We start from the raw sequence: 288,358 nt of genomic DNA, 5'->3' as shown, positions 1-288,358 counted from the left end.
CCTGAACATGAGGAAAAACTTTTTACTGTGAGGGTGATGGAGCACTGGAACCGGCTGCCCAGGGAGGTGGTGGAGTCTCCTTCTCTGGAGATATTCAAAACCTGCCTGGATACATTCCTGTGCAACCTGCTCTAGGTGAACCTGCTTTAGTAGGTGGGGTGGAATGGATGATCTCCAGATGTCCCTTCCAACCCCAACCATTCTGTGAGTGCCTGAGTGTTGGCTCAGACACACATCTGCCTCTGCCAATCTGCTTGGGGGCAGTAATTTCTAACAGAAAGGCAGGTGAAGCAACAGGAGGGTCCATCCTAAAATCCCCATGACAGATCCATTTGGGCTGGTTGGCCAAGTTTAACTCTGGCTTGCTATAACACACTGACGAGGGGATTGAGACACAGACTTCAATCTGATGGATCGAAGACCCTTTATTAACTTAGCTGTTTCTTTATATACCCTTTTGGTTTACATAACAGGCTGTTCACGAGGCTATCTACCGTGTATTATTGGCTAAAGGTGGTTGTCCATGAGGCTATTACTAACATATTATTGGCTAAACAACTGCGCATGCTAATAAACAAGTTACACTAAAATTAACCATGTTGATATTTTTCTTCTTTTGTTTTTCTCTCAGTTCCTTCTTCCCACCAAACTAGCTCTTGTTTTTCTCTCAGCTCTCTGTTGCAAGGTCTTGTCAGAGTTGCTCGATGTCAACAAGACCCACAGCATCAAGTCCTTCTTCCCCATAAAATGTCTCCACAATTCCCCCTTTTTGTTTTTCAACTAAAGCATTTAGGTGGAACATACGGTCGACTTGACGTTGTACACGCTGTAACACACAGGGGATAATTGTTAAAACAATTAACACAATTAAAAAAAACATTCCTCCTTTGACCAACAGTTCTCGTACCCATCCTGTTATCCCAAACCCTGCTAGCCAATTATCTAAAAATTCTTGTTCATGTGTCAATTGTTTTGTTATACCTTGTAATTTCTTTGTGGCTTTATATATTGATTTGGAATGATCTGAAAAATTCATACAACACATTCCTTCTAACTCTTCACATCTGTGGCCTTGTGCTAATAATAAAAAATCTATTGCTGCTTGATTCTGAATCATGGCATGTCTTATAGAATCTGCATCTACTGTAAGTGCTGTCAATACTTTTGAAGCTAAATTCACCTGTTTTGCAAACCAACAAATTAATTTATCTAATGTACTCAATGCTTTGGCTACTCCTACTTGTGGTACAAAAATGGCAGCTAAAATTCGGGAAGTATGATCCCAATTCTGCACCTGACTATTACAATTTGCATCATAAGTGACACTACGTCTAGCTCTGTGGAAGAATGGCTCGACAGCCGAGGACATGATTTGATAGCAATGAACAATCCAGGGTTAACACTTGTGACTAGGCCTGGCGTTCCTCCTTTAAGCTGACCTTGGTATGTTGACAGAAGTGCATAACAAAAGCACGGAACTCAGCGCTAGAAAGTCCCTAAAACGTCAAGACCATTGTATCAGCCCCCTTCGCGTTCTTAACATCTTTTAACCAATCTTGTAACTGTTTAAGGCGTATGGACAGCACAGTAGAACCAATTGTAAGTTGTTTATTAGCGCGTGCTCTGCTAGAATAAGTATATAACGAGTTTTGTGTGTGTGAATAAAGGAGAACGATTATACTCATATTGAGATTCCGTTGTTACTCCGGGCCCGCCTCCCACTCCGGCATAGCTCAACTTTTTGTTTCTTTTGTGTTGCTGCAATAGTTCTTGCATAGATGGCATAAACATGGTTATCCACCCTAGATTACAGGGTACACCCCTAGGTCTGGAAGGGATTCCCAACCAGGCTCGATCGCCACATATCAGGAAAATGCCAGGTGGTAATTTCTTCAGACTATAAGTTATATTAATTTCTATGGTTTCCTTTCCTCCTTCACACCACCATGATACATTATACCACTTACTTTGGGGGTAAACGAATTGGTAGCTAGAAGATCTTACCCAACTTCCTGGGGCTTCCTGTCCATACCAAAATATGCAGCTTCCATTTCTCAGTGAACCTAACAGTCCTAACTCTTGAGGCTCCAAGCCAGTGTACTTTAAACTTAGTATCAAGTTTTTGACATCTGTGTCATTACGTACTGTGAGGGTCGAGTTATCATTCACGAAAGGCTTAAAACTCAAATAGTCTCTTTGTGTTAATGGTAATCCTATCAGACACGTTCTAAACGGATCTCCTGCAGTGGCTAAAGAGAGACAAAATGAGTCTTGACCTGTCACGTTCGCAAATGTTATCCACACATTCTTTCGAGAATCGATCACGCAGGGACATCCTTTAACTACCACCCATAGGATTAAGAGCATCCATAATATTAACATCCTCCTCATTCTTGTTGGCTGCTTTCGTGGTTGGGGCTTCACAGTTGTCACACAGCAACGCGGGCTTAATCCACCTCGCTGGTGCCCAAACTTGTCCTGTATCTGTTAAAACACAAGCATAACCTCATCCCCATGTTAATAGCTTATATGGACCCATCCATTGCCCTTCTCTGTTTTTCAACAGCACTTTCACGTTGTCTTGTACTTGCTCTAATTTTGATGACATGGTTTGCATATGTTTCAACATCGGCATAATTTTATCATCTCATGCTAATCTTGTTTTTCTCTCAGCTCTCTGTTTCAAGGTCTTGTCAGAGTTGTTCGATGTCAACAAGGCTCACAGCATCAAGTCCTTCTTCCCTATAAAATGTCTCCACAACACACCACGTGCCTGCTCTACTACAGGGGGATTTGACCTGTTCTTTGCACATGAACAGAAGCCAATTCCTCAAATGTTTTTGTAGATTTCTAGGCATTTATCTTCCAGACCCAGGGTTTTTGGGTCCAAAGGTTATGTGGGGATATTAACTGTCATTCACAAAATAGCATACAAATGAGTTGCTTGTCCTAATGGTTAAGCAGAAAATCTTGAAGACAAAGGCACCCGATATTCATTTTAAATTTAAACCAACCTGAATGCTGGAAATACGGAAGCTTTCCAGCCTTCAGACAGCTGCTATACCTTCTCTCCCTGAACAACTCTTTCCTGACCAGGCTACAGATCCTGCACTCCTCCTCCCAGATGTGTGGCTCCTTCAGAGGCACAGCTTGCTCCCTGTTTGCCTTTTCCTTCTACGGTCAGCAAGGCAGCAGCATTTGGACACATGGTAGGCGAGCTCTCCAGCTAAACCACTCACCACAAACATGTCCTAAAATCTACTAACCTAGGCAGTGAGTCCCAGGAGCAAGATCTGTGGACTTGGAAAGGATGAAATGCATCACCAGAACATGGGCTAACCATTGTCTCCTTGATCTGTGAATCCTGTCAACATTTCTAAAGCTGATGTATCCTGTACTAAGAAATATAGCCTGGAACTCCATCCATTTGTCACATTAAATCTCGTAACTAAAATGGTTCGAAGAATCATAGAATCATGGATCATCGAGTCCAACCATTCCTATCAAACACTAAACCATGCTCCTTAGAACCTCGTCCACCCGTGCCTTAAACACCTCCAGGGAAGGTGACTCAACCACCTCCCTGGGCAGCCTGTTCCAGTGCCCAATGACCCTTTATGTGAAATACATTTTTCCTAATGTTCAGCCTAAACCTCCCCTGGCAGAGCTATTCCCTCTTGTCCTATCCCCCATCACTTGGGAGAAGAGGCCAGCAACCTCCTCTCTACAACCTCCCTTCAGGTAGTTGTAGAGAGCAATGAGGTCTCCCCTCAGCCTACTCTTCTCCAGGCTAAACAACCCCAGCTCTCTCAGCTGTTCCTCATAAGGCCTGTTCTCCAGCCCCCTCACCAGCTTTGTTGCTCTTCTCTGGACTCTCTCCAGAGCCTCAACATCCTTCTTGTGGTGAGGGGCCCAGAAATGAACCCAGGATTCAAGGAGCGGTCTCACCAGTGCCGAGTAGAGAGGGAGAATAACCTCCCTGGACCTGCTGGCCACGCCGTTTCTGATACAAGCCAAGATGCTATTGGCCTTCTTGGCCACCTGGGCACACTGCTGGCTCATATTCACTTGGCTGTCAACCAACACCCCAAATTCCTTCTCCTCCAGGCAGCTTTCTAGCCAGACTTCTCCTAGTCTGTAGCACTGCATAGGGTTGTTGTGCCCCAAGTGCAGGACCCGGCATTTGGCCTTGTTAAACCTCATGCCATTGGTCTCAGCCCAGTGGTCCAGCCTGTTCAGATCCCTTTGGAGAGCCTCCCGACCCTTCATGATTCCACAGAAGAAGAGACATCTGTTCAGCACAGATCATACTTCACACAAGAAGTTATCATCTTCAAGAAACAATGTCTGGAAAGCACCGTTTTAAGGAAAACATGCTATCAGAGAAAGAAAACATGCTATCAGAGGGACATTCTGTCTAACTTTCAAAGAACACAAGTACTTAGATGAAACCTACCTTAAATCAAAACATTCTACTTTGAAATATTCCACATACTGTATCAAATCTCTCCTTTTCCTTTTGGACCTTTGATACTCATCTAAAGGTCCACACCACCCTTCTTCCCACAGGATAGCAAGCAAGGCAGAATAACACCAACATAGATTATCTGTATCTATTTTAGAAATGTGATCCCTTTTCGAAACTATGCATTTTACGCAACTCAATACTGAGAAGACGATCCCTATTATGACATTGAGTAACACTAAAGTTTGTGACAAGGAAGCCAGCCACCCAGTCAGCAATACTCCACCTATATGGCTTAAAAATTTATTCAGCCAATTGTTTTCTGCATCTTCTCCAAGATCTTGAGCTTGTCAGGCAACAGCCTGTATTTGTTCTATCTGCTTATTAAGATCTTCCATTACATTTGGGGTATGGATGCAACAATGATCCATGTCCAGTTTCAGATCCCCACAGATTCCATGTTCTTTGGCCAGCAATAAATCTAAAATCAGGTGGTGTTGTAATACTGCCTTAGTATTGGATTTTACCTGCTGACTAATCAATTCAAATCTTTTAGCAAAAGAATTGGCCAGTGTTTCCACTTGCCAGGTAAGATTTTCAATTAGAATCTGATTATCCAATGCAGTCCATCCCAGGAGTAAAAACTCTGTAATCCCCATCCTACATCACTGGATGTGCTCGGCCTTAGCCAATTATCCTCACCACTAGCTCTTTTGGTTTTTCCCCAATATTGAGGGTTTATAGGGCTTCGCTTCCAGACAGGGCACAGTGTCAGGAGGACTAAGGTTACAGGCGTATTTCCTTCAGTAAAAGATAATCTGGTAGTCCGAGGCCCACTTCCCAATACCCATACGCTGTACCCAGTGGCTGGCACTTCAGCCTGTGAACAGCTGCAAGTGTTGATTCAGGCTTTTCGTAAGGCTGTTGTTATTACATCTGCCCCTGCTAAAGTTACGTGTGATTTTCTGTGTACAGTTTCAGGACAGCTTTGGGTAATCAAATTTACCTTTCTTTCCCCATATAAAGCATCAATTCAAAATATATCTCCAGTCCCCTTGTAACCTTTATCCCAAGTTCCAGACCGTTTCTCAAGATATTACATTCTGGTACTTCAGCCACATCACTGCTGCAGGTGGTAACATGCAGGGTCATTAATCCAGCAGTGACTTTTGTCTCACTGTACCCTGGGACACAGTCTAAGAAATGGTGGTCTAATGGGGTGGACTCTATTGGACAAGGGGTGTTAGCACGATGCCTGAAACAGTCCTGTTAAATCCTGGCCTCCAAAGTGTTGCATCTTCAGTAGCACTGCATAGGGTTGTTGTGCCCCAAGTGCAGGACCCGGCACTTGGCCTTGTTAAACCTCATGCCATTGGACTCAGCCCAGCGGTCCAGCCTGTTCAGATCCCTTTGCAGAGCCTCCCAACCCTCCAGCAGATCCACGCTTCCACCCAGCTTAGTATCATCTGCAAACTTGCTAAGGGTGCACTCCATGCCTTCATCCAGGTCATTGATAAAGACATTGAACAGGGCTGGACCCAGCACTGAGCCCTGGGGAACCCCACTTGTCACTGGCGTCCAGCAGGATTTAATACCATTTCCCACCACTCTCTGAGCCCGACCATCCAACCAGTTTTCCACCCAGGAGAGTGTGCACCTGTCCAGGCCAGAGGCTGACAGTTTCGGAAGCAGAATGCTGTGAGAAATTGTGTCAAAGGCTTTACTGAAGTCCAGGAAGACCACATCCACAGCCTTTCCCTCATCCAGCAGCCGAGTCACTTTGTCATAGAAGGCGATCACATTAGTTTGGCAAGACCTGCCTTTTGAGAGCCTGTGTTGACTGGGCCCAATCACCTGGTTCTCTTGCATGTGCTTCATGATAGCACTCAAGATCACCTGCTCCATGACTTTCCCTGGCACTGAGGTCAGACTGACAGGCCTGGAGTTCCCTGGATCCTCCCTGTGACCCTTCTTGTAGATGGGCACAACATCAGCCAGCCTCCAGTCCAGTGGAACTTCCCCAGTCTTCCAGGACTGTTGGAAGATGATGGAAAGGGGTTTGGCCAGCACACCTGCCAGCTCCTTCAATACCCTAGGGTGGATCTCATCCGGCCCCATAGACTTATGGGTGTCTAGCTGGGCAAGCAAGCCTCTAACCGCCTCCTCTTGGATCATGGGAGCCTCATTCTGCTCCTCTAACTCCTGGGTTTGTACACAGAGGGAACAACTTTCTTTACAATTAAAGACTGAGGCAAAGAAGGCATTAAGTACCTCAGCCTTTTCCTCATCCCCTGTCACTGTTGTCCCTTCTGCATCCAATAGGGACTGTATATTCTCCCTAGTCCTCCTTTTATTGTTAATATATTTATAGAAAGATTTTTTATTATCTTTCACAGACTTAGCCAATCTGATTTCTAGTTGGGCCTTAGCCCTCCTGATGGTTTCCCTGCATGACCTCACTTCCCTCCTGTAGTCCACCCAAGATGCCTGTCCCTTCTTCCAAAGCTCATAGACATTTCTCTTCTTTTTGATAACTCTCAAAATCTCCCTGCTCAACCAAGCTGGTTTTTTCCCCTGCCGGCTCTTTTTCCGGAACATGGGGATGGCTTTCTCCTAGGATTTCTGCTAGGATTTCCTTTTTAAAGAGCTCCCAGTCCTCGTGGGCTCCCTTGCCCTTAAGGACTGGTGGTCCTCACCAGCACACCATCTCCGAGTCACTGGTGTCCCACTTCCGGGCTCACTCCCGTCTAGCCTGGTCTCATCCCCCTCCCCCTTCACATCTACTTTAAAGCTCGGTTAATGAGCCTTGCTAGATTTTTAGCAATGGCTTTAGCCCCGCTAGGAGATGCGTGTCCCATCCCTAGTAAGAAAGCCTGGAGGCACCCTTAGCCTTTGTCTGCAAGGGTTTTCGCTATCTAAATAATAGCTCACGTTAGCCTGTTTCAGCGCTTTGGTGACATTATCCAGTTTTTGAAGAGCTGTAAAATTTAATGGAATAAATCCCCAGGGTATGGGGTCTGAGGTGGAATGTGGCATGGGGAGGCAGGCTGTCATGCTTGAGAGTCTATTCATTTTACCAAAACCTTTTATCTATTCCAATGTGCTGTTTTTATTCTAATCCACCCTTTTTTCCCACAGTTATTGTTTTAATGACAGTCATTTGAAACATAACCCAAAAATTCATCATGATCTCATTCTTTGAATCTTTAGTGGGTTCCCTGAGTCACGTTGGATTTTCCACTTGGGCTTGAATACCCACTCAACTGACATGAGGTGAGCAGTGGGACATCCTTGTCCCATGGTCCATGAAGCAGGAACCTTCTTAACCCTTGAATGATGAAACCAGGGTCCTTTTCCAGCTAGCTTCACAGTTGTGAATGTAGTTAAAAGTATCTGGTACAGTCCTTTTCACCTAGGAGTTAATGGTTTTGAGTCCCAGGAGTTGATATACACCCAGTCTCCAGGCTGGAATGGATGTGCTGGCATATCATGCTCCAAGGATTTGTTAACAGTCACAGATTTCTGCAATTCCTGGACAGTCTTTCCTAAAGATATCAAACAGTTATTATTGTCCAAATTCCCTGTAACAGTGGTATCTCCTGAAACATATGGCATCTGATAAGACCTCCCATACAATATCTCATATGGGCTAAGGCCTCCTCATCACGGTAGAATTCGAATTCTTAGTAACGCTAAAGGTAGAGTTTTTACCCAGGTCATATATGTTTCCTGATATATTTTACTAAACTGCCATTTCAAAGTATAATTCATTCTTTCCACTTTCAACCTAGACTGAGGCCTATAAGGCGTATGCAAATCCCAGGATTTTCCCAGAACACTGCTTATTTGTTTGATTACTTCTGCCACAAAATCACAGAATCACAGAATCACTAGGTTGGAAAAGACCCACAGGATCATGGAGTCCAACCATAAATGAGGACCTCTGTCCACATACATTCCTAAAGACACCCCAAACCTTGGAATAATGTCTTTAAGTAAGATTTTACTATTTCTCTTGCCTTATTGGTACGAACAGGGAAAGCCTCTGGCCACTTTGCAAATGAATCTACTAAAACTAGAATATATCCATATCCTTTTTCAGGATAAGTCAGTAAAATCTATTTGCCGGTAATTTCCATGGGACTTTCCTTCCCTAACATTTCCAGGTATTACTCTGTTATTCATATTGGGATTGTTTCTTTGGCATACCGCACATTTTCCGTAACTAAACGAATAATTTCTGTCATGGTCCTTCCTATAACTACTTTCTCCAAATGTTTTAAAAGATTCTCTGTTCCCCAGTGTACTTTATCATGTTCCCTTTTGGCCAATTCCCTTCAAAGAAAAGGAGGCATTACCACCTGCCCAGTGGATGTGACAAACCACACACTCTTTTGCTTATTTGCCTGCAATGCCTTAATCAATCTAAGGTCCTTATTATGCTATCTAGGAGCTGTTTCTGGCATTTTCATTTCTTTCTCTGGCACAAAAGACATGATCCCTGTTTCTGCAGCCTCTTTAGCAGCTTTATCAGCCAATTGATTTCCCAATCCAATAATAGATGCCTCCTATTGGTGTGCCTTACAATACATAGCTGCCACTTCTGTAGGTTTCTGAATACTGGCTAGTAACTTTGAATTTGTTCAGTATGCTTGATTCCAGTCCCTTGTGCTGTTAAAAGCCCCCTCTCTTTCCATGTGGATCCATGGGCATGCACAATGCCAAAGGCATATTTACAATCTGTCCATATATTGACTCTCTTGTCTTGACTCAAATACCAAGCCCTGGTTAGAGCCACTCATTTAGCTTTCTGAGCAGAGGTTGTTGATGACAAAGCACGAGCTCTTGTGGTAACTGCATACCCTGACAACCTTTTTCCTCCTCACACAAAACTGCTCCTGTCTATAAATAATTCCCAATCTGGATTCTCAAGTGGTTGATCTTTAAGGTTAGGGTGGCTGGAATATACTTCTTCAGTCATCTGCAAACAATCATGCTCAGGAGTCCCTTCCACATGGTCAGTAGAAAGAAACACTGTCAGGTTAACAACTGAGGTGGTCCTAAAGAGGATGTCATCTCGCTCTAATAATACCACCTGGTACTTTAACATTAGACTAGGAGAGAGCCAATGTCCTCCTTTTTGTTCCAGGATATGTGGATGACCACATGTGGTACATATACTGTCATCTTCTGACCCACTGTAAATTTGCAAGCTTCTTGTATCAATATTACTGTGGCAGCAACTGTTTTCAGGCAGACTTGCCATCCTTGGCTGACATTATCCAGTTTTTTGGGGAGATAGGCCACTGCACGTCGCTGCTCTCCCAGAAATTGTGATAGCGTTCCCAGGGCTGTCCCACACCTCTCATCAAAATATTTTGATAAGTCTGGAAGCCCGAGTGCTGGTGCTTTCATTAAGGACTATTTCAAGCATTTGTAGGCTACCCTGCTGTTCTCAGTCCAGTTCAGGTACTCAGGGGTAGATGTCTTCAATACCTCATACAAAGGTTTTAATAACAGTCCATAATTTGAAATCCAGAGCTAACACCATCCTGTCATTGCGTCGATGAAGGAGACGTAGACATCGCAAATTTCTTTAAGCATATTCTTTTTAATCAGCACGGCATACAGGAGTCAAATTAAGAAAGTACTACTACTGTTTCTCTTAGTACTTAGTACCGGCTTCACTGATTCAGGCAGATCTTTACACAGTTCTTTGATTTTCTGACCTTCAGACAAACAGGATGTTTTTGGTTTTGTCTATTCCACACTCTCTTAACTGTTTTCAGCCATTTCTCCAATTCACTTATTCCCAGGTGCTTTCTCCCAGCCTGGCCTTATCACACATTCAAGATAAATCATTCTGTGTGTTGAGCTTGGAACATCTGGTGTTTTCAATCATGTTTGTTGTAATATGCTTGGTACCTGCTTCATACTTCATCTTAGTCCCAATTTGTGGCGTATTAACATGCACAGACTCAGCTTTCGTTTCAAGCCAAGACCAAGTTTGCTGTTACAAGCTTGTATTTATACCTTACTATAAATGTCAACACCGGTCCCACAAGTCCTTCATAAAAATTTCCGCAGGATGTTTTTCTCCTTCCAAGCTCCTTGTGACCACTGCTATTGTTTTCATGCCTTCTTGGTTTTGCCACTGATGTTGATTCTTCTCAGGCCGGCGGCTCGCTGGATATCAAACACTCTGCACTTCTGCTCCAGAGGCTCAACAACAGTTGTGGCCATTTCTTGCTCACCATCTCTTCTGACACCAATTAAACTTCCATATACTTGGCGTTGCTCCCACATCTCCCACGTTTTTGTTTTAGAAGATCGGATTCACAACAAGGGTAGCAAGGACCTTGAGTTCTGTTTTTTTTGAGATCTTGTTTCATTTCCCAGACAATTCTGAGCACTGCAAATATAAAAACCACACAAGTGCAACCGAGATGAACAAATGTCCAAATTCGTAAATTTAATCTGGTTTACAGGATTTCTTTTATAGCACTGCTAATTGTCCTAGCAAGGCTCATCTTTTATCATCCACCCAAAGTCTTTGAGGCTGGTAACATCTCTGCAATATTCAGTGGGTGCTTTTCAACACTCAGGCATTGTGTTCCTCTCTCTCTTCTTCAAAGACACTGTCCTTGTCTTTTCTTTGTCCTTGCCTCCTCTGCTTAATGAGGTTTAAATCATACAAAATAATTTTTTCACATGGCATTTGGGGATGGGAGGTTCAAAGACAGATTACTTAGACTAACTCTTGCTCTTTTTTATTGTGAGGGTGACCATATATTGGAACAGGTTTGCCTGGAGAGGTCATGGAGTCTCCATCTGTGGAGATATTCAAAAGCCAAGTAGACACAGTCCTGTGCAATCTGCTCTAGGTAAACCTGCTTGAGCAGGGGGCTTGGAACCACAGGCTGCTTGGCCTGCCCTCCCCTCCTAGATGGCCCTCTTATAACAGAGAAGGCCATCCTTCACATCAAGACCTGGTATGACATGTATCTCCACCGCTTAATGCCTTCTGGGTTGCAGCCAGCAGCGGAGCTAAAAGTTCTTCTTTGTGACAAACACAGAGGCCAATCCAGTCTCACCCTTGACTATGGTAGGAGGTGCTTGGCCTGCCCCAGTCCTTTCACCTGGTTGTCAATGCAGCATTTCACCTGCCTCATCTTGTAACAAGTCACTATCATGGCAAAGCACAAGCAGATTGGCATTAGCAGAACGACTATCACAGGGTGCACAAACACACCGAAGATGCCAGGGCCTGTGGGGGACCAGCTAAAGAGAGTTTCCCACCAATGGTGTTCTCCCACTCTCAATTCATTCCATTACCCATTTTATAACTTCTCCATCATAATATACAGTTATTAAGATCTTTTTAGCTTCTGCCTTATCATTTTAACATTCTTACTGTACTCTTGTTGATGGTGATAGCTAAGTATGCCAGAAAGGTGTTTGCTGGGGTAGGTGGTACACCCGCAGCTACCATCTTGGTACTTGCACTTTGTTATAGTTGTTTCAGTTTTCCCCAGGTGATAGGATCATCTTGTGGTGTTGTCTTTCATTTCTGTAGTATTTTATCTTCATTCAGGTTCAACTTCTCCATCTGATTCTGGGTCACGCTTTTCCAGCACACAGTAGGGCTTAATACATCATGCTGGAAACCATCAAGGTCCTGAGGGAAGAAGAACGCAAGTATACTCTCTCCCCCACGTTATTAGTTCAGCAGGTCCATTCCAATGACTGTTTGCCTGCACATAACTTCTGGATGATGTGATAATTTCTCAAAAATTGAAAAATGCCTTTCTACAGTGTTCATATTTCTACCAGAAACCAAATTGGCATTTAAAAAATTGAAAGTATAGATAGCATTATCTAATTGTTCCGGGGAGGGACACACATATTCCCCCTTTTTTGTTTTATTGACATATTTTTCAAAGCTGAATGGCTATGCTCAATGATGGCTTGAACAGTAGGGTTGTGGGGTATACCTGTAACGTGTTCAATACCCCACTGCTGCAAAAAAAAAAAGAGTAGATTGAGAAGTATATCCAGGGACATTATCTGTCTTGATTACTTTAGGAATTCCAAGCGTAGCAAAGCAGTGAGTCCAATGTTGACAGACATCGCACCTCTTTTCGCTAGCATGAGCAGAGGCACACATAGCACCCGAAAAGGTGTCTATGGATACATGAACATATTGTAAGCGGCCAAAAGACGCATGATGTATTACATCTATTTGCCAAATTTCATTTGAACGAAGGCCATGGGAGTTAAATCCTTCATGTTTAGGTAATGGAGTCACACGCTGGCACTCGGGACATGCCCAAATCATGTCTTTTGCTTGGGAAACAGTAATTTTAAATTGCTTGCTTAGACTCGCAACATTTTGATGAAAAAAAGGAATGTGAGGCTGTTGCATAATCAAGGGTTGAAACAGATGCTGTGAAGGAGTCTGCTATTGCATTGCCTTCAGCAAGCAGACCAAGCAAAGTGGCATGTGAGCAAATGTGAGTAATGAAGAAAGGAAACAGTCTTTTTTTCTAATTTGGTCTTGAGACTAAGGAACATTAGAAAGAGCTGTTTATGATCTATCTCCTTAAGAAAGGAAAAAGGTATTCATTTTACAGCATTTAGCTCCATTCCAATGCTAAATACAGAGGACCAAGTAGTCAAAAAGAAGAAATTGATTGATGCCAGGGTCGAAGCCTGGTGTGAGGAGAGGGGCTTCGGTTTCATTGATCATGGGGTGGCCCACGCACCCCCAGGCTTTCTTACTAGGGATGGGACACGTGTGTCTCCTAGGGGGGCTAAAGCCCTTGCTAAAAATCTAGCAAGGCTCATTAACCGAGCTTTAAAGTAGAAGTGAAGGGGGAGGGGGATGAGACCAGGCTAGACGGGAGCGAGCCTGGAAGTGGGACACCAGTGACTCGGAGATGGTGTGTGGGTGAGGACCACCAGTATGTCACCACAGAACAAGTGGGGGCTATTACACCTGATGACAGTAAGGAAGATACTGGCACTCTGGCATTAGCTACTCCAATGACCGGTCAATCGGGAATAAACTCTATTCCATCTATGAGGGCTGAAGTTTCACCAGCCCAGCTGAAGTGCATTTACACCAATGCACACAGCATGGGGAATAAGAAGAAAGAGTTGGAAGCTGTCGTAGGGCAAGGAGGCTATGATGTCGTTGCCATCACGAAAACGTGGTGGGATGACTCATATAACTGGAGTTCAGCTATGGTGGGGTACAAACTCTTCAGGCGGGACAGGAAGGGTAGGAGAGGAGGTAGGGTAGCCGTCTATGTAAGAGAGGATTTGGATACCATTGAGATGGATTGTGGCGATGAGGAGATCGAGTGCCTGTGGGTTAAAATCAGAGGAGCCCAATAGAAGGCAGATTTTTTGATGGGAGTCTGTTACAGACCACCCAGCCAAGAAGAAGCAGCTGATGAGCTCTTCTATAAACAGCTGGGGTTAATCTCTAGATCAATGCCTCTTGTCTTTGTGGGAGACTTCAATCTTCCAGATATCTGCTGGAAGTACAATACAGCAGAAAGGAAGCAGTCCAGGAGGTTCCTGGATTGTGTGGAAGACAACTTCCTCGCACAACTGGTGAGCGAACCGACAAGGGAAGGTGCCCTCCTGGACCTGCTGTTTGTGAACAGAGAAGGCCTTGTGGGGGATGTGGTGGTAGGAGGACACCTGGGGCAAAGCGATCATGAGATGATAGGGTTTTCAGTTCTAGGTGAGGTGAAGAGGGTGGTTAGCAGGACAGTCGCATTAAACTTTCAGAGGGCAGACTTTGGACTGTTCAGAAGGCTGGTTGGTAAAGTCCCATGGGAGACAGTTCTTAAGGGTAAGGGAGCCCACGAGGGCTGGGAGCTCTTCAAAAAGGAAACCCTAGCAGCTTGGGAGAAAGCCATCTCCATGTTCTGGAAAAAGAGCCAGCAGGGGAATAAACCAGCTTGGTTGAACAGAGACAACTTGAGTGATATCAAGAAGAAGAGAAACGTTTATGGGCTCTGGAAGAGGGGACAGGCCTCTTGGGTGGACTACAGGATGGAAGTGAGACTGTGTAGAGAAAAAATCAGGAGGGCTAACTATTTATGCTCTTCGATGACAAACCTTTGTCAGGACTGGTTTTAAATATATAGCACGTGGAAGAGCAGTACCAAGCACAGTAAGCATGTTGTCCTGCAGGCTCTGAAATTATTCATGAGCTGCAGGACTCCGTCTTCTATTGAATTAATTATAATTAATCAAATTTGCCTGACTCCACTGAAAGGTGACCAGTAGCTGGCTGGACACAGGTGTTTATCACTTGGAAGCACTAATTATTGGATTCCCAAGTTCTTTATCATATTCACCTTTCCCAATCTTAGTCAACTAACCATTAGACATCTGTTTTGAGGTATTTGTAGGTCTTTTCTGTGGTTCTTAAGAGACAAACATCTCTAGAAACTCCTTTTTCTCTCTGCATTAGGCTTTTAATTTAGGATCCTCTGGGATGACTTATCTTCTCCATGGTCTCATAAGTCTGCATTAGATATTGTGAGGGAGCTTAGACAACTGTCTCAAACTACAACTTTGATGGCTTGCATCAGGTGAGATACTACAACTCCTGGAGAGTGTTAGTGGAACAAACTGGACTTGTGGAGTTATTTTAGAAACAAGCTTTTGTAACACTTGATTTTTAAAAATAAAATTGTTTTTGTATAAAACCAACTATATTCATAAAATGCATATTGTATAATTCCAGCAATTTTCTCACTTTCGGTCCTTTATAAATATCAGTAATTTGAAATATATAGGAAATAAAAATAAAACAAAGACAACTAATAAGAGGCCTAGTCTTAAGTCAGACTCTGCATTTGGGATAGCCACGCAAGCAGGCACAGAGACAGTCTGTCAGAAAATACATCCTATAAGTGGTTTGCAGTTTAGACAGAATAAGTCCATTTTATCCTTTCAATATAATGCTATTTCTTCCGATAATGATAGCTGTGGCAATCTTTCTCTTCCCTTCTGTTATTGAGGGAAGATTAAGATATTTCTAATGTCACAGAAGTACTCTTTGGGAAAGAGCGATTGTTATTAAAAAAGTGCTCTAAAATTAGATGATTCAAAGGTATCACGATTCATGCCTAACAGGCAAGTTTAGCAGGTAATGACTGGGGGAACACAGAGCTACTTCTGGTCTAGGTATCTCTTCAAATGGAAGCAATTTTCTTTGCAGACAGTGAAAGAAAAATAGTCATGGAACAAAAATACCAAAGAATATTGACCTTCAGGTCTCTGTCAGGTTTGGTTAATTGGATGAATATAGTCTGGGCAAGGTTTAACAGCATCTTACAACCCATCTTATTTACCCTAGGGAATACAGTGAAGAAGAGAAGGGTTGCTTTACCTATTTACCAAATTTTGCAGTTTTAATCAAAGAGAGTTGTTCACTTTTTTCTATATGGAAATGGAGTGGATTATGTTGGAGTGCTATTGATCTAGCACCTACAACACTGCTTTGTAAAAAGAAGGCTACCAGATTTCAAATAATACCATATAGGAAGAAAGTACTGAAGGGCTTTCCTCCACAGGTACTCTGGGCCAAAGAAAGAGTAAAAGTAACTTAGAGACATGTTAATTCCACGTCTTTTGAGAAAGCTAGTTCTATTTTAGATGTCTGAAACATAGTATAGGAGGTCCTATTCTTTTCTACACAGCAAAGTAAAGATATATACTCCCTCAGCAAGATAAAAAATGAAGGGTAGAGGAAAGCTAATATAGCAAACTGAAGCTGTACGTTGAACAAATGTGAACATGCACCATTACCTTTCCTAACATAAAGACTATGCAAAGAGAAAAATAAATTAGAAAGAGTAACCAGTTTGTGATATATAAGGACAATTTTCCATAAATTCTTTGCTAGTTTCACTTTCAGAAACTTACAGCCTTATGTCGTGACCTTACACGGCTTCTACCTGTGCTTTATTCTTGTGTTTTGTCCTGACCGAGTGCCAGTTAACACACCCAGAGCAGAGAGCAGCTCCCTGTCCCACACTCCTCTCCTTTCCCAGTTCACATTTCTTCAAACTGTTCTGTGGTTTTTAGCAGTGCTCTGCATATTCAGGAGAGCTGACAATCTGCTTGCATTTAAATCTCAAAAGCTTCAGTACGCCCTCAAGCAAAGTGTGACAAATCAGCGGTCTTGCTCTTCTCCAAGATATTTCATCTTGTTTCCTAAAAATCATTTTGAGGTTGTTTGAATCTCTGCCCCTTGGCTACTCAGACACACTTTTTCTTCACTATTTCTTAGCTAATTATTGGAATTGCTCCTAAAAAGATGTATTTTTTTAATTTTTACATTTGTTTGCTTCAACATCGGAATGTGTGACTTTACATCACCACTCTCCTCTTACCACTCCACAAACAAGACCAGAGTCTGTGAGGTATTTACTGTGCTGGCACTTCTCATATGTGAACGGGGAAAACCATGTTTTTCAGCATGAAGATTTTTGTTTGCTTACTTTTTTGAAGTTAAATATCTATTTCTAATTCCAGGAGGCTGAAACCCTTTCTTGCACTCATTTTGTTCATTTTCATGGGTTTCATTTCTGGAACTTTGGTGTTTTATTTGTTGTGTTTGGGTTTTTTTTAACAGTTTTTTGTAATTCTTAGCTACATTTTTAGAATACGGGGTGTGGGACACGTGCATTTACAACTGTGATTTACTCTCTGCACACAAGTCTATGTGTATGTATATGCACATATACATTTGAAGACACGAGCAATGCAAATACACGGACAAACTGCAGAACACAATGTGCTTCACTTTCTCCCTAGGTTCATAGACCAAAAAGCTAACTGCACACTCCAAAGCAATAATGCAGTCATCAGTACAGCACCGATTCATTTCAATTCACTAGAAGGAGTTAACTCGGCTTTAACAAATGCTTAGATATCAGAGCAGTAGGTTCAATGTAAGTTCCCCGCAGCTGCAGCCTGAAATATTTATAGCTTATATTCAAAATCTTATCAACATTTATATATATGCTGTTTGAGAAGACATTTGTATTTCCAAAGAAAATAGTATCACTTGTGTTGAAGATACATTCAAGAGAAAACAATAAATTTCCCAAGCTGCTGCTAGAAATACAACTGACAGAAGAACAAGTATATGCTAGAAATCTGAAAAAGCAAATTTTAAACAGAAGCATTCAAGAAGCCAAATGGGTGACTAGAGCTATACTTTTACAGATACAATATTTATAAACTTTTTTAGACAGAAATTAAATAGTAGGATACCAGACAAAGAGTGGTATGTAGGATTAAATTATGTATAGTCTGTTGTTTCTTTAAACACACGTGTTTTTTAAGATATACCGAAAACTATAAATTCGTGCTAACAGTTTCTCATTTGTAAAATTTCAGAAACTATACACTGAAGTTTGCAATGCTAATTTGGACTTTCAAAACAGCAGGGAGATGACTCAGTAGGAATCTTTTCTCAGAAAAACAAAAGGCCAGGATTTACCCTCTCCCATCCTTCCTTGGCCAAAAATTTGCTCTGTAAACACTTCCTGGTGGTAGTGATGGAATCAACAAGAGATTGGAACCGTAGCCAAAACACAATTCTATAAACATATCTATAAAAAAGTGTCCAAGACCCATTAGCAGTAGCCCATCAAAATCTTTTGTTTTAACCAGTGAACTGATCTAAAACAGCTAAACAGATGGATGGGAGAGTCCGGGGGCAATTAAACACAGCGTAATTTTGACAGTTTCACAATTTCAGAAACACCTGTGCTGCTTATTGCAACGCACTGTGAATATTCACTGAACACCAGAAACTGCTCCATAGTCTTCAGGGGCTCTCATTTCCACTTGTGTTGCAGTGCCCTAGTGGCTCTTTTGCACAGTAGTGTGCTAATTATGAAAGAAAAGAAATATATGCAATGGTTATGTGGAGGCAAACAAGGAGGAAAAGAGGACTTATTCTTTTCATTTAGACAATAGATTGAGAAAGGAAGGATGCAGCCTGTTTTTTCCTTAAGCTAAGCTGCTACGAAATGTACTTGGGGAGGAAGACCTCACAGGGAAAGGGGGACCCAAAGAAACCCACAAACCAAAAATATCCCCAAAAGAGTGGTGTGAAGCCTTGTTTGTAAACTAAGTTTATGTGGCTAGAACAAGCTTTTGTATTTAAGGTCAGCTTTCCCTTTCTCCCTGCAAACAGAAAGTAACAAACTTATTGCAAACTTATGAGCAGATAGAGAAGACATTCAGCTCTGGAGAGGCTACGTGTGATCGGGCAAAATATCATACAAAGTGAAATTTGCAGAAACATCCAAGTTCTTCTCAGTTTTACCAGATTCAAGTGTTTTCCCATTTCTGACTAAAGTTCCTCCCCTTGCCCAAAATAAAGGTAGTGTAAACATTTAGTGGTTTTAATCCCCCATTACACACTAACCATTACAAGTTTAAGAATTCAGGTTTTCTGATAGCTACAATATTCAACTCATCCTACGTTTTCATAATAATAAGACATTCATTTTGTATCACCTGATAGACATTTAAAACTATCATAACTGAAAAACACTTCATTTGTTCAACATGCCAGGTGAACAAGAGTTACAAAGCTATTATCTAATTGCTACTGCTTAATTTATTAAAACTACCATATCAAGGTTGTTCTTTTTTTACCCAGCAAGACAGTCCATTGAAATATTGATACCTAGGTTACTTATCAGTGTATTGTCTTTCAATAAAACAACATTTCTTCTGTTATTAAGAACAAAAATCTGAAACAGGAGGGACTATTAATTACGCATTCATTTTATATCAGACTACGCATTTAACACTTTTTTGTGGAAAAGCAAATACCGGCAGACAAATAACTCATAAATGACACTAATGAGCACCGGGAAATGGAGTGGAGAGGCTTTAAATGTGTCCCATTATTTTGCACAATAATTAAGAGCACAGCTCTACCATGACATTTTATTACAGAAATAGATAAGATCCCATCTTATTGCAAGCAGGTGTTGTAATGAAGCAAAGCACCATCATATTTATGAGGTTCTCCTGGTCCAAAAAAGACTGCAAATTTATTTTATGCTACTGTAATTTAAAAAGCAAGCATGCAGATCTTGGGAAACAAAGGGAACAGCAAAATATACTGTGTAAAACTACTTCCTAAGCTGTTGATTCCAGTTATCCCCACAGGAAACAGAAAATAAAAGATTTGTTCTCTCACACCTTATACATACAGTTTAGTTTCTCATAAATAATATTTGGTTCAAGCAGCTCTTACCAAACGAAACAAACCGTACACAAATGGCATCACAGTTTAATATAGACTAAGCAACATACCAGTTTATTTACAGTAAAAACAGGGTTTCTGCTATTTAGATTCACTATGAAGCTTTAATGCTCCATAAATATTGCCACTAAACTTTTGTAATATATCTGTCATGATTTTATACTTTTTTCATGAGCATTTAATATCAAGTGCTATGAAATACAGATAACCTTACAAAAGATCCAGCATTACATTGAGTGACGCAGTATTTGCAAGAAGATTCTGGGCTAACGTTCACCGATTATAAACTTCAAGAGTATATACAGGATTCACAGGGAAAACTATAATGCTACATTATCTAAGACACAAGTTGTGACTCTCGTATCATTATAGAAAAACATTATAGAGAAAGAAAGAAGCTGGCTATTTGGACGGCAGGTCTTTTTATTTTAAGATGAAGATAAAAAGACATATAAGGTTAAAATACACGAATAGAGATATGAAAAATTGTAACTTCTGTCTTTCAAATGCAATACCTGGGAGAAAGTTATCCATGAAGATGAAAGCAAGCCTGTAAAATTTGCACAGACACTATATCCTGTGGAAGTCTAAATTCTAGAGGCAGATATTAAGATTTTGACTACATTACTAACTTCTTTTTGATGGGGGAAAAAACCCAATAAGATGGTCACCTCAAAGGCAAGAATATATCTCAAAAAAACAGAAGAGTTATGCAGATGAAACAACATGGAAGGAAGACATACTCTCCAAGAAACAGATTACAGAGACAGTCATTGCATCACTAACCTGACAGTGGATGTATCGCCCAACAAGCTAGGACGTCCCGTCCCCCCCGCACTATCTTACACAGAGGACAGCAAACTTGGGTACTGGGCTTTCTCTGGGATCATAGAACTGGTGAGATTGTGTGTATCAGTTTTGAAACCACCTTTCCGATATTATGTGCCACTATATCACCTCTGAGATCCAGTTGCCAGCAGACGCAACTTTGAAATGTATTCACTTCAAAAAGGCACTGAAAACCAAAAAGCCATTGCACAAATATTCTTGGGGAGAGAGGAGTGTAACAGCATGTTTTTGAAAGTAGGCAAAGTAGTTTTGTTCTAGTTCTGAACAAAAATCGATAGAATATTATAGGGCTTGTCTAATTGTGCACTTAATTAAAGCTTGTTTTCAGATATAAAGCATAAAAAGCATTCACTGTCCAAGCAACGTAAATCTTCATGGCTTCTAAAACCATACCTACCCGTGAAAATAAGAACAATTCTATGCACTCATAGTACCTTTTCATCACAATCAGAGGACATGTCTGCTGTGATACAGCTTTTTATCTAAACATCCAGAGAATTCTCCACATCTTTTAAAAACAAGAGGTATACTTGTGTGCCACATAAATGCCAGGCCTCATCTTTCACAGGTAGCCATAGTCATCCCTTAGTGTATTCTAAGGTTTCGAGGTCATTCCTAATAGCTTCACAAAAATAAGCCTGTCTCAACTAACAGACACTAAGCAATGCTTGTAGCTTTATGCCAACAGTTTAGGCTACAATTATACAAAACTAAAAAATGGTATATTCTAATTCAGGTTCTGTGGAGGGAAGGCACTTTGTGCCCTGATGGTGGCAACTATTTTACAAATTGGTTTGAGGAAGCAGAACCCGTCCCCATTGTCAGTTTATAGTCTTTGTAGTTTTCACTTCCATCACTGACACTACTGATGGACAGCGAGAAAGATGCCATAGGGTACCCATATCAGCTAATAACTATAAAAATGGTTACATATCATATCAAACTCCATAAAACTTCCTGAACCTGGGAAGCACAAATTCATAGGCTCATGATAGTTTCCTCTTTCTCTATTTTCCTTTATGCACTGGAGTTTGAGATTCGTTACACTTAGAATCTAAGGAAGTTAGGTGGCGAGATGAAAAAAGGAGTGAGATACAGAACGAAAGAAGTGTGGAAATTGGAATTTAAAGCATAGCTAATGTCATTTGGCTGATTTTGCTGCAAACCTACCCGGAGGTGTGGGGGGAAGAATAAAGTTCTGCAGTATATAAGAAACAGCCTCTTGAGATGATCTTGATATTCTACCCTGCTGCACAGTAAATGCTATATATTCGAGAGCTTGAAATTAATCATCTTTCTATGGAGATTAAACTGATAAAGCGTGATAACCTGCAACTTCTTTAACTACTTCTTTTAGTTAGGGGAATCTGTACTTCTGCTACAAAGGATGCAGAGATGGGGAAAAGCTCCAGTGGATCTACTAACATCGAACGCTCACCCTTTCATCTTGCATTTCAAATAAATATTACGGGGCCATATTTGCTCACTTCTTCCTCTTTCAGTCCCTGTGAATTTTTGTTTCTGATGGTCAGCCTAGCTTTTACTAATGCTTTACAGAAAGAATGGCTGTGCATGTTTAATACATATTGCCCTGAATTGGGACAGAAAGTCTCAATGAGTTTAAGTTAAAAAAAAAAACAAACAAACCCAAAAAACAAACCATAAACTCATTTTTCAATTAAGAGTCCCCCATAAGCTCTTGTTTTCAGCTGTTTGACACTTGCAGCTTCTCTCACCATAAGGAGGAGTTTTACCTGTTGAAACAGTGAAAACTCGGGACCAAAGTTCTTAGTTCTGCTTTGTCACTCCCTAAATAACAAGAAATATCTCCTATTTAAATGCTATGGAAAACTTTAACATACTGCTTCTGCTGCACAAACAGTTGCTGTGAAAATGTGTTTCTAACACGCTTAGTCTTTGGGTTAGTTTTGGAGAACCTGGCACACTTAATTGTTATCATAATATAAATCTAGGATTTAGAAGTTGAAACTATAATAATAAAGTTCATTTAAAAGTTGAAACTATAATAACTGAGGAGAATTTCCTCTCTTTATTTGCAGTTAATGTTTTGCTTCACACTATTGCACAGTCTTCTCTCTGTATCCATTAAACCTGTTGTGAGCCACAGAGAAAATACCAAGTTTCATCTGTGGGGAATAAAATAGTCTAAAATTTTACAAGTATTAAATTACTTCATATCCTGTGTGGTCACTCATTCTTAAAGTAATAGTCAGCAATAATGACTTTATACTAATAAACATCTAATGATGGCCTGAATTAGAAAAGTATCCAAATTATCTAGCTTTGCTAGTACAGTAAATTTGCTGGAATGTATTAACTACTTAAACCATCAAAAAATAATATAGAACTGACTGGTGATTTCTGCAGTTCCTCCTTTTTTATGCACATTGCTCGCAGTAACACAAGCATACCGAGTCTTCTAAACTTCCTACAGGAAGAACATTTGAGTTCCGAAGTAGCCAGATTTGTGTAAATTACTAGGAATGATTTGCTACATAAATTCCATGCAAGTGGTCTAATTGTCAAAGTGTTTAACACTCATTTCTAATTCATAGTTTGCATTCTTCCCTTCCAGTTCTTCTATGATAGCATCAAAATACACTGAAGTAGCAACTGAAGTCAGGATGGGTGTGATTCAAAATATTGAAATGTTAAAAAAAGTATTGCAAATATTAACATGCACGTTACACACAAGGAGCACAAGGTTGAAAACAATCGTGTTTCACTTATGCTGCAATATTTATATTACTTAACTACTTTTTCAAATATAAGATCCATACCACAGAACGTCAAGGAAATCAAATGGTCAAAATTGACTCCCACTGACTGCTCACAGTTACTTAGTATTGAGGCTGTAACCATTAACAGGTTTCTCTCAGCTGTGGCTCATTTCAAGCTTCTTTTTCTCCACATCCTCCTTCCATATCAATGACATTATTCCAGCTGATTTATGCACTGAGGAGACACTCTTCATCAGGCTAGATTAATTCACTAACTCCTGGGTGTTATTACAGGCAGACTCTGGCTCTGTGCATATCAGCTAGCCAGCTAAGGTTAGCATCTGACGTGACAGAGTTTAAATTTCTGTACTTCAGCACACATTTGGTTCAATGGTCGGAAGTAGCAAAGAAGCATATAGACCAAGTTGTAAAACCCTAGGTCCTAAACTCACATGATCAAATCAGTTTTTTCTTTGTTTTAAGTTTGATAAGAATTAAAAGTTCTAGTCTTTATGAATAGGGAGGAAGGGAATAAAAAATAATTTCTCATGTCATGTCTGAAATCTACAACTACAATGAAGTTATATAGCAGCCTGTCAGTTCATAAAGATGTACTATCACATTAACCACGTGTAGCAAGCCAATAACCAGATATGATATTATAGAAGCATACACCTTTTGTTCACAGCTCTCAGCGTTGCTTTTCCAGATTGCACAGCTCTTTAAAAACAGAATTAAAGGAAACCCAATTTCAATATTGAGTCCTCAATAAGGTAATGAAAAGTTACAATAAAGACTCAATGACATTTGAATTACCGTGCAATCACCATACCTCATGGGAGTTTTACATTTAAATGATTTCTTTCTCTAGTAGGTTTTTAAGATCTTTCAAGCTTCTTAATGAAAAAACAATACAACAGAAAATCTACCACTAATAGGGATACCCAATTGGGTAACTCCAGATTGGTAAAAATATTATGCCTCTGCTAAAGCAATCTCAAAAAGCATTTCAGAAACCTTCCTCAACCATTGCAGTGGAAATGTGGAATGATCAATATTAGCATCTGCTTACCCAGTGTTTATCCAATATTAGGAGACAACATGATCAGTTTCTGCTCTTAGCTCTCCTATTTGAGCACTACCATCCCCTTCAACTACTTGTGTTTGGTTGGTATTAACCTCCAGAGCTACAGCTCTATATTTCCAAGATCCTCCTTCTCTGTGAGATGAGGCATCAGTAAACCACACACCATCTAAATTACTGTCTTCTGTCAAAGGAGGGGCTTCTTTGATTGGAGATGGATTAGGAGTCTGTGCCTTAAACACAGTCGCAGGGTTTACATCCTTTTGAAACTTTGAGTTTTTTTACACTTCCCTCTTCTATTGTTAGAATGTCTCCTATTCCAGTGAGATCAGCATACCACTTCCTCACAGTGGGCTTCTGAGCTATCCCCTCAGGAGGAGTTTTTCCTTCCTTGACAGCATCTAACAATCTAAAGGGTCCTCTGACTATTACCTACTGAGTTGTACACAAACGCTCCGTCTGCTGCAATGCCCTCACCAGTGACAGAAGTCCCTTTTCCAAATCAGTATAACGACTCTCAGTATCATTAAAAGATTGAGAATAAAAAGCCACAGGCCGGTGAGGTCCATCTGCAACCATCTCCATAGGTTGCAGTGAGATCCATGTTCACTATATCCCCACTCCAACTGTATAGGGTCTGTTGGATGTATAGGACCTAACTGTTGGAAAACCTTAAGTTCCTCTACCAACAAGTCCAGGGCCTGTTGATGGACAGTAGTCCATTCCCATTTACTTGCTTTCCTTAAAACATTATATAATGGTCGAGCAATGATAGAAAATCCAGGTATGTGCTTCCTCCAGTACCCTAAGGTTCCCAACAATTGTTGCAAATCCTTCCTAGATGTGGGAGTCTGACCTTCCTCTATCTGTTGCAAGGTATCTGAAGGGATTGTTACCATTCCCTTAATCCACCACACTCCCAAGAACTTAACTTCTCCACTTGGATCCTGTCTTTTTGAAGGAGGAATGTCTAACCCTAAAGAGTCTAACTTATCCACTATTGTTTGCATTGCCACTGACACCTGCTGTTCATTGTTTCCAGCTATTAGAATATCATCAATGTACTGATACACCTCTACACTTTCAGGATAGCTAAGTTCCTGTAATACTTTTGCTAGTGTGTTGTGAGCGATAGTTGGAGAATGTTTATATCCTTGAGGAAGTCTGTTAAAGGAATACTGAACTCCTTTCCACGTAAATGCAAAATGAGCTTTATCCTCTTCTCGCAGAGGAATCATAAAAAACGTATCCTTAACATCCAATGTAGCCATCCACTGGTGGTTACGGCTTTGGATTTGAACAATTATCTCGGTGATACTTGGTACTGCAGCTGTCAAAGGATCAGTATTAGCATTTAGCCATCTAAAATCAACTGTCAATCTCCAGTCTCCATTTGGCTTTTTTACTGGCCAAATGGGTGAGTTGTACGGAGAGTGTGTTCGTGATATTATGTCTCGGTTTTCCAAATCCTGCACCACCCTGTCAATTCCTTTGATTGCTGCAGCTGGAAGTGGATACTGCTTTACATTAGTTAATTTAGAATGGGGAAGAGGAATTGAAACCTCCAATAAGGAAACACGTTTCACAGATGCCTGATTCACCTGTGGTTCAGGGGAAAATTCTAATGGATTTTTGTTATGAGCAAAACTCCAGACTGTGCCATCAGGGAGTTTCCATCGTCTTCCCTGTAACAAATCAAAACCTAAAATGTTTACATGGGTGGCACCAATCACAACTCGTGTAAGGCACTGTTTTGTTTGTCCTGGTAAGCCAATTCTAACAAGTGCAGTGGGACATCGGTGTTTTATATTATCAATTCCCACAACTTCAATGTAAGGTCGGCCACCTTTTATGCCTAATAATTTAGCTGTCTTTTGTGACAACACTGATACTTGTGCACCAGTATCTATCAGAAATTCAACACAAGTTTTCTGCCTGTTGACAGGGAGAACAATAGTGGGGGAAGGAGTATTTAACAGAGTCTTAGCACCACATACTGGTTTTGTGAGCCATTGTATGGCCAGAACCCGAGCTTCAGGATGGCTCACTGCCTGTCCGGGGAAATGGAGTTTTTTTTGATTAGAGTCCTCCAACTGGATCAAATTCCCTTGTTCTTCTGCTTCACTTGAGGGAGAAGGAGCAGTGGGAACAGAGGATATGTCAGGGGGTTTAGGACAGTGTCCCTTCACAGCCCATAGCAGTTGTGTTAATTCTGCCGCAGAAGCCTGTTGCAACATAGTTTTTGGTATGCCTGCACTGACTGCCTGCCGATAAAGATAATTCTGTCCCACACCAGCTCTATTACCATAAGTAATTGCAGGGGCTCTGTGGTGCCACTCACGATTCCCTTGAAGGGATCGATTGGAGCCTCTAGCAACATTAGTATCCAGAAATCGTATCCTCCGATAAGATTCCCTGGGCTCATGTGGCTGAGGATTGGTGATCGACCACCCCATTCTCCTACTATAATTTATGATTTCCTGGATTACCTCATTCCATGTAGGAGTGACCTGGGCTCGTCGTTGCTGAGAATTCCTGCCACACTCCCTAGCTTGCATTGCCTGCCGTATCCGATCCTGAATGCGTGCCACGTATGATTTCAGACTAACCGGTAACCCTCTTACCAGTGGGGTCTGTCTATCTGGATCCATTGGGGCCAACATGGGAGAACTATGTATTAGCCCTCGCTCATACATAGCTTGAATACATGCAGCCTTCTGTACAGATGATGATAAATCAGAGAAACATGGGGTTTTGATTACCAAGGGATCTCCACGTTCCTGTGGATCAATGCCTCCAGCCCAATAAGCTGCACGGGCTGTCAGAGACCTATTTTCCTGCCCTGGAATTAAATTTAGAAACACACCAGGTCCCCAGTAACCACTAGCTTCCTGATCACTCAACATAATACGATCTCCTCCCAGTTCAGCAACTCTCCACACATACTCAGTCTCTGATTCTTGGGGTTTCCTTGCAAACTTCTCCTGTAAATTGGCTAATTCAGCCGGCGACCAAGGGGCTGTTCTGACCCTAACAACAGTTTCCTCCCCAACGCCATCTGCTGCCTGTTCGGTAGTAGTCTCCGTTTTGATAATAGGCCTCAGAGTCACTGTGCTATTAGTCACCTAACCATGATCATCCTCACTATCTGAGTTCCAGATATCTCCATTCCATGTTTCAGGATCAGCTGCCAACACCAACTTCTGTATTTTCTTAGAGGCATTAGAGAGTGGTAGTTGGGATAACAACAAATTTAACTTAGTTTTTAAGGCTTGCTCTCTAAGCTCAGCTTGCCGCAGATCCTCTGCTAACTTCCCTTTCTCCTGCTGGACGTTCGCAAGCTCCCAATTACAGGCTCTGAGAGTACTTTCCAAGCTAGTAGCTTGTTGCCTTAAATTCTCAGATTCCTGCTTATAATTCGCAGCTTTCTGCTTTTCCAGGTCTAGTTCCTCCTTTAAACAATTCAACACTGTTTTATCCAATTCCTTTTGTAAATCCTTATATGAGGGGGTTGGATTTTCAAAAGCATGAGCCCCCTTCTGAGCACAAGACAAACAAGCTCCTAACACTGCACAAATAACCGTTTTACCTTTTCCTTTCTTAGCTTTACTTTCCAGGCGAAGTTGCTCAATGCGTGAGACAATTTTGCCTTCATCTTTCCAGTTTTCTTTTGCCCAATCTCTCCCTTGTAGGGAGGGTTTACATTTAAATTTTTCCAAGAGCGTGTCTAGTGACATTGCAGACTGCTTAAAAGGTTGGTCTCCCAGGATTTGCTGGGGAAAACTCGTTTAACAGGTTTGGCCAGACTAATTTGGCTAGGTGCAATCCTCCTTGCTATCCAACAACCCTCAGGGGTTAGCCTGGGGCGCTGGGGGCAGCTGAAATTGCACTTAGAGTGATGCCCAATTAAACAAGTACGGTCTCAATAAAGCAACACAGTAGAATTGGGGTATTTTTCCCCTTTTAACGAACACAAAGCCCATTAGTCTAGACAGACTGGAAAATGGGTGCGGATAAGGGACCATATTTACTTATCCGGTAAAGCCCAAAAACATAATCTGTCCGTAAGACCCAAAGGTCAGGCAGTAGAATCTACCACCCTCAAATAGATGCACAATGATCAGTTGTGACAAAATCTATCCGGTAAGCATTGAGCAACCACCCCTGCAGGAAGGCGTGCTTAAAATATAAAATTCTGTGTTACTAATTATGTTACCCTGCTCGCTGCGAACAATTTTTCTGTCCGTTATCCTGCCGACTACGCCAATTTTTCTGTCACACCCCGAAAGGCCAACAGAGTAGGACCCAGAATTGTATTTAAACATTCAGTTTATTACCTATAATGTTACAATTCTAAGTCAGGAATATAAGCTTAAGTTAAACTAAAATTAGTGCCCTATAAGGGTTTGGGAAGGACCATACGACCTGTACAGAGTTCAGTGATAGAGTCTTTAGATGTTTCCTCGAAGCTGCTGCGAGTGAAGTTTCTGCAAACGCTCCAGGTCGGTGTCTGTGGGTTGCAAACAACGTCGATTGGAGGGGGAAATGGGGGTCTCAGGCCAGCTGAGAGGGAGCTCCGATTTCTGCTTGCTCCTGTCAGTCTCTTATAGTTTGTTCTGAATATCTGGGGCCTCAGTCACCCCAATCTTATCAGTAGTGCCAGTGGTCTGAGAAACAATGGATTGCCGCGCAGCCTCCACCAGTGCGTACGAATTCAGACAATTCTAGGGTCGTAGATCAGGATATTCCCATCACGAGGAACTCATAAATCTTATTAATAGTTTTGGTTTTGAGGACTACTTCTGAATCTTGTTTTGTTTCACAGTTAGGATGTATATCCGCACACCTGTGTTGGTATGTGGGAGAGGGGGGTCTCATGGGCCAGTTTGATCATTCTGATAGGCAAAACGAGTGGCAGAGACATAATCACCCATTCTCCCAGACTTATTTTTGCTGCACAGATGGGCTTTGAGATGGCCACTGATATGGAGTGGCCACCAGACCTCCGTCCGGTTCCGTTCCACATCGCTGACTCAGTAAAGCAGGTGCCCGCTTCAGCAGCTTCTGGGGGGGGGGATACGTTAGTTTCTGCTTCTAATTGCAGTTATGAAATCTTGCTCATTTATGTGCTCAAGGTAAATTTTCATCCTGATTAAGCATTAATTTCCTCTATAGTTGGCATAATTCTTAATATGTTCTTTAACACTCTATTTCAGCTCCTCCTAGTGAAGTTTGTAGGAGTGCTATCAATGAGTTAAAAGATACATTAGTGATGGAATCAGCAGGAATATGCTTTAAATCATTGAATTTCATTCTTAGGCTTCCTTGTCACAAGAGTGACTTTTCTGGAAATATTTTAGGCAAATTTGTATTTTATTACAACACGAACAGAACCTGCTGACATAGTTCAGTATTTCTAACAGCTTTGACCTCTGTTCTTACGTTTAGATTTCAGTAGATGAACATCTTTGAGGGTAATGGATTTCCCAAATAAAATACTAAAAGTGAAATTCAGACTAATTCAGTCCTAAGTTATTAATTCTCTACTGAATTCCTCCATCTTTATCGATGTTCAAGAGCAGTGCTGCTCTATCCAAAATAAGGCCCACATCACAGTCCAAGGCTGCCATCCCAAGTGCTTCATATTTCACAGAATGGCAGGGATTGGAAGGGACCTCTGAAGCTCATCCAGTCCGACCCCCCTGCTAAAGCAGAGTCACCAAGAGCAGGTTGCACAAGAATGTGTCCAGGTGGGTTTTGAATATCCAGAGAAGGAGATTCCACAACCTCTCTGGGCAGCTGGTTCCAGTGCTCCATCACCCTCACAGTAAAGCAGTTGTTCCTCATGTACAGGTGGAACTTCCCATGCTTCAGTTTGTGCCCATTGTCCCTTGTTCTGTTGCTGCATGCTGGAGAGAAGAGTCTGGCCCCATCATCTTGCTGTCTTTCCCTTTAGATAATTATAAGCATTGATAAAATCCCCCTTGTTTTCCCTTCTCTTGGCTAAACAAAACCAGGTCTCTCAGCCTTTCCTCGTAAGAGAGATGTTCCAGTCCCCTTAGCATCTCAATGCCCTTGCCTGTACCCTCTCCAGTAGTTCCTTGTCTTTCTCAAGTTGAGAAGCCCAGAACTGGACACAGAACTCCAGATAGGGCCTTACCGGAGCAGAGCAGAGGAGGAGGAGACCCTCCCTTGACCTCCTGGCCACACGCTTCTCAATGCACCCCAGGTTCCCCTTCGCCTTCTTGGCTAAGAGGGTACATTACTGGGTCGCGATTAGTTTGCTGCGCACCACACCTCCCAGATCTTACTCTGCAGAGCTGCTTTCCAGCAGGTCAACCCCTCACCTCTACCAGTGCATGAGGGTCATTCCTCCCTTTCAAGCACATCACATTACGAAAGGCAGCTGAGAAGAAACAATAGGCAAAGAGCAACATGAAAGCGGTCTTTTCTCAAAGTCCTTAAAAGCCTGGAGAAACCATCTAACCTCCTAGAAAAACACTAGTACTGTTTCACTTACTCTTAGCTAATCAAACTTTTTTTTAAATGAAACAATGTCTTGGAAGCGCTTACACAGTTGTAGCTCTCTCCTTTTTCTCACTAAATATCAAGAACGCACTCTTTGTAAAACCAGCTACTAGTGCAAAGGCTGAAGATGAGTTACCTGCCTCAGAATTGCTTTGTCTACACTAAGTTTTCTTTCCATAAAAGTCTTTCAGAGACAAAAGCAAATCCTTCACTTGGAGACTTTCACTCTATCCATTGCACATTCTGATACCAGCTGTCTCAATAGTATGTGCTATCTGAGTGCTGTTTCATCTGAGTTGGTTTTTTTCTCCATCACTGTGTCTATATGCTTGGATTTGCCCACAGGAAAAATAAACCTGAACCAATCCCACATTTTCCTGTATTCTTTAGAGGTTTAGTTTAATGCCTACAAATTTAAGACTGCTAGATTTTTTCTTCTTCAGTTTCCATAGATCTTTAACATAATCTTTAATTAATGAATTTGCTTGCTAAGAAAGAACTACCATAACTTATATGAATTTAAGCAAAACTAAAAGCAATTGAAGGATCCATAAGAAAACAATACGGATAAAATTGAAGACTGCATTTTTTGTGAAGTTCTCCATGATCTCCTACTGGGAATAGTCTCATGCAAAGCTGCCTAGTGCTTTGTGAAGTATAAAAGTAAGGTGACAAGTTACGGCTAAATTTAAGACAGAAAATGTCAACTTAAGCTTAATGCTTTAAATCTCATTACTTAACAATATTCTTATGTGACACATCTACAGCTGAGATGAACAGCAATTGAATGTTCCTGCATTATAAAAGAGAAATTGTTCCTGATATATAATTTTTTCATTAAAATCTCCCTGAACTGGAATATGTATCCTGCCCAACTGCGTTGCCAGAAAATTTATGACACTCCAGTTGCACTATGATTATTGTTGGTTTTTTGCACACAAGGACTTGAGTTGAGAAGAAAAAAAGAGAAGTTAAGACTCTTCTGTGGCTTTTTTCCATAAGTCTATACAGTATTTAATACTTACAATTATTTGAAAAAAGACAATTTGAGGGTATTCTTAAAACTGCAGGTGACTCAACCTGACATTTTACACAAAGAGTGTCTACCTCTCAAGGAAGTACAGTGTTCAAGAAAGTCACATTACACGTGGATTTTTTAATGGACAAGCCAGTGAAAACTGAAATACTGCAGTACCAGAGCCTGGAGCGTAGATCACTTCTCCTATTTCTAGCGGACTGGTAGATGTTGACACTAGGTCAACTTACACTTCTCTTCTTTAGCATGTATAAAAATGTAAGTGTGCCTGGAGCATCGCATACAAACATTTTCATAAATTAAAAACTCTAAGTATAAAGTGTTTATCCGTTTTTACTGCTTGACAGCACAAGATTCTTTTTAGGATTTGCTAAATGAATTTTCTCACCTTTTCTGTTCATAAAATAAACTGCTCTTTACAACCACTACACAGTTTTCTTAAATAGCTTCACACACTGCCTATGCCTGCTGTCTTGTCTACTAGCCTTTAAGTCAAGCCCTTTTCTCACTGTACTCACTGAGATGACTGCCGCATCATCTTTAACTCTGCTCTTCATTACTGGCATTTCACTAAGTAGTGAAAACCTTTGTAGTTTCTAATCTCTTGGATTCCTCTGTATTATAGACTTGGAGACACAAGGTGCGATGCCCAAAGACACAGAAGTGATGAGACTTCACTGCAATGCAAGCTTAAAAACTGGGAAGTATCATCAAACAAAACAAAACATCCCCCCCCCATTCCTCAATTTATCTACACTAGGACAGAAATTGAAATAAGAACCAAGGTATTTTTTTTTTGTTACAAATACAAGAACTTCACAACTGGCTTACGGATAGCCTCGAGCTGTACTGGATCATTCTTACCTCCTACCTTTCTTTCCCAGTACCAAGCTATGTTTATGTAGCATAGAGTGTGACTTTTAACCTTGTCTCTAGCAAATAAGTATTAGATAGATAAGGGTAATATCCTCAACTCCTGTAAAGTCTTAGTTTAAAAAAAAATAGACAATAGTAATTGGTCAGGAAGCAGACACAGAAGTAGGAACAGATGACACGAAGTAAAGACTTCTTAAAGTAAATTTTGCTGCCAAAGATAACATACAATGTAACTAAACTCCGAGAGGATTTCACCTATGACACGGCCCAGATTCTACATCAGTACTGTGCAGAAAGATATTTAAACCAGTCTACTTACAATCTGCTTCTCAAATGCTTCTACAGAATTTAATCAAGCGGTATGCATAACTTCCTCTAGAAAATAGAGGTTCATAATTGTTCTTTGTTCTATATCCTGTAATCAATAGGGCAAGGCTCAGAAAGGTGACTTTTTATATTTAAAATTTGAAGTAATTCTCAAAATTTTATACTATAGTATGGGCAGATGTCCACAGTGTATTAAAAAGGAATTTGTGTCCTCTTAGATTTAAGCAAACAATTGTATTCATATGATTTACTGTAATCTATTAGATTCTAAGCATGCTCTATCCTAATAATGCTCACACAATAAGGGATGCATACGTATTCTTTCTCATGCTTTAAGAGTCCATTTAACTTCTGAATGAAGGAAAGAGCATTTCAGAGGAGCAGTCACTGATGACAGACAATTGTTAAAAGACAATCATATATTCAGATCCATCTGGTGCTATCCTGGAAGCAATGTGTTGCAAACTAATAAAATTACTGCAGGGGCAGGAAAATCAACAAAGAAAATTTTAAAATAATATCCATTTGTTTTATATATGGAAGAATTAGGTTTTTCTTATGTCATGCAAAACATGTTTTAAAACATCATTTTGGCAAAATGATCTTCATTTAAAAATGATTCACAGTCACATCCAGATTCATATTAATTGCTTCAATTTGCCATAAATAATGATTACACAAAAATAGTTGTTGCACAATGCGTAAACATTTCTGAAATATGAGTATATGTCACGGTCGGGGCAATCCATGACACGTAGAAGTTGTGGACCAAAAGACCACCTTCATTGATTTTACAAGACTTTTTATACCCCTTCCCGAGCTGCACATCCATGCACAATTGGTTTAGCTAAAGACCGACAGTTCATAAAGAGGCTGAGGACCATCAGGGAGTGTGAGAGGGAGATAGATCAGTGGAGCAGGGCCCTCTCACTAACTCAGCAGGCTGCTGGGGCTGGTATGTCCAAACACCATCCACCTGCCAGCTGCAAGGTTGGGGCAACAAGAGATGGGGAATGGCAGCAAGTTCCTGCCAGACAAAGGAAACCTGCTCCCCTCAACCAGACAGCAAAACCCCAGATCCCCCTGGTGAACAAGTACCATGTGCTGCAGGTGGAATCCAACACTGAGGATGATGGCTCCCACAGCTTAGAATCTTTCCCTAGACTGCACCATCCTCAGAAAAAGATAAAAACATCCTCCATTATGAAGAAGAGGAGGGTGATTGTTGTAGGGGACTCCCTCCTAAAAGGAACGGAGGGACCCATTTGCAGACCGGACCCACTCCACAGAGAGGTCTGCTGCTTACCGGGGGCATCAGGGAAGGAGGTAGCTAGAAAACTTCCTTCCCAGGTCCACGAGACAGACTACTATCCTCTGATAGTAGTCCAAACTGGCAATGATGATTTAGTAAACAGAAAGACCAAAGCCATCAAGAAAGACTTCAGGGCCATTGGGAAAATGATGGAGGGCTCTGGGGCTCAAATAGTATTCTGCTCCATCCCAAGGCTAAATAGAGAGGAGCGGGAAGTCAGGAAGAAGAATTCAATTAATGCCTGGCTCAGAGCCTGGTGTGAGGAGAGGGGCTTCGGCTTCATTGATCATGGGGTGGCTCACGCACCCCTAGACTTTGTTACTAAGGATGGGACACACGTGTCTCCTAGGGGGGCTAAAGCCCTTGCTAAAATCCTAGCTAAGCTCATAAATCGAGCTTTAAACTAGATGTGAAAGGGCAGGGGGATGGGACCAGGCTAGACAGAAGCGAGCCTGGACGTGGAGCAATGGTGATTGGGAGAGGGTGTGCTGGTGAGGACCACCAGTACATCACCACACAGAAAGTAGGGGTGAACACACCTGGGGGTGCTAAGGGAGATACGGGCACTCTGGCACTAGCTACTCCAGTTACCAGGCAATTGGGAATAAACTCTATTCCCTCTATGAGGGCTGAAGTTTCACCAGCCCAGCTGAAGTGCATTTACACCAATGCACGCAGCATGGGGAATAAGAAGGAAGAGCTGGAAGCTGTCTTAGGGCAAGGAGGCTACAATGTCATTGCAATCACGAAAACGTGATGGGATGACTCATATAACTGGAGTGCAGCTATGGTGCGGTACAAACTCTTCAGGCGGGATAGGAAGGGTAGGAGAGGCGGCAGGGTAGCCCTCTTTGTAAGGGAGGACTTGGATACCATTGAGCTGGATTGTGGTGATGAGGAGATTGAGTGCCTGGGGGTTAAAATCAGAGGAGCCTAATAGAAGGCAAATTTTGTGATGGGAGTCTGTTACAGACAGCCCAGCCAAGAAGAAGCAGCGGATGAGCTCTTCTATAAACAGCTGGGGTTAGTCTCTAGACCAATGCCTCTTGTTCTCATGGGAGCCTTCAGTCTTCCAGATATCTGCTGGAAGTACAATACAGCAGAAAGGAAGCAGTCCAGCAGGTTCCTGGATTGTGTGGAAGACAACTTCCTCGCACAACTGGTGAGCAAGCCAACAAGGGAAGGTGCCCTCCTGGACCTACTGTTTGTGAACAGAGAAGGCCTTGTGGGGGATGTGGCAGTAGGAGGACGCCTGGGACAAAGCAATCCTGAGATGATAGGGTTTTCAGTTCTAGGTGAAGTGAAGAGGGTGGTTAGCAGGACAGTCGCATTAAACATTCAGAGGGCAGACTTTGGACTGTTCAGAAGGCTGGTTGACAAAGTCCCATGGGAGACAGTTCTTAAGGGTAAGGGAGCCCACGAGGGCTGGGAGCTCTTCAAAAAGGAAACCCTAGCAGCTTGGGAGAAAGCCATCTCCATGTTCCGGAAAAAAAGCCAGCAGGGGAATAAACCAGCTTGGTTGAACAGAGACAACTTGAGTGATATCAAGAAGAAGAGAAACGTTTATGGGCTCTGGAAGAGGGGACAGGCCTCTTGGGTGGACTACAGGATGGAAGTGAGAATGTGTAGAGAAAAAATCAGGAGGGCTAACGCCCAACTAGAAATCAGATTGGAAAAGCCTGTGAAAGATAACAAAAAAACCTTTCTACAAATAAATTAACAATATAAGGAGGACTAGGGAGAATATAAAGTCCCTATTGGATGCAGAAGGAACAACAGTGAGAGGGGATGAGGAAAAGGCTGAGGTACTAAATGCCTTCTTTGCCTCAGTCTTTAATTGTAAGGAAAGTTGTTCCCTCTGTGTACAAACCCAGGAGTTAGAGGAGCAGAATGAGGCTCCCATGATCCAAGAGGAGTTGGTCAGAGCCTTGCTTCCTCAGCTAGACACCCACAAGTCTATGGGGCCGGATGAGATCCACCCTAGGGTATTGAAGGAGCTGGCGGATGTGCTGGCCAAACCCCTTTCCATCATCTTCCAGCAGTCCTGGAAGACTGGGGAAGTTCCACTGGACTGGAGGCTGGCTGATGTGCCCATCTACAAGAAGGGTCACAGGGAGGATCCAGGGAACTCCAGGCCTGTCAGTCTGACCTCAGTGCCAGGGAAAGTCATGGAGCAGGTGTTCTTGAGTGCTATCATGAAGCACATGCAAGAGAACTGGGTGATCAGGCCCAGTCAACACGGGTTCACGAAAGGCAGGTCTTGCCAAACAAACCTGATCGCTTTCTATGATTAAGTGACTTGACTAATGGATGAGGGAAAGTCTGTGGATGTGGTCTTCCTGGACTTCAGTAAAGCCTTTGACACAGTTTCTCACAGCATTCTGCTTCGGAAACTGTCAGCCTCTGGCCTGGACAGGCATACACTCTCCTGGGTGGAAAACTGATGGGATGGCCGGGACCAGAGAGTGGTGGTAAATGGTGTGAAATCCAGCTGGAGGCCGGTGACAAGTGGGGTTCCCCAGGGCTCAGTGCTGGGTCCAGCCCTGTTCAATGTCTTTATCAATGACCTGGATGAAGGCATGGAGTGCACCCTTAGCAAGTTTGTGGACGACACTAAGCTGGGTGGAAGTGTCGATCTGCTGGAGGGTCGGGAGGCTCTGCAAAGGGATCTGAACAGGCTGGGCTGAGACCAATGGCATGAGGTTTAGCAAGGACAAATGCCAGGTCCTGCACTTGGGGCACAACAACCCTATGCAGTGCTACAGACTAGAAGTCTGGCTGGAGAGCTGCCTGGAGGAGAAGGAATTTGGGGTGTTGGTTGACAGCCAAGTGAACATGAGCCAGCAGTGTGCCCAGGTGGCCAAGAAGGCCAGTGGCATCCTGGCTTGTATCAGAAATGGCATGACTAGCAGGTCCAGGGAGGTTATTCTCCCTCTGTACTCGGCACTGGTGAGACCACTCCTCGAGTACTGTGTTCATTTATGGGCCCCTCACCACAAGAAGGATGTTGAGGCTCTGGAACGAGTCCAGAGAAGAGCAACAAAGCTGGTGAAGGGGCTGGAGAACAGGCCTTATGAGGAATGGCTGAGAGAGCTGGGGTTGTTTAGCCTGGAGAAGAGGAGGCTGAGGGGAGACCTCATTGCTTTCTACAACTACCTGAAAGGAAGTTGTGGAGAGGAGCGTGCTGGCCTCTTCTCCCAAGTGACAGGGGACAGGACAAGAGGGAATGGCCTCAAGCTCCACCAGGGGAGATTTAGGCTGGACATTAGGAAAAATTTTTCACAGAAAGGGTCATTGGGCACTGCCCAGGGAGGTGGTTGAGTCACCTTCCCTGGAGGTGTTTGAGGGACGGGTTGATGAGGTGCTAAGGGGCATGGTTTAGTGCTGGATAGGAATGGTTGGACTCGATGATCTGGTGGGTCTCTTCCAACCTGGCGATTCTATGATAATTTGATGACTCCTTCTCAGTTGTAACTTCATAATTGGGTGATTCCACCTGCAGCCTGGCAGCTTCCTAATCTTGTTTACTCAGCTCTTCTTGGTGCCTTCCAGCTTCTCCAAGGATACACGGGCATCTTTTCAAGGCCAATGTTTAAGTTCACACACACTAACTCCTCAGACCAGCCGAGGCTTCCCACAATTCCCCCTTTTTGTATTTGTGCTACAAAAATTGCCCGTGCCCTCTGCTGCAGGGCCCTTGCCCTCTGCTGCAGGGCCCTTGCAACAGAGACACAAGACATGGCAACATTAATGACAAAATGAACAAAATCAACATTCTAGATCTTACCAAAGATAACAACTACCTTGACAGTCCCCATCCTTTAAGCAAGCCATTCAAATAATTCCACCCATCGACTCCTTATCCGATACAACACATCCCCTCAAAGCCTTCAAATTCATGTCTTTAGAGTAATAACGAGAATCTATTAGTTCTATTTTGTGATACAGCATACTTCACACTATCAACATCATTTAACAAACCACTCAGTGAAATCAATGTAGCATTGGTTTGCTTACCTAGCCAACATTCCAAGTTCATTAGCTTTTTAAGGCGGCCGCCGTAGTGACCTCAGGTGCCAATACTGAGGCTGCTATAATTTTTTGTAATAAGGTTGGATGTTGGTGACAAGCTCCCCAAAGCTACATGGCCCATCCTCAAGTTTCAAAAGAATTCCATCCCCCACACTCTATCCCCACAAACTAGAAAGATCCCTAGATGCAAAACCAACTAGAACAGAAAAGGAGCGTGACATATCAGATGAGGTGTTTCTGCTTCGGTTGTGGGACCATTCGTTCTTCACTTGCACAGACCATCCACAACAGGCAGAACGCAGTGATCAGGAACCCACCGAGGGCCACTATCTGTGCAAACACAAGCATACCCTCTTCCCCAGGTTAATAAATCACACGGAGGTGACCATTGTCCTCTTTGCAGGTCTTTCACCTTAACCTTAACACCGGGGGAAATAGTGGTTGTACTACGTAGGGATTCAAAGTGGTGAACCATAGGTGGCTCCTGCATATCCTCTATTATGTTAACAAAATTCAATACATACATGGCTTTATGGTATCATGCCATCAACCAAAACAAATACCTGAACTGCAACAGTGAGCTCAATTCTCCACACATGCTTTTCCTGAATTGCCCGTTCCACCATCCCAACTGTTTGCCTTGCTTCGGAGGTCAAAGATCGCAGTGCTGTAATATCAGTGTCTCCTTTTAATAGTTCTACACAGGGCCTCAATTGAGATGAAGTTAGGCCTAAATAAGGCCATAACCAATTAATGATTCCTGCCAATTTCTGTACATCGTTCAAGGTTTTCACTTCCATCATTAGCTGGATCGCTTGTGGCTGCACAGTGCAGTCAAGCACCCTCATGCCTAAATAAAGCCATGGCTGAGTGCGTTGTACCTTCTCTGCGGCCATCACTAGGCCGAATTGGTTCAATGAAATTCGTGGGTCAGATTCCATTGCTGACAACAGTTGAGATGTTGGAGCAGCCAAAAGGATATCATCCATGTAATGATAACAGTACCCCATTGCATATTTTTCTCTGATTGGGCTCAAGGCTTGAGCTACAAACCATTGACAGATGGTGGGTGAATTTTTCATCCCTTGTGGGAGCACCTTCCAATGGTACCTCTGCAATGGTTCAGCATGGTTGATTGATGGAACTGTAAAAGCAAACTTCTCCATATCATCTACATGGAATGTAATGGAAAGGTAAAGAAACAATCTTTTAAGTCTATCACAACAATTTCCCACTGCATGGGGATCATTGTAGGTGAGGGCAATCCCGGCCGCAGAGCTCCCATTGTTGCCATCACCTCATTGATCCTCCTCGGATCAGCCAAGGTTTCCCACAAGTATATGCCTGAAATATGTTTCCACATTTCTGCAATGTAAGCAAATAAAAATGATATAAATATGAAGTTAATCAAGTTATTAAGACAAGGAATGCATTAGAAATACCCTGACTAGACCAGTTTTAATTATTTATTCATCCTATCATCTGTTACAAAAACCCCAAAATTTAATACTTCTTTAGCCCCTTCAATCGCAGCACTAAATCACAAGAATCATAGTAGATATGAGTCCAGTTTGTTTTGGTGACTTTTCTATGCTGTTGTCAGACAGGAGCATAAATTCCAACAGTTCTTATAAATTGCTTCAAAAACATTTTTCTGCCTCCAAGTTTTCCAGTCATAAGTGCTTATTCTTCTTAGTTAAGGGAAGCAACCATGGAGAAAACAAAGCAAGTGTGAATCTAGCAATGTAAAGCTTAATATTCATTGCATTTGTTCAAATGGTTTATATTTAATTGATGAATCTCAGTGCTTGTGTCTGACTGACTTTTGGTTGCTCAGTGTCTCAATCACTGCAGCACAGACACAAACCGCAGGTGGGCTTCCCCGCACTGCTATGATGATGTAACTTCCCTCTTGATCTTAAATGACCACCTAAGCTGAATGTGATAGACATATTTTTATCTGGGATTTTATACAGTCTTTGGCCTTTTCTGAGGCAGATTGTTTCCTCTCTATACACCACATAAAATTCACAAAGAGCAAGAGTTCAAAGTGTAATTCTTATATAGATTCTTTTTTTTCTTTTTTTAAAAGAAAAAACACACTCTAAACATAAAATATATAATATTAAAGTGAAAGGGCACAATGTCAGCCACCAAGACACATGGCTAGCAAAAAAAAAAAAAAAGTGCTAATGCACTCTTCTATGTAACTACTCTTTTTAAAGATGGTCCGCTTACAGAATATACAAGGACATTTGTGCTAATTACCGAGACACACATGGCTGGTAGAAAAATAAAAGTGCCTTAGCAGACCCTATACACAATTTCACTCTTTGTAAATATGGCCTTAAACCAGAAAACACACTACCTTTCTTTTGTTCTTTTCAGGGCAGCAATCGGAGGGAAAGGAGATTCATTAATATACACATTACCATTAACAGGCAGAGAAAGCAATCATTAGTGCCACGGCTCAGATGTTTTCTGAATGCAGCTGTAGGATCAAATCATATCACACTAATGTAAACTGCAATGAAGCTCTCTACTACATTTTCCTATTATTTGAGTGTTAAACTTGTTTTGTCACAGATCCGTGAAGGACACAGACAATAGTAAACTAACCTACATTATCATCATCATTTCCTTAAGAAAAGGAAATCAATAAGCAAGCTGTCATAGTCTATTTTCTACAGGTTAACCTTTCTGGTTCTGGTAGAGTGGATAGATACTCTACAAGTCAGAGCTGTAAATATGGCATTTCACAGAAGTATTACTTACTCGGGATTTTCTAGTAGAGCCACTGGTAATGATTTGACAGTGACTCCAAAAAACAGTGATGAAAATATATCCTTATTAGGTTACAAAAAAAATAACATTCTGCAGACATAATGCTAAGAAGTGTCCTTAGCTGACTTCAAAGGGAAATGTCACAATTGTGCTTAGAAAGGTATAAAGTATTTCTGGCTTAGTATACTATTCTCTGTACTTGATTTTACTTGTTGTTTAACTAAAAGTTATTTAATACAATTGGATCAAATTAATAAATGGAATCACACCCTTTTATGATGAGATCTAAGTCTGTACATTCTACAATGAAACACAGGAAAACCAATTTCAATAGACCCACAGAAAAGGACACCTCCCTTTGAAGTCAGTGATACTGCATTTATATTATAATCTGCCAAAATCTAAATTTAGAGCCACAAACTTTCTATTCTTTTCCTGCTAAGCAAGCCTTAATTCTCCAGCATGGGTCCCCAGTGTGCTATTTCATCTATTATTTCAGCTGGTTCAACTACAGGATGGCCCTGAAGAGAAGCTTCTTCTGCACCCATCTCGGGTCCAGTGAGGCTTTTCTGGCACTGGACAGAACCACAGTGCAACTGCACCTGAGTTAGATCAGCTCCTTGGTCTGACAGTGAGGTTTATAATGTGTTAGCCTTTTAGTGGATAGGTGAGCTGAACCAGCTTCCCTGGTAGTCACATTTTGTCAGATCTAATAAACAAACTAGGATCTTGCTTGACAGAAAAAGCCTGTTCTGTGATTAGAATTTCTTTTCCATTAGTCTGATTTTTGACTCTCAGTCCAAAATTCAGGTTCCCTTGGTAGCAGTTCCAATCCAAATGGGTGCTAAAATTGCTTTCAGTGTTTAAAAAAATAATCTTCATTAAATTCCACTTCCATAAAGTTTAAATGACCTCATTTAGACATCTTGTTCTGGAAGAACTATATCATTCTGTCCCACAGGGGGAAAGCAGGTCACAATTTAGTCACTTGCATAAAGGATTAGCATACCAAAGGTCTATCCTCATTGTGAAAATTGTCCTCTGGGGTTTTAGAGCCTTTTGTTAAATGCAAAATGCCTTCATAAATGGTTACCTGTGCCAAATAATTGACATGGCGATGAATCTACAGCTTAAAATTCTTGGGGTACAATATCATGCATTGTCAGAAGAGATGCTGAGCAAAAAGGACCATGAATGCTGCAGAGCCTCTGGAGGTAAGACTGCAGAGAGCTTTGATAATCAGCTAGCCTCCAGCCTGAGAAAATTCAACATCAGTGGCAAAAACAAGAAGGCAGAGAAACAATAACAGTGGTAATGAGGAGCTGGGAAGGAGAAGAACAGCTGTGGATATTTTTATGAAGGACTTGCAGGACTGTTGTTGACATTTTCACTAAGGTATAAAGATGAGGTTGTAACAATAAACTTGGTCTCAGCTTGAAATGAAAGCAGAGTCCGTGTCTGTTTAGGATGCCACAATGCGTTGCCTTCAGTGCCTACGTTGGTATGCTTGACATAAAAGTGACAAAAACTAAAAATTCTTCTTATACAGAGAAAACAGGACAACACTACATACATGGCAGTAGTCTCTCTGGTCTTGTTCCCTGTCTCTGTACCTTCTTTTTCTGTATTATTCTCAAAGCTGCACCCAAGAAACAGGGCACTGAACTATACTAATTTCTCACTAAATTTCTCACGTACATTTTCCCAAATAGAATAATAGCAATATTATAAAGGAGTAGCCTCTTTAGCTGAAAAACTCTGCAGCAAGGTTTAGTGGACTTAAATATATTTAAAAAAACGTGTTGCTATACTAAGTAAGGTATCTTTGTTTAAAACTAATTGACTTAGATATCACGTTGTCGGAGTGGGAGGCGGACCCCGGTAACGATGGAATCTCAATATGAGTATAGTTGTTCTCCTTTATTCATACACACAACACTCCTTATATACTTATTCTAGCAGAGCGTGAGCTAATAAACAACTTGCAATTGGTTCTACTATACTGTCCATACGCCTTAAACAGTTACAAGATTGGTTAAAAAGTACTAAGCACTTGAAGGGGGCTGATACAATGGTCTTGAGGTCTTAGGGACTTTGCAGCACTGAGTTCCGTGCTTTTGTTATGCACTTCCTTCTGTCAACATACCAAGGTCAGCTTAAAGGGGAATGCCAGGCCTAATAACAAGTGTTGAACCCTGGATTGTTCATGGCTATCAAATCATGTCCTCGGTCGTCGAGCCATTCTTCCACAACTCCCCCTTTTTGTTTTTGAACAAGCCAGGCTTCATTCGTTATGCGCAACAGCATTTTTCTTACACATGACATTACACAACTAAAAAGTGCTATCCCTATAACAACAATTATCAACAACATTAGTCCTGTCTTTAACACACTTCTTAACCAGCCTGTTAATCCTAACCAATTTGACAGTCCATCCAAACCAGAAATGCCTAAATCTTGCTGAATTTTTTCTGTGTGAACCATTAGGTCTCGTATGTCTCGATGTATAGAACGGGAATGATCATTTAAGTCCATACAGAATCACAGAATCACTGTTTAACTATCCAACAAGACAACTGTTCTAAGTTCTTGTGAGCCTTTGCTGCTGCAACTCCTGGTGCCAAATATGATGCAAAAAATCTTTCCCAAAAATTCCATAATTGAACATTATCATCACACTCCTGGCTTAAAGTTTGAGATATGTCTCTTCTCCATCTTGTGGGATTGGTCTGGTCTATAGGCAGGCCCGTTGTCAGTTTTTTTGGTTTCAGGCACTCCCATTACAGCAAAATTGGATAACAAGTGTTTACAAACGTGTTGTGCTTTTTCATCAGGCAACACAGTTGCCCAAACAAATTTTGAAAAGGTATCAACTGTTACATGAACACATTTCAACTTCCCAAACTCCATAACACGTGTAACATCCATTTGCCAAAGTTCTAAAGATTTTAAACCTTTAGGGTTGACTCCTATCCCTATTCCTGGGCCGTGATTCCCACATTTTGGACAAGCCTGTACAATACTGTGGGCTTCATTCTCTCTTAAATCATATTGTCATCTTAATCCTTTGACATTTTGGTGAAATTGCTCATGACTCTGTCTTGCTTGACAAAACTTATCCATAGGTGGCATATGTTGAGCTGGACTAACCAAACTATCAGCTATTTGATTTCCTTTTCCCAGCCCCACATCAAGTTGGTGACTATGGACATGAATGATACAACAAGGCTCAACACCTTGTTGAAGTGTTGATTGCAACTGAATAAATAATGCCTCCAACCTGGGATTGTTTGTTTCCCTTATAAGAGCATCTTCTAACCTAGGCATTACTCCCGCCACATATAGTGAGTCTGTTACAACACTGAGAGGAACGTTCAACCAGTTTAACAAGGCCCAGGCAACAGCAGTTAATTCTAAAGTTTGGAGGGAATCCCGAGGTTGTCCCTCTATAATGTGTTTTTGCCATGTATTGCCTTTGTTCCATACACAAACGGCACGATGTAACCATTTGCTGGCATCAGTATACACAGTAAGACCACCTGTCAGTGGCTGTGTACTGACTTTCGTTTTTTCTAACCATTGATTTCGGCACAATATTTGCCATTTTTTACCTTGCGGATGCTGTGAATGTATTTTCCCTTCAAATCCTAATAGGGCTTCCTGTATTGTCGTTACATTTCGTAACCACCATTCCAGGTCTGTGGCATTAACTGGAATGCTAATATCTGCAGGCTCTTGTCCACTGAGCTCAATGATTCGAGATCTACCTTTTCGTACCAGTTCTGTACAGTGTCAGGTCGGGTTTGAATACTTGTTTTTGGTTGTACTCTTAGAAATACCCATTCTAAGACAATAAATCCATCAAGCTCATCTTTGTCAGTGGCTGTGGAAGGATGACTCGACAACCGAGGACATGATTTGATAGCAATGAACAATCCAGGGTTAACACTTGTGACTAGGCCTGGCGTTCCTCCTTAAAACTGACCTTGGTATGTTGATAGAAGAGAGTGCATAACAAAAGCACAGAACTCAGTGCTGGAAAGTCCCTAAAAGGTCAAGACCATTGTACCAGCCCCCTTTGAGTGCTTAACATCTTTTAACCAATCTTGTAACTACTTAAGGTGCATGGACAGTACAGTAGGACCAATTGTAAGTTGTTTTATTAGCTTGTGCTCTGCTAGAATAAGTATATAAGGAGTGTTGTGTTTATGAATAAAGGAGAACGACTATACTCACATTGAGATTTCATCGTTACTCGGGGTCCGACTCCCACTCCCACATCTGGTAGCAGAGGATGGTTTACGGCTTTTTTAATTTCTCCAAGACTGCGGTAAGATAGCAGCTAGAGGAGGGGGAGTGGGAAACTTCGGCTAAGGGAAGCGCTGCCTGGGCTAAAAAGAGCAGGGTAGACGCTGGTGTGAAGTCGCTCCTCACCCCTTAGGCGCAGCTATGGAAACAGAAGCTGCGGCCACATTGCTTGCGGGAATCCTCTCTAAGAGAGGGCATGATATACCCGCAAAGCAGGTAATAAGGTTGATACAGTTAGGTCAAAGATGGGGTCATTTTGAAGACCTGCATATGCTATTTTCAGTCTCGGACTGGCAAAACTACGGAGACATGTTATGGCAAAAATCTATTTCGAGATCAAAAAAGGAAGAAATAGATGTTAAAGCCATCCGTGGAGACTGGCGTCTCGTTTTAGAGACATTAAAAGAGATGAAGGGCATGAAAGGAACTGTCTGTAAAAATGTCGGCTCTAAAAAGCAGAGCAATCATTCCGAGCCGAGTGCAGGATCGTCAACAACTGCACTAACTCCCCACCTCCCTAAACTGGCTGCACTTGCCTGTGCACCGTCCGACGGGAGGGCCGACAATCCCTTTGATCCGGGTCCAGTAGACACCGACGAGGAGCCCGATCCACCTCCTCCCTCCCCCCATCGTCCCTCAGACCAACGGGGGCAAGCCAGGAGGGAGGCACAGCAGCAGGGAGAAGTTGAAATATTGCAAGCTTTGATCCGTGCGCGGCACGGCGGTCCGCGCTGGGAACTAATTAGTGACGAAGCAATAAAGGAGATTCCACAAACTGTAAAAAGAGAACCAAGCCGCCCGGCCGAGGGCAGTACCCCCACCCCCCCACCCCTCCAGCTCCCGCGGAGCGGTTCGCCGCGGGGGGGCCTCTGCCCTGGGCTGAGGGGGGGTGCCGCTCGCCACCACCACTGCCGCCGGACAGTTTCAGCGTTACAGAAGGGCCTGTTAACAGATATGATAAGAAATGGCTCAATTACCTACAACAACAGCTGGGATCATTTACCTATCAAGCACAGCTGGTAGCTGCTGCCCTGACTGTAATCTGGGACAGAAATACGTTCTGTTAGAGATGCGGCAAGGAGAGACATTTTAAAAGAGACTGCCACACGCAACGCCAGGATAGAGGGCCTAAAATCTGCCCTCAGTGTGGAAAGAGCAAACATTTTACCAGTTGGTGTAAATCAAAATGGGATAAGAACGGGAAAGTATTATCAGAAAACCAGGAGTAAAGCATGGTTCAGAGGCACGTACCAAGGCAGCTGTGTTCCAAGCTGACTCTGTAAAGCGTGGCTCACAAGGATTTGAGTCCATAAGAATCCATGAAATACATTTGGCTTAGTCCCTACAAACTCGGCCTCTTATCTTGAAGTGTAGTGTAACCCTTAGTTGTGCACGCTCCACTAATCTAGTGGGGGAGAGATGTGCTAAATGCAATGGGAATAGGCATTGGAATTATGAACGAGTGAAAAATTGGGTACATTGAAAAAATTTGGTGGAAAAGCAAATAGATCACGGGCATACAGTCCCATTTAATAGTCCTTGGAACACACCTGTATTTGTGATAAAAAAGAAATCTGGAAAATGGCGTTATTCATGTGACTTTTCTAGACAATGCATCTACGTATTTTAAGTGTTGTATGTTCCCGGTGCCGTGTGTAGTTTAAATATCTGTAGCATGGAAAAATTGTGGATCCAATAGTGATAACGAACATCTTATGAATGTATTCGGCTAGCTGAGAAATGAGTGGTCGTGTGTGTGTGTGTTTGAAGCGCTTCAAACGTTTGTAAAACTTAAAAATTGGTTTTGATTAACCTTGAAAATATATCTCTGGGACCTTTCAATCTCAAATGTCCACTAAGCCGGCAAACAGGTAGATTTACCTGGGGATCTTTGGAATGAAAGGCTTCAGAAGGAAAAGTTTTAAAATACCTAGTAAAAGGAAAAGTTTTAAAATACCTAGCAAAACATGCAGCTGTATGTGTGTGAGTGCCCCCCCACCCCCCGCCCTCCCACCCTTCTCCTTCCTTTCTAAGTTTTTTTTTTCTTTCAGCCTTGAAGAAGTCCAGAGGAGTTAACGGTGTTATCTCTCTAGGGGAATGTTGTGAGAACACTGTGCATTCCAGTCTCACTGGAAATAGTCAGCGGCTGCTGGGTCCTAGTGCAGACAACCTTTAGGGATAATTGAGGCAATGATAGAGGAAAATTTAAGTGATTCATTACGAATTATCGAGTGGATATTTTGCCACACTAACCCCCAAAAAAGTATAGTCAATAGATTTGAAATGATTACAATGATAATCACAGAGGGAAGAAAAAAGAACCGTTCAGTTATTAGGCCAAGGCTCAACAATCATTTATATCCCAATGACAAAAGCATATGCTAAGTGCTGCACGGCAAGTATTTCGAATTTACAGGTAGATCTGATAGATTATCCAGGAAGTATTGATATCCATTTACCAAGTCATGTCATTATTGAACGTACCCATCAAGTAGTAAAAACATTGTTAGCAAAACAAAACAAGGGGGAATCAGGAGAGACACCAAGGAGAAAAAGGCAATGAATTTTTTGCGATTAGTAAGAGATAATCAAATTGTGCTAAAGTTGAAGCATATACAAGCCATGTCGTCAAAATCAGAGCAAGTACAAGACAACGTGAAAGTGCTATTAAAAAACCAGTTACTATGGGCAATGGACAGGTCTGTATAAGCTACTAACATGGGGACGAGGTTATGCTTGTGTTTTAACAGATAAAGGACCAGTTTGGGCACCTGCAAGGTGGATCAAGCCCATGTTGCTGTGTAACAACTCTTAAGCCCCAACCACGAAAGCAGTCGACAAGAATGAGGAGGACGTTAACATTATGGATGCTCTTAATCCTATGGGTGGTCTTACCGCAGGGTATGAAAAATTCACCCACCTTGTGTCAACTATACGTTGCATGGGCCTTGCGACCAATTCATCAACAATGGTCAAAAACAATCATTTATCACTATATGGATGATATACTTTGTTGTCAGGAGGCCCCTTTTGATGATATAGCATTAAAAACGTTAATGAATATGTTAACAGCAAAAGGACTTGTTATTGCACCTGACGAAGTGCAAAGATCAAGCCCTTGCAAGTATTTGGGGTGGCATATCACTGATGCTCAAATTCGGCCTCAAAAGATAGAGCTCAAAACTTCTTTAAAAAACAGTAAAAGATGTACAGACATTGCTAGGTGACATTCAATGGATACGTAACTGTGTGGGGATTTCAAACACCGAAATTGCCCCGCTGACCGCGTTATTACGCAATGCGGATCCAGCTCATGAGATCGAACTTACTACAAAACATCATAACCTGTTACAAAAGATTGTTTGCAAGTTGCAAACATCTTGGTCATCCCAGCGAATCGTGGATATACCTATTTCGCTTGTGGTGTGTAACGGTTTAGAATCACCGTATGCTGTCATTTGTCAGTGGCAAAACAAAAAGGGGGAGACACTCTCTACTTTACCTATAGAATCATCGTACTTACTAGACAGTAATGCCACTGACAAAGACGAGCTTGATGGATTTATCATCTTGGAATGGGTATTTCTAAAAGTGCAACAGAAAACAAGTATTCAAACCTGACCTGATGCTGTAGCAGAATTGGTACGAAAAGGTAGATCTCGAATCATTGAGCTCAGTGGACAAGAGCCTGCAGATATTAGCATTCCAGTTAATGCTATAGACCTGGAATGGTGGTTACGAAATGCAACGACAATACAGGAAGCCCTATTAGGATTTGAAGGGAAAATACATTCACAGCATCTGCAAGAGGGTGGTTCTAAATGGATACCAGCTAGAAGTATTCGACCCTATCAAGAATCATCTTTGGCACGTGACCGATTATCAACACAAGAAGACAATGCGAGTGAATAAATGAAGAGATCAGAAGTTTGTTGTCATGATCACAGTAACTGCGACCTGTGGGTTTTGTGTACTTGTAGCAGTTGTAGCGAGGAGTATCATTAGTGAAATACTAATCTGTTAATTATTTTATAAAAAAAAAAAAGTGTGTGTGTGAAGGTAATAGGGTATAACAGAAATAATATAACTGGACGCAACAACAAAAATGAGGCAATTTTGGCTGTATTTGGGATTTTTAAACTTGGTCATTGCGGTTTATCATCCTAGTTTATTCGATCTATGACAAAATGTTTGGGTTACTCTTGTACGAGCGTTAAATACCACTAGCCTTTGTGCTAGCTTGGCACCATTTGTGACCTGTCTCATAGGAGTCCCCATGAGAAATATTTTACACTTTAATCAATCGATGCAAATGTTAAAATCACAATTTAACATTACTAGCACAATTCCTTTTAGGTGGAGTAACATGAGTCACGTATTTAACTCATATGACCTGTGGGATGATAAACTTCCAATTGGACCTGAGCCACAAGAACTTGAGCTTGTGGACTCTCTAAACGCTAAATATTGCCTCTTTATAGGTCTTGTAAGAAGCGTGTTAAAGACAGGACTAATGTTGTTGATAATGGTAGTTATAGGGATAGCACTTTTAGCTGTGTAATGTCATGTGTAAGAAAAATGCTGTTGCACATAACTAATGAAGCCTGGCTTGTTCAAAAAACAAAAAGGGGGAATTGTGGAAGGATGGCTCGACAACCGAGGACATGATTTGATAGCAATGAACAATCCAGGGTTAACACTTGTGATTAGGCCTGGCGTTCCTCCTTAAAACTGACCTTGGTATGTTGATAGAAGAGAGTGCATAACAAAAGCACAGAACTCAGTGCTGGAAAGTCCCTAAAACGTCAAGACCATTGTACCAGCCCCCTTTGAGTGCTTAACATCTTTTAACCAATCTTGTAACTACTTAAGGTGCATGGACAGTACAGTAGGACCAATTGTAAGTTGTTTTATTAGCTTGTGCTCTGCTAGAATAAGTATATAAGGAGTGTTGTGTTTATGAATAAAGGAGAACGACTATACTCACATTGAGATTTCATCGTTACTCGGGGTCCGACTCCCACTCCCACAAGTGGCATTACTGTCTAGTAAGTGTGATGATTCTGTAGGTAAAGTAGAGAGTGTCTCCCCCTTTTTGTTTTGCCACTGACAAATAACGGCATACGGTGATTCCAAACCGTTACACATGACAAGCGAAATAGGTATATCCACCATTTGCCGAGATGACCAAGACATTTGCAACTTGTAAACAATTTTTTGTAACAGGTTATGGTGTTCTGTAGTAAGTTCAATCTCATGAGCTGGATCTGCATTGCGTAATAATGCGGTCAGCGGGGCAATTTCGGTGTTTGAAATCCCCACACAGGTACGTATCCATTGAATGTCACCTAACAATGTCTGTACATCTTTTACTGCTTTTTAAACAAGTTTTGAGCTCTATCTTTTGAGGCCGAATTTGAGCATCAGTGATATGCCAACCCAAATACTTGCAAGGGCTTGATCTTTGCACTTCGTCAGGTGCAATAACAAGTCCTTTTGCTGTTAACATATCCATTAACGTTTTTAATGCTATATCATCAAAAGGGGCCTCCTGACAACAAAGTATATCATCCATATAGTGATAAATGATTGTTTTTGCTCATTGTTGACGAATTGGTCGCAAGGCCCATGCAACGTATAGTTGACACAAGGTGGGTGAATTTTTCATACCCTGCGGTAAGACCACCCATAGGATTAAGAGCATCCATAATGTTAACGTCCTCCTCATTCTTGTCGACTGCTTTCGTGGTTGGGGCTTAACAGCTGTTACACAGCTTGATCCACCTCGCAGGTGCCCAAACTGGTCCTTTATCTGTTAAAACACAAGCATAACCTCGTCCCCATGTTAGTAGCTTATACAGACCTGTCCATTGCCCATAGTAACTGGTTTTTTAATAGCACTTTCACGTTGTCTTGTACTTGCTCTGATTTTGACGACATGGCTTATATATGCTTCAACTTTAGCACAATTTGATTATCTCCTGCTAATCGCAAAAAAATCATTACATATTGCTCCTTGGTATCTCTCCTGATTCCCCCTTGTTTTGTTTTGCTAACAATATTTTTACTACTTGATGGGTACGTTCAATAATGACATGACTTGGTAAATGGATATCAATACTTCCTGAATAATCTTTTAGATCTACTTGCAAATTGAAAATATTTGCCATGCACCACTTAGCATATTTCTTTGTTATTGGGATATAAATGAATGTCGAGCCTTGGCCTAATAACTGAACACTTCTTTTTCTTCCCTCTGTGATTATCATTGTAATCATTTCTAGTCTAGTGACTATGCTTTTTGGGGGTTAATGTGGCAAAATATCCACTCAAGTAATTCGTAATGAATCATTTGAATTTTCCTCTATCATTGCCTCAATTATCCCTAAAGGTTGTCTGCACTAGGATTCAGCAGTTGCTGACGAGTGAGACTGGAATGCACAGTGTTCTCACGAATTGGCATTCCCCTAGAGAGATAACACCGTTAACTCCTCTGGACTTCTTCAAGGCCGAAAGAAAAAACTTAGAAAGGAAGGAGAAGGGTGGGAGGGGCACTCACACACATACAGCTGCATGTTTTGATAGGTATTTTAAAACTTTTCCTTCTGAAGCCTTTCATTCCAAAGATCCCCAGGTAAATCTACCTGTTTGCCGGCTTAGTGGACATTGGAGATTGAAAGGTCCCAGAGATATATTTTCAAGGTTAATCAAAGCCAATTTCTAAGTCTTACAAATGTTTGAAGTACTTCAAACACACACACATATGCACACGACCACTCATTTCTCAGCTAGCCGAATACATTCGTACAATGTTGGTTATCACTATTGGATCCACAATTCTTCCACGCTACGGATACTTAAATTACACATGGTGCTGGGAACATACAACACTTAAAGTATGTAGATGCATTATCTAATAAGGCTTATATCGATTGTCTAACAAATATTTCACTTATGGTAGTCTTTTGTAGTTTCTGCATTGATAGAATCATGGACTGGTCAGTCGAACCACAGCCTCTATCTCTTCATGGGGTACAGTTGCTGAAAAACAAATCAGATGAGTGATTCTAGTGCCCTTTGATATAAAGTCCGGAGGCATAGGCATCCAAGCTATTACTTGCATCGCTCTCGTAAAGTTGGCATCAGTCAATTCTGGTAAAACAAGCAATCTTTGTAAGAGGTGATGATGCAATTAACAGTGCACTAAGTCCATCTTTGCATTCTTTAAAGCTAATTGTTTAAGCAACACTTATCTAGAGGCGATATTGTCTGCCTGTTTATTTAAGGCCTCTTGTAGTTTGTCTAGAAAAGTCATGTGAATAACACCATTTTCCAGATTTCTTTTTTTTTTTTTATCACAAATACAGGTGTGTTCCAAGGACTATTAAATAAGGCTGTATGCCCGTGATCTATTTGCTCTTCCACTAAATTTTGCAATGTACCCAATTTTTCACTCGTTCATAATTCCAATGCCTATTCCCATTGCATTTAACACATCTCTCCCCCCACAAGATTAGTGGAACGTGTGCAACTAAGCGTTACACTACACTTCAAGATAAGAGGCCGAGTTTGTAGGGACTAAGCCAAATATATTTCAGGGATTCTTATGGACTCAAATCCTTGTGAGCCATGCTCTACAGAGTCAGCTTGGAACACAGCTGCCTTGAACAAAATTAAACACACTATCCGGCTATCCTTTGGTATTAATACTAGTGGAAATGGTGTTCATAACACTAGTGGAGACAGCATCCATACCCTTGCTTGAATCATTCCAGTATAGCCTGCATCAATGACCCCAGGTAAAACAAAGATTCCCAACCGAATTATTTATAATCATTCTAATTACAAGGCAGTAAAGCCACCCCCAAATGGTCCTTTTACATTCTGTGGTATTGTGTGAAGTGCAGACTATTGCAGCACTACTGTGATGGTGGTGATCACATCTATCTCGGTGCTGCCTCTGGTTCTTGCTCTGAGGTGTGAGCTGCTGCTTGCTGCAGAGGCATCTGTGTTGGTACATGCCTCCGAACCATGCTTTGCTCCTGGTTTTCCGACAATACTGTCCCGTTCTTATCCCATTTTGATTTACGCCAACAGGTGAAATGTTTGCCCTTTCCAAACTGAGGGCAGATTTTAGGCCCTCTATCCTGGCGTTGCGTGTGGCAGTCTCTTTTAAAATGTCTCTCTTTGCCGCGTCTCTGACAGAATGTATTTCTGTCCCAGATTACAGTCAGGGCAGCAGCTACCAGCTGTGCTTGATAGGTAAATGATCCCAGCTGTTGTTGTAGGAGTTTTCAGACCACACCATATCTATCCATATTCATCATTAGCATTTTTTTTGTCACTGATTGCAAAATTAAGGCTTCTGTAACTGCTCAGTTGTCTTACTTGCTTGTCAAGCACGTCCTTTGATCTATCTATAAACACCATATACGGGTCATGCCTGTTTCAACTTTCCAACATCCGCTATTTTTATAAGTGTTTGATAAACCAAAAAGCTGCATCTGTAGTAAAATTGCATTATTTAAACTGTCTTGATTCTTGAACTGCTACCAACGTTGTTTGAGCAAGCCATTTCTTATTTTATCTGTTAACAGCCCCTTCTGTAATGCTGAAACTGCTTGGGTTTCGCGGCAGCAACAGGCGGCCCCCCCCTTAGCCCAGAGCAGAGCCCCCCCCCACGGCGAACCGCTCCGCAGGAGCTGGAGGGGTGGGGTGGGGGAGTGGTCCTCGGGCGGGCCGCTTGGTTCTCTTTTTCCAGTTTTTGGAATCCCCTTTATCGCTTCGTCACTAATTATTTCCCAGCGCAGACCACCATGCCGCGCACAAATCAAAGCTTGCAGTATTTCAACTTCTCCCTGCTGCTGTGCCTCCCTCCTGGCTTGCGCTCATTGGTCTGAGGAACAGTGGCGGGGGGGGGTGTGTGTATAGGGCTCCTTGTCAGTGTCTATCGGACCCGGATCAAAGGGATTGTCGGCCCTCCCATCGGGGTGCACAGGCAAGTGCAGCCAGTTTAGGGGGGTGGGGGGTTTGTGCAGTTGTTGACGATCCTGCACTCGGCTCGGAATTATCGCTCTGCTTTTTAGAGCTGACATTTTTACAGACAGTTCCTTTCATGCCCTTCACCGCAGGTAGTACGAATAATTGGGAAATTGGACCCGGTTTGACCGGGACCTTTTCAACGTTAGGTATAGGTCCCAGCATCTGAACTGCCGCACAAGGCACCTCCCTTTCCGCCTTCATCTCTTTTAATGTCTCTAAAACGAGACGCCAATCTCCACGGACGGCTTTAACCTCTTTTTCTTCCTTTTCAGATCCCAAAATAGTTTTTTGCCATAACGTCTCTCCGTAGTTTCGCCAGCCCGTGACCGAAAATATCGTATGTAGGTCTTCAAAATGACCCCATCTTTGACCTAGCTGTATCGACTTTATCAACTGTTTTGCGGGTATATCATGCCCTCTCTTGGAGAGGATTCCCACAAGTAGCGTGGCCGCAGCTTCTGTTTCCATAGCTGTGCCTAAGGGGTGAGGAGCGACCTCACACCAGCATCTACCCTGCTTTTTGCCCAGGCAGTGCTTCCCTTAGCTGCGGTTTCCCACTCCCCTCCTCTAGCTGCTTACCACAGTCTTGGAGAAGTCAAAGGCCGTTTGCAATCCTCTGCTACCAGATGTCGGAGTGGGAGGCGGACCCCGGTAACGATGGAATCTCAATATGAGTATAGTCGTTCTCCTTTATTCATACACACAACACTCCTTATATACTTATTCTAGCAGAGCACGCGCTAATAAACAACTTGCAATTGGTTCTACTATACTGTCCATACGCCTTAAACAGTTACAAGATTGGTTAAAAGTACTAAGCACTTGAAGGGGGCTGATACAATGGTCTTGAGGTCTTAGGGACTTTGCAGCGCTGAGTTCCGTGCTTTTGTTATGCACTTCCTTCTGTCAACATACCAAGGTCAGCTTAAAGGGGAACGCCAGGCCTAATCACAAGTGTTGAACCCTGGATTGTTCATGGCTATCAAATCATGTCCTCGGTCGTCGAGCCATTCTTCCACATCACGTAACCAAGAAAACTATGTAAAAAACCCAGAAAAAATACTACTAGTCCAAAAAATCTGAAGTTGGGAGATTTGGTTTACTTTAAATAATCATATTTATATAAACACCTTCAATACAGGCTATTTAAAACAAAAAACAGTGCAGGAACAGGTTTCTGGCAATCTAGAACACGTAGCAACAGACTATGGCCCACGTAATAAGTAAATTATTCTTAGTTGGCCATTCTTCTGACCACTCTGAAGTGTGAAAAGCAGAAAAGTAGGCAATACTACAACTACAACTAAAGTATCGTCAATGCTTGAACGAAATAATTTCTTAAAATAAGCCTTTTTTTTTTTATTGGAAGATACTCAGCCAATCCTTTGCACAAGAAAAAGTTAAAGCTTTCATTAATCCTTTTGGGGAAAGTGAGGTCCTATCCAAGACCAAGGACAACGTTGTCCTAGATGTGAACATGTTACTACTTGTGTCCTCAGGGTAATTTGTTATTTGCTATTTATGACAAAGAAGTAGGCAGAAAAGAATTGAGCTGTCCCAGGCCAAAGAGCAGTTAAAAAACTAAGCCTTGATTACTGGGCAATTAAAGCATTGCCCTTTTGTGCTGCTTAGTAGCACACCAAGTTGTTTCCAGGAAAGGGAAAAAGTGTTGAATTTGCCAATTTTATAAGCAGGTTTGTTTGTAAAGGTCAACATACTGCTAATCAGTACTTCATTATTTTAATCTCTTCATTGAAACTGAAAACAAAGGAGGGATTTTTGCCTTCTATAAAACACCTAGTAGAGGCTCATAAATAATTATAACAAAAAAAGCTGAGTTTACAAGCAGCTACAGATGTGAAAATTCTAATGAAAGAATAGAAATGGCTTTTTGTCATTCATATAAAGTAACACTACTTTGGCGGTCATGCCATTAGAACCAAATCACAGACCAAATACCATAATCCCCCTGTTTCTCCAGTGTAGGAACTGACTTGATGAAGAGGTATTTTTCCTGACACGTTTGTATCCCTAGCCCTGACGGGCTGTAATTTGAGTGGAAATCGCCATACCTTGCTTTGTTTAAGCTGAGAGAGGTTGTGTGAAACAACACAGTGTTTCTGCAAGTAACATTGCTCTCTTTGCCAATATTCATCTCATCAGATAAATTCAGATGAGAGATTGCTGGCCTAATTCTCCTTTTCTATGTGGGGCACAGTGGACATAAGTAGCTTTGCCTTTTTTTAAAGTGATTAAAAATAACTATAGAAATATCTTTAAAAAGTCACAATTATTCCTTTTTATTTTCCATCCTTATAACTTGAAAATAATTAACCAGTTTGTCATCAACACTGATCTAAATTGAGATGCAGATTGGAAATTTTTGCTTCAGAGTTCAGATTGCTCCTGAATTATAAACAGTTACAGTAGATGTTCTGAGCAAGCCCTGGCAGTAACAGAAGAGAAAATACTGCAGTATTAGATTTCTGCAGCAATCAATGGGAAAGCACTGGCAGAATCTACCCTAAGGCAGTTTTTCTACCTAGCATAATAATTAAAGCTGTATTTTTAAAGCACTAACACAGGACAATATGGCTGGAACTATAAAATTACTTCAGTCACTACACTTAATTAACCCCCTCCCATTTCCCCAAAGAATTTTTCATGTTTTTGCTCCATCTTTTGTTCTCATTAAGTGTCGTCCTGACCTTTCAGTCTGTAAAGATCAACAAAAGACATTTCCTTTTTTATTAAAAGATTGATTGCAGGAGGTCTGGGACCACAATGAAAAGAGGAGAAATAATCTATGCTCAAAACACCTCCAATTTTTCAGACAGCCAATGACATTTAGCTCAATAGCAACAGCAGTACATACCTGGTTTTCAGATGCAACAATGCAAAATAAGCCAAAGAAACTTTTTTTTTTTTTAAAAAAGCTATAAATCAGAAAGAAATACATGCACTATGAGAGAAAGCTTTCAATAATTCTATTTAGACATGAACATAGAGCTGGGAGAAGTTACCAAGATAAAAATTATAGGTAACTTGAGGAGGCAAGCAAAAATAATTCAATATATAAAGTATGGACAACCACTGTACCTAAAGCTGAATATATATTCAAAGGAAGAGCGCTTTGTCTCTAGGGACACGCAACTGTACAAGAGTATATGGCAACACCATCTGATGGGACATTTGGTGATCAAACAAGGAGATTCCAAAACTTGTCCCTACTTTAGGTTCTGAAAATAATATAAAAGAGTGAATGCAATAATAAAAAAAAAATCATAACTTGAAACATCATGGATTTACCACTGTCCCTAATTGATAAAAAGTTAGGCCTTCTTGATCTTTTAAGTATTTATTTACGCAGGGAGTTACCCACAAATGATCCATTAGAAACCTGATTTGATTTTGAATCACATTTGCGATACGCTCATCTGGTTACTTCAACTGATCTACACACTATTTATGAAACCTATCCAAAACCCACCAAACTGATTTAATCACTATAATAATCAGCTGCTGTTGAAGGTCAGAGCACTTGAATAGCACTAGGCTGTGGTTCTATTCTACATTGCTATATTACTACTCCTGAAGGTCTAAGATATCATACATGCCTCTATTCGTAAAAAAAAAAATGAAAAGAAAGGAAGTGCTCCACAATACAACTATCCTTAGTTTAATCCTTCTCATTAATCTGCCTTATTGGCTGTGGCATGCACTTGTTCTACCCAGTTCTACTCTGTAAAGGTTTAGTAGACCTGTTTCTTTTACTATCATCCATACCACAAGCCTGTCGATCAATGACAATTATTACTTAATGAACATGTAATGATGGGTAAGCCCAGGGAGAAGGGAACAAATAAATCACTCATTACAGCCTTGATTGCAAGCTAACACTGTCTCTTGTCCAAGTGATATGTTGTGCAGGTTTGTTTAGCCAACATCTTCAGGAGTAATCAGCATGATCCAGCGCTTCAGAGTTCTGCAAATCTTCCGTGACCTAAAGCATATTCAACTTCAAATAGAGAAGAACACAAAAGGGTTCTTCACCTTCACTGAGAACTCTCCTGAACAGTTCTTTTAAAAAAAGCTCAGAGCACTGTTTGCTTCTTCTTGATTTTTCTCAACTTATTCATTTTCTTATTAAATATGAGCAAAGTTGCACTCTTACTCCAGTTTACATAAGAGAACCTTTCTTTCCAGAAGCTTTAATACGCAATCCACACTGACTAAGCATTTTAAGTGATTGATGTTCATGAAACATTACACAGCTTAAGGAACTAGAGAGCTATATTCAGCAAGGAGTCAGGGTGAGGTATGTCAGATCAATATTGTGCCCATAAAAAGAAGGCTCTAAGCTTTATAAAAATGATGCAGGTGTTTGCTTTTGTGATGCTAATTCTTGCTCATTAAGTTCTGAGGTGGAACATTCAAATATTCTGTATCCTAGTAGAAATCACCAGAAGTTCTAGACTGGCATCCACATCAATTTCCCATTTTCCTGTTAATTAGAAAACTCTAGCAAAGTTCAAACAGCATGAAAAAGGAAATCTACATCTAACTAGTAATTCATGGGAAAGTCAAATCAAATATTTCTAAGAATGAAGCTATGAATTAGATCCATGCAGAAGCATATTGAGGCAATTTCTAAAGATTCCACCACCTTTTTAATGCAAAATAACACCAAAAGTCCGGTTTTGGCTTTTTCAAGTAAGAGTTACAACAACATTTAAATTATTTAGAACCATCAAAATAGGATGCCATCACAGGATGCTGTCATTTCCATGGGATGGAAATAGGCTATCACTATTGGAAAAACCCCAAATGAATTTGTAAAGTGAAATGTTTTTAAGAAATAATACTTTCCAACAAATATCTGTAGTCTAGTAAAACATTTCTTTCTAAGAAAAGATCACTCCACAAAACAGGTTCTGTATTCATCATGCTAACAATCCCTGACTTCTGAGATGGCTTTCTAGAGATGCGTAAGAATGCTCAGTTTTACTTAACATGCAGCACAGATGTCCAAAAAACAAGTTCACAGAAGAGTTAAAGCTTATAGAAACTCCCTGAGGAAATTTTAACAAGATGAATCTAGTAAAAAAAGGCAGCAAAAAGGGTTACTTCCTCATTTAAGCAAAGCTTATCTTCTATGTTACATATTCATTTATTTACTTTCAACCTTGAAAGAAATATTTATGCAAAATGTAAGGAACATTTTGCCTATCCAAAACTTCCTTCTAATCCAATGTACAATTTGCCAAGCAAAAAGGACTGTCAGACTTTCAAATAACAGGTTATCCAGAAAGTACTGAAAAAACCCACTCAGTGTTTTCAAACATATCATTAAAGGAACAGCTTCTCAGGGGGAGGGGGTAAGAAGGGTGGAGGAAGAAAAAAAAACTAAAAGAAACCCCCACAGATTTCAAAAGCTTTTCTGCCTTTAAAAAAAGTAAGGCAGGGGGTGGGGAAATAATCATTTCAAGTCAAAGTAGGTAACTGCTCTAGGGCAATGCCATGCTGGAAAGGCATTTAAATACTTAATCGTAATTCCTATCAACAGAAAAAATCATAATCATTCTTATCTCATGTTTGACAAGCTATTGTCGGAGATAGGCTTACTGCTGAAACAGGCTGTATCTGGGTAAGAATCATAAGCAGAAACACGCTTTAATTACCTTTTCCAATATCTTCAACTAAAATTTAATTTTAATGAGAAAAATTACTTATGCTGCATTTATTGCTTTCTGTCTTTTATAGGTTCAGGTTTTATTTGTTGGTTTGGGTCAGGGAGGTAGAGAGACACTAATCTCAAGCGGCTATCAGAAAAACACAAGAGTTGAGGTATTCTCTTTTTCATGTCCTATCCGGCTCATGCTACAAAACACAAAGAAAGGCATTTTAAGTCAGTGTTTCAAAGCCAGAAACTTTGAATAACACCACAGGCATTCCACAATGAACATGCCTGGCTTCATAAGCTATAGTCATCAGTGGAAAAAGGTGGACTACTTAAAAGTCTCTCCACAGATACAGTTCTGGCTACATCAACCTTAGGACGCTTAACTTGGACTTGCCTAACAACAAGCCTTAAACTGAGTAAGACAGAAGATGGGTATTTATCAGCATTTTTTTTCTGAAAGCAGAAAATAGACAGAGATACACATATATGGATCCCACTCATGAGTGAGCAAGGAAAGCATTTTATATTTAACTTGGTCACTGAGGTTGTGAATGACTTCTTGAGTCAGTGCCAACTGTAAATACTGATATTGAGAACAGAAACAAAGTATTAAACAGTACAGAAGGAGGATTGCTCACTGATTCCAAACAAACTAGAGAGCACCTTGATTTCCTTTTGTTTCCTAAGTGAGTAAAACCAAAAAAATACCCCTTTACAATCTATGAGGACAAAGGAATGTGACTAAACACTCACAATCCAATTTAGAGACAGTTAAGGAGGAGACTTCTGCCTCACAGAAATACTACTAGTTATCAATATTTGGAAGGAAATCCTCAGATGTCGCAGCTGATTCAGATTCTGATAGCCTGCCTTGGGCTAAGATACAGGACACTCACTGACATTAATCTATGTATTTGGGGAGGGACAGTAAGCACACGCTGCTGGCAATGTTTAAGACATAAGTATGGCATTAAAAGTTTGTTCTTTCTTATTTGTTTGAAGTTTGGGGCCACTGGTGCTGGGGGTAGCCAGTGGAACAAGGTATTTCTCCCAGTGAAAAACTTTGTCTTGTCAGATTTTGATACTCTCAACTCAGTACAAGTAGTTGGGTTTTTTTCCCTGCCAATACCCCAGGTGATCTTAATGGAGTTACTGCCAGAACCCTTCTCAACTGCAAAGTAGCTGGGTGATCAGAAAGACTATGCTCCAGCAGAGCCAGATACTTTTTGATTTTCAAAAAAGATCCAAGACTAATAATTTCTTTATTTTCTGTGAAACCACATCTTCTTTTAAAATACCTGATGCTATTAGGCTGGGATGAAGAACAATTTTGACAACCGGCAACAAAAAAAATTAAATTAGCACACTCTAAAGCCTTTAAAAAGCAGTCTGAGAGGAACACAAAACACACCAAATGAGCAAGATATTTTCTATTAAACATATAGATCCTTCATAGCTTTGAAATGAAATTAGATGTGTATTATAAAATACCATGTATTGTATTTATTCCCATTCTTATTTTCCAACTTCTTTTTTTTTAGTTATTTATTTTAACTTTCCTTATCCAAGTATGTTCTTTGAGATTGCATAAAGATGCCACGTGATTTGTTATACATGCATCTTTGAGGCTTTCCTGGGTTTACAAAAGCACCAGAAAGCAAGCAAAAGAAATTAGTTCTTTAAATAGCCAAGGACAAGGAAGGTAGGTTCTGTATTACCAAAGCTGTCTCAAATCAGGACAGGGCACTAAAAATGCCACCCTGTTACATACGCTACATGGCTCTCTACTAAATAAATCCTTACCATTCTATATTCCTTTCCTATTGGACGTACAAGTATTAGCTGCAATTTGTCACTGTGGTATGTCAAGGAAGGAAGGTTTGCTCTTAAAATGCCACTTGGAGAGTAAACAGCAGCCTGCAGAGCAGGATTTGTTTATATCGCTTTTGGTACGATGAATAACACACTTCGAAAGATATATTGAACACGAAACATGGAAGTGTAAAAGCTTTGAGTTGTGTTAAATATTCACTGCCATTTCTGCCAGTCCTAGTATACGATGCTCATGTATTAGGCAAAGCCAGTACAGGTCATTACTATATATCCCAACTAAAGCCCTTTTACACATAACTTGTCACATTCTCTTTTTTCTTCACTTTCCACTCACCTGGTATTTCTGTCCACTACCCAAGAGTCACCACATCTTGTTTAAGAACTGGCTGCATTTCAATTATAAGAGAAATTATTTCCACTCTATGCATGTGTATTTATACACATGCATACAGATACGCCCACACAGCAAGGTCTGAAGCTCTAAAGAATGGAGTTCTGCTGAAGAAGAGAATTCTGCACAGATGATGAGCTCCATTGACACAGTCTGCTCTCCAGCCACACAAGAAAAAACCCCAAACTCTTCTAAACACCAAGTGTTAGGTTGCCTGTAACTGCCACGAAAATGAAAGCATTCAAGGCACATAAAACACTTTCTCTCTATGAAAGCAAGAAAACACACCATGTACCTTCTAGTGCTTGGCACAGGTACCCTGGAATACAACAGGAGACATCTCTAGGAACATCAGAACATCAGTTCCTCAAATGCAGTAAAACCACACCTCTACCACACAACAGTCAATAATTACTGGCATGGAAGGCTCCAGGGGAATTTATTATAGATTCATACATACACAAGGAAAAGCTACTTAATCCATGAAAAGAGAATGGCTTCACTGACATTTACACACACTCCCTCAGCTTCACAATCCACTACAGATGCACATCACTGTAAGCAGAACAGAGACCAACAGCTCCCATGCTTACCTTAACGGCAATAAAAGGGGGAGAGAGCTTCTCGGCACACTTTATGATCTAGGTTCCCTAATCTCCCAGGAGATTAGGAAAAGGTGAGCCAGCTCTCCTTTCCTGGTAACCAATGAGACTGTTTCATGCTAAAAAATCCAACCCCCCAATATGTTTAAGTCTGAAATGTGGCCCAAACTTGGGTTTTCTACCAGAACAAAGTTGGGAAGCTGAAAGCTTTAGTCAGAATTTGGGAACTGTTCCTGTATACCCAAGTTCAGATATAGCCTTGTTGTTTTTCAAGTTTTGCCTGCCTATAGCACAGCTGCGGGATTGTCCCTAAAGCATTCTTTAACCTAAGTTATCCATGGATACAAAGGATGTTAGTAAGCACAATCCTAGCAAAGCTTTTTTAAACCAATGTTGCCAATTCAGTTATTTACATTTGCTGTGAGATTCAATCTACAGCTCAAGGGCAGTAATTTGTACATTATACTAAGGTACTCAATTCACAAAGCTCATGGGACATTATGTTGCTGATAGCAGAAAGCCAGGGGAAGGAAAATTAAGCACACAATATAATAACAGAAGAAAGCATTTTGAATATTATAAAATGCATTGCATAATGCGTTGCTCCATAGAACGACAGCTCTGACTTCTCCTTGATCGTTAGCTTTGTCGAAGTAGATTGTAAGTAGTTGCTGTCATATTCTATGCACCTCTGCAACACATAACAGTCCTCTTCTAGGCTGGGAGTACGTGCAACACTTTTATACTTTTAAATTGCATTAAAATATCTGCAGTACACAGAAATATTATTATTGTTAGGAAAATACCTAAATACTATTATAGCTAACAGTTATTACCTTATCTAATGCAAATTGTGTTTTACAGGGCTTTATAGTGCCTAAGAAAGATACAGATTTTGTTTCAAATTTAGTCATGGCTACACCTGCAAGAATTACGTTGAGTGAGTCATTTGGCAAAGACTAATTGTGCTTATTTACATTATACAAGAGCAAAACCCCAAATACAATCTAATTTAAGATGTGTTATTGTGAATATTGTAACTCAAAACATCTCCAACACTGATAATTTATTAATGAGATTTAAATCTTCAGATTTTAGAGCCATTGGTTACAGCTCCACAAAGGAAATTGGAGCATGCAAATCCTAGGAGTTGCTAGTTTTGCACCATTATTTTTCTAACACATTTTACACAAGATTGATGAATGCCTTCCTTCTTCCAAGCAACAAACAAACCCAGTCCTAAACTCACTGGTTTAATAAGCTTTAATAGAGAAAGGGCCTGTTGAATGTAAATGTACTTCACAGGTTAAATTCCAAGGTCTGGGTGTACTGCTGCTGTTCTCAGCCAAGTTTATTATCTTATTATACTTTCTATTGATTGCCATCATCACCCTATTGACTGGCTGTGTTCAGTGTATGAGATAGTTCAGAAGAATCAATAAAGCCATGGGTAAACTGTGGGGATCTTGGTGGGGAACAGGATGAATTGCCTAATGATGCCTACAAAAACACTTCTGTTTTGTTTTCCACTTGGAAATAAACAAATAACAGGAGAAAAGCAGACCTAGGTGCCTCATGAAAACTCACTTATACTACATCAGAAAGATACGCTTGACAATTCATCATTTCATAAAGCAAAAGAAGCAGTTAAGGAATTTATCTTGAAACACACTAATGGCTCCATATAGTTCAGCAGCCTTGCTGTAAGAGCTTCAGAGAGCAGTGGATGCTATGGTAAGGGAAGGGAGCTCTTTCCCAAAACGACAACACACCTGGGACACCATCCTGTGGACAACTTGTTCTCCTTTATCCTGCACCTAAAGGACCTGCCAGGACCATGTCCAGGCAGCTTTTTAGTATCTATAACAACGAAGACTCCACAGTCTCTCCGCAACATATGCCAATGCTTGGTCACCCTCAAGACAACCACAAGTCTATGGGGCCGGATGGGATTCATCCAACGTTGGTTGACAGCCATGAACATGAGCCAGCAGTGTGCCCAGGTGGCCAAGAAGGCCAATGGCATCTTGGCTTGTATCAGAAACGGTGTGACCAGCAGGTCCAGGGAGGTTATTCTCCCTCTCTACTCGGCACTGGTGAGACCGCTCCTTGAATCCTGTGTTCATTTATGGGCCCCTCACCACAAAAAGGATATTGAGTCTCTGGAGTGAGTCCAGAGAAGAGCAACAAAGCTGGTGAGGGGGCTGGAGAACAGACCTTATGAGGAACGGCTGAGAGAGCTGGGGTTGTTTAGCCTGGAGAAGAGGAGGCTGAGGGGAGACCTCATTGCTCTCTACAACTACCTGAAAGGAGGTTGTGGAGAGGAGGGTGCTGGCCTCTTCTCCCAAGTGACAGGGGACAGGACGAGATGGAATGGCCTCAAGCTCCGCCAGGGGAGGTTTAGGCTGGACATTAGGAAAAAACTCTTCACTGAAAGGGTCATTGGGCCCTGGAACAGGCTGCCCAGGGAGGTGGTTGAGTCACCTTCCCTGGAGGTGTTTGAGGGACAGGTGGACGAGGTGCTAAGGGGCATGGTTTAGTGTTTGATAGGAATAGTTGGACTCAATGATCCAGTGGAGCTCTTCCAACCTGGTTATTCTATGATTCTATTATTCTAAGTGTTTCCTCACGATATGATGGAAGCTTCTGCATTTCAGTTTGTGCCCGTTACTTCTTGTCCTGGCACTGGAGACCTCCAGAAGGAGCCTGGCTCCATCCAATTTGCGCCCTCCCTTCAGCCATTTACATACATCGACAAGATCTGTCCTGAGCCTTCTCTCCTCTAGGCTGAACAGTCCCAGCTCTTCCAGCCTTTCCTCCTACGAGAGGTACTCCTCCATTAATCGTTTCCATGGCCCTTCATTGGACTCTCTCCAGTACGTCCACATCTCTCCTGTAGTGGAGAACCCAGAAGTGGAGACAGTACTGCAAGAGTGGCCTCACCGATGATGAGTAGAGGGGAAAGACAGAGAAGGCCTTGTGGGGGATGTGGTGGTAGGAGGATGCCTGGGACAAAACGATCACGAGATGATAGGGTTTTCAGTTCTAGGTGAGGTGAAGAGGGTGGTTAGCAGGACAGTCGCATTAAAATTCCAGAGGGCAGACTTTGGACTGTTCAGAAGGCTGGTTGGCAAAGTCCCATGGGAGACAGTCCTTAAGGGTAAGGGAGCCCACGAGGGCTGGGAGCTCTTCAAAAAGGAAATCCAAGCAGCTCAGGAGAAAGCCATCTCCATGTTCCGGAAAAAAAGCCGGCAGGGGAATAAACCAGCTTGGCTGAACAGAGACATCTTGAGTGATATCAAGAAGAAGAGAAATGTTTATGGGCTCTGGAAGAGGGGACAGGCCTCTTGGGTGGACTACAGGAGGGAAGTGAGATTGTGTAGAGAAAAAATCAGGAGGGCTAAGGCCCAACTAGAAATCAGATTGGCCAAGTCTGTGAAAGATAACAAAAAAAACTTTCTACAAATAAATTAACAATATAAGGAGGACTAGGGAGACCATACTGTCCCTACTGGACACAGAAGGAACAACAGTGAGAGGGGATGAGGAAAAGGCTGAGGTACTTAATGCCTTCTTTGCCTCAGTCTTTAATTGTAAGGAAAGTTGTTCCCTCTGTGTACAAACCCAGGAGTTAGAGGAGCAGAATGAGGCTCCCATGATCCATGAGGAGGTGGTCAGAGCCTTGCTTGCCCAGCTAGACACCCACAAGTCTATGGGGCCAGATGGGATCAACCCTAGGGTATTGAAGGAGCTGGCAGATGTGCTGGCCAAACCCCTTTCCATCATCTTCCAGCAGTCCTGGAAGACTGGGGAAGTTCCACTGGACTGGAGGCTGGCTGATGTGGTGCCCATCTACAAGAAGGGTCGCAGGGAGGATCCAGGGAACTCCAGGCCTGTCAGTCTGACCTCAGTGCCAGGGAAAGTCATGGAACAGGTGATCTTGAGTGCTATCATGAAGCACATGCAAGAGAACCAGGTGATCAGGCCCAGTCAACACGGGTTCACAAAAGGCAGGTCTTGCCAGACTAACCTGATCGCCTTCTATGAGAAAGTGACTCGGCTGCTGGATGAGGGAAAGGCTGTGGATGTGGTCTTCCTGGACTTCAGCAAAGCCTTTGACACAGTTTCTCACAGCATTCTGCTTGAGAAACTGTCAGCCTCTGGCCTGGACAGGTGCACACTCTCCTGGGTGGAAAACTGGTTGGATGGCCGGGCCCAGAGAGTGGTGGGAAATGGCGTTTACTCCAGCTGGAGGCCAGTGACAAGTGGGGTTCCCCAGGGCTCAGTGCTGGGTCCAGCCCTGTTCAATGTCTTTATCAATGACCTGGATGAAGGCATTGAGTGCACCCTTAGCAAGTTTGTGGACGACACTAAGTTGGGTGGAAGCGTGGATCTGCTGGAGGGTAGGGAGGCTCTGCAAAGGGATCTGAACAGGCTGGACCGCTGGGCTGAGTCCAATGGCATGAGGTTTAACAAGGCCAAATGCTGGGTCCTGCGCTTGGGACATAGCAACCCTATGCAGTGCTACAGACCAGGAGAAGTCTGGCTGGAAAGCTGCCTGGAGGAGAAAGACCTGGGGAGTGTTGGTTGACAGCCGACTGAACATGAGCCAGCAGTGTGCCCAGGTGGCCAAGAAGGCCAATGGCATCTTGGCTTGTATCAGAAACGGCGTGACCAGCAGGTCCAGGGAGGTTATTCTCCCTCTGTACTCGGCACTGGTGAGACCGTTCCTTGAATCCTGGGTTCATTTCTGGGCCCCTCACCACAAGAAGGATGTTGAGGCTCTGGAGCGAGTCCAGAGAACAGCAACAAAGCTGGTGGAGGGGATAGAGAACAGGCCTTATGAGGAACAGCTGAGAGAGCTGGGGTTGTTTAGCCTGGAGAAGAGGAGGCTGAGGGGAGACCTCATTGCTTTCTACAACTACCTTAAAGGCCTCTTCTCCCAAGTGACAGGGGACAGGACAAAAGGAAATTGCCTCAGGCTCCACCAGGGGAGGTTTATGCTGAACATTGGGAAAAAATTTTTCACGCAAAGGGTCATTGGGCACTGGAACTTCCAGTGGCTTCCCAGGGAGGTGGTTGAATCACCTTCCCTGGAGGTGTTTAAGGGACGGGTGGACGAGGCGCTGAGGGGCATGGTTTAGTGTTTGATAGGAATGGTTGGACTCGATGATCCGGTGGGTCTTTTCCCATCTCGTGATTCTATGATTCTATTAAATGTCATGCTGCTATTTAAATACAGAAAGCTTATGAAACCAGTCAGGGTTTCAACACCACTTTCTGAATATTAATTTCTTCCATATTTACTTTCCATATGTCGCAATGCCTTTTTCTATTATGGTCTGATCTTAAGAAGAGTATTTAGGTTCTAACATAATCTAAAAGATAATACAAAAATGTCTTTAAAAGTCTTCAGTTTCTGTGTTTATAGAATTATGCAGATATCTTAAGCATGGAACGTTTTTACACTTATTCTAAGAATATTCTCCTAAACTAGGAAAAAAATTAACCAAAACTTTTTTATGATACAAGGCCTACCATGAGACTGTGTAGTGTGAATAAGTATATATTCCATATTAATAGTCCACAATGCTGTAGCTCATTCTTTTGACAAAGATTTTAATGTGAACAAAAACGAAATCCAATTAAATCATTGTTATAACAGTACTTTCATTAAGACAGGTACTTTTTAAAAAATGTCTAAGTTTTAAGACTTATTTTTAAATATAAACCTTCAAAAAAAAAGATTTAATTGTCAATTTGTTTTATAGCTTGTGGATTTATACTACATAATTGCAATATACCTAAACGCTCCTGTGTCAATTTTTTAGCTTTTTTTTTTTCCTTTTCTAATGATGCAACATAAACATTTGAAAAAATAGTTCATAAATCTCTCCTAACTGAATTCACATTATCTAGAGGTGTCCGAAGTGTGGCTCAGGCTACTGATTCCTTAGCTGCGCACTGAAACACGTCCAGAAGAGATCAGGCTGTAAATCACGGTGTTATAAATCTAGGGTTCCTTCCAAAGGAGCTGATCAGAGCCTGCGTGGGTGCTCTAAGCTCCCACATTCTGGGCAAAGGAATTAGTTATGTCGTAGCTCAAGTGTGCAATCTGAATCCACTACGGCAGGGGACCATGTAATGGTATTTTATAGCCTCAGACACATTTATCCAAATGAAATATTTAACAGTCTTCATAACCCGATACACATATCAAGTTTTGTTCTGTTCACTATTCTGCCCAGGTCAAGTCACACCTACTGATTTAATATAATACACCCAGCAAGGGAGATCATGTCCCATAAAGAGGAGACCATAGTGTCAGATAGCATGAAGAGCACGGAGCAGCAGAACAGAGCCTTTCAAATGTAGTCTGCGTGCTATTAAAATCAAACCGAAAAATGAGAAGTTTTATCACCATTCAACCTACAGTACTAGCTTAAAATAGGATCTAATTCTGGCTAATATAAAGTATTTTAACATTAAAAGTTCTATTAATACCATTCAATAATATATGCCTTTTTAAATATAACACATAGGTCAATTTTTGATTACGATTAAACTTCTCTATGAGAAATTACTTCATTATGCCCTCTGATTAATATAATTCTATTTTTCATATGTTTCAATAAATAAGTATCAGAGTGCATCAGAGGCAAGTGCAACAAGGAAGACTTCAAAAATATATTCTTCATGGAAGTCCATAAAACTTAAGCTGCATTTCCACGGTGTTGCTACTGCCTTACAGTCTCAGATAGATTGGCAAAAACACAAAAGTGAGGAAGAAATAAATAACACCTAAACAGTTAAATATTCTATATTTTTAGCTGACTCACTGACAAATTCAGGTTATAAAAAAGATTCTTGTATTACTTTGTCACTCTGAAAGGAAAAACTGGCTTAGGTACAGATTTTGAAATGTAAGAGCAGATCCAAGGCAACTCTTGACAGATTAGTAGCATTAGGAAAAAAAAAAAAGAGTCCAGCTCCTACTCTACCTTCTGTCTCACAATATCTATATTCAGTGCTACACAGATATAGTAGGTCTTAACTTCTTTTAATCTCAGAAATGGATGCAAGCGACTAATTTTTAATAGTTAAATGTGCAAGGGGAAATTAACACAATAGTCTGCTGTACCTCCCTTCACGTCAGTGTTCCACATCTGCCTGTAGCACACGTGTCTCTGGTTTTTCACTGACTGCTACATGCATTTTGTTCTGCAATTTTTAACTGTTTTAACAATAAGGCAATGGGAAAGGAAAAGTTGTTCTAATATGAACAAAATTTTCTCAAGCTGTGTTTAATAAGGAGTGTCCATTGGAGATGGAAAAAGTGAGTGTGAGAATGAATCAATACAATACAAGCAGAAAAATGTATCCTTTGCTCATCTAGATAGAAACCTCTTGCCTCTGCTAAGGTGTACATGTACAGAATGCAAACATGAGAAAAGAACTGGAAAAGAGCCATTCATGGGTGAGGATCGGTAAAATTCAGCTTTTTTTTCCTATTGTGTCTACTGCTTTGCCACTAGAATTTATGGGGGATTTTGAGTCACACCATCCATCATAGACAGATGCTGAAAAGACAGAAGATGGAATTGTGCTGTCCTGGAAAAGCAAACATTCAAGCACATCACATGAATAGTTTTTGCACACAGCTATTTTTGCTTTTCTTTCCTTCATTATAAAGATAATAATCTGTAACTCCTTATTCCCATGTCTTCAGAGTCTGATTTTTACCACTCTCTTTCATTGTATCTGATCCAGGCAAAGGACTAACCATATACATCCTAGAACTTCACAAATAATCTTATTAATATGTGTGAATTTCTCATGTACCTATATGTGCCGCTCTGCCTTCAGACTTCGCAGGGTTATTGATAACCAGATCAGACATTGTTTAGCAATACTGTGAGGGTCAGATTTTATTTTTCTTTAAAAAAATAACCACACAGATCAGAGACTGAACCCAGCACACACATCTTATTACTGAATTTCTGGTGCTAAGAAATCATAATAAACATTTGTTTGATGGATAAATCCAAACACACCGGGGAAATACACACTGTGAGCACGTTTCATTTGACTATATCCATTGTAATCAGCGCCTTTTAATTAGAGGATGCCTGAACAGACAAAGCAATGTTTACTGGAGCTGACAGAATAGATAGCTCTACCTACTGCAAAATACTACAGAGCAAAAAGCAAACATCCAAGTCTCTTTCTGTCTCTACGATCAGCTTGTTAGAAGATGGGAACTGTGACTGCCACAATCTATACTTCAAGAAGAGAAGAACAGGAGCCCCCACAGCCATTAATACTGACTTTGCTGCTACCTATTTATGGACTGCCTAGTCCCGTAAAACAGCTTTGGTTCCAACCGACTTATGCGCAAGATTGGACAACAATGCTCTTCTGAGATGAGATAAAAGTCCCACTTAAGACTATGTTAACTGAAATTTCTAACTGGTACTACATGCAAATACATACAAGTACATCCTTTAAAATTAAACTTGAAACAAACAGTTATGTGATAAAAGATTAGAGAACAGTGGCGTTGAATAACAGTAGAAGAAGATGTCAGCATGACTTATGAAGAAGCTTCCTCAAAAAAACACCATCCCAAACCCTCAGATAACACAAGCAGACCAAGACGGAGCTAAATCTGTTAGGGAGCTACTGCTGGAGATTAACTAACAAATAAAGACTGATGGGAGTAGATATTTAAAATGGTTTGTTATACAGAGAATGGAGAAAAAAGAATGGAGGAGCAAACAGTTGCTCTTAAACTTCCCATGCATAGATCTTACATACATGTAATTAGTCAAGAAGAGACAAGGAACAAAAAACCTGCTTTTCAGGAAAGATGTTCAATATCCGTTTCGTCAATGAGCATAGAAAATGACACAATGACAAAACGGGCTATCGTCTCATATCACTAATATAAACTGTTATTGAATAGTTCTATTTTCCAGGACTGGACTTTAAACTGTAGCAAAGTAGCTGCCATTTATTATGATATCAGACTTTAAATCAAAATTGAAAGCATTGGTTTTAATCCACTAATAACCATATGGAATAGCATATACTGCTACTTATGTTTCGTACATCTAATTTCATGCTCTCAGGGTTTTTGCACTGAGAAGCGGGTAGATAAACTTCCAACTTCAAACCTATTTATGAACAAGTACAAGCATGACCAGAAAAACAGCATGTAGAATGTATATATGGCTATTTGTGGCTCATATGGTCCTCTTTTTATTTCTCTTTTCCTCAGGAAGTACCCCACTAACAGTATAACTTTTTTATTTGCAGGGTGCGGAGTGGAGTGGACACAAAAAAAAAAATTTGTTTTTTTACTAGATTGGAACTGTTTTTCTACTCGTTTCATACTCTTTCTGTAGTGTTCTCCTTCTAGACTCTGTCTTTACTACAAGATAATCAAAGGTCAACTAGCCCTATCAATGTGCCTACACACAGCTCCATGATGCAAACTTGCACCTTTACAGGTCATAAATTACCTTATTTAATAAATACAAACAACATTGGACTTTGAGCACTATACTGCAAATAATCTTTAAATCAAGATATCGCGTCAAATGATGCACATTTTTCTAAGACTTCTACTCTCTAGGCTGTCAGATTTGCACTTCACTTTCTATTATTACTTAGTTATTAAGGAAACATAAATCCTGTTGAGAAGAGCTTATTTAGGTTGAACTGTCACCTTTAGTTTCAGAACATTAAGTCTTAACAAATGCTTCTTTTGAAGTCTGACACCAGTTTCTTTGGCATTTCCCACTTTCAGGAGCTCACTAGACTATAATAATACTCAGTGCAACAGAAGCAAAGAGAATGAATTGAAGTAGAAATGCTTTCAGATGTGAAAGAGCAGTACAAAAGAGCATCCCTGTGCTCAGGTTTCCTCAGTAGTTTTGATAGGACCTCAGGAGATCTCATCTTGAAGCGGTATGCTTTTTTCTTTAATGGGAATCTAATGCCCATGGTAAAAGTCAGATTAGGAGCCCCAGACACCAGACAATTCTAGCTTAAAACAGATAGGCATCAGCAGGAGAAAACAGGTTTCTTTGCAGATACTTTCAGAAGTACCGGGAACCATCCTTAATAGTAGACCTCCTCTCAGGCCAAATATCAGGTATTTCCTCTTCCTGTAACTGAAATACTTCTGTGTCAGAAGAGATGCTGAGCAAGAACGACCATGAATGCTGCAGAGCCTCTGGAGATAAGACTGCAGAGAGCTTTGATAATCAGCTAGCCTCTCGCCTGAGAAAATTCAACATCAGTGGCAAAAACAAGAAGGCAGAGAAACAATAACAGTGGTCACGAGGAGCTGGGAAGGAGAAGAACAGCTGTGGAAATTTTTGTGAAGGACTTGCAGGACTGTTGTTGACATTTCACTAAGGTATAAAGATGAGGTTGTAACAATAAACTTGGTCTCAGCCTGAAATGAAAGCAGAGTCCGTGTCTGTTTAATACGCCACAAATGGCACCCGTATCGGATCTGAACGGAGGCCGAGTTAGGAGCACAGTCCGCTGGCGTACAATCGGCAGAACGTTTGGAGGGGCTGAAACGAAGCCCGGAGTGCGCACCATAGACACCTGCCCGCTGGACAGAAGGTGAGCTGCCGATAAGGTGACGGGGAACACGATAACCCAGGAAAAGAAAGATGTAATAGAATTATTTAAATGTATTTTAAAGAAACAAAACCGAACGCTAGATATTAATGATCTTAAAGTGCTTTTGACATGGGCTTGGGATCATGAGCTGTCTTTTGATGTTTGGTTGGCATTCGAGCAAGAAACCTGGAATAAGATGGGAGTTCCACTATGGGATAAAGCGACTGGGTCAGATAAAACAGCTACTAAGTTGCTCGGTCCCTGGTGGAAAGTTTTTGAAGCGCTAAAGGCGCATGTCAGCTCTAAAAAGCACAGCAATAATTCCGAGCCGAGTGCAGGATCGACAACAGCTGCACTAACCCCCTACACCCCTAAACTGCCTGCGCTGGCCTCTGCACCCCCCGATGAGGGGGCCGAAAAACCCTTTGATCCGGGTCCGATAGTCACCGAGAAGGAGCCTGATCCATCTCCACCCTGTCCCTCAGACCGATGGGCACAAGTCAGGAGGGAGACACAGCAGCAGGGAGAAGTAGAAATATTGCAAGCTTTTCCTTTGATCTGTGCGCGTGACAGCGGTCTGCGCTGGGAACTAATTAGTTACAAAGCGATAAAGGAGATTCCAAAAGCTGCAAAAGAGAATGTACTAACTGCTCCGGAGCAAAGCCGCCCAGCTGAGGGGGAGCCGCCCCCCACCCAGCTCCCGCGGCCCCGACTGGAGCGGCTGCAGCAGCCCTGGGGCACTTACGGCGCCCACAGGACGGTCCTTTGGGACCGAAGGGCTGCAAGAATCAGAAAGTTTAACTGCCTTCTAAGAACAGGAACACGTCACACTGCAGTTCAGCTCATCCCTATGGCAATTAAGGGCCCCTTAGGAAGCGGACTTAGAGCACTGTTAATTGGACGATCATTTATCACAAAGCAAGGATTGTTTGTTTTACCAGGACTGATTGATACTGATTTTACGGGAACAATACAAGTAATGGCTTGGACGCCTCTGCCTCCTCGCTTTATACCAAAGGGCACTAGAATTGCTCAGCCGATCTGGGTGGAACAGTGGCCCCTCAGCACCGAGAAACTGCACCACCTTAAAGCTTTAGTGCAAGAACAATTACAAGCCAGACACATCGTACCAACTACCAGCCCGTGGAACACGCCAGTGTTTGTAATATGGAAGAAAAGCAGAAAGTGGCGTTTATTACAGGACTTGCGAAAAATAAATGTGATTATTGGGCCTATGGCAGCATTGCAGCCAGGAATGCCCTCACCGACAATGTTACCACAAAACTGGGACTTAAACGTTATAGATTTGAAAGACTGTTCTTTTACCATTCCTTTACATCCAAAGGATGCAATCCGTTTTGTTTTTTCTATTCCTTCTATTAACAGGGCAGAACCGAGCCAACGGCATCACTGGACTGTATTGCAGCAAGGCATGTGCAACAGTCCAACAATTTGTCAGTGGTTTGTAGCAGAAGCTTTATCACCAGTTCGCAAATGATATCCTCAAGCCCTGATTTATCATTACTTGGATGATACTTTAGTTGCAGCCTCGACACCAGAACAGACGGCTAAGGCTGTAACAGCTGTAACAGCAGCAGTTACTCAAGTAGGTCTATGTGTAGCACCAGAAAAAATCCAAAAATCTTCTCCGTGGAAATATATGGGGTGGAAAATCCAAGAACTATTCAACCACAGCAAGTTAAACTTTTATATTCTGTAAAGCCATTGAACGATGTGCAAAAACTGTTAGGAGCCATAAATTGGGTACGCCCCTTGATAGGCATCACTACAGAAGAATTACATCCTTGGTTTATGTTGTTAAAAGGGGATTCAGATTTAACCTGTCCCAGGCAATTAGACAAATATTCATTGGTTGCATTAGACAAGGTCGCTAAAAAGCTTCGTCAGAAACAAATATTTTGCAAATGTGGAAATCAGAAATTTGTAAAGTGTCAGGATCACCTCAAATTGTGGAATTGGCTGCAGTTGTTAGATGCTTTAAGCTGTTTTCACAACCCATAAACATTGTTACTGATTTAGCCTACGTTGTTGGCATTGTTTCACGCTTGGAGAATGCCTATTTAAAGTATGTAGACAGTGGACAGCTATATGCCTTTTTAAAGGAATTGAAATATCTGTTAGACAATCGACATGAACCTTACTTTATAATGCATGTACGTTCTCATACAGATTTACCAGGATATTTGGCTGAAGGCAGTCATCGAGCTGATGCTCTGGCAGCCCCTGTAATCATTCCAGATACATTACAACAAGCACGTATGTCACATGATTCTTATCACCAAGGTAGTACAGCCCTTAGGAAAATGTTTCAGTTAACTCATGAGCAAGCTCGGCAAATTGTACAGATGTGCCCTGATTGTCAATGAATCCCAAACACTATTTGTGACGGTGTAAATCCTCATGGATTAGGTCCACTTGAAATATGGCAAACTGATGTAACACATATCCCCGAATTTGGATGTCTAAAATATGTACATGTATCAATTGACACCTTTTCTACCTGCATTGTTGCCTCCGCACATACGGGGGAATGAGCAAAAGATGTAAAAAAACATCTGTTATATGCAATTGCTATTTTGGGGGTGCCAAAACCAGTAAAAACAGACAATGGCCCAGGATATATTTCTAATATAACAAAATCCTTTTTTCAGCAATGGGGAATCACACACGTCATGGGCATTCCTCACTCACCGACAGGGCAAGCCATAGTTGAACGAGCTCATGGTACATTAAAAAATATGTTGTTAAAACAAAAAAGGGGGAGCATGGGATACACCCCTCAAGAGAGACTATTAAAAGCTATGTATGTTCTAAATTTTTTAAATCGTTGCCAAGACAATATTCCCCCGATAGAGCGACATTTTATCACGAAATCAAATGATAACATTAGTAAAGCTAAAGTAATGATACGTAACTTAGAAACAAGAAATGGTCCATGGCCATTAATAACATGGGGGCGAGGGTATGCTTGTGTCTCTACAGATCGTGGACCGCAATGGATGCCAGCAAGATGTGTGCCACCTGCATTGCAATAATTGTGGGAATTTCGTGTTGAGCAATGACCATTCCATGGATCTCTGCACAATCCCAAGAAAACATCTGGGTAACCCTAGTCAATGCAGCACAGCAAGATTTATTGTGTTTGTTGGTAGCAACATCGGCCAATCTATTTAGCACCTGTTTAGTAAGTTTGCCGATAGATGATGTTCTTTATTAGGTGTGATAAAAGTAGATTTTAGTAAATATTTTAGTTATATAAGCAAAGTTGTAACTCTTATATAAAATGTTAATTCCTTACTTAGTGTGTGTTGAAGTGATTTTATATGATGTAATTACATATCTGCAGATATACCCAAATCCAACATCTCCCTGCAATCACCAAGAGAACTGTATTTTATTTGAGGAGATAGAGCATGGGCAGGTATTCCTTCCTGTATTTCAGGAGGCCCATGTACATTAGGCAAATTCATATGATTAACTCTGAATGTTTCTATGATTTTAAGCCACACTTTGGCTCACCGCCATCAAACAAATGCCTCATTGGCAGCTTTATCTAGTGTTTTGACATATTTATCAGATCATTCAGAATTTACACATACAAGCATTAACACCTTACAATATTTAGCAGAAGAATTGCAAATATAGAATGAGTGGAATACATGTGCAGGATTTCTTGTTGGAATTGGACCTTGGATTATAAAAATGGCCACGATAGGTTTTCAGATTTTACTTGATTTTTTTCTAGCATATTGATTTGTGTGCCTTGCTTAATTAATTTAGTGTAGAGCTTGATTGATAAAGTGTTAAGACAAATATTAGTAGTTCATGAAAACAAAAAAGGGGGAGATGTCAGAAGAGATGCTGAGCAAGAATGACCATGAATGCTGCAGAGCCTCTGGAGATAACAGTGCAGAGAGCTTTGATAATCAGCTAGCCTCTCGCCTGAGAAAATTCAACATCAGTGGCAAAAACAAGAAGGCAGAGAAACAATAACAGTGGTCACGAGGAGCTGGGAAGGAGAAGAACAGCTGTGGAAATTTTTGTGAAGGACTTGCAGGACTGTTGTTGACATTTCACTAAGGTATAAAGATGAGGTTGTAACAATAAACTTGGTCTCAGCCTGAAATGAAAGCAGAGTCCGTGTCTGTTTAACACGCCACACTTCTGGGTAACGATTCTAACATATTCTGAGATGTGACTGTGTTAGGTTTTGCTTTACACTTCATTTCATGAGGGTTTTGATGGCAAATTTCTTCCAATATTTACTTATCAGTTTGGGGGATATACACCTAGAAGGGAAGCCATAACCCACAGAAATCAATGAAAACAATTCTCATGAATTCCCTCTAAGCTTAGAGTAGACCCACAGTGCCAGATTCACAGTTCTTTTACCTCTGCCATGTATTTAGACACCGTACCTGTGGTTTTTCACTTTATTCATTGGAGTTTCAGGTATGAACTTGCAATAGAGGCTGAGGAATATGCTCATTAGGAACCAGATACTTTAATTAGTTCCTTTGAAAAATCCACCTCTTCTGGATATTTCAATACCTGCTTTTAGTCTTACAAAACAGATTCTACACAGAGAATATTTTTTCCATGGCACACAGATTCTTTTTGTGAAAGAGTCACCATCATGGAACATATCTTCATTCACATCACAAAAACTTTAAGAATCTTAAACAAAACCTGTTAGATTTATTTTATTGAAGAAAGGGATGTCAAACCTCCCTTTCAAAACTACATTACAGACAGCATCGCAATGATTCCTGAATCCTACACTAAATATCTACTAAAAATGTATAAACAGCCTTTTAGAATAGTTTCATACAGCAGCTATCTTTCTACTCAAATTGACCATCTTTCAGGACTGCATTTTACAGCAGTTTTAAGCAGTGCCTGTACCTGCTGGGGATTTTGTTAGCAGGGCTGGCCGTATTATCTTTTTTTAGGAGTACTTGGCACATTCTCTATAAAACTGTTTTCATCTTTTCTCAGATTGGCTAATCTTTAACCAACCTAGCTGAACTATTTCATTCAAGGCTCTGCCTTAGAATGACATTTGGTAAAGATGCAGGCAACTCGAACAAATTAATTTTTGAGAAAGAGACACAAGGATTCAATTAAGAGGTGCAGAGCATGGCACCGGAGCTGGCTGCGTCAGAGGCAGCTCCGAGAAAACACAGTGCTGCTCACTGGCAAGAGCACAGGAGATGCAGAGCAGCAGTGGTTGCTCACACCCAGCAGCAGCCAACAGGAATGTTCACTGTCATGAATTCCACAGTCTTTGCATTGCATATGCATTAGGGACACGGCATTAGTCAACCAGGCTGTGCAGAAGGAAAGAAACCTTTCCTTGTGAATCTTTATAACAACAGCCATTGTGGCTGACAGAGAATCGGACCATCCCCTTGCCTCTGTTGCAGGTTCATACCTGAAACTCTAATGAATAAAGTGAAAAACCATGGGTATGGTGTCTAAATACATGGCAGAGGTAAAAAAACACCGGTAGCAGCAGGGTTTCTGGTCTCCCCAAGCACAGTGTGCAAAGAAGTGTGATGCAGTAGCACAACTCTGCTCAGCATACGTTCACCCACAGGATCCCAAACAAATCGCCTCTGAGCCTGTCGGCGGGTCACTTGCTTGTTCCTGGCAGGCTGCATGTGACAGATTATCATTTGAAGACTCCAGCTCTACCACCTTTGAATATTAATTTTTCAGTCCTAATTTTTCATGCATATATATTTATATATATGGGGATGTCACTGTTCTTATCTATGTGGGTAGATGTGAAATGTAAATTTTCACAGTCAACAGATGCATACACTATAAAAGCTGAGTACATTATAAAAAGCTAATGATTAGAAAATTATACGAACATATCGACAGACATATACACTCAGTTCATATGTCTATAAAATAAGTTAAGCATTAAACCTCCTAAACTATTAAGATACCTGAAAAGTTTATATAAGTAAAATACATTATTCACTTCATGCAAATTTAGGACAGGTTGAGAAAACGTTCAGCATTTACAAACTAGTTGTATCATTAATGTTCAGCATGTTCTAAACTCAACATTTTTCTATATTTAATATAATAAATGAGGTGTTGTGTGTTAGATGTGAAAGTACACGTGACAAGAACTCTGTTTGGGCATGGCTGCTGTAGCAATTACACAGTGGTGTTCAATAGCCACGCAACTCATGTTGTAATTTTGTCAATACATTATTACAATGCAAGTGTAGTGCTGCTACTGCTCAGGGTAGTCACAGAACTCAAAATCTACTCTTCATCGATGTATTTCTAGTGGGAAAAAAGTTCTGAGGTCTTACAAACTAGGTTGTTAAATGTATTACTTTTTATTTTCCTCTTCTCAGACATCCCTAAAAATTATGTCCCCTCTTTTAAAATTCTAGTATACATTTCCATCACATGTCCACAGCCACGTGCATCACAGCTAAAAACTGCAGCAACTGTGGGGTTGCAGGCAGGGCTGTAAGGCAAATTTCGTTATACAGCTGTGCGCTTTAACTTTTACTTAATGTTGCCAGTTATTAACTGGCAGGTTTAGACTTACCTTGCTGAACAGATGATTTTAAGAAAAGTACGCCCCTTCTTAATTAGGTGGATGATCTACAATGCGTTTCATACCTGGAAAAATACAATTGAAGCAATTGAAATCATATTAGCCATGCAGAAAATAGTCAGACTACTGCCTTAACTCTTGATAAGAACTGGCCACTTTTCTAATTTTGCAATGAAAATGGCAAACGAGCAATGCTGTAAAACATTAACACCAGCCCAAATTATGGGCCCAAATTATGATTCTGTTTTAAGCTATGCAGTTTGCTAGAAGACGTGCCCCAAATTATACTCAAAGTAACTAGCAAGCATAACTAAGGGACATTTCTCCTACTCCATCCCTTATGAGAAGACTTTGGAATACAAAATTAATAATCAAATATTAAACTTTTCTATAGAAAATAATAAGAATGAATTAAAACAATTTCAGAAGCAAGTGAATAAATTCATCTCAAACTTATGTTATTCTGCAAAGAATAAAATAATGAAATGTGGATTGAAGAACTGCTATCTGTTTGTCACAGTCAGAGTACGTATAACAACCTTTCATTTCAAGGTTTCAGTACCTGCATATTTATTTCTTTTAATATCCATAAAGGTGTATATAAAGCATATCAATATAACACTCATTAATGCTGTTGTAAGCATGATAGGCTATGGAGGTAAAATGCACCCAATAAAGTTTCGAAATTATAAGATCCTAAAGAAGCTCAAGACATAAACCACTTGAAGTGGAGGGGGAAGAACAGTAGGCAGAGCACTGAACAGTATGGGAGCCAGAAGCAGGTCCTGACACAGCAGCAAGACACTCTGTGCATCTTGCCCTGGCGAGACATGAGCTTCAGAGTCATGTCTGAAGGCAGAGGGTTACTCCTCACAGAGATAAGAAGGTTTTGTATCGGTGTCAGTGTTAGACAGTGGCTCCCAGGTTGTCTAAAGGAGGTGCGGGTGCCCTGTGACCCTGGCAGCACAGCCTCTTGGCCACTGCGGGTGGCTCTGGGCTCGGGCTCTGAGGAGCTCCTGAGGTCTGCTGCAAGGAGCTGCTGCGCCAGGTAACTTCCCCAGTCACCCAGCGGGAGCAGGAGCTGCTGCTTTGTGGGAAGCAGCTGATTAGCTGTGTCTTGCTTTTGTGTGAAGCAGTAGCTTCCACTGAATTCCTACAGGGCGTTCAAAAGACAGTCATTTGCCTAATGATTTGGAACTGCTTCATATGAAAGTGAAGAGGCATGAAGAAGCATGGCTTTATGATATATTGCCTCCCTCAGTGCTCAGGAGGTGTGGAAGCAGAAAGGCAGCTGTCAGGGATATCGGAGATGGAGCTGGACCTTATCAACCCTTGAAGATCCCACAAGGGCTCAAGGCAAAGGTAAGACATAAAACAAGAGGACGTGGAAAGCAGAAAAAGACAATACAGGTGTTGGGAGATCATAAAATGTTTGCTGGTAAAAATGATCGCAAATAGTCACACATGCTAGTGGGGGAGCTGGAGTGCATTTTGAAGTACTTTTTGAGCTGACGTTATCTGGGAGTGCTAATGAACAAGGCAGAAAGGGGACTCAGAGTGGTAGCAATACCTTTATCTCCTCTGAGAAGTTAGTTTGAAGACTTTTATAAATAAACATGTCAATTCTGAATTGTTTTTTGTACCTGTGCATTATTTTTCAAGAATTTAAGTCTACACCGCTTCTAAATATGCTAATGTTCACATGTATTATTCATGTTTGCAGTCATATGTATCATTGTTTCGGTGTATATGAGTTGTACAACTAGCATTAACTTTGCAGAGGATATTCTGAACTGATAGTAAGGCCACTTACAAATACAAATAGCAGCAAAAAATCCACTTTGTATTACAGGAGGTTTAAAATATTACACTGTTGCTAAAAACCTTTATATTAGTAAATGTGGTTTATCACAATATCTCCAAAGGGAAAGAGAAAACTTAAAAAATTATGAACTCTAAAACCATGTCACACATAATGGTTGGGCTCGATGATCCGGTGGGTCTCTTCCAACCTGGTTATTCTATGATTCTATGATTCTATGATAAGAAGCCACAGAAGTTCAAATAAACCAATCAAAAAATACTTGAAAATCAGTGTAATATTTTGCCTATCATGATCATTCTGCTGCATTCTTAGTTCTATAGCAGTATTTGGGTAACACATAACTAGAGCTGAGTGGTTTGTAATGAATAATTTATTTCACCAATTTTGCCTCTTTTTTTCTTTGACACGATGTTCTTTATTTGGAATTCAAAGTTTGCTGACAGTCCCTCCTTAGCCCACTTCCCCTTACGGTGTTTATATTACTTAAATGGTTATTCCAGATCGTAAAACTGGGAAGAGTTAGAATAGAGCTATGTCATTTAGTTGTGCGTGGTCATACACCATTGTTTTTATTCCCCAGTTGGACTCTTCTGAAGTAATTGGGTGTAAATGTTCACGGAGAATAAATTAGACTTTGCTTTTTGTGATCCTGAATGCGAAACCGACTCTCTCTGTGCATTGGCATCAAAAAAGCACAGAAGAAACTCCATGGAAAGCTGGCACACAAAAGGCATAAGCACAGCTGAAAGGAATTAATTTAAAAATTCATATGAATATTCATAGGGGATTTTTTTTGCAGTATATTCTCAAATTAAACATCATGAAAACAACTTTTTCCTTAGTAGATTCAACATTGGTCTGTTCACTTGTTCTTGATGAGACGGCAGGGAACACTTCAGAGGTTGGAAGGAAGGACAAACTTGGGGCTCTTGTCGGTCTGGAGTTCCGTCAGTCTTTTCTTAGGACCCAAGCCTAAAGAAACCTTTTCTGCATCATAGCTGGGGTCTTCAGTCAAAGAAAGCAGTGAAAATTTTGGAAAGCTCAAGATGAAAGGTAACGCAGGGCTGTTTCCTGGGTTGGCTCAAGGAAAGGAGGAGGAGAACCCCCTTCCCTGTGTGAACTAACACTAAGGCAGCATTTTGCTGCTGCAGAATAATCAGTCACTTAATATTTCAATGACCATTTTGTATTACAAGTAAAGCACAGATCTCTACGGGCCACCTCAGGAGGCAGTGCAGAAATACATCATTCACATTAGTCACATGGAGGCACTGTGCATTCCCCATATCCCTTGCTATCTCTGCCTGGTAGGTACCAAAGGGAAGAGCGGCAGCCCTAGCTTTCTATTAAAAGTTATCACGCTTTAGATAGATTTCTAAGGGATTACAGGCTTAGAAAAGTCAAAATCCATTCCAAGAGAGGCCTGTGTTCCTAAATAGAACATAGTCCTAGCACAAAGTAAGTTTAAAGATAGACAAAGTAAAACAGCTGGGATAAAAAATTTAAATCAGACGTTCTGTTCCATGAGCACAAGTACTGCTTAAGGCTGTTTTGCAATAGTATATTTGAAGCACATTGTTTCCTAATCTGCTTTGAAGAAACGTTTAGGGATTTTATTAACATAAAACAAGATAGTGAGAGCAAATTTGATATCAATTAACATACTAATTAAATGTTCCTTAGTAGTTTTAGCAATTACTTGATATTTAATTAACCACTTGAATACCTTGGGAGATCCAGATTCTTGTGCATGCAATCAAAGGGCAATTCTTCTGACCCTGTGGGTATATGCTGCATGTTGCTATCTGTAGATAGCAACAAAAAATAACTTTATGCACTGTGACCCCATGTATGCTGAGTAACTATGTACCCAAGAGATTAATTTACTAATTTGAATGCACTAAGTATCAGTTGCAAAGCTTACACATACCTGAAGTGATTAGGGACCTACATAAACAACATGAACAACCTACAAAAAATCAATTATTTTAGTTCAAGCCTCACTTTAAATTCATACTGCAGAATTGTCTTGGCATTTATGAAACTTGTATACATCATAAGGTCCTTTTATTTTTAGCAAACAGCTACAAGGATTGGAGAGTAAGGAAGCAAATATTTTTAGGAAAAAAATCACTTAAGCAGAGAAAATATGTGCCAAAACTGTTCTGGACTGTATTCAAAAGAAGACAAGAACTTTTGCATAAGGGAGATTTCCTGGTGGACCATTTCTGTGCTGTTTTTAGGTAAAAAAAAAAAAAAAGACTTAATCACTCACAAGAGAGTCAGATCTCTGCCTGTTGAACTGCCCTCTTCTACAGATAAGTATCCTTCCTCCTGCCTCTTTTGGAGCTGTCTCTGTGATATCTGGCTACCCATGACAACTTGGAGAAGTTTCACGCCTACTACAGCTACAGTATTAGAAACTCACTTATCTTAATTTCTGCCACTTTCTAAGTGGACATTTAGAAAGATTGGCATTTTCAGAGCTGCATTTTCCCCGGGAAAGAAAAGAAAAATATTTATCTTCAATGAGACCATATCAATGTCAATGAAATCCCATTTCAAGGAAAAAAAAAATTAATTCAACCTGTATATTTGATTTAATTAAAATTTCCGCAGTAGTACAGCACAAGCTAGTAAAATATTTGAGGTATTAAGTAAAAATTACTTTCTTTTTAATGTAGTTTTCTAATACATAGATTAAAAAAAAAATCTGCCAACTCCAAAATATGGATTTTTAAGCTTTGTTTCCTACGAAGGAAATGGGAATGACTTCTCATCCTGCACAAAGGAACAGAGCTCTATTACGGGGTAGGTAACGTGCTGACCAGAAGGCTGAATTTCATTTCCTTGTGAAGCAGAAAGATTTACACCTTTAAAATATAAATGTAACTCTGGTGCAGCATGAAGAAGGGAATAGAATTTCTGTAGGTATTAACTAGTTGAGAAACATTGCTTAACTTGATTTGTTTTTATTTGTCTAATTTTCGCTTGAGGGCATCCTGAGGCCATTGCTGTAAGTGGAATGACAAAACCACTGATGAACTGTTGTCTCGGGAGAGTTTCACACAGATCAGCAAATACAAGCCTAACCTGCCAGGTAGCACAGCACTAATGGACTGCCAGCAAAGTGACTTAGACCACCTGCTTTCAGAAATATTCCATTCCTCTGGTTTAAATTAAGGCCATATATGCTCTCCATTGTAGAACAGCAGATATTGCAAGCTTAAAATATCCAGTAATATCCTGGACTAATATTGCCATACGTTAGCCTCTGAAAATTATTTATTCCAATAAAAAAAGATAACAGACGAACACATTCTCCCATTATTAACAATGTTGGAAAGCATAAGCAAATACCGGAAATAGAAGGAAAAACATAAGGAGTCGAAGACAATAATTTACATTAAATAAAATAAACACCTCGTTGTTACATAGCACTTTTTATCACTACATTTCAAACTACTTTACAAACAAGTTCATTGTGACAGGTGACAAGTTTTGTTGCACGATTCTGTTGGTACATACACGGGGGGCTATAAGCACAGCCAAACATTTAAAATTTCTCTTCTGTGATGCAAAGTCATAGCAAACGTTTCCATCAATATTTGCCCAGGATTTCTGGCCACTCAAATCTTACCCCAATTTTATCGTGCACGTATGTCACAAAAACCTTAACTCCTTCTATATTCAGCATCTACAACCACTTACGCATATCTTAAAAATATTTATTGTTAACAGCATGATATCTGCTTCATAAATTTAAAGAAAAGTAAGCTTCCACACTATTCAGGGACTTGTCTTTTTGCAGGTACCAGATACACTTCACCTTCAAAGCAGTGTTTAGAGATAATAAAATCATGCTAGTGATTATTTATCCCAATACCGCTTTATGTTATTTAAACTTGTATTTACCAACATGCTTATACTTTAAAAATACCCTGGGAAAGAAGAAAATACAAACCACACTAAAATTATCTTAGGGCCAGAGGAGAAAGAAAAGTTAGTCTTTAATCAAAAAAGGCACAGCTACAAAAGGATTAATTTTGGACCAGAACATATCATGAGTTAGATGTTTTCCTGTACCAGCTGAGAGCAGTAATTGGAAAATCATGGTTTATACAGAAAAAAATCACTATTTTCTTATGATCTGTCTTTCTTTTGTGAAGCCTTGTATCTTCATCACTCAATTGCAATCTAAGAGATTAGGAGACTCAATATATACTAGATTAAAGGTCATCTATTATTATAGACAAGATTTAATTGCAATATTTACGTAAATTTTTTACCACCATAGTGTATGAGCTACTTGTACATATCCAGAATACTAAAAAAGGGGCAGGACAATTATTAGTTGCACTTATAGGAAAAAAGTATAGCAGTAGCCTAAGACCAAAGCAAAACTCCGTTCTACAGCTTTTGTAAAAGAACAACATCAGGAAATGTTGGTTGTTGAAAAACTGTAAATTAAATCTTATTCTTTTACAGAGAGTATAAGTTAGCTTGATTGCATTGCTGTAAGAACTTCCTAAGGGAAATTAAACTTGATAATCTCAAGGTGTTTCCCAGAAGACACCACGCATTCAGTAACGTTCATTATAGTTTGCAGAATACCAGACAGAATTTAAAGTGAAGACTCCTAAGGTTTAATCAATATAGACATCCTAAATTGTTCACAGTATAAAGCCCTGATTATGAAAAAAAAGATGTGGTTAAAAGTGAATCCACAGTACTTCAGGTGGACCCTTTTTTCCCCCTGTATAAACTGGTTGGTTCATTGCTACAGTAAATAGCGACCGCCAAACCTCCAAAACAATTTTTGTAGCAGCATCATAGAATGGTTCATTAAGCTCCTGGGACTTGCGCAGCACTGCCTGTTTTCAGTGAATGATTCTTAAAAACAAGTAGCCGATATTTTAGAAATTATTCCCTACAAGATTCAAATTCTACACATTACTACTATAAATCATTAAGAGACTAACGATTACAAACCAGATTTTAAATGCTTCCTTTGGAAGATCATGAAGAGCACGAAGATTTCAATTTGAACTAAAAAAAAAAAAAAAAAGTAGCTTTCTGCTCCCTGTCCAAGTTCTAAAGCAAGAAACAAAAGAATGTACAACATAAAGCGATATTGAAGTTTGTTATCATCTGGTGATCTACTCATAGGACAATCAGTAAAGGACTGAAATGACACATTAGCAGTTCAAAGCACAAAGAACATGAATCTTCAATTTTGATTAAATGAGTTTGCAGCACCTGTGGCATCTTTAGATAAAAGAAGTTGCCAAATTGTTAATTGCAAAAATAATCCAGAGTATTGGGTTTCTGCGCTGGTAAGGAAAAGCTGCCTAAGAACAAATGAGTTTAGCTGAAGCCAAAGAGGATACTGACCCTCTCAAATCTTCAGGAGCTTGGACAACGACCAAGGTAGGGTTTTAGCACTAAGAGAAAGACCTGGAATTTCAAACAAAATGTGTCTGGAAACACTTTTTTTCGCATGAGCCAGGACTGGATTTATGGTTCTTCTCCATCTGGTGCTGGCTAGATGACATCTATTCAGTACAAAAGATAGATGATGTCCCCTAATTCTCTACGGGTGCATATGTCTTCACATTTCTTTGACATACAAGGGATAATCAAGCTGACCAGGGGTCATCCTATTTCAAAAAATAACTGCACTTCTCTGTCATGCATCTGCTCTCTGTGATTTTGCTCCTTCTCTACCTCCCTTAAGAAGGAGGAAGAAGGTTAATTTTTCATTTGTCTTCAGACCACAAGGAGAGTCCCCACCATCTTCCTGTGTGCTGGAAATGAAAGGGGTCCCTCCCTACAACTTCTTTCTTTTCCATTCCCAGGTCCACGAGAGCTATTGTAACAGCAAATTGGCTCTTGTAAGCAGTTTCTGTGACATTGATAGGTTGGCACCTGAAAGGGAGCTCCACTATGAATGTTAGTTTTTCACTCTTCAATAGCTTTAAATTTTATTAAAAGAACACAACTATCTACCTCATCTCTCATGAATTCACGCAGAAGTGTGACCCGAAGCATCTGTTCATTAGGTGGTAAAATAATTTGGAAATACATTTTTCCTTTCATAATAAACAACATTTGTTTGTGTGCTTTTCCTGGATGCTTAAATGTAATTTAATAAATTAAATGTTATTGACCACATTACTTCTATTTTCTGTAGAAGTATTTTTTTTAAATTTTTTCAGTTTTAGGAAGAAGATCTAGTGAAGAGCGTTTGATTACTACAGATTTCGACGGGGGGGGGAAGACTTAAAATAAAATGCATATTAAATATTTCTTGTATTTGGATGAAGCTGGTGTTAATAATTTCTCAGACACAGTCCTTTCCTATCCTTTTCCTATGAGTTTGGAACAGAAAATTATGGCTTCCATAATTACAAATTCTGAGGTGCTTCAGAAAAGAAAGTATAAAATGTTCAGTCGAATCTTTCCTAGAGAGTATGGTTGAAACTGCAGGTCATTTTGTTCAAGAGAAAATAAATTCTGCTGAGCTAAACTCAAGTATAAGTAAAACAAACCAAACTTCCAGATCAGAAGGTAAAGCTAGTTCTTGAGCAGAGAAACAGATGGCTAATTCAGTGAAAAGAGGCCACTTCATCTGGCAGTTGGACTGAGTCAGCATTTCTCTTGAATGCTGACCAACACTTTAATTGCCACTAAAAGAAGACAAAGCTTAAATATACATGATATGCAAACCAGAAGAAATACAACAAAATTTTATAAGAAAATATCATCTCAATTAAAAAACCCACACACCTCTTTTTAAGCTATGCTAAAACTGACAAAAAAAAAAAGATTCTGAGTTGCTATCAGCTTTTTCCCTACCAAATTTTCCATGTACTGATTCTACAGCTCATTTGTAACTTTGCCCTGATCTGACATCTTGATGGAATTTACTGTAAAACAGACTAAAATTATGTGCCAGCCTTATTTCTCTATTTCCCTGCTTTTCTTCTGTTGCCATTGCATCTAGAATATTATTTAAACATACTCTCTTAGCACAATATTTTGTTGCTTAAATAGTTGTGTCTTAACTGAGATGATAAAAAATACCAGGTTATATAAAATATGAATGCAGTCAATTGTAAACATACTTTATGAGGATTAGCCCAGACATGGTCTTAGAGACTTCACATAACATTACTATGCTAGGCAATTACTCTTTTTTAATCACTTTTAAGAATTGCTTGCCAACTTAAAAAGCAATATAAGCTTAAGTGTCTTGCTCAACCAGCACCTCATCACAGATTCTGAAGCTACAAAGGAAACAATTAAAAGCTTGTATGCATGAAATAGTTACAATCAATAACAGAACTAAATTATTCAGGATAAATATCTTATTCCATTTCCTTTTCAGATGAAGTTGTAAATACAATCAATGTAAAATAAAGTGGATAGTGTAAGAATTTAGAAACCACTGGAATTTGAAATCCCCATAATGTCTATGAACATGCACTGTAACAGGTAGCTTAGATAACATCTGATATTTTTTTCTTGTAAAAATTTCAGAATGTTCAAAATTTCAGAATTTCAAAGCCTTTTACACAGTTAGAAGTTCCAAGGTATCAACACCAAAACTTCTTTGGATATTTTTTTACTGGGATCTACAGAAATACTCCAATACTCCTTTGACCAATTTACCCCAAAGAATGGGTTGAGGTTCTTGTGTTCTGTAAATCGCAGCAGAGAAAGTATTACCAAGTGTGCCAATTGCTCAAGTCTGTTACAGAAAAAACAGACAATTTAAGTCAAAAGAATAAAACTATATTTAGATAAACTTCTTAAGTATTTATTATATAAATTATATATATACATGGATATATAACATACATAAGATCACTATTTATATATAGATGCATATAAATACACTTATATTTAACTTAAAGATATTTTTCAATATAAAATATTAAACAAAACTACCACCTTTGTCTACAATCGTCCACTCGGAATGCAAGCCAGTCTTGAGAGGACCTTGTAAACATGTTAGGGATTAGTCATCATTACTGTGCTGGGTAGGAGGCATTGTGACCAGAGCACCCAGAGACAAAAGCATGCGAGTGGGTGGGTGGGGAGAAGTTAGAAACTTGTTCTTGGTAGCAAACAGAAACAGTTGAGATTAAAATAGAGAGATCTCAACCACAGCCTTTTAATCAGAGCAGTCTGAAAAAGCCTTACAGGAATGAAAATCTGAGTCAAGATCTGCTGATAAATTTCCACATTATCAACTTTTGTGTTAGCAGTCCACAAAAGCTTCCTGCTGTAAACACTAACATATTAATTACATCAAATGCACAATGACATGAGAATGGTCTTTGAGACTAAACGGCTGTATTTGGTCTGGCTGAGATGGAGTTCATTTTCCCCACAGCAGCTCTCATAGCGCTGTGCTCTGTACTGGCAGCTAGAAAGGTGTTGGTAACACACCAGTGCTTTGGCTGCTGCTGAGCAGTGCTCACACAGCACCAAGGCTCTCTCCGACACGGACCCTCTCACCCACCAGCTCGAGGTGGGCAGGGAACACAGCAAGGACAACTGGCTCCAACTGACTGAAGGGATATTCCATATAATGTCTACTCAGCAATAAAAGCTAAGAGGAGGAGGAGGAGGCAGGGCATTCCTTATTTTATGACATCTGTCTTCCAGAGCAACTGCTATGTGTACTGAAGCCCCGCTTCCCAGAAAGTGTCTGGGAGTTACCTGCTGATGGGAAGTAGAGAATAGATCTTTTATTTTCCTTTGCTTCTAGATGTGGCCTTTGCCTTTGATTTACTAAGCTACTTTTATCTTGACCAACAAGTTTTTTATCATCTTATTTTCTCCCAGTCCTGTCCTACTAGGGAGGGGAGTGACAGAAGAGCTTGGTAGGCACCTCGCATCCAGCCAAGGTCCACCCACCACAACAGTACTTAAAGACTATGGAGAATTCAAATCATCACTGAGAAAGTACGCTGAGATTTACTTTGTCATCTTGAACTGTTAACACCTCAGACATGTAAAACATAAGATTTAGCAAAGACAACCAATACCAACTTCTAAATGAAATAAGTAGTTTGTATATTTTGTCCTTCTGCAGGGAAAGGTGAAGAAGATGGGTCAATGGCAAGCACACTTCACACACACGTATTTCTGATAAAGCCAGTAACATTCCTTGTTAGACTGGTGATGTTTTTAGAAATAGCATTGGTACAAGCATCTGCAAAACTGGTAATGCACAAGGAAAATGAAACGGAAAAACATACTAAACCAAGTTACTTAACATTATCCATGGGGAGGAAAAAAAGGCTTCTTATTTCAGTACCTAACAACATGGGATCTACTTCTAACCTGCCCGCAGAAGAGCATGGGAAAGTACTCTGACACAAGCAGGCCTTTCCCGTTTCAGAGACAGATGGAAGAAACAGTCGACAGGAGAGAATTCTTACAGAAATAATTGCATTTTATGTAAGGAATTTAATAAAACTTTTGCACTGGCTATGATCGTATTCTTTTACCTGGACTGATGTAAATTAACAGCATTTCGTGGAGTTTTGCCTGTATGAGATGGTTGAGAGTGATCAAACAAACCAGCATCCAGACTAAAGCAATAAAGGCAGGGTATGAGCGGAGCAGGGTAGTCCTATCCCAGCTACCAAGAAGGGGGTGTTCCCCAGCCTATATCAATCTCCAAACTGTGCTCGAGCCTCCTTGAGTGGACGCAAGTTAAGTCATCATGAGGAGAAAACATGCCAGCAATTAACAATTTAACAGTATCAACAAGAGCGCTCACAGGCTGGTACAGATGCAACCATCACACCTAACATGGTTCAGCAGTGTCAAAGGCATATAGATTTTAGTGGTACCAAGACGCTGCCCTAGGCCTTGGATCCAATACGGACCTTCACATGATAGAAGAGGGCTTTGCATATGAAGGTGATATTTCAAATACTTTTTATCTGAGTTAGAACCTACATAAGGGGAAAAACAACTGCATTGTTCTGCTGTACTGAGGGCTTGCTAATTATTATGACTGACAAATTGTAATTCAATAACTTCCTTTCTACATAAAAACAACCCTTCTCCATACAAAACCATCAGTGGGACTAACAAATGATTCCAAACTGTAAAAAGCTTCATTGCTGATCTAATTATGCTCTGCTTCTCGCAGCTCTGGGAAGTGCAGAATAATCAGAGCACAGCAGGCACCAGCTACGAAATCTCCTTTCTCAAAGCCAGCCCCTACACACTCTGATGGACAGGGAGAGGACACTGAGCAGCAGTGGCACATCAGCCTTCGCTAAAAGGGGCCACGCTTTTAGGTAATTCTGTGCCCATTATGCCCTTTGAGTACAATTAAGCCAAAGCAGTTCACAGAAAAATAGAATCATAGAATAGAATCATAGAATAACCAGGTTGGAAGAGACCTACCGGATCATCGAGTCCAACCATTCCTATCCAGCACTAAACCATGCCCCTTAGCACCTCGTCCACCTGTGCCTTAAACACCTCCAGGGAAGGTGAATCAACCACCTCCCTGGGCAGCCTGTTCCAGTGCCCAATGACCCTTTCTGTGAAAATTTTTTTCCTAATGGCCAGCCTAAATCTCCCCTGGTGGAGCTTGAGGCCATTCCCTCTTGTCCTGTCCCCTGTCACTTGGGAGAAGAGGCCATCAAAAATCATCAGAGATGGGCTACACCGTACTAGTGCGTGCACCTCTGTGACTGAAGACAGCCTAATAAAACACTGACAAGGTTATGCTAAATCAAATATTTTATTCTGCCCTCTGCCAAAAAAAAAAAAAAAGGCAAAGAAAAGTTACAGTAGTGCTGTATTAATTACATTATACAAGCACCAATATTAAATCCATTTTTTTAAAATTTAACATCATTTTGTCCCTGGATTTGTCTTCAGACATAAATTAGAATTGCTCTTGAAGAGCCAAGATATTTGCTTCCTCCAGATTACCAATTTGTGCTTTGTATAATAAAGCAGATCTGTTTCTCATGCTTAGTATGGATGAGTCACGCTTTTAATAAATGAAGTAAACCTGAAGGAATAAAAATGATTCTGCAAAGTCATAAGATTTGGACGGGTCAAGCACACCTCTAAAACCTAATGGACAATCTGCATTTATCTGATCTATTCATTTTTGTTTGCTTCCCTGGTTTTACATGATGTTAAGTTTAAGATTCAATGAGCATTTATGCATCCAAAATGTTCAGCCATTAAGAATTTTTACATGGATTACTAGAGAAAATATGTAATATTCTCTAAGCTTTAGATTTTTTTGTTGAGCTACTCCTTTTTCTTTGTTTGTTTTAAATACTTCCAAGTACCATGACTTTCTTAACTGAAATCTTTTTGACAAATACCACCTAAGAGAAGACCAATACTCCTTTAACGGTTGCACCTGGCCTGCTATCTTGTGACTTTATTAACAGAAAGTATTTAGCAGATCAGTTCAAGATATGATAAATAATCTTACTCAATGGAGGTTTCATTACAGTCAGTTTCCAAATGGGAATGAAAATTTGTTTCTAAATAATCTAAGACAAACTTACTTGGCGTTGGAGAACCCCCGTCAGAACTGTTTACAGACCACGATTGCCAAACAATTACTTTTAAAGTCTTGTACTTTGCAGTGGATAAATTTAGATAAGCATTTGCTTTCAGAATAGTTTTAGGGGTGTCACTGGTTTGCTTCCTTCTGTATGTTCAGACCGTCTACTTGAAGGAATCCTGCAATTAGACATGCACATTAAAAACATGTATCTCTGTAAAATAAGGAAAAATGTATGACACACTACACGGCTGCTCACAATTTCAGTTTTTAACCAAATAGTAACATATTGCTGGTTGGTTTTTTTCCATATGTTCACCTTTATCTTTTTTTCCTATGCAGCTTGGTAATAAGAACTTTCTAATAAATCTTCGTATTCAGTTTAGAGACGTTCAAGAAGAAAATATGGAAACAGCAGTTGGAGGGGTAAAAAAATAGAACTACAGGTCCAGTCCATAATCACTGGTCTGCGATCTGTCGTGCTCCTGACATACATTAAGAAGGTCCCTTGGAGACTTCTGTCTCTATTCATCATATCCCAAAAGTGTCTGGTTTCATTGACCTTGCTCTCAGTGCAGTGTCTCATGTCCCACTGATTTAAGGAGTTTTATATAATGAGTAGTTGGAAATGGGTGAAATTAGCCCAGAGAGCCATAATACATAAAATGTTCTTTGCTCAACACTAATTAGTGTTCATCTGGTAGGTCTTGTCTCCAAGGTACAGAGGATGAACTTGTTTTCACATGCCATAACATCAGACACTTATGTACTCCAGTCTCATAACCTGTTCTGGGGGTAGCAATTTTGTTTAAACAATAATTTTACTTCACCAATAAAAAATAATTTTTTCTCAAACTTGGGGGAAATAGGCTATGAACTAGACTTTTTGATAACTGAAGATTAATGTTAATCTGATTCCAATCAACTCCAGCAGTTGAATACTAAATACTTGAATACAGAGGCTCATTGACATAGCCTCTGAGACAATACACCAAAATAGATACAGCTGCTGAAGTGGAAGTTGCTCTCAGGCAATGAATTTACTGCTTGTCAGATCTGTATGCATGTTTGAATGTGAGGTTAATGAAATAACATTATAGAATTCAGAACCAGGGCAGTCTTTATTCAGATAAGGTTATAAGCAAATATGGTTTAGAATGAGTGTCTGCTGAAGTAATATAATCCATTCCCCACTTATTCTCAGGAGTTTAACTGTTTGCTGCAACATTTACACATATACAAATGCGGTCTGGGATCACATACATGCACCTTGGGCAGACATACAGAGCTAAGATCACAGGGGCCGTATTCAGATAGCTTAGTTTAAGTCTATACAGACTTAACTCTTCATTCCCAGGGGCTCCTTTCAGTTAGGCATCTTTCACATCTTAAAGCCAGACAGCAGTAAACAAAATTAAGCAGAATTTACTTGTCAATTCACTGTGAGACCCAAAGGCCTCAAGTTAAACAGCATACACCTCTGAGGCCAACCTATCCAAGAAAATAAAAACTGATCGACTAACACTACATGTTTACAACTCAAGCCCAAACATTTCCCATGCAAAGTAGGCAAAAATTTTCAAAATCACTTCACTGTGGTGTAGATTTAAAATAATTAAAATTACATTGAATAATAAGTTAGAGTTTTGTAACACATTAAGTTACAAAGCCCTCCAGAGGGTTAATGTTAATCCCAGTCTCTAATGCTAACAGCCCTCACTGGAGGTAATATTGCCACCGCAGAACTTCCAGGGTATATCTTTTTAAAAACCCATTAGACACATGAGTGAAAAGTCTGGAAACACAGAAATGGCCACACATTGCCCTCACAATGCTCACAAAGCTCTCTACAATCAGTATCGCCATACTATTCAACACATACTTAATAAAAGCAGTCAGTGGAGCTAGGTGGATGATAGCAATGTTCTCCTATTCATACCAGCCACAAACTGAGCAAGGAGGATGGGAAGAAAGAAATGTGCCTGAAAGCAATGGGGCAGTATCTAGCATTGGATCTGATGAAAATTCTTTAGTTGCAAATGTAAACTACAATGGGTTATTAAAATAGTCAAGATAAAAGTGACCTTTGGTCATTAGGGTTTGCAAGTTTAGCTTTCTCTTCTTTCAAATCAGGAAGAAAGAATCTTGAGCAATTAAAAAAAAATGGGTTGGCAGTAGAGATTAAATTGAAATGAATAGTACGACCATGAGAGAATCAAAAATATGCTCTATAGAGCTACTGAAGATATTTATTCCATTACCATTTAATTCTTCTAAGGGAGTCTTTTAGCTTGCTCTCAAAGGGCTGAGCTTGTGACCAATACATTCAAGGCAAGGACCAGAACTGCTAATACTAAAGAGTATTTAAGTCGTGGCATAATTTTTCTGAAGAACACAAGTAAATAGGCAAAGTGGAACAGACACATTATGGGAATAATTATTGCCTCTAGTATATTAAGTTATTCAGCATTAGGCTATTCAGCAGTAATTATAATACCCCCAGGCAAGGATGATTTAGTGCTGCATACCGGTGAAAGCCGCATAATTAAGAGAGAATGGTATCTGGCTACTATTTAATACACCTTTCCAAACGTTCATTTGATCCAGTTGGCAACAGCCATAATGGACTCTACAGGATGTGAATACGTGTCTTGTACTACATTGTCTTGAGTGCTACAGCATTTAGCACTCTATAGTCAGAAATTCAAGGTCTGTTCTCATTTAACTCTTGCAAGCCAACCAGCTTAAACAGAATCGCATGCTAAATTAAAAGCTACATGTGGTCTGCTGGACTGCTCTCTGATGTTAAAACCTAATGCATTTTAGCACATTTTATTCCATCTATTTTGAAATCTGGCAGAATAAAGCCACGTAGAGATTCAAAATCAGCAATAATGTCCCATATGCTTGAATAGGAAAAGATGTTTAACAGTAAGAGGAAACATTTTAGTGTTTCAGATTACTTCCCTCCCTTGAGATGAGAAAGATTTACATGGTATTCAGTATTGTCCCCTTCTCTATGTTTCTCTCAGTGTGGTATTCATAGGAATGTGAAAAAAACTTTTGAAATGGGCAATGTCACAAACCCATTAACATTCCTTTAGTATCTATTCTACCTGTATTTGTTACAGAATAGAAGATAAGGACAAACATGAATCTGTTCCATAAGATTCAGAAAGTACTACAATATAAACAAGCAATTTAATCATATCTGATTTGCTGAGTTTTTGTGTATCTCAGAGTCTGTGCAGGGTAATAACTCAGCAACGGGGCTTCTACTTCGTGCCTCTGTTTCAGTCTGCTATGAGAGCACTTGATAAGGGATTTGAAAGCTATCTAACACTAGGCAATATTCTAAAGGATCATACTTGGGTTTCTTTGCTATGGCAGAAATTCCTTCTTAAAGCCTTATATCCACACTTGGAAGATTATCAGTAAACACCTGAGGAGAACTATTAAACATTCTGAGGGCCTGAAAGGGTCAAAAACAGAATTGTGAAAGCCAAAAGCCTGGAGAGCAATATTCTGTCTGGCCTGAAAGGGTCAGGAACAGAATATCATGCCAACAACAAAAGCTGCTCCTCCTGAAAGGGAGGATGTGGACTATCAGGGCTCTTGGCAACACGCTTAGTTTCTCATCATTCCAGGGCCCAAGTTAATAAATATATTTCAAGAACACCTGCAGGTCTAAGATAAGACCAGCACAAACAGAATAATGTGTGAATCCTTGAACAGACACGTAGTCCCTCACTTGTAGAACTTGCAGAACTTGTATTCTCACGGTAAGAATAGCAGTAATGTAAACAGTGCACTCAAGCTTGGTAGGAACTGATAACTTCTCACAGGAGAGTATAAAAACTCTGGTTGAGAAATAAAGAATTGCTACTTGCCACCAGAGCAGTAGTCCGTCTGTCTCTCTAAGACGTCCCTGTGAGCTGGTCTCCGTCATTTGGTGCCGAAACCCGGGATACTCGGTTGCTAAAGGACAGGACGTCGCTCGCCTTCATGAGCCGCGGTTGGTGAGTTGAAAATGAGGGCGAGGACAAGGGATTTTGAGACAGACGACAAAATGGGAATTGCTTTGAGTAATGAACGTAATATTTTTGCTAGTATGTTAAAGTCCCTACTTTGTGCTAGGGGGGTAAAAGTTACAAGAAAACAAGTTGATCATTTTTTAGATTTTGTACAAGAAGTTTGTCCATGGTTTCCTAAGGACGGCACGATTAATATTGAAACTTGGAATAAGGTAGGATATAAGATTCAAAGCTATTATACTATTCATGGGCCTGAAAAGGTCCCTATTGACGCCTTCACCTTGTGGTCTCTGGTTAAAGAATGTTTAAGAGGAGACACAGGTGATGAAAAGTGGGTAAGAGAAACGCGCTCCTCCATTAAACGACTGTATCCTTCGCTTCCCCGTTCTAAGTCTCTGGATGCTTTTCCTTCTTCGCCCCCCGCCGCCCCCCACCCCACCCCCCCCCGGGGGTCCCAGAGCTCCGCTCCAGCCGCTCGCCACCACCACTGCCGCCACGAAACCAAGCAGTTTCAGTGTTACAGAAGGGCCTGTTAACAGATACGATAAGAAGTGGCTCAATTACCTACAACAACAGCTGGGATCATTTACCTGTCAAGCACAGCTGGTAGCTGCTGCTCTGACTGTAATCTGGGGCAGAAATACGTTCTGTCAGAGACGCGGCAAACAGACACATTTTAAAAGAGACTGCCACACGCAACGCCAGGAGAGAGGGCCTAAAATCTGCCCTCGGTGTAGAAAGGGCAAACATTTTACCAGTTGGTGTAAATCAAAATGGGATAAGAATGGGACAGTATTGTCAGAAAACCAGGAGCAAAGCATGGTTCGGAGGCGCGTACCGACACAAATGCCTCCGCAGCAAGCAGCAGCTCTCACCTCAGAGCAAGAACCAGAGGCAGCACCAAGATAGACGTGATCACCACCATCACAGTAGTGCTGCAATCGTCTGCACTTCACACAATACCATGGAACATAAAAGGACCATTGGAGGGTGGCTTTACTAACTTGTAATTAGAATGATTATCAATAATTCGATTGGGAATCTTTGTTTTACCTGGGGTCATTAATGCAGGCTGTACTGGAACTATAGCAACTAAAGATATATTGACTAAACTGATTTATGAAGTCATTGACTTCCATGAAATTCTTCAAGGTTAAGCCAAGCCCAAAAAATGACCCATTAATTCTATTGTCCTCCAGGTATCATCTTCTATGACTCATTTTGTTAATAATACCCACTGTTACTTTACCTCACTGTTACCAATTATTTATTGTTCATTTCTTCCTTTTGTCCTATTTTTTTCAGTTACTTATCTCTTCTGGCCCTCTGTAATTGCTGGTCGATTACTTTCTACATCCATTTTTTTTTTCCTGCTAAAGAAAATAGATTTTCCTGGGAAATAATAATATAGGTAAAAAGATCCCCTTATCATATTTCAGTGTCCAAATCATGACTGTTAAATGTTGGAAGCCTGAATCAACTAGAAAATCCTCCATTCACATGCTGATTTTCCAAATAACTATTTTCCACACATTCTGATTTGGGAAAAAATTAAAAGAAACAAGGAAAGGAGAGTGTTGTTCTGCCCATACTACGAGATTCTAGAACAGTGCCCAGCTCTCAGATGATGCTCCAGTCCCATCACAGTTCCATGTCACTGCAAGACCAAATCCTTGATAGTTTCCTTCCCTCCTGCCCCCCTCAATCCCACATTGCTCTTCCTGTTTGTAACATTAGATTGATAAAAAAAATAGGAAAACAATCTTACGCATTTCCTATTAAAAAAAAAAAGAGAAAGAAAAAAACAGATCATGCTTTGATTTAGGTTCTTATCATCTGATAGCCTTAACTTCATTGCTATGTAAGAAGATGGAGGAAATGATTTATTGTTGACTGTCATTCTTTCTGGAGGTGAATAATCTTCTTCCTCAGTATTAAAGTGGCTTTCAGGCAAATCAATCAACCATAGATCATGTCATAAGACTGTCTTCTGAGGGTAATAAAGCATTTGGTAATAAGAAGCTTTATGTGTTGTATTTAGAGACACAGAAATACTACAATGTCCCATTTTAAAAGAGGCAATCTTGCCCGTGATACTATTTTAAAAAAAAAGTTTAGTGCACATACATAGCCACAAGTTTCTTAATTCAAAATATACTGTGCTTAAGAGAGCAACAGTTTGTGAAAATGCTTTCTCCAGTAAAGAGATCAAGTTAGGATGACAGCAGTCAGCTGAAGGTGCAGACTGTATGACTAATGGACATAATGTAAATTAAGGTATTTCACCTTGGAAAATAGCATTCCGATATATCCTAATGTTCCTGTATAATAAAAAGACTGCCTTTTAGATTAAAAGGAAAAATAGAGAGGAGTTAACGTGGAATAGCATATATAGTTAAGCCTTGCTTTAAAACGGCTTCTTCTTCCATTGCGTATATCATGATGTGACAATATAATGAAATGTCAGAACTGAAGAACACGCAACATCGTCTAGTCTGACTTCAGCACGAGCACTGGGTAATTTTCAGGTCAGGTATTCACAGAAGTGGGCAATTTAAATTATCTATGAATTCTTTCAAGTTGCTGAAAATTCATTACTTCCACATCTCCAATAATAAGGAAAAATGACATTTACTGCAGATTTTAAACATTTAGAAGAATGACTGAATAACGAATTATCTTATGGTCATCAAATTTGGTTTTGTAATTGAACAATGAAAGAATATAGAATTAGAAGTACATTAAGAGGCTTGTGGTAAATAGAGGAGGAATGCATTTTCCAAATCCTAAAATTTTGACTTAAATTATTCGCACCTGTGTATCAAAATTAAATCAGCTGCAAGCTGATCTTTGTTGATCTTAATGGCTTGGACATTACATTCTACTATCATTTGTTGAGTAGAGGTCGGCTACTAAGGAATAGCTGCAAGTATTAAAGCAAATGATTCATCAGAACATCTGAAGTGGCTGTCATGATCTTGTCTGTTTAATATTTGCAGTAATATGGATATTGGCTAGGGGTTTATGGATTGTGCCATGAAAGCACAGACATTTTCCTTATTGAACAGAGACTTTCCCTGCAGGGGTGAACAATCCAGAGCTAGAAAAGCTGACACCACGAGAAGAGGTGGATAAGGCACAGTTTAAAGAATTGACCATATTAGGAAGCTCGTCCGAGTAGAACAAAAAATGAATTTTGAACCTCATAAGGTGGAAAATCAGATACTTAAAAGATTTAAAAAAATATTTGCATGGAGAGTGAAGTGGGAAAATAAATGAGATCTGAGCAGCTAGGGCTTTTGTGCTCATAAGAAAGCACAAAAACACAAAGCACTACATTGTTGGTAGTTCAAAAACTAAGAGACTAGAGTATAAAAGATAGGGATAACAATGGATTGCTTAACAATCTGGTTTGATTTGGAACAATTATGGAGAAAGCAGCCATATCACATTTAATCTGGTGTGCTGTGGCTAATGTGGAGGGGGACAGTTGAAGACTTTACATTTGCTTGTCTAAGATAAGTAATTGGTTGAAACCTTAGCACTTGCTAGGTAAGACTACAGATTTTGTGTTGGTCAGCAGTGTGTGATGAATCACTGCTTTCAACAGCACCTAAGGTTTCAGTTTGCGAATGATATAAAGCAAACAGTTCCTACAGTACCTTTTTCCTAATTGAAACAAAAAGTGAAAACATAATTCAGCCGAACTCCTAGGGGTTCCCAGAACTGGCGATGCGAAAACACTGTGCCAGCACAGCCAGGCCTCCAAACATTGAAGTTCAATTTTAATTACAAGTTTTGTTGCACTGTTTTACATTCTCTGCAAAACCTTACTTGGCTAAAAATTCCACTGCAATAACTTCATTGAAATTAATACTTGAATTAATTTTTGTATTAATCTTCATTATTTTGTTCTCCATTTTCATTCCAGAGATCATGCTGGGACAGGATTTTGTAGCCTCGTGTGAATTTGGGTTGAAGGAGGAAGTTAGATTAGTTAACTGGTTATACTGCTGAGTTATTTGCTATCCTGTTGGCACTGAATTAGATTGCAAAGTACAACCTTTACAATCTGTCACTTTTCCAGATCCTTTAAGTGCCGTTGATACCATCCTGGAAACGTCAATCACTAGAGTAGGAATAGCTTTGGAAATTATTGATGTCTATGATAAGGTAATATGTCACAGCAACAATGTCATTTTTGTATAGATTCCAGCCTGTGTGGATATTAAAGGAAATGAAATGGGAGATAAAGCAGGCAAAAAGGCTTTCCAAGATAATCCAGAAGCCATTGAGAAAAGAGAATTTGATCAGTCAACAAACAGAAAAGCAAAGCCAAACAACTAATTCTGGCAGCTGAAGGTTGAAGAAGGGTAAGTTAATTTACAGTAGAAGAATATTCTACCTCTGTGTTCAGTTACCCAAAACCACAACAATGGCAATAAACCATGCCCAAGAGCCAGAGGGTGTTTCTTCCCATGTACCGTAAGGCAGACTAATTACACCTAAACACTAGAATGTTTTCTCTTGGGTGTGAGTCCCTTTCATACTCCTTTCCAACAATTAACGTTCTCATCCAAGACTGATTCACTGTAAACTTGTTACAGAAGTCAAGATATTGTTCAGCAGTGTACAAGATTTCAGACAACTTAAGAAATCTAATATTTGCACAAATGGACATGTTCTCTTATTTAAATAATTGCTATTAAATGCAAATACAGATGATCCAAGAGGAATGAAAAATAAGATAGTACCTTACAGCTTGCAATTACTGGAGCTAAAACTATCTATTAAGCCATACTTGTATATTTTTTCAACTAAAGTATAAGTAAAATAGGAATACCTTATAGCTTGCAATGTATGCTCTCTTTAATGACATTATTAGCGAATTTTACTTTGAGTTACTGAAAACCAGTAAAAAAAAAACTGACCAAAGCACTGTCAACACATTGTTTAGTTGAAAGAACCACCTCTAAAATGTAAGTCAGAGCTGACTATTCTCACTGAACATCATACTTCAATCATAAAATGTATCCTCAGTCTTATACCAGGGAACACTCCTCAGTGAGAAAGAGTATTTTTAGGATGCTATGATCAAGAATTCTAATTGCTTTACTTGTCTGAATAGTAGATTAAACTGGAAGGAAAGAAATCCTAAAGGCAGTAAACCAATAAACAAGTACTGTGTATCATTCAAACAAAATTCAACACTATGCTGCTGTAAGTCAATAGGTAGGTATTTACCTCCAGCAATGAATTTTACATGAAATACGATATCTATAAAACCATATTTTTATCAATACACAGGAGGAATCTTTATATGTGCAAGTTGCACATGGTGTATGCTAAACAGTAGAAAACATGTTCACAAAAATGTAGCTAAATCTTGTATGCCATGTATACTCCAAAGTTTGCAGTAATGTAATAATAGTGCCTCTATTACATGGAGAGCCACATGTTGTGGGTCACATTTCCACAGACTGCGTCAATCATATTTTCATTCCAATAGTAATACATATGCATTTCCAATATAGTAATAATTAGAGAAAACAAGAAATCACAGAAACTGCCCTGATATCCATACACTTAGTCTGTAGCACTGCATAGGGTTGTTGTGCCCCAAGTGCAGGACCCGGCACTTGGCCTTGTTAAACCTCATGCCATTGGACTCTGCCCAGCGGTCCAGCCTGGTCAGATCCCTTTGGAGCCTCCCTACCCTCCAGCAGATCCACACTTCCACCCAGCTTAGTGTCATCTGCAAACGTGCCAAGGGTGCACTCAATGCCTTCATCCAGGTCATTGATAAAGACATTGAACAGGGCTGGAGCCAGCACTGAGCCCTGGAGACACCACTGGTGACCGACCTCCAGCTGGAGTTAACTCCATTGCTCATGACTCTTGGATCCAAGGGGCTCATTTATTGATCCAAGGGGGGAATTCACTGATTGTGGGCATAATTTATTGATCCAAATGGGCATTAATTGATCAAAGGGCAGCATTTATAGGTCTCTGAGGGCATTTATCGATCTGGGGTGGGGAGCATTTATTGGTCCACACACAATAACCCGAGGCAGAAAGGAACCAGCTTTATTGATTTGGGGGGGGGGCACAAAGCCTGGGGGCCTCAGACACCCCATAACTTCCACCACCCCCCCCCAAACAAGAAGCCCCTCCCAACCTCCTCACGGGGTGGGGACAGAGCAGAGCTCCCTGTACCGGGGGGGCAGTGAACGGAGACTCCGTGTGGCCCCAGCATGGGGGTTTTGGGAAGAGGGGAGTGGTTTGGGCCCCCCCAATCATATTTTCCGAAGATGAGGGGGTTGCAGAGGACAACGATGACGGAGTCTCCACACAGGAACATCTTGGAGATGTAATGGTCCTTGTTCATGGCCTTCGATTTCTTCTTCCCCTTCCTGCTCTTGGGCACCTCCATCCACATCTCCTTGATGTTCTCCAGGGCAATGTTGCAGTGCCTGAGGGGGAAGGAGGAGGGGTCGGGGTCGGGGGGGGGGAACACAGCTTGCGGGACCCCCAGTGTTCCCCAGCATCCCTTTGGGTCACCTCAGGGCTCCCCATGGCCCCCAGCATCCCCTATGGTCACTCCTTGGGTGCCCCTCTGTAGGCCCCAATGTCCTCCTGGTTCATTCTGGGTGACTCCCAATGTCCCTCCCATGGTCCCTAATGTCCCCTTGGGTCACGCTGGAGTTCCCCCAAGGCTCCCAATGTCCCCTTGAATCATCTCAGGGTTCCCCATGGCTCGCAGTGTCCTCCCAATGGTCACAGGGCGCCCCCTAGTGTCCCCTCAAGGTCCCCAATGTCCCCCAGCATCCCCTTGGGTCACCCTGGGGTCCCCCCAACGTCCCTTTAAGTCACTTCAGGGTCCCCCACGGTCAATCTGTGTGCCCCCAATGTCGCCCCACAGCCCCCATTGTCTCCCTGAAGTCCCCTCAAGGCCCCCAGTGTCACCTTGGGCCACCCTGCAGTCCCCCCACAGTCCCCAATGTTCCCTCAAGTCACCTCAGGGCTCCCCACAAGGCCCCCAATGTCCTCCAGGGTCACCCCTTGGGTGCTCCCAGTGGTCACAGGGGACACCCAATGTCCCCCCAGGGTCTCCCCATGGCCCTCAATGTCCACTTTGGTCACCTTGAGGTCTCCCCATGGGCCCTAACATCCCGTTGAGTCACCTCAGGGTTCCCCCTTGTGGGCATAAAGATTCCAGTATTGTGTGTATGCTGGGGCAAGTGGCCAATGCCTTGGTGTACCTGCGATATTAGCAGCAAGCACAGAGCAAGCAGCCGATGTTCTCATGCTTGCTAGCTTGTTGAGACCTTGGAATCTTTATTAAGACCCGTGGGTTAATAGGAAAGGAATGCACTAGGCGGAAAACATGAAGATAAGGGGCACATCTGTGGAAAACAGGGGGTTGCACTCTGTTGCTGCGCTGTGGGATTCTCATGGGTGGAAATTCACTAGGATAGCTGTTACTGGATACAGAGGCACTATATAAGGATTGCATTCTCTAAATAAAGTTGATCTCGATTGTTGCCCCCATCGACGAGGTCCGTGCCTTAATCGCTACAAATGGCGCCCAACTTGAGAGGGACCCACACCTCTCAGGGCAAACCCTGATATTCAGGGTCAGAACCGCTGGATAGAAGCGGCCGTAGCGACGCCCAGTTGGACAAATTTTGGTCAGTGTGGAGCACTGAAGCAGTCTGGAAAAGTAAGATCCTTGAAAAAAGGTGAGCAACTGGGAACTCGGGAATAATGGGGTCTTTGATGTCTGCGGAAGAGCAGACTACACTAGATATCTTAAAATCAAGAATAACGAAACAGGATGTTAACTATGCTGAGCGATGACTCAGGACTTTATTAAAATGGACACAGGGTCGGGATCCAGGTTTAGATTTGACTCCTGCATATGATATAAAAATCTGGGACACCGCAGGATTTAAATTGTGGGACGTGGCTACCAGGGACGACCCTGGGGCGGTAAGCCTGTTATCTACCTGGAGATTAATGATCAAATCATCCAAACACTTGAAATCACACAAAGATTTAGCGGAACCACGAAAAAAGCAGGACAGTGATATTCTGTATTGGGAGACTGGTGCAGGGCCATCAGCAACAGCCGAGAATCCCTTTGATCCATGGCCGGATGCCGCGGCGGGAGAAACCAAGCGGTCAAATCAATATGATTGATAAAGCAAGGTCATCTTTATTCAAAAAGAGTCAGGTTATATACTTTCTTTCTACTTGATTAAATCATCGTATTATAATTTCATTGGTTAGTAACAGCATACAAATACATGTTCATTGGCTATATTCATATTGCCCCCTATGTTAATATTCATTAACTACTACGTGCTATTTTGCTTCTAACATCTTGCTATAGTTTCTATGTTCAAGGACACAACGTCTTGTTTTGGTTACGGTGTTCTAGGCTATGTGCTGACTTATCTTAGAGTCAGGCTTAATGTTATCAAGAAGAATTGCTTGTACAGCCAGCTGCTCTTAGCTCATTGTTTAACAAGGAGATTGTTTATACAGCTCCTTCAAGGGAACATGTCCTTGTTCACTTAACCATTTCCCAACAGCCGGATAAACATTTTGCCAGTTGATGTAGATCAAAATGGAATAAGAATGGGACAGTATTGTCGGAAAACCAGGAGCAAAGCATGGTTCGGAGGCACATACCAACACACATGCGTCCACGGCAAGCAACAGCTCTCACCTCAGAGCAAGAACCAGAGGCAGCACCGAAATAGACGTGACCACCACCATTGCAGTAATGCCGCAATCATCTGCAGTTCACACAATACCACAGAACGTAAAAGGACCATTGGGGGGGTGGCTTTACTGCCTTGTAATTAGAGTGATTATCAATAACTCGGTTGGGAATCTTTGTTTTACCTGGGGTCATAGATGCAGGCTTTACTGGAATAATTCAAGCAAGGGTATGGACGCTGTAAGAGTCGGTCAAAGGATCGATTTCTGTCTCAACATTTTCTCATTTTTAGCCTCAGAACTTGACTGTATAAATCACAAATGCAGGCCTTAGAAAAACGGCCAAAGCTGGTATGGAACGAATGCTTTGTACCTAACTATCCGTACCTGCCTCCTTATCTCAAAAATGTTTTGTACCTGTCTTCAAGCCTCCTTGCTCCCTACCATTGTGAAAGATCCATAAAGCAAGGAGGAAAAGACAGGAAGATTAATGACGGGACTTACCACAGACCCATAGCCAACAGAGCATGTGCGCAAGGTGATGATGACTACTGGCCTTCGTCGGGAGACCCCAGGTCAACCACCGCCGCCAGAAGGAGTGCATGTGCAAGGGGAGGAGACCTGCAGACATTCTTCTCTTGGCACGTGTGGCCTGCTAGGTGGAGATTGGCGCATCTCCACAGTCAAAGGCGGGTCACAGGTGTATTCACTAGCATAAAAGACAGCTCTGGAGCAGCTGAATTAGGGGGAACAGAAGACCAAAATGGAAGAAGACCCCCCCACCGTGGGATCACCTCCATCAAAGACCGAAACAGCGGAACGCCTTCTGGATCGGGACTCCCAGAGACGCCGGACATGAGTGGACCCATGGTGGTAGCTATGCCTTTGCCTTCCCTCTTCTCCCCATCTCTTTCCTTGTTCTCTGTCTCTTTCTATCGTAAGTTGCTTTATGAGCACAATTAATAAAGCGCCAGTTTAGATTGAAATTTGACTCCCTTGACTCTTTGAATTATTTGCACTCTGAAATCATAAATGAAACGAACCATCACGCATCCACTTATGAATGGACCGTGACAGACGCCGTCTCCACTAGTGTTATGGACAACATCTCCACTAGTATTAATACCAAAGGATAGATGGATAGTAAAATTAATTTCATTCAAAGCAGCTGTGTTCCAAGCTGACTCTAGAGAGTGTGGCTCACAAGGTTTTGGGTCCACAAGAATCCCTGGAATACATTTGGTTTAGTCCCTACAAACTCAGCATCTTATGTTGAAGTGCACATTAAGTTGTTTTTTTTTTAAAAAAAAAAAAGTAGGGGGAAGCCAGAACATCTTAAAATGGCTGTAGTACAACCCTTTGTTGTGCACATTCCACTAATCTTAGGGGGAGAGATGTGTTAAGTGCAATGGGAATAGGTATTGGAACCATGAACAAGTGAAAAACTGAGTGCCTTGCAAAATTTAGTGGAGGAGCAAATAGATCAAGGGCATATAGTCCCAATTAATAGTCCTTGGAACACAGCTGTATTTGTGATAAAAAGGAAATCGGGAAAATGGCATTTATTACATGACTTTTCTAGACAAACTACAAGAGGCCTTAAATAAGCAGGCAGGCAATATTGCCGCTAGAGAAGCGTTGCTTAAACAATTAGCCTTAGAGAATGCAGAAAACGGACTTACTGCACTGTTAATTGCATGATCACCTGTTACAAAGATTGCTTGTTTTACCAGAATTGACTGATGCCGACTTTACGAGAGCAATGCAACTAATAGCTTGGATGCCTATGCCTCCTGGGCATATCAAAGGGCACTAGAATTACTCATCTGATTTGTTTTCCAGCAATCGTAGCCCATGCAGGAAATCGCATATGGGGAGACGGAGCTCGACTGACCAGTCCATGATTCTATGAATATGGAAACTACAAAAATTATAAACCTGCAAAGTATGACACTCACAGAGCAACAAAGAGCAGTATTTTACTGGAATTTAAATACTTGTTCTGTTATTATTGACTAGTCATAATCAACATTATATGGATGCATTGAGCTAGCTTTGAAATGAGTGGTCGTGTGTGTGTGTGTGTTTGAAGCACTTCAAACGTCTGTAAGACGCTTTGGTTTTGTAAGACGATTGGTTTTGCCTAATCTTGAAAATATATCTCTGGGACCTTTCAATATCAATGTCCACTAAGCTGGCAAAAAGGTAGATTTACCTGGGGATCTTTGGAATGAAAGGCTTCAGAAGAAAAAATTTTAAAATACCAAGCAAAACAAAAAAAGGAAAGAGAGAGAAAAAAAAATGGAAAAAGCCTAGCCTTGCAAGCTGTGCATGTGTGAGTGCCCCTCCCCCCCCTTCTTTTGAGTGCCCCTCCCCCCCTTCTTTTCAGCTTTGCTGAAGTCCAGAGGAGTTAATGGTGTTCTCTCTCTAGGGGAATGCCAATTTGTGAGAACACTCTGCATTCCAGTGTCCCCTATCAGATCAGCAACTGCTGGGCCCTATTGCAGACAACCGTTAGGGATATTAGGCCAATGAATAGAGGAAAATTAAAAAGATTCATTTTGAATCATTGAGTGGATATTTTACCACATCAGCCTTAAAAAAACCCCAAACATAGTCACTAGACTCAAAATGATTACAATGATAATCAGCAAGGGAAGAAAAAGAACTGTTCAGTTATTAGGCCAGGAATCATTTATATCCCAATGACAAAATAATGCGTTAAGTGGTGTATGGCAAATATTTTGAATTTACAAGTAGCTCTAACAGATTATCCAGGAAGTATTGATATCCATTTACCAAATCATCAATTTTCCTCTTTACAAACATTACAAATAGAACAGAAGCCCTTATGTAGAAAGTGACTGGTTGACGGCCCTACAACTTTTACTGATGGCTCAGGAAAAACAGGAAGAGCAGTACTAACGTGGAAAAGAAAATAGACAGTGAGCAAATCAAGTGTAGTTTATATAGTAGAAGGATCAACACTAGTAGTGGAATAATATGCAGTGGTCAAAGCCTTTGAACGGCATTATAGTCCCTTTAATATAGTTACAGCTTCACAATATGTAGCTAGAGTAGTGCAGCGTATAGAAAGAGGATGGTTAAACAGGTAAACAGGCAGCTCCCAGTGAATTCCATCTCCTGCTACGTTACCTTGATCACTCACCCACCCAGCCTCCATCATCTTGGGCTGCCATGGTGAGGATGTGCTCTACCTGTAATCCACAAGCACCAAAGGATGGCTGTACCTTCATGGACTTCAGGACACCTGAACAATACCTGCTACTTCACGCAACTCACTGTTGCTCTCCTTGTCCAAACCAGCTCCTCTGCCACTCTACTGCTTTGCCCATTGCCCTGTGCCTTCAAAGCGAAAACAAAACCAAAACCCGTTATCTAGTCATATAGCCACTGGTCACATCGTCCCACCGACACCATGGCTGACCCACCTCGCTGTGGCACTCTACCCACACGGAACTCCATCAGCGGCCTTTGGCGCACAGGTCATCCCTCTGCATCTGAAAAACACAACAAAGAAGTCCCCCTGATGCTCAGTGACACCGTAAAAATTCCAAGCCTCTCACTTCCTTTTAGCGAGACCACCTCTACTGCGCATTACAGACAAGCAAAGCTACTCCACAACCACACCCAAACATCAATTCCCACCCCCTTGGATTTCAAACCGCTTCGCTACGTCTCCACTGGCTTCTCCCACACACTTTGGGTCATCCTCTCCATGGCTGCAAAGCCAAGCAGAAACTACCCTCCTCACCCGCCGCATCTAGGGCTACTAGTTCTGCAACGTAATGTACGCCCCTAGACTGCAAGGTCTAGTCACGCCAGCATGTTAACCACAGAATCTGGCCACTCTACCTCTGCTGACTCTTATTACCTCTATGCACCAGGCAGAGCAGCTCCAACCAGACACAAATACACACAGAACAACACCACACGCAAGACCAATGTCGTGAACTGGGGACAAAAGAAAACTCATGGCAACAAGAAGGACTCCCGGACCAGGCATGCCATCGGACAAGACGATGTACAGGGCTACGAGGAAAAACCTATGGCAGCCCTGGACAAGTGAAGGGCCGTGGATCATTACAAAGAGATGTGGCCGCAACTGGGAGGATGAACACATAAGAAGCCCCTTTTAAAAGCCTAAAGATGCAGAGGATGTACGGAATGAGTCCCAGAACAGGGATTCAAGAAAATGGATGACTAACAATCACAGATGCTGACACAATCTGCAAGGCTGCAGCAAAAGATGACTGACTGGAATCTTCTGAAACACAAGACTGATCCAGGCTTTAGGATCGCGATGAAAGAAAAGCAGTGCCCAATCGACACTGCACTGATGAGTATGAGCATTCGGGACCCTAGACATGGTGCCCAAGGCACGGCCAGCATGCCTTGAGCACAAAAGAGGACATCAAGACCTGCAGAAAATTTAAGACACGGCACATGGACTACAGAAACTAGACAACAACAGACACAGGTTGGAACTGCCCTGCTCATGCTAGGTTTGGCCTTAGAAATAGGCCCCTCTGCCTTTACCTCCCCAAAGAGGACTCTCCCTGCACAGCCCTCTCCACTACGCTACCTTCAAAACCCTTCCCTGCCATCCCCAGCCTGCTCCCTGCTTCCCTGCCCCAGTCCCTAAACTTAGCTTTCAGAGGGCCATAACCAAAGCTGTCCTTGGCCACAGCAGCTCAAGTCACATTAGATAACAGAAATAATCCTGCAGTCACTGGGTTCCTCATCAGCATCTGCAAGAAAAACAAACAGGAAGACACAGTGCCAACAGTCAGCACCACACTGCTCACTGCCAACATCTTGTACTACGCCACCGCACCCACTGCAAAACTGCCAAGGCATTCTGCTCACCTGCCCCATGCTCACTCAGACATCAGGCCCAGCAGCTGTCATTGCCTGGGGCACCTACAGTTCCAAGAGACAAAATTACTTTTGTGCTTATGAGAAGCCAACAGTCCCCTGCTCCTCCTCACTATGACTCAGCCGCACCTCAGACGCTCACCCTCTTCCAGAAACTCCAGAACGGAACCTGCAAAAAACACACGCTCAGCTGAGTTATTACATAATACTTTGCTCTTAGACACCAATTCAGACAACCATCTCGCCTTCTCAGACCATTTGTTGACATGAAGCTTTGCCCCTCTCAGGCCACAGGCTGAACCTGCAAGTAGAAACATGCTTAGACACAACACGTGTTGTGTCCGCAACTGGGAGGATGAATGCGCAAGAAGCCCCTTTTAAAGGCCTAAAGATACAGAGGATGTGCAGAACAAGTCCCAGGAAAGGGATTCAAGAAAATGGATGACTAACTATCGCAGACGACGACACAGGCTGCAAGGCTGGAGCAAAAGAAAACTGACCGGAATCTTCCGAAACACAAGACCGAGCCAGGCTTTAGGATCGCGATGCAAGAAAAGCAGTTCCCGATCGACACTGCATTGATGAGTTCAAGCCTTCAAGACCCTAGAGATGGCGCTTGAGGCATATCCAGCATGTGGTATTGGATCGCTCATTACAAAGATATGAGGCCGCAGCTGGGAGGATGAACATGCAAGAAGCCCCTTTTAAAGGCCTAAAGACACCAAAGATGCACAGAACAAGTCCCAGATCAACAGAGATCCTGGAAAATATATGACTAGCGATTGTGACTGCCAACACAGGCTGCAAGGCCACAGGAAAAGATGGCTGACTAGAAACTTCCAAAATGTGAAGCCAATCCACACTTTAAGGTTATGATGCAAGAAGAACGGTGCCTAATTGGTATTGTACTCATGCGTACAGGCATTCAAGACCCTAGAGATGCTGCTCAAGTCATATGCTGCATTCCTTTAAAGCAAAGGGGACATCAAGGCCCAAGAAACATGAAAGAGACAAACAGAACATAAAGCACACAGCACAGACACAAGCTGGAACTGCCCTGCCTGGAACATGCTAGCTTTGGGCTGAGAAGTAACACTGTCTGCCTCTCCCGGCCCAAAGGGGACACTTCCTGCACAGCCCTTTCCCCTAGGGTACTTTTAAAACCCCTCCCTGCCATGCGCAGCCTTCTCCCCTCTGCCATGCCCCACCCCAGCCCTGGTCCCTCAACTTGACTTTCAGATGGCCAGGAGACATCCTCAGCAGAAAAAAAACCTCAAACAGCATCAGCTCCCTGAGGTGATCCTACAGCTGACAGGTTCCTCTTTGCCATCTGCAAGAAAACCAAATGGAAAACTGAAATAGCGCTGACAGTCAGCATTGCACTGATCAATGTCAGCACCTCACACAACAACTTGCTCTGCCTAACTGCCATGTTGTTCCACTCACTTGCTCTGCAGTGGTTCTAATGTCAGATGCTGCAGCTGTTATCACCTGGGGTAACTAAATTAAGAGAATTACTGTCATGCTTGTGAGAAGTCTGTCCCATGCTCCTTCTCCCTACTACCCAGCTCATCTCAAATGCTCTTCCCATTCCCGAGGTGGCCCACACAGTGCCTGCCGAACCAAAAGTAAATACTGAGTTGCCAAATAATACTTCGCTCTTCGAGACATACTTAACTTCCTCCTCACCGTCAGCCCCACAATGTTGAGAATAAGCCCGACTACCTCACCGGTGCCCCAAAATTCCATGCAGTCTGCTTACCTCTCCTCTCCTCCTCACTGCTCACATTGTAGGAGCGGCAGTGGTGATACCCAGGACAAAAGTAAGATGAGCCAGGGGAATCCAAATTTTAGGAAGTTACCTGACTTTAGTCGCAGGAGTGAGCAAAAAGAACTTGACAAAATATTCTTATTGAAAACCAGTAAAGATTATAAACACAGAAGACATAAAACGACAGGACACTAACTATACAGCAATGGAGACTGGAATTAGAGAGGCAGTCAGCCAATGGAAAAACTCACAACAGTGGGATTTGACTACTCAAAGACCTAAATTAGAAATTCAATGATTGTAAAAAAACACAATGGATAACAAGGACAGGGTAACAACTGCTGTGACTGATACTAGAGCAAACCTCACTGGCAAGTTCAGGAAAAATACAAAACTCTACTAATAAGGAAGGCTTGCATACCCACAGACCAGATAAAGAAGAGTTGCTCAACTGCCAACTGTTACAGGCCAAAGTAATATCTATCCTCTTCTCCAGGCTAAATAACCCCAGGTCTTTCAGCCGTTCCTCATAAGACTTGTTCTCCAGCCCCTTCACCAGCTTTGTTGCTCTTCTCTGGACTTGCTCCAGAGCCTCAACATCCTTCTTGTGGTGAGGGGCCCAGAAATGAACACAGTATTCAAGGAGCGGTCTCAATAGTGCTGAGTACAGAGGGAGAATAACCTCCCTGGACCTGCTGGTCACACTATTTCTGATACAAGCCAAGATGCCATTGGCCTTCTTGGCGACCTGGGCACACTGCTGGCTCATGTTCAGTTGGCTGTCAACCAACACCCCCAGGTCCCTCTCCTCCAGGCAGCTTTCTAGACAGACTTCTCCTAGTCTGTAGCACTGCATAGGATTGTTGTGCCCCAAGTGCAGGACCCGGCACTTGGCCTTGTTAAACCTCATGCCATTGGTCTCAGGCCAGCCTGTCCAGCCCGTTCAGATCCTTTTGGAGCCTCCCTATCCCCTAGCAGATCAACACTTCCACCCAGTTTAGTGTCATCCACAAACTTGCTAAGGGTGCACTCAATGCCTTCATCCAGGTCATTGATAAAGACATTGAACAGGGCTGCACCCAGCACTGAGCCCTGGGGAACCCCATTTGTCACTGGCCTCCAGCTGGATTTAATGCCATTTACCAGAACTCTTTGGGCCCAGCCTTAAAATCAGTTTTCCACCCAGGAGAGTGTGCGCCTGTCCAGGCCAGAGGCTGACAGTTTCTCAAGCAGAATGCTGTGAGAAACTGTGTCAAAGGCTTTACTGAAGTCCAGGGAGACCACATCCACAGCCTTTCCCTCATCCAGCAGCCGAGTCACTTTGTCATAGAAGGCGATCAGGTTAGTTTGGCAAGACTTACCTTTTGTGAACGCGTGTTGACTGGGCCTGATCACCTGGTTCTCTTGCATGTGCTTCATGATAGCACTCAAGATCACCTGCTCCATGACTTTCCCTGGCACTGAGGTCAGACTGACAGGCCTGGAGTTCCCTGGATCCTCCCTGTGACCCTTCTTGTAGATGGGCACCACATCAGCCAGCCTCCAGTCCAGTGGGACTTCCCCAGTCTTCCAGGACTGCTGGAAGATGATGGAAAGGGGTTTGGCCAGCACATCCGCCAGCTCCTTCAATACTCTTTGGGTGAATCCCATCCGGCCCCATAGACTTGTGGGTGTCTAGCTGGGCAAGCAAGGCTCTGACCAACTCCTCATGGATCATGGGAGCCTCATTCTGCTCCTCTAACTCCTGGGTTTGTACACGGAGGGAACAACTTTCTTTACAGTTAAAGACTGAGGCAAAGAAGGCATTAAGTACCTCAGCCTTTTCCTCATCCCCTGTTACTGTTGTTCCTTCTGCGTCCAATAGGGACTGTATGGTCTCCCTAGTCCGCCTTTTATTATTTATATATTTGTAGAAAGATTTGTTGTTATCTTTCACTGACTTGGCCAATCTGATTTCTAGTTGGGCCTTAGCCCTCCTGATTTTTTCCCTGCACAATCTCACTTCCCTCCTGTAGTCCATCCAAGATGCCTGTCCCTTCTTCCAAAGCTCATAGACAATTCTCTTCTTTTTGATATCTCTGAAGATCTCCCTACTCAACCAAGCTGGTTTTTTCCCCCGCCGACACTTTTTATGGAACATGGAGATGGCTTTCTCCTGAGCTGCTAGGACCACCCTTTTGAAGAGCTCCCAGCCCTCGTGGTCTCCCTTGCCCTTAAGGACTGTCTCCCATGGGACTTTGCCAACCAGCCTTCTGAACAGTCCAAAGTCTGCCCTCTGGAAGTTTAGTGCGACTGTCCTGCTAACCACCCTCTTCACCTCACCTAGAACTGAAAACCCTATCATCTCATGATTGCTTTGTCCCAGGCGTCCTCCTACCACCACATCCCCCACAAGGCCTTCTCTGTTCACTAACAGCAGGTCCAGGAGGGCACCTTCCCTTGTCGGTTCGCTCACCAGTTGTGCGAGGAAGTTGTCTTCCACGCACTCCAGGAACCTCCTGGACTGCTTCCTTTCTGCTGTATTGTACTTCCAGCAGATATCTGGAAGACTGAAGGCTCCCATGAGAACAAGAGGCATAGATATAGAGACTAACCCCAGATGTTTATAGAAGAACTCATCAGCTGCTCCTTCTTGGCTGGGCTGTCTGTAACAGACTCCCATCACAAAATCTGCCTTCTTTGGGGCTCCTCTGATTTTAACCCACAGGCACTCGATCACCACAATCCATCTCAATGGTATCTAAATCCTCTCTTACATAGAGGGCTACCCCGCCTCCTCTCCTACCCTTCCTGTCCTGCCTGAAGAGTTTGTACCCCACCATAGCTGAACTCCAGTTATATGAGTCATCCTACCACGTTTTTGTGATTGCAACAACATCGTAGCCTCCTTGCTCTACAACAGCTTCCAACTCCTCCTTCTTATTACCCATGCTGCATGCATTGGCATAAATGCACTTCAGCTGGGCTGGCGAACCTTCAGCCCTCATAGAAGGAATAGAGTTTATTCCCAATTGCCTGGTCATTGGAGTAGCTAATGCCAGAGTGCCAGCTTCTTCCTTACCGTCATCAGTTGTAACCGCCCACACTTGTTCTGTGGTGATGTACTGGTGGTCCTCACCAGCACACCATCTCTGAGCCACTGGTGTCCTACTTCCAGGCTCACTTCTGCCTAGCCTGGTCTAATCCCCCTCCCCCTTCACATCTAGTTTAAAGCTCGGTTAATGAGCCTTGCTAGATTTTTAGCAAGGGCTTTAGCCCCTCTAGGAGATACGCGTGTCCCATCCCTAGTAAGAAAGCCTGGAGGTGCATGGGCCACCCCATGATCAAAGAAGCCGAAGCCCCTCTCCTCACACCAGGCCCGGAGCCAGGTATTAATCAAATTCTTCTCTTTGACTTCTTGCTCCTCTGTGTTTAGCATTGTAATGGAGCTAAATACTATTTGAGCCCCAAGGCCCTCCATCATTCTCCCTAGAGCCCTGAAGTCTCTCTTTATGGCTTTGGGCTTTCTGTTCTCTATGTCATCACTTCCAACTTGGAATATTATCAGAGGATAATAATCCGTCTCTTGGACCAGGGAAGGAAGTTTTCTAGTTACCTCCTTCACTGATGCCCCCGGTAAGCAGCAGACCTCTCTGTGGAGCGGGTCCAGTCTGCAGATGGGTCCCTCCATTCCTTTTAGAAGGGAATCCCCTACGACACTCACTCTCCTCTTCTTCTTAATGGAGGATGTTTTTATGGTTTTCTGAGGATGGCGCAGCCTAGGGAAAGATTCTAGGCTGTGGGAGCCATCATCCTCATCCTTGGGGGTGGATTCCACCTGCAGCTCTTCCTATTTGTTCTTCAGGGGGATCTGGGTTTTTTTTGTCTGGGTGGGAGGAGTAGGTTTCCTTTGTCGGGCAGGAACTTGCTGCCATTCCCCATCTCTTGTTTCCCCAACCTTGCAGTTGTGCCGGGCCACACTTCTTCCGGTTGTCTGTGCCGGGCCACACTTTTCTGGTTTCTGTTCGAAATGCGCCCCCTCCCCGCTCCGAGCTGCAGTCCCGCTCCGTGGCCACGGCACGGCAGCACTGAGTGCCCGCCCCATTCATCCCGAGCTCAGGGATCCCGGCCAATGGGAGCGCTCGCTGCAATCCTGCCCCCCCGGGTCCTCTGCTGCTGCTGATTGGCTGCTGCGATCTGAGTGGCGTGCGGCTCAGCCAATGGGGTAAGAAAGTAGGGGGTAGGCGTGGCTTTTGAAAGCTGACGGGGCGGGGGGATCTTTAAACCCTCGCTGCAGTGCCACTATGTGGCCACAACGCGGCAGCACCGAGTCGGGCAAAGCTATTTTTGCCACTATTCCCATTTTTACCGTTTTCTCCCCTTGTGGGATCGACCCCGACAGGCGCCGAATCGGCCGGAGCAGCAGCTCCCGCGGCGCTGCCCGCACAACTCTCACCCGCTGCCGGGCTCCGGAGCATCGCAGTCCCTGCCTGCCTTCCCTCGGGCCGACCCCCAGCGAGGCACCGGCACATGGCTCCGGTTCCGCTGTGGAGACATTTTACAGGGAAGAAGGACTCGATGCTGTGGGCCTTGTTGATATCGAGCAACTCTGACAAGACCTTGAAAGAGAGAGCTGAGACAAAAACAAGAGCTAGTTTGGTGGGAAGAAACACCAACTGAGAGAAAAACAAAAGCAGAAAGATATCAACATAGTTAATTTTAGTGTAACTTGTTTTTTTAGCATGCACAGTTGTTTAACCAATAATATGTTAGTAATAGCATTATGGACAGCTACCTTTAGCGAATAATATGCTGTAGATAGCCTTGTGGACAGCCTGTTATGTAACCCAAAAGGGTATATAAACAAACAGCTAACTCAGTAAAGTGCCTTCGACCCATCAGATTGAAGTCCATGCTTTAATCCCTCCATTCCGTGGCGCATGGGCAGCCCCATGGCGAGCAGGGCTGCGCTAATGGTTACAGCTGCAGCCGCAGGCTCCGCTCTTCCTGCACCGAGGGGATGCTTTCAGACCCCTCTGTGGTCAGGAAACCTCGCTCACCTTAACCACTCTCCCTCCAGGCGGAAGCTGAAAGACAGAGGTGGCACTTCCAGAGGAACATCTGCAGCTTTCCCCCGCTCCCGCACACCGTCTCTGGACAACGGAAGCCGTTCCTACAGGAAGCACTTCTGCTGTGAAATACGGGCAGGCTCGAAAGGAAAAACTGACCCACTGCAGGAAAACACACGGAATTCCAAGCTGACACGAGGGGACTTTTGAAGCGGCAGACGCATCAACAGCGGGAACATTTCCCTGCCGAACATCTGCACGCCATCACAATCTAGCACGCACCCCCGGCACGCCAGCGAGTCCATCCGAGTCATTCGGCCGCCCGTACAGTGAAGCGGGCTGCCAACTCGGAACCTGCACTGCACGGAGCGGTGCTCCTCGTGCCGGACCCTGGCTCATGGCACCATCGCCACGTGCCCCAAACGGCCACTGCCGCCTTCTTCTTTCTTTGCTTCAGACACCAAAAAAGCAAAACACACTCAGCAGCCGGCAACCGATCGAAAGCTTTAATGCAGACAATGCCACTTTACAAAGGGTTCCTCCGGCTTCCCCGTGCCTGGACAGAAGAGGCCAAAGGGTCCCCAGAGACAGACACGCTCTTCCCGGTCACACAGCAAAGCTGGTGGCAGCGCAACCAGGACAGAGGGTCCCGGTGAGGCCGCGCCTTTGGCCTGGGCGCAGGCAGGAGAAGGAGAGGAATCCGCTTCCCACATGGCGCCAAGGCGAGAGATCTGTGGGAGGGAACACACAGAAAGGAACGTTAGCAGGGTGACGAGATGAGGCGGCCCTCGGCCCCGAGACAAAAGCCCTTTCCTCCTCTGCTCACGTTTCCTTCTCTGACCTTCAAACCCCTGCAGCCCCTGTGCTACAGCCCACCCAAAGAAAGCCGAGAAGAGAATCTCCTTCAAAATAATGGCCAAAGTTTTCACTCGCCCCCCCGAAAGGAAGCTGCAAGGAACGGGAGGACTCGCCAGATGGAAAGCAGTGTCACCGTACCAAGGTTCAGAGAAGTCCAGAGAGAATGCAGTTCATTTTAACAGTTATTCTGTTAGATGTACTTGGTCAAAAAGAGAAGCGAAACCAAACTGAACCTTACCCAGTGTCAACTCGTTACACTAAGATGTTCTAAATCATGCCCATGTGACAGCCCAGCGTAGAAAAGCAGCCCAGGTGCCCTGCTTTTTATCTTCCTTTTGAGGCACAAAAGGCTCCCCGGCACGCCTCTTCTGTTGCTGGGGTCAGACCTGCAACGCACCAGCTGGCAGAAGCCACGTTACTGCACGCAACTCAAGCTTAGCGCAGACTACAGGCCTGAGGAACATGCACGTGAAAGCAAGAGGTGCAACAGCGAGGCAGCTCTTCCAGACACGCGCATCATCGCCCGTTCAGCAAGCACCTGTCACCAAAGCCTCTGCAGGAAAGGGATTCAGCCCGGCAGCGAGAGGCAGCGATTGGGAGAGGAATTTTGGCTTAGTTCAGGGACACGTTATTTGTATGAAGGAACAAAGCCTGGTTTAGCCTCCAGAGGACAAGATGCCTGGACACGAAGCGAGGCCAAGGAGCCCGCACGGCACTGCCCATGTGCCATGCCACAGACAGAGTTCACCCCCGCCCGCATGTCAAGCATAACAAGAACGGAACCAAGCGTAGGATGGAGACTGAGCAGCTGCACAAAAGCAACCGCTCCCTCTCTTCTCCACCTGTCAAGAGAGTGGAGAGGGACGAGACCTCCCTCCTATGATCACACGCCCGCCCATCCGCACCGGCATCTACCTGAGACATCGGGAGACTTCGGCACAGTCAGTGGCCGGTTGCCGGGCTTCACTCCTATGCTGCGGTATTTATTTACACACCGGGTTTGCCTCGTGAACCTGTGAAAACAGCAATCAAAGCCAAAATGAAGCAAACGCTTGCAGTTTTGACGAAGGTGAAACTCACAGTGGGGGATCATCGGTGCAAAGGTGGCAGGCAGGCATCTGTCTGTAAGACCGCTTGCTGCCTCGGGCACCGGAGTGAGCCACCAGGAAGATGCGAGGCACACTTTGAGGTTGTGGATTTTACAGAGATTGTTCCGCTCCCACGACCACGCTTGTACAGCTCTGAAACCCCGCCATCTCGGCAGAGCTGCCTTGTCATTTGCAGGGGTGGTTTTGCTTGTTGGGTTTAGGTGCTTTTTTCAGATCAGTTGTAAAGTTAATGAGCAGTCAGTTTGCAACAGAGAAACTCGAAAACACAGTCTCAAGGCGGCTCAACAGTGACACTGCCTCATTTAGTATGCTCTCGCATAACCCCTTGGGGTTACCTCGAAGCTCCCTTTTTGTTGCTGGCGCAAGGAATGATTTTGTTCCCTGCATTGAAAGCAATGCTTCCCTTCGCACAGGTTCGGCTGGCGAAGCACATCGCACCCTAGTATTGTCATCTCGATCTGGCATTCCCTAAATGCGATGCCATCACGTGCTAACTCAAAGTGGAGAACGCTCCAGGTCTCGCCGTCAACTCGATTGACGGTGATTAGCAAAGATGAGTCCCAAGAAAGCCATGTACCCCAACGCTGCTGGCCTGGAGGGCACCGCCACGTCACTTCTCCCCCTCTCCCGGGGGAGGGGTCGGGATCCTGCAGGGGCTTTCTCGTCACCAATACTTCTGACAGATTCTCTCTGCTGACAGAGCAAAAGGAAGGAGTTGTTATGGCAAAATACTCCAAGTAACCGTGCTTTAAATGAACCAACGCTCCCTGCCCCCACAGCTCTCGCCACCGCGTGTGACACACCAGCACCTGGCGAGCTCTAAGCTGTGCCAGACTGGCCCGAGTCTGCCATGGAACTGGGCAGAGCTCCTCTAGCTCTTCTTGCCACTCCGAGACCATCAGAGGGAGGACAAGCGACCGACTTTTCCGAACGGAGGCTTTTCTCGAGGGAGGCGGGCGTACTGCAGTTCACTCAGGTACCACAGCCTCTGAAAGGCCGCGCTTCCATCTCCTGACCCCGAGTTCACCGCCGTGGGATATCTTAGCCCTTAAGCTAACAGGAGAAATATAAAATGTCTTCGATCCATCAGATTGAGGTCCGTGCGTTTAATCCCCTCAGATGGTGACCCCGATTGAGACACAACTCGCAGCCTGATTCTGGGGAACGACTGGAGCTACTTAAGCTAGCCAGAGATGCTCGAGATGACCGGACCTCCTGAGGAGAGCCGGAGATACTGAAGATGACAGAGATACTGCGGTATGCTGGGCGATAGAGCACACCCCATCGTGATGTGTCCGGGGGGAAACACTCGGCTGACCAGTCACCCAAGTAGGCGCAGAGTTTGAGAAGAAGAAGAAAAAGTCCCGGGACAGGTAGGCAGCCGAGATAGTACCCATAGAGAAATGGGCATGAATATGTGAGCAGAAGAAAAGTCAGTGTTGAAGATGTTTAAGCATATTTTAAAGAAAGGAGGAGCGCGCATAGAAGGAAAGGCCTTAGAACTTTTATTGACATTGTTATAAATGACTACACTGCCAGGCCAATTCAGCAGTGAAGTATTTTATTATCCGGGGATGGGGAGCTGGGTAATACAGTGCTGGGTGCGCGGGGAGCTCCTGCTCTACTAACACGCACGCTAAACCATGCTGGCCACACCTTTTTATACATTTGTTCTCATGGATATTCATTCAGTTTCATGAATATTACAATCACCTTCAAGAACGTTTCTTCCCCTTAGTACACTCGGCCCCTCCCAGACTGCCCAAGAGCTCCTCCCCGAGGCTCCGCAAACACAGACCCTCCCCCATCCTCACACAACACCAGTCTGCAAAATCCAATACAGCTAAACCCCGCAAAAATGTCAAACCGCAAATTTTGTTAAACACTTAAACTTGAAGATAAACATTCATAACTTCACAATTGCCACCATTTCCTGTCATGTTGACACGAATCTCCTTAATATCCATTCTCACAACATGGTTAAAAAGCAAAAAAATGCCCCCAGAGAGCTCTCAAACGTTTGATTTAAGAAAGCATGGAAGGACGCAGGAGGACAGTGATATTCCATATTTGGAGTCGAGTGCAGGGCCATCAGCGACTGCCGATAATCCCTTTGATCTGGGGCCAGCAGCCCCTGAGAGAACTTTGATTTAGTTTCATCAGCAGAGATGTGGTGACCTTAAACAGCTACAAACTTTTCCTGGGACTTTTTCGTGGGAGGCTGGAGACTGGAAAACCTGTAGAGAAAGTACTAACTGTTCCGCTACTGCTGCGGGGGGGCCGCTGCCCTGGGCCGAGGGGGGGCCACTCACCACCTCTGCTGCTGACGCGAAACTCAGACAGTTTCGGCATTACAGAAGGGACTGTTAACAGATACAATAAGAAATGACTCGATTACACAATGTTGGTAGAAGTTCAAGAATCAAGAGAGTTTAAATAATGCAATTTTACAACAGGTACGGCTTTTTGGTTTATCAAACAATTTTAAGGATACTGGATGTTGGAAAGTTGAAACAGGCATGACCCGTATATGGCATTTATAGACAGACTGAAGGATGCGCTTGACAAGCAAGTAAGACAACCGAGCAGTTACAGAAGCCTTAATTTTGCAATCAGTGAAAAAAAATCCTAATGACAAATATAGAAAGATATGGTGCGGTCTGAAAACTCCTACAACAACAGCTGGGATCATTTACCTATCAAGCACAGCTGATGGCTGCCGCCCTGACTGTACACTGGACAGAAAGATGTTTTGTTATAGACGCAGGCTTTACTGGAATAATTCAAGCAAGGGAAATTATATACGGGGAGATGGAGGTTTTGGCTCAACTGACCAGTCCGTGATTCTATGAATGCAGAAACTACAAAAATCATGAACTTCCAAAGTACGGCACTCACAGAGCAAAGAAGAACAATATATTACCATAAGTGAAATATTTGTTAGACAATCAATATAAGCCTTATTAGATAATGCATGTGCATAATTTAAGTATTGTATGTTCCTGGTACCGTGTGTAGTTTAAATATCCGTAGCATCGAAAAATTGTGGATCCAATAGCGATAACCAACATTGTATGAATGTATTCAGCTATCTTTGAAATGAGTGGTCGTGTGTGTGCGTGTGTTTGAAGCGCTTCAAAAGTTTGTAAGACTTAGAAATTGGTTTTGATTAATCTTGGAAATACATCTCTGTGACTTTTCAATCTCAAATGTCCACTAAGTCGGCAAACAGGTAGATTTACCTGGGGATCTTTGGAATGAAAGGCTTCAGAAGGAAAAATTTTAAAATACTTAGCAGAACATAAAAAAAGAAAAGAGCAAGAGAAGAAAAATGGAAAAAGCCCAGCCTTGCGGCTGTATGTGTGTGAGTGCCCCCCACTTCTCCTTCCCTTCTAAGTTTTTTCCTTTCCAGCTTTGCAGAAGCCCAGAGGAGTTAAAGGTGTTATCTCTCTAGGGGAATGCCAATTTGTGAGAACACTCTGCATTCCAGTGTCCCTCATCAGCAACTGCTGGACCCTAGCACAGATAACCATGAGGGATATTAAGCCAATTAATGGAGGAAAATTCAAAAGATTCATTACGAGTTATTGAGTGGATATTTTACCACAACTACCTTAAAACCAAACAACAGATAATGGACCAGCATACGTTTCACAGAGTACACAAGCTTTTCTAAGAAGGTGGGGTGTATCACATAAAACAGGAATCCCAAATTCCCCCACTGGTCGAGCCATTATTGAACGTACCCATCAAGTAGTAAAAACATTGTTAGCAAAACAAAAAAGGGGGGAATCAGGAGAGATACCGCAAAACAGATTGATGAAGGTGCAATATACAATAAATTATTTGTGATTAGCAGGAGATGATCAAATTGTGCCGATGTTGAAGCATATGCAAACCATGTTGCCAAAATTAGAGTAAATATAAGACAATGTGAAAGTGCTATTGAAAAACAGTTATTATGGGCAATGGATAGGTCCGTATAAGCTATTAACATGGGGACAAGGTTATGCTTGTGTTTTAACAGATACAGGACCAGTTTGGGCACCAGCGAAGTGGATCATGCCCATGTTGCTGTGTGACAACTGTTAAGCCCCAACTATGAAAGCAGTCAACAAGAATGAGGAGGATGTTAACATTATGGATGCTCTTAATCCTATGGGTGGTAGTTAAAGGAGGTCCCTGGGTGATCGATTCTCGAAAGAATGTGTGGATAACAGGATGGGTATGAGAACTGTTGATCAAAAGAGGAATGTTATTTTTAATGGTGTTAATTGCTTTAACAATTATCCTGTGTGTTACAGTGTATACAACGTCAAGCCAATTGTATGTTTCACCTGAAGGCTTTAGTTGAAAAACACAAAGCGGGAATTGTGGAGACATTTTACAGAGAAGGCCTGGATGCTGTGGGACTGATTGATACCGAGCAATTCTAACAAGGCCTTGAAACAGAGAACTGAAAGATAAACAAAGGCCAGTTTGGTGAGAAGAAAAGACAGCCTTCTGATAAACAAAGGCCAGCTGAAAGGAATACAAGAGCTAGTTCAGTGGGAACGAGTACCAACTGAAAGGAAAACAATGAAAGAGAACTATCAACACAGTTAATTTCAGTGTAACTTGGTTTCTTAGGATGTGCGGTAGTTTAGCCAATAATATGTTAGTAATAGCTTTATGGACAGCTACCATTAGCCAATAATACACAGTAGATACCCTTGTGGGCACCCAGTTATGTAACTAAAAAGGGTATATAAAGAAACAGCTAACTCAATAAAATGTCTTCGATCCATCAGATTGAGGTCCGTGTGTTTAATCCCCTCACACGGGATGACCCCACAACAGCTTCCAGCTGCAGATCTCGACAGTGAAGCAACCTGCTTAGTTACACCGTCGTTGGTCTCCACGCCAAGTGAACACGAGTGTTTCACCCTGGTGGGTCCCTGAGGCGCCTCTGCGGACTCGTCAGGGTTCCGACCCCTTTCTGAGGAACTGTGTCGGCTGGCCTGCGTGCGTTCTGCTCAGCCATCCCCTTCCCCGGGGCTTTCACCCGACAACCGTGACACGACATCAACTCGTGGGCTAGCTCCCTCCTCTCCACAACCTCCTTTCAGGTAGTTATAGAGAGCAATAAGGTCTCCCCTCAGCCTCCTCTTCTCCAGGCTAAACAACCCCAGCTCTCTCAGCCACTCCTCATAAGACTTGTTCTCCAGCCCCCTCATCAGCTTTGTTGCTCTTCTCTGGACTCACTGCAGAGCCTCAACATCCTTCTTGTGGTGAGGGGCCCAGAAATGAACACAGTACTCGAGGAGCAGTCTCAGCAGTGCTGAGTACAGAGGGAGAATAACCTCCCTGGACCTGCTGGTCACGCTGTTTCTGATACAAGCCAAGATGCCATTGGCCTTCTTGGCCACCTGGGCACACGGCTGGCTCATGTTCAGTCAGCTGTCAACCAACACCCCCAGGGTCCTTCTCTTCCTGGCAGCTTTCTAGCCAGACTTCTCCTAGTCTGTAGCACTGCATAGGGTTGTTGTGCCCCAAGTGCAGGACCCGGCATTTGGCCTTGTTAAACCTCATGCCATTGGACTCAGCCCAGCGGTCCAGCCTGTTCAGATCCCTTTGCAGAGACTCCCTACCCTCCATCAGATCCACGCTTCCACACAGCTTAGTGTCATCCACAAACTTGCTCAGGGTGCACTCAATGCCTTCATCCAGGTCATTGATGAAGACATTGAACAGGGCTGCACCCAGCACTGAGCCCCTGGGACACCACTTGTCACTGGCCTCCAGCTGGAGTTAACTCCATTTCCCACCACTCTCTGGGCCTGGCCATCCAACCAGTTTTCCACCCAGGAGAGTGTGCACCTGTGCAGTGCAGAGGCTGACAGTTTCCTAAGCAGGATGCTATGAGAAACTGTGTCAAAGGCTTTACTGAAGTCCAGGAAAACTACATCCACAGCCTTTCCCTCATCCAGTAGTCGAGTCACTTTATCATAGAAGGCGATCACGTTAGTTTGGCAAGACCTGTCTTTCACGAACCCTTGTTGACTGGATGTTTCTCCTCTCACCCGAATGGCTACCGCTTCTGTTTCCCTATAGGCACCCTCCTTTTCTTCCTCTGTGAGCGTATGAGAGAGATGGGAAGGCTCCACAGTGCCCTGCAAGGACCTGCGTCTTCATTTCCCCAAGGCACTTGAGGTACCTTAACTCTACGGTTACCGTTAAGAATGTGACAACTCCCCTTCTGTACCACTGTTACGGGACATTTTAACACAAATTCTAAAAAGAAGTGTAAAAAGATGTTAAGCCTCAAAAGAGACGAGAAGGCTAAACAGGTATTCTGTGTAACTGGAAACAGAGATGTTTGAACCGAGAGGATCCATAGCACGCATAACGGATGTTGCGCCGTTGTAAAACTCTGTGACACAGAAGGGTTTTAAATGCAAAGAAGCCTGGTTATAAAAGAGAATCAAATAAGTGACCTCCCTCCTGGCTCTCTCTAAACTGACAACATAAAAGCGCTTTCCAAACCTCCCTTTCCGCTCCTTCCCCTGTTCCCCTCCTCTCCCCCTCCTTCCCTTCCTTCCTTCCCCCTTTTCTTCCCATTTTGCCCCATATTCCCCCCATTGCTTTACCCCTCTCACCCCTCCTTCCCTTTCCCCCCCTCCTTCCTTCCCCTCCCAAGTGGGGAGTGCAGGGTCTCGAGTTCAGCCGGGGACCCCAAGGGGGAGATCTTGAGAGCCCCTGGACGGTCCGGGAAAAGCCAACTGCGCAGGCGCTCTCTGGGGAAGGAACATTCTCGAAGATGATTGTAATATTCATGAAACTGAATGAATATGCATGAGAACAAATGTATAAAAAGGTGTGGCAAGCGTGGTTTAGTGCGTGTGTTGGTGGAGCAGTAGTTCCCCGCGCACCCAGCGCTGTATTACCCAGCTCCCCATCCCCAGAAAATAAAATATTTCGCTGCTGAATTGGCCTGGCAGTGTAGTCATTTATAACAGCGCTGAATAAACATACCGACTTTATAACTTCATAAGTTATGGAGTCTTGATTCCGTGTGTCACATGGGTGGTTTGCCACCTTCGCAGCATGTGTTAACCTGTGCTTGGCGTGTTCTTGGAGTGTTCCTGGATGGCTTGTCGCCTTCCTGGAGTGTGTTAGCCTGTTCTTGGCGTGCCACACTTCTGGTCCCTGATTTATCCAGTTTTCACATTAGGCTTGAACCACAATGGGACTATACTCTGTCCTTTGGGGCATAGAGCATGGGCTCAAAAGGTGAATGATAAATGGCAAACGGTAGACCTGGAATCCTGCATTGTGCGGGAACAACTAGGATTTATTTTTGAAAGTAACGCCATCAGAACACAAGATTTTTGCCTAGACGCTGACCAAAAGGTTTGCCATTTTGAAGTTCGTCCTGAGGTTGACCCTAAAACTGTAATAATTTACATTGGCAAAGGTTGTGTATGCTTGAGAACTGCTTGTAATAACATAACAGTAGAGAATGTAATAGCTTATACCAATAATCACATGAATTTTTGTGTTTGTAATTTTACTGAAATCACAGGATGTAGCTTCTCTTACTCAGCTCCAGTTACTTCCCACCAGATTCTAAAATCTAACCTCACATTGATTCATGAGTTAATGCTCGTACCTATTGGAATGAATGTAACTCAAACAAAGGAATTATTACAGCATCGAGATTATATTCAAATATTAGAGGAGATTAAGAAAAACGGACAAAAAACTCTGATAACAATTCACCATAGTGTGGACGAATTACAGCAAATTGTGAAAAGAGTGACAAGGGATGGAGAACATAATTGGAGGGATACACTTTTCGGGTGGTCACCTACTGCTACAGGCGTACTGAACAAGCTGTGTCACCCTATTGTCATTCTCCTGATTCTTTCTCTAATCAGTATCACTCTGTACATGATATTGTATATTCTTAATTGGCGAATGATAAAGCAAATGAGACTTTTGTCATCCACATTCAACACACAAAAGTCCTTGAGCGTCATATCCAACATAGACATCCCAAAATTTATCGATGTTGAACGGGTTGTGAGGCAAAAAAGTTATGTAAAAATCTTTCCTCCCTTCCCCCCCCTTTCTCTCTCTCTCTTTTTCTGAGTGCTACCGCCATGTGGTCCCCAAGAAAATTTATCACGAAGACAACTGATCCTGAAGACAAATGTTGAGCCACCGGGTGGTGTAAGAGTTGGTCAAAGGATTGATTTCTGCCTCAACATTTTCTCTCAGGTGCTAAGCACAGAAATTTAACTTCCCTGACTTGTTGAATTATTGCCTTTTTCCCGTTGCACCCTGAAATCATAAATGAAACGAACCATCACGTGTCCACTTATAAGTGAACCGTGACAATAGTGGAAGAGCTAAGGGAGGAGGTAAATAGGCTAAGGACCATCAGGGAATGTGAGAGGGAGATAGATCAGTGGAGCAGTGCCCTCTCACTAACTCAGCAGGCTGCTGGAGCTGGTGTGTCTGAGCACCACCCACCAGCCAACCGCAAGGTTGGGGCAACAAGAGATGGCAGCAAGTTCCTGCCTGACAAAGGAAACCTGCTCCTCCCACCCAGACAAAAAAAACCCAGATCCCCCTGAAGAACAAATGCGAAGTGCTGCAGGTGGAATCCACCCCCAAGGATGAGGATGATGGCTCCCACAGCCTAGAATCTTTCCCTAGGCTGCGCCATCCTCAGAAAACCATAAAAACATCCTCCATTAAGAAGAAGAGGAGAGTGAGTGTCTGCCGCGATTGAGAGATGGGACACAGCTTGATGCAAGCAAGATGTCGATTTTATTGTGTTCTTAACATATATTTACACCAGTTACAAGAAGCGTGTTTCAAGCTGATTGGATCTCACACTAAAATAGGCAATCACAGATTGGTTAATGCAAAGAAGCCTTTTTTAAACATTTACTTCCTTCAGCAACAACAATAGTTTCGCTTATCAAGGTAACTGTTTCGCAACCACAAGCACCCGTGCTCATCCGCACGTAGCCAGTACTCTTTGTTCCTTCTAAACCAAAGTCTTATCTCACCCCTCCCAAGGTCTGCGGCCGATAAGCTCCAGCACATCCTCCTTTATCAACTGGCCCGTGCTGGGGGGTTTCTTGAAGACAGCCAAATCCTGTCCTGCATCTCCCCCTTCCTGTTGCACAACAAGAATCTTCTTTATAGAACGCGCCATTAGTCCTTGAACAGTTGAATGCTCGCATGAATAGATTCCCAATCGGCCACTGTCATTGGAATATGGATGCTGTCGGGCTCATTCCCACTTAATGCCAGTGTTCGTGATCGTCCCTTTCTGATTACTTCTCCGACAGCCACAAGTCGCAGTTGGATACTTGTCTTTGGTTGACTGGGCAGGAATAAACAAAGCTAAAGCAGTAAAAGCTGAAGTAGAACAAAACTGTATTTCATCTACGCAGGAAGCATCAAATTCTTTAAGCTCCCTTTTTGTTTTTCAACTAAAGCGTTCAGTTGAAACATATGATCGACTTGACGTTGTATACACTGTAACACACAGGATAATTGTCAAAGCAATCAGCACCAATAAAAACAACATACCTCCTTTGACCAACAGTTCTCATACCCATCTTGTTATCCACCCATTCCTTCGAGAATCAATCACCCAGGGACATCCTTTAACTACCACCCATAAGATTAAGAGCATCCATAATGTTAACGTCCTCCTCATTCTTGTCGACTGCTTTCGTGGTTGGGGCTCAACAGTTGTCACGCAGCAATGCGGGCTTGATCCACCTTGCAGGTGCCCAAAGTGGCCCTGTATCTGTTAAAACACAAGCCTAACCTCGTCTCCATGTTAGTAGCTTATACAGATCTGTCCATTGCCCATAATAACTGTTTTTCAATAGCACTTTCACATTGTCTTATATTTACTCTAATTTTGATGACATGGTTTGTATATGCTTCAACTTCGGCACAATTTGATCATCTCCTGCTAATCGCAAAAAATTCATTACATATTGCTCCTTGGTGTCTCTCCTGATTCCCCCTTGTTTTGTTTTGCTAACAATGTTTTTACTACTTGATCGGTAGTTCAATAATGACATGACTTGGTGAATGGCTATCAATACTTCCTGGATAATCTATTAGATCTACTTGTAAATTCAAAATATTTGCCATGCAGAACTTAGCATATGCTTTTGTCATTGGGATATAAATGATTGTCGAGCCTTGGCCTAATAACTGAACGCTTCTTTTTCTTCCCTCGGTGATTATCATTGTAATCATTTCAAATTTAGTGACTATGGTTTTTGGGGTTAGTGTGCCAAAATATCCACTCAATAATTCGTAATGAAGCTTTTAAATTTTCTTCTATCATTGCCTCAATTATCCCTAAAGGTTGTCTGTACTAGGACTCAGCAGTTGCTGACGAGTGAGACTGGAATGCACAGTGTTCTCACGAATTGGCATTCCCCTAGAGAGATAACACCGTTAACTCCTCTGGACTTCTTCAAGGCTGAAAGAAAAAAAAACTTAGAAAGGAAGGAGAAGGGTGGGAGGGCGGGGGGTGGGGGGCACTCACACACATACAGCTGCATGTTTTGATAGGTATTTTAAAACTTTTCCTTCTGAAGCCTTTCATTCCAAAGATCCCCAGGTAAATCTACCTGTTTGCCGGCTTAGTGGACATTTGAGATTGAAAGGTCCCAGAGATATATTTTCAAGGTTAATCAAAGCCAACTTCTAAGTCTTACAAACGTTGAAGCGCTTCAAACACACACACATATGCACACGACCACTCATTTCAAAGATAACTGAATACATTCATACAATGTTGGTTATCACTATTGGATCCACAATTTTTCCATGCTATGGGTATTTAAACTACACATGGTACTGGGAACATACAACACTTAAAATATGTACATGCATTATCTAATAAGGCTTATATCGATTGTCTAACAAGTATTTCACTTATGGTAGTCTTTTGTAGTTTCTGCATTGATAGAATCACGGACTGGTCAGTTGAACCACAGCCTCTGTCTCTTCATGGGGTACAATTGCTGAAAAACAAATCAGATGAGTGATTCTAGTGCCATTTGATATAAAGTCAGGAGGCATAGGCATCCAAACTATTACTTGCATCGCTCTCGTAAAGTTGGCATCAGTCAATTCTGGTAAAACAAGCAATCTTTGTAACAGGTGAAAATTCAGTTAACAGTGCACTAAGTCCATCTTTACATTCTTTAAAGCTAATTGTTTAAGCAACACTTATCTAGCGGCGATATTGTCTGCCTGCTTATTTAAGGCCTCTTGTAGTTTGTCTAGAAAAGTCATGTAATAAACGCCATTTTCCAGATTTCTTTTTTATCACAAATACAGATGCGTTCCAAGGACTATTAAATGGGACTGTATGCCCGTGATCTATTTGCTCCTCCACTAAGTTTTGCAATGTACCCAATTTTTCACTCGTTCATAATTCCAATGTCTATTCCCATTGCATTTAACACATCTCTCCCCCACAAGATTAGTGGAACGTGCACAACTAAGGGTTACACTACACTTCAACATAAGAGGCTGAGTTTGTAGGGACTAAGCCAAATATATTTCAGGGATTCTTATGGACTCAAATCCTTGTGAGCCATGCTCTACAGAGTCAGCTTGGAACACAGCTGCCTTGAACAAAATTAAACACACTATCCGGCTATCTGTTGGTATTAATACTAGTGGAAATGGTGTTCATAACACTAGTGGAGACAGCATCCACACCCTTGCTTAAATTATTCCAGTACAGCCTGCATCAATGACCCCAGGTAAAACAAAGATTCCCAATCGAATTATTGACAATCATTCTAATTACAAGTCAGTAAAGCCACCCTCCAATGGTCCTTTTACGTTCCGTGGTATTGTGTGAAGTGCAGACGATTGCAGCACTACTGTGATGGTGGTGATCACATCTATCTCGGTGCTGCCTCTGGTTCTTGCTCTGAGGTAAGAGCTGCTGCTTGCTGCGGAGGCATCTGTGTTGGTACATGCCTCCGAACCATGCTTTGCTCCTGGTTTTCTGACAATACTGTCCCGTTCTTATCCCATTTTGATTTACACCAACTGGTAAAATGTTTGCCCTTTCCACACTGAGGGCAGATTTTAGGCCCTCTCTCCTGGCGTTGCGTGTGGCAGTCTCTTTTAAAATGTCTCTCTTTGCCGCGTCTCTGACAGAACGTATTTCTGTCCCAGATTACAGTCAGGGCAGCAGCTACCAGCTGTGCTTCATAGGTAAATGATCCCAGCTGTTGTTGTAGGAGTTTTCAGACTGCATCATATCTTTCTACATTCATCATTAGGATTTTTTGTCACTGATTGCAAAACTAAGGCTTCTGTAACTGCTCCGTTGTCTACCTGCTTGTCGAGCACATCCTTTGATGTATCTATAAACACTATATACGGGTCATGCCTGTTTCAACTTTCCAACATCCGATATCTTTATAAGTGTTTGATAAACCAAAAAGCCGCACTCCGTACATCATGTAAATTTTTACGTCTGTTCGTATCTGTAAAGGTTGCGGAATTACGGATTGAGCCCTTATACGCCAGCCCAAATACTTCCATGGTGGTGTTTTTTGAATTTTTTCTGGCGCAATACAAAGGCCTGCCGAATCGACGGCGGTCGTGACAAGGGCTACGGCTTCCTCCATGACCTCGTGGCGTTGTGCAGCCACTAGGATATCATCCATGTAATGATATGGTAAAGCACTGGGCACAGCGGCCCTGACAGGGCTAAGCACTTTAGCCACATACCACTGACAGACTGTAGGACTATTTTTCATACCTTGTGGTAGCACAACCCACTGATACCTTTGCAACGGAGCTTGCATGTTAACGCTTGGAACGGAAAAAGCGAATTTAGGAACATCATTTGGATGCAGGGAGATATTGAAAAAACAGTCTTTGAGATCAATAACACTCAATAACAATCAATAACAGTCAATAACAATCTTACAGGAGGGAAGTGAGATCGTGTAGGGAAAAAATCAGAAGGGCTAACGCTCAGCTAGAAATTGGATTGGCCAAGTCAGTGAAAGATAACAAAAAATTTTCTACAAATATATAAATAATAAAAGGCGGACTAGGGAGACCATACAGTCCCTATTGGACACAGAAGGAACAACAGTAACAGGGGATGAGGAAAAGGCTGAGGTACTTAATGCCTTCTTTGCCTCAGTCTTTAGTCGTAAGGAGGGTTGTTCCGTCTGTGTACAAACCCAGGAGCTAGAGGAGCATAATGAGGCTCCCGTGATCCAAGAGGAGGTGGTCAGAGCCTTGCTAGCCCGACTGGACAGTTACAAGTCTATGGGGCCGGACGGGATTCACCCAAGGGTACTGAAGGAGCTGGCGGATGTGCTGGCCAAACCCCTTTCCATCATCTTCCAGCAGTCCTGGAAGACTGGGGAAGTCCCACTGGACTGGAGGCTGGCTGATGTTGTGCCCATCTACAAAAAGGGCCGCAGGGAGGACCCAGGAAACTACAGGCCTGTCAGTCTGACCTCAGTGCCAGGGAAAGTCATGGAACAGGTGATCTTGAGTGCGATCATGAAGCACATGCAAGAGAACCAGGTGATCAGGCCCAGTCAACATGGGTTCCCGAAAGGCAGGTCTTGCCAGACTAACCTGATCACCTTCTATGACAAAGTGACTCGGCTGCTGGATGAGGGAAAGGCTGTGGATGTGGTCTTCCTGGACTTCAGCAAAGCCTTTGACACAGTTTCTCACAGCATTCTGCTTGAGAAACTGTCAGCCTCTGGGCTGGACAGGCGCACACTCTCCTGGGTGGAAAACTGGTTGGATGGCCGGGCCCAGAGAGTGGTGGTAAATGGTGTGAAATCCAGCTGGAGGCCAGTGACAAGTGGGGTTCCCCAGGGCTCAGTGCTGGGTCCAGCCCTGTTCAATGTCTTCATCAATGACCTGGATGAAGGCATCGAGTGCACCCTTAGCAAGTTTGCAGATGATACTAAGCTGGGTAGAAGTGTCGATCTGCTGGAGGGTCGGGAGGCTCTGCAAAGGGATCTGAACAGGCTGGACTGCTGGGCAGAGTCCAATGGCATGAGGTTTAACAAGGCCAAATGCCGGGTCCTGCACTTGGGGCACAACAACCCTATGCAGTGCTACAGACTAGGAGAAGTCTGTCTAGAAAGCTGCCTGGAGGAGAGGGACCTGGGGGTGTTGGTTGACAGCCGACTGAATATGAGCCAGCAGTGTGCCCAGGTGGCCAAGAAGGCCAATGGCATCTTGGCTTGTATCAGAAACGGCGTGACCAGCAGGTCCAGGGAGGTTATCCTCCCTCTGTACTCGGCACTGGTGAGACCGCTCCTCGAATACTGTGTTCATTTCTGGGCCCCTCACCACAAGAAGCATGTTGAGGCTCTGGAGAGAGTCCAGAGAAGAGCAACAAAGCTGGTGAAGGGGCTGGAGAACAGGCCTTATGAGGAGCGGCTGAGAGAGCTGGGGTTGTTTAGCCTGGAGAAGAGGAGGCTGAGGGGAGACCTCATTGCTCTCTACAACTACCTGAAAGGAGGTTGTAGAGAGGAGGGAGCTGGCCTCTTCTCCCAAGTGACAGGGGACAGGACAAGAGGGAATGGCCTCAAGCTCCGCCAGGGGAGGTTTCGGCTAGACGTTAGGAAAAAATTCTTTACAGAAAGGGTCATTGGGCACTGGAACAGGCTGCCCAGGGAGGTGGTTGAGTCACCTTCCCTGGAGGTGTTTAAGGCACGGGTGGACGAGGTGCTGAGGGATATGGTTTAGTGTTTGGTAGGAACGGTTGGACTCGATGATCCGGTGGGTCTCTTCCAACCTGGTTATTCTGTGATTCTGTGATTCTGTGAAATGCCAATCCTGAGGTATCATAGTAGGGGACGGGAGGCCGGGTTGCAGGGCCCCCATGTCTTCCATAGCGTCATTAATTTTTCTAAGATCATGGAGTAAGCGCCATTTGCCAGACTGTTTTTTGATGACAAAAATAGGTGAATTCCAAGGACTGGTAGAAGGCACAATATGTCCTTTCAGCAATTATTCGGCAACTAATTCTTTGAGGGCGCGAAGCTTTTCCTGTGGAAGGGGCCATTGATCAACCCAAATGGGGGTATCAGTTCTCCAGCTTATTTTCAAGGTGTTGCGCACTTCAATGGCCCCATCTAAAAATGGGTCTGAATAGACATCCCCCACTGGGATAACACATCACGCCCCCACAAAATCATGGGAATGGGCAATACAAAAGGCTTAATGGAGGCTATGTGTCCCTCTGGACCTTGAATTTGGATTAATTCCAGACTCTGGTGACTGCTACCAGTCCCACCGATTCCAGCTAATGTTTGGGAAACATTGGTTAAAGGCCATTGTGGTGGCCATTTGGCCTGAGATATTACAGTAACATCAGCTCCAGTGTCAATAATCCCACTGAGCACTATTTGTTGTTTCCCACGAATGAGGGTACATTGACATAGGAGTCGTTTTTGGGAGATAGACTGCACCCACAAGATTTTTGGGTCTCCTGTAGACCTGAACCCTCCCCTCCTTTGATAGGGTTGGCGAGAATCAGGGGAATCCATTCCCATGGGAATCAACACCAATTGCGCTATACAGCTACCTTTTGGTACCGTACAGGGGGGGAATGGGGTCCATGCCATTATTTTAATTTCATCAATGCTGTCCGAGTCAATGACCCCCGGTAATACAAAAAGTCCCAACAAAGTTGTAGATGACCTTCCTAACAATAACGCTTGTGTCCTAGGGGGTAAAGGTCCCGAAACATTTGTCGATAATAAGTGAACAGAGGAATCTAATAATGTTACTGTGTGTGAGGTTGCCAGGTCCAGTCCGGCACTACCTGCTGTTGCTGGGTGAAGACTTGAGGCAGTGCTGTTTCCCTCCAGGGGGGTTGAAAGTTTGGCTGAGGTATTTGTGTCTGCACACGTCGCTGCCCCGCGCTCCATGGTCGGTTTCCCTGTATCGGATGTCCCTGAAAATCATACTTGGAGCGACATTGATTAGCATAATGACACCCTCTCCAATATTTGGGACAAATTCCAGGTGCTTGGAATCGAGTTCCAGCATTAGTACTTAAACAATCTCTTTTCAAGTGACCAGGTTTACCACAACCATAACAATTCCCCGGTTCTGTTTGATTTGTCGGGGCACGCATGGCTGCGAAAGCCGCAGCCATAGTTTCATATTTATGATCCATAGTGCCAATTCTATTACAAGCCTCTACCATTTCAACTAATGTAGGATTCGGGTTCGGGAGAGACTTTAACAGTTTCTTACAATCCACATTAGCATTTTCAATGGCTAATTTCAACAATAAAATTTCCCGGGCCTGTACATTATCTACTTGTCATTCCAGAGCCTGTTTTAATCTGTCTATAAATTGCATATAAGGCTCTCGGGGTTCCTGGGTAATAGTAGTAAATGCTTTTTGCGGTTTCTGAGAGTCAGGGACTTTCAAAATAGCCTTTTTAGCCTCTTCACGGGTTGCCTCAAGGGCCTCCCATGGGATTCGAACCTGGTCCACAGGGTTGGTATGTTGGCCTGTGCCTGTGAGATGTTCTATGGTTAGCACGGCTATATCAGCATTACCGTGACCCACATAAGTCAAAAGAAGTGCCTGTAGTCCTCCTCTCCAGTGAGCTTCCCATAAAGAATATTGTGTAGGCGTCAGTAACAATTGTGCTAAAGATTTTAAATCATGTGGAGTCATGACATAGGTATCAAAACCAGAGGACAATTAACTCGCAAAATATGGAGAGGAGAGTCCATGTTCAGTTACTGTATGGCGCAATTCCTTAATAACTGGGAAAGAAAGAGCCTCCCACTGGGACCCCCGACCTTGATAAATAACGGGGGCTACTATGGTTTTCGCGATTTCTAACTCTCCCTCCTTTAAGGCTTGACGCCTTATATTAATCCACACATCATGTGGATCGGGGGGGTAGAGGTCTGGTTCCTTTTCAGGGTCCACCAGTCCTGGATCAAAGGGCTCCTCCTCAGGAGGACAGCCAGCAGCACGCACCTCCAGCGGTGCAGTAGGTTTCCTATCCTCTGGCGAAAGTGGAGGCATGGCAGGAGAGTCTTCCTCTCTTTCTGCCTTGTCTTGGTGACTTTTTTCTTGCGCTTTCAAAGTCTCAAAAATACTTCTCCACCACGGGAGCATGCGCTGCGCTTTGGCATTCCCTGTAGTTGCTGCATCCCACAGTTTCACCCCCACATCATCCCAGAGTTCCCACGTAAAGATAGTGGACGCAGTTACGGTGGGTATTTTCGCCTGTACCCATTTAAGTATTACTTTAAGATCATGCCCAGAGATATTTTTCCCATGCTTTTGAAGGAGGGCTTTCATAAGTTCATATACGTCTCTTTCAGAGGAAGATGCCTGATTTCCCATGTTTCCCACAGCTCACCTCTATGTTCCAGAGGGATTTTTGACTGGCCAGTTCCTGCTTCCTTTCAGCAGCTCATTCAACGTTCTGTGGGACTCGCAGGATGCCACTCAGATAGGTGGATCGTAGGCCCTGGTATTTATCACACCGGGGGTCACCAATTTGCCGCGATTGAGAGATGGGACACAGCTTGATGCAAGCAAGATGTCGATTTTATTGTATTCTTAACATATATTTATACCAGTTACAAGAAGCGTGTTTCAAGCTGATTGGATCTCACACTAAAATAGGCAATCACAGATTGGTTAATGTAAAGAAGCCTTTTTTAAACATTTACTTCCTTCAGCAACAACAATAGTTCCGCTTATCAAGGTAACTGTTTCACAACCACAAGCACCCGTGCTCATCCGCACGTAGCCAGTACTCTTTGTTCCTTCTAAACCAAAGTCTTATCTCACCCCTCCCAAGGTCTGCGGCCGATAAACTCCAGCACATCCTCCTTTATCAACTGGTCCATGCTGGGGGTTTTCTTGAAGCCAGCCAAATCCTGTCCTACAATTGTTGTAGGGGATTCCCTTCTAAAAGGAATGGAGGGACCCATCTGCAGACTGGACCCGCTCCACAGAGAGGTCTGTGAGGTACAAACTCTTCAGGCAGGACAGGAAGGGTAGGAGAGGCGGCGAGGTAGCCCTCTATGTAAGAGAGGATTTGGATACCATTGAGATGGATTGTGGTGATCGAGTGCCTGTGGGTTAAAATCAGAGGAGCCCCAAAGAAGGCAGATTTTGTGATGGGAGTCTGTTACAGACAGCCCAGCCAAGAAGGAGCAGCTGATGAGCTCTTCTATAAACATCTGGGGTTAGTCTCTAGATCGATGCCTCTTGTTCTCATGGGAGCCTTCAGTCTTCCAGATATCTGCTGGAAGTACAATACAGCAGAAAGGAAGCAGTCCGGGAGGTTCCTGGAGTGCATGGAAGACAACTTCCTCGCACAACTGGTGAGCGAACCGACAAGGGAAGGTGCCCTCCTGGACCTGCTGTTAGTGAACAGAGAAGGCCTTGTGGGGGATGTGGTGGTAGGAGGACGCCTGGGACAAAGCAATCATGAGATGATAGGGTTTTCAGTTCTAGGTGAGGTGAAGAGGGTGGTTAGCAGGACAGTCACACTAAACTTCCAGAGGGCAGACTTTGGACTGTTCAGAAGGCTGGTTGGCAAAGTCCCATGGGAGACAGTCCTTAAGGGCAAGGGAGACCACGAGGGCTGGGAGCTCTTCAAAAAGGAAATCCTAGCAGCTCAGGAGAAAGCCATCCCCATGTTCCAGAAAAAGAGTCGGCGGGGGAAAAAAACAGCTTGGTTGAGTAGGGAGATCTTCAGAGATATCAAAAAGAAGAGAAATGTCTATGAGCTTTGGAAGAAGGGACAGGCGTCTTGGGTGGACTACAGGAGGGAAGAGAGATTGTGCAGGGAAAAAATCAGGAGGGCTAAGGCCCAACTAGAAATCAGATTGGCTAAGTCTGTGAAAGATAATGAAAAATCTTTCTATGAATCCATTAACAATAAAAGGAGGACAATGCAGCAGAGACCCTGGACTAGCCCAGGCTAGACAGGAATGAGCCTGGATGTGGGGAATTGGTGATTGGGAGAGGGTGCGCGGGCGAGGACCACCAGTACCTCACCGCACAAAAAGTGGGGGAGAACACACCTCGGGGTGTTAAGGGAGATGCAGGCACTCTGGTGTCAACTACTCCAGTTACCAGGCAGTTGGGAATGAGCCCTGTTCCCTCTTGGAGGGCTGAAGGCTCGGCAGCTCAGCTGAAGTGCATTTACACCAATGCACGCAGCATGGGGAATAAGAAGGAAGAGCTGGAAGCTGTCGTAGGGCAAGGGGCCTATGATGTCGTTGCCATCACGGAAACGTGGTGGGACGACTCATATAACTGGAGTACGGCTATGGTGGGGTATAAGCTTTTCAGGCGGGACAGGAAGGGTAGGAGAGGAGGTGGGGTAGCCCTCTTTGTAAGGGAGGACTTGGACATCACTGAGATGGATTGTGGAGATGAGGAGGTTGAGTGCCTGTGGGTCAAAATCAGAGGAGCCCACCAGAAGGTAGATTTTGTGATGGGAGTCTGTTACAGACCACCCAACCAAGGAGAAGCAGCTGATGAGCTCTTCTATAAACAGCTGCGGTCAATCTCTAGATCAATGCCTCTCGTTCTGGTGGGAGACTTCAATCTGCCTGATATCTGCTGGGTGTACAACACAGCAGAAAGGAAGCAGTCTAGGAGGTTCCTGGAGTGCGTGGGAGACAACTTCCTTGCACAGTTGGTGAATGAACCAACCAGGGAAGGTGCCCTCCTGGACCTCCTGTTGGTGAACAGAGAAGGCCTTGTAGGGGATGTGGCGGTAGGTGGACGCCTAGGACTAAGCGACCATGAGATTATAAAATTTTCTGTTCTAGGTGAAGTGAAGAGGGTGGTTAGCAGGACAGTAGCATTAAATTTCCAGAGGGCAGACTTTGATCTCTTCAGCAGGCTGGTTGGTGAAGTCTCATGGGAGACAGTACTCAAGGGCAAGGGAGCCCAGGAGGGCTGGGAGCTCTTCAAAGGGGTGGTCCTAGCAGCTCAGGAGAAAGCCATCCCCGTGGTCCGGAAAAAAAGCCGGCAGGGGAGAAAGCCAGCTTGGTTGAATAGAGAGATCTTGAGGGATATCAAGAAGAAGAGAAATGTTTATGGGCTCTGGAAGAAGGGACAGGCCTCTTGGGTGGACTACAGGAGGGAAGTGAGATTGTGTAGGGAAAAAATCAGAAGGGCTAAGGCTCAGCTAGAAATTGGATTGGCCAAGTCAGTGAAAGATAACAAAAAATTTTCTACAAATATATAAATAATAAAAGGCGGACTAGGGAGACCATACAGTCCCTATTGGACACAGAAGGGACAACAGTAACAGGGGATGAGGAAAAGGCTGAGGTACTTAATGCCTTCTTTGCCTCAGTCTTTAGTCGTAAGGAGGGTTGTTCCGTCTGTGTACAAACCCAGGAGCTAGAGGAGCATAATGAGGCTCCCGTGATCCAAGAGGAGGTGGTCAGAGCCTTGCTAGCCCGACTGGACAGTTACAAGTCTATGGGGCCGGACGGGATTCACCCAAGGGTACTGAAGGAGCTGGCGGATGTGCTGGCCAAACCCCTTTCCATCATCTTCCAACAGTCCTGGAAGACTGGGGAAGTTCCACTGGACTGGAGGCTGGCTGATGTTGTGCCCATCTACAAAAAGGGCCGCAGGGAGGACCCAGGAAACTACAGGCCTGTCAGTCTGACCTCAGTGCCAGGGAAAGTCATGGAACAGGTGATCTTGAGTGCTATCATGAAGCACATGCAAGAGAACCGGGTGATCAGGCCCAGTCAACATGGGTTCACAAAAGGCAGGTCTTGCCAGACTAACCTGATCGCCTTCTATGACAAAGTGACCCGGCTACTGGATGAGGGAAAGGCTGTGGATGTGGTCTTCCTGGACTTCAGCAAAGCCTTTGACACAGTTTCTCACAGCGTTCTGCTTGAGAAACTGTCAGCCTCTGGGCTGGACAGGCACACACTCTCCTGGGTGGAAAACTGGTTGGATGGCCGGGCCCAGAGAGTGGTGGTAAATGGTGTGAAATCCAGCTGGAGGCCAGTGACAAGTGGGGTTCCCCAGGGCTCAGTGCTGGGTCCAGCCCTGTTCAATGTCTTCATCAATGACCTGGATGAAGGCATCGAGTGCACCCTTAGCAAGTTTGCGGACGACACTAAGCTGGGTGGAAGTGTCGATCTGCTGGAGGGTCGGGAGACTCTGTAAAGGGATCTGAACAGGCTGGACCGCTGGGCAGAGTCCAATGGCATGAGGTTTAACAAGGCCAAATGCCGGGTCCTGCACTTGGGGCACAACAACCCTATGCAGTGCTACAGACTAGGAGAAGTCTGTCTAGAAAGCTGCCTGGAGGAGAGGGACCTGGGGGTGTTGGTTGACAGCCGACTGAATATGAGCCAGCAGTGTGCCCAGGTGGCCAAGAAGGCCAATGGCATCTTGGCTTGTATCAGAAACGGCGTGACCAGCAGGTCCAGGGAGGTTATCCTCCCTCTGTACTCGGCACTGGTGAGACCGCTCCTCGAATCCTGTGTTCATTTCTGGGCCCCTCACCATAAGAAGGATGTTGAGGCTCTGGAGAGAGTCCAGAGAAGAGCAACAAAGCTGGTGAAGGGGCTGGAGAACAGGCCTTATGAGGAGCGGCTGAGAGAGCTGGGGTTGTTTAGCCTGGAGAAGAGGAGACTGAGGGGTGACCTCATTGCTCTCTACAACTACCTGAAAGGACGTTGTAGAGAGGAGGGTGCTGTCCTCTTCTCCCAAGTGACAGGGGACAGGACAAGAGGGAATGGCCTCAAGCTCCGCCAGGGAAGGTTTAGGCTAGACGTTAGGAAAAAATTCTTTACAGAAAGGGTCATTGGGCACTGGAACAGGCTGCCCAGGGAGGTGGTTGAGTCACCTTCCCTGGAGGTGTTTAAGGCACGGGTGGACGAGGTGCTGAGGGATATGGTTTAGTGTTTGGTAGGAACGGTTGGACTCGGTGATCCGTTGGGCCTCTTCCAACCTGGTTATTCTGTGATTCTGTGATTCTGTGACTATCCCTGTGGCTCAACTGCTCCTGTGGGTGTGACAGCGTGTGTCATGCAGCGGGGCTCTGGTTGATCCCTTCCTGCTGGTGTAGGCTCTGGCTTGTCCCTACAAGTCTCTAAACCCTCCACTTCCCAATCCCTCTGGTGACGAGGGCTACATACCCACTGCGTCCTGCTTCCTTCAGCTTTGCTAGAATCTCCTCCAGGATTTCGGATAGCCGCTGTGAAGATTTCCTTGGTTTGGCTTTGTACTTCGCTACATGAAGACCTGAACAGAAAGGATCTAGTTAAATTTCTCATTATTAAAATCTTGACAATGAGTGCTCAGTCAGCCCAGAGTGACAGCCACCCCTGGGATTCCACAGTGGAAGGATGAGACGTCATCCAGAGGGACCAGGACAGACTGGAGAAGTGGGGCTCTGAGAACCTCATGAGGTTCAACAAGGCCAGTTACAAGGTCCTACACCTGGGTCAGGGCAATCCATGGTTTCAATACAGGCTGGGGGATAATGTGATTGAGAGTAGCCCTGCAAAGGAGGACTTATGGTGCTGGGGGATGAGAAGCTTGACATGAGCTGGCAATGTGTGCTCACAGCCCAGAAAGCCAACTCTGTCCTGGGCTGCATCAAAAGAAGCGTGGCCAGCAGGTCGAGGGAGGGGATTCTGCCCCTCTATTCCTCTCTTGTGAGATCTCATCTAGACTACTGTGTCCAGTTTTGGAATCCTCAACATAAGAAGGAGATGGAGCTGTTGGAACGGGTCCAAAGGAGGCTACAAGGATGATCAGAGGGCTGGAGCACCTCCCGTAGGAAGACAGGCTGAGAGAGTTGGGGTTGTTCAGCCTGGAGAAGAGAAGGCTCTGAGGAGACCTTATACCGACCTCCCTGTACCTGAAGGGGCTACAAGAAAGCTGGGGAGGGACTGTTTACAAAGGCTTGTGGTGATAGGACAAGGTGGAATGGATATAAACTGGAGAGGAGCAGATTTATACCAGACATAAGGAAGAATTTCTTCACCATGAGAATGGTAAGGCACTGTCCCAGGAGACCCAGGGAACTTGTGGCTGCCCCACCCCTGGAGGTGTTGAAGGCCACGTTGGATGGGGCCTTGGGCAGCCTGGTCTAGTGGGATGTGTCCCTGCCCATGGCAGGGGGGTTGGAACTGGATGATCTTTAAGGTCCCTTTCAACTCAAACTATTGTATGATTCTCTGATTCTATGATGCCAGGCAGGCTCCAGCACAGGATCCAGCTGAGAAGCTGGAGCAGGAGCCACATCTGCACCCAAACATCCATGAGAAGTTTCCATCACACACAGTGATCACCCCATCAAAACTGAATAGCAGAATGCGGGGGGATCATGGAATGGGGTGGCACACGAGATGCAGGTCTGTGTTCTCACACACACAGGAGAGGCAGCGCTCCTGTGGGGGCTTTGAGCTGGCAGCTTCCAAAGGAGGTCAAAAGCCATGACGTACGCATGTGATGTCCCTGCACATCATCCCTGGGACTCAGCCAGGAAGCTGGAGATTCATCGCCTAAAACCACGTCTGGAAACAAACAAAAGAAAACAGCTCCCGTGAAATATTCCAATCTACTTCTTCCAATTGGAACAGTGGTGAATGCAGTTCAAAATCGGGATCACTTCATGTATCTCGTCTCTCCCTTTCACTCGGGAGCACCGTGCTGATCCAACATGAACCAGACACAGAGCTGTCTGGAGAAAGGACTCCCTGGAGCTCACACCAGCTCTAAGCTCAGCCCCAACCAGCTCTGAAGCCAGCACGGGGAGCAGCACAGGGAGGGAGAAGCCAGCAAAGATCTTCCCAGGGCAGAGCATCCAGGGCACATCACTGACCCGACCCATTCCCCTCTGCTCTTCCACACGTCTGAGCTCTGGGCAAGAAAATAGGAAGGTAAATCTCCTATGAGCCCCCAGCACCACTCACTTCAGTGAGGAACTGTGGGGTCACCCTGAGGTTCTTGGACAAGTTGACTGAGAAGCTAGGTGGCCTTTGCCTATGGGCACATCTGGAACCCACCCCATTTCCATGAGATTTTGTGACCCACTTCTTTCCAGGGACCTGCAGTGGAGCTGCCACAGCTCTCCCAGCCCAGCCCCATCCTGACCCCAGCCCCACTGCCATCCTGAGGAGTGCTGGGCACAGCCTCACACTGACCGGGGCTGGATGCCAGCCCTTGCCCGCTCACCTGTTCCCCACGCTCGCCACAGAGCAGCCTGTACATCCTGGGCTTTGAGAACAACCAAGAAGAAGAGAATAATGAGGGTAAAGGAGGGTACAACCCCCCGTGCCTCCACCATGCTGCTGCTGCCAGCACTGCCGGAGCAGTGCCCGTGGCACAGCACAGCACCTCCTGGTGTGGTGCAGTGGCATCTGTGACCTCACAGTCCAGACTCCAGCCACCCCCTGCCCCTCACCAAGCACTGGCCCCTAGCACCTCCTGAGCTCAGGGACTATTCCTTTTCCTGCATATCTGGTGATAGAAATGGGAGCTAAAGTGTGGGGTTTGGGGAGAGATGCCCACATCACGATTGCTGCCTCAGCCCGGTACCAGCACGTGGCTCTGCCTCGCTCCTCCTGTGCAGAAGCCCCCCCCCACACCAGCATTCGGCTGCCCTCTACTCCAGCGCTTCCCTCCACAAATCAGGGCTGTTTCTTTCTCAGTGAAGTTTTCTTCCTGCTCTATTCAATGTTTTTATCTCTGTTCTGTTTATTTCTGGGGGAGAGCAGAGCCCCTGGAGCTCCCCTGAGTCTTTCAGGTAGGCTCAGCCCTGGTGGCACCAGACAGAAACCCGGAACACACAGTTCAATAAAATTCTTTGTTCCCACCCAGCCCCTGTGCACGGCTTCAGGTCAGAGCACTGCAGCAGCAAAAGGAATACCAGGAGCATCCCTCTCAGCACCTCCTGGGTGGTTTGATAGTGGTGAGGGTTCTCCTGGAAGCTGGAGTTGGTTCCTGATCTCCCCCTGCAATAGCTTCTCCAGGGTTGGTGCTTTGGGCACCTTCCAGGGGAAGGAGCGGGAGAGTGGGGAGAGCTCTGGGGAGGAGATGCCAGGTCCTCTTCTTCTGCTTTCCTCTCCAAACAAAGCAGTGCTGGAGTCAGGGCAGAAGCAGCCTGCGGGCACCCAGGGTGTCTCCAGTGACCCGTGTAACACCACCACCCACGAGAGGTGACCCCACACGGCACCAGCCATGTTTGTCCCTTGGTGAGGACTTTTGGGGTGAGTTTCTGGCTTTCTGAGGATTGGAAGAGTAACTGCAGGCCATGCCCAGGGCCGTGAGGACTCCCCAAGGCTCTGGGTGGAACAGGAGGACGTGGGTTCTGTCCCACCTGGCACAGCAGGAGCTGTTGTTGGATAGAGCCGGCCACCGCATCCCAGATGGCTGTTCACTCCGGAAAGCAAAGGAAAACCAGGTCACATTCTGTGTCCACCAGCTCTCAATGCTCTACAACCCTGATCCATGGTGCAGTGGCAGAAGCAAAGTGTCTCTGCCACCCCCAGTCCCACACGGAAACCCTCTGGCAGGAGGCAGTAGGGTCCGTGGAGCACAGATCTTCTGACTATGGAGAAGAGGCTCCTTGGGCAGCTGCCTTGAAGAAGCCTGGAGTTGCAAGCCAGGATCTTCCGTCTCTCAACAGGAAGCAAGAAGGAATTTTTCCTGATGACCAATCTGAACCTGCCCTGGTTCATCTTGACGACATGCCCTCTCATCCTATCACCTGTCACTTGGGAGAAAAGACCAACACCCACCTCACCACAACCTCCCTTTAGGCTGTTGTAGACAGTGATGAGGTCTCCCCTCAGCCTCCTCTTCTCCAGGCTAAACAACCCCAAGTCCCTCAGCCGCCTCTCATAAGACTTGTTCTCCAGCCCCTTCACCAGCTTCGTTGTCCTTCTCTGGAGGCGCTCCAACCCCTCAATGTCCTTCTTGGAGTGAGGGGCCCAAAACTGAACCCAAGATGCAAGGTGCAGCTTTACCAGTGCTGAGTACTCGCCAACGATCCCTTCCCTGCTCCTGCTGACCACACCGTGGCTGATCCAAGCCAGGATGCTGTTGACCTTCTTGTCCACCTGGGTCACTGCTGGCTCATGCTCAGCCCCTGTCAACCAACACCCCCAGAGTCTTTTCTGCCAGGCAGCTTTCCAGCTGCTCTTCCCCAATCCTGGAGTGCTTCATGGGGTTGCTGTGGCCCAAGTGCAGGACCTGTCAACAGCCCTGTTGAATCAAATACAATTGGCCTCAGTCCATCAATCCAGCCTGCCCAGGTCCCCTCTGTAGAGCCTTCCTGCCCTCAAGCAGATCAACACTCCCGCTCAACTTGTTGTCATCTTCATACTGACTGAGGCTCCTTCCAGCCTTTCTTGCTGGTGGATGTCACATTTGCTGGTCTCCAGTCAAGTGGGACGTCCCCAGTCAGCCAGGAGTGCTGAGAAATGATGGAGAGGGGCTTGGTGAGCACTTCCATCAGTCCTTTCAGTACTCAAACTTACAACTAAACATCCTTCCACGAAATAAAACCACAATAAAAAACTCAAGATCATTTTTTTTTTCATTTTTAACCGTGGAGGCCTGTTTGAGGTCATATAAAAACCTTCAAAGGATTTTTGCAGGTGCCTTTGTATTTTATTGATTAAAAAGAAGCAACTTTGCACTTTAAATCAACCCACATGATTGCCCTTAAAAACTTCTCTGAATGGCAGATGGCAGCGAAACGTGGGCAGATTTATTGTCCCTTGCCCACAGCTCGTGCTCATATTTGTATAAAGTGCAATGAGCAGGACTTCAGCTGGAACTCCAGCTTATGGAGATCACCTCGTTTCACATTCATGTTGTAATTTTGAATGACTAAGTCATATTGGAGATCCATAACCTTTAAAAAAAACAACAAATCCTACTTTCGGAGGACAGGGGATCTACACTAACCCACAGCTCCTTTCTGCACTGAATCACTGAACACAAACTGACCATGCATGGTTGGAGAGCAAAGGGACTGAAGAAGCCAAAGAGGCAGAAGAAGAAGAGGGGAAAACCAGGTAGTGAAGACGAGAAATTTCAGCTCTGTGGCCAGCAGGATTTTCAGACGTTTCAGCTCCATTGCAGAGTGTAGTTTTGGCCCAATTCCACTTCAAGGCCAGCGACTGCCAGGACCTTTGAACCACAAGCAAACAAAAAAACAATGAGTGATTCCGCTCATGAGGTTCCTTGGTTTTCTGGAGATCATAGAAGCTGCAGGTTCCCATTTCAGATTACTTTGTTTACCTGTTTAATTCATCTTTTTGGTTATTTATAGTATATATGTATGATAATATACAATTCTAGGCGATCCATATGTTATGTTATGTTATGTTATGTTATGTTATGTTATGTTATGTTATGTTATGTTATGTTATGTTATGTTATGACATCATATCATTATAGGATCATAGAATCATGGAATGGTTTGGGTTGGAAGGGATGCCCGCTGTGGGCAGGGTCACCTCCCACTGGTTCCGGTTGCTTCAAGCCCCATCCAACCTGGCCTTCAAAACCTCCAGGGATGGGGTAGCCACTGCTTCTTGGGGCAACCTGGGCCAGGGCCTCCTCACCCTCACAGGAGAACATTTCTTCCTAAGTCCTCATCTCTTTCTCCCCTCTTTCAGCTGAAAACAATTCTCCTTGCCCTACCCCTGAACTCCCTGATCAAGAGCCCCTCCCCAACTTTCCCATAGGTCCCAATTATGTTTTGTTATCACAGAATCAAGGAATGTCCTGAGTTGGAAGGACCCACAAGGACCATTGAGTTCAACTCCTGTCCCTGCACAGGACAACCCCAATGTTCACACCATGTGCCTGAGGGTGTTGGTCAAATGCCTCTAGGATGTTATCAGGCTTAGTGCCGTGACTGCTGCCCTGGGAGCTGTTCCAGTGCTCCACCACCATCTGTCAGAAGAACCTTTCCCTAATGTCCAACCTAACCCTTCTGTGGCATCTTGCCATTCCCTCAGGTCCTGTCATTGGTCACCAGAGAGGAGAGCTCAGCACCTGCTCCTCCTCCTCCCGTTGTGAGGAAGCTGCAGGTCATGATGAGGTCGCCCCTCAGTCTCCTCTTCTCCAGGCTGAAGAGACTAAGTGACTTCAGCTGCTCCTCATGCAACTTCGCCTCTAAAACCTTCACCACCTCTGTGCTCTCCTCTGGATGCTCTCCAGTGGCTTTAGATCCTTTTTATCCTGCAGCACCCAAAACTGCACCCAGTAATTGAGGTGGGGCAACACCAGTGCAGAGCAGGGGGGGACAATCCCCTCCCTTGATTTTCTGGTGATGCCGTGCTGGATGCACCCAGGACACAATTGTCCTCTTGGCTACCACGCTGCTGGCTCATGGTCAACTTGTCACCAACCAGAACCCCCAGGTCCCTTTCCACAGGGTGGTTCTCCAGCCTCTCACTACCCAGTCTGTATGGACATCCACGGTTGCCACATCCTGGGTGCAAAACCCAGCAAGAACATCACTTTATGTTATATTACGTGACATTACCTTATGTCTTGTTGTGTTATTTTATGTTATATTCACTATATGATCAAAGCGGGGTGGGAAATGGGGGAAAAGCAGGGCAGGAAAGGGGAAAAGGGGGGCGGAAAATGTCCCTCATCCATGGCGATGGAGCCCGTGGCACGGCAGGTGCGGCGTCAGGCCTAAGAGCAGGAGAGCAGCTGCCCCACATCTACCCCATAGTGACCCCCCTCCTTCCCCACAGAGACACGCCCCGCCCCGCCTCACCTCTCCGCTCCCTCCGCCCGCCCCGTACCAGAAGTGACGATTGAGGAGTGCCGGAAGTTGGGGGGGCGGCAAAGCCGGGCCTAAAACCCACCCTAAAGCTGGTCCTAAAGCTGCGTTCTGGTCCCAAACCTGGTCCTGGTCCTAAAGCTGATCCTAACCTCAGTCCTGGTTCTAAACCTGGTCCTGATCCTGGGTTCTGGTCCTAAACCTGAGTTCTAGTCCTAAACCTGGTCCTAAACCTGGGTTCTGGTCCTAAACCCGGGTTCTGGTCCTAAACCCAGTCCTGAACCTAGTCCTGGTCCTAAACCCGGGTTCTGGTCCTAAACCCAGTCCTGAACCTAGTCCTGGTCCTAAACCTGGTTCTGGTCTTAAAGCTGGTCCTAAACCGGGTCGTAAACCCAGTCTGTCTCTCTGCCCTCCACCCCCCAAAGCTTGTGGCTGCACCGTGAGGCCCGCGCGGCGTGGGGCAAAACCGGTTTGTTGTGTTCCAGCATGGCGTCTGGATGGAGCCCCACAGCGCACATGGGCAAGTATGTGGCAGGAGGTCCCCCCCGACCCCAAGTGAGGCGCCCCATAGATCCCTGCCCTATCCCAGTGCCCCCCCGACCCCTAAATGGGCACCCCATAGACCCCTGCCCCATCCCAGTGCCCCGCCCAGCCCTAAACTGGGCGCCCCATAGATCCCTGCCCCATCCCAGTGCCCCCCATGCCCACAAGGTGCCGGACCTGTTGCCGTCTGGTGCTGGATGCCACCGGTGCTGGGGCACCTTTCAATGCCATTAATTAATGAATTCCTTAATTATGCCGCCCGCTGCCTGCTCCTCCTCAGCCCTCCCATGGCTCCACATTCACCGCCGTCCTCCTCACCCTCTTCCTCCTCACCTCCCTCCTCCTCTTGCACCTCCGGCTGAGCTCGGTCCTGTTCGGTGATGCCAGTGCCAAAGCCGATGCCGCCGCCGGTTCCTGTGGTGACACGTGCCAGTAAGACGAAGCCACAAGGGAGGGGATGCTTGGCCAAGAGCCTTGGCGATGCCATCTCACCGGTGTCCCTGTAGGATCATCCTGGTGGAGAGCATCCCAGTGGGAATGGCTTTCGGCAACGGCTCTGTGCCGAATCCGTCCACCTTCTCAGTGTGGATGAAACTCCTGGGCACAGCCACCCGTCACTTGGACATTGCCTCCTTCTACTGGACTATGACCAACGAGGACACGCAGATGCAGGAACCCTCCGCCGACCAGGTCTGATGCCGGAATTCTTGCTGCCCTTTCCATGGAATCATAGAATTATGGATTTGGGTCGGAAGGAACTTAAAGATGATCCAGTTCCACCCCATGCCACGGGCAGGGACACCTCCCGGTAGATCAGGCTGCCCGAGGTCCATCCAACCTGGCCTTGGAGAGCTCCAGGGATGGGGCAGCCACAGCTTCTCTGGGCAACCTCAACCCTCAGAGTGAAGAAATCTCTCCTTAATTCCAGTCTCAATCCGCCCCTCTCCAGTTTGTCCCCATTGCTCCTCGGCCCGTTGCTCCAAAGCTTTGTAAAAAGCCCTTCCCCAGCTTTCTTGGAGCCCCTTCAGGTCGCTCTGAGGTCTCCTCGGAGCTTTCTCCAGGCTGAACAAGCCCAACTCTCTCAGCCTGGCCTCATAGAGGTTCTCCAGCCCTCGCATCATCCTCGTGGCCTTCTCTGGACCCGTTCCAACAGCTCCATCTCCTTAAGTTGAGGATTCCAGAACTGGACATGATCCTCCAGATGAGGTCTCACCAGAGAGGAGCAGAGGGGCAGAATCCCCTCCCTGGTCCTGCTGGCCACGCTTCTTCTGATGCAGCCCAGGACTCAGGTTGTTTCTGGGCTGTGAGCGCACGTTGCCAGCTCCTGTTGAGGTTCTCCTCCCCCAGCACCCCAAGTCCTTCTCCTCAGGGCTGCTCTCCATCCCATCAGCTTGGATTGAACCCTGGTGTAGGACCTTCCCCTCAGCCTGGTTGAACCTCATGAGATTCTCACAACCTCACTTCTCCAGCCTGTCCAGGTCCCTCTGGATGATGTCCTGTCCTTCTGGCGTGGCAACTGCCACGCTTGGCTCAGCATCATCTTCAACCTTGCTCCGTTTTCTCACTTTCCTCCCGTTTTTAATCATTTTAATAATTTTTAAACATTTTGGCTTCTTTTTTGTTGGCCTCAACCCGCTGCTTCAGGGGGAGCGAATCCTCCAGGAACTTCTCCACTTACCCCAGTGTGGCGTTGCCGTCCGCATCGCCATCATCCGCCCGTCAGCCAAATCGCCGCTCAGCGATCTCCGAGCACTGGAGGAGAGCGGTGAGTGAGGTGGGGGGTGGGGGGGTGGGGGAAATTGCCCCCAAAAGTGGGATTTTTCGGGTGGGAATTTGGCGCGGGAGCCGCCCAACGCGTCTCATGCAGAAGCTGCGGTGTGCACCGTCGATATGCCGTGCCTCACCGGTGGCGTCCTCCACACTAAGTTCTGGCTCGTCGACGGCACCCACCTCTACCTTGGCAGCGCCAACATGGACTGGAGGTGCTTGACCCAGGTGAGTGGCCCCGCCAGATGGGGCCGAACCTGTGCCAAACGGCGCCGGGGCTGCCCAAAAACCCAACATCCCCATCGCCAGGTGCTCCGTGCTGTAGGACGGGCATCAGGGGTAGGGGGGGCACCATCCAGTGATGTGACAGTGCCTCTGCACTGCCGACTGCAGGTGAAGGAGCTCAGTGCCGCTGTCTGCAACTGCAGCTTGGCTGAGGATTTAGGCAAGTTCTTTGAAGCTTATTGGGCTCTTGGCATTCCTGGTGCTTCCATCCTCCCAGTGCCGTGGCCGGCCAATTATTCCACCGCCTTCAACTCGGAGACGCCGCTGGAGTTGAAGCTCAATGGCACCGATGCCGCTGTCTACTTGTCAGTACGTCCCTGATCCGCCAGGGCGGCTTTGCCCAGCCTGTGCCGGGGCTTTGACGGCTCTCCGGCGATTCTGGCAGAGCTCGCCACTGGCTCTCTGTGCCGTCGGTCACACCCAGGATCTCAGCACCATGGAATTCTCCTGCCCGGCTTTCCCTCAGCAGGTTTTGGCCAGCGATCGATAACTGGCTACGGCAAGCCATCTTTGAATGACAGGTCAAGGTCTGCCTGTTGGTGGCTTGTTGGCACCACAGCCAAGCAACCGTGTTCCCCTTCCTCCAATCCCTCGCCACCATCGCCAATAACCACACCAGCTACAGCATGGAGGTGGTGGGTATCGTGGCGCTGGTGGGCAACGTTTCAGGCAACGAGGGCCTCCTCGCTCTCCCCACAGCGGCTTTTCCTGGTGCCGGCGATGGCGGCGCAAGCGCATCTCCCCTACGCCCAGGTCAACCACAACAAGTACATGGTGACGGAGAAGGTGGCGTATATCGGTGAGCGCCATGCCAGGGATGCCGCCGCTGTGCCAGGGGCCACTGGGTGACAGTGACTCGGGGGTGATTTCTGGGCCATCTCCATGCAGGGACATCCAACTTGTCTGGCAATTATTTCGTCCGGATGGCGGGAGCGGCACTGGTGGTGAACCAGACAGGGAGCCGAACCAGCACTGTTTGGGACCGGCTGCAAGCAGTATTTGACCGGGATTGGAGCTCCCAGTACAGCGCCGACATCAGCGACACCGAACGGTGGCAGAGCCGCTGCACTTCCCATTAGGTTGCCGAATCCAGCTGCCCCGGTTTGGGGGAAAAAAAAACCATGCCATGTTTTTCTGGACTTTGTGCTTTGTTCTTGAGGTGGGGGGGGCTCTGGCACCGGGAAGGAAGCCAAGAAGCCCCGGGAGTCTCGGTGCCAAAGATGCCCTGACAAAGAGTCAAGAGCGATGCCAAGCTGTGATGAACCATTTATGAGGCAGCAGTTGGCAGAAGCGGCAGCGGCGGGCACAGCGCGTCCTAGTTCATTCCTGGCCGCGTTCGGTGCTGAGCTGGTGATCCCCCAGTGAAGGCAAGGAAGAGGAAGGGTTGCAGGGAGCTCCCTCGAGTGGGCTCCTCTCCTTGATGCCACCAAAGCCCACGGTGCCACCACGGCAGCTATGCTGGCTGACCTCGCCAAGAGCCAGTTGCTGGCAGCCGGCTCCATCTCGGCCCGCCGGTGGTGGCGCTGGGCATTGTCGAAGGTGGGGACAGCGGCTTGGAGGTCCGTCTAGTTCTTGTCCCCCCTCAGTACAGCCAAGGGGAGGAAGCTCCTTGCCCGGGAAGATCTCAACTGTGCCAATGTCCTCCTCGGTTGCCTTCGAGTCCTCTTGGCCGAGCCGGTAGCACCGGGTGGCCTCGAAGGCGGACTTTGACCTCCTATGAGGAGATGAAGGGATGTTTGAGGGCCATGCCGGGTGTGATTCTCTCACGCCAGTCCCAGATGAGGACCCTCATGAGCTGTTCCACCAGCCCACATCGGTCACGGCGCTCGGCCTACACCTCCTTGTTGGGAGCAGCCACCCAGTAGACGTTCACCTCCGCCAACTGGTCTGGCGAGGAGAAGACGTACTTGACTCGATGATCCCGTGAGTCCTTTCCAACCTAGTGATTCTCTGATTTGATGGTTCCTCCTCCCCTTTGGCTTAACCGTGGCCTCGCCTGGTGGCCTGAGCTGCCAGGAACCGGTAGGATATGGCACCTGTCAGAAGGACAATGTCTTCTTGGCAGCCCAGAGCAACTTGCCTCGGGGCAGATGAAGAGAACCCAGTCGGACTTGTTGACGCCAGGGAACAGGGGCTGACCCGAGTGAGGCACGACCGTCACCCAACCTGGAGGCCACGTGTCCACCTTCTCACAGAAGGGCAGCCCCAACAACATCTCCCCATCCCTGCTACCCAAAAATGGAGCCCTGGTCCTCTGAAACCCATCCCCGCTCCCCAAATCTCATAACAAAATCCAGCCCTAAGCCCCCCCCAACATGTCCCTGCTCCCCAAATCCCATCCCAGCCCCACAAAAGCCAGCCCCCCCAAACATGTCCCTGCTCCCCAAATCCCATCCCAGCCCCACAAAAGCCATCCCAGAGCCCCAAAAGCATAGCCTTGGTCCCCTAAAACCCATCCCTGTCCCCCCTCAACCTGATCCCAGCTCCCCAAAACCCTTCTCAGCTCCTCCAAACCCATCTCAGCTCCCCTAAAACCCATCTGAGCTCCCCAAACCTATGTCGGCTCCCCTAAATCCATCTCGGCTCCCCCCAAACCCTTCTCAGCTCCCCCAAACCCATCTTGGCTCCCCTAAAACCCATATTGGCTCCCCCTAAACCCCATCTGAGCTCCCCAAACCTATCTCGGCTCCCCTAAAACCCATCCCTGTCACCCCTCAACCCCATCCCAGCTCCCCAAACCCATCTCAGCTCCCCCAAAACCTATCTGAGCTCCCGAAACCCATCCTGGCTCCCCTAAACCACTTCTCAGCTCCCCCTAAACCCATCTCAGCTCCCATAAACCCATCTTGGCTCCCCCCAAACCCTTCTCAGCTCCCCTAAACCCATCTCGGCTCCCCTAAAACCCTTCTCAGCTCCCCAAACCTATCTCGGCTCCCCGTAAAACCCATCCCTGTCCCTCCTCAGCCCCATCCCAGCTCCCCAAACCCATCTCAGCTCCCCTAAGACCCTTCTCAGCTCCCCTAAAGCCCATCTCAGTTCCCCCCAAACCCATCCTGGCTCCCACAAACCTATCTCAGCTCCCCTAAACCCCTTCTCAGCTCTCCCAGAGGAGAGGGACATGGGGGACACAGGGGTATAGGGATGGGGGGACATGGGGACACAGGGATATAGGGGACACAGGGATATAGGGGGTGGGGGGATATGCCTTCCCTGAGCCGGGAAAAGCCCAGGGAAACCCCATTGGGAGCGGGGCAGGCGACGCTGGGCTCCTGACACCCGGTAGGGGTCAGTCCTGGCGGCTCCCGCAGGAGATTTAAATGCTCCCACAGCCCAATACCCTCCAATCCTGTCTCCTGGGGGAGGTTTTCAGCGCAGTCCCCATGCTCCACATGTCTGGGTTGGGGTGCAGATGGCCAGGCATGGCCACCCCTTGGACCTGACCATAGGCAGATGGGCTGGGCCATCCTTAGCTCATGCTTTTCCAGGACACATCTGCCAGGGTGATTCCAGCAAGGAGGGAAAGCAAACAACATCGTCCTCTCCCAACCCTCAGACCTAAATTCCACCACTCAACCATGTCCTTAGCACATCTCCAAGTCTTTTAAATCCCTCCAGGGGTGGGGGCTCCACCACTGCCCTGGGCAGCCTCAGCTGGACTGGATGATCCTTCTGGGCCCCTTCCATCTCAGGGCATTCCATGATTCACCACGCTCCTCCCAGCCCCACAGCGAACCTCCCCTTGCTCCTCTCCTGCTGCCCAGGCCACCCCAACTGAGGTCCAGGGTCCCTGTCCTGCAGGGCTGCCCCAGGCCAGGCCATAGTGGCCGAGGATGCCCTGCTGATGGAGCGCTCTGCCTTGCAGCTCTGCCATGCCCATATGGGAGTTCATATTCTCCATGCCCCAAGCGATGGAGTCTTGATGGAACTGTTCAACTGGCATCAGGCGAAACACAATCAGCTCCTCTACACTTTGCCTGAGGACACTGGGATCTTTCAGTTGCTGGTGAGTTACCACCCAAAGCCCTGGTGGCATTGGCCTCAGCTGCTGGTGGAACCCAGAGCTGCACAGAGCAGGGAGCCCCACCTGCTCTGCCGCTCACTCACTGCTGCCTTTCTCCCAGGTCCTGGCCTGCAAGGACTTTGAAAATGAGAACTTTAAAGGACTCTACAAATTCTGGAGACACCTGAGATGCCCAAGCCCAGCTTTGCGCCCACTGGTTCTCCAAGGTCTCATCACACTCTCTCAGAGAGCTGAGACGGTGAGCACGGCATGGCCGAGGGCAACTGGGAGCTGGGGCAGTGGGGAAGGTGGTGGTTTGGCCTTGGCTGGAGTCAGGTGATAGAGTAATGGCCCCTAGCGCCATCCCTGCCATGGTGGTCACCTGGGGAGCTTTCCAGGCATGGAGCTTTTCCCAACAAGGAAATTCTCTTCTTCATGCAGGCAAGAAGAATGAAGAGCCTCCTGCCAGATGTGGTTGAGGACCTGAAGGACAGCAACACAGATGTTGTTACAAAGGCCCTGGTGACCCTCCAAAACATGACAGGTCACCTAAAAAGAAGGAGGCCAGCTCCATCACCGCGCAGCTGGTGGAGAAGCTACTGCCCCTCTTTCATCCCGTAAGGCTATGGGAGAGCCCGAGCCCTGCAGACGGGCACTGGGCATGGACAACTGCAGCACCTGGAGTAGGGGCTTCTGCTCACCTTTCTCCCCTGAGTTTTGCAGCCCAGGTTCTCCCTGAGAGCTGCTCTGAGAGCCCCGAGGGCTCCTCCTTCCCTAGCTGCGCTGGGGAACAGGACCAGATCTTCTCCCCAGGCAGCGTGGCCAGGGGTGCGTGGCCCACAGCCATTGCCGAGGACCAGCCCGGTCTCCTCCTCAGCCCATTTTGGCGGGAAGTCATCCCTAATGTGGCTGGTGGAGCTGGTGGGGAGCACAGGCCGGTCAGGAGAGCCCATTGAGGGGCCTTGGACAAGTTAGAGGCCATTCAACTGCACCTACAGAGTTGTCCCACACCTCCAGTGGCCAAATCCAACCCTGGAGCATCTCCCTGCCCATCAGCCATGGTGACACTACTGCTCACCATGGGCGAAGAGATCTTGATTCTGAAGTCCTGCTGTCCTTCTCCCTGCCAGGAGCTCAGCCCGGTGAGAGAACAAGCCATCAGGTTCTTCACTGAGCAGCTGAAGAGCGTGGTGTGGATCCACAAGAGACAGATGAAGGAGAAACTGCGAAGGACCCTGTTCCCACTCATTGTTCGCGTACAGGACGAAATGCCAGGCGTGGCCAAGGTACGGATATCAAAGCTGAGCTGTGATGCAGAGAGGAGACTCCCAGGCACCTGGGCCAGGGCACGTCTCACCTTCCTAAGGCCACCATTGCCCCACCAACAAAGCCAAGAGGAGGAGGACGCCAAGTCTCCTTGCCCAGGCTGTGGGGCCATCTCCCACCTTCTGCTGCTCCACAGGCCTCCCAGGAAGATCTCCTGGCTGCGGCAAAGTTCCTGGGCTGGAAACTGCCCAAATGCCACGTTCAGACAAAGCTGATGTGGGTGATCGCAGACTACTTGGTGAGAAGATCCTCCAAACCTCAGGGCCCACAGTGGACGAGGGCTGCCCCACATGTCTGGGGTGTGGGTCTCACCCACCTTGCTCCAGCCTGGAGCCCACAGCCTGGAGATGCGTCCTTGCTCCCTGGCCTCAAGAACAGAGCCCCCAAGGGTTCTTCTCCACGCTCTGTGGGATGGAGAGCTCCCAGCAATGGGGGATAATGGGAGGAGGGACTGGGGTGGCCAGCTGGGGAGGGACTGGGACATGCCTGTACTCTTGTGGTCTCTCCAGCTGAATCAGGACAAGAAGAGGGCTGAGGACTACTTAAACCAGAGCCTGCAGTACCTGAATGCTCCTCAGGATGTAGTGCGAGAGGCAGCTGTGACGTTCCTTGGTGAGCCACCACCCCTTGGTCCCTCTTTGGGGACACCCTTGTCCCTGTTCCCACCACGGCACTGGGGAGCAAGGGGGATCTGATGGAGCTCTGTCCCTAGCTCTTGCTGCTCAGACCTTGAAGGACAAAAACCCACAGAAGATGTTAGAGATCTGCAGAGATGAGGAGGGGCAAGGTTGGGTTGGCCAGGGCTGGTGGGACAGGGGATGGGGTTCTACCATGCCAGGTCCTGCTCTGAGGAAGCCTGTGTGGTGCAGTTGGGGCATTCCTGCCCAACAGCTGTTATCTGGATGGGGTCTGGAGGGAATGCTTGGAGGTCTCTGTAGACACGAGGCTTCATCTCAGCTCTGGTTTTCTCCATCACAGACCTTGAACCCCTCAGAACAGATACCTCCCCCGCAATCTGTAACGTAACAAAAACGGCTATCCGCTTGCTGACCCCTGAACAGAGGAACCGAGAAACAGAAAGCCTTCTGCGAAGGATCTTCTGCTGTTGGCGCTGAGCCAGGCAGAGGGGCAGCATTCCTCGGGAACACAGCTCCATTTCAGGAAAGCTGGAGATAAGAATCTTAGAATCATGTGACGATTGGGTTGGAAGGGACCTCAAAGCCCATCCTGTTGCAATCCCTTGCCATGGGCAGGGGCACCTCCCACTGGATCAGGTTGCTCCCCCTCCTTTCTCTCCCCTCCTCTCCTCTCCCCTCTCCTCTCCTCCTCTCCCTTCTCTCTCCTCTCTCTCACCTTTTTGTCTTCTCTCCCCCCTCTCCCTCTCCTCTCTGTCTTCTCTCCCCTCTCTCTCTCCTACCCTCCTCTCCCTCACCTCCCCTCCCTTCTCTCTCCTCTCTCTCTCCTTTTTCTGTCTTCTCTCCCCTCTCTCTCTCTCTCCCCTCCCCTCCTCTCCCTCCCCTCCCCTCCCCTCCCCTCCCCTCTCCTCCCAGTTCCCCTCATCCCCTCCATTCCTGTAGCAACTTGATCCAGTGAAAGGTGTCCCTGCCTGTGGTGGGACCTGGATAGGTTTCCAACTCAACCGAACTCAACACAAACCATGTTTCCATGATTCCATCAATGGAATTCAAGCTGTTCAGGCATGTCCTCCTCATCTTGTTGAAAAAAAAAGACAGTTCTACAGTGAACTTCTCTTGCTCTCTGCTGTTGGAAGCTCTATTTCTGTTCCCACACAAAGCCATATGTGCTATCATTGAAGGCATCAAAAAAAGATAATAAAAAATCTTTCTAGAAATACATTAACAATAAAAGGAGGACTAGGGAGAATATACAGTCCCTATTGGATGCAAAAGGAACAACAGTGACAGGACATGAGGACAAGGCCAAGGTACTTTAATGCCTTCTTTGCCTCAGTCTTTAATTGTAAGGAAAGTTGTTCCCTCTGTGTACAAACCCAGGAGTTAGAGGAGCAGAATGAGGCTCCCATGATCCAAGAGGAGGCAGTTAGAGACTTGCTTGCCCAGCTAGACACCCACAAGTCTATGGGGCCAGATGGGATCCACCCAAAGAGTAGTGAAGGAGCTGGTGAGTGTGCTTGCAAAACCCCTTTCCATCATCTTCCAGCAGTCCTGGAAGACTGGGGAAGTTCCACTGGACTGGAGGCTGGCTGATGTTGTGCCCATCTACAAGAAGGGTTGCAGGGAGGATCCAGGGAACTACAGGCCTGTCAGTCTGACCTCAGTGCCAGGGAAAGTCATGGAACAGGTGATCTTGAGTGCTATCATGAAGCACATGCAAGAGAACCAGGTGATCAGGCCCAGTCAACATGGGTTCACAAAAGGCAGGTCTTGCCAAACTAACCTGATGGCCTTCTATGACAAAGTGACTCGGCTGCTGGATGAGGGAAAGGCTGTGGATGTATCTTCCTGGACTGCAGTAAAGCCTTTGACACAGTTTCTCACAGCATTCTGCTTCGGAAACTGTCAGCCTCTGGCCTGGACAGGTGCACACTCTCCAGGGTGGAAAACAGGTTGGATGGCTGGGCCCAGAGAGTGGTGGGAAATAGAGTTAATTACAGCCGGTGTTTTGTGGAATCAGACTCTATAACTCCATTGAGGGTTATAAAGTAGGTATGCGTTTATTTGCCGGTGGGTGCGAGGGGTTAATCCTCCTAACTCGCACACCATATGGTCTAACAAGCAGACAGTTATAGTGTAAACACATGCCTATTCATAAACGCCTATTAAATATTCATGACCTTTCCCCGTTTTATATTATAATTAGATTCGAGAAGCTTCTCCCATACTCGTGGAGGCGCAGTGTCTCCTGGTGGTCGTGGTCTCGGGCTCAGGGCTGAAGTAGCCTTCATCTTCCTCATGAATCGTCCCTGAACCCAATCTGTGCGCAGGCGCAGACTGCAGAGACAGAATCAGTAAGCTTTCTGCTGTTGTCCACGTTCCAGCTTTCCCTTATCAGTGAATGTCTGCGAATGAGCTCCTCCCTTATCAACATCCAGGGTCTTCAAGGCCTTTTCTAGCAGACAGCACGTATTTCAGTGAGCTAAGCTTTCTAAGTTTTTCTAACTTTTTCCCCTATGTCATATGCCCGCACATCAATTCCCCCCTGTCTTTTAAACTCAGGCAAATTCGTTTGCCTCACGCATGATCTACTTTTTGAAGGGGAACTGGATAGTATTTTGCCTGAACATTACTTTTAAACTCATTTTCATGGGCATTAGACATAGAAGTCAACATTGTTAGTCGTTGTAGCATTCTCCAATTCCAAACAAACAACACAGTAGAGGAAACAAAGCTAACTAAAACTAACATCCAAAGGATAATAATGGGGTGACAAAGCTTATTTAGAATGCCAGTCGTAGTGGGGGACCATCCAAATAGCATGTCCCACCAACGATGGTTCACATCTTCTCTTACCCTTTTCAGGACCCTGTTCATTTCCTCCGTGTCATGGTGGACAGTTATCAGAGTCTTTCTCCCACTTTCTTGGACTTCATCCAAGATCTTGATCAGATCCTGATGTTTCATTAATTGTTTTACCAATGTAAGATTTGTTCCAATAGGTACAGGCGATAATTTGTGATACATAATGTAATTAGACTTTATCAACTGGTAGGATACAACTGGTGCTAAGTAAGAAAAGTCACACTCAACAATCTTAACAAAATTACAGATGCAAAAATTAGAATGATTCTTGCTATCTATAACTGTCTCATCTATTACTGTAGAAATACAAGCAGTTCTTAAACATACACAACCTAGGCCAGTATATACGAGTATGGTCTTCTGATGAGTGTCTGGATGGATCTCAAAGTGACAGATGGGTCACTGGAACCCCAAAACGGTGTATTATCTCTTGTATTAATGTTCTGGTTACTTCTCGAGCCTTGGCTGTTCTGGTAGGGAATGCCTCTGGCCAGCCTGAAAAGGTATTGGTTAGTACTCACAAATATCAATACGCCCCCTTTTCTTGGAAGTTCTAAAATAATCAATTCGCCATTGTCGTCCAGGCCCGTTGCCTTTCCTGATTTGGCCCATTTCCAGTGTGGGGGTATTTTTGGGATTAGTCTGGAGGCAAAGATCACACTGCTGAGTCACTTGTCTCACAGTAATGTATACATTTCTAGCTACACTTTCTCTAATTAGGCGTTTTTATAGGGCCTCTGCTCCCCAATGCCTTTTTCTATGCTTCTCTTTTACTAAAACCCATATGATTAATTTACCTTGTGGGGTGAGAACTCATCCCTCCTCATTATATGACCCTTCCAAATCTGCAGTGAGCTTTTGATCTTCTTTGGTATATTGGGGCTCTCCTTCCAGGGAGATTCGCCCACTGGGGGTCAAAGCCCCTTCTGTTTTTACCTCCCCTTTGGCTGCCTATTTTGCCTCTCTGTCCGCCAGCTCATTTCCTCTTCCCAGTTCCGAATTCACTTTCTGGTGTGCTTTGATATGCATGGTTGTTACCTTCTCAGGGAGCTGGACTGCTTCCAATAGTTTCAGGATGTCCATACTTGATGTGTTTACCCTGTGAGTTCAATAAGTCGTTTTCCTTCCAGATTGCTCCGTGTGCACATACAACTCCAAATGCATACCTCGAATCTGTATAGATATTTGCAGCTTTGCCTTTAGCCAATTCCAAGGCACGGGTCAGAGCAATTATCTCTGCCTTTTGTGCAGAGGTATTCATGGGTAAAGGTCCTAACTCTGTTATGTCTCGACTAGTGATAATGGCATATCCAGCATGTCTTTTACCGCTTAGGACATAACTGCTCCCATCCATGAACCAATCTTCAGCACTTCCCATAGGACCGTCCTTCAAGTCCAAATGGCTCGAGTATGTTGCCTCAATAGTTTCCAGTCAGTCATGATGTACTGGTTCCCCTGTGTTTCCACTAAGAAAAGAGGCTGGATTGACAATGTTAGTAATTACAATTTTCTACCATTGCCGTCTGGTATTTCAAGAACCTTTGTAGGAAAAGCCAGTGTCCACCTTTCACTTCCAATACAGCAGATATTGTATGGGATACCAACATAATCATTCTCTGGCCCAGGGTGAATTTTCGGGCTTCCTGGATATCTAGTATTATGGCCGTAACCGCTCGCAGGCACCCAGGCCAACCTTTTGCAGTTGCAGCCAATTGCTTGGAAAAGTATGCAACTGCTCGGTGATATGGGCCCGGATCCTGTGCCAATATTAGAGGAGAAAAAAATGGTTTACTCACATCTGGGACTCCCAAGGCTGGAGCTGACATCAGGGCGTTTTTCAGTAGTTCAGAGGCCTGTATAGCTTCTTTATTCCTTTGAAGGTGATTCTGTTCAGTGGTTGTTAGTGTGTACAGGAGTTTAACAAGCAGTCCAGCCACAGTCAGCACCACCCAGACATTCCCAGGAAAATTCGTAACTCTCTCATTGTTTGCAGTCTCAGAATTTGCATATTGCCTCTTTTCGGGCTTGTCCCAAAGTTCTCTGTCAGCACTGACTTCGTAGCCCAGGTAAATCATCTCACGCTGGGCCTTCTTTTTGGATTCCCAATACCCCTGTCCACATTCCAGCTTTCCCTTGTCAGTGAATGTCTGCGAATGAGCTCCTCCCTTATCAACATCCAGGATTGGATGAAATACGTGCAGACAGCGCGTATTTCAGTGAGCTAAGCCTTCTAAGTTTTTCTAACTTTTTCCCCTATATCATATGCCCGCACATCACTGGAGGCCAGTTACCAGCGGTGTCTCCAGGGCTCAGTGCCGGCTCCAGCCCTGTTCAATGTCTTTATCAATGACCTGGATGAAGGCATTGAGTGCACCCTGAGCAAGTTTGCAGATGACACTAAGCTGGATGGAAGCGTGGATCTGATGGAGGGTAGGAAGGCTCCAAAGGGATCTGAACAGGCTGGACCGCTGGGCTGAGACCAATGGCATGAGGTTTAACAAGGCCAAACACCAGGTCCTGCACTTGGGGCACAAGAACCCTATGCAGTGCTACAGACTAGAAGTCTGGCTGGAAAGCTGCCTGGAGGAGAGGGACCTGGGGGTGTTGGTTGACAGCCAACTGAACATGAGCCAGCAGTGTGCCCAGGTGGCCAAGAAGGCCAATGGCATCTTGGCTTGTATCAGAAACGGCGTGACCAGCAGGTCCAGGGAGGTTATTCTCCCTCTGTACTCGGCCCTGCTGAGACTGCTCCTTGAATCCTGTGTTCATTTCTGGGCCCCTCACCACAAGAAGGATGTTGAGGCTCTGGAGCGAGTCCAGAGAAGAGCAACAAAGCTGGTGAAGGGGCTGGAGAACAGGCCTTATGAGGAGTGGCTGAGAGAGCTGGGGTTGTTTAGCCTGGAGAAGAGGAGGCTGAGGGGAGACCTCATTGCTCTCTACAACTACCTGAAAGGACGTTGTAGAGAGGAGGGAGCTGGCCTCTTCTCCCAAGTGACAGGGGACAGGACAAGAGGGAATGGCCTCAAGCTCTGCCAGGGGAGATTTAGGCTGGACATTAGGAAAAAGTATTTCACAGAAAGGGTCATTGGGCACTGGAACAGGCTGCCCAGGGAGGTGGTTGAATCACCTTCCCTGGAGGTGTATAAAAGACGGGTGGATGAGGTGCTGAGGGGCATGGTTTAGTGATTGATAGGAATGGTTGGACTCGATGATCCAGTGGGTCCTTTCCAACCTAGTGATTCTATGATTCTAAGAATCAACGGTATCCCCCTGAAAAAAATTGCTCCTGGAGATGCTGGGAAATACCTGGGTCTGAAAATTGACCCATGGGTCGGTACATCTAAACTGGAGCTGGAAAGGAATCTCCTTGAATGGTTGGATCAGACCGATGAGGCTTCTTTAAAACCTTTGCAGAAAGAAGACATACCATAGGGTTATGCTGTCCCCGCATAGATTCAGTCACATCTGATTGGTCAGCCAACTGAATATATCTGGGGATATAATAACCCTATGTCTTGAGACTCTTGACTTGGAAATAAGATCTGTCATTAAAGGTTGGCTCCATCTTCCTTTGAGTACCTGCAATGCCATCCTATACTCCAACACCAGGGATGATGGATTAGGGATAAGTAGATTGTTGACAATGATTCCCAGTATACGAGCTTAGAGATTGCACCGCCTGCCACAATCTTCGGAAACGCTGGTTAAAGACTTTGTTAAGAAAGACGGTATTGAGAAAGAATATACAATTATGGGCAAATGTCTACCCAAGAAGAGAATTCTTGTCTAGGGGTAGACAGGAAACCCACGTGAAATCTTATAGGCATTGCTCTGCCAGGACTGAGTCCTGTGCCCATATAACAGGGTATTGTCCTATTGTACAGGATGAAAGAATTATAAGACATAACATGGTTTGTGAAATCTTAGTCGAGGATACCAAGAAAACGGATTGGAAAGTATTTGTAGAGCCACATATAAGAGATGGCAAAAAATGAGTTATATCAACCTGATTTGGTAATTGTTATGAACATTTAAAAGAACAAATTCAAGAATTAATGGGTGCTTCTTCAATTAAATTTGTCAGCTTCCCACCTGGGTGCACGTGGGAAGCTGCATGCTGGCAATGAAGGACTATTATCTGAAATGGGAGTCTCCAGATCCCATATAAATAAAATCACAAAAAGACTTTCCAAATTGGCCATGCTGTCTTCCGTAGACATTATTCACATTCTGGCAAGTTGGTCTAGCTCTTCCAGAATGTAACTGTAAACTGACTCACAATTTGTAATAAACAATGCGATCAAATTTGGCAAATTGGAAGGGGGTACGCAGTGTGAAACTTTGTAATGATTATAAGACATGACACATTCACTCTGGACTTGGCAATAGGTGGACGAGCCACCTTAACTAACTCAGAAAAGGGATGCATCTTCATATGCATTCGATAAACAGCCAAATGCCTCGTTATCTAACTAGCGCCAGGCCATACCCATATGCGCAACAGGTCTCCAAGATGAACAGCCTCTGGCATGTTGGCAGAATCCAACTTCCATAACTTCGGGATAAAGATTGGCTCTAAGGGCTGGGCCAGTCGGGCTGGGGCACAAAGCAGGGCTGGGCACGCACCACGGCTGGATGAGGCGCCGTGTGCCTCCCATTTCCTCTGGGCAGTGGCGCAATGGTGACTCTGGACATGCACTGGGCCCTTCTCGTGGATCACATCAGCTGCACTGGGCACTGCCTCCCATCCAGCACCCAAGCGCGGCGGGGCACTGCTGTCGTCTCCGCACATGCCGCAGCCCCACGGCCGTTCTGTTCCACAGACCCTGGCTGAGGCCGGAGGGTTCCAGTGGAAAGCACACGTGGCAACCTGTGCGCGCATCCCCGTCTGCTGGCATGCAGTTCTGCGAGGGTGGGTCCCCGGGGGGGTCCCCAGGCTGGTGCCCCACCTCGACTGGCGCCTAGCAGCTGGCTTGGAACTGGTGCGGACCAGGGTAATCTGACTGTTTAATTAGAACAAAGCATCGCGAAGGCCCGCAGCGGGTGTTGACGCGATGTGATTTCTGCCCACTGCTCTGAATGTCAAAGTGAAGAAATTCAATGAAGCGCGGGTAAACAGCGGGAGTAACTATGACGGGATCATGGTTACTGGCTGGGCTTTGCTGCAGAGGTCACACCTCCACGTGGTCCCGCCGGATGCCCTTTGGGGTAACAAAGTTGGCCTCTGCCCCAGTATTACGGAGTTATGGTTATCTCCGCCCTATCGAGTAAGCTCACCACTTGCTTGATAGTATTTTTATGGTGCAACAAACTTGAGGCTCTGTATCGTATGGAAGCCAGTGCCCTTGGCCCACGGGGTGGTAAAGTTGGGCAACAACCCGTTCATCTGGAGGGGGGTGGTCAGGGGGTGTCTAGCCCTCATCTTTGCTGGACATGACAATTCTCAGTGGGATCTCATGACGATTACCACTCTCTCATGACGACATCACATTGGACCTGACTTGGCTGGTGGACAGGCCACCATTTAACTCAGAAAAGGGACACATCCGTGTATGCGTTCGATAAATAGCCAAATGCCTCGTCATCTAATTAGTGACGTGCATGAATGGATGAACGAGATTCCCACTGTCCCTACCTACTGTGGGAAACTCCCAGAACATCCCGAGGCCTTGGTGTCTTCAGATCGTCGGGGATTGTAGGAATCAGTGATAGCAAGGTAGACCTGTTGGATACTTCTTTGACTTGGGGTCCTTGAACTGACCTTGGGTTGTAAGAGCGGGAAACTGAACAAAGAGGTGAACATCAGAGATGCAAATCAGGGTGGAGACAGCATGTGGGGTTTTGGTGGTCAGCCAACCAAATGTTGATGCTGGTGATTGCAAGCGCGTGGACAATGGGCCTGGGCCAATCAGGATGCTATGGGAAGCACGTGGACAGATGAGCAAAGGTATATAAACCTGTAAGTTGCAATAATAAAGGTCTCTGCTTTACATCTATCTGGAGTCCGTCTTGTCGTTTCATTCCCGCAAAATGGTGACCCCAATTTGATAGGGTATTTCAATGCGATCAGCATCCGGCAGGAATCTCAGCTCCGACAGGATCATCGGCAGGACCGACTGACTCCTCACACATTCCCGGGCATCACTGTCAAGACGACAGGTGAGGAGCTGAGTAATCGTGGGGCAGGGTGCATCATCAGAGCAAGAGGCAATAGTTAAGTTACTGCTCCAATGCCTTCAAAAGAGAGGAATCAAATATGATGAGACTAATTTACGCATTTTGCTGAAATGGCTTCGCAACAACGGAGCCCCGTCGGATGGTGCCCTAGTATTCCAACCAAAAGCATGGACAGAAGCGGGCAACTTAATCTGGGAGGCAGCTTCTCGTGGTGATGCTAATGCTACCTCTATAATGACAACTTGGCATTTAGTTAAGGACACAATTGCTGCTTGGGAAGGGGAAAAGGCTGCAAGCGATTCCAACTCTAACTGCCCATCAGAGTCAGAACAATCCTTAATTGATCTAATTGGACAGAGCCAAGGGTGTTGCCTGTGGTTGCGCCCCCTGGTTTTAACCCCTCAGATGACTCAGAGTCGAGGCCCCAAACCCCTGCCTATAACTGGGAGAAGATAAAGTGTGATGCATTGGCGGACGGACATCATTTTCCCTCTGCATTCCCAGTTATCATACGCCAGAATGCACCCAATGAGTGGGCTCCTTTTAACTGGGATTTGATAAAGGAGCTGAGGAAAACTGTTACCACGTGGGGACTTACCTCTCCCTACGCTCAATCCCTTTTGGAGAATGTACTGTCAGGCAATACAATCATACCTTTTGACTGTAAACAGCTCGCTACAATGATCCTGACACCCACGCAAAAATTATTATGGCAACAAAAGTGGGGAATGTTTTGTGAAGCGGCAGCCTTGCAAAATCTCGACCGGTCAAGCGCCTCTGCTGCAGAGCCGGCTCCGGCTCAGGGTGCAGGCCGAGCCCGCGGGCGGGCAGCACCGGGCCCTGCCCAGCCGCCACCGCCGCCCTGGGGCTGCTGCCGCTCGGCAAGAACTACACCGTGCAAGTGAACAAAACACTGCAGACCATCCTCACCCAGCTGTTCCCTGGATACGGCAATGGACGGTGACTCTGTAACGCACTTCTAATTTTCTTTTGTTCAAACTTAACGTGGAAAACAGAGCGACCTGTATGGATAGATCAATGGCCCCTATCGACAGAAAAATTAGCTGCCCTAGAAACAGTTAATAGCTAAACAAGAAAAACAGGGACACATTATCCCTTCAACCAGCCCTTGGAACACACCTGTGTTTGTAATCAAAAAGAAATCAGGCAAGTGGAGGCTCTTACACAACCTCCAAGCAATCAACAATATTTTGGAAGATATGGGACCCCTTCAGCTTGGTCTTCCATCGCTGACAATGATCCCGAAACAATGGGACATAATTATTATTGACTTAAAGGACTGTTTTTTCACTATTCCATTACACCCAAAGGATAGTAAAAGATTTGCATTTTCTATCCCAACAATCAATAAAAGTCAACAACAGCGTCATTATCAATGGACTGTACTGCCACAAAGAATGAAAAACTCTCAAGATGTATCTTAACAAATTAAAGAGGGGGAGCCAAGGTTATACTCCTTATGAACAACTATATAAAGCCTTATATGTTATTAATCATTTAAATTTAGGACCGTTTGATAAACCCAGAGTTGAGGTACACTTTGGAAAACCTGTACACATGTCTCTGGAAAGTAATCAATGACCACCAGTACAGATAAGAAATTTGATAGATCAAACTTGGAAAGGACCATTTGAATTGTTGGTATGGGGACATGGGTACGCTTGTGTTCTAACAGATACTGGACCATGATGGATACCAGCACGAGTGCTCCGCCCATACCTCCCACAAGACAAGGCATCAAGACTTGAAGAGGAAGACAATCATTCCAACTCGTAATATTGGGAATCGTACTGTTGTTTAATGTTGGGGATGGGATAATAACTTGAATTGATCCGCGACAAAATATGTGGGTAACATGGGCAAACCAGACCAGCCAAACAGATTTTTGCCTTTCTATGGTGACACCTAGTGACCCCTTTAGAACGTACCTCATAGGCATTACTGGATGGCTACAGCAAGTTATTAAAATAGGATTCATGTTGTTAATGTTTGTGTTGTTGTTAGTTATACCCTGTATTATGCAATGTTGTTGGAAAATGTTAGAAACAACCGTCAAGAGAGCTTTGGTTGTTTGAAGTTAAAAAAGGGGGAAATGTAGGAATCAGTGATAGCAAGGTAGACCTGTTGGATACTTCTTTGACTTGGGGTCCTTGAACTGACCTTGGGTTGTAAGAGCGGGAAACTGAACAAAGAGGTGAACATCAGAGATGCAAATCAGGGTGGAGACAGCATTTAGGGGCAGCATGTGGGGTTTTGGAGGTCAGCCAACCAAATGTTGATGCTGGTGATTGCGAGCACGTGGACAATAGGCCTGGGCCAATCAGGATGCTATGGGAAGCGCGTGGACAGATGAGCAAAGGTATATAAACCTGTAAGTTGCAATAATAAAGGTCTCCACTTTACATCTATCTGGAGTCCGTCTCATCGTTTCATTCCCACAGGGGATGGTGGACAACTCGGCTTTCCATGCCATGACCACAGAGAAGGAAATCTCCAAGAACATCACGGAGATGAAGAGGGGTGTGGCAACGGGGCCGGATGGACTGAGTATGAAGGACATTGAAAGGTATGATGCTCAGTTCACTGAACTAAAGGAAATTTACAATCTATGGTTGGTGTATGGAGTCGTATCTGACATGTTAAAGGAATGTCGGACAGTGCTAATACCTAAATCTACAGCTAGCGAGTGCCAAAATGACATCACTAATATGCGGCCAATTACTACTGGTTCAACCATTTAAAGCCCTTTACCAGAATTATGACTGCTAGATTGACCACAGCTTGCCCTTTAATCCACGACAAAGGGGCTTTACAAGAGCTGCAGGTTGTGCTGGAAACCTGAAATTATTACAACTACTTATGAAAAATGCTAAAAGAGAACACCGTGCCCTTGAGGTAGTCTTCACTGATCTCAAAAAAGCCTCTGACACGGTGAGCCATAAGCATCTAATTGAGGCTCTAAGCTTAAAGGGGGTAGACGAACACATGATTACCCTCATTAAGAACTGATATTTTAACATCTCTGCTCGTATTGTTTCGAAAAGTGGAGAGTCAGATCCTACTCGGATCCATATCGGTGCGAAACAGGGTGACCCAATGACTTTGTATGTTTCTGGGTATGACGGGGTGGTGCTGCCTGTGGATCTACAACTATGGACTCCTGGTAAGACCGTTCCATGAGCTTTTAAAGGTTAATCCTAAGGAACTTGCGTGGAATAGGGAAGTGGACAAGGCCTTCCACAAACTAAAACAAGAACTAATGAGGGCACCTGCTTTGGGCTTGCAAGATACTACTGAGCCCTTCTGGGTATTTTCTCATGAGAAACAAGGAATAGCCTTGGAAATCCTAGCCCAAACTTTCGGGCCTTATCGGAGGGCGGCGGCATACTTCTCAAAACAACTGGATGAGGTCAGTAAAGGGTGGCCAAGCTGCCTAAGAGCAATTGCAGCAGTAGTGATCGATATCCAGGAGGCCCATAAATTCACTTTGGGCCAGAAGATGGCAGCATTAGTCTCACATACGGTACCTGCTTTGTTAGAACAAAAGGAAATCACTGGCTTTCCCCACCTTGGTTTTTTAAAATACCGAGCCATCCTAGTTGAATCAGATGATATTGAAACGGAAGTAACTAATGTGTATTCCAGCAGACCAGATCTGAAGGAAGAACCTCTGGAGGATGCACAAGATTCCTGGTTTACAGGTAGAAGTAGCTTTGTCCGACAAGGTAACCCTAAAACTGGATATGCAGGAACTACTAGGAACAAAGTAACCAAATCCCACTCATCACCTGCAGGGACTTTGGCACAGAAGGCTGAAATCATTGCCTTGACCCGAGCCTTAGAACTGGTAAAAGGAAAAAGATAAATATTTGGACAGATTCTAAACATGCCTTTGGAGTTGTTCATACTCACGTTCATCTGGAAGGAACGAGGGTTATTGATGGCACAAAGAAAACAAATTGTCATGCTGAAGAAATACTTCGCCTATTGGAAACAGTACAACTACCAACCAAAGCAGCCATCGTGCACTGTCAAGGACACCTGAGAGGTAACAGTCACCAGGAAACAGATTATAGATTGGCTGACTATGAGGCTAAACGGGTGGCAGAAAGAATGCAAGAAGAACAAACTTTAGCTCTAATCCTAGATAATAAAACTTTTAGCTTTTAGATACTTTAGCTTATATTAGATACTCCAAGTCTGATCGGAAATTAATACAAGAACTTGGAGGACAAATCCCTTCCCAGAAGTGGACACAATTAAAAGATTGCAGAACTATTGTACCTGCCAACTTGGTCTGGGAACTTATAACATGATAAAACCCACTGAGAACCAGACCCTTTATATAAATTCCTAAATCAAAAATAGATAGAGAGGAAATTTATATACTATGGTTCAGACTCAACAGTGTGAAATATGTTAAATTGAATACAATTAGGAATAATTAGGCAAGGAAATGTGCCTAGAAAGAGTTGGCAAATTTATTTTTCTGAACTCCCAAGAAAAGAGGGGTACAGATACTTGTCAGTATTCCCAGATACATTTTCTGGATAGCCAGAGGCCTTTACCAAACATCATAGCTACACTACACCAGAATGAAAAGGGCCCCTAAGCCACGATGGAAAGCAACCCCGACTGGGCCTATGAAACTAACAAATGTCATCTTTTGTTGAATCCATAATGTAATGTTATATACAGGAACAACAAAGTCTTGGGACTGAAATGCATATTTGCAACTGACCACAAACATATCCAAAATGTTTAAGCTGCCAGATTGTTGGTTATGTACAGCTCTTCCCAGAGGTGGTATAGAAATGCCTGTGTTTGGGGTGCATACTCAAAATGGATGTGGGGACCACAAAATTGGACAAGCACTTATATAGCAAGTTATGTAACTCCACACCTATGTTGGGAGTTAATGAACTTGAAAAGACAATAGTTAATATCTCAGCAGAAATGGAAATCATAACTAACCACACTGCAGATGCCCTCACAGCTATCCAAACTGAAGCGACACCACTGAACAGAGTGGTTTCACAAAATCAATAGGTTTAGATAGATCACTGGTGCAGATGGGAAGGAGTATGTACCTTAATTAATACAAGTTGCTGCACTTACATTAACCAATCAGGAAATGTGACAAAATACATAGACGAAATCTGGAAACAAGCCAAGGTTTTACATGAAGCAGCACAAAATAGTACCTCCTTGGGTTTTACTAAACTTTGGGAAAATCTTACCTCTTGGTTACCTAACTTCGCTTGGCTTAGAGAATTGTTTGCTTTGATAGTTGCTTTAATGATTTTAGGACTTTTATTGTATTTTATGTTTAAACGTTTTATATGTTGTACTAGTGAGGCTATTAATGATTACAAACAGTGGAAAAAACCATCAACTTTGCCAGAAGATAGAATTGGAAAATACTTTAAGAACAGCCTCAATGCAGAATGCACCCTTTAGATAAGTATAAGAATTTACTAATAGGATAGAAAAGGGGGGAATTGAAACAGGGAACAAAAGGGTTAACCAATAGAGGCATTCAGTAACAAGAATTGAAGGCATTCTTCAAAACAAGGGCACCTTATCAGGATCACCCAGTGCCTTCGACCTTGTACAGGCCAGAGCTGTGCACCTGTGCTTCAGTGAGAAAGGACACTATCCAAGGCTAACTGGTTCTGTGGTTTGAAACACAGCCATAACAAGTTCCTAGAAATAATTGTAATAGTAACACTGAGAGACGATATGCAAGTACTGTGGGGTACGCCAGTAGTGGGGTACTCACAACTGCATGCTTACCCGACTACTATCAATTAATTTGATGTGCAGGGTTTATCAGTGGAATCGGTGCCCGATTTGTCACGTGTTTCTTAACTGCCTGCCTGCATCACCGTTGTCCTTCCCTCCTGCTTCAGCTTGAGATTCCATCTATCGATCCAGAGAGAGGGGCAGGGGAAGAATATCCATCCCCAGCCTGCCCCGAGACTGCTGCAGAAAGAAACAACACACAAGTGCTCTGCTCAGCACCTGGTCCTGTTTACTTTATTATAGAATCATAGAATCACCAGGTTGGAAAAGACCCACCAGATCATCGAGTCCAACCATTCCTATCAAACACTAAACCATGTCCCTCAGCACCTCGTCCACCTGTCCCTCAAACACCTCCAGGGAAGGTGACTCACCCACCTCCCTGGGCAGCCTGTTCCAGGGCCCAATGACCCTTTCCGTGAAAAATTTCTGACGTCCAGCCTAAACCTCCCCTGGCGGAGCTTGAGGCCATTCTCTCTTGTCCTGTCCCCTGTCACTTGGGAGAAGAGGCCAGCACCCTCCTCTCTACAACGTCCTTTCAGGTAGTTGTAGAGAGCAATGAGGTCTCCCCTCAGCCTCCTCTTCTCCAGGCTAAACAACCCCAGCTCTCTCAGCCGCTCCTCTCGTTCTCCAGCCCCTTCACCAGCTTAGTCGCTCTTCTCTGGACTCGCTCCAGAGCCTCAACATCCTTCTTGTGGGGAGGGGCCCAGAACCCTCCTCTCTTTCCCCGAGCCGCTCACGGACACCTGTATTTCCGCCCCCGCCCCGTGTCTGCCTGTCTGTCCCGGTTTTCGGTCCATCAGGACGTGGTTCCCCACTCCGCCTCCGCCCCCTTTTTACCGGTGCTTTCCCCATCTCCGGCGGGTCCCGTCTCAACTTTGCCGCGGGACGGAAGGCCGAGGGGCTCTGTGCCCACGGGGAGAGGGTGGCCCGGCCGGAGCCCCTGGCCCAGGCTCCCCCGCCCCAAGGGGACAGGAACAAGCCCGCTGTTCGCCGAACCCGCCCCTGCTGGCAGAAAACGCCTGCGCAGGGCGCTGAGCCACTCCCCCGCCCTCTCACTCCCCTCCCCTCCCTTCCCCCCCCGCCACGTATCTTCATAAGGTTACTTTATTGAAAAAAGCAATACTGAAGAAAACTTTTGGCCCGACCCCCCGGCAAGCAGGTACTCCCAGGGAATGTGCGGCTGCCCCATTCCTGCAGGGGTTCAAGGCCAGGGCGGTTGGGGACTTGGGCAGCCCGGTCCGGTGGGATGTGTCCCTGCCAAGGGCAGGGGGGCTGGGATTAGATGATTTTTAAGGTCCCTTCACACTCAAACCATTCTACGATTCTGGGATTAATAAACTACAAAATAAATTGTCTGCATAGCTATGGACCTGCATCTGTTGGACTGCACTAAAGGAAAGAATTTATAAATAGAAGAAGTAGCATCAAGCAGTAACATTCACAGTGTAGGCACGCAGAGGTACAAAATCCTTTCCTTTTGTGGAAGATACTTCCATAATATAGATTTAAATGACTGTATTTTTGTTAGTCCTGTAGCTCTTTGTTTCCATGGCATAATGTTTGCCAAGAACATGTTGGCCCTATTGGAACAATCTGGAGACTGAAGATTTCATTCAGAAATGATCAGCTGAAAAGAGAGTTGACACTAAAAGCTTATAAGCCTTAGTTTACATCTGAAACCTATTACAAATCAGACTGATTAGGTCCTAATGTAGGAGAGTAGGATGAGAAGAAATGGCTTCAAGTTACGCCAGAGGGGGTTCAGATTAGATATTAGGAAGAATTTCTTCACTGAAAGGGTTCTCGAGCACTGGCAGAGGCCACCCAGGGAGGTGGTGGAGTCCCCATCCCTGGAGGTATTTAAAAGACAGGTAGATGAGGTGCTCAGGGATGGCTTAGTAGTGGGCGGGTGTGGTTGGACTTGATGATCTCAAAGGTCTTTTCCAACCAAACAATGCTGTGATTCCGTATTGCTGTGATACACAGCAGACACAATCACAAAGACTGTTGGATGTAGTCACAATGCACAAGTAAGAAGTTGGAGTCCAGACAGGGCATATGCCTTTTGGCCACTGCTTTGCCTTCAGACCGTACAGTATCCTCCTGCACCTTTGAAGTTTCATAAACAAGTTATTTTCAAGAAGAATGTGCAGGGACACAATAATGGAGGCTAGCTGCAGCTATGAATTCTATCAACAGTTTGATGTAAACCACATTAAATGGAAACATCGGCCCACAAATCAGCTTTGCAGTGCTCTTACTCCGGTCTGGTATTGAGGGTGATTCACTGTGAATTTCCTTTTCATGGCCACCATTTCGTGCAGTGTCTTTTATCAGCATATCACCCACTTGTACTTCAGAAAACTCGGATATTACACTTTAGCAGTCTTAAGAACTAGCATTTTTACACTGCTGCTCGTGTTAGCAAAGTAAGTACTGTAAATAGCATTGCAAAGCATACAGTAATTGTCCTTTTTGTAATGTGCCTGTTCACCTGGCTATCAAGTTATAAAGCCGTCACATCCTGACTCACCATGCACTGTATCTTAGAACAGTAACACAATTTCTACTCAGACCAAAACAGGTCAAAATGCAGTCTTAAGATGATCCAGCAGAGGAAGAGCTGGAGAGCACAAGGAAGAGAAAGATACCCTTATTCAGGGGAAAAAAAAATCCTTTCTTGAGAATTGTGACTGAGAGGTATATGCGGAAAAATGAAGATGTGTGCTGTTAAAATGTAAAACATTAACTATTATGAAAGAGAAATGGTTGGGTTTTTTTTTCTTTATTTTGACAAAATATTAGTATCCAGTATTCTGTGGCTCCTGTAGTCCCTTCCAGGTCTTTGGTTGTCCCCTGGCTTGCAGTTCTTCCACCCAAAGGCTGGGTATGAAATAGGGTTAGACTCTGTAGTTCTCCTTTCCCTGGTGGCATGTCAAGGTAATCTATGACCAATAACCTTCTAGAAGTGCAATTTATTTGGAAAGAAGGCATCAAACCCCCATGCTTTAAGCCATTAGATGCAGCGTATATTCACATAAAGCTCTTCCCTGCAGCTTGCTATGCCCTTGTTTTGGAAAGGCACCAATATCTTAGGCTCTTTCTATCGAATCTGTTTCTTTCTTCCTTTCCCTCTGCTTAACCTTCCAGTCTGTTCCCCCAGCCATATTCTGAGAAGCATCCTACCCTTTCTTCTCAGGAGACCTTTAACTACTCATTAGCCTTTACATTTTCAGGTTCTGAGCTTGGAAAAGTAAACTTGGATCTTATTAGCACACAGGATGTCATGTCCTTGAGGTTAATAATTTTGCCCATTATCTTTGACGAGCTGGCCTAAGTATTTGTTCTGGGAAGCTAAGTGTTGCTTCCCGATTAGTTTTCTGTGCATCTCACCGTAATTTAAATCAATATACTCACAAAGAATATTCCTGAACTCGGTACAACTTCACGAACTGGTCACATAAAGCATTAACTCTAATAGTGTCAAAGTAGTCACATATTTTGTTCAGTTCTGTGAAATGAGGTCATAATAAATGCACTTCAGCAGAAAACAGTGAACCCGTTTCTGTCCTTTGAAAGCAGTATTGTATCCCTCTTTTATGCAGAGAGAAGCTCATGCCCTTGCCACAGCCCCTTGCTGTAGAGTAAGGGCCTCTTTGCAATGTCAGTAGAAATATGTGTGTTTGGATTCAGAGCTCCCACATTTAATTCTTACTCGTGATCATTTATCTTTGCTTGCAGTGGCACAGCTTACGACTTCCACACCTCAAGATGAACGTAGGGAGAATCTTAAGTTTCAAAGCAAACAAAATTGAATAATATTTGGGTTTTAATTTTTGATTCTTATGAAAGCTGTAAAGAAGAAGAGAGTTTTTTAGTGGAAGAGCAAAATCTATGTGAGAAGAATAGCTCTGGAAAGAACTACGTGCTTCAGGAAACCCAGTTCCCAACTGTCACATCTAGCAACAAACTAAATGTCTAGATTAGAAAAATCTACTAGATCTCTCCTAGGACATCACTAGAGGATGATTAGGAGATATCTAGACTGCAAACTCCTCTCAAACTCAACACATTACATAAATGGAAAGAACAAAACCCATACAAAGTATCAAAAAAAACCCACAAAACAAAGGAGGAAAGTCTCTAAAATCAGCAGTTGAAATTATTTCATTCCCAGAATTCACATATTTTTTTTTTAATTTGCATTCTTTATATGAAGCGAGTCTGAAGTTGGTGGAAAGAAGTGTGACAAATATCCGTGTTGTTGTTTAATGAGTACTTTTAGCCAAAGCATTCTCCAGTAGAGTTATATTCCCACATTACAACAGTTTGGGCTTGATTAAGATGCTTAAACACAAATGAGGCTTCTTAAGAATGTGTAGGCTTCTTGGGATATATGAGACATCTGTGGGCACTACAAGTATGGTAGAAAACTAGAGGAAAACAGAAATCTTTCTGAACTGGCAGCTGGGGAACATTTAGGACACCTCAAACGATATTTAATAGATATTATGCCACATCTAGCATATACAAAGGTGTCTTCTCTTGAGAGAGGATGCTAGATATAACTGAAAAATGTAATTGAGTCCTTTATGTCCAGCTGTCTCTGTTGGCAAAATGAGGGAAACAAAACAAAACAAAAAAAATACAGAATATTAATTTTTATACATATCTCCTTATAGACCTGTTGACTGGACAAGTTGGATGACTTCCTCTGATTTCAAAAGGACCTAAGCTAGGCTCTAACATAGATGAATAAATAATAAGTAGCATAAATGCTTCCCCAGCCTTCTTGAGCCACGCATAACGTCCAGATCAGAAATGGTCTTTCACACTTTTTTGTTTAAAAATGTGCACCATGCTTTTATTTAGCTAATTAAATATGGGGTTAGCATTTTGTTGTGTGATGATGATGCTTGATATTCAGAATTTAGCCTGCTCTGTGGTGTTGGTGAGCACTTGTGTTGGATGAGCAAGCAAGTACAGAAAAGTCAACTTAGCTCTTACTCTTTCAGGCAGAGTAAAGAGTGCAGAGAGCAAACACAGCAGAGGAGACTATAGAATCTGAGCAGCTTTTGCTTGCTCCCAGGTGTAAAGTGGGTTCAGAGACATGCTATTATGAATAGCTATGAATAGAAGGCTGCTACAGAAAATAGGACGTAGGTCCTCCCCAAGGAGTTGCATGACCACTAAGTCTGAAAGAAGTTTCTGGCCAGTTTGATTTAACTTTCTGAAGTCTCTGAATGGGCTAGAGATAGCATTTATTGCTGATATCTAAAAATTGAGTTGGCTCTTTTTCCTCCTTAGCAAAAGGACTATGTGTATCAATGCAGTACATGAAAAACTGCACTAAAAGGGCTGTGGTTAGTGGTTGGGGGGGGAAAGTCTGCATACTCCTGTCCTGGTGGCTGCACTCTGGGCCAGGTGGAACCCTCCAAAGGTGGAATGAGGGGGTAATTGCTTCAAGGAAAGAAGCCTAAAGAAAGATCTGACAAAATCTTTTGAATCTAAAGTGTCAATACAGGCTGAAGACACGTCCAAAGCAACAAATTTTAAAGCACTGGGAAAATTCTTGGGAAATGGAATCAGTTTTAAATGCAATGTTGAGATGTTAGCCCAGTCTCTGACATGTCTTTTTAGTTAGGATGAGCCAGACAACATTCCCAGTAAGTAGCTTGTATGTGGAGAGTTTGATTTTTAGAGACCAGTAGAAATGGGGCCTTGAGCAGCCTGGTCTGGTGGGAGGTGTCCCATGGCAGGGGGGTTTGAACTGGATGGGCTTTAAGGTCCCACCCAAACCATTCTATGATTCTAGCAAATGAACTGTGCTGGAATGGATCATAAGAAATGCTGACTTCCATCAGTCTGAGGATCCATCTTGCACAGGAGGCTGTCTCTTTTATATTGATTCAACAAAGATGAGTTGACAAGGGATAAAAATGAATGAAAAGCAAGCAGCTATTACACCTTTCTGAGGATGTGTGAGAGCTTGGGGTAGGAAGACAAGAGTACATACGGTTATGTCTCTGCTTGTTAAATGAGACAACTGCTCCAAACTGCAACCATTTAAAAAATTTAGAACATACATAGCTTTTAATAGTCTCTCTTGAGGGGCGTATCCCATGCTCCCCCTTTTTTGTTTTAACAACATATTTTTTAATGTACCATGAGCTCGTTCAACTATGGCTTGCCCTGTTGGTGAGTGAGGAATGCCCGTGACATGCGTGATTCCCCACCATTGCTGAAAAAAGGATTTTGTTATATTAGAAATATATCCTGGGCCATTGTCTGTTTTTACTGGTTTTGGCACCCCCAAAATAGCAATTGCATATAACAGATGTTTTTTTACGTCTTTTGCTCATTCCCCCGTATGTGCGGAGGCAACAATGCAGGTAGAAAAGGTGTCAATTGATACATGTACATATTTTAGACGTCCAAATTCGGGGATATTTGTTACATCAGTTTGCCATATTTCAAGTGGACCTAATCCATGAGGATTTACACCGTCACAAATAGTGTTTGGGATTCATTGACAATCAGGGCACATCTGTACAATTTGCCGAGCTTGCTCATGAGTTAACTGAAACATTTTCCTAAGGGCTGTACTACCTTGGTGATAAGAATCATGTGACATACGTGCTTGTTGTAATGTATCTGGAATGATTACAGGGGCTGCCAGAGCATCAGCTTGGCGATTGCCTTCAGCCAAATATCCTGGTAAATTTGTATGAGAACGTACATGCATTATAAAGTAAGGTTCATGTCGATCGTCTAACAGATATTTCAATTCCTTTAAAAAAGCATATAGCTGTCCACTGTCTACATACTTTAAATAGGCATTCTCCAAGCGTGAAACAATGCCAACAACGTAGGCTGAATCAGTAACAATGTTTATGGGTTGTGAAAACAGCTTAAAGCATCTAACAACTGCAGCCAATTCCACAATTTGAGGTGATCCTGACACTTTACAAATTTCTGATTTCCACATTTGCAAAATATTTGTTTCTGACGAAGCTTTTTAGCGACCTTGTCTAATGCAACCAATGAATATTTGTCTAATTGCCTGGGAGAGGTTAAATCTGAATCCCCTTTTAACAACATAAACCAAGCATGTAATTCTTCTGTAGTGATACCTATCAAGGGGCGTACCCAATTTATGACTCCTAACAGTTTTTGCACATCGTTCAATGTCTTTACAGAATATAAAAGTTTAACTTGCTGTGGTTGAATAGTTTGTTCTTGGATTTTCCACCCCATATATTTCCACGGAGAAGTTTTTTGGATTTTTTCTGGTGCTACACATAGACCTACATGAGTAACTGCTGCGGTCACAGCTGCTACAGCCTTAGCCGTCTGTTCTGGTGTCAAGGCTGCAACTAAAATATCGTCCATGTAATGATAAATCAGGGCTTGAGGATATAATTCACGAACTGGTGATAAAGATTTTGCTACAAACCACTGACAAATTGCTGGACTGTTACTCATGCCTTGAGGCAATACAGTCCAGTTGGCTCGGTTCTGCCCTGTTAATAGAAGGAATAGAAAAAGCAAAACGGGTTGCATCCTTTGGATGTAACGGAATGGTAAAAGAACAGTCTTACAAATCTATAACAGTTAAGTCCCAGTTTTGTGGTAACATTGTCGGTGAGGGCATTCCTGGTTGCAATGCTCCCATAGGCTCAATAATCGCATTTATTTTTCGCAAGTCCTGTAATAAACTCCACTTTCCGCTTTTCTTCCGTATTACAAACACCGGTGTGTTCCACGGGCTGGTAGTTGGAACGATGTGTCCGGCTTGTCATTGTTCTTGCACTAAAGCTTTAAGGTGGTGCAGTTTCTCAGTGCTGAGGGGCCACTGTTCCACCCAGATCGGCTGAGCAATTCTAGTGCCCTTTGGTATAAAGCAAGGTGGCAAAGGCGTCCAAGCCATTACTTGTATTGTTCCCGTAAAATCTGTATCAATCAGTCCTGGTAAAACAAACAATCCTTGCTTTGTGATAAATGATCGTCCAATTAACAGTGCACTAAGTCCATTTCCTAAGGGGCCCTTAACTGCCGTGGGGATGAGCTGAACTGCAGTGGTTGTTAATTCTGTATCGCTGGCGGTGGCCAGGTCCAGCCCTGCACTCCCTGCTGTGCTGGCGCAGAGCTGGCTTGCATTGCAGCAGGGCTCTGAGGGGGTACTTGTATCGGGGTGCACCCTTTCACCATCGCGCTCAGCTGCATGTTTCCCTGTGTGCCCCAAGGAGCGAGCACCCAACCGTCTTTGTGCAATCTAGATCTGCAAGTGTTCACGTAATGTCTGCCTTTTTGACACCGCGGACAGAGTCCGGGACCTTGATGTTGTCCCTCGGTATTCGGACCGACATGGCCCCTATTTCCGGAAGGGCACTGTTGTTGCAGGTTTCCTGTTTTTCCACAACTGAAACAAGTTCCCTTCTGCTTAGATGTATGCATGGCCACAAAAACATCAGCTATTAACGTTAGGTCGTGAGATCGAGATCCGACATTTTGACATGCTCTCATCATCTCAGTAAGTGACGGGTTTCTATTTTGTAAAGGCCGTAAGATTTTCTGACAATCTGCCTTTGCATTCTCTATTGCTAATTGTTTAAGCAAAGTTTCTCTAGTGTCGGCATTGTTAACCTGCTTATTTAAGGCTTCTTGTAGTTTGTCTAGAAAAGTCATGTATGGTTCTGTAGCTCCTTGTCTAATATTCACAAAGGACTCTACGTGAGCCCCAGCGTCAGGGACATTCCGAAATGCCTTCAAGACAATAGCCTGTAATTGATGCAGCCCTTCTATTGGTATTCTAGCCTGGGCCGCATCATCGATATAATTGCCGTCGCCCATTAAGGCATCGAGCCCCACCCATCTCAAGGGGCTATCGTGTGGGAGTTGCAAATTATCCAGGGCTGCTACAGTGGCCAACTCCTTCCAGTTTGATTGAAAGATAACATACTGCATAGGAGTCATAACTAATCGGGCAATTGATCTCCAATCCCGCGGCGTAAGATGGTATGTGTCACCGATACCTTCTACCAAATTTAATGTGAATGAGGCAGTGAGTCCATTCTCTTTAACAGCTTTTCGAATCTCCTTTATCACTTCGTAACTAATTGGTTCCCTGCGCGGACCGCCATCCTGCGCATAGATCACAGGAAAAGCTTGCAATATTTCAGCTTCTCCCTGCCGCTGCGCCTCCGTCCTGACTTGTGCCCATTGGTCTGAGGGACAGGGTGGAGGTGGATCAGGCTCCTTCTCGGTGACTATCGGACCTGGATCAAAGGGTTTGTCGGCCCCCCCATTGCGGGGTGCAGAGGTCAGCGCAGGCAGTTTAGGGGGGTGGGGGGTTAGTGCAGTTGCACTCGGCTTGGAATTATCGCTGTGCTTTTTAGAGCTGACATACGCCTTTAACGCTTCAAAAACAGTCCGCCACGGGCCGAGCAACTTAGTAGCTGTTTTATCTGACCTAGTCGCTTTATCCCGTAGTCGAACTCCAATCTTATCCCAGGCTTCTTGATCGAATGCTGAGCAAACGCCAGAAGACGGCTCATGATCCCGGGCCCATGTCAAAAGCGATTTAAGATCACTAATATCTAATGTTTGGTTTTGATCTTTTAGAATATGTTTAAATAAGTCAATTACATCTTTCTGTTCCTGGGTTATCTTGTTCCCCATCCCCTTATCAGCAGCTCACCTTCCGTCCAGCGGGCAGGTGTCTATGGCGCGCACTCCGGACTTTGTATCAGCCCCTCCAGGCTTTGTTTCAGCCCCTCCAAATGTTCTGCCGATTGTACGCCACTGGGCCGTGCTCCTAACTCAGCCTCCGTTCAGACCCGATGCAGGCGCCATTTGTGGCGTCTTAAACAGACACGGACTCTGCTTTCATTTCAAGCTGAGACCAAGTTTATTGTTACAACCTCATCTTTATACCTTAGTGAAAATGTCAACAACAGTCCTGCAAGTCCTTCACAAAAATTTCCACAGCTGTTCTTCTCCTTCCCAGCTCCTCGTGACCACTGTTATTGTTTCTATGCCTTCTTGTTTTTGCCACTGATGTTGAATTTTCTCAGGCTGGAGGCTAGCTGGTTATCAAAGCTCTCTGCACTGTTATCTCCAGAGGCTCTGCAGCATTCATGGTCGTTCTTGCTCAGCATCTCTTCTGAGAGTATCTTTCTAAAATTCTCTTCCCTTTCAGTTCTGATTTTTGACCCACCGTTGATTTTGATCTAAGATGCTGACAAATATTGTAAAAGGGATTATGCATTAATGAAATGGGTTTAAAACTAATTTTTAAGACAGAATTCTTTAGAATGGGCTTCTCTACTCTCAGATTTTCAAACACTGCTCATGAGAAGGAAGTCCTGGAACAAGGCATTCTTCAAAACAAGGCATTCTTCAAAACAAGGCATTCTTCAAAACAAGAATGTGTTCTCAGGAACACCGGGTGCTCAAGCCAGAGCTGTGCAGCTGTGCTTCAGTGAGAAAGGAGACTCTTCAAGGCTTACTGTTTCTGTATTTTGAAGCTGTGGTTGAATAATAACCTAAAAAATTAGAAGTCTAGGCTGTTATTAGTCTTAGTGACTTCTACATCACAGTGAAGTGCAGCTGGAGCATGAGTTAAAGTACTCTGGAGTGCTCCCAGAGGGGCAACATGCATGGATGTTTTTCTGTGGGCCTGGAGGTCACAGCAACTCGAGCAGCACAGTGAGAACTGATGGTCTTTTCTTTCATTGCAAGAGTTACTAACATCCATGGATGCAGTTTTAAGGAAGTGTCAACAGCTTACTAAAATGTTGATGAGAGTAAAATCTTGCTGTGACACCCTGCTTTCATTTTGTTGCTGGGAGGGAAATATGTTGAAAAAGAAACAATTTGTGTTTTCAAGAAAAACCCTACAGAAATGGTTTGGATACTAGAAAATATATTTTACAGTAAAACCCCCTGAATATATTTAGCTTACTGAGCAGGTATTTAAGAGGCAATGTAATTACAGACACAAATAACCTGAACAAGGACAGGGTATCTGTTAGTAGAAGACTGACCCTGCAGATATAAGTAGTACTCTCAGTGGATCAGAATCAAAAGCAGAGCAATTTAGTTTGAAAATAATGCCCATATTTTAAATCATGAATGTGCTTAATTCTCAGGGCAGATTGCCAGTGCACATGTAGGTTTTTTCTTTCTTCATGTTGTCAAGTAGGATAGCACATATCCAAACTTGCATGCATATAGCTGGGGCTGGACGTGGAAATTACTGGATGAGGTTTCCTCAAGTGCAGGACCTGGCATTTGGCCTTGTTAAACCTCATGCCATTGGTCTCAGCCCAGCGGTCCAGCCTGTTCAGATCTCTTTGGAGAGCCTCCCTGACCTCTAGCAGATTGGCAATACCAATATATATATTTTTATATAAATATCACAGAATCACAGAATCACACAGAATCACAGAATAACCAGGTTGGAAGAGACCCACCGGATCACCGAGTCCAACCGTTCCTACCAAACACTAAACCATATCCCTCAGCACCTCGTCCACCCGTGCCTTAAACACCTCCAGGGAAGGCGACTCAACCACCTCCCTGGGCAGCCTGTTCCAGCGCCCAATGACCCTTTCTGTAAAGAATTTTTTCCTAACGTCTAGCCTAAACCTCCCCTGTCGGAGCTTGAGGCCATTCCCTCTTGTCCTGTCCCCTGTCACTTGGGAGAAGAGGCCAGCACCCTCCTCTCTACAACCTCCTTTCAGGTAGTTGTAGAGAGCAATGAGGTCACCCCTCAGCCTCCTCTTCTCCAGGCTAAACAACCCCAGCTCTCTCAGCCGCTCCTCATAAGGCCTGTTCTCCAGCCCTTTCACCAGCTTTGTTGCTCTTCTCTGTACTCTCTCCAGAGCCTCAACATCCTTCTTGTGGTGAGGGGCCCAGAACTGAACACAGTATTCGAGGAGCGGTCTCACCAGTGCCGAGTACAGAGGGAGGATAACCTCCCTGGACCTGCTGGTCACGCCGTTTCTGATACAAGCCAAGATGCCATTGGCCTTCTTGGCCACCTGGGCACACTGCTGGCTCATATTCAGTCGGCTGTCAACCAACACCCCCAGGTCCCTCTCCTCCAGGCAGCTTTCTAGACAGACTTCTCCCAGTCTGTAGCACTGCATAGGGTTGTTGTGCCCCAAGTGCAGGACCCGGCATTTGGCCTTGTTAAACCTCATGCCATTGGACTCTGCCCAGCGGTCCAGCCTGTTCAGATCCCTTTGCAGAGCCTCCCGACCCTCCAGCAGATCGACACTTCCACCCAGCTTAGTGTCATCCGCAAACTTGCTAAGGGTGCATTCGATGCCTTCATCCAGGTCATTGATGAAGACATTGAACAGGGCTGGACCCAGCACTGAGCCCTGGGGAACCCCACTTGTCACTGGCCTCCAGCTGGATTTCACACCATTTACCACCACTCTCTGGGCCCGGCCATCCAACCAGTTTTCCACCCAGGAGAGTGTGTGCCTGTCCAGCCCAGAGGCTGACAGTTTCTGAAGCAGAATGCTGTGAGAAACTGTGTCAAAGGCTTTGCTGGTCCAGGAAGACCACATCCACAGCCTTTCCCTCATCCAGTAGGCGAGTCACTTTGTCATAGAAGGCGATCAGGTTAGTCTGGCAAGACCTGCCTTTTGTGAACCCATGTTGACTGGGCCTGATCACCCGGTTCTCTTGCATGTGCTTCATGATAGCACACAAGATCACCTGTTCCATGACTTTCCCTGGCACTGAGGTCAGACTGACAGGCCTGTAGTTTCCTGGGTCCTCCCTGCGGCCCTTTTTGTAGATGGGCACAACATCAGCCAGCCTCCAGTCCAGTGGGACTTCCCCAGTCTTCCAGGACTGTTGGAAGATGATGGAAAGGGGTTTGGCCAGCACATCCGCCAGCTCCTTCAGTACCCTAGGGTGAATCCCGTCCGGCCCCATAGACTTGTGACTGTCCAGTCGGGCTAGCAAGGCTCTGACCACCTCCTCTTGGATCATGGGAGCCTCATTTTGCTCCTCTAGCTCCTGGGTTTGTACACAGGCGGAACGACCCTCCTTACGACTAAAGACTGAGGCAAAGAAGGCATTAAGTACCTCAGCCTTTTCCTCATCCCCTGTTACTGTTGTCCCTTCTGTGTCCAATAGGGACTGTATGGTCTCCCTAGTCCGCCTTTTATTATTTATATATTTGTAGAAAGATTTTTTGTTATCTTTCACTGACTTGGCCAATCCAATTTCTAGCTGAGCCTTAGCCCTTCTGATTTTTTCCCTACACAATCTCACTTCCCTCCTGTAGTCCACCCAAGAGGCCTGTCCCTTCTTCCAGAGGCCATAAACATTTCTTTTCTTCTTGATATCCCTCAAGATCTCTCTATTCAACCAAGCTGGCTTTCTCCCCTGCCGGCTTTTTTTCCGGACCACGGGGATGGCTTTCTCCTGAGCTGCTAGGACCACCCCTTTGAAGAGCTCCCAGCCCTCCTGGGCTCCCTTGCCCTTGAGTACTGTCTCCCATGAGACTTCACCAACCAGCCTGCTGAAGAGATCAAAGTCTGCCCTCTGGAAATTTAATGTTACCGTCTTGCTAACCACCCTCTTCACTTCACCTAGAACAGAAAATTTTATAATCTCATGGTCGCTTAGTCCTAGGCGTCCACCTACCGCCACATCCCCTACAAGGCCTTCTCTGTTCACCAACAGGAGGTCCAGGAGGGCACCTTCCCTGGTTGGTTCATTCACCAACTGTGCAAGGAAGTTATCTCCCACGCACTCCAGGAACCTCCTAGACTGCTTCCTTTCTGCTGTGTTGTACACCCAGCAGATATCAGGCAGATTGAAGTCTCCCACCAGAACGAGAGGCATCGATCTAGAGATTAACCCCAGCTGTTTATAGAAGAGCTCATCAGCTTCTTCTCCTTGGTTGGGTGGTCTGTAACAGACTCCCATCACAAAAACTACCTTCTGGTGGGCTCCTCTGATTTTGACCCACAGGCACTCAACCTCCTCATCTCCACAATCCATCTCAGTGATGTCCAAGTCCTCCCTTACAAAGAGGGCTACCCCACCTCCTCTCCTACCCTTCCTGTCCCGCCTGAAAAGCTTATACCCCACCATAGTCGTACTCCAGTTATATGAGTCGTCCCACCACGTTTCCGTGATGGCAACAACATCATAGGCCCCTTGCCCTACGACAGCTTCCAGCTCTTCCTTCTTATTTCCCATGCTGCGTGCATTGGTGTAAATGCACTTCAGCTGAGCTGCCGAGCCTTCAGCCCTCCTAGAGGGAACAGGGTTCATTCCCAACTGCCTGGTAACTGGATCAGTTGACACCAGAGTGCCTGCATCTCCCTTAACACCCCGAGGTGTGTTCTCCCCCACTTTTTGTGCGGTGAGGTACTGGTGGTCCTCGCCCGCGCACCCTCTCCCAATCACCAATTCCCCACATCCAGGCTCGTTCCTGTCTAGCCTGGGCTCAACCCCCTCCCCCTTCACATCTAGTTTAAAGCTCGATTTATGAGCTTGGCTAGGTTTCTGGCAAGGGCTTTAGCCCCCCTAGGAGACCCATGCGTCCCGCCCTTAGCGAGAAAGCCTGGGGGTGCATGAGCCCCCCCATGATCAAAAAAACCAAAGCCCCTCTCCTCGCACCAGGCTCGGAGCCAGGTATTAATCGAATTCTTCCTCCTGGCTTCCCCCTCCTCTCTATTTAGCATTGGGATGGAGCAGAATACTACTTGTGCCCCAGAGCCCTCCATCACTTTCCCAAGTGCCCTGAAGCCATTCTTGATGGCTTTGGCCTTTTTGTTTGTTAGGTCATCATTACCAGTTTGGACTACTATCAAAGGATAGTAGTCCGTCTCGTGAACCAGGGAAGGAAGTTTTCTAGCTACCTCCTTCCCTGATGCACCTGGCAAGCAGCAGACCTCTCTGTGGAGCGGGTCCGGTCTGCAGATGGGTCCCTCCGTTCCTTTTAGGAGGGAGTCCCTACAACAATCACCCTCCTCTTTTTCTTGATGGAGGATGTTTTTATCTTTTTCTGAGAATGATATATATCTCTCTCTCTAAAATAGATATATTATATTATATTATATTATATTATATTATATTATATTATATTATATTATATTATATGCAATGTATATATTTTTATATATATTATATATAATATAATAGTCTGATAAGTGTCCCACTGAGGGGATTCCTTTGCGCAGGCACTTACAGGGCAAACTTTAAGCATACTTTAAGGGAAAAAAATTCTTGAGCAGACTCCCATCAGGGTGGGATTCATCCACAGTGTCACAGCCTTAACTAGTGTGGCCATAGAGAGAAGAAACATGATTTGTGGGATATGTGGTGCGTATCAGCCTTCTGACAGTATTAATAATTCTGTAGAAACACCTATTTCTCCAGTAATTACGAAGAAGAAATAGTTGGCTGGCTTAGATATGTAGGTCTACGGTATCTTACTGTAGTCTTTACTGAGGCTCCATTTGAGCTGTTAGAGCATCCCAGGGTCTGGCACATAGCAATTAGTGATGTTCTTGTTTTTACTCTCTGAGGAGTTAAAAAAAGTGTGCAGATTTAGTTGTAAATAGCCTGCAGATGATGTATAAGGAGCTGGTTCTTCAATGAACTCTTTTCATATGTATGGAACCTGGTTGATTATTAATATAATATCATCTCAGAGCATAGTTGTATAGCTGGCTATAATGCCTTGAATGTAAAATCAGGCTGCTTTGATTTGCAGCCAAGCACATAAGCCCTTGCCTTGATTTAAGCACTCAGGTAGGCACGTTTATGCCACAGATAGCCTTAAATACACGTGCTTTAAGTCCTTCTACTGAATCAAGGCCTGCTTGTGTTTACATCTAAGTTTCCTAATTTGGGCGTGAGCAGCAAATGAACCAAGCAAAATATGGAAAGCCTTGCAGCCAGAAAACATGAAAATCAGGTTTTGGTCTACATAAAATTCTCAAAAAATCAAAAGGATGAAAGAGATTATTGCTGATATTTTATATAACCATTGTATGTAAAAGGATTATGTAATGAATAAAAGGTAAATGCTTTGAGCTAAAAAAAAAGAGGGAAAGATTTACATGAAATTGGAAACTTATTACCATATGAAAGTTATCACTTCATATGCTTCATACCAAATGTGCTTGACGCATGATTGTCTAAAAGACTTAAAATACATGATCCCACCAAAGAAAATGCATTTATAATTTAAATTAACATAATCAGTGCTTGTACTTGTAAGTAGTCAATTTTGGTTTTATGTAATTTTAATTATTGAATAGAGTTAAGCTTACATTGCAAGAAGGTTTCTGTAAAAACAATGGATACAAATAAGATTATACGGTATATTGGAGCTAAGAAAGATTGAGTGTCATTTACTGATTAGGTTTCTTCATACTTAGCAGTCTTCCAAGGAAACAGGTGAGCCTTCTCTTTGTGAGTGACCATAGTTATCATTAGCATTCTAATTTGTAGCCTCCCTAATTTCATAGATTTACTCTGGCTATGTTAGTTCTAATATCACAATGATTTCAACCAATAATAAAATGAAATGAGCAAACACAGCAGTGAGGATTTTAAAGGAGAAAGAAATAAGTCTTCATAGCAGATAGTGTAATAGAAGTTCCACTGAAATCAATAACCATTCGCACATGGAGTAACTCTACTGGAACAGGACTCTAAATATCCCTGTAATAATTTATTTGGCTAGGGAGTCATATGAGTACCTGTAAACTGCTATTCTGAAAGAGTGAAGACATGTTTCCAATAAAAATGTAGAACACCATTGGTTTAGTATTCCATAGCTTATTCTGGAGAAGATTTAGAGTAAATTTTAATGCAACCTGCAAAACATTTCAGGTTTTGGCTTACAAATCATTGCAATTGCTGGGTTTTTCAGGAGCAGCTTGTTAACGTAAAATCTTTTTCTTACTCTAATCTATGGAATAGTTGGAATAGTATATGCAAAGATCTATGAAGTGTCAGGAAAGAGCCAATATACTTGACTACTGCCATGTGCCTGTACTGAATAGAGCAGGTCAAGCCATTCATTGTATATTAGAGCTTTGGGATTTAATCAGTTTTTCTATCTGTGAATTATCCATGACCTTCTAATGACTTTTTAATATGAATGTGTGTGTTTTATGTAGTTCAACAAATAGTCTTACAATCACATTAAGCTTGTAGAATTTTGCAAGTGCTCCTTGCAGCATGAGCTATTCATGTTGATTACCCAAGTCACACGGAAGTGTATCTCTCCTGTTATTTGTTGACCTAATGTCTGCAAACAAGACCACTGGACTAATTATATCTTTATAAACAGGGAACTAGTTAAGAAGAAAAACAGGCATAGTGATTCTTAAAGCCTTTATAGTCTGGGGTTTTTTTTACTCTTTTATACTGGAAGGGCATCAGAATACTACTTGCTTTAGAAATGTAAGCTGTTTGGTGAGCAAGAAGGCGTAAGACAAATGTATGAGAAACCTTCTCAATCCCTAGCTGTATAAGCAACATCTGATTTGGAGTCCTTCATCTTTGAGTATTATAAAGGTGCTTGTCAAGTAAAATGGTCAGTCAGAATTTACGAAGATCATCTTGTATTATGCTCAGCATTGCCATTCTTAAAATAGTTTTAATAGGCATTTTCTTGCCTAAATATAGAATTCAAATATTTAGGAGCTTCGAAAGGCTTGAGTTGTCTCTCTCTTTTAAGGTCTCAGTGTGCACGTAGTCACAGTTCAGGCTATCCATATCTATAAAATTTTTTTTACTGAGTTTCTTAAGGAAATGGTAGTTTAAGACCTCTCTGCCAGTGAATCACTTTCTCCAATAACTTCTGCATCTAACCAGCCAATTTTGATCAGGTTACAAAGAACGTCACTTCTCCCCCCACCCCTAGAATCAGTAAATGGAATAGAAAGAGAAAAATATTCCCATCTCCAATGGGGAAAAGCCAGGTAGCACTGATGTGTTATAACTTGCGTGGCAGCAGCCAGCATGCTGTCTTATGTTTGGTTTTATGTGGGATAACTGTAAGAGTCAGGATTTATTGTGGTGTTCTGAGAAGGCCCTGAAGGCATTGAGGTGTTTTAGACCAGGCTTCATTAGTTCCATAGTTGATGAAGATTTTGTTTGTATTATTTTGGTTTTAAATGAAAGTCAATATCCTCAAGTGTCCATTTGGATACAGGAATAAAGAAAAATCTCATTCTGTTGCATGTTTTGTGATAAAAACTAACTCTTACTAACATCACTACTCTCCCAGTTGTGATTTTAAGTAAGGTTGGTGAAGTAAATATGTTGGTTAATGGGATATGACTCTAGAAGCCAAGTGAAACACAGGATACCTGAGAGATAGTGCTCAGATATCTGGATCTAACCTCCTGGCTGATGTTAATCCTTTACTACTCCACTCCTCACATGGTGCTTTAATATGTGATATTTCCAGGGGGCATCTGTACCTTCTTGTACTACTAGAGGAGGGTTAATGAGGTTAGGAGAATAAGTTTTTAAATCTGTTCAAGAAAGGAAAAGAAAGATAGGAACTGATCTGCGTATTTATTCACATAGAACAAGCTGTTACTTTAAGTAGAAGATTTTAAATAATGCATATAAGGTTGGATAGCCATAATTTGAAAAATATGAGTCCTCTGCAGAGAAAGAGAGAAGTAAGGAGTGAAGGCCAGGGATGAAATTCAGTACATGTGCTTATGAAACACAGTCACTTTTGGCTTCTCTCCCTTTACAGTTCTGTTTGAATTCTGCTGGCTTAAATTTGTATGAAAGTGTCAATCCCAGCTTCACTTTTTGGAAGGGTGGTTTATTCCCAAATACCAACACATTTCTGCAGCAGCAGTTTCTCAGTTATAAGTAGAAGGGCAAGAATGAAGTCTTTTACAATACACTGCACAGAGATCCTTCCCAACAACAGCAGCTGATGCATTTTTTGCATAGCAAGAGAACGTGTTACATAAGGAAAAATTATGAAAAAATGAGACAACTATTTTTAAAACATTTAAAAGTTTATAATGGCTTTTTAAAGTAGGTGATCACTAAGAAACATAAAGAAATGGTAGCTACTCAGAAATAACTTAGGAAAAGAAATGATAATCACAGGGTTTTGTAGGAGTTTTATTTCCAAAAGATTAATTTTCAGGACCACAGTCTATCACAGAAAAGATATTTAAAATCATTATTATTAGGTTACATTTAAAACGATGGCACATCTTCAAATTCTTCTCTGATGCAAATACTAGGAAAACAAGAATGTTTAATGATAATACCAACACCTTCTTCAATGATTCAATAAATGAAAAAGTAATGGGGAATAGTTGCTTTATTTGTAAGTTTGACTTTTAAAACATAATGAAGTAGTTTTACTAGTGTAAGAGTATATGATATTTGGGAATATCCTACTTGTGCCATGAAAAAAAAGTAAACAGACAGGAAGTTTTCCACTAAAATAGAAAAGTTAATCCTTCACACTTGCATTTTTTTCTCTCCTCACTACACTGGAGGATAAGTCGTAATTCTGCCACCTCCTTCAGGTATGTCAAATTGTTAAGCAAGTGTATTTCTATAATGCCAGGATAGCTATTCTTGGATTCTAGGATTTACAAGAGATCAAAGGTTACATGGAATATGATCTGAATGCTGGGAAGCCACATGCCTTCCTAAATGTTTATAGAATTTGGCATTTTATAGTTTACTTAGAGCTCACGCTCCAAGGGAAGGGGTAATAAACAACCTTCTGAATTCGGTCCTTTTGTGGGTTTGTCTGTTGGTGCTTAGTTACTAGATACTGGCTTAGACCATGATATGCATAATATGGCTGCTGTATTAAAAGAACTAATATTATTTTGCTGTTTCTGTTGACCACCTGAGATTAACAAATTCTCATCCTCTTCAGATGAAAATATCTGCTTCAAGTCAACTCACCAATCCTTAATAGCCCCCTTTCTCACCCTCCTTGTTTTGCCAAACCAGCTTTCTTGCACTTATCCGCATATTAGCTCTCTCACAGCCATCTGTTCTTGACAGCATTATTGCTTGTAGGGACTCCTTCCGCTGTGCTTAGTTCTGATAAAGAATATAAATATCTGCAAGGTACATGCTGCAAACAGATCCTTGGCTAACTTATCTATGATCCTGTGCACTGTGTGTGGTAAGTTAAATTGCTCAAAAGTCATCCAGAATCACATACTGAGAACAGAAGTCTCCTTAACTAGAAAGTGGGAAATAACAAATAAATTATTTTTCTGAAATGATGAGTGCTTCTAACCAGGTTCTTCAAGAAGTGATCAGTCTGTTTCTAGAGCAGAGCTGGGCAGGAGTGATAGTCATAGAGCTGCTACTTCATTTCATGTGTTCTCTCTATAGTACCAGGAAAGTGATGTGAATCATGAAGTATTCCAGTGGGACTGCAATCTCAACCACAATCTTAACTTTACCCTTGAGGCTGATCCGCTATGTAGGAAAGTATTCAACAGTCGCAAGAAAAAAGATAGCATAAGTGAGACCACGACTCAAATATTTTAAGTGTGCCTGCAGAAGGATTACTAGCACATATTCTCTGCTTACAGCAGCATTTGTGCAATTTACATTCAGCAGTCAGTGTCTAGAAGATGTAAACAGCACAGAAAAGAAAGCCCAAGCTATTGAATGAAAAGTTACTGAATGCTATTTTCACCATCTACTTGCAGGTTAGGGCAAATGAGAACTGTTCGTATCACTTGACATTAGCATCTACTATAGGTATTTAATTTAGCCAGCAAAATTATCTAGCTCAGCTTCTGCAGTTGTCAGCAGAGAGGCAGTCTCTTCCTGCATACAATTCAGAGCCCGTTTACTTTTTGCTTTGAATTGCCCTTTTTGTTGACTGCTAGGAGAGCTTTGCCACATAATTTGTTTGCAAAGTAAGTACCCACAGAGCCTCTCATGAAGTATGCAAGCTGGTGTGTTTTAACTGTACAGTGAAAGGCTGTATTGGATTTGGCTCCTCATAGGCATAGGTGGGATTGCCGGCACGCTGATTTTCCTTAAAAGTGTCAGTTCCTTTTAAGTGAGACTGTTCTGGGCATGCAAAGCATCTGTCAGATTAGGAAACAGTAGTAACTTGTAAAAAAGCATTGCTTGGAAATCCAACATGGAATATACCCAGGATTCAGGTACCTTCAAGTTAGGCAGGTGTTGAGTTAGGTATTTCAGGACTGTAGTTTGGATTTGGTATTTTCTACCTTTATTCTGTAGAGGTGCCCTAGGTTGCTTGAGCCAAGACTTTGTGTGCTCTGATGTTTTAAATCTGTAATCTAAATTCTAATGCTAGGAAGCCTGGACCCAAGCTGTCCAAAAACATTTAAGTGTCCTTTTGTTTCCTTACCAATTGTTTCGTGGCTGCTGTTACAGATGTACCTTATTGTGGGATAGACTCTTTTAAGAGATGAAGTTATGGAGTTCTTTGTGGTATGCTGTGCTGTTTGCTTTAAGATATTTTATCTTCTGCATGTGAAGTAGGCCAGACTTTGCAAAGACAGAAGGGAGAGGGAAAGAATAAGATGTTAATTTGAGCCTTGCTAAGAAACTCAGATAAATGAGTGTGTCAAATAGAAAAGGACAAAATTAATAGAGAAAGACATTGGATTTTCAAGGTTGTCAGAGGGCATTGAAACAGAAGTGAAAAACAATAAAAATATAAGAAGTGTTTGAGAATGTCTTGAAAATATTAATTGGGTGCTAAAAGTGCACATGCACAATACTTCCTCTCAATAGCGGTAACCTGAAATGACCACCCTCTGTCTCTGCAAGCCTTTAGAATGCTCTTTTCCTTTGCAGCTCCTTTCCTTTGATACACTTTGACAGAAGAATCGACACCTGTGGCTGCTCACAATGTGTCTTGGTGGCTGTAGGCTCCTCATCAGTCTGTGATCTATTTTTTAAGAAATGCTATTTGTTCCTCTGAATGGCATCCTGCTGGCGTTTGCTCAAACCTCTTGGCTGGCTGCTGGCTATTTTGCAAGTCTAGAGCTCTCCTGTTGTTTTGGTAGAGACTCGGGTTGGTAACAAGTGTGCTTTTGCTTCCTTTTTATTCACCTGGAGCTTTTAGGGTAATACTTGCTTGAATGGAGCAATGGAGTCTGGTTGTAATGTCACTCAACAGGTTATATCCACGAGGCACTGAATTCATATTTGAAAAGCATTAAGAAATTGGGTTCACGCGCATAACAGTGCTATATGCTAATGGGGCTGATAACTGGCTGTACCTCTTTGCTGGCTCCCTCAAATGGAATGCTCCAACACACATGTTCTGTTATGAGGTACAGAGTGGTGACAGACTCACCTGGGAAGGGAAAATAGCTTCTTCCTTCTCAGGTGATATTTTGGATGTACAAGGCATGGGATAAATAGTGCTCAAAATAAAGTTGCAAAACTCGGGGGCAAAGAAAGTAGACACAGTGAAGCATTAATTCTTTCCCTGTATGCTCTGTCCTAGATGTTTGTGACTGTGGGAGGAAGGGTTTCACATACAGATGTTGAGAAAGCAGGAATTTTATTTGCTGAAGGTACAGCCTAATTGGAGAGAAGATTTTTAAAAAATGCTTTGGGTTAAAACTGAAAATTGAGCTTCATACACTTTGTAGTATATGTGTGAAGTACTTAAATCATCCCTCATGAGAAACTTCAAGTGAAGGCTTGTGTCTTGTATAGAGAATTTACAGCTCTTGAATTGCATTTTCAGCTTTTTTTTAAATGCTAACTACAGGACAATTATTTGAATACAATGTTATACACACAACCCAAAACAAGAGGCATGGTTCCAAACTCAACAGGCATTAGACCTGGAGCACGGCGAAGAGGAGCGTGGCAAAGAGGTGCGGGGCAGTTTGAGCGGCAGTTCGAGTGGGCAGGGCGAGAAGGCAGGGCGCAGAGAGGACCTAGAGACTAGACAGAAGACACCGAGGACCATGGTGGCCACCCAGCAAAAGATTAAAGCTGCTCCGTGCGCTGCAGTAGGCAGGATGGATGCTGCCACTCAGACAGAGCCACAGTGGGTGCATGCAGCTACCCAGACCCTGGGCTGCAGGCAGTGCCCCTCTCCCACACCAGCTCGTGCCTCTGGTACTGGCTCCACTTGTGAAAGCTGCACTCATGTAGGGGAACTCCTTCACATGGTGGAGGAGTTAAGGGAGGAAGTAAAGAGGTTGAGGACCATCAGGGAGTGTGAGAGGGAGATAGACCAGTCGAGTAGTGCCCTCTCACTAACTCAGCAGGCTGCTGGGGCTGGTGTGTCCAAACACCACCCACCTCCAAACTGCAAGGTTGGGGTTACAAGAGATGGGGAATGGCAGCAAGTTCCTGCCAGAGGAAGGAAACCTGCTCCCCTCAACCAGACACCAAAACCCCAGATCCCCCTGGTGAACAAGTACCAGGTGCTGCAGGTGGAATCCAACCCTGAGGATGAGGATGATGGCTCCCACAGCCTAGAATCCTTCCCTAGGCCGCACCATCCTCAGAAAAAGTTAAAAACATCCTCCATCAAGAAGAAGAGGAGGGTGATTGTTGTAGGGGACTCCCTCCTAAAAGGAACAGAGGGACCCATTTGCAGACCGGACCCGCTCCACAGAGAGGTCTGCTGCTTGCCGGGGGCATCAGGGAAGGAGGCAGCTAGAAAACTTCCTTCCCTGGTCCATGAGACAGACTACTATCCTCTGATAGTAGTCCAAACTGGTAACAATGGTCTAGTAAACAAAAAGGCCAAAACCATCAAGAATGACTTCAGGGCCATTGGGAAAATGATGGAGGGCTCTGGGGCACAAATAGTATTCTGCTCCGTCCCAAGGCTAAATAGAGAGGAGCGGGAAGCCAGGAAGAAGAATTCGATTAATGCCTGGCTCCGAGCCTGGTGTGAGGAAAGGGGCTTTGGCTTCTTTGATCATGGGGTGGCTCACGCACCCCCAGGCTTTCTCGCTAAGGATGGGACGCGTGTGTCTCCTAGGGTGACTAAAGCCCTTGCTAGAAACCTAGCTAAGCTCATAAATCAAGCTTTAAACTAGATGTGAAGGGGGAGGGAGTTGAGACCAGGATAGACAGGAGTGATCCTGGACGTGGGGCACTGGTGACTTGGAGAGGGTGTGCTGGTGACGACCACCACTACCTCACCACACAGAAAGTGGGGGAGAACACACCTCGGGGTGCTAAGGGAGATACGGGCACTCTGGTGCTAGCTACTCCAGTTACCAGGCAATTGGGAATAAACTCTGTTCCCTCTAAGAGGGCTGAAGTGCATTTACACCAATGCACGCAGCATGGGGAATAAGAAGGAAGAGCTGGAAGCTGTCGTAGGGCAAGGAGCCTATGATGTCATTGCCATCACGGAAACGTGGTGGGACGACTCATATAACTGGAGTGCAGCTATGGTGGGGTACAATCTCTTCAGGTGGGATAGGAAGGGTAGGAGAGGAGGCGGGGTAGCCCTCTTTGTAAGGGAGGACTTGGACACTGTTGAGATGGATTGTGGCGATGAGGAGATTGAGTGCCTGTGGGTTAAAATCAGAGGAGCCCACCAGAAGGTAGATTTTGTGATGGGAGTCTGTTACAGACCACCCAGCCAAGGAGAAGCAGCTGATGAGATCTTCTATAAACAGCTGGGGTTAATCTCTAGATCAATGCCTCTCATTCTTGTGGGAGACTTCAATCTTCCAGATATCTGCTGGAAGTGCAATAGAGCAGAAAGGAAGCAGTCTAGGAGGCTCCTGGAGTGTGTGGAAGACAACTTCCTTGCACAGCTGGTGAATGAACCAACAAGGGAGGGTGCCCTCCTGGACCTGCTGTTTGTGAACAGAGAAGGCCTTGTGGGGGACGTGGCAGTAGGTGGACGCCTAGGACACAGCGATCATGAGATGATAGGGTTTTCTGTTCTAGGTGAAGTGAAGAGGGTTGTTAGTAGGATGGTAGCATTAAATTTCCAGAGGGCAGACTTTGAACTCTTCAGAAGGCTGGTTTGCAAAGTCTCATGGGAGACAGTACTCAAGGGCAAGGGAGCCCATGAGGGCTGGGAGCTCTTCAAAAGGGTGGTCCTAGCAGCTCAGGAGAAAGCCATCCCCATGTTCCGGAAAAAAAGCCAGCAGGGGAGAAAGCCAGCTTGGTTGAATAGAGAGATCTTGAGTGATATCAAGAAGAAGAGAAATGTTTATGGGCTCTGGAAGAGGGGACAGGCCTCTTGGGTGGACTACAGGAGGGAAGTGGGATTGTGTAGAGAAAAAATCAGAAGGGCTAAGGCTCAGCTAGAAATCAGATTGGCAAAGTCTGTGAAAGATAACAAAAAATCCTTCTATAAATATATAAATAATAAAAGGAGGACTAGGGAGACCATACAGTCCCTATTGGACGCAGAAGGAACAACAGTGACAGGGGATGAGGAAAAGGCTGAGGTACTTAATGCCTTCTTTGCCTCAGTCTTTAGTTGTAAGGAGGGTCGTTCCATCTGTGTACTAACCCAGGAGCTAGAGGAGCAAAATGAGGCTCCCGTGATCCAAGAGGAGGTGGTCAGAGCCTTGCTTCCTCAGCTAGACACCCACAAGTCTATGGGGCCGGATGGGATTCATGCAAGAGTATTGAAGGAGCTGGCGAATGTGCTGGCCAAACCCCTTTCCATCATGTTCCATCAGTCCTGGAAGACTGGGGAAGTTCCACTGGACTGGAGGCTGGCTGATGTTGTGCCCATCTACAAGAAGTGTCAAAGGGAGGACCCAGGAAACTACCGGCCTGTCAGTCTGACCTCAGTGCCAGGGAAAGTCGTGGAACAGGTGATCTTGAGTGCTATCATGAAGCACATGCAAGAGAACCAGGTGATTGGGCCCAGTCAACATGGGTTCACAAAAGGCAGGTCTTGCCAAACTAACCTGATGGCCTTCTATGACAAAGTGACTCGGCTGCTGGATGAGGGAAAGGCTGTGGATGTGGTCTTCCTGGACTTCAGTAAAGCCTTTGACACAGTTTCTCACAGCATTCTGCTTCGGAAACTGTCACCCTCTGGCCTGGACAGACGCATGCTCTCCTGGGTGGAAAACTGGTTGGCTGGCCGGGCCCAGAGAGTGGTGGGAAATGGTGTGAAATCCAGCTGGAGGCCAGTGACAAGTGGGGTTCCCCAGGGCTCAGTGCTGGGTGCAGCCCTGTTCAATGTCTTTATCAATGACCTGGATGAAGGCATTGAGTGCACCCTTAGCAAGTTTGCGGACGACATTAAGCTGGGTGGAAGTGTCGATCTGCTGGAGTAGGGTAGGGGGGCTCTCCGAAGGGATCTGAACAGGCTGGACCGCTGGGCTGAGTCCAATGGCATGAGGTTTAACAAGGCCAAATGCCGGGTCCTGCACTTGGGGCACAACAACCCTATGCAGTGCTACAGACTAGGAGAAGTCTGTCTAGAAAGCTGCCTGGAGGAGAGGGACCTGGGGGTGTTGGTTGACAGCCGACTGAACATGAGCCAGCAGTGTGCCCAGGTGGCCAAGAAGGCCAATGGCATCTTGGCTTGGATCAGAAACGGTGTGACCGGCAGGTCCAGGGAGGTTATTCTCCCTCTGTACTCGGCACTGGTGAGACCGCTCCTTGAATCCTGTGTTCATTTCTGGGCTCCTCACCACAAGAAGGATGTTGAGGCTCTGGAGCAAGTCCAGAGAAGAGCAACAAAGCTGGTGAAGGGGCTGGAGAACAGGTCTTACGAGGAGCAGCTGAGAGAGCTGGGGTTGTTTAGCCTGGAGAAGAGGAGGCTGAGGGGTGACCTCATTGCTCTCTACAACTACCTGAAAGGAGGTTGTAGAGAGGAGGGTGCTGGCCTCCCAAGTGACAGGGGACAGGACAAGAAGGAATGGCCTCAAGCTCCGCCAGGGGAGGTTTAGGCTGGACATTAGGAAAAAATTCTTCACAGAAAAGGTCATTGGGCCCTGGAACAGGCTGCCCAGGCAGGTGGTTGAGTCACCTTCCCTGGAGGTGTTCAAGGCACGGGTGGACGAGGTGCTAAGGGGCATGGTTTATTGTCTGATAGGAATGGTTGGACTCGATGATCTGGTGGGTTTCTTCCAACCTGGTTATTCTATGATTCTGTGATTCTATAATGGATAGGGGTTTGCCCTAAGATAGTTGGGTTTTTTTAATCCTTAACCCTCCCCCCCCCGCCCCCCCTTAGATTATGTCTAGATTGTTCTCATTGAAACTTGTTTAGTTGTGCAGTTAATTCACTGAAGTTGTATAAGTGCATGTGGAAGGGTAGCTTCTTTTGTTGGTCAGAGGCAGGGTTAATTATGCAGGGTTAAAAATGCAGAACGGCTATAAGAAAACATTAGACACTATCATTGAGTGTGAGAGCCATGTCTATATTGTTTATCTACTTAATTAGAAAAATGTTAGCAAAGTATTGTGTCAGTCATAAAGCTACACTGTTCATCTTTTACTCACATGTACCTGAGGTGGCAAACTTTCACTAATATATATGTGGAAAGTAAACTTAAGTAAGAGGACTGGTTACTACTGGCAAGGCATAACGGAACAGGAGAAGGAACTTTAAAATTGTCTTGTAAATGTATGGTCCACAGAAGAAAATTAAATTAAAGACTGTAAAATGAAAGAAAAACCAAAACAAAACCGAAAAAAAAACCCAAAACCAACTTACAAACTGGATTGCTGCTATTGTGTTTGGGTGAAAATAATACCTGTCCATGGAGAAGTGTGACAAGTATCTAAAAAATAAATTCCACCAAACCCACCCCACGTGGCTGAGCTGGAGAGGGAGCTCTAGTGGGGCTGTAGGTAATGGGCTGAGGTGAAATGGGACCCAGAGAGCAGGGGAGGGGAGGCTGCTGAGGACGGCTGTGAAGGTCTGTGCCCTCAGGACCTTGGCAGCAACATGTGCTCCAGGTCCCTCTGTTTTCATCCTTATGGGCAGGGAAAAGAGGAGGTAGGAAAAGCTCATGGGAACAGGTGAGGGCTGGGAGCCATGTCAGATGGTGGGGAGGGAAAGGAGCATGATGGGTCTCGAGTTCAAGATATGCTTGTGGGTTTAGTCATCCCTTGTACTGTCATCCCTGCTTACTTTTGCTCTTCAGCAATGAGGAGCCACGCTCTCTGTTAGTAAGAGCATAGATATTTCCTGATGGAAACACTAGCCCTGTCATGAGTATTACTGCTTAAGGGCTTGCTCCAGCTGGCTTGCACTGCCACAAGTTAGCAATTTTCCTGCCCTTCCTGTAAGAGCAAAAATTGTTTCTGTATGTAGACCAAACAAAATGCAATTAGCTTGGGGCTGCTGTCAGGCACCTACTAAAGAAACTTATGAATACCTCCATTCCCACTCAATCAACTTCTGTTGCCCCCACTAAAACTTTGTGATTCGCTCTTCGTTTAGCAGGACAAGTAACAATTTTTTCACCAATAATGTATTTACAAAAAAAAAAAAAATGTATTTGACACTGGATTTATATTTTCCATAGAGGAGCGTGCCTACAAGTTTAGGATTAGTCACTTAAGCTTACTGAATGCAATTTAAATTGCAAATGTAAACTATCAGAAGGGAACACCTGTAAGTATTAAATCAGGCAACTACTGATTTTCAAGCAAATCAATAATTTGTAACAGGACAATGAATTTGTACCATCCAATTGAAACAAATAAGGACTATCTTCTTATTATCATAAAAGCAATAAAAGGACTTGCACAGCATTCTTTAACTAATTTGTCTTTCATTCTGCACCATAAAGATAACAAAATGTGGTGTTCTCTTAGAACATATTGTTTTACTCTGTATGTTTTTCATCACTAGAGTCTGGAGTATATTCAATTACAATCAACTTGAGTGCTGTGGGAGGATAATGACAATAGATATGAAGGGAACAGAATAGGAGCTAGCATAAATTAATGATGCATTTATTGTGCATCTCATTAACTCAGTGGCAGGGCTTATTCTATGAGTAAATATCTTAAAGTTGTATCAAAAGCTGGAAAAGTAGGAGGATTTGGTTAGGGAACCATCTAATTATAGTCACTCATCTTAGACTGAAGGACTCTACTTCTTTGATAAAAATCTGATTAAAAGAAATAATATTTTTCCAAATGTCAACATTTTATGTGCAGTTACAACCTGTGCAAAAATATTCTGACACCCATGTAATTTATGGAGTCTGACAAAGACTCGCAAAACCTTGTGTAGAAAAAAATATAGAAACAATCTTAAACAAAGAGGAATCACCTTATGCCTTCTATAACTTCTAAAAATGTTTTACATGCAGTGGTAAGCATTTCCAGATGAGCAAAAAAAAAACAAACAAAAAAAATCACCTTTGTTATTGCTCCCAATCTCCTGATAAAATTTGCTATGCTAAGGTTTTTATTACGCTGGTTTTCTACTTCTCAGATCAAGGGAGTTATTATAAAAACTGTGATATCTTCAGCTATAGATAGAAATTATCAGTATAAAGAGGAGCCAGACTTCAAGCTACTTTCACTGGCAGTAGTGAAAACCTGCTGCTTACCAAAGCCTAAAAATATCCACATGCTCAAGGAAGTGTCTGTTGAAATGTTTTTCTTTATGGACGCATGGACAAATCCTGGACACTTAATTCATCAGGGCAGTCAGGAATGGGATGTGGATCCTCCCACAAAGATGGATGTGAACAGATAACTATATTTTCATGTACAAATGTGTTTAAAGTACATATAAATATGTGTGTGTATATATACACACACATACTTATGTTATTCCTTCTAGATGTTTGTATTTTAAATGGCCTTAAATAAGGTTTTTGAAATTTGAATTTTCTTTAAATGTGGGAATCTAGAAAAGGACAATGGAATTAATTCTGTTGGTTTGGGGAGGGGGGGGTGGTGTGTTGTGATTTTTCTTTTTGCTGGTGGTGGTGGTGGTGTTTTTCCCCCCCCACTACAGAAATGGACTTATCACCAATGGAAAAGGTATTAACTAACTGCAATAGGTTTTCTGTGAATCACTATTTTTATGCTGTTCTGAATTCTCTGATGTATAGTGATGTTTCTTAATTTCATGAAACAGGCAGATTTTTTTAAGATTTTTAAGATTTGCCATCGAACTGCAAAAAGGAAAAATAAATATTTTAAGTTGTATAATTAAGTCAACTAGAATGAATTAAAGCCGTCAGATCAATATAGAACCCTTCCTGCCATCCACTGTACAGTAGGTGTGTAATTCCTAATTAATGTTTAAAATGCAGTTCACTTGTACTTGATATTTAATTCATAGCTATAAGCAAAGTATGTAATCTAACAGTAACATAAATGATATCTACATAAAGGAATCTGCCTCCTTGAAATTATGGGGAAGAGGAGCAACACTAAGGTTTCTCTGTTCTCTTTTGTAATAAAAATAAATATTTCAATATCTTATTTGTTTCACCTTTAACTAAATTAAAGTTTTATGTGAGACAAAATCAGCAGAGTAATTGGGGCAGTAGTATTCTTTAAGTCAAAGCTTTCAACACAAAGTCTGAAATATGTGAGAATTCCATGCAGGCTGACAATTTCTGAGTGTTGCCTTTGAAATCTGACTGTTATGCTAGAACTCTGACTTGATGATGAAGAAAATGATCTCACGGTTGAGAATAATTTAATCAGGACTGTAAAATTTGGGTCTGGCTTACCCAAAAATAGTCTGCACTTTGTAAAGCCAGCTAACAAGTTCCTTAACTAGATTTAGATTTCTTTATTTATTTGTTTCAATATTTAACTGAAATTAATAATAAAAATTAGAAATAATCCCCTAGGCCTATCTTGATATGTACACAGTGTAATTATTTTAATAAGAGCAATAGAACTGAACAAATTTAGCAATGTAAGCTATATTTATCCCTCTTGTGGGGAGGAAAAGAAAAAATATCTCTGAAATATCCCATCTAGTTATTTAGAGGGAAAAATACACAGGTTTGATTCACTTAAAAAAATGAAGCTGAGCATGTAGCATTTCCCCCTCTTATCATGAGATGTATTCAGCAACACTGACTTTGTTTGGAGCATGAAAGATCTAGAAGAACTATATGATTTTTTATTATGTCTTGAAGTGCTTCTGAGCTTATAGTTTTATCTCACAAGGTAGATACTGCATGTATCTGAATGAAGGTTTGTTCTTATTGGATTTCATGGTGCTGGGAAGGGGCGTGCTTATTTTGTGCTTTTTGTGTATGTCCTGATACTGGACGAACAATAAGGCTGTAAGCATTTTATTTGTCCTTGTCATCACTTCTCTGAATGTCTTATCTTTCTCACCACTTTAGAGAGCCTGCTTGATCTAGGAATCGGTCATATGACTAGCCTTTTAGAAAGAGTTTTAAGTAGGGGCTTTGTTCTTAATGACCACTATATAGAGTCCTCTGTAAGTTATAGGGCAAAGCCTTGGGAAGGAGCTGTAGAAATGTTGGACTTAAAATTTTAGCAATGTGATCCAACCTTGCAAATTTTTTTAGGTCTTTTTTTCCAGGAAGAGTAATTCAAGTGGAAAAAAACCCAGCCTGTAAATACCGAGTTTTAAACTTTTAAAAACTGGTATATGAAAGGAAGTCTATTTTGATAACGGGCTGTGTAGAAGAAAGAGAATAAATAACGAGAGCTGTGCTTGAAGTGACAGACTTGGATTCAGTGTCTTTCAAGGAATGACAAGCAGCACTGACTTCCTGCTATTTAGTGACAGAGGAGGGTGGTGACCATTAGCGATGTCTTTTCACAAACAAGCAACCTTGGTTTAATCATTAATAAAGCAGTGTTAAATGCCTACCAATGCAAGATGATAGGTTTAGTTTGGAGCTTGAACACATGCTAATTTGAGCAAATGGCTAGATATTGAAAGGAAGGTGAAGAAAAAAGGAGCAAGAATATTAGAAAATTAACCAGCATCTTCAGTGAATAGGTATAGACCGTTGCCTGCAGATGTTCAGATCCTTCACCGCTGAACTCTGAAGGCGGTGGAAAAAGATACCAATCCCACACCAGAAGGCTCCTGTTAGAGAGTAGTGATGCAATTTGTTCCCTCTTGAGACTTGAGAAATGCTATCACACATGGTAATCTTTGCACAGGTAAATCATACTGCTGTAAAGAGATGAAGAAAATGGAATAGATGGTATATGTTTTTTTTCCTGGTCAGGTTGTGGGAATGTGAATTTTGAGATGTTACTGACAGAGTATTTCACCTGGGACTAAGATGTTTATGGATGTTTCTCAGAAATTTGGTTAAAAATAGGACCTTTTGCTTGACAGGAATTTATTTTTCTTGTTTGGTTGGTTTTGTCCGGTTATGTAGGCAAGATACTGTAGAGAAAAAATTGCCATGTGTAGTGCACAAGATCATGCTCTTATCCAGGCACCAGTGCGTGTTTTTGAGTGCCACCTGCTGGCTTTTTTCCTCTCAGCCATTTACAGATACACAGGCATTTTTCTGAAGGTGTATGCACTGTTGTGTCAGGTGCCAGTTCCTGAATATAGCCTTAGAGAATACAATTCTCTCATGCCTGTCAGCTGTCTTACGGAGGCGCAAACCAAAAGGCAACAACTGTGTATGCGTTCCAAGGCTTTTCTGGCATCCATGTTTCACTGAATAAAACTCTAGGCATTGCTGCTCATCTTTGCTTTTGCATTCTCTTGATAGAAAAGTGCAGTAAGAGAAACCAAAAAAAGGAAAGGACAATGACAGATATACAATGGAGTTCATTATTCTGTAGAAGAACAGGTAATATTGAAAGCATGCTCACTGCATCAATATGTGACAGAGCTCTTGGCAAACTATCTTATCTGCTCAGTTTCCAAGTGTCTCTAAGTAAAATAAGCAGTAGAAGTTGTGCTCATGTTACTGCTTCTCTGGAGGACTTTGCTTTCAGGATCCTATGTACCATTTTTGCATGGCACGTGTGCTCTGTTTGAAAGAGGAGAGAGTAGGCCCACCATAAAAATGCATTTTGTGGAAATCTAGCTCCTGATAGCTATTTAGCCATAACTGCAGTCATAGTGGCACAATTGGGATGTTGATAAAACAAAATAGATTATCCTTTGTAATTGTCTATTCTGAATAGACACTGCCTTCCAGTGTGGCTGCAAAGTGCCGTGATGAAAACTTCTTGTTTATTCTTCTGATTCCTGTAGAGAGCAGGGAGGAATAAAGTGACTGGTAACTCAAATCCACGTAACTCCCACTGGATTTCTATTTACAAACTGCCAGAAGACAAGCTGTCTCTCCCAATGGCATTCTCTGAGGAGACCTCCGTGTTGCCTGTGACATCCATCACACACGTGCCTGCACAGCACCTGTCAGTCACTCTCACCCTGAGACATCCCTCACTTCTCAAGACATTCGAGTTAGATGAACAGATTTTAAAATACGAAATATTGGAACTGAGCGAGCCATGGATAACTAAGCAAGCACTGGTAATGTAAACAAGTCTGGACTAAAACCTAGGCTGCTTGCTCTGTGGTTTTGTATTTTTGCAGAATGCTCCCCCTGGTTCTCTGTCAAAAAAAAAAAAACAGGATGAAAAATCATATGTTGATGTAGAAACAGAAATACCTTATTTCAACAATTACTGAGGATGAAAATGGCCACAGACTGCTACCCTTGAACCTTTTTAATTCAGCATTTCTTTATAGTAGGTGTCCAAATGTTACAGAAAAAAATGTCTGAGAAGCTCAGTGGCCCATTGCCATTGCTTTTCAGTAAAACTGGAATTGGAATATTCCTGAAGATGAGAAGAAATCTCTTGTTGAGCCAATGTTTTGAAAGGGCGAAAGAGGTTACAATGGTAATTATAGGCCTGTCAGACTGACATCCATCTTAGGCAAACTAATGGCATGGCTGATATAGGACTCAATTATAAAGAATGAAATAAGGGTAATAATAATGTTTAGACTTGTGGAACACAGATATTTTAAAACTGATATGACACCCTTTTGAAGAGATTGCAGTTTGGGTTGATAGATATAAGAGAGCTGTAGATGTAGGGGGCTGTTTTATGGTAAAGGGGCACTTGGGAGGGGAAAGAATTTTGATTAAAGCAGCTATAACACTACAAAGTCATCCTTGAACATGCTGCATGAATGAAGACTGGCTAAATGAGTGATGAGTAATCATCAGGCAAGCAGAGGTCTTGTGGTCTTAATCAGAGATGGCCACACAGCGTTTAAGGGCTTGACAGTGGCCTGGAATAAACAATATCATTAATGATGCTATGTGCAGGTGATGCAAAAGACTGAGAGATCTGAACATAAAGAACTGAGGTCTGTCTTACAATATGGTGTTATTAGTAGTAAACATGGGTATTTTTTTCTGTTCTATTAATGATAAGAGTCAAGTTTTGCTTGTTTAATTGTGCTGCTTACTCAGTAGTTGGAACACGTCTCAAAGGTACTATAAAAGACAATGGAAGACACTGTGGCACTTGCTCGACTAATTTTACATGAGCAGATGTTGTCACCTTATCGTAGCTTCAGCCTGCACAGAGAATAAGTTGCATATTTTTGCTTATTCCACGTTCCTCGAATTGCACATTTGTGTATCTAAATTTGTGTGAGGCAAAGTCAGAATGCTCTTTTCCAGATTCACAAAAGTACTTTAAGGATGTTTTGCAGTCATCTAATAGATGTAGGCAGTTCCACCAGTTTTTGCGGCAATTCTGTCAAGTAACAAGTTCCTCTTGGTAATTCACAAATACTGCTTTGTAAAAATGCGAATTAAAAAAAATATTTACTATTAGTATGTCTGAAGTGTTAGTATACTAGAAAATTTTAGGCATTCCATTTAAATATCAACCCTCATTTTCTCCATCTAAAAATATTCCTCCTTTGTAAAATGATGTTGAGTTCCCCCAATGAGAAGATGGTCTTTGTTCACCTCTGTTGCAAAAAGAAATATTTTACCTGATGCCATAGCATCAGTCTTTAAAGAATTTGCATAGTAGACAATCTTCAAAGGCATTTTTCTTTGTAGTAATAGTGGTTTTTCTAGATTATGTGGTATTAGGATTCTGGGAGTTCAGGACATTGTAGGCGAGAGCTTCTGGAGGTTAAGAACCCCAACTAGTACATCAGACGGCTCTGGAGAATTGCCATTTCTAAACTGCTTATCTTTTTGATCCATTCAACTCTTGTGTTGTTGGGTACCGCTCCACAGCAAAACTGCAGTTGGTGAATCTGAATTCTGTTCCCGATTTTAACCGGCTAAGATAAGCAGACATAAAATTAATAAAACTGGCAGTATCTTGGTGGACCTTCATTATTCATCTGTCTTTTCAAATGTTTGATGAATATACTGGATGTCTGCATTATATTTGTTCTGTCATGGGCTGTAAAAGAGGTAGTCAAATGTTATAAATTCCAATTTGTATACGACTGTTCTGGTGTTTTCTCTCTTTATCAGTATTTTTGTTCATTTTGTGCTTATTATCTATGAACATCTAAAAATGCTTCTCTCTGTAATGAACAATTGTTTAGTTCCTAATGTTGTTTATTGTTTGGCAGTTCAATTTAGAGGTACTACATTGTAGATTGTCATATCTCTTTCTTTTTTCTTCTACTCATTAGCAGGGAGTCTTTAATCTCTTCTTTCTCTGCTTTTCTTAATAATCACAATATCTCACTTTCCCGGTGGGACTCAGCCTAAGATTGAGTAGAAAATTAGACTTGCATCAGGCAGGCTGAACTTATTAATAATGCTGAAGAAGTAATAGAACATAAAAAAACTTAGATGTTTCTGTTCTACATATGGTTTTAATTATTGTAGCTTTTGGAGTGTAATTCCAAAAATACCCTAATGAATTGAACTGAGGTTGAAAAAAAAAACTGCTTTGCCTTTTAAAATAGACGTATTCCAGTCCAAACATACTTTAAATAACCTACTGTTTGTAAAAGTGTAATAGGAACTGTTTATTGACCAAGAGTCCATTGGACTCCTTAATAATGTGGATTTTTAAATTTCTTATGTATCTTTATGTTTATGTTTATGTTTAGACCGTATTGGCAGAATAGGAAAGAATATTTTGAGTACCTTAGGTATTTTATCACCAAACTCATCACCAAAGGTATCTTATTGTAGCCATTGAAGTAATCTTTTCTTTTTCTTGCTACATATGTTGTCCTGGATTTCTTAGGTTAATGAATATAGGTAAAGATCTAAAATTCCACATGAAGTATTTTCTCTGAAGTACAATCAAAGGTGTTGCCTTCCTACATTTGTACGACCATTCAGTTTCTTGAATATCATCTTAATTTTCCACCACATTTAATGTAACTTTGAAATTAAAACGTATCTTTAACTACATGTCAATTTTGTTTACTTGTGTATGGTTGAAGTATTTCACGGACTTGTCTTTCAATGAAGTATGGTCAAAATATGAAAGAACATAATATTTAGGTTGATTTTGAAAATGATTAAACAACATTGGTTTACTTTACTTCAAAATCGTTTTATATGCATAGGTAAAATAACATAGAATACAGATTGTGGAAGATTTTTTTAATTTTTTTTTCTTCAAGTCCTTGACAGTAATCTGTCAAATGTAAGATGATTAGTAATAATTTACAGGCAGATGAGTGAATATCAGGTAGAAGGATAAGCACAGAATTGCAGGGCATTGGTCCTAAGCCTTCGGATGGAAAGGCCCGGCAGCTCACACTAAGGAAGTCTGAGGCTTAATGCGTTTCAGCAGGTATGGTCTTACTACACATTTAGTACAAGGCTGATCTGTGCACTCCTGTTAAAGTAGCAGGACTAGAGAAGTATACACAGTTAACTGGCCAGCGCTGAGGATCAGTCAGGTTCAAATTTATTTAAGAACAATTCAAAATGTCCATTTTCTTCATCGGGATTTGGATCAGGTCCAGTGATGTTAACATGGTTAGAAGATCTTTTTACCCTACAAGCAATCTAGAACATGCTTTAGAGGAGCTGATTACTTTTATTCTTACTTGTTGAGGATTGTGCTGAAATGTTATTGTGCTTTGCATACATAGATTTTCTGATTCAACTTTTATTCTCAAAAGATCTGCATGGCAAGCAAGCAGTATTTGATACATTTTTGGCAGGCACAAAATTTTTAAATGATGGCTTTAGACATTTAGAGTGTATTTGTATTCAAGTACAGTTTGTTCATCTCCCAAGCTTTATGGGGTGAACAGAGTTTACATATGTGACCCTGTGCCACAGTGATTTACCTTCAGATGTGCCAGAAATTTGCAGAAAAAACCCAGCTGAACTTGGTTGTCCTTGCATCCCAGGTCAGCCCCTTTAACTGCCATGTCATTCCCTCTGTTAGTCTGGACCTAATCTTGGTATTAGATATGCGTTTTTTTCATATGCTAACTGGCTCAGTGGAATATAGAAACAAGATGTATTTAGTCTTTAATCCGTCTCTGAGATTAGAAATAAAACATAGAATTGTGTATGGGTATATCCTTTCACTTCTTGAATGCTTTGTAATCAAGAATAGACGTCCTAACAGAATGGCATCTGTATTTAACACATGCAGATTTAAAACTCACAAGTATAGCTGGTTTGAAAGGACAATAGTTTAACACTGAAGAGCATGCTGTCCTAATTCTCTGCTGTTACATATTTGCAATGTTAAGTATTGGGAAAATGACAGGACTGGGTGATCTCTGATCTTTGCCATAGAGGCAATTCTGAGTATACTCACGTTACTTTGACAAAATTCCGGTCTCATTAAGAATAATATTGAAATTCAGGTTTCCTCTGCTAGAAAGGTGCTACACGACTGCTGCCTCTGCCTGCTGATGAACTTTTGAACAGTTCTGATTTTTCTTCTTTTTTGAGGGCAAGGGTGAAAGCTGTCTGATTGCTTATCTCGTTGTCTGTAATCCCTCCCCAGTAGCTTTAGAAGCAACTGTTCATCTTCATCTAAACTTGAAGGTAGGTAAGAGTTTTGAGGTTGCAAGTTTTATAAATACCTGAAGCTGAGCAGGAGAGAGAAAATGAAATGTTTGCCCTCCCTGTGCTCTGAGGGGAGGGCAGGAGCAATTCAGCTGTTACTTGCTCTGTTTGGTCACAGGCAGCGGGTCAGTCAGGACGAAAATAACTTTCCAGCCACTACATGTGCTATCTGCTGGTGAGTGGGAAAGTTCTGGGGATACTTAGAAAGATGGAGCAGTGTTGGGTAAGGGAAGATAGGAGACAGGAGATGACCTTCTGGCAGTGTAGATACAGGGTGAAGAGAAGACACATATCCGTAAGAAAAACAGGCTCATTAATCTTTCCAAGCTCAGTAGTTCTCTGCGAATACTAATCACAACAGTATTGTAACAATAAAACTGTTTGACAATGATGCACTTCGTGATAGTGCAAATTAAAAATACAATTCTGTGAATAGGTCTTGATAGGTGAAGTAAGAATGTGGTTCAAAACTTTGCCATTTTAGACTATAGAAACAAAAATTGGTTAAATTAGCTTCAAGAGTGATTGTTTTGAAATGACTGCTGTGCTTTGGGGACAGGGCTATGAGAAGATATATGCCGATACAGGAATGCACTCTGAACTTCGAGCTGCTGCATAATTCAGACCACACTTTAAAACACTCCTCCTTAGTGGAGCTTTTCATATCCTTCAGCTGCAGGGTTTGTGATACTTTACAATAAATAAATTTTGTATTTATCAGTTGTTGAAATCGGGGAAGGATAGCTGAATAGAATTTTTTTCCTATATGGTAGTATAATGTCTCCCTGGCCTCTAATGTTGTATAGTATATTCTTGGGATTCTGGTTCACGGGAGAAAGCCAGGAGGATACTGAATAGGTGGAAGAGCCCATTGTTTTTGACAGCTGATCTGACCTTTATGTCTTTCAAAACTGGGTGTGTATTTAAATGCTTTCCTTACAGTGTTAAAATAGTTGCACAGGTGTTGTACAAATTGTACAAATTTAAGTTACTAGCATCTTTAGTAAAATGCCTGTTATATCATGTCCCCAGTAGAAAAAGCTTTTTCGTGTATCATTGTTTTCCTATTAAACCTGATTAAACTATATATTCTACAATTGACTAAGATTTGAAATCTCTGGATGACTGTGGCTTGGAAATGAAAGGAGAAATAGTGAATTATAATTAAAAAAACTTGAATATGGCTTAAATAATTAATGTAATACACAAAATAGCACAATATAATACAAACACGGAATTTCTTTGGGCAGCTTATAGATGTTGCTCTGGTGAAACCTTGTGTTTGGAGGTGATATAAGTTTTCTGTTCTCTAAAATGACAATTTCAGTGTAATATTTCAGTGTTTGAAATGTCCTGTTTTCCATCCTACTATAAACTGGAAAGTGATAAGAACTGCTGCGGCAAAGTTAACTGTACTGTTTATGAGAAACAGCAAATTTTTATGGGTTGCTACAGTTGGTGTAGCAGGAAGTAAGTTTGCAGTTCATATGTATGGGCGTGAACAAAGAACTACATCAGAATAGATATGAACTGAGGCAGATTAATTAGGCCCCTGAGCTGCCAGTCAGGGACTCCTAAGCTCTCCAGTGTGCTTACGCTCTCACACTGTCTTCAGAGTCTGGAGTTTGCAGATGCACTAAGCAGTGGCCCAGCTCTGCTCCTGTTAAACTACGTGATGAAACTTCCAGCTGAAGCAAAGTTAGACTAATATTGAGCATATCTGAAAATCTATCCAAAGCATTTCATCAGTGTTTATGCTGGGATGTGAATAGTGAAAAATGTTTGCTGCTAAGAGGAGAAAATGTATTCCTCAAGACGTTTGTAGCTGCTGTTCTCCACCGCTTCAGCATATAAATGTACTTATTTTAATACAAGTCTTGCCTAGTACTTTAAATTCAACATAGAAAAATGGATATATATTGTTCTGTCTGTATTTGCTAGTGAAAATGCATGCACATCATAGAAAAAATAAAATATTAATTATTTTTAAATACATGCAATTTTCCGCCTGGGGACAGAAAGACTGAATAATGCTAGTCATGTAGCTTAATGCACTAATAGAAAGGCACTCCAGTACCACACTGACAGGAGAGGTATAAAAGCCTGATTAGAATATTTATAACTGGTGGCTTGTAAGCAGTCCAGACAAAGGAACAAATCTTTAGGTTTTTGTAATGCATTGCATGCATTTACAGTACTCTATAAATGGTTATTACTTAGTATGTATTCCCTGTAAAATGATGATACTTATTAATTTGCAATATATGGCATAACTCTGGATTAATTGTTACTGTCTTTCCCTTCCCTGCCCCCATCTCCCGCCCCTGGCACTGGCTCCATGGCTATCTATTATTAAAGATGTAAGTGAGGAACTTATGTAAGAAAACATAGTTTTCTTACAAAACCACAGCTGCCTTAGTAGAAATATATCCTCCTATTTATCCCTTGAATTTAACTTGGTGTTAGAAGAATGTTTATTCCTACGCATTATTGTATGCTACTGCATAGAATAACGTGATGATAATGATGGTATACCTGGAAATGGAACAGCAATTGTTCAATAAATCTGCTTGTATGGCAAGACATGGTCATTTAATTTCCAGTAAATGTGCCTGGTAGCATTCAGTTCATTTTGGTTAAAGTTTGTTAGAGGCAGGTCCACGGAATTGAGGTCTGGGGGTTTCAAAGGTTTCATCTTCATGATCAAAGTTTTTGTTTTTAATGGTACAAAGTAAAGTTTAGGACTGTTTGCAAGTCATTCTGATTTTATCTAACTTTTACTGTAAATCCTAAACCCCTCCATATCTTTGTGAGAACGGAGTGCAAGAAACTTCCAAGAAATGCAGTAGTAGCTAGGTTTTCTTTGCAAAGTTTGAGTGGTACCTTGAATCTTGTCATGTTACAGAAGAGTGATTCCCCTTTGTGTTGGGAACCAGTCAGCTAGGGAAAAAGCCAGTCAGGGAAATTGATCATAAAGCAAGCACAGTCGTAAATCTCCACTACATAATAGTTTGACTGTAAACCACAGATGTACAGCAAAAAAGAATAGACTGCATACTTTAAACCCATAACTTTTCTTCCTTAATCCACAGCAAAGTATTTTCTTCCTTATTCCTTCTTTATTGTTCAAGATAGTGTCCACTGGACTTGTACTATCTTTCAGGTCATTCACGGGAATTGGTGCTTCTGAATTGCTCCTGGCTTAGCTTTCCACCTTGGTAAGTAGCTGCATGGAATCCTTTTTGATGGGTGTAATGTAGTGCAAGGGGTCACTTCATAGATTAAACGTCAGAGGCTAACTTGCAAGGCTGTGCTGTACTCTGATTCTTCCCTTCTTCACTTGATCCAAGTTCTTTCATCTTGATTGCTGCGAAGGCTGTTAACAATACTTCATATTGTCCATTCCACTGTTCTCCCGGTGGTTTTCCTGTAAAATCTTTAACAGAAAACCTCATCCCCAGGTGTAAAAGGATGTACAGGTTGATCTTAAACCTCTAGGCCATGCAGCTTGGTTTTTTTATTTTGTTTGTTTCTCAAGCAAGTTCAGCTGGATTTGTTAGCTGATTAGACAAATTCGCACCTAATTCTGTGCGATCTTCTCCTGTATACTGCAATTGGCATACCGGGCTAATACTTTTCTTTCCTTATTTCAAAACCTAAGCAAGGCCAAAAGAAGTGCTTGATGCCAATATAGATTGGCTTCTTGACAAATTTTAGCTGATTGCTGTTTTATCAGCAACAATCTGATGATTCATTTTCTCCACCTGGCCTCTAGCCTGTGGTCAGTATGGAGAATGTAACTGCCAATCAGTTCTTAAAATGTCACTAATCTTTTTACCACTTTAGCACAAATGTGTACCTCTACCTGACAATATCACTGCAGGCACTCCAAATGAGGTATAATTTCATTCAGTAATACTCTTGTGACTTCTGCTTTATTTGTCCTGCAAGGAGAAGCTTCTGGCCAACCTGAGAAAGTATCTGTTAATGCTAATGAATACCAGTGCACACACACCCCCCCTCTTTCTTTTGGGAGTTCAGAGAGATCTATTTGCATTCCTATTATTTATACAGAATATCTGTGCACCAAAGGGTTTGTTTTGTTTGTTTTGGTTTTCTTTGGGTTTTTGTTTTTTTATTTGTAACTCCCCTAGGACCAATTTCCATAGCACTCCTGATGGCACTATTATTTGTCCATCTGGAACATAAAATCACCCATTATCTACTTCTCTTCCTGCCATATTGATAATCAGGTTTCTATCTTCCCTTGAATATTTCTCCAATTTTAAATCAGAATCAGGGATTTGAAGTTTACCATCTGGAATCAAAGCAGATGTTATTACTTTTGCCTTTTTCTGCGGCCATCCTGGCCTCAAAATTTCCTGCCAATTTGTTACCAATTTTCCGGCCAGTATTACCTCTCTGGTGACCTTTGTAGTGTGTGATAGCCACTTCTTCTGGAAGTTTTACAGCTTCCAGCAGCTTTAGGGTTTCTGCTGCATGTTTAATGTGTCTTCCTTGGGCAGTAAGGAGTCCTTGCTCTTTCCATATAGCACCGTGAGCATGCACCACTCCAAAGGTGTATTTTGAATCTGTCCATATATTTATTTTCCTTCCTTTTGCTAATTCCAGTGCTTGACTTAAGGCCATTACTTTGGCTTTCTGGGCTGATGTTCCTGGGGGTAATGGTCTGGTCTCGAGTCAGCTGGTTCCCAAAAATAATTCAGCTGTTCTTAGTACCTTGAGACAATACTGTTCAGGTTAGTTGTGTTTTACTACCAGTCTCAGGGTTTTCCCATTCAAAGGCAAATCACCTTTTTGCTCTCTTCAGCCAATATCAAGCAGAAGAAGGCATCCTTCAAATCCAGTACGGTAAACCACAATTGATCTTTTAATTGGTCGGCAAGGTACAGGGATTTGCCACTGCTAGAAGTAGTTCTTCTTACAATTTTATTTATGGCCCTTAAATCTTGCACTAACCTATAGCTTTTATCTAGTTTCTTTTTCGGAAATATTGGAGTATTATATTCTGCTTTACATTTTTTTAATAACCCATATTGTAAAAAAATTGTCAATAAGCATTTTTATCCCCTTGCAATCTTCTAATCGCAGAGGGTATTACCTGACACAGGGGCCAAATTTACCTTCGCGTGCTTCACCTTTCTGGCCTTCCAGATATCTCAGAAGCCAACATGCCTGGATAAACCGATCCCAAAATCTCTGCTGTTACTGGTGTTTTTTCAACCTATTTTAAAGACAAACTCAATACTTGGATTAGTTGATGATCTCTCACTTTATATTTTGTACCTCATGCCCCAAATATTATTTCTGTCTCTAACTGCTTTAGTAAATCTCCTCTCATTAATGGTCTAGGGGCTCCTAGCAAACAAATTCATGTGTACCCACTTGTGTTCCAATTCATATTTAGCAGACTGCGCAAAGGATGCTTTTTCGGTTTGGCCAGTAGCTCCTATTACAATCACAATATTATATTTTGATCTGCAGGAATCAGTTGCTGGTTTACACCGAGGCCCCCGTATCTATCAAGAATATAACCTTTTCACTCGTATTCCCCAGCTTTATTTTAACCAGTGGATCCTCCAGGGTAATTTCCCCAGTCATTCAAGCTCAGCTACAACACCTGGTTCTGATTCCTCTACAGTATGCTCATTGATTATTTCTTAATTCCAGACCCCATTCTCATGCCACGTTCTCTTGCTGCTCCAGGTGATTCTGCAAACTGGAAAACATATCTGCACACATTACCTCTCCCAATTCTCTTCACACCTCAAGAACAACGTTAATTGCAACATGGCCACTTTCCCCCATAATCGAGCTTATACACCAGCCACCACTGATTATCAAAAAGCTTTTATCGGGGTTTATCTGTTTGTCCACCACTCGGTGGACCGCTGATCCCCTTATGATCTAAGATCTTAATGATCTAAAATATATCCCAGCTGGCTTTTCTTTAAAGCGCAGCCACTCTGCCAGCCTCCCATCTTGTGAGTTCTACGTTCTGGCTCCCCAACCACAAATCACTTGCACTGTATAGGTGGATCTTCCCTTGTTGTCCTGGATCTTAGATTCAGGACAACTCAAATCCCAAGCATATGTTACCCACAGTTTCTTGTTACACCACATGCATTATGCCAGGGTGCAATAAACACCTGTCAGTAATCCATATACAATCTGGACAAAATTCATCATTATTTCTACAACAAAACAAATACAATTTTGTACAAATATCCCATTTCACTGAAGGAAGGAATAAATCAAGTTAAGGAAATGAATTAGCTAGTTTAGCTTGTTTACTAATTGAAACAAGGACAGTCCCACAGCAGGGACAAAGGACAGGCCTGAAGACACAAGAAGTGGGAGGGGAGATAAGATAAAGACCATCAGAGGCAAACAGAAGACACAAAGAAACTGTTATGTGGGTGTGCTAATAAGTTCCGGAAAACAATGGACATTTAACTGTTTAACCAGTATTTCCTGGAACCCACACAAACATATATGTTTAACCTGTATAGAAGTCATGCAGCCAGTGGGGACTCATTAGTGGGACACATTAGGTGGACTTAACCCATGTGTGCCCCGGCATTGTTTATTAAAACCATTCCTTCTTAATAATCGAATTGGTATTGATAATTGGGATTGCCTTTTCACATTATCACCACAAAAATAACACACACACACACACAACATTAACTTATTCACTTCAAAACATACAGAGACCATGCATTCACTTCAAAACGACATATAGTGCTGTAGTTCTAGTTTCTGTGATTAATGTTACTCTACAACCCAGACCTCCTGACCACATTGACAAAAATCCAAAACCAAAATTAGTTAATACTCCTGCTAGGAAAGTTACACTTAAAGTAGGATAAACACTGATCATCGACTAATCAAGAACTAAGACAGAATGTAAGAATTGCATGATTCTGTTGATTCTTAATGTATCCTAGCAACAGACCCCAAGGTACTTGCTCAAAGGACCTCATGTGACAATAGGATCCAGGTGTGCTTAGGAAAAGTACATACTAGCTACCCTACCCAAGTAGAACATACACCTGCAACAGCCAAAAGACCATCATAAATCTTGTGAAAGACAGAAGAATAGGTTTCAGGAGGCAAGAAAGATATACCTGAGCGGTCAAGTGGAGATAAGTGCGGGCCCAGCCAAGAAAAATCGACGAGTTTGCCAAAAGAACAAGAAGTAATAAAGACAATGCGAGGAAGACTATTTACTTCATCTGAGGAAGACTACTTACTTCATCAGGACGACCCCCAGAGGGGGTTACGCAGGCGCAATAGAGACTGATGTCGCAATAAGGCGATGAAGTAACCTACCTATGCATATGTATTAGATAATGAAGTAACCTGTTGAATATACAATAGATTGCGAAACTTTTAGAGAATAAAAAGCGGACGTGATGTGACGGTCTTTGGAACCAGATCTGGGTGCGTACCCCTGGTTCCCGGGGCCTCGAAATAAAGCACCACATATAACCTCCTAGTGTGGTTATGTGTTTGTCATTCTGCTAACACTCCTGTTACAGCCGAGAGCTCTGAAAAATACTCCTTTGCAACCGAGACCTCCACAATTTAATGTATGCCTATAAAACGCTAGCAGTCCGGCATACGCTCTACTCAGCGTTATGCAGTAACGACTTATGAGGAGCCAAACCAAATGGACCGATCCCCGAACTCAAGGAAAAAAAAAATTCAAGTGTACCTTTTTATCTGATGGTCCTTGTCTGTCCCCGCAGAGGTCCAGTTGAGAAGAGGAGTCTGTCTGGAGAAATCCCCGGGGGTACCCAAGAGAGTCCCGATCCCAAATGGGTCCTGTAGCCGGGCCGAGAGGGTCCCATCTGGGGTGCCAAATCTGAAACAAAGAAACTTATGCTTAACAGTTTAATTTAACCATAAAGGCAGTTACACTTTATTCAGCGCTGGAGAAGACTTGGGATTTGTCCTCAGAGTGCTTCTGCCAAGCAGTGATTTCACAGAAAATTTATACACAGAATTGTTTTCAAATTCAAAGTGACAATTATACTTGTTCCGGGAACCTCAGATCAGCTCAGAGTCGTTAAGGTGTGGCCATATCTGAGTGGTCAATCTCAACGACTCTGGGTGACAAAGGATAAGGGTCGTTAAGGCTATCTTAGTTAATCTTGCTTCTAACACATTACAGTTGATGTTCCATCCCACCATTTACAAATCACCATTTCACTTCTAAATCACTATAATTGTCTGAGCCTTGCAGGGAAATTCGCATGGACTCCATTTCCTGTCTACATGTTCCTAAGGTAATATTGCTTGTTACTTTATTTAATTTTGTTATATTTGAGTTAACAACACAAAGTCCAAACGTGGATCAATTTACTATTTATTTAGATAGGAAAGCAAAAGCAGTGCTGGGCGGCCGGGGAGTCGCAGCTCCACCAAGGCTCGCAAAGTTAGGTAAGCTGAGCAACCCCTTTTATCCTCCCAGAGTTCATTTCAACATCTTTGAAGACGCCCCCTTGGTTCCTTCCCGGTACATGCAGTTTCCATATGGTCAGATAATAAATCAGCTAAGTTTACAGAGTTGTCTTAGTTCAGCAATCTTCAAGGTTGTAGTCCTGTGCTTTGTCAAGCAGCTGCTAAATCCTCCTCTTCCTCCTTATCTCTGGGCAACTTGTTCCTTAATTGCACAAGGCTGCATTCTTTGAGCTGGCTAATCTACGTCTGCTGGGGCCCGAGGTGATTTGTTGCTTTTTGCCCTTGCTTCAGGCGGTTTCAAAAGGCTTAGTTGTAAAATTCAGTAGATACTATCTATAAACAAAACATATATTGTCATGGTAACCTTTAGCATTTAATTAAATGCATTGTGGCTATGTCTTTCTTACCAAACAAGATGTTCCTGTGCTTTGGAACAGAAAGACAGTTGCTCGTTTAGTCGGCTTGATCAGCAAATTACTTTCTGTTACTCATTATAATTTCACTGATGGGTATGTTCACATCTATACCTTTCTCTCTCCTGAATCCTTGCTTTGTAAGATCTATTTAGTCTGGACCAGTCTTCCAAAGGGAAAACTTCATTGCCTGATAATTCCAAAGCATAGTTGAACAAAATTAGTGGCAGATAACCAAGTAATGATTGAAGAGATTACTCCCACTTTATACATTTTTCTAAGTTTATGTAGGTAAGAAATTTCTGTCCATTGTTTTCCAGAACTTATTAGCATACCCACATCACAGTTTCTTTGTGTCTTCTGTTTGCCTCTGATGGTCTTTATCTTATCTCCCCCCCACTTCTTGTGTCTTCAGGCCTGTCCTTTGTCCCTGCTGTGGAACTGTTTTCAATCAGTAAACAAGCTAAACTATCTAATGCGAACTGCATTCATCACAGGAGCAGCTGACCCACATCCATACCAACTTGGTGATCTGGTATGGGTCCGCCGGCATCAAGTAGGAAACCTGGAACCCCGCTGGAAGGTGTAATGAGTAACAGAAAGTAATTTGCCTATCAAGCCGACTAAACGAGCAACGGTCTTTTTGTTTTAAAGCACAAGAACATCCTGTTTGACAAGAAAGATGAAACCACAATGCTATCTTAAGTAAATGTTAAAGGTTACCATGACAATATGTGTTTTGTATATAGATAGTATCTACTGATTTTGCAACCAAGCCCTTCGAAATCGCCTGAAACAAACAAGTGGGAAAAGCCACTTACGCAGAAGAAACCAAGGGGCATTTTCTGAAGTGTCGAAATGAACTTCGCGGGGGGGAATAAAAGGGGCTGCTCAACTTACCTGAATTTGCGAGCCCTGGTGGAGCTGCAACTCCCCGGCCGCCCAGCGCTGCTTTTGCTTTCCTACCTAAATAAATGAATAATCAATTGATCCATTTTTGGACTTTGGTTGTCTCAATTCAACTTTAACAATTTGGTGCCGTGACTCGGATCCAGACAGTTGACTTGGACTTCAACTCTGGGAGGGTGCCCCATCTTCTGGATGGTCCCGGAGGAGAGTTCCGGTCTAACTCACCTGGATTTTCCGAACGGAGATAGGAAAGCAAAAAGAAAAAGGAAATACTGCAGTTCCCCATAATTTTTTGAACGAAGAGCCAGGTGAAGACTCGAGAAAGAGTAAGTATACTGCGGTTCCGCTTGGTCGGGGATTTTTGGTACCCGGAGTGCAAGTGAGTGAGACGTCCAATGGACCTAGTAGTCCACTGGGCGAAGTGAGTGTGGACTTCCTAGTAGTGCGGTTCCCATTGTCCGCAAGGACGTTGGCTACGAACGGAGGGAAGTGAGCGAATCATGTGTAAGAAGGCACTTTCGGAAGATGGGCCAGAAGAAGAGTAAAGCCTCTGGTTCCATGCAGGAGAAAAGGGGTGGGGGTGGGCTCCCTGATATACCCCCAGATAGCCCATTAGGATTAATGATTAAATATTGGGATAGTTTCCCCTCTCGAAGAGGGAAGTCCAAAGAGAAAATGATTCATTATTGTATGGAAGTATGGGGAGGTAAGCAGATAAGGACAGGCTTATATTGGCCAATTTATGGATCCTCTGAGGATTGGATATGTCAACAATTAAATATATACATTAACAGCAAACAACCCTTTAATAAAGAGGAGAGTGAATATGCCTTTTTATGGATCTTGAGTACAACTCAGACAGCAAATTTGTTCCCATTAAAAGAGAAAAGGAAAAAGATGAGAAAGGAGATGGACGAGTTACCGGCGTCCCCTCCGCCTTATGTTCCACCCCCTCTGCAGGGTCAGAATCCCGAACCAGAATCCCTTCCCACAGCTCCCCCAGAAAATGTAAGAAAGACTCCTCCTCCTGAAAAAAGGATAACTAGGAGGCAAACCAGAGAAAGGAAGGAGGAAAATTTATTATATCCACTAAGAGAAACGGCCATGGGGGGACCCCAACCTGGGGTAGGATTTATATCCGTACCCCTCAACTCAGGGGACGTGAGAGAATTTAAAAAGGAAATGGGGCACTTATTAGAAGACCCACTAGGGGTAGCAGAACATTTTGATCAATTTCTTGGTCCCAATATTTACACCTGGGATGAGATGGAGTCCATCTTAAAGATTTTGTTTACTAATGAAGAGCGGGGAATGATCAGAACCGCAGGTATGAGGCACTGGGACCAGAGACACCAACACGGTCCTGCTGGAGATATAAAATGGCCCTTACAACGACTCAATTGGGATAACCAGGATCCCGCACATAGGAATAACATGGTTGATCTCCGGGATATGATAATTCAAGGAATCAGGGATTCTGTACCCAAGGGACAAAATATTAACAAAGCCTTTAGTGAACAACAGAAAAAGGATGAAACCCCTACTGAATGGTTGGAGAGGTTAAGAAAAAGCTTACAACTATATTCAGGGTTAGACCCCGATAGCCAATTGTGTCAAGCCCTTTTGAAAACTCAGTTTGTAGCTAAATCCTGGGTGGACATAAGGAGAAAATTAGAAAAGATAGAAGATTGGCAAGAAAAAGGATTAGATGAATTATTACGGGAAGCACAAAAGGTGTATGTGAGGAGAGAAGAGGAAAATCAAAAGAGGCAAGCTCGAATTTTGGTGGCAGCCGTAAGAGAGGGGCAAACTCAAGAAAGAAAATTTAATCCGGACAGAAGATTTAATCAGGATAGGGGATTTAATGAGGAAAAAAGGAGAGATATTCCCCGGGAGGGCCCAGTAGATCCCAGGAGAAGGTTTGACCCGCCGGCAATAGAATGTTTCTATTGCCACAAAAAAAGGACACCTGCAGAGAAATTGTCGTAAGAGACTGCAGGATGAAGAAATCTTTAAAGAAGATTAGAGGGGTCAGGGGCTCTATTTGCTGGGGACCTCTAAAGTTACAGAGCCCTTGATAAAATTGAAATTGGGTCCTCAGCATGAGGTGTTTGAGTTCCTTGTGGACTCAGGTGCCGAAAGATCAACTGTTCAGAGGTTACCCTCTGGATGTGTCGAATCTAAAGACAAACTCCAAGTAATTGGTGCAAAAGGGGAACCTTTCAAGGTGCCCCTGATAAGGAATGTGATTATAGAAACCCCCAATAAATATGGAGTAGGAACATTCCTCTTGGTTCCGGAAGCTGAATACAATCTTTTGGGATGGGATTTAATAGTAGAATTGGGAATCAGTTTAGAAGCAGACCAAGAGAAATTGAAAGTAAAATTATGTTTTTTGACCGTGGAAGATGAAGCCAAAATTAATCCAGACACTTGGTATAGTCCAGGATCGGTGGAAAGATTAAATATCAAACCGATCACGATCTCTATAAAGGATCCAGACCAACCAATTAGGATTAGACAATACCCCATTTCTAGAGATGGAAAAGAAGGGTTACAGCCAGTAATTGAGGGACTTTGGGGCCAAGGGCTTTTGGAACCCTGTATGTCTCCTCATAATACTCCCATATTACTGGTAAAGAAATCGGACGGGTCTTATCGTTTAGTACAAGATTTGAGAGCTGTAAACGAACGAACAATTACCCGGTTTCCTGTAGTGGCCAACCCCCACACTATACTAAACCAATTAAGTCCAGATTATAAATGGTATAGTGTTATAGATTTAAAGGATGCCTTTTGGGCTTGTCCCTTAGAAGAAAAATGTAGAGATTATTTTGCATTCGAATGGGAGGACCCTAAAACACATAGAAAAAACCAATTACAATGGACTGTATTGCCCCAGGGATTTACAGAATCCCCAAACTTGTTTGGGCAAGCCTTGGAACAACTATTAGAATCTTATGAATTAACTGAAGGCCTGATTTTGATCCAGTATGCAGATGACTTGTTGGTAGCCGGAAGGACCCAAGAAGTTAGAGGTGAAAGCATCAAATTGTTGAACTTTTTAGGCCTTAAGGGGTTAAAAGTCTCCCAATCTAAATTACAATTTACTGAAGAAGAGGTAAAATATTTGGGACACTGGCTTACAAAGGGATACAAGAAACTGGATCCTGAAAGAATAAAAGGAATATTATCTCTAACTACACCCAGTAACAAGAGACAGATACGACAATTATTAGGATTATTGGGGTATTGTCGACAGTGGATAGAGAACTATAGTAGCAAGGTAAAATTTTTATATGAGAAACTGACCAAAGATGGGTTGGTGAAATGGACTCCCGAAGATGAGAGTTGTTGGGAAACAATACAAAGAGATTTAATAGAGGCACCTGTCCTTAGCTTACCCAATATTCGTAAACCCTTTCAACTTTTTATCAGTGTAGATAATGGGACAGCGTATGGGGTTTTAACCCAAGGATGGGCAGGGCAGAGAAAACCTGTGGCGTATTATTCAAAGATACTGGACCCTGTCAGCCGAGGGTGGCCCACCTGTTTACAAGCAATAGTGGCCACAGGATTATTAGTAGAAGAAGTCAGAAAAGTCACCCTGGGAGGTGAATTAAAGGTATATACGCCCCATAACATACGTGGAGTACTGCAACAACAAGCCGATAAATGGCTTACTGACAGCCGACTGTTAAAATATGAAGGGATTTTGATTAATTCCTCTAAGCTAGAGATAGAGACCACCTCTATCCAGAACCCAGCTCAATTTCTCTATGGGGAACCCAGAGAAGATTTAACACATGATTGCCTCCAGGTAATAAACCTAACGACTAAAATAAGGGAGGATTTGGAGGAAGAAGAATTAGATGAGGGAGAGAAACTGTTTGTAGACGGCTCCTCAAGGGTGATTGAGGGACAAAGGAAATCAGGGTATGCTATTATAGATGGGCATACCTTTCAGATAAAAGAATCAGGACCACTAAATAGAACTTGGTCCGCACAGGCATGCGAATTATATGCCTTGCTGAGAGCTTTAAGGCTAATAGAAAACAAGATCGAAACTGTATACACAGATTCAAAATATGCTTTTTGGGTGGTACATACTTTTGGAAAAATCTGGGAAGAGAGGGGTTTGATTAACAACCAGGGAAAAGGACTAGTTAATGAAAAACTAATTCTAGAAGTTTTAAAAGCATTAAGGAACCCCCTCAAGATAGCAGTAGTCCATGTAAAAGGACACCAAAGGGGATTAAGCCCTACAGTTAGGGGAAACAATCTAGCAGACGCAGAAGCTAAACGGGCTGCACTATTGGTGGTACAAACACAAACCGTAAGAGAAGAACCCCAGACATTAACAGTAGAAAAGACGTTTACTCTCCAAGAGTTGGAGAAACTAAAACAAATCGGGCCCAAAAGAGACGGGGATAAATGGCTATCACCAGATGGTCGAGAGATTCTTCCCAAAGGCCTAGCAAGAGGAATATTAAATAAACTACACCTTAAAACTCATTGGGGGTCCAAGCATTGGTGGATCAATTTGAAACACACTACACCTGTATCGGGATATACGGTTTGGCTAAGAAGATTTTAGAGGGATGTCTGACTTGTCACAAAGTAAATAAGCGACAACTAAGAGAAAAACTCCAAGGGGGGGCATGAATTGGCTAAAAGGCCCTTTGAAAAAGTACAAATAGATTTTACTGAACTACCAAAGGTCGGGAGATACCAGTATTTATTGGTTCTGGTGGATCACCTTACTTATTTTGTGGAAGCCTTCCCCGTAATTAGGGCTACGGCAAAAACAGTGATTAAAATACTCCTTGAAGAAATTATTCCTAGATATGGAACCATTGCTGTTATTGACTCAGACCGAGGCCCGCATTTTATTTCCAAAATAATAAAAGAAACAACCGAATTATTCGGCACAAAATGGGAATACCACACACCCTGGCATCCACAAAGTTCTGGAAAAGTAGAAAGGATGAATGGAGATATTAAAAAACATTTAACCAAATTAATGGTAGAGACAAAAATGAGTTGGGTTAAGTGCTTACCACTAGCCTTACTCCATATTAGAACTCAACCAAGAACTGATACTGGTATATCCCCTTTTGAGATGTTATATGGAATGCCTTATGACTTTGGAATATTGGTAGAACATCAGAACGTTGAAGATAAAATTTTAACAGAATATATTTTGGAACTTTCAAAAAGAAGACACGAGCTTAGAAGAAAGGGTCTGGTAGCACAGAGACCTCCTTTGGACATTTCCATACACCGAATAAAGCCTGGAGATCAGGTGTAATTTAAAACTTGGAAAGAAACCTCCCTAACACCTCGTTGGGAAGGGCCTTTCGTTGTTTTACTCACTACAGATACTGCCATACGGACCGCAGAAAAAGGATGGACGCATGCCAGTAGAGTCAAGGGACCTGTGTACCCAGAAAAATGGACTGTGACATCTGAACCAGAGGGTCTTCGATTGAAGATAAGGAGGAATCAAAATGCTAATAAATGAGTTACCCCAGGGAGAAGTAAGACACAGCCTGTATCGGTGGTTCCAGGTGTCTCCTCAAAACTCCTTACGAAAGGTGCATTTTGCACCTTGGAGAGATGGAAGGATGCCTAACCAGTCAGGAGGAGCTGGATTATATAAACTAACAGGAACCCCGCAAATTTTCCCTTTTTGTTGTGAACTAGAAATTGAAATACCCGAGACTCCTAGGATTGAGAACCTTTTTGGAATACCATGTCTGAAACACCCCCTCTCGGGACATTGGGCTTGGGTGATTTGCAAATGTCTAAGGTGTGATAAGAAGTGGCTCTGTGTCTCGTTTAAAAGACAGCCTTATTGCATGAAATGTCGCAGTAATACCATATATGTTGAAGAAGGAATACAGGCAGAGATCTGTAAAATATTTTGTAGGTGGGAACAGTTGATACCCGAACTTTGGGAAGTATATGAGGCTGATTGGCATAAAGTGTAAAAAAGTGTGCTGTGAGGTTTGCTTGGAAAAGGCTTCGTAGCGAAACAAATTAATTTTGAAATAATTCAATAAGAACCAGGGATCCTTTAAGCAGGTCAAGGGGGAGGATTGCGTTAAGTCCACGCGGCACCGTAAATACAGGAGGATTAAAGAGACTTCCCTGAAGATTACCTACTGCCGTCGAGAAGATAGTATTATCCCGTTGCTCTCTGCAAAAGAGTAGACGAGGAAGATGGAGAGGTATCATATAGCGGGAACATGACTCTATTAATAACACTGGTTGTCATGGCCTGTACGGTGACAGCGGACTTAGCGCAAGACCACTATCCTCACCAACCTTTCGAGTGGATCTTAGCTCGACTGGAGGATTCAGAAGTAATAAAAACAAATATCACTGCAGGCGCTCCAGAATTTATTGTTACTAATTGTGATTTATTTAAACAAATATTGGGTCAGGAATGTAATCCTGATAGATTATATAATATGGAAGCCACAAATTTAAAATGCACCTATTGGTGTCCAAGCTCAAATCCCGGGAAAAGCTATTGCAATCAACCTGGACAATATTATTGTGCCTATTGGGGCTGTGAAACAATAGCCTCCAAAACTGATTGGGGTATAGATCCTAGAGATAAATTTCTTCAAATTAAGTGGGGACCTCCCCAGTGCCAGCTGCCTAAGTATGATTACTCTGGAGGTGTTAGTTATTTGAGTACATGCAAACATTTAATAGTAAGCATACTCGACCCAGGTAATAACGGTTGGATAACAGGGAAAGTGTGGGGCGTGAGGTTCTGGGAACCAGGAACTGACAGAGGGACTATGATCATGATTCATAGAATCATAGAATAACCAGGTTGGAAGAGACCCATCGGATCATCGAGTCCAACCATTCCTATCAAACACTAAACCATGCCCTTTTACTAAACCATGCCCTGAAAAGGTACAACTAATGGTGAAGCAATTGGAACTTGAAATGAAAATTTTACCCAACGGAAATCATGAACTAGATGCAGCTCGTGAGGTATTATCCAGGTCTGATCAGCAAATTACGGGTCAATAAAAGAAAGGGGGGATTGTAATGAGCAACAGAAAGTAATTTGCCTATCAAGCCGACTAAACGAGCAACGGTCTTTTTGTTTTAAAGCACAAGAACATCCTGTTTGACAAGAAAGATGAAACCACAATGCTATCTTAAGTAAATGTTAAAGGTTACCATGACAATATGTGTTTTGTATATAGATAGTATCTACTGATTTTGCAACCAAGCCCTTCGAAATCGCCTGAAACAAACAAGTGGGAAAAGCCACGTATGCAGAAGAAACCAAGGGGCATTTTCTGAAGTGTCGAAATGAACTTCGGGGGGGGGGGAATAAAAGGGGCTGCTCAACTTACCTGAATTTGCGAGCCCTGGTGGAGCTGCAACTCCCCGGCCGCCCAGCGCTGCTTTTGCTTTCCTACCTAAATAAATGAATAATCAATTGATCCATTTTTGGACTTCGGTTGTCTCAATCCAACTTTAACAGAAGGGACCATACACAGTCATCCTGATGACACCTACGGCGGTAAAAGTAGATGGCCTGAAGCCCTGGATCCACGCATCCCACGTCAAGAGAGCAACAAAAGAAGACACGCAGGTGCCAACGTGGGAACTGGTGCAGAATTCATCCGACAACTATGGACTAAAACTAAAACTCAGAAGGGTAAAACCCTAAACCAGGTATTATTGTCAATTACTGTTACGCTTATAACAATTCCAGGTACAGAGGGAAACCCGTATCAACCTATGAATTGGAGATGGACCTTGACAGATACTCAGACCAGCTGAATCTTAGCAGAAGTCAATACAACAGAACAACCGGTCTTTAGAATTGATCTTTGTAAACTGATAAGTAGTATTGACACAGGTTTGAGCACAAAGGAAGGAATCCATGCCATCAATGATCCGTGAAACTATCATTTCGCTCCAGTTCACCCTGCCGGATGCGGGGAACCTAATTTAGAAATGGCCCTCCAATATACTCAGTTTTACCTCTGCCCAGCCAATGGAGGACCCAACTGTCAGGGTGCAGGGAATTACCATTGTGCTAGTTGGGGGTGTGAGACAATTGCACCTTGGACCGACCATGACGCCTATATATCCTTCAGTCGGACCGGTAGGCCTAAAGCCTGTAACTACGGCAGCCTAGGAACTTGTAATCCCATAGAGATCAAAATAAAACTCTGGCAGCCGATCCTCGGGGCAGGGTGGGACCTTGGACGAACCTGGGGAATTAGGGCATATATCAGCGGAAGAGACCCAGGTACGGAATTCACTGTCCAACGTCGACCACTCCCTTACATACAACAAGGAATAGGGCCCAACAAAGAAATCTTTGAACATAGTCTCCCTAGACCTCCTATAGATCCAGAACCCATAGACAACCCGAGAACCACAAGCGGGCCAACTGAGCCTGAACGAGAAAACCTGGTCAATGAACAATACAGGGACCTCGTAAAAGTAGTAGATGCCACTTTTGATTATCTAAATACGACCCAGCCAAATACAACAAACGAATGTTGGCTATGTTTAGATCCCAGACCCCCTTATTATTTTGGAATCGGGACTATAGTCGGGGGCCTTACTAACGTCACAGATTGGCGAGAGTGTCCATGGGTAGACGGGATAATCACTCTCCAGGAAGTACACGGGAAAGGAACCTGTCTAGTGTCAGAGAAGTACCCTATACAAAAATCACCATATAAGAATTATTGTAACCAAACCATTACCTTACCGAGGAGTAATGACAATGAAGAGAACAACCTCTTATATAAAGGACCTAACAACACATGGTTTGCTTGCACCAAGGGACTAACCCCCTCCATATACCGTGCGCATTTCCATGTAAACCCAGAGCTCTGCCTAATAGTCCAATTACTTCCGCAAGTTTATTATTTCAGCGGGCGGGCAGGCAGGATGGGAACACTTTCTACAGAACCAACCACAACAAAAACGAGCAGTGCCAATTCTAATCCCGGCTCTTATAACCACAGGCATAGCAGGATCGGCGGGGTTAGGTATTGCCTCGCTAGTAAATAATGATGTTCAGCTTAAGAGGATCTCTGAACAGGTAGATCTAGATATCCAACGACTGCATTTTTCTATTGAAAGGCTCCAAGAGCAAGTGGGATCATTAGCAGAAGTAGCCCTGCAAAATCAGAGAGGTTTAGATTTAATCTTTTTAAGAGAAGGAGGATTATGTGCAGCCTTAGGAGAACAATGTTGTTTCTACGTAAAACACTCCAGGGTCATTAAAGAAACTTTACAAAAAGTTAAAGAGAGCCTCTTACGTAGAGAAAAAGAAAGACAAGAATCCGGAACTTGGTACAAGCGTATGTTTAATTGGTCCCCCTGGCTAACAGCGCTCATAACAGCGCTAGCAGGACCCCTCATATTGCTTCTATTATTATTGTTTATAGGACCATGCCTGATAAATGCCCTCATGAGATTCGTGCAGGATCGAATCGGAGCAGTGAGAATGTTAGTGTTACGGACACAATACAGCCCCCTCTATACGGAAGAGGAGGAGTCAAAGAATTGACTCAGTCTCAAAGAAAGAGGGGAACGTGAAGGCCATCATGCAAAGAAAAGGGAAGAACGTGAGGGCCATCATGACAGGATGTAGGGGGGAACTGACTCAGTCTCAAAGAACAGGGGGGAACGTGAGGGCTATCACGACAGGATGTAGGGGGGTTGGGCAGAGCTAGTTAAAAAAAAATAACAAGCAAACAATAAAGAGAAGTGGGGGACTAGAAACTGTTCACGCCAGACACCCCCTGGGATGAGAAATCACATCCTGGAGCAAAAACAATGTACGGATAAGAGATTGCTGCATATGCAGCATGGAATCTATCAGAATGTAACACGAACTGTAAATACACTGAATGTACCCCTAGAGCAACCAATGAGCTTGCAACTAATAATTTTGTATGTACCTGCTTTTACTATAAATGTAACCCCACAGATGCAACCGGGGTCACTCTCCTGTGTAGGGCGGCCCTGGCCAGCCAGTCTGGTTTTTCAACCTCTTGCGCAAGAAAATAAATTTTGTACTTTGTTTTGTACCTGCTTGCCATGCCCGTGTCATTCTTAGACTCTGGACCCTTTACAGGTTATTAAAAAAATGTAAAGCAGAATATAATACTCCAATATTTCTGAAAAAGAAACTAGATAAAAGCTATAGGTTAGTGCAAGATTTAAGGGCCATAAATAAAATTGTAAGAAGAACTACTTCTAGCAGTGGCAAATCCCTGTACCTTGCCGACCAATTAAAAGATCAGTTGTGGTTTACCGTACTGGATTTGAAGGATGCCTTCTTCTGCTTGATATTGGCTGAAGAGAGCAAAAAGGTGATTTGCCTTTGAATGGGAAAACCCTGAAACTGGTAGTAAAACACAACTAACCTGAACAGTATTGCCTCAAGGTATTAAGAACAGCTGAACTATTTTTGAGAACCAGCTGACTCGAGACCTGGAAACATGGGACTGGAACCCTGACGCAGTATGTGACCTCCTGATAGTTACACAAACAGAGGAGGACAGTGAGCAACGGACCATAAGCCTATTGAACTTTTGGACTGAGCAGTTATCAGGTCTTTCAGCAGGAAGGGCCAGCCTATGCAGCGACGACTTTCTTACCTTGGATTCGAGATCTCCAGAGGACACAGACAGCCCAAAAGGAAGCTGTTTTCTGCACACTCATGCCAGGGATGGTAAAGGAGCTCAGAACCTTTCTGGGAATGACAGGTTGGTGTCGTTTATGGATATATAACTATGGACTCTCAGTGAAACCATTGTATGAACCATTGAAAGAATATCCAATGGGATCATCGAAATTGGTTGCACTGGGAGGGAAGAAGGGCATTTGAAGAATTAAAGAAGGACTTGATGAAGGCCCCAGCTTTAGGCCTTCCCGACATTTCAAAACCATTCTGGTTATTTTCTCACAAAAGACAGGGGATGGCCCTGGGGGTGCTGACACAGCAGCTAGGCCCCTATAAAAGGGCTGTAGCCTACTTCTCCAAACAATTGGATGATGTAAGCAAGGGATGGCCTGGATGCCTACGGGCAGTTGCAGCTGTAGTTATGAATATACAACAAGCCCGAAAATTCACTATGGGCCAAAAAAAAAAATTACTGTCATGGTGTCACGCACAGTCTCAGCGGTGTTGGAGCAGAAAGGAGGTCACTGGCTTTCCCCCTCTAGATTTTTGAAGTATTAAACCATATTGGTAGAGCAAGATGATGTGAATATAATCACCACTAACAGTGTAAATCCAGCATCTTTCCTTAATGAAGCTGCTTCAGAACCAGTGATACACGACTGCCTGAAGACGAGTGAGACAGTATGCTCCAGCCACTCGGATCTAAAAGAAAAACATCTCATGGATGCGGAAGATTCCTGGTACACTGATGGAAGCAGCTTCGTGAAGCAAGGACATCGCAAGGCTGGATACACAGTGACTACCACCAGAGAAGTGATCGAGGCCAGACCATTACCCCCAGGAACATCAGCCCAGAAAGCCAAAGTAATGGCCTTAAGTCAAGCACTGGAATTAGCAAAAGGAAGGAAAATAAATATATGGACAGATTCAAAATACACCTTTGGAGTGGTGCATGCTCACGGTGCTATATGGAAAGAGCAAGGACTCCTTACTGCCCAAGGAAGACACATTAAACATGCAGCAGAAACCCTAAAGCTGCTGGAAGCTGTAAAACTTCCAGAAGAAGTGGCTATCACACACTACAAAGGTCACCAGAGAGGTAATACTGGCCGGAAAATTGGTAACAAATTGGCAGGAAATTTTGAGGCCAGGATGGCCACAGAAAAAGGCAAAAGTAATAACATCTGCTTTGATTCCAGATGGTAAACTTCAAATCCCTGATTCTGATTTAAAATTGGAGAAATATTCAAGGGAAGATAGAAACCTGATTATCAATATGGCAGGAAGAGAAGTAGATAATGGGTGATTTTATGTTCCAGATGGACAAATAATAGTGCCATCAGGAGTGCTATGGAAATTGGTCCTAGGGGAGTTACAAATAAAAAAACAAAAACCCAAAGAAAACCAAAACAAACAAAACAAACCCTTTGGTGCACAGATATTCTGTATAAATAATAGGAATGCAAATAGATCTCTCTGAACTCCCAAAAGAAAGAGGGGGGGTGTGTGTGCACTGGTATTCATTAGCATTAACAGATACTTTCTCAGGTTGGCCAGAAGCTTCTCCTTGCAGGACAAATAAAGCAGAAGTCACAAGAGTATTACTGAATGAAATTATACCTCATTTGGAGTGCCTGCAGTGATATTGTCAGGTAGAGGTACACATTTGTGCTAAAGTGGTAAAAAGATTAGTGACATTTTAAGAACTGATTGGCAGTTACATTCTCCATACTGACCACAGGCTAGAGGCCAGGTGGAGGAAATGAATCATCAGATTGTTGCTGATAAAACAGCAATCAGCTAAAATTTGTCAAGAAGCCAATCTATATTGGCATCAAGCACTTCTTTTGGCCTTGCTTAGGTTTTGAAATAAGGAAAGAAAAGTATTAGCCCGGTATGCCAATTGCAGTATACAGGAGAAGATCTCACAGAATTAGGTGCGAATTTGTCTAATCAGCTAACAAATCCAGCTGAACTTGCTTGAGAAACAAACAAAATAAAAAAACCCAAGCTGCATGGCCTAGAGGTTTAAGATCAACCTGTACATCCTTTTACACCTGGGGATGAGGTTTTCTGTTAAAGATTTTACAGGAAAACCACCGGGAGAACAGTGGAATGGACAATATGAAGTATTGTTAACAGCCTTCGCAGCAATCAAGATGAAAGAACTTGGATCAAGTGAAGAAAATCACCTACCAGTCAGTGGACTACAGAACGCTTAACACCTTCAAAACAAAACTTGCTTGTATAATATACAATAGTATGGCCTTTTGTTTAAATGCCATTTTTTTTCAGTACAACATATATATATTCCATGTATTTTGGGAATCCCCGCAAGCATTCAAACCTTTGGAAACTATACGTGGTTGTCAAAACTGTCATATAAATATGAAACTACGCTGGCTTCCTTTTAACACCAGGAGTAGCCATGCCCATGCATTATAATAATTTAAAGAGATTTATTTGTAAGTATGCAAGGAACCTCAATTATACCCCGAGCCTTGGAGGCCTCAAATCTTGAAACTAGACAACTTCAACATCAGTTTTAGAAAATAAAACTGCAATTGATTATCTGTTATTAAGATACCATAAATGATTCTCTGATTTTGAGGGCATGAGTTGTTCCAATTTGACCAATCAGTCTCAGACTGTAGGAACTTCTATAAAAATTAGTATGGCCTTCTTAACTCCATACAAGAGTGGGAGGGTATAGATATTTCTTAGTTAAATTCCTAGCTCCTAAACTTGCCCTGGTTGAAACAATCTTTTCTCAGTGTTATAGCATTGGGACCATCAGTTTTGTTAACCCGTATAGTGTTTCAATGTGCATTTTGGTGTTGTCAGTGAACAGTAGAAGGTTATTAGACATGGAAAAGAAATCAGATCAGACACACAGTAGAGTCAGGAAAATATTTTAAGAGAACCTTAAACAATAAGACCTCTTGTGACTCTCTTGCAAAAGAATTTGCAAAGTCCTTGAAAAAGAGGGATTGAAATGGTGATTTGTAAATGGTGGGATGGAACATCAACTGTAATGTGTTAGAAGCAAGATTAACTAAGATAGCCTTAACGACCCTTATCCTTTGTCACCCAGAGTCGTTGAGATTGACCACTCAGATATGGCCACACCTTAATGACTCTGAGCTGATCTGAGGTTCCCGGAACAAGTATAATTGTCACTTTGAATTTGAAAACAATTCTGTGTATAAATTTTCTGTGAAATCACTGCTTGGCAGAAGCACTCTGAGGACAAATCCCAAGTCTTCTCCAGCGCTGAATAAAGTGTACCTGCCTTAATGGTTAAATTGAACTGTTAAGTGTAAGTTTCTTTGTTTCGATATTTATTAAAATTTGGCCCCTGCTGTTTGTGTTTTCTCAAGACTATACTTCTTTAGCAAATTTTAAGATACAATTACTTGATGCTTGGCAACTATAAAGTATGTTACAGCCCAAATGTTAAGTTGGAATTAGTGAAGTAATTAGGCACCGTCATAACACCTGGAAAAGAAGTGCCACTAGATTGTTTTGATAGGGGGCTAGGTGAATTAACCATTGATGAACAGGATAACCATTGTTTAGCAGCTCGAGATAAACACAAAGAAAGGGCTAACACTTAAGGGTAAACAGAATAGTAATAATTTAGCCGAAGCAACTGACACTTAAAGAACAGTGGAATAGAAGCTGCTCACACTTAAAGAATACACAGGATGACAGTTGTTTAGGTAAAGCAACATATTTCTATAAGCCTTTATGTAGGAAGGGGGTCTGTTGCTAGATTTCTGATAAGCAGGACAAATCATCTGGACCTGTGATAAGAGTGAAAACAACACTGATAAATATGGCAAGGAGAACATGGACGCAGATTGAAGCTAAAGGAAGTTAAGACAACTGACTCCATCCCTGAGAAAACCCTGCACAGGCACAAAACAGGAAGAAGACTCTTCTCAAACTCATTATAATAAGAAGCGGGGAAAGGTTATGAATATGTATAGGCATTTTGGGGAATATGTAACAGTTTACTGTATAAAGCCAAGACAAGTTGCCACGATGGGTACGCACGTTGTTTTGGAGAAACAATTCTCCCGTGTGTCTCAGCGCTGAATAAACATACCTACTTTATAACTTTATAAGTTGTAGAGTCTTGATTCCGCATGTCAGTTTAATGTTTCATTTAACAGATCATTGGTTTTGTTGCTGATGTAAAGGAGATCTCTTGGTGTACTGTAATTGTACACAAAATGGTCGAAAGACCTACTATGCTATTTTAATGTTAGCAAGGCATTTGTAGTGTTTATCTGCTGTTCCCAAGGCTGGTGGAAATATGATGTGACTTCCTTTAAGCCTATCCATCTGAACAACTATTTAAATAAACACTCTATGTGACGTGTATCAGAAGGAAATACAATTGCTACTTGACTGCAATCAGTTTACGCTTTCTCCTGAGTCAGCAGCTCGTGTTTGTTTTGTAACTTGTACAACAAATCTGTTTTCACCTCTGCAGTTAATTTCCCTTCCCCTTTCAGGCAACTGCAAAAGCCAGGAAATGGCCTTTGTGATAATGCCACTGAGATTTAGAGCATTAAAACAATCTCATTATCAGTTTACACCCCCAGTTGGAAATCAGAGATTGTTCAGTACATCAAACAGTAGAGCGGGGGCATGTAATGTGCAGCCCAAGGGCCAGATGAGAACTGCTGCGTCATATAATGTGGGCTCCTGCTGACCTCTTCCTGTAACTGAAGGATAGGGACGAAGCAGCAGAACTGCTGGCTGGTGTTGCTAATGAACTTGAACCAGTATACATTATTTTCCATCTGCATACCAAATATGGTTATAGGCACTTATAATAAATGTCTATAGTTTCTATGCAAAGTGGATGTGCCCCTTGGGTTCTTGGTAAGTAGCCTGTGTAACCCTCTGGTCTGCAGAAGGTAAGCTTCTTGCTAGTGTTGAAATGGGGCTAGGGGCTGCTTTGCAGTGTCAGCCTGGGTTGCTCCCAGAGCAACGGAGGAGGACTAATAGAAATGCCTTTAATTCGTCTTCCACACTAAACTCTTGAGTATGTGAACAATAAGGGAGAGAGACTCTTCTGTGGTTCAGACACTGCTGCATAAATTCTTGCTCCCTCAAACCTCGGATCTTAGCAGCCATGTACAAGTAAAACCCCCACCAAATCAGTGAAGTCCTACTGATAGATCTTCAAATGACATTGCACTCTTGAATTTTCATGCTGTGGAAAGAATTTTAATTATTTTAATTGCTGTTTCTGAATTGCTGTGAAATAAACTTGGAATCTAACATTATTTCATCCAACTGTGCAAATGAAATATATAATTGATATAAAATGTTTTTGTCATACACAGTTCGAACAAAGATCTATGATAGTTTAAAATTCAGAGGGTTGTTCTGTGGCAAAGTTTTATTAATGCATTCATTAACAAGAAATTACATTACGATGTCTATGGAGCTTATTTCAGTGAAAGAACAATTTCTTTGTTGGTAATTTCATTTTGATGTTACTCTCCTCTATTCAGCTTCCCCCAAAGTGACATTTTTCAAAAAATCAGCACTAATGCAGTAGTTAACCTTTATCAATATTACTTAAGAAGTTAATTCTGAGATACAGTCATACAAAAAATCAAACCTTGAAAACTTCGTTTTTACCACTTTCGTGAAAGTTCAGCACAACTTCAACCATATTCCTTGTTTCACAGATCCTAAATCTAAAATGGCAATGAAGGCCTTGAAATTATTATAATGAGGGTTTATTATAAATGAGGGTTGGCTGGCTGACATATATAATGTGAAGATTCTTTTTATATGAAAAGAACACACATACAGGTGCTGTCAAAGCATTTGTACAAACTTAATTTACTCTTAGCAATGCACAGAGTCGTAAAGCCATTTTCATTATTTATTTTGTGATAAAACTAATATTCAGCAAGATATGGGACAGCAGTTACGTGAAACTGCCATCTTGAAACGTTCAGAAATAGTTTACTGAACGTAGCACTCAATTTTTATGTATTTATTTGTAATTCTTACAAAAAATACCACAAAACAAAGGTTGGATGAGAGGTGCTAGAAGGTGAACTTCTACAGTGTAAAATATGGGGAACATGCGTTGACCTTGACTTGCAGTACCACTTCAAAAGGTGAGGCAAAAGTGCTTCTTTTTTGTGTCATAGCAGTTGTTAATTTCTTCATTGTCTCCTAAAATTGCAATTGGCTTTATAATATACAGAACAAAAATGTTTAATTCACATTGGATCTTATTGCAATTTTCATTTATGAGATCATTTTTTTTTATTTTCTAGTTGTTGACAATCATGAGGTATAAACTCCAATTTCCTTAAAGTGAAAGCTGAAATTCTTATCCAGCCACTTGATGCCAGGAGCTCAGACCACTACAAAGAGATGCTTAATAATCAAGTCCTAAGAATTGATAAGGCTGCCTATGTTACAGGACTTTCAATGAGAATGAAAATAGTTCCGATACCTTCTGAACTGTAAATGACTATAGATCCTGTGTTGTCTTAAATTCCTTTTGAGCTGCTCAGAACAGGTTTCAATGCTATATGAATAAATCAGCTGGGGATTTCTTTCTTCTCGTGAATCCTAGTGTTACAGAAGAATGTAATCTATGTATCTAATAAGAGTAATCATGTTACACATCGCTACATTAGTGCAAGGCTGGCATTTAAATGACCACAGTCTGCTCTTCAATGAACTTTGAGGTGCAGTCAACTTCTGGGCACTGTATTTGAATTATCCATGTTACCTGGTTTTAGACTGGATGACACTTTTGATGTATTATGAAAATTAAAAAAAAAAAATATCAAACCTCCAAACAAAATCAAACCACAACCACCCTTGCCTCTCCCTCATCTTTTACTTCTTTTTCTAGAGACAGCCTCGGGTAACTATCAGAAATATTATAAATTGCAGAAGAAAGACCAGGTGAATTAGGGAATCATACTGCTCCTGAAAGGTTGCATACCATCATAACCAGAGTTCTGGTAGAAAAGTACCATGCCACTGAATTTTTGGTCTGAATATGTAGTATACAGGCAGGTTGAGTGGCCAACTTGTCACCATCATTACTCTCCACTGTCTCTTCCCTGAGAGTCTTAAAATGCAAGTAGACTGCATAGTTCCAAGTTAAATTTTAGGATGCAGAAAGAATTGACAAAACTTAAAAGACTTCAACAAGCTCTATATCAACCATTCAACAGTAAAAAGAAGCAGAGACACATTTTATTAGCATTTCAAGTGTTTCTTGTTTCTCTGTTCTAGGAAGAGGCGATTCTTTACGCAACCTTTCCTAGGGTAGGAGTGCTCTTGAGAAGCAGCAGTAGCACAGCACCCAATACAGTAGGACACATTTTCATTTTGTTTAAAAGTCAAGGATGTCATAGAATGAAGGTAAGTAGCAAGAACTGACGTAATCTAAAAGCCCCTCAAATTAACAATAAAGGATGCAAACTTCTTATAGATGAACATGCCGGCAAAATAACGTTGGGCTGCCTCTGAACAAAGAGAGCTCTTTGAAAGTAAAAATGAAAAGATCTAGCAGAGCAATAAATACAATAGAGACATCAAAAGAACCCACCAAAATGATTACATCAAATCAGAAAAGATTATATATTTTTAGGTGGAAAACAGATCAAAGGCTTCTTAAAGATATGAAACACATGAAGCCTGTGAGGAAATTAGGATGCTAAGAAGCCAAGACAGAAATTAATGAAAATTAACTGTTCAAAGCAGAAAATGAAATACAGTATTCTAGGGTCAGCCAAAATATTTGGTACTAATAACTGTTTCATCTTTTACTACCTGAAATTAAAATTTAGAATACATAATACCTGAAAATTCTTGATATGATTGAATGCCATCACTGATATGCAAAAGAAAAAGCCTAAAATACTAATTACTTAAATTTCTTTGAATGAGAAAATAAAAGTAATGACAAAAAAGAAATCAATGACAAGATATTCAAACACAGAGAAAGCCTCTGACTTGGATTCAGCTGAGTTGAATGAAGTGTTTTACTGGAATAGTTATAGAGATGCCAGTGCTGGAGCCAGCCCAAACAGAACTATTTAAAATACCTATGCCAGAGGAATATTTTATGATGTAATCATATTGGTGGAAAAAAAAAAAGGCATTGTGAACCATCTGTTCTGTGAAAGTATATTGGTTCACTGAGTTGATTTTTAAAGGTTTTGTTTTGTAAGATTGTCATTCTTCCTTGCTACTTCTTACCTCAGAACAGGCCTGTGTACCATTAACCAGGAAAAAAAGAAAGATATAAAAATCCTTACCAGAAGATATTTTTAAACACAATTTATCTTTCTAATTTTGCATCCACAGCTTCAAAAATAGGAATTATAGAGCAAAAGGACAGACTTTCATGCTTCTAAATTGTTGTGAATGTCTTGATTCCATTAAGTTATGTAGACTAAGCTTCTGAATCTTTTTCTTTTCCAAGCCATCTAATTTGAGCTATTTCCTTTGAACAGGATCAAGACAAGATCCTACTTTATGTTTTTCAGTAGGGCAATATGAGTGGCTTCCAGGTTTCCCTTTGTTTCCAGGCATTCTGCCTCTCTTGCTTCACTGGGTAGGTGGTCGCTCAGCACGTGATGAAACTGAGCCTTCTGCAAGGATAACTAAACAACCAGCGTTATTCATGAAACAACTAACATGGGAAAGCGAGGAGGAAAGAGTTCAGTTTTTGCTGATTTGGAGGTACTAAGACTACGCTTGTGTTTTATAGACAAAGGAATTGCTGGAGAGGGACTTGAGAGCCAGTCGAAGGCTGATGCGGTCTATAATGCTCTGTCTGATAATAACCAGATTATAGTTCCACAGTTCCAACAAAGAAACACAAGTGGTATGAAAGTATAGTGAGTATCAATTTGCCCATTATGTCTAATGAAATTAAATAACGCATATAGGACCACACGTTTGAAGAATAAATACACATTAAAATTCTTAACAGTGAGAAGATTAAGGCAATATGAGTTTTTTAAAGCTTTCATCCAGGGAAAAATAGATTACTGCTTGCTTTAAGTAAGATTAGCTAGAAAAATCCTATAGTACACCTAGAACAAAGTCTGAGTAGCAACAGGCAAATATTTTAATGTGGAAAGAAATTTATTGGTTTTAATTAAGCAATGACATTTCTGTTGAATGCTTTAAATCTTTAATTACTGCCCCAAAAGCCATAAAACTGTCATAAAATTAAATCCTGATAAAGAACACAGTAATTTCTATGCTATTTTACTAATATATGAATTAAAGAGAATATTCAGTAGCCCAAAATGCTTATCATTGTATCCATTGTTCAAAAAAGGATATCTTTGAATCCTATTAATGTTAGTTCAACATCTGCAAAAGTGACATTAACACACACACAAACTCTGCCTCATGATGGGTTAGTTCCATCTTTTAATGGCCTGTTGCTCTGGGGCTAATCATTATCATTTCACTTTTCTAGCCACATTTTTATCTGGCCATATAGGAAAAAATCAGGCTATTCCTCAGTACATAACCCCATTTAATCATAGAGTCTAAAATATGCATGTTGAAGGTGTGGCCAGCTGTCTTGCTTTATCTACTTTGCAGATTACTCTGAGTTTTCAGCAATACCTACACTGGGCAACGTAGAACAAGCACAAGTTTTCCTGCACTTGATTTCAGACAGGCTGGTAAATCTGGAAGTGGCATTCACACAGGGCCGTGCCCAAGGCACCCTCTCTCAAAAAAATGCCAGGGACAATGACAAAAAAAGAGCCAAAAGGTTTGTACAGTACACCTCAGAAAGATGAAGGCTTTAAAAGCAGAAGCAATCACAAAACTGTGCAGACAAAATCTGAACTGTGCACATAAGGTAAATACTGGAATACAATTTATACGTTGGCAGAGTTGCAACTTCAGTTTCTTCCTTTTCTGCTCACTTCTACCAGATATCAAGAATTTTGTGTGTATAATGTGGTCAAATAAAAAAAACCACCAAAACTGTACAAGCCCTTTAAAGAAAAGAAAATAGGCCTAAGGACTAAGGAGCCTGAGATTCCAGTCTGTAAAATCCCCAGAGCAACTTTGAAAATCTCAACCTAAATGGTTAGCAGAGTTCCTATCTGCTTTTCTTTCAAACTGCAAATCCCAGTTGTTCTCAGAATTTCCTAATGCATAACATACTTATCCATGAAACATAAACTGTGGTTAGGATGAAACCTTTGCCATCTCTATGGATGCAAACTGTCAATATCCTATAGCATTGCTACCATTCAGCTCACACTGCATTTGGAAACCCCTGTAATTCAGGATTTAGGAGGCTTCAGAAACTAGTTTTCCAAAGCATTTTCAACAGAGTTTAATGTAAGAAGCATTGCTGGTCTATTTCAAGTTTTTTTAATATAATGTGAAAGAATGTGAGATGGTTTAAAATACAAAGCGCTATGAAAAGGAAGCAGGCATTCTAGATAAAAAGTACTTAAGATTAATTTAACATGCACAGGATTTCCCAATTAAAACTTTCACATTAGCAGTGCGTTTTAAACAGTTAATCTCCTAATGAGACATCCCCAGCAATGAGAAGTGAATTGCAGGACCTAAGGCCCTAAGGCCTGCATCTGGAAAAGGCTGTACTTTGTAAATGCTCGATTTAGCTTGTGTTCTCAATCTCTACAAAGAAAGAGCTGCACTGCCACCTACTGTCAAGACATCTTTTCCCATCAAGAGCTGCCACTAAAAGAAAAATCCTTCATGCTCCCACAAATAATGTTGAACGCTGTTGACCAAACCACACACAAAAGAAAATGGTGTAATGTAATTCTTCAGGCATACAAATTCTAGATTTTTTTTTTTTTTTAGTCTGGCACCTGGAAAGGGTGATTGTTTCTTTTTCTCTGTTTTACTCTTTTTTTTTCTTCATAATACAACAAAAGCAAAAGAACTCTGTGCTCAACGACACGGGAAAACTTACACAAAAGTCCGTTTTTTTTCTCTTTATCTTATTCCTAGATCTCCCTAGTATACCTTTGAATCTTGACTGACCTGCAGTCATCCCAGATACTCCCACTGCTTCATCCAGAAGACGCATGTTGCAGTTGAATTCTTCCCTTAGGAGACAAATGATGTGCCTGATCATTCTGTGATGTGCCCCATCTCCAAGAACCTAGATGTGAAAGAATCTTGCATAGCAGCCCAGGGCACCACTGTGGAGATACTAGCTTAATTAGAAACAAAGTTTTACTGCAGTTTCTTCTCAGGGTCTTTTTTGCCAGCTACATTTGCAAATTAATTAACACTTTGAGAACAGCTACTCCCTTTCCTAGTAGGCATACTCACTACCAATTCCTCATGAAATAAATTTTCATAAGTAGCAGAAAAACAAAGGGAATTAATATTTCAGAATATTTTAGAATTCAAAGAACAGTGAAACAGCAAACAGTGAAACAGGGAAGATGGAACATCAGGATAAATGAGTATGTCAGCTGCACTCTCTGTAACTTCTAGCCAACTCAACCAATCATTTATCTAGGATTTAAGACATAGTAGCAGATAACTGGGTGGTTTTTCTGTTCTTTGACTCAGTTATATATGCAAATAGCATTATAGGTATACGAGGTCCAACGCAAAACCACCTGAGACTAACCCTATAGCTCGGAAACCAAAAGATGTAGGGAAGGGACAAAGAGATGATTATAGAACTTGTTCTAACCTGTCACAGTGAGACAAGGCAAGGCTCAGCTGAATCAATTCACTCACTATGAGTGGATGCATGTTCAAATATAGACTTTTTTTACCCTCGGCCGGAAAATGTTGGTGTGCAGGAGTGAACGGTGAGTTAACAATGCTTTATCTGAAAGTTTTCAGCTAACAACATCACCACTGTGCTTGAGCACCCATCCTATTCACCAGACCTCCCTCTTCCTAAAGATCAAGTTGGAGCTCAAAGGAACCCATTTTTTGTCTGTAGAAGATGTGAAAGCAAAAATTATCGACAACAGCTTTTCAGAAAATCTGGAGAATTGCTTTGAAAGTTGGCAGCATCACATGTAGCTGTGTATCAACTCAGAAGGGAACTGTCCTGAAAGTGATCATAGTTGATTGTATAAATTTTTAAAATAAAAATATTTAGGAACACAGTCATGGGCTTTTCTGTGTCAGACCTCATATAGGTCCGTGAGAATCTCCATCCTCAAGTTTATAGTCGTTTAGTAACATTAAAGCACAGACCAATTCAAACTGCTGCTGGGAAAACAACAGAGTCACATATCATCTGCAAGCACCCTGGGGAGAAAAATATCTCCAATTCAGTATGTGTCAAAGGTGTCTCAGAAGACTGAAGTTGTGAGCACATGCTCAAAGAAATATATGCCCTTCCTACATTACCATCAAAGCATGTCCAAAACAAGCAAGATAGTGTAACTACGTTTTATAGAGACCAGAATTTTTTAGTTTGTAATCGACAGGAGTTGCTGCAGCTACAGAAATGGCAAGATTCACTTGTTTAAGAATTGGGGAAAGAAATTACAGACATCCTGACACTATCTCTCTTCTCTGCCTTTTGGCCTGGTAGTACTCCAAATTTCAAGTACAGAATCACAGAATCACAGAATAACCAGGTTGGAAGAGACCCACCGGATCACCGAGTCCAACCGTTCCTACCAAACACTAAACCATATCCCTCAGCACCTCGTCCACCCGTGCCTTAAACACCTCCAGGGAAGGTGACTCAACCACCTCCCTGGGCAGCCTGTTCCAGTGCCCAATGACCCTTTCTGTAAAGAATTTTTTCCTAACGTCTAGCCTAAACCTCCCCTGGCGGAGCTTGAGGCCATTCCCTCTTGTCCTGTCCCCTGTCACTTGGGAGAAGAGGCCAGCACCCTCCTCTCTACAACGTCCTTTCAGGTAGTTGTAGAGAGCAATGAGGTCACCCCTCAGCCTCCTCTTCTCCAGGCTAAACAACCCCAGCTCTCTCAGCCGCTCCTCATAAGGCCTGTTCTCCAGCCCTTTCACCAGCTTTGTTGCTCTTCTCTGGACTCTCTCCAGAGCCTCAACATCCTTCTTGTGGTGAGGGGCCCAGAACTGAACACAGGATTCGAGGAGCGGTCTCACCAGTGCCGAGTACAGAGGGAGGATAACCTCCCTGGACCTGCTGGTCACGCCGTTTCTGATCCAAGCCAAGATGCCATTGGCCTTCTTGGCCACCTGGGCACACTGCTGGCTCATATTCAGTCGGCTGTCAACCAACACCCCCAGGTCCCTCTCCTCCAGGCAGCTTTCTAGACAGACTTCTCCCAGTCTGTAGCACTGCATAGGGTTGTTGTGCCCCAAGTGCAGGACCCGGCATTTGGCCTTGTTAAACCTCATGCCATTGGACTCTGCCCAGCGGTCCAGCCTGTTCAGATCCCTTTGCAGAGCCTCCCGACCCTCCAGCAGATCGACACTTCCACCCAGCTTAGTGTCATCCGCAAACTTGCTAAGGGTGCATTCGATGCCTTCATCCAGGTCATTGATGAAGACATTGAACAGGGCTGGACCCAGCACTGAGCCCTGGGGAACCCCACTTGTCACTGGCCTCCAGCTGGATTTCACACCATTTACCACCACTCTCTGGGCCCGGCCATCCAACCAGTTTTCCACCCAGGAGAGTGTGCGCCTGTCCAGCCCAGAGGCTGACAGTTTCTCAAGCAGAACGCTGTGAGAAACTGTGTCAAAGGCTTTGCTGAAGTCCAGGAAGACCACATCCACAGCCTTTCCCTCATCCAGTAGCCGGGTCACTTTGTCATAGAAGGCGATCAGGTTAGTCTGGCAAGACCTGCCTTTTGTGAACCCATGTTGACTGGGCCTGATCACCCGGTTCTCTTGCATGTGCTTCATGATAGCACTCAAGATCACCTGTTCCATGACTTTCCCTGGCACTGAGGTCAGACTGACAGGCCTGTAGTTTCCTGGGTCCTCCCTGCGGCCCTTTTTGTAGATGGGCACAACATCAGCCAGCCTCCAGTCCAGTGGGACTTCCCCAGTCTTCCAGGACTGTTGGAAGATGATGGAAAGGGGTTTGGCCAGCACATCCGCCAGCTCCTTCAGTACCCTAGGGTGAATCCCGTCCGGCCCCATAGACTTGTGACTGTCCAGTCGGGCTAGCAAGGCTCTGACCACCTCCTCTTGGATCATGGGAGCCTCATTTTGCTCCTCTAGCTCCTGGGTTTGTACACAGGCGGAACGACCCTCCTTACGACTAAAGACTGAGGCAAAGAAGGCATTAAGTACCTCAGCCTTTTCCTCATCCCCTGTTACTGTTGTCCCTTCTGTGTCCAATAGGGACTGTATGGTCTCCCTAGTCCGCCTTTTATTATTTATATATTTGTAGAAAGATTTTTTGTTATCTTTCACTGACTTGGCCAATCCAATTTCTAGCTGAGCCTTAGCCCTTCTGATTTTTTCCCTACACAATCTCACTTCCCTCCTGTAGTCCACCCAAGAGGCCTGTCCCTTCTTCCAGAGGCCATAAACATTTCTTTTCTTCTTGATATCCCTCAAGATCTCTCTATTCAACCAAGCTGGCTTTCTCCCCTGCCGGCTTTTTTTCCGGACCACGGGGATGGCTTTCTCCTGAGCTGCTAGGACCACCCCTTTGAAGAGCTCCCAGCCCTCCTGGGCTCCCTTGCCCTTGAGTACTGTCTCCCATGAGACTTCACCAACCAGCCTGCTGAAGAGATCAAAGTCTGCCCTCTGGAAATTTAATGTTACCGTCTTGCTAACCACCCTCTTCACTTCACCTAGAACAGAAAATTTTATAATCTCATGGTCGCTTAGTCCTAGGCGTCCACCTACCGCCACATCCCCTACAAGGCCTTCTCTGTTCACCAACAGGAGGTCCAGGAGGGCACCTTCCCTGGTTGGTTCATTCACCAACTGTGCAAGGAAGTTATCTCCCACGCACTCCAGGAACCTCCTAGACTGCTTCCTTTCTGCTGTGTTGTACACCCAGCAGATATCAGGCAGATTGAAGTCTCCCACCAGAACGAGAGGCATCGATCTAGAGATTAACCCCAGCTGTTTATAGAAGAGCTCATCAGCTGCTTCTCCTTGGTTGGGTGGTCTGTAACAGACTCCCATCACAAAATCTACCTTCTGGTGGGCTCCTCTGATTTTGACCCACAGGCACTCAACCTCCTCATCTCCACAATCCATCTCAGTGATGTCCAAGTCCTCCCTTACAAAGAGGGCTACCCCACCTCCTCTCCTACCCTTCCTGTACCGCCTGAAAAGCTTATACCCCACCATAGTCGTACTCCAGTTATATGAGTCGTCCCACCACGTTTCCGTGATGGCAACAACATCATAGGCCCCTTGCCCTACGACAGCTTCCAGCTCTTCCTTCTTATTTCCCATGCTGCGTGCATTGGTGTAAATGCACTTCAGCTGAGCTGCCGAGCCTTCAGCCCTCCTAGAGGGAACAGGGTTCGTTCCCAACTGCCTGGTAACTGGATCAGTTGACACCAGAGTGCCTGCATCTCCCTTAACACCCCGAGGTGTGTTCTCCCCCACTTTTTGTGCGGTGAGGTACTGGTGGTCCTCGCCCGCGCACCCTCTCCCAATCACCAATTCCCCACATCCAGGCTCATTCCTGTCTAGCCTGGGCTCAACCCCCTCCCCCTTCACATCTAGTTTAAAGCTCGATTTATGAGCTTGGCTAGGTTTCTGGCAAGGGCTTTAGCCCCCCTAGGAGACCCATGTGTCCCGCCCTTAGCGAGAAAGCCTGGGGGTGCATGAGCCCCCCCATGATCAAAAAAACCAAAGCCCCTCTCCTCGCACCAGGCTCGGAGCCAGGTATTAATCGAATTCTTCCTCCTGGCTTCCCCCTCCTCTCTATTTAGCATTGGGATGGAGCAGAATACTACTTGTGCCCCAGAGCCCTCCACCACTTTCCCAATTGCCCTGAAGCCATTCTTGATGGCTTTGGCCTTTTTGTTTGTTAGGTCATCATTACCAGTTTGGACTACTATCAAAGGATAGTAGTCCGTCTCGTGAACCAGGGAAGGAAGTTTTCTAGCTACCTCCTTCCCTGATGCACCTGGCAAGCAGCAGACCTCTCTGTGGAGCGGGTCCGGTCTGCAGATGGGTCCCTCCGTTCCTTTTAGGAGGGAGTCCCCTACAACAATCACCCTCCTCTTCTTCTTGATGGAGGATGTTTTTATCTTTTTCTGAGAATGGTGCAGCCTAGGGAAGGATTCTAGGCTGTGGGAGCCACCATCCTCATCCTCAGGGCTGGATTCCACCTGCAGCACCTGGTACTTGTTCACCAGGGGGATCTGGGGCTTTGCTGTATGGGTGAGGGGAGCAGGTTTCCTTCCTCTGGCAGGAACTTGCTGCCATTCCCCATCTCTTGTAACCCCAACCTTGCAGCTTGCAGGTGGATGATGTTCGGACACTCCAGCCCCAGCAGGCTGCTGAGTTAGTGAGAGGGCCCTGCTCCACTGGTCAATCTCCCTCTCACACTCCCTGATGGTCCTCAGTCTCTTCACCTCCTCTCTTAGCTCCTTCACCATGTGAAGGAGTTCCCCCACTCGAGCGCAGCTTTCACAAGTGGGGCCAGGACCAGAGGCACGAGCCGGTGTGGGAGGGGGGCACTGCCTGCAGCCCAGGGTCTGGGTAGCTGCATGCACCCACTGTGGCTCTGTCTGGGTGGCAGCATCCACCCTGCCTGCTGCAGCACACGGAGCAGCTTTAGCCTTCTGACGGGTGGCCACCATGGTCTTCGGTGTCTTCTCTCTAGTCTCTAGGTCCTCTCTGCGCAGCCAATTACAAAGCAGCCAATAAATCTATATGTCTCCATTCTGTGTCTTTTTAGACACATAATATTATCATGGCACTGAAGGATGATGTGTTTGGACCCCAGAAGAAGGCTGTTTCTTTTAGAAGCGTAAATATAGGGCAAAAATCCTTGAGAAAACACAAACTTCCAGATATTCGCACATGAAAAGTCTCCTTTCACTTTTCGTTTATCAAGAGAATAGTTCTGAAGAATTAATTCTGTTAGAATTTCTATTCTATCTGTTGCCCTAAAATTAAGATCTTGTATTTATTAGTTCATCATCTTACATGCTGTAGGGCTTTTTCTGCAAATATATTCAGAATCTTTCTCTCTACTACAGAACAGTGATAACGGAAGTAATCTTTTTTTTAAAAACAACACAACATTTTTTGTTCTGTCTTTATAGAAATGCTACCTTCTCTTCCCAGTGGAGATCCTTAAAACATCTATTTTTTCAGGAACAAGCCCACATAATACGTTTTATATGGCATATTATGGAGCATTAAAAAAACAAGGCTGAACTTCTCCTATTCCTTATATTCACCGTGTATAAATTCCTCTAATGCAGCTGTTTCTATCAGGGATAGTAGTGTTTTAAGCCATCCTTACAAAAGCTCTTCAGGCAACAAAGTGAATCTAATTAAATATATGTTTTCATCTTTCCTTTACGCTACATCATCTGACAAGACAAATACATAGACAAAAAAACCCCAAAACCCAACAAATTTTAGGAAGGCTAATCTGTCCCTCTACACTTTCTGTAGCTGCTGTGTTGGGTTTTGTCCTTAGCTGGACATACAATCACCATATTTGGCCAAAATCAGTAGTGACTTTCACCTATGTTAGCAGAAGCTTTATCCAGGAGTCACATCTGAGCAGAAATGTGAAAGCTTGATTTTCTATAACACAACAAATATTTGAGCAGTCCTTAATCCAAAAGTATTTTGGATTGCTACTGTGAACCAAAATATGGAAATTATTTTTGTATTTTGTTCCATAGCACTGTTTCTTTTCCTCTGCTCTTTTCTATTTCCTCTCCCTCAAACTGACTTATCTTGGTATCCTTTCTCTTTACATGAAAAGATATCCAACGGTATTTAAGCTGAACCTTCAAGCCTACAATGTTCAGCTCCTCCCATGGTAGGAAAAATAGGCTATCCATTTTCATAAGAGACCATAGCGAATATAAGAATCAATTGAGGGCTGAAAAAAAGTATGGAAAAATAATATTGTTTTGACAAATGACCAGCTTTTTAACAAAACCAACACAATCTTTTTAGTTATTATTATTTGTGAAGAACCTATCATATGATGCATTCTTTTTTCAAGGTACTATTTATAAGACTGGAAAAGCAAAGACAAATTCCAGAACCTCAAATGCTGTAAATGTTGTGATTTGATGGCACATAATAACACAGTTCTAATAGCAAGGAAGAATAAGAAAAATCCCAATGTATTGCACTGTAAAACCAGGACTTGTAATGTTTGCAGTGAACTTGACAATTCACTTAATAAGTAAGATTCATTAACATACAGCAGAGATGTTATTATACAGGCTAACAGAATAAACCTCTGGCTCTCAAGTAGCGATGCAACCTTTCAGAGCCACAATGCCACTTTCTGACAGAGCGCGAGTGAAGTGCCGCCCAGCTTCCTGCTGATGAATGTCAGGATGTCCAAATGACACACAGCAACTTAACTGAGCAAAATAAAGACACAGCCCTACGAATGACAATGGTTAACCACATACGGAGAAGCATCCATGCTTACAAGAATGATGTGTTATGAGGCTTTAGATGTATTTTTCCCCAATACTGGTTCACTATTATTGTCACGGGGATCAGGTTAATAGTGAACACCATTGTCAACACTTAAGACTGAATATGCTGGTTATCCAGCAAAGTGCTTTCACATTTTTCTCTGCTCAGAAACTACATTACTTGCACTCTAAGATAAAAGCTGGAAAAAATATCTATGAGATCTGCATATATAGTCAGACATGCTAACTAAGACTTTCAAATTCTCTTTTATAAATACATACTGGCAAGCCCATTTTAAGGTTTGGTTTTGTTTTTTTTGGTTTTGTTTTTTTTTTAATTTTAATACCTTCCTGGAAGAAGTAGCATAGCCAGCAAAAGTATGGAAAAAAAATGAAAACTGTTCAACTATTACACAGCATCTCTCAGTTCACTTGGAGGTTCAGGCTTGTGTAAGGCAGGTAGGCTTTTACAGTTCCTCCAGTTCTGCCCACGTCTAACAGAACTATCTCACCTCCAGCTTGCTCTTGTGGATACAAGCAAGACTGTAGCAGGATTTCTTACTCAGGAGCTGGTATCTGTTGTGGAGTTCAATTTTAATATTTCATGGTTATTTAGGCTTCAGCTGATTAAATAAATTAAATAGACTACTATGTTAGAAACTATTGGTAGATTTATTACAGAATACTGTCCCTTATTTTCTACCAGATGTTCTTTCTATTCTGAACATTCACATTTTTGATAGAGATCCTCAAGGAAAAAAAAAAAAGGATGTTTTCATCTTTAATTATCTAAATATATATATATATAAAATGCAGTTCTGTATTCTGAACACTTTACAAACAAGCTTCTTTGGTTTCTGATCTCTGTGATGGTTAGGAAAAAAATAAATGCATTTGGGAGCTGGAAAATATTCCCAATACACAATCTATTTTCAAAAGTAAGAATACAGCACAACCCTAGACATTAAAATAGTTTTGCTAAAGTAATGTCTTTAGGTAAAGGCAGTTAAGCTTAAACCACTACAGTTTAACAAAGAAAACCTCTCTTTCCCCCACCCCCGCATACTCTGCACGGGGACTTGCAAAGGTACCACTGATTTGTTCTTGAGAAGATGATCAATAAAATGTTCTTTATGTCTTCCTGTTGCTGGTAGTAATAATAGTGCAAAGCAACACACTGTACGTATTAACATTAACTCTGTGAATACCTGACAGGTGTGGAGTATCCTTGAAGGCAGTCTGTGCCCCAGAGTTCTTCCAGTCACAAAGAAAACAGAAGCTGAGACACAGAGACAAAAATTCAAACTGAAACCCTGCAGCTCAAGAGATATAGGGTACTGTTGAGCTGAGCAATACCTCTGAAGTGAGACAAAGTTAAATTGGTATTACTTATGCACATACAATGACTTTATAGACCGATTATGCTTTCAAAGTACTTGTGCCTGCTTTGCAATTGTTGTTCTTGGGCAGACATCCATGAACCCCTGCTGCCGAATTTAAGTGACCCTCAGATCTTGCTAATTCTCAACTACATGAAAGAACATGTTAGATTTGAGGTTAATAAGTCCTCATTATTGTACATGGTCAACAGTCAGACTTTAAGACTTACAACTATATTTATGCATAACAGATTTTATTTGCCTCTTACTTGGGTAAGCATTGGTGAAGGGAACACTGGTCAGATACAGAACACTCGTTTGTTTCTGACTGCGTTAAATACATTCAGATTTGAAATGAAGTGAGCCTACTTATTCCTGAGTTGATGTCTCTCACAGCTTTATGAAGCTGCATGCAACAAAGAGGCTGGCATTTGTTAAGGCTTTGCAATTGATGGCATGGGACTCCATAGGTATGGCAGAATGCTTTACCAAGCATTTTCTCCATGAAGTGAAGCTATGACTCTGTTTACTTGACAGGTGAATCGTTAAGCTCCTAGCTGATGCTTCTTTCAATCAAGTGAAGAGGAATTTTAAGAACTATGCACGCTGAAAAACTCTCAACTTAAAAAAAAAAAATAAAAAAATTAAAAAAGGCTGTAAGAGACCACTAAGGGAACAGGGACCCCAATGGCCTTATCAGCCTTTAATCCTCTAAACCAAAGGATTGATTAAAGGGAGAGGATGCACTCTGAGGGAGTACTTAATAGACAAAGATAAGGGTGAAGGGATCTCTTCGCCTTATCTGTCTCAAACACTCCGGGGCATTAGAGAGCCACTAAATAACACCCTTTGAGCTATGGAAGTCTTGCAACTATGAAAGCTAAAGGATGGAGACCAGAAAGGGGGAAAGCTTCAGGTGGAGCACTCCTACGGACTGAACTCCTCCCTGTCAGCTGGGTCAACATCAGAACCAGGTGATATTTTTCTCTTTTTGATTAAGTGCATGGTCTCCTCTCTTTTTCTCTCTTTTTTTTTTTTTTTTTTTTGACTAGTGCATGGCTTCTTCTCTTTTTACCCATTCCATTGACACAAGGCTTATCATACGATTCTGTTTGGTGCTGTATAATCTACACACATATTGTAGTATTGTATTTGGAGGCGCAAATTTTAGACACATATTGTAGTATTGTGTTTGAAGCTGCATATTTTGCCGATGTAATTAAGTAGCATAGGCACATATCAGCAATAAATTGGTTTGTATTTATGGATCTTCTGCGCTTTGCCACCACATTTCTAACCAGGGAGAATTAATGTACTTTAGTCTCCTCACCCCTCTCTAAATAAGACAAATGCTACAATGTTTCAACAAGGAAAAGAAGGGTATGATAAGCTCAGAAGAGATCTTTCTCACCCTCTAAAACAAAACTAAATATTTCAGAATCCACAACACAATGAGGTTAAATAAGGTGGGAGCCCTCCTCCTCATGCTTGAAAAACATGCACGTGAAAGTTATTTCTCTTTAATGAATCAGCCTAGGATAATCCATCTTTCCTCTTAAGTACATTAATGCAAGCTCCTCTACCCTAGGGACCCTCTGTGGGGTACAAGACATAAGTACTTTTTGGAAAACAGATGAACCATGGCCAGGACTGACAGAGTACCTGAGACTATAGGCTAAGCTCTTAATGTCTCATTCCTCCACATTAAAAACGGTCTACTATTCTTGAAGGAATAAAGAGAACATCAAGAAAGCTTGCCAGAATTTCTTTTAGGTAGATGACTTTCTTTGGTGCTATGGCCAGAAAGACCACTGATATTTTCTGCTGTGCCATATCTATGAATAAAGATTAAAAGTGCCAAGACACATTTGCAGATTGCCCAAAGGACATGCTTTGCAAGAGTTCCAAGTGTTGCGTTCTGGCTGTAATACACAACAGGAAATTAAAGCAGAAATACCTACTAAAAATAAGACAGTTTTAAGAAATGTACTCTCACTTGCAAGGCAAAAAACATTGAAACATGCATCTGTCATTTTATACTTGACAATTGCAAACCAGGAGCTCAAGGTGAGGTGAAAAGCATCATATTGACAAAAAATACCTTCCCTTCAGCCTTTGCATTAAAATGCTGTTCGAGATTTATTGAGCTAAACAAAACTAAGAAAATAGTAAGAGAGTACCTTATTTCAACAGCATCACTCTTCTGAGAAGCTGCTGCCATGCGTACAGTGAACCTAAAGGCTTCTTATGCCAGACAGCACAGCAGCAGCTAAAGGAATTCAGTAGTACTGGAGCAGAAGGAACAATACATGTTGGAGAACACAGACACACCTCCCTCTAGATACCTGAAAGCTTCTTGGTCTGCTGGCAGGAACTCCTGGAACAGGTAGCCAGGGTACCACATAGCCCTCTGACAGGGTGAATCCCCATCCCACACTCCATGGAAGACCTCGGCCAGGCACCCTACCCTGGCCCTCACACCTCACTTCCTTAGTTTAACTCACGACTTTTCAGAACCTTCGCACGAACATATTTTCCTGTAAAGTCTGCTTGCTGTTCACAGGTAATACTTATTTTTATAGGTGTGCATGTATATCCAAGTCAGCAACTATTACAAACAAGAAACATATTCTGTGCTGGAAGAGCAATCGAGTGTTTGTCCTCCAGCAAGACAAATAGTGAAGTTGTGCTCTAAATAATGCAGGCATCCATCACGCTATTACATGAGCACAGTTTCTAACAGGTCATATAGAAGAACTATGAAGCATAATCAAATACAATTTTAATTCCTCAGATTCTCATATAATTAGGATTAGTTTTATATTTTTAAAAACATCACATTAAGCATAGTTTGTAAAAAGGCATTAGTTAGCTCCATTTGTTGATTGTATGAAGCTCTACAATGCAGCATTTTCAAAAATGAGATACAATGAAGGATGCTGGAATGCATCAATTGGTACATTAAAAATATTGCCATTGCTGCCAACACACTTTTAACCAAAACTCACTGCAATTCCAAAGCAAAAGTAGTATCAGTACTATCATTTTACTGAACTCCAAATTTAAATTTTTGTTCTATTTCTCCTTCCTCCCCTCGCACTCAGTTATTTATTTACTTTCCAAATTCATGGAAACAGAAGTATCTTAGGAGAAGTTAGATAGATTTAAGTATATATACTTAAGAGAAATTCTGTCTCGAATCTGCAGGTTCAGGAAGTTCAGTAAGAATCTGCACATCAGAATTGTATTTTAAGTGTTCTGTTATATATATTAATTATTATTATTACATATGGAGTTGTTATTAATGTGGTATTCCTGTATCATATACAGGAATGTGCACTATAGCTCTGAATCCTGCCTGAGGTCTCCTTGGCACCAATGGGGTTTGCCAACAGCAGTATATCAACAAACACTCCTAACAGAGAGACAGTATACTCTACCAACCTAGCTGCATTGTTGTTACAAGCTTTAAAAGTACCTAATTTTTATGGGCACAGTTTGACAGCTGGCAGAAGGTGAAATGTGATCTCTGTGTAATAGTGCACAAGAAAAAGCCAGTAGCATACAGGCAGTTGCACTGTACATCTGCACCAACAAAGTGGCCTTTGCTGACCTAAGCTACGTGAGTCTACATAATGTAGGGAATTCACAGAAAATCAGAGAAAACCAGAATCAATCTATGTTTAGGATATGGCAGAAGCACACAGGCTTTTAATGGGAAGTAGCTGACAAACTGAATTTGATACCTTGTCTCACTGTATCATAATATACAGAGTAAACTGCTTTCATATACTGATCTTAAATCTTGTTTTGGAAGAGACAAAATATTTTTTCACAATACTGTATGCATATAGCAATATGAGAAAAGAAAATCAACATAATTTATGCACATGTAATATGGAAGCTATTATGTAGTTTCAATCAATTATTAAAAACATACATTAATTTCTGTCCCTTTCCACATGCTAATTAAATAACATCCTTTCATAATCTGTATTTCTATTAATGCTTCTCAGTTTGAAAATCAGAACCATTCTGATGAACACGTTAACCTCTGCAATGGTTTTGAGATGATCATCTGAGAGGTAGGAGATGACAGATGTTTATGCATAGTGCTTTTCTCTTGTCTTAACTTATTTGCTTGCATGCATTTATGTGCCCTGAATCATCATGTAGTGGCATTACAGTTAAGAAAGACTAAGATTCCACTGAATATAGACTCCCACTAATTAGTTGCCTTTTTATAGGATTTCCATGTTAACTTTCCAGAAGGCTCTAAAATATTATGGCCTTATTGGTTTCTACATAGTTGAGAAAAAAATAATTTATAGAAACACTCTATTATCTTCATGTTCCTTTTGGCAATATTAAAGGTGTACATAGAAAACATTTCTTAATATGGGATCACAAATTAAACCACACTAGCACCACTAAGCAGTAACATAAGCATTTGCAAATATGCATTCAGTTATAGATGCATCATGATGCATTTGTGACTTATTTCAGTCACTTCCCATAAACATTCAAATGAACACATTTATCTTCACATAAATATGCACTGAAAAAAAACCCCAAAGTGATGTGAATAATGATATGGCCATGCAGCTGCATAAGTCTTTACGGTTGATTTGTTAGTCTGTAGTTTGAAAGCTTTCTGTGGGGGTATGGTTCATCTGATCACAGTAGAGGAAAATAAAAAAATAAAAAAAAAAAAAAAAAGAATATGCAACTTGCTATTCAATATATTATTGAAATTCAGACAGTCCAAAGAAAATTGATTCGTTTTAAAGCTAATAGAACACAAAAGAGTAGATTGAAAATGGCGGTAGAAGGGTACTCTACTACTCCAATTCAGTTGTAGTGGAGACTTCGGATAGGTAAACTATAATTTGCAAAGTCATTTTGCATTGTGGTCGGGATAGTACGGTACTGCAGCTAATAAAGACTTTTAACATTACTTTCGATAATGCCTGAATTTATTCCATCTCCGGGGTTTCCCTTCAGATGTGTTTCAGATGTGACCGTTGTATTTAAAATGTCTAAATCAATACATTTATCTTTTATAGAAATTACAGACATATATTAGCTGTTAGCATTCCTTAAAAATGTCTACAATTCTCTCATATTTTCAGGTTTGAAAGTTTAAAATTAACGAGACATGCACTTCCCATCAAAACTATTTAACAACAATTTTATGAGTTTTTCAGATTAATTAATCCTGTTAAACCTTTCATTAACAGTGTAGCACACGTGTACTCTGTAATGGATGAATCTAATTTAATTCCATTTTGCTATGGGTTTTTTTTTAACTAATCTAGTATTGCCTAACATGAAGCTGTCAATGTTTTTGCCCAATAATTACTTTCAAATGAAAATCAAACAAGATGCAAGCTTAGACCGTCATGCAGCAAAATATGTCAACATACGTTTGAATTTAAGCATACTCTTTTTTCCTGTTTAAGTCACTATGGATGCTCACATGATTAAATCTAAGCAGGTCACCAAGTGGTATACTGGAGCAGGGCCCAAATATTTAAAGGAAAAATCAATCCTTCCAAAGTCACCAAAAATTCCAAGTAGGCAAAGCCAGGTTACCAAGATTTAGGAGAACAGTAAAAATGATTAACCGGAATCAATCTGCACACATTGTGTGATATAAACGCAGTGCATACAAATTACTTCATATTAGCAAATCAATACGTACGTTCATTTCAAGCTCTAAGATTATCCCTTGCATCTCTGAAAAGACTATAGAGCACTTTTATGCATTAATAATTCATATAAGGATAAGGGCCTTATCTAGGCATATAGATTAAAATAGATACTTATAAACATACCTTTGATTAATAGAAAAACTAAATGAGAGAACATTTGCTAAAGTGTTCTGCAAACAGCCAAAGAAAAATTGCGGCATTGTATTCACACAATCCTATTCTTTAACTGAGCAGCATGATGTTTAGTACTTTTCCCCATAGCAATCCAATCCCTTTGTAAACAATGTTAACTATAAATAGACCAGGTGAGTAATATTTTTTTATTTGGAAATAACCACCTGATCTACATAAAATATTTTAAAACAAAAAGACCTGTTTTTCAGGAAAATATCCAGTTGCAATAAATTGGCAACAACACGTGATACAAAAATCCATCTGAATGGGGTGTGCAATATAGCAACAAATTGACTGGAATTAGAACTGGGAAATACAGGTTCCAAACTGGACGTTGTCAGTGATAATGTGGCCATTAGTAATAAAATAGGTAGGTGCAAACTCATTTTGTTTGCTGGCAGAATCATCCTTAGCTGAAAACTGAGAGATGGTATTACCAGAGAGCTAAAGAAAATTCCTGCAAGTTCAGGTCTCTGCTTATGCGGTTATTCAGATTTCAGACCAGACCCCTCTCACCTCCAAGTGAATTGGTTCTCATTCTTGGGCAAGTCACTTCATCTTTTTGTTTCCCCTCCCGCTTCCCATATCTTACCCACTCAGAGTAAAAACTCTGCAGAGCAATGCAGGCATGATCTCAGTTGGGTCTTCTAGATGCTTCTGTAATATGAACATTAGCAATAAATCAGGAGAGGATAATGGAAGTGGCAAGAGACTCCTAAGTGTAGCACCAGAGCTGTAATGTACTGTACTATACCCTACACATAACACTATTCTTCAAGAGGTCTTTGCACAGCATGGTTTATTCCACTACAATAATAAATGTATTCATGATGCATCTCTGAGTATTACCCGGTACTAAAAATGAATCACAGTAATGTTACCTTCACTTCTCTCCCACAAGATGATAATCCTTTTTGGATGTGAGGCCATTCTGTAGAGTTTTTGACAAACTGGAAATACTTTAATGAAGTAATAAGACTGTACCAGAAGCTTACGATTCATCTTGAGGCAGTAGTCCATAAAAAGAAAGAGCTGGAACAAGTGAAGCAATTAAATTTATATCTGTTTAGCTGTGCTTGTTTATACTGTTATTTTTAACCGATCTAGATTCCAGCAGATACTTCCTTTGAACTCCTCCCATTTTTCATGATCAATAGTTTCTAAGAGGTTCAAGAGATGCTACAAGATATGCAGAAAGTGTCAGCAAGTGTATGCATAGCTAGTACACAGATACATCAGATCGCAAATGATGTGCAATTTTTAATGGTCTATAAGGGCAATGGTGCTTTTAAAAAATCTGAGATATTGCAGATGATCATCTATGACTTCTCTCACAAACCAGTAAACACAGTTACTGGTAATCCCATGAGTGTGATTGTAGAAAGCATAAGCAAATAGTTAGCATTTTCTATTCATGCTGTTCTTTATTACTGTATTCTTGCTTGCTACTCTTCATTCTGTTTCAACAGGTTCGGCTGATATAATGTTTCATGATTTTGTAAATCCATCTAAGTATCAAATGTTTTCCTAAAACCTCAATAAATTCTGCTCTGTAGCTGTTTCACTGCTATCTACTAATTTACCAATGTTCAAATGAAACGCATTTATCAGTCTCAGTGTCCTCTTTATGAATCAATGCCAACAGACCTCTCTGTGAATGACAAGTCCTCTGTCTGAATATCCTGTAATTTTGCCAGGATTTTCTATATGTTCCCAAGAAAATTCAGTGCATTCCCTTAGTTTCCACTACTCTACAAAAACGTCTTTCTCTCCCATACTACTGATCATGTCTGCTAGCTCTCTTGGCAGAAGACCTTCCTTTTTCTATTGCTAATAGTTTTTGAATCCTAATATATGAATCTTTTGAATCTGATTCTTTGTCAGCGTTTGATCATTCTAATTGCCTTATTATCATCTAGTCTCACTCGTGATAAAGACTAATGTTTTATGTGCTAGGAACGAAAGGGAAAAAACGTGAGCAAAATCTCTCTTTGTTCCTGGAATATTACCACCTCCACAGTTCATAATCATTAAGGTGAAGAATTCATTTTGGTCCTCTGTTATGCCAAAGCTCCATCCTTTCAGTGGCCCTGCTGTCTCTTTGCTATTTTGTTCACTTCAGCAGCGAAATGAATTGATCATTGCTGCTCCTTTTGCCAGCTACTATTTCATGTGCTACTTTAACATCCCAGAATAATGGTTTGTGCTCACTTCTTTAATTTTTCTATGAATTGTATGTCTCATGCATTTTTTAATATAGTTTCTTGTATCTATGTATAATAAAAAAGTACTGTCATTATATTTGCCCAGGGCTTGAATTTTATAATCTCAGTTTTAATGTCCTTTTCTTCATTACAAGAACATGCTGCATAAAGTGGAGATTTAAAAACATGACTAAACTGCAGATTTTCCCACTGTTTTGAATTCTGTCCTTTGAGAAGTTAGAAATGGCTCTACATAGCAGTCTCTACCACCCTCCAAGATAGGCCGCCTTTGGATTTCAGAATTCGGAAGCATCTAAGAAGCTTACATCAATTTGGAAGCTTTAAATTGAAGGACTCGGGAAATGGAGTCCAAAGCAGCAACACTCACAGTGTTGTGTCTAACTGGAGAATAAGCCAGGCCAACCCAGCAGTGACAATCGTTCCTTAGCTGCCTCCCAAGATGAGAATCAGAAGACTAACCACTTCAAGTGTATATGGAACAATGCAAGCAGCTGGGGGAACTGGAGCTCCATGCCCAACTGAAATGTTACAATATCATAGGAATAACTGAAGCCTGGTGGGACAATTCACATGACTGGATGATCACAATGGATGGCTATAGGCTGTCTCATAAAGACAGGCAGGGAAGAAGAGGAGGAAGAGTCATGCTTTGTGTTAAAGAGAAACTTGGATGTATAGAGGCCAACTATGGCAATTGTGGAAGCCCTATCGGATGTCGCTAGATCAAGATCAGAGGGGTAATCTCCAAGAAGGATCTTACAGTAGGCATCTACTATCAAACTCAAAATCAAGATGATAAGGCCAATGAAGCAATATTTGGGTCACTTAAGCAAGCTTCAGGTCAAAAGAACTTGGTTCTTATTGGTGCCTTCAGCTACCCAGACATTTTTTGGAAGAACGACACAGCAGGACACACATCATCCATCAAGTTCTTCAGAATCCATAGAAGACTGCTTCCTCATTCAAATGCTAGATGTGCCAACCAGAAATGAGGCACTGCTGGACTTGCTACTCACAAACCAAGAAAAAAAAATTATAATATCTTAATTAGCGATAGCCTTGGCTTAGTGATCACAATATTGTAGTGGTTTGGATGCCGCTGAGCATGCTGAAGGTTAGTACTAAAACAAAGGCTTTAGATTTTAGAAGAGTAAACTTCAGCTCGATCAGAGGAGAAAGGAGCTATCCAGTGTTGTGAGTTTCTCAAAAAAGCACTCGCTTTGGAAGCACAAAAACAGTTAATCCCCCTCAAAGGTAAGGAAAGTAGGGGGAGCAAGAGACCTCTTGGCTTAACTGCAAGCTGCTGAGTCTGGTTAAAACCAAAAGGGAAACACACCAAGTACGGAAAAGCAGATAAATACCCATTAAGAACTACAAAGGCTTTGCCAGGGTATGCACAGACGCAGTTAGAAAAGCAAAAGCTCAGCTCAAATTGAAACTGCCCAGAGATGTCAGAAACTACAAGAAACGGTTCTTCAGGTATGTAAACAATGTACAGCAACAGGAGGAAAATATTGGCCTGCTGTTAAACAGGAGAGGTGAATTTGTCACCAAGAACAATGAAAAGGCAGAGGTTCTCAATGCTTTCTTCACCTCTGTGTTCACCAGCACTGTTGGGCCTCAGGCACTGGGAGCCAAACCCCAGATCTGTGCAAACATAGACCCACTGTCAGTGGAGAAAGTGTTGGTGTGCGAACTATTGCAGGAGTCTGAGCCCTACAAATCAATAGACCCTGACAATATCCACCCAAGGGTGTTAAGAGAGCTGGCCGACATCATTGCAAGGCTGCTGCCCATAATCTTTGAGAAGTCATGGAGATCAGAGGATGACCGAGAAGTCTGCAAGAAGGATAAAGTCACCTCCATCTACAAGAAGATCTTAAAGAATGATTCAGGAAATTATAGACCCATCAGTCTTACTTCAGTCCCTGGGAAAGTTATGGAACAAATCCTGCTGCGGGCTATCACAAGCCAAATAAAAGTCATGACTGGGATAGGCCAGCATGTATATATAAAGTGCAAATCATGCTTAACAAACCTGATTGCATTCTCTAACAAGGTAACCCACTCAGTTGATAGGGGGTTGAGCAGAAGACATGGTCTACCTGAATTTCTCCAAGGCTTTTGATACCATTTCCCACAGCCTCCTCCTAGAGAAACTGATGCATTACGCTCTAGAGAAGTGGGCTGTGCAGAGAGTGGTGAACTGGCTGATAGACCACACCCAGAGGGTGGTAGTAAATAGCTCCTTTTCAAACTGGCAACCTGTCAGAAGTGGAGTCCCCCAAAGGAATTGATACAGGGCCCAACACTGTTTAATATCTTCATAAGTGGTCTGTATGATGGGATCACGCACACCCTGATGAAGTTTGCCAGTGATACCAAACTGAGTGCGGAAGTAGATACTTTGGAAAGGAGAGCCACCCCACAGGAAGACCTGGATAGGCTGGAAAAGTGGGCTAACAAGAACTTTATGAAATTCAACAAGGACAAGCGTAAGTTCTTGTGCCTGGAAAAACATAATCCAAGGGTGCAGCACAGGCTGGGATCTACCTAGTTGGGGAGCAGCTCTATGTAAAGGGACCTGGGGGTCCTAATGGGACACAAGATCAACTTGAGTAAACAGTGAGCTACTGCAGCAAAGAAAGCCAATAGGATGCTGGGTTGTATCAAAAAACAGGTCACCAACATAGATGAAGTCATTATGTTACTTTACTCAGCACTTGTCATGCCACGTCTGGAATACTGTGTTCAGTTTTGGTCCTCATTATACAAAAAGATGTCAACAGGCTGGAAAGAGTCCAGTGAAGGGACACAAGGATGATCAAAGGAGTGAGAAGCCTTCCATATGAGGAAAGGCTAAGAGAACTGGGTTCGTTCAGCCTTGAGAAAGTGAAGAACTGATCACCATGTTCCAGTATTTAAAGAGTGACTACAAACAAGATGGAGACTCCCTTTTTACAAGAAGTCACATGGAAAAGATGAGCAGTAATGAGTAAAAGTTACTCCTGGGGACACTCCAATTAGATCAAAGAAGAAAACAATGAAAACAATCAGACATTGGAATAATTTCCCCAGGGAAGTGGTGGATTCCCCAACATCAGACACTGAATCTTAAGATTCACCTGGACAGGGTGCTGGGCCATCTTGACTAGACCATGCTTTTGCCAAGAAAGTTTGGACCAGATGATCCTTAAAGGCTCTTCAAACCTAGCATTCTATCATCTACCAGAGCTTACAGCAAGTATCACCAAAGTCCTAATTACGAAACTTTTCAGATTGTCTTGCAGTGATTTCATAGCTCAGTTAATTCAAAAGCAAATAAACTTAATCTAGCAAAATGAATTTGTGAGTTTGTTTTGATTTGGGTTTTTTTTTTTTGTTTGTTTTCTTTTTGATAAACCAAAACTGCTCATAGAAACATTCTGGCTTCAACAAGTATTTTCTCCAGAAGGACTGCTCAGGTCAACAGTACAATTAGTTCTCAAAACAAAAGGCTTTTGTTTTGAGAACTAATTGAAAGAACAAAAGTTCTTTCTTCAGAAAGAACAGGGAGAAACAAACACTTCTGCCCAGCTATATTCCAAATCCATCCTTCCTCAGGAAATTATCTTAACCATAAATTAGATAAATAGTCTGCTCATTGTCCAGTGAATATTTGCTTATAATGAGTAACTCCAGCAGTAAGAGGAAGAACAAGGTAACAGCTCTGGTTTTACAGTACTACAGCAAGAAGTTTACTGTTTGGCAGGAAAACCAGGATCTGGTTATCCTTCCTGTGTGCAGTCCAGAGCACAGTTTAGGAAAAAAAAAAAAAAAAAAGGGATCATTCTTCCTCCCTGTCTGCTGTTGAAGTTTTATAAGTCTGAAGAAGAGAGGTGACTCCAGATCTTTCATATCTCAGGATAAAGAGGGTATTTTCCCCTGTCACCCCTTTGTCAAGCTCCCATTTTGGATACTGTATAGAAGTAATTGTACCATTTAAACAAGAAAGACAGAAACACTACATAGCCTGGAGGCTACGGCATCCGCCTAGAAGACCTATATTCAAGTATCTGTTTCAGAAAGAAAGGCAAGGAGGAATGATGTGAACCCGTTATTCCATATTTTGGGTGGAGCAATTGTATACAAGTGAATACAATGGCATAACAAAACTATGATGTTCTAGGGACAGGGAAGAGTGGGAAGGGAAAAGATTTCCAATACATGCACATATAAGTCATGGAATAGATGCGAATTCTACAGTTCTTTGCAGTATGGGTAAATATTTTCTATCCACTAGTTGTGGATAGATAACTAGGATAGGTAACTATACTAACAAGGTTTACTTGCAATACAAGTCATCTTACATCTTTTCTTGTAGAACAAAATCAATATACATGCTTAAAATTAAGCTTTTTTAAAAAAATTTCTACTGATTGTTCAGTCACATAATTATATTTGGCCTAAAAAGTTACAGTGCATTTTGAGTTTTTGTTGACATTATATTATTTTCTTATTTCTTTTTGTTTCATCATGTGAAACAGCTTTTCTTGCACTTACTGCCTAGGTGCCTATTTGGTATAAACACTATAACTCGAATTCTTTGTGTTCAGAAACAGCTGGTTCTATTGACTCCTTAAAGTGAAGAGTCAGTGAAATGCAAAACACTTGTTAGAGGGCTGTCCATTACAAAAGTGGAATTTCTACAAGTACTGTTATTACATTTCAGCACACTGTGTCTATTTGCTTCCAATTAAGAAAAAGGTATTTCTTCACCAATGAGAAACTACCTGAGAGATAACGATTATACCATCCAGGGCCTACAACACTAGCCTCTAAAATGTCATTGCTATACAAATTCATGAGAATGAACTAAGTAATTGCTGTTGATTCAATGTGAGTGGCCTATCAATTTGGAAAACATAGAAAAACCTAAATAATTCCTGAAGCTTGCATATTCTTTTCCCTCATTTTTCTACCTAGAAAATTTTACAGTTTATAGCCCTGATTCTCCTTGTTCAAGGAGAAGCCTCAAAACTAAAATGCATGACCATACAGGACTCTTGATATCACAAACTAAATCAGGATAAAGAATACCCATACCTTTGCATCTGCAAGCACATACTCTTCAGTGACAACTTCCTCATATGTCTAGGAGTAAGCTCTGGGTCAGATTGCTACAAGGAATGAGTTTCAAGGGAAGAATCAGAGTACAGCACAGCCTTGCAAGTTAGCCTCTGACGTTTAATCTATGAAGTGACCCCTTGCACTACATTACACCCATCAAAAAGGATTCCATGCAGCTACTTACCAAGGTGGAAAGCTAAGCCAGGAGCAATTCAGAAGCACCAATTCCCGTGAATGACCTGAAAGATAGTACAAGTCCAGTGGACACTATCTTGAACAATAAAGAAGGAATAAGGAAGAAAATACTTTGCTGTGGATTAAGGAAGAAAAGTTATGGGTTTAAAGTATGCAGTCTATTCTTTTTTGCTGTACATCTGTGGTTTACAGTCAAACTATTATGTAGTGGAGATTTACGACTGTGCTTGCTTTATGATCAATTTCCCTGACTGGCTTTTTCCCTAGCTGACTGGTTCCCAACACAAAGGGGAATCACTCTTCTGTAACATGACAAGATTCAAGGTACCACTCAAACTTTGCAAAGAAAACCTAGCTACTACTGCATTTCTTGGAAGTTTCTTGCACTCCGTTCTCACAAAGATATGGAGGGGTTTAGGATTTACAGTAAAAGTTAGATAAAATCAGAATGACTTGCAAACAGTCCTAAACTTTACTTTGTACCATTAAAAACAAAAACTTTGATCATGAAGATGAAACCTTTGAAACCCCCAGACCTCAATTCCGTGGACCTGCCTCTAACAAACTTTAACCAAAATGAACTGAATGCTACCAGGCACATTTACTGGAAATTAAATGACCATGTCTTGCCATACAAGCAGATTTATTGAACAATTGCTGTTCCATTTCCAGGTATACCATCATTATCATCATGTTATTCTATGCAGTAGCATACAATAATGCGTAGGAATAAACATTCTTCTAACACCAAGTTAAATTCAAGGGATAAATAGGAGGATATATTTCTACTAAGGCAGCTGTGGTTTTGTAAGAAAACTATGTTTTCTTACATAAGTTCCTCACTTACATCTTTAATAATAGATAGCCATGGAGCCAGTGCCAGGGGCGGGAGATGGGGGCAGGGAAGGGAAAGACAGTAACAATTAATCCAGAGTTATGCCATATATTGCAAATTAATAAGTATCATCATTTTACAGGGAATACATACTAAGTAATAACCATTTATAGAGTACTGTAAATGCATGCAATGCATTACAAAAACCTAAAGATTTGTTCCTTTGTCTGGACTGCTTACAAGCCACCAGTTATAAATATTCTAATCAGGCTTTTATACCTCTCCTGTCAGTGTGGTACTGGAGTGCCTTTCTATTAGTGCATTAAGCTACATGACTAGCATTATTCAGTCTTTCTGTCCCCAGGCGGAAAATTGCATGTATTTAAAAATAATTAATATTTTATTTTTTCTATGATGTGCATGCATTTTCACTAGCAAATACAGACAGAACAATATATATCCATTTTTCTATGTTGAATTTAAAGTACTAGGCAAGACTTGTATTAAAATAAGTACATTTATATGCTGAAGCGGTGGAGAACAGCAGCTACAAACGTCTTGAGGAATACATTTTCTCCTCTTAGCAGCAAACATTTTTCACTATTCACATCCCAGCATAAACACTGATGAAATGCTTTGGATAGATTTTCAGATATGCTCAATATTAGTCTAACTTTGCTTCAGCTGGAAGTTTCATCACGTAGTTTAACAGGAGCAGAGCTGGGCCACTGCTTAGTGCATCTGCAAACTCCAGACTCTGAAGACAGTGTGAGAGCGTAAGCACACTGGAGAGCTTAGGAGTCCCTGACTGGCAGCTCAGGGGCCTAATTAATCTGCCTCAGTTCATATCTATTCTGATGTAGTTCTTTGTTCACGCCCATACATATGAACTGCAAACTTACTTCCTGCTACACCAACTGTAGCAACCCATAAAAATTTGCTGTTTCTCATAAACAGTACAGTTAACTTTGCCGCAGCAGTTCTTATCACTTTCCAGTTTATAGTAGGATGGAAAACAGGACATTTCAAACACTGAAATATTACACTGAAATTGTCATTTTAGAGAACAGAAAACTTATATCACCTCCAAACACAAGGTTTCACCAGAGCAACATCTATAAGCTGCCCAAAGAAATTCCGTGTTTGTATTATATTGTGCTATTTTGTGTATTACATTAATTATTTAAGCCATATTCAAGTTTTTTTAATTATAATTCACTATTTCTCCTTTCATTTCCAAGCCACAGTCATCCAGAGATTTCAAATCTTAGTCAATTGTAGAATATATAGTTTAATCAGGTTTAATAGGAAAACAATGATACACGAAAAAGCTTTTTCTACTGGGGACATGATATAACAGGCATTTTACTAAAGATGCTAGTAACTTAAATTTGTACAATTTGTACAACACCTGTGCAACTATTTTAACACTGTAAGGAAAGCATTTAAATACACACCCAGTTTTGAAAGACATAAAGGTCAGATCAGCTGTCAAAAACAATGGGCTCTTCCACCTATTCAGTATCCTCCTGGCTTTCTCCCGTGAACCAGAATCCCAAGAATATACTATACAACATTAGAGGCCAGGGAGACATTATACTACCATATAGGAAAAAAATTCTATTCAGCTATCCTTCCCCGATTTCAACAACTGATAAATACAAAATTTATTTATTGTAAAGTATCACAAACCCTGCAGCTGAAGGATATGAAAAGCTCCACTAAGGAGGAGTGTTTTAAAGTGTGGTCTGAATTATGCAGCAGCTCGAAGTTCAGAGTGCATTCCTGTATCGGCATATATCTTCTCATAGCCCTGTCCCCAAAGCACAGCAGTCATTTCAAAACAATCACTCTTGAAGCTAATTTAACCAATTTTTGTTTCTATAGTCTAAAATGGCAAAGTTTTGAACCACATTCTTACTTCACCTATCAAGACCTATTCACAGAATTGTATTTTTAATTTGCACTATCACGAAGTGCATCATTGTCAAACAGTTTTATTGTTACAATACTGTTGTGATTAGTATTCGCAGAGAACTACTGAGCTTGGAAAGATTAATGAGCCTGTTTTTCTTACGGATATGTGTCTTCTCTTCACCCTGTATCTACACTGCCAGAAGGTCATCTCCTGTCTCCTATCTTCCCTTACCCAACACTGCTCCATCTTTCTAAGTATCCCCAGAACTTTCCCACTCACCAGCAGATAGCACATGTAGTGGCTGGAAAGTTATTTTCGTCCTGACTGACCCGCTGCCTGTGACCAAACAGAGCAAGTAACAGCTGAATTGCTCCTGCCCTCCCCTCAGAGCACAGGGAGGGCAAACATTTCATTTTCTCTCTCCTGCTCATCTTCAGGTATTTATAAAACTTGCAACCTCAAAACTCTTGCCTACCTTCAAGTTTAGATGAAGATGAACAGTTGCTTCTAAAGCTACTGGGGAGGGATTACAGACAACGAGATAAGCAATCAGACAGCTTTCACCCTTGCCCTCAAAAAAGAAGAAAAATCAGAACTGTTCAAAAGTTCATCAGCAGGCAGAGGCAGCAGTCGTGTAGCACCTTTCTAGCAGAGGAAACCTGAATTTCAATATTATTCTTAATGAGACCGGAATTTTGTCAAAGTAACGTGAGTATACTCAGAATTGCCTCTATGGCAAAGATCAGAGATCACCCAGTCCTGTCATTTTCCCAATACTTAACATTGCAAATATGTAACAGCAGAGAATTAGGACAGCATGCTCTTCAGTGTTAAACTATTGTCCTTTCAAACCAGCTATACTTGTGAGTTTTAAATCTGCATGTGTTAAATACAGATGCCATTCTGTTAGGACGTCTATTCTTGATTACAAAGCATTCAAGAAGTGAAAGGATATACCCATACACAATTCTATGTTTTATTTCTAATCTCAGAGACGGATTAAAGACTAAATACATCTTGTTTCTATATTCCACTGAGCCAGTTAGCATATGAAAAAAACGCATATCTAATACCAAGATTAGGTCCAGACTAACAGAGGGAATGACATGGCAGTTAAAGGGGCTGACCTGGGATGCAAGGACAACCAAGTTCAGCTGGGTTTTTTCTGCAAATTTCTGGCACATCTGAAGGTAAATCACTGTGGCACAGGGTCACATATGTAAACTCTGTTCACCCCATAAAGCTTGGGAGATGAACAAACTGTACTTGAATACAAATACACTCTAAATGTCTAAAGCCATCATTTAAAAATTTTGTGCCTGCCAAAAATGTATCAAATACTGCTTGCTTGCCATGCAGATCTTTTGAGAATAAAAGTTGAATCAGAAAATCTATGTATGCAAAGCACAATAACATTTCAGCACAATCCTCAACAAGTAAGAATAAAAGTAATCAGCTCCTCTAAAGCATGTTCTAGATTGCTTGTAGGGTAAAAAGATCTTCTAACCATGTTAACATCACTGGACCTGATCCAAATCCCGATGAAGAAAATGGACATTTTGAATTGTTCTTAAATAAATTTGAACCTGACTGATCCTCAGCGCTGTCCAGTTAACTGTGTATACTTCTCTAGTCCTGCTACTTTAACAGGAGTGCACAGATCAGCCTTGTACTAAATGTGTAGTAAGACCATACCTGCTGAAACGCATTAAGCCTCAGACTTCCTTAGTGTGAGCTGCCGGGCCTTTCCATCCGAAGGCTTAGGACCAATGCCCTGCAATTCTGTGCTTATCCTTCTACCTGATATTCACTCATCTGCCTGTAAATTATTACTAATCATCTTACATTTGACAGATTACTGTCAAGGACTTGAAGAAAAAAAAATTAAAAAAATCTTCCACAATCTGTATTCTATGTTATTTTACCTATGCATATAAAACGATTTTGAAGTAAAGTAAACCAATGTTGTTTAATCATTTTCAAAATCAACCTAAATATTATGTTCTTTCATATTTTGACCATACTTCATTGAAAGACAAGTCCGTGAAATACTTCAACCATACACAAGTAAACAAAATTGACATGTAGTTAAAGATACGTTTTAATTTCAAAGTTACATTAAATGTGGTGGAAAATTAAGATGATATTCAAGAAACTGAATGGTCGTACAAATGTAGGAAGGCAACACCTTTGATTGTACTTCAGAGAAAATACTTCATGTGGAATTTTAGATCTTTACCTATATTCATTAACCTAAGAAATCCAGGACAACATATGTAGCAAGAAAAAGAAAAGATTACTTCAATGGCTACAATAAGATACCTTTGGTGATGAGTTTGGTGATAAAATACCTAAGGTACTCAAAATATTCTTTCCTATTCTGCCAATACGGTCTAAACATAAACATAAACATAAAGATACATAAGAAATTTAAAAATCCACATTATTAAGGAGTCCAATGGACTCTTGGTCAATAAACAGTTCCTATTACACTTTTACAAACAGTAGGTTATTTAAAGTATGTTTGGACTGGAATACGTCTATTTTAAAAGGCAAAGCAGTTTTTTTTTTCAACCTCAGTTCAATTCATTAGGGTATTTTTGGAATTACACTCCAAAAGCTACAATAATTAAAACCATATGTAGAACAGAAACATCTAAGTTTTTTTATGTTCTATTACTTCTTCAGCATTATTAATAAGTTCAGCCTGCCTGATGCAAGTCTAATTTTCTACTCAATCTTAGGCTGAGTCCCACCGGGAAAGTGAGATATTGTGATTATTAAGAAAAGCAGAGAAAGAAGAGATTAAAGACTCCCTGCTAATGAGTAGAAGAAAAAAGAAAGAGATATGACAATCTACAATGTAGTACCTCTAAATTGAACTGCCAAACAATAAACAACATTAGGAACTAAACAATTGTTCATTACAGAGAGAAGCATTTTTAGATGTTCATAGATAATAAGCACAAAATGAACAAAAATACTGATAAAGAGAGAAAACACCAGAACAGTCGTATACAAATTGGAATTTATAACATTTGACTACCTCTTTTACAGCCCATGACAGAACAAATATAATGCAGACATCCAGTATATTCATCAAACATTTGAAAAGACAGATGAATAATGAAGGTCCACCAAGATACTGCCAGTTTTATTAATTTTATGTCTGCTTATCTTAGCCGGTTAAAATCGGGAACAGAATTCAGATTCACCAACTGCAGTTTTGCTGTGGAGCGGTACCCAACAACACAAGAGTTGAATGGATCAAAAAGATAAGCAGTTTAGAAATGGCAATTCTCCAGAGCCGTCTGATGTACTAGTTGGGGTTCTTAACCTCCAGAAGCTCTCGCCTACAATGTCCTGAACTCCCAGAATCCTAATACCACATAATCTAGAAAAACCACTATTACTACAAAGAAAAATGCCTTTGAAGATTGTCTACTATGCAAATTCTTTAAAGACTGATGCTATGGCATCAGGTAAAATATTTCTTTTTGCAACAGAGGTGAACAAAGACCATCTTCTCATCGGGGGAACTCAACATCATTTTACAAAGGAGGAATATTTTTAGATGGAGAAAATGAGGGTTGATATTTAAATGGAATGCCTAAAATTTTCTAGTATACTAACACTTCAGACATACTAATAGTAAATATTTTTTTTAATTCGCATTTTTACAAAGCAGTATTTGTGAATTACCAAGAGGAACTTGTTACTTGACAGAATTGCCGCAAAAACTGGTGGAACTGCCTACATCTATTAGATGACTGCAAAACATCCTTAAAGTACTTTTGTGAATCTGGAAAAGAGCATTCTGACTTTGCCTCACACAAATTTAGATACACAAATGTGCAATTCGAGGAACGTGGAATAAGCAAAAATATGCAACTTATTCTCTGTGCAGGCTGAAGCTACGATAAGGTGACAACATCTGCTCATGTAAAATTAGTCGAGCAAGTGCCACAGTGTCTTCCATTGTCTTTTATAGTACCTTTGAGACGTGTTCCAACTACTGAGTAAGCAGCACAATTAAACAAGCAAAACTTGACTCTTATCATTAATAGAACAGAAAAAAATACCCATGTTTACTACTAATAACACCATATTGTAAGACAGACCTCAGTTCTTTATGTTCAGATCTCTCAGTCTTTTGCATCACCTGCACATAGCATCATTAATGATATTGTTTATTCCAGGCCACTGTCAAGCCCTTAAACGCTGTGTGGCCATCTCTGATTAAGACCACAAGACCTCTGCTTGCCTGATGATTACTCATCACTCATTTAGCCAGTCTTCATTCATGCAGCATGTTCAAGGATGACTTTGTAGTGTTATAGCTGCTTTAATCAAAATTCTTTCCCCTCCCAAGTGCCCCTTTACCATAAAACAGCCCCCTACATCTACAGCTCTCTTATATCTATCAACCCAAACTGCAATCTCTTCAAAAGGGTGTCATATCAGTTTTAAAATATCTGTGTTCCACAAGTCTAAACATTATTATTACCCTTATTTCATTCTTTATAATTGAGTCCTATATCAGCCATGCCATTAGTTTGCCTAAGATGGATGTCAGTCTGACAGGCCTATAATTACCATTGTAACCTCTTTCGCCCTTTCAAAACATTGGCTCAACAAGAGATTTCTTCTCATCTTCAGGAATATTCCAATTCCAGTTTTACTGAAAAGCAATGGCAATGGGCCACTGAGCTTCTCAGACATTTTTTTCTGTAACATTTGGACACCTACTATAAAGAAATGCTGAATTAAAAAGGTTCAAGGGTAGCAGTCTGTGGCCATTTTCATCCTCAGTAATTGTTGAAATAAGGTATTTCTGTTTCTACATCAACATATGATTTTTCATCCTGTTTTTTTTTTTTTGACAGAGAACCAGGGGGAGCATTCTGCAAAAATACAAAACCACAGAGCAAGCAGCCTAGGTTTTAGTCCAGACTTGTTTACATTACCAGTGCTTGCTTAGTTATCCATGGCTCGCTCAGTTCCAATATTTCGTATTTTAAAATCTGTTCATCTAACTCGAATGTCTTGAGAAGTGAGGGATGTCTCAGGGTGAGAGTGACTGACAGGTGCTGTGCAGGCACGTGTGTGATGGATGTCACAGGCAACATGGAGGTCTCCTCAGAGAATGCCATTGGGAGAGACAGCTTGTCTTCTGGCAGTTTGTAAATAGAAATCCAGTGGGAGTTACGTGGATTTGAGTTACCAGTCACTTTATTCCTCCCTGCTCTCTACAGGAATCAGAAGAATAAACAAGAAGTTTTCATCACGGCACTTTGCAGCCACACTGGAAGGCAGTGTCTATTCAGAATAGACAATTACAAAGGATAATCTATTTTGTTTTATCAACATCCCAATTGTGCCACTATGACTGCAGTTATGGCTAAATAGCTATCAGGAGCTAGATTTCCACAAAATGCATTTTTATGGTGGGCCTACTCTCTCCTCTTTCAAACAGAGCACACGTGCCATGCAAAAATGGTACATAGGATCCTGAAAGCAAAGTCCTCCAGAGAAGCAGTAACATGAGCACAACTTCTACTGCTTATTTTACTTAGAGACACTTGGAAACTGAGCAGATAAGATAGTTTGCCAAGAGCTCTGTCACATATTGATGCAGTGAGCATGCTTTCAATATTACCTGTTCTTCTACAGAATAATGAACTCCATTGTATATCTGTCATTGTCCTTTCCTTTTTTTGGTTTCTCTTACTGCACTTTTCTATCAAGAGAATGCAAAAGCAAAGATGAGCAGCAATGCCTAGAGTTTTATTCAGTGAAACATGGATGCCAGAAAAGCCTTGGAACGCATACACAGTTGTTGCCTTTTGGTTTGCGCCTCCGTAAGACAGCTGACAGGCATGAGAGAATTGTATTCTCTAAGGCTATATTCAGGAACTGGCACCTGACACAACAGTGCATACACCTTCAGAAAAATGCCTGTGTATCTGTAAATGGCTGAGAGGAAAAAAGCCAGCAGGTGGCACTCAAAAACACGCACTGGTGCCTGGATAAGAGCATGATCTTGTGCACTACACATGGCAATTTTTTCTCTACAGTATCTTGCCTACATAACCGGACAAAACCAACCAAACAAGAAAAATAAATTCCTGTCAAGCAAAAGGTCCTATTTTTAACCAAATTTCTGAGAAACATCCATAAACATCTTAGTCCCAGGTGAAATACTCTGTCAGTAACATCTCAAAATTCACATTCCCACAACCTGACCAGGAAAAAAAACATATACCATCTATTCCATTTTCTTCATCTCTTTACAGCAGTATGATTTACCTGTGCAAAGATTACCATGTGTGATAGCATTTCTCAAGTCTCAAGAGGGAACAAATTGCATCACTACTCTCTAACAGGAGCCTTCTGGTGTGGGATTGGTATCTTTTTCCACCGCCTTCAGAGTTCAGCGGTGAAGGATCTGAACATCTGCAGGCAACGGTCTATACCTATTCACTGAAGATGCTGGTTAATTTTCTAATATTCTTGCTCCTTTTTTCTTCACCTTCCTTTCAATATCTAGCCATTTGCTCAAATTAGCATGTGTTCAAGCTCCAAACTAAACCTATCATCTTGCATTGGTAGGCATTTAACACTGCTTTATTAATGATTAAACCAAGGTTGCTTGTTTGTGAAAAGACATCGCTAATGGTCACCACCCTCCTCTGTCACTAAATAGCAGGAAGTCAGTGCTGCTTGTCATTCCTTGAAAGACACTGAATCCAAGTCTGTCACTTCAAGCACAGCTCTCGTTATTTATTCTCTTTCTTCTACACAGCCCGTTATCAAAATAGACTTCCTTTCATATACCAGTTTTTAAAAGTTTAAAACTCGGTATTTACAGGCTGGGTTTTTTTCCACTTGAATTACTCTTCCTGGAAAAAAAGACCTAAAAAAATTTGCAAGGTTGGATCACATTGCTAAAATTTTAAGTCCAACATTTCTACAGCTCCTTCCCAAGGCTTTGCCCTATAACTTACAGAGGACTCTATATAGTGGTCATTAAGAACAAAGCCCCTACTTAAAACTCTTTCTAAAAGGCTAGTCATATGACCGATTCCTAGATCAAGCAGGCTCTCTAAAGTGGTGAGAAAGATAAGACATTCAGAGAAGTGATGACAAGGACAAATAAAATGCTTACAGCCTTATTGTTCGTCCAGTATCAGGACATACACAAAAAGCACAAAATAAGCACGCCCCTTCCCAGCACCATGAAATCCAATAAGAACAAACCTTCATTCAGATACATGCAGTATCTACCTTGTGAGATAAAACTATAAGCTCAGAAGCACTTCAAGACATAATAAAAAATCATATAGTTCTTCTAGATCTTTCATGCTCCAAACAAAGTCAGTGTTGCTGAATACATCTCATGATAAGAGGGGGAAATGCTACATGCTCAGCTTCATTTTTTTAAGTGAATCAAACCTGTGTATTTTTCCCTCTAAATAACTAGATGGGATATTTCAGAGATATTTTTTCTTTTCCTCCCCACAAGAGGGATAAATATAGCTTACATTGCTAAATTTGTTCAGTTCTATTGCTCTTATTAAAATAATTACACTGTGTACATATCAAGATAGGCCTAGGGGATTATTTCTAATTTTTATTATTAATTTCAGTTAAATATTGAAACAAATAAATAAAGAAATCTAAATCTAGTTAAGGAACTTGTTAGCTGGCTTTACAAAGTGCAGACTATTTTTGGGTAAGCCAGACCCAAATTTTACAGTCCTGATTAAATTATTCTCAACCGTGAGATCATTTTCTTCATCATCAAGTCAGAGTTCTAGCATAACAGTCAGATTTCAAAGGCAACACTCAGAAATTGTCAGCCTGCATGGAATTCTCACATATTTCAGACTTTGTGTTGAAAGCTTTGACTTAAAGAATACTACTGCCCCAATTACTCTGCTGATTTTGTCTCACATAAAACTTTAATTTAGTTAAAGGTGAAACAAATAAGATATTGAAATATTTATTTTTATTACAAAAGAGAACAGAGAAACCTTAGTGTTGCTCCTCTTCCCCATAATTTCAAGGAGGCAGATTCCTTTATGTAGATATCATTTATGTTACTGTTAGATTACATACTTTGCTTATAGCTATGAATTAAATATCAAGTACAAGTGAACTGCATTTTAAACATTAATTAGGAATTACACACCTACTGTACAGTGGATGGCAGGAAGGGTTCTATATTGATCTGACGGCTTTAATTCATTCTAGTTGACTTAATTATACAACTTAAAATATTTATTTTTCCTTTTTGCAGTTCGATGGCAAATCTTAAAAATCTTAAAAAAATCTGCCTGTTTCATGAAATTAAGAAACATCACTATACATCAGAGAATTCAGAACAGCATAAAAATAGTGATTCACAGAAAACCTATTGCAGTTAGTTAATACCTTTTCCATTGGTGATAAGTCCATTTCTGTAGTGGGGGGGGAAAAACACCACCACCACCACCAGCAAAAAGAAAAATCACAACACACCACCCCCCCCTCCCCAAACCAACAGAATTAATTCCATTGTCCTTTTCTAGATTCCCACATTTAAAGAAAATTCAAATTTCAAAAACCTTATTTAAGGCCATTTAAAATACAAACATCTAGAAGGAATAACATAAGTATGTGTGTGTATATATACACACACATATTTATATGTACTTTAAACACATTTGTACATGAAAATATAGTTATCTGTTCACATCCATCTTTGTGGGAGGATCCACATCCCATTCCTGACTGCCCTGATGAATTAAGTGTCCAGGATTTGTCCATGCGTCCATAAAGAAAAACATTTCAACAGACACTTCCTTGAGCATGTGGATATTTTTAGGCTTTGGTAAGCAGCAGGTTTTCACTACTGCCAGTGAAAGTAGCTTGAAGTCTGGCTCCTCTTTATACTGATAATTTCTATCTATAGCTGAAGATATCACAGTTTTTATAATAACTCCCTTGATCTGAGAAGTAGAAAACCAGCGTAATAAAAACCTTAGCATAGCAAATTTTATCAGGAGATTGGGAGCAATAACAAAGGTGATTTTTTTTGTTTGTTTTTTTTTTGCTCATCTGGAAATGCTTACCACTGCATGTAAAACATTTTTAGAAGTTATAGAAGGCATAAGGTGATTCCTCTTTGTTTAAGATTGTTTCTATATTTTTTTCTACACAAGGTTTTGCGAGTCTTTGTCAGACTCCATAAATTACATGGGTGTCAGAATATTTTTGCACAGGTTGTAACTGCACATAAAATGTTGACATTTGGAAAAATATTATTTCTTTTAATCAGATTTTTATCAAAGAAGTAGAGTCCTTCAGTCTAAGATGAGTGACTATAATTAGATGGTTCCCTAACCAAATCCTCCTACTTTTCCAGCTTTTGATACAACTTTAAGATATTTACTCATAGAATAAGCCCTGCCACTGAGTTAATGAGATGCACAATAAATGCATCATTAATTTATGCTAGCTCCTATTCTGTTCCCTTCATATCTATTGTCATTATCCTCCCACAGCACTCAAGTTGATTGTAATTGAATATACTCCAGACTCTAGTGATGAAAAACATACAGAGTAAAACAATATGTTCTAAGAGAACACCACATTTTGTTATCTTTATGGTGCAGAATGAAAGACAAATTAGTTAAAGAATGCTGTGCAAGTCCTTTTATTGCTTTTATGATAATAAGAAGATAGTCCTTATTTGTTTCAATTGGATGGTACAAATTCATTGTCCTGTTACAAATTATTGATTTGCTTGAAAATCAGTAGTTGCCTGATTTAATACTTACAGGTGTTCCCTTCTGATAGTTTACATTTGCAATTTAAATTGCATTCAGTAAGCTTAAGTGACTAATCCTAAACTTGTAGGCACGCTCCTCTATGGAAAATATAAATCCAGTGTCAAATACATTTTTTTTTTTTTTGTAAATACATTATTGGTGAAAAAATTGTTACTTGTCCTGCTAAACGAAGAGCGAATCACAAAGTTTTAGTGGGGGCAACAGAAGTTGATTGAGTGGGAATGGAGGTATTCATAAGTTTCTTTAGTAGGTGCCTGACAGCAGCCCCAAGCTAATTGCATTTTGTTTGGTCTACATACAGAAACAATTTTTGCTCTTACAGGAAGGGCAGGAAAATTGCTAACTTGTGGCAGTGCAAGCCAGCTGGAGCAAGCCCTTAAGCAGTAATACTCATGACAGGGCTAGTGTTTCCATCAGGAAATATCTATGCTCTTACTAACAGAGAGCGTGGCTCCTCATTGCTGAAGAGCAAAAGTAAGCAGGGATGACAGTACAAGGGATGACTAAACCCACAAGCATATCTTGAACTCGAGACCCATCATGCTCCTTTCCCTCCCCACCATCTGACATGGCTCCCAGCCCTCACCTGTTCCCATGAGCTTTTCCTACCTCCTCTTTTCCCTGCCCATAAGGATGAAAACAGAGGGACCTGGAGCACATGTTGCTGCCAAGGTCCTGAGGGCACAGACCTTCACAGCCGTCCTCAGCAGCCTCCCCTCCCCTGCTCTCTGGGTCCCATTTCACCTCAGCCCATTACCTACAGCCCCACTAGAGCTCCCTCTCCAGCTCAGCCACGTGGGGTGGGTTTGGTGGAATTTATTTTTTAGATACTTGTCACACTTCTCCATGGACAGGTATTATTTTCACCCAAACACAATAGCAGCAATCCAGTTTGTAAGTTGGTTTTGGGGTTTTTTTTCGGTTTTGTTTTGGTTTTTCTTTCATTTTACAGTCTTTAATTTAATTTTCTTCTGTGGACCATACATTTACAAGACAATTTTAAAGTTCCTTCTCCTGTTCCGTTATGCCTTGCCAGTAGTAACCAGTCCTCTTACTTAAGTTTACTTTCCACATATATATTAGTGAAAGTTTGCCACCTCAGGTACATGTGAGTAAAAGATGAACAGTGTAGCTTTATGACTGACACAATACTTTGCTAACATTTTTCTAATTAAGTAGATAAACAATATAGACATGGCTCTCACACTCAATGATAGTGTCTAATGTTTTCTTATAGCCGTTCTGCATTTTTAACCCTGCATAATTAACCCTGCCTCTGACCAACAAAAGAAGCTACCCTTCCACATGCACTTATACAACTTCAGTGAATTAACTGCACAACTAAACAAGTTTCAATGAGAACAATCTAGACATAATCTAAGGGGGGGCGGGGGGGGGAGGGTTAAGGATTAAAAAAACCCAACTATCTTAGGGCAAACCCCTATCCATTATAGAATCACAGAATCATAGAATAACCAGGTTGGAAGAAACCCACCAGATCATCGAGTCCAACCATTCCTATCAGACAATAAACCATGCCCCTTAGCACCTCGTCCACCCGTGCCTTGAACACCTCCAGGGAAGGTGACTCAACCACCTGCCTGGGCAGCCTGTTCCAGGGCCCAATGACCTTTTCTGTGAAGAATTTTTTCCTAATGTCCAGCCTAAACCTCCCCTGGCGGAGCTTGAGGCCATTCCCTCTTGTCCTGTCCCCTGTCACTTGGGAGGCCAGCACCCTCCTCTCTACAACCTCCTTTCAGGTAGTTGTAGAGAGCAATGAGGTCACCCCTCAGCCTCCTCTTCTCCAGGCTAAACAACCCCAGCTCTCTCAGCTGCTCCTCGTAAGACCTGTTCTCCAGCCCCTTCACCAGCTTTGTTGCTCTTCTCTGGACTCGCTCCAGAGCCTCAACATCCTTCTTGTGGTGAGGAGCCCAGAAATGAACACAGGATTCAAGGAGCGGTCTCACCAGTGTCGAGTAGAGAGGGAGAATAACCTCCCTGGACCTGCCGGTCACACCGTTTCTGATCCAAGCCAAGATGCCATTGGCCTTCTTGGCCACCTGGGCACACTGCTGGCTCATGTTCAGTCGGCTGTCAACCAACACCCCCAGGTCCCTCTCCTCCAGGCAGCTTTCTAGACAGACTTCTCCTAGTCTGTAGCACTGCATAGGGTTGTTGTGCCCCAAGTGCAGGACCCGGCATTTGGCCTTGTTAAACCTCATGCCATTGGACTCAGCCCAGCGGTCCAGCCTGTTCAGATCCCTTCGGAGAGCCCCCCTACCCTACTCCAGCAGATCGACACTTCCACCCAGCTTAATGTCGTCCGCAAACTTGCTAAGGGTGCACTCAATGCCTTCATCCAGGTCATTGATAAAGACATTGAACAGGGCTGCACCCAGCACTGAGCCCTGGGGAACCCCACTTGTCACTGGCCTCCAGCTGGATTTCACACCATTTCCCACCACTCTCTGGGCCCGGCCAGCCAACCAGTTTTCCACCCAGGAGAGTGTGCGCCTGTCCAGGCCAGAGGGTGACAGTTTCCGAAGCAGAATGCTGTGAGAAACTGTGTCAAAGGCTTTACTGAAGTCCAGGAAGACCACATCCACAGCCTTTCCCTCATCCAGCAGCCGAGTCACTTTGTCATAGAAGGCCATCAGGTTAGTTTGGCAAGACCTGCCTTTTGTGAACCCATGTTGACTGGGCCCAATCACCTGGTTCTCTTGCATGTGCTTCATGATAGCACTCAAGATCACCTGTTCCACGACTTTCCCTGGCACTGAGGTCAGACTGACAGGCCGGTAGTTTCCTGGGTCCTCCCTTTGACACTTCTTGTAGATGGGCACAACATCAGCCAGCCTCCAGTCCAGTGGAACTTCCCCAGTCTTCCAGGACTGATGGAACAGGATGGAAAGGGGTTTGGCCAGCACATTCGCCAGCTCCTTCAATACTCTTGCATGAATCCCATCCGGCCCCATAGACTTGTGGGTGTCTAGCTGAGGAAGCAAGGCTCTGACCACCTCCTCTTGGATCACGGGAGCCTCATTTTGCTCCTCTAGCTCCTGGGTTAGTACACAGATGGAACGACCCTCCTTACAACTAAAGACTGAGGCAAAGAAGGCATTAAGTACCTCAGCCTTTTCCTCATCCCCTGTCACTGTTGTTCCTTCTGCGTCCAATAGGGACTGTATGGTCTCCCTAGTCCTCCTTTTATTATTTATATATTTATAGAAGGATTTTTTGTTATCTTTCACAGACTTTGCCAATCTGATTTCTAGCTGAGCCTTAGCCCTTCTGATTTTTTCTCTACACAATCCCACTTCCCTCCTGTAGTCCACCCAAGAGGCCTGTCCCCTCTTCCAGAGCCCATAAACATTTCTCTTCTTCTTGATATCACTCAAGATCTCTCTATTCAACCAAGCTGGCTTTCTCCCCTGCTGGCTTTTTTTCCGGAACATGGGGATGGCTTTCTCCTGAGCTGCTAGGACCACCCTTTTGAAGAGCTCCCAGCCCTCATGGGCTCCCTTGCCCTTGAGTACTGTCTCCCATGAGACTTTGCAAACCAGCCTTCTGAAGAGTTCAAAGTCTGCCCTCTGGAAATTTAATGCTACCATCCTACTAACAACCCTCTTCACTTCACCTAGAACAGAAAACCCTATCATCTCATGATCGCTGTGTCCTAGGCGTCCACCTACTGCCACGTCCCCCACAAGGCCTTCTCTGTTCACAAACAGCAGGTCCAGGAGGGCACCCTCCCTTGTTGGTTCATTCACCAGCTGTGCAAGGAAGTTGTCTTCCACACACTCCAGGAGCCTCCTAGACTGCTTCCTTTCTGCTCTATTGCACTTCCAGCAGATATCTGGAAGATTGAAGTCTCCCACAAGAATGAGAGGCATTGATCTAGAGATTAACCCCAGCTGTTTATAGAAGATCTCATCAGCTGCTTCTCCTTGGCTGGGTGGTCTGTAACAGACTCCCATCACAAAATCTACCTTCTGGTGGGCTCCTCTGATTTTAACCCACAGGCACTCAATCTCCTCATCGCCACAATCCATCTCAACAGTGTCCAAGTCCTCCCTTACAAAGAGGGCTACCCCGCCTCCTCTCCTACCCTTCCTATCCCACCTGAAGAGATTGTACCCCACCATAGCTGCACTCCAGTTATATGAGTCGTCCCACCACGTTTCCGTGATGGCAATGACATCATAGGCTCCTTGCCCTACGACAGCTTCCAGCTCTTCCTTCTTATTCCCCATGCTGCGTGCATTGGTGTAAATGCACTTCAGCCCTCTTAGAGGGAACAGAGTTTATTCCCAATTGCCTGGTAACTGGAGTAGCTAGCACCAGAGTGCCCGTATCTCCCTTAGCACCCCGAGGTGTGTTCTCCCCCACTTTCTGTGTGGTGAGGTAGTGGTGGTCGTCACCAGCACACCCTCTCCAAGTCACCAGTGCCCCACGTCCAGGATCACTCCTGTCTATCCTGGTCTCAACTCCCTCCCCCTTCACATCTAGTTTAAAGCTTGATTTATGAGCTTAGCTAGGTTTCTAGCAAGGGCTTTAGTCACCCTAGGAGACACACGCGTCCCATCCTTAGCGAGAAAGCCTGGGGGTGCGTGAGCCACCCCATGATCAAAGAAGCCAAAGCCCCTTTCCTCACACCAGGCTCGGAGCCAGGCATTAATCGAATTCTTCTTCCTGGCTTCCCGCTCCTCTCTATTTAGCCTTGGGACGGAGCAGAATACTATTTGTGCCCCAGAGCCCTCCATCATTTTCCCAATGGCCCTGAAGTCATTCTTGATGGTTTTGGCCTTTTTGTTTACTAGACCATTGTTACCAGTTTGGACTACTATCAGAGGATAGTAGTCTGTCTCATGGACCAGGGAAGGAAGTTTTCTAGCTGCCTCCTTCCCTGATGCCCCCGGCAAGCAGCAGACCTCTCTGTGGAGCGGGTCCGGTCTGCAAATGGGTCCCTCTGTTCCTTTTAGGAGGGAGTCCCCTACAACAATCACCCTCCTCTTCTTCTTGATGGAGGATGTTTTTAACTTTTTCTGAGGATGGTGCGGCCTAGGGAAGGATTCTAGGCTGTGGGAGCCATCATCCTCATCCTCAGGGTTGGATTCCACCTGCAGCACCTGGTACTTGTTCACCAGGGGGATCTGGGGTTTTGGTGTCTGGTTGAGGGGAGCAGGTTTCCTTCCTCTGGCAGGAACTTGCTGCCATTCCCCATCTCTTGTAACCCCAACCTTGCAGTTTGGAGGTGGGTGGTGTTTGGACACACCAGCCCCAGCAGCCTGCTGAGTTAGTGAGAGGGCACTACTCGACTGGTCTATCTCCCTCTCACACTCCCTGATGGTCCTCAACCTCTTTACTTCCTCCCTTAACTCCTCCACCATGTGAAGGAGTTCCCCTACATGAGTGCAGCTTTCACAAGTGGAGCCAGTACCAGAGGCACGAGCTGGTGTGGGAGAGGGGCACTGCCTGCAGCCCAGGGTCTGGGTAGCTGCATGCACCCACTGTGGCTCTGTCTGAGTGGCAGCATCCATCCTGCCTACTGCAGCGCACGGAGCAGCTTTAATCTTTTGCTGGGTGGCCACCATGGTCCTCGGTGTCTTCTGTCTAGTCTCTAGGTCCTCTCTGCGCCCTGCCTTCTCGCCCTGCCCACTCGAACTGCCGCTCAAACTGCCCCGCACCTCTTTGCCACGCTCCTCTTCGCCGTGCTCCAGGTCTAATGCCTGTTGAGTTTGGAACCATGCCTCTTGTTTTGGGTTGTGTGTATAACATTGTATTCAAATAATTGTCCTGTAGTTAGCATTTAAAAAAAAGCTGAAAATGCAATTCAAGAGCTGTAAATTCTCTATACAAGACACAAGCCTTCACTTGAAGTTTCTCATGAGGGATGATTTAAGTACTTCACACATATACTACAAAGTGTATGAAGCTCAATTTTCAGTTTTAACCCAAAGCATTTTTTAAAAATCTTCTCTCCAATTAGGCTGTACCTTCAGCAAATAAAATTCCTGCTTTCTCAACATCTGTATGTGAAACCCTTCCTCCCACAGTCACAAACATCTAGGACAGAGCATACAGGGAAAGAATTAATGCTTCACTGTGTCTACTTTCTTTGCCCCCGAGTTTTGCAACTTTATTTTGAGCACTATTTATCCCATGCCTTGTACATCCAAAATATCACCTGAGAAGGAAGAAGCTATTTTCCCTTCCCAGGTGAGTCTGTCACCACTCTGTACCTCATAACAGAACATGTGTGTTGGAGCATTCCATTTGAGGGAGCCAGCAAAGAGGTACAGCCAGTTATCAGCCCCATTAGCATATAGCACTGTTATGCGCGTGAACCCAATTTCTTAATGCTTTTCAAATATGAATTCAGTGCCTCGTGGATATAACCTGTTGAGTGACATTACAACCAGACTCCATTGCTCCATTCAAGCAAGTATTACCCTAAAAGCTCCAGGTGAATAAAAAGGAAGCAAAAGCACACTTGTTACCAACCCGAGTCTCTACCAAAACAACAGGAGAGCTCTAGACTTGCAAAATAGCCAGCAGCCAGCCAAGAGGTTTGAGCAAACGCCAGCAGGATGCCATTCAGAGGAACAAATAGCATTTCTTAAAAAATAGATCACAGACTGATGAGGAGCCTACAGCCACCAAGACACATTGTGAGCAGCCACAGGTGTCGATTCTTCTGTCAAAGTGTATCAAAGGAAAGGAGCTGCAAAGGAAAAGAGCATTCTAAAGGCTTGCAGAGACAGAGGGTGGTCATTTCAGGTTACCGCTATTGAGAGGAAGTATTGTGCATGTGCACTTTTAGCACCCAATTAATATTTTCAAGACATTCTCAAACACTTCTTATATTTTTATTGTTTTTCACTTCTGTTTCAATGCCCTCTGACAACCTTGAAAATCCAATGTCTTTCTCTATTAATTTTGTCCTTTTCTATTTGACACACTCATTTATCTGAGTTTCTTAGCAAGGCTCAAATTAACATCTTATTCTTTCCCTCTCCCTTCTGTCTTTGCAAAGTCTGGCCTACTTCACATGCAGAAGATAAAATATCTTAAAGCAAACAGCACAGCATACCACAAAGAACTCCATAACTTCATCTCTTAAAAGAGTCTATCCCACAATAAGGTACATCTGTAACAGCAGCCACGAAACAATTGGTAAGGAAACAAAAGGACACTTAAATGTTTTTGGACAGCTTGGGTCCAGGCTTCCTAGCATTAGAATTTAGATTACAGATTTAAAACATCAGAGCACACAAAGTCTTGGCTCAAGCAACCTAGGGCACCTCTACAGAATAAAGGTAGAAAATACCAAATCCAAACTACAGTCCTGAAATACCTAACTCAACACCTGCCTAACTTGAAGGTACCTGAATCCTGGGTATATTCCATGTTGGATTTCCAAGCAATGCTTTTTTACAAGTTACTACTGTTTCCTAATCTGACAGATGCTTTGCATGCCCAGAACAGTCTCACTTAAAAGGAACTGACACTTTTAAGGAAAATCAGCGTGCCGGCAATCCCACCTATGCCTATGAGGAGCCAAATCCAATACAGCCTTTCACTGTACAGTTAAAACACACCAGCTTGCATACTTCATGAGAGGCTCTGTGGGTACTTACTTTGCAAACAAATTATGTGGCAAAGCTCTCCTAGCAGTCAACAAAAAGGGCAATTCAAAGCAAAAAGTAAACGGGCTCTGAATTGTATGCAGGAAGAGACTGCCTCTCTGCTGACAACTGCAGAAGCTGAGCTAGATAATTTTGCTGGCTAAATTAAATACCTATAGTAGATGCTAATGTCAAGTGATACGAACAGTTCTCATTTGCCCTAACCTGCAAGTAGATGGTGAAAATAGCATTCAGTAACTTTTCATTCAATAGCTTGGGCTTTCTTTTCTGTGCTGTTTACATCTTCTAGACACTGACTGCTGAATGTAAATTGCACAAATGCTGCTGTAAGCAGAGAATATGTGCTAGTAATCCTTCTGCAGGCACACTTAAAATATTTGAGTCGTGGTCTCACTTATGCTATCTTTTTTCTTGCGACTGTTGAATACTTTCCTACATAGCGGATCAGCCTCAAGGGTAAAGTTAAGATTGTGGTTGAGATTGCAGTCCCACTGGAATACTTCATGATTCACATCACTTTCCTGGTACTATAGAGAGAACACATGAAATGAAGTAGCAGCTCTATGACTATCACTCCTGCCCAGCTCTGCTCTAGAAACAGACTGATCACTTCTTGAAGAACCTGGTTAGAAGCACTCATCATTTCAGAAAAATAATTTATTTGTTATTTCCCACTTTCTAGTTAAGGAGACTTCTGTTCTCAGTATGTGATTCTGGATGACTTTTGAGCAATTTAACTTACCACACACAGTGCACAGGATCATAGATAAGTTAGCCAAGGATCTGTTTGCAGCATGTACCTTGCAGATATTTATATTCTTTATCAGAACTAAGCACAGCGGAAGGAGTCCCTACAAGCAATAATGCTGTCAAGAACAGATGGCTGTGAGAGAGCTAATATGCGGATAAGTGCAAGAAAGCTGGTTTGGCAAAACAAGGAGGGTGAGAAAGGGGGCTATTAAGGATTGGTGAGTTGACTTGAAGCAGATATTTTCATCTGAAGAGGATGAGAATTTGTTAATCTCAGGTGGTCAACAGAAACAGCAAAATAATATTAGTTCTTTTAATACAGCAGCCATATTATGCATATCATGGTCTAAGCCAGTATCTAGTAACTAAGCACCAACAGACAAACCCACAAAAGGACCGAATTCAGAAGGTTGTTTATTACCCCTTCCCTTGGAGCGTGAGCTCTAAGTAAACTATAAAATGCCAAATTCTATAAACATTTAGGAAGGCATGTGGCTTCCCAGCATTCAGATCATATTCCATGTAACCTTTGATCTCTTGTAAATCCTAGAATCCAAGAATAGCTATCCTGGCATTATAGAAATACACTTGCTTAACAATTTGACATACCTGAAGGAGGTGGCAGAATTACGACTTATCCTCCAGTGTAGTGAGGAGAGAAAAAAATGCAAGTGTGAAGGATTAACTTTTCTATTTTAGTGGAAAACTTCCTGTCTGTTTACTTTTTTTTCATGGCACAAGTAGGATATTCCCAAATATCATATACTCTTACACTAGTAAAACTACTTCATTATGTTTTAAAAGTCAAACTTACAAATAAAGCAACTATTCCCCATTACTTTTTCATTTATTGAATCATTGAAGAAGGTGTTGGTATTATCATTAAACATTCTTGTTTTCCTAGTATTTGCATCAGAGAAGAATTTGAAGATGTGCCATCGTTTTAAATGTAACCTAATAATAATGATTTTAAATATCTTTTCTGTGATAGACTGTGGTCCTGAAAATTAATCTTTTGGAAATAAAACTCCTACAAAACCCTGTGATTATCATTTCTTTTCCTAAGTTATTTCTGAGTAGCTACCATTTCTTTATGTTTCTTAGTGATCACCTACTTTAAAAAGCCATTATAAACTTTTAAATGTTTTAAAAATAGTTGTCTCATTTTTTCATAATTTTTCCTTATGTAACACGTTCTCTTGCTATGCAAAAAATGCATCAGCTGCTGTTGTTGGGAAGGATCTCTGTGCAGTGTATTGTAAAAGACTTCATTCTTGCCCTTCTACTTATAACTGAGAAACTGCTGCTGCAGAAATGTGTTGGTATTTGGGAATAAACCACCCTTCCAAAAAGTGAAGCTGGGATTGACACTTTCATACAAATTTAAGCCAGCAGAATTCAAACAGAACTGTAAAGGGAGAGAAGCCAAAAGTGACTGTGTTTCATAAGCACATGTACTGAATTTCATCCCTGGCCTTCACTCCTTACTTCTCTCTTTCTCTGCAGAGGACTCATATTTTTCAAATTATGGCTATCCAACCTTATATGCATTATTTAAAATCTTCTACTTAAAGTAACAGCTTGTTCTATGTGAATAAATACGCAGATCAGTTCCTATCTTTCTTTTCCTTTCTTGAACAGATTTAAAAACTTATTCTCCTAACCTCATTAACCCTCCTCTAGTAGTACAAGAAGGTACAGATGCCCCCTGGAAATATCACATATTAAAGCACCATGTGAGGAGTGGAGTAGTAAAGGATTAACATCAGCCAGGAGGTTAGATCCAGATATCTGAGCACTATCTCTCAGGTATCCTGTGTTTCACTTGGCTTCTAGAGTCATATCCCATTAACCAACATATTTACTTCACCAACCTTACTTAAAATCACAACTGGGAGAGTAGTGATGTTAGTAAGAGTTAGTTTTTATCACAAAACATGCAACAGAATGAGATTTTTCTTTATTCCTGTATCCAAATGGACACTTGAGGATATTGACTTTCATTTAAAACCAAAATAATACAAACAAAATCTTCATCAACTATGGAACTAATGAAGCCTGGTCTAAAACACCTCAATGCCTTCAGGGCCTTCTCAGAACACCACAATAAATCCTGACTCTTACAGTTATCCCACATAAAACCAAACATAAGACAGCATGCTGGCTGCTGCCACGCAAGTTATAACACATCAGTGCTACCTGGCTTTTCCCCATTGGAGATGGGAATATTTTTCTCTTTCTATTCCATTTACTGATTCTAGGGGTGGGGGGAGAAGTGACGTTCTTTGTAACCTGATCAAAATTGGCTGGTTAGATGCAGAAGTTATTGGAGAAAGTGATTCACTGGCAGAGAGGTCTTAAACTACCATTTCCTTAAGAAACTCAGTAAAAAAAATTTTATAGATATGGATAGCCTGAACTGTGACTACGTGCACACTGAGACCTTAAAAGAGAGAGACAACTCAAGCCTTTCGAAGCTCCTAAATATTTGAATTCTATATTTAGGCAAGAAAATGCCTATTAAAACTATTTTAAGAATGGCAATGCTGAGCATAATACAAGATGATCTTCGTAAATTCTGACTGACCATTTTACTTGACAAGCACCTTTATAATACTCAAAGATGAAGGACTCCAAATCAGATGTTGCTTATACAGCTAGGGATTGAGAAGGTTTCTCATACATTTGTCTTACGCCTTCTTGCTCACCAAACAGCTTACATTTCTAAAGCAAGTAGTATTCTGATGCCCTTCCAGTATAAAAGAGTAAAAAAAACCCCAGACTATAAAGGCTTTAAGAATCACTATGCCTGTTTTTCTTCTTAACTAGTTCCCTGTTTATAAAGATATAATTAGTCCAGTGGTCTTGTTTGCAGACATTAGGTCAACAAATAACAGGAGAGATACACTTCCGTGTGACTTGG

The 288,358-nt window shown here is 42.7% G+C and overlaps 1 pseudogene; it reads left to right on the top strand.

Annotated features, from left to right (window-relative positions):
* The first annotated feature begins 150,182 nt into the window (after positions 1-150,182).
* LOC138732457 (5'-3' exonuclease PLD3-like) lies at positions 150,183-152,833 on the top strand (annotated as a pseudogene).
* Positions 152,834-288,358: the final 135,525 nt, after the last annotated feature.

The sequence above is a fragment of the Phaenicophaeus curvirostris genome, chromosome 32, assembly GCF_032191515.1.
Source record: "Phaenicophaeus curvirostris isolate KB17595 chromosome 32, BPBGC_Pcur_1.0, whole genome shotgun sequence".
Lineage (NCBI taxonomy): Eukaryota > Metazoa > Chordata > Aves > Cuculiformes > Cuculidae > Phaenicophaeus > Phaenicophaeus curvirostris.
The sequence above is the reverse complement of the archived record's forward strand: the minus strand, read 5'-3'. Positions and strand labels throughout refer to the sequence as shown.